At 42.4% G+C, this 243,793-nt stretch overlaps 3 protein-coding genes and 1 long non-coding RNA gene across 5 annotated transcripts; 2 read left to right on the top strand and 2 right to left on the bottom strand.

The window, feature by feature from the left end:
* Nucleotides 1-414: 414 nt before the first annotated feature.
* Nucleotides 415-26,936, bottom strand: NOL11 (nucleolar protein 11). 2 transcript variants are annotated; one of them, XM_025436665.3, is made up of 18 exons: nt 26,722-26,932; nt 24,133-24,246; nt 23,961-24,017; nt 20,890-21,038; nt 19,482-19,539; nt 19,036-19,180; nt 15,608-15,796; nt 13,645-13,721; nt 11,538-11,661; nt 10,307-10,395; nt 9,354-9,422; nt 8,703-8,887; nt 8,403-8,528; nt 8,022-8,252; nt 7,515-7,593; nt 5,847-5,939; nt 982-1,089; nt 415-819 (listed from the first exon to the last, which is right to left on the bottom strand). In XM_025436665.3, exons 1-18 carry the CDS (start codon nt 26,860-26,862, stop codon nt 703-705), a joined length of 2,151 nt encoding a protein of 716 aa, XP_025292450.1. In that variant the 5' UTR covers nt 26,863-26,932; the 3' UTR covers nt 415-702. The 2 variants fall into 2 exon arrangements, with proteins under 2 accessions (XP_025292450.1, XP_048970549.1); XM_049114592.1 differs by lacking the exons at nt 10,307-10,395; nt 11,538-11,661 and having other exon boundaries at nt 26,722-26,936.
* A 41-nt stretch (nt 26,937-26,977) lies between these two features.
* LOC125755806 (uncharacterized) lies at nt 26,978-28,814 on the top strand. The gene is made up of 2 exons (XR_007413152.1): nt 26,978-27,151; nt 27,380-28,814. It is a non-coding gene; the product is annotated as an uncharacterized LOC125755806 (long non-coding RNA).
* Nucleotides 28,815-49,247: 20,433 nt separating this feature from the next.
* Nucleotides 49,248-182,620, bottom strand: PITPNC1 (phosphatidylinositol transfer protein cytoplasmic 1). Its single transcript, XM_035720651.2, has 10 exons — nt 182,522-182,620; nt 173,076-173,224; nt 157,813-157,901; nt 156,553-156,560; nt 132,447-132,518; nt 91,037-91,132; nt 67,257-67,412; nt 63,703-63,766; nt 53,604-53,722; nt 49,248-49,388 (listed from the first exon to the last, which is right to left on the bottom strand). The coding sequence occupies exons 1-10, from the start codon at nt 182,603-182,605 to the stop codon at nt 49,383-49,385; spliced, it is 843 nt and encodes a 280-aa protein (XP_035576544.2). The 5' UTR covers nt 182,606-182,620; the 3' UTR covers nt 49,248-49,382.
* Nucleotides 182,621-220,639: 38,019 nt separating this feature from the next.
* Nucleotides 220,640-221,749, top strand: LOC112653006 (ELAV-like protein 1). The gene has a single exon (XM_035720652.2). It carries the CDS (start codon nt 220,707-220,709, stop codon nt 221,685-221,687), a length of 981 nt encoding a protein of 326 aa, XP_035576545.1. The 5' UTR covers nt 220,640-220,706; the 3' UTR covers nt 221,688-221,749.
* The last annotated feature ends 22,044 nt before the right edge of the window (nt 221,750-243,793 follow it).

The raw sequence follows: 243,793 nt of genomic DNA, 5'->3' as shown, positions 1-243,793 counted from the left end.
CAATGGTCCTAAATCCAAAGAGTTAAAATGGGAAATTCTATGGTCAATCAACTCATAAAACTGTGTTGAGAGTTTTTTTTTTTTTTTTTTTTACTATTTAGTAATACAAAAACCTAAATTACCAACTAATTATGAAGATAATATGAGATAAATAAATAGAGGTACTGTTAAACTTCTGAGCATGTAAAGCTAAGTGGAAGCAGGGAAAGGACATAAGTGGTAGAAGACAAGAATATGCCTGTACAAAGACCTTTCCCTACTCAGCTTATGGAATCGGCCTCCTCAGTCTCCTGTGAGCACAGGTGAGCTGAGACAGGTTCTCTGATAAAACTACCTTCTTCTTAGAATCACTGTTTCAATGGTAACTTTTTTTTTTTTTTTACTAAAAGAACTAATCAAAACACACGTAAGAAATTAGATTTTTATCAATACACAAAAAAGTTTACTTAAAATCAGCTCAGTTACATATTTAAAAAAAGTTTCAGAACCTCTCCCCCCCAACTCCCATAAACTAAAATAGGTTCATGTGCAACCTACAGTCCAACCTAGGAGCATCTCTAGGTGATGGTCCGGGTTCTAGCTGACACACTTCTCTTGTCACTGAGAGACACTCACAAACAAAACACATCTCTTGCCTGCATGAGTAGGAAGGATTCACATAAAAGAGCTTCATAAAATATCGATGAAGGACAACTGGTGACATCAGAAGAGTTCCAGCACTTCAATCGAATATAATTCTCTATTATTCTTTTCTTGATTTAGTTTCTGCAGTTCACGAAAACTTACTTCAATCTTGTTGAGCTCGGAACAAATGCATATCTAAAGGAAAAAGTTTCAGAGTGACTTTTACCGTGACTCCTATAAGAACAAATCTTTCATGATTACTTATAGTTATTCCAAGATAAAAATTTTAAGGCTTAATTATAATTTAAGTGATACTTGGGTACAAAAGAGACTCGTATATATCAAATAATCACACACCTGGGATTTCACAAATTTGTAAAGACTTAATAGTAGCCTTTTTGCTTCTGGTATCATTACCACAACAGTAAAATTAGCATCCAGAAGTAGACATATCCAATCCATAATCTGAAGAGAAACAGGAAAAGGAGTTAAGATTTTAGATTTAATTTTGGGTTAATTCATTTTACAAAGTCCACAATTATATCAAACAGCTACAAGAGAAATTAGTCACCTTTATAAAAATCTAAACATTTAAGTTTAGAAATGGAGTAATTTCTAATCAATATAAAAATACTCTTCTTGGGCAGCCCCAGTGGTGCAGCGGTTTGGCGCCGCCTGCAGCCCAGGGCGTGATCCTGGGGACCCTGGATCGAGTCCCACGTCAGGCTCTCTGTATGATGCCTGCTTCTCCCTCTGCCTGTGTCTCTGCCTCTCTCTGTGTCTCTCATGAATGAATAAATAAAATCTTAAAAAAAACAAAACAAAACTCTTCTTGGGTACCTGGGTGGCTCAGTGGTTGAGTATCTGCCTTTGGCTCAGGTCGTGATCTCGGGGTCCTGGGATCGAGTCCCACATCAGGTTCCTTGCAAGGAGCCTGCTTCTCCCTATGCCTATGTCTCTGCCTCTCTCTGTGTGTCTCTCATGAATAAATAAATATAATCTTAAAAAAAAAAAACCCAAATACTCTTTGATTTATACTTGTTATTCTACAAGCATAACTGAATTTTTTTCATAGCATTAACAAGTAAAAAGAAAGCCAGAGTGATATTTATTACAAAGAAGAGTGAGTACTGGTCTCTTCTTTTAAAAGTTTTTTAAATTGCGGCACCTGGTTCGTTCAGTTGGTGAATCATGGGCCTCTTGATCTTGGGGTTGTGGGTTAGAGCCCCATGTTGGGTGTAGAGATTACTTAAAAAATAAATTTTTTTTTAAAGATTTTACTTATTTATCCATGAAAGACAGAGAGAGAGAGAGAGAGGCGGAGACACAGGCAGAGGGAGAAGCAGGCTCCCTGCATGGAGTCCAACATGGGACTTGATCCCAAGTCTTCAGGATCAGGTCCTGGGCTGAAAGCGGTGCTAAACCGCTGAGCCACCCGGTCTGCCCTTAAAAATAAAATCTTGGAAAAAATAAAAAATAAAAATTAAATAAATAAATAAAATGAAAAATAAAATAAATAAAATAAAATAACAAAATAAAATTAAAATAAAATAAAAAATAAAGTAAAAGTAAATAAAAAATAAAATAAAATAAAATAAAATAAATAAAATAAAATAAAATAAAATAAATAAAATAAAATAAAATAAAATAAAATAAAATAAAATAAAATAAATCTTGGGCAGCTCGGGTGGCTCAGCGGTTTAGTGCCGCCTTCAGCCCAGGGTGTGATCCTGGAGACCTGGGATCGAGTCCCACATTGGGCTCCCTGCATGGAGCCTGTTTCTCCCTCTGCTTGTGTCCCTGCCTCTCTCTCTCTGATGAATAAATAAATAAAATCTTTAAAAAAAATAAAAATAAAAATAAAATCTTAAAAAAAAATCATTGGCAGTTACAGAAAAAGCAACCCACTCATCTCCTACTCTGAAACAGCACTATGCCCCAAGAATAGGGTGTTGTGTATATATATATTTTTTAAGATTTTATGTATCCATTTAAAAAAGAGAGCACACATAAGCAAGGGAGAGTAGCAGGGAGAGGAAAAAGCTAACTTCCTGTTGAGAAGGGAGCCTGACGTGGTGCTTGATGTCAGGACCCCACATTCTGACCTCTGAGCCGAAGATAGATGCCCAACCAACTGAGCCACCCAGGTGCCCCAGGGTGTGTGTATTAAAGATGAACTACCATGAACTAAAATACACTTTAATACTCTACATTTATTAAAGTAATCTACACAATTCTACATCTTCAGATGATGCAGTTAACATGCAAGTATCAGTTATAAAAAAGCATTAAAGAAACTAGTTATCCATCTAGGTGGAGAGGGGAAGGCTGATTTCTATCAAACTCCTTACAGCAAAATAAATTTTCTATGTATCAAGAAATTAAAGATGGAAAAAGAAACCATGAACATAGCAGGGAAAGAAAGGGTGGTTATTTTCATATTCTCAGAGTGGGAATGGCCTTAATCATGACATAACCATAAAGAAGCAAAACAGAAAAAGCTTAATAATTTTAAGAATTAAAAAATTTAAATAAAATTAAAAATTAAAAACCTTATCTATGGCAAAGATAACACTGAAAAAAGTAGAAGGTGATAGGAAAGAAGTACTTACAGTATACTCCACAAAAAAAAAAAAAGGCTAATTTCCTAAAACACAATTCTCATAAGCCAAAATGAAAAAGAAAATGTAATCGAAAAATGAACAAAGAACTTAACATGGCAGTTTACAAAAGGGAATATAAATAGGCAAGAAAAGATGCTTTCAATCCTTCAGAAAGGTACTGGAATTTTTAAAACTAAAAATGTAGAGTGCACCTGGGTGGCTCAGTCAGAAAAGCACAGGACTCTTGATCTCTGGGTTGTGTGTTCAAGCCCCACGCTGGGTGTAGAAAATACTTAATAAGAAGGAAAAAGTGTGTGTGGGTGATTATTTTTAAAAAAAATTTTTAAACTAAAAAATGTATGTACCCTTTATCCAGTAATTTCACTTGTGGGAATTTACCCCACAGGTGTTTTCTCATAATTTCACAAAAGTATCTATATAAAGATGATCACTGAAGGTTTGCTTATAATAGTAAAAACACTGTGAACAACTTAAATGCCAAATGGGACTGATAAATTATAACTCTCCATAAAATGAATAGCATTCATGGTTAAAAGTAATTAGGTAGGGGGGTACCTGGCTGGCTGAGAAGGAAGAGACTGTTAACTCTTGATCTCAGAGTTTTGAGTTGGAGCCTAATGTTGGGTGTAAAGACTACTTAAGGGCAGCCCAGGTGGCTCAGCGGTTTAGCGCCACCTTCAGTCCAGGGTGTGATCCTGGAGACCTGGAATCGAGTCCTGAATCAGGCTCCCTGCATGGAGCCTGCTTCTCCCTCTCCCTCTGCCTGTGTCTCTGCCTTTCTCTCTGTGTCTCTCATGAATAAATAAATAAAATCTTAAAAAAATAAAAAAAGACTACTTAAAAAAATTAAATTAAAAAAAAGGACTGAGGCAGATATATGTTAATTCCTTCAGAAGATGTTCCAAAACACAATACAGAATGAGAAAAGCAAACTGCAAATGGCATGCATACTATGATCTAATTTGTGTTAGAAAGACAAGAGGAAGATATGTTAGGGTAAAGAAAGAAAATTTCCAGACCAAAAAAAAAAAAAAAAAAAAAAAAAACTTTTTCTTTTAAAGGTTTTATTTAAAAAGTAAAATAAAATAAAGGTTTTATTTTTAAGGAATCTCTATACCTAAGGTGGGGCTTGAACTCATAACTCCAAGATCTGAGAGTTGCATGCTCTACAGAATGAGCCATACATGAGTCCCAAAAGAAACTCTTAACACTGGTTATCCCTTAGAGGGACTATGGGAGTGGAGATGCAACCTTTAGTATTATTGGAATATTTTAGTACAAAAATTAACTACTTAACAAAATTTTAAGTAGTCAAACTAAGTGCTTCAAGCACTTAATTAGAATAACATTCTTAGAACACAATGAATTCTTTAAAAAAATTTAAGTAATCTGTACACCCAATGTGGGGCTCTAACTCACAACCCCAAGATCAAGAGTCACATGTTCTCCTGACTGAGCCAAGCAGCCAGGTGATTCTAAACACAATAAACTTTTTAATGTTCTAAACTGGTTCTCAAATAAATATTATTTAAAGAATATCAGGAATTTCTCTGAAAACATTTTTTTCGTTAATCTTCTTTTAAGATTAGGACACTTATTATCACCTTCTCCCAAAGAGGCTAAGAAAATCCTTGAAAAGGGTCACAATAAAGAATCAATAATTTTTAAAAAGATTTTATTTATTTATTCATTTATTTATAGAACGTGCACATATGCGTGCATCAGCGGAGGAAGAGGGAGAGAGAATCTCAAGCTGACCCCATAATCAGCATAAAGCCCCATGGGGGTCTCACAACCCTGAGATCATGACTCAGACAGAAATCAAAAGTTGGATGCTTAACCAATTGAGCCACCCAGGAGGCCCAAAGAATCAGGAGTTTAAGATGTATTTAAGTTCTCTAAGTACAGAATTATGGCTCTAAATCTATCTTACTCCAGTGAGGGAGGAGGTTCCTATGAACTAGAAGACAAAGAGAAATCAGTCACTGAATTCAAGTTCTGACATTATATATAACCTTATTATTATTTTTTTTTACAGATTTTTCCCAGTACCAAATTCAATTAAGGATTATCTCACCCCTTTGTTTATTGCAGCATTATTCACAATAGCCAAATTATAAAATCACTCGAAGTGTCCATCGACAGAGAAAGGAATAGAGGCTGTACATAATATACAGTAGAAGACTACTCAGCCATCAAAAAGAATGAAATCTTGCTATTTGCAGTAACACGGTTGCATCTAGAGGATATTATGTTAAGCAAATTAAGTCAGAGAAAGAGAAATACCATGATTTCACTCATATGTGTAATTTATAAAACAAATGAACAAAGAAAAAAGAGACAAACCAAAAAAAAAAACCAAAAACCTCTTAACTAGAGAAAACAAAACTGTTGATTTCCAGAGAGCAGGTGGATGGAAGGATAGGGTAAATAAGTGAAGAGGATTAAGAGTTCATTAATCATGATGAACCCTGGGTGATGTATGGAAGTGTTTGAATCACAATACTGTACACCTGAAACTACTATAATACTGTATATTAGCTATACTCGAATCAAAATAAAAAGTAAAAAATTAAATTAGAAAAAAAACTAGCTTACCTGGTTCAGGGTTGGAGGGTGTAGCCCAGGAAGAGTCATGGTAGCATTTTCACTACACTTCAGATAAAGGAAATACAAATACTGGAGAAATAGCTGGGTAGGAAGAAAAAGGACAATTTATCACCTTGATAGAAAAATGTTCTCTCTGTATAAAGCTAACAAAGAGACTAAAGAATTTTAAGAAGCTACCGATTTTTTTTTTAAATTCATGATAGTCATAGAGAGAGGAGAGAGAGGCAGAGACACAGGCAGAGGGAGAAGCAGGCTCCATGTCGGGAGCCCGACACGGGACTCGATCCCGAGATTCCGGGATCGTGCCCTGGGCCAAAGGCAGGCGTGCTAAACCACTGAGCCACCCAGGGATCCGAAGCTACCAAATTTAATTATACATCAGGCAAATATACTAGAATCTGGGGACACAAAAAATGAGTAAAACGCAGTCTTTGCCATCAATGAAGAGTTCATTTGGTTTGGGAGGGGTGGCTGGGGAGCTTAATCTGTTTGCAAATAATAAGTAGAAGAGAGAAAATCCATCTCACAGCTATTTTTAATTTCTATTTTAAAAACAAAAGCACGGGCAGCATGGGTGGCTCAGCGGTTTAGCACAGCCTTCAGCCTGGGGTGTGATCCTGGAGACCCAGGATCGAGTCCCACGTCGGGCTCCCTGCATGGAGCCTGCCTCTCTCTCTATCATAAATAAATAAATAAATAAATAAATAAATAAATAAATAAATAAATAAATCTTTAAAAAATAATAAAAACAAAAACACACACCAAAAACATACATACATATATACATTAATTCACTTATTTACTAAAAAAAAAATCTCTACACCCAACATGGGACTGGAACTCACAAGCCTGAGATCAAATGTCACATGCTCTACCAACTGAGCCAGCCAGGCACTTTTTTTTTTTTTTTTAAGATTTTATTCATTTATTCATGAGAGACGCAGAAGGAGAAGCAGGCTCCCCAAAGAGCAGGGTCCTGATGAGGGACTTGATCCCTGAAATTGGGGACTAAGACCTGAGCCAAAGGCAGATGCCCAACTGACTGGGCCACCCAGGTGCCCCAGGCATTTTTTTTTTTTTAAAGATTTTATTTATTTATTTGAGAGAAAGCATGTACACTGAGAGGGAGAAGCAGATTCCCTGCTGAGCAGGGAGCCCAATGCAGGGCTCGATCCCAGGACCCTGAGATCATGACCTGAGCCGAAGGCAGACACTTAACCAACTGAGCCAGGCATTTGTTTTTTAACTTAGATTAACCTGGCTTTCAGACTTGGCATCAGGAACATGCTAAGATCTGCCAAACAGAAGTCACTTGAATCCTAGGCACAATTTTTCAGCATAGGGACTGGGAAACAGTCCCTCTTACCGACCTGAAAGAACCTGATAACCTTTCAAATGCCCTAAAGCTGGTTAGGGTTAAGCAGTAAAATTTGAACTAGAAATAGGGGACACCTGGGTGGTTCAGTCAAGTGTCTGCCTTCAGCTCAGGTCATGATCCTGGAATCCTAGGATCAAGCCCCACTCAGGTTCCTGCTCAGCTGGGGGTCTGCTTCTTCCTCTGACCTTCCCTATCTTGTGCTTTCTCTCTAATAACTAAATAAAATCTTAAGAAATAAACCAGAAATAAAATTCTATAGGATGTCTAAGAATACTTACAGTGACATGTTGTGCTGGGATGTCTTTCAAGTGAGGCAGAAGAAACATTTCACTGTAAGCTGAATGAAGAATTGCATTTCTACTTATGACTAAAGGAAAACTTGTTTCAATAAAGTCTTTTCTACTGAAATTATGAGTAACTCCCTTCCCCAATGATATATTTTCTAAATTTATAGAAAGTTATACTTTTCTCAAAGAACTCTATCACTGAACTTCCTCATAATCACTAGAGGTCACCTGAAAACTTCACTCTTATAAGTGGTATTTATCAAGAATACTATTTTTTAGAATTGAGAGAGCTTCTGCCTTCACAAAGCTTCTTAAATCAGGTGTCATTAAGTTGTTTGCATATAGAATTGACTGTACTCCATTTTCTAGCAGAAACTGAAAAGAAAACTGGAAAATAGAAAAGAAAGCTTCTGAGATGATCCAATTATGCCTTAGTTACTGCTCAGCACTTGACTGTATGGAAAGAGACAATGTAGGGGAAACTGTTTCAAAGGATACAGCAGAGCTGCTCTCTTTGGTATCACAGGGCACGAAGTGGTCTCTTCTGCTGTGTCCTGAGGCTTTTTGTTTAACTCCCGATCACAGTTATCACAGTTTTCTTCTTCAGGATTGAAGCCATTGTGAAGAATTTCCGTTTGCTCTTCCATTTTCTCCTCTTGCACAGAATCAATATAGTCAGAAACTGATTCCATATTGATTTCTGCTTCTTGAAGACTGTCATCACTAATGCTATCATCACGTTAATTGGAAGAGAAATGAATTCTTATCACTGCATGAACTCACTGGAAAAATGTTCATTTTATAAGCATCAAAGTTTCAGAAATTGAGTAATGTAAAATATTAAAAATGCAGAAAAAGGACCATCAGCTTCTAACTTACCTTAAGAAAATTTTTAAGCAAGCACAGGTGACTGATTCAGGAATGTCAGGGAACTGTTGTAGACAGAGCTGTAACATCTGTACATCTGTCTTTTCTAAGGCAACTTCCATTAAGCCAGGGCACAAGCTAAGAGAAACAACCATGAATCATTTTTGTATATTAAGAAAAATCTCAAAAAAAAAAAAAAAAGAAAAATCTCAACTGCAAATAATGTATAAGCTTTTACAGAATATGAATATTAGAATTGTAAAAAAGTCAAAAGAGTTATGCATAGAGAGTTTGGTATACAAAAACATTTACCTGTAAGAAAGCACATGTGTTCGGATAAGCTGCATCAGAGCGTTCCGGGGATAAAATGATGGTTCTACTTTATGTCTTCCCAGAAGTTCTAATACTATGTCCCCAATAATAGTATGAAAATCAGGGGTCTGCTTACTAGCCAAAAATTTACATAGTTCTTCTACAATGCGTTTTTCTGAATCTTTCTGAAAGGGCAGAAATAACAAGAGTTCAGTTTGGTACAATAATAAATGTCACTCTGAACTTAGCAGTTCCTTGCTCAACATTTTCTTCAATTGTCAACAGTATTTATGCATTCCTATGAAACTAGAGTTGATACTACAATTTGCTGCACAAAGATAAACTACAAAACATAAAACACAACAAAAAACAAGGCCAAGGTTTAGAAATCAAATTAAGAGGGTAAGTTACAAATATATTCAATGCAAAGGTGAAAGAGATAGTGATGAGGCCACCATCATTACAGTAACCTCCCAAAATGCTTAGTAAGAGACAACGAGCCAAAGTACTGGATGTCTCTGACAACCTTAACACACTAAACAAATGTTAGCTAGAGATATAAAGGTAGTTCATCATAATTAGAATGAAAACTAGATGAGATTTCTTTCAACCACTTGAGTTGATTTTTCTTATTTCTAGTATTGTATTTACCTTTATAGTTGACAAAAGTTGTTTGGATGGTGGAGGCTGTACACTCACTTCAATTTTTCTTCTCCTTAACTGCAATTAAATAAATTGATTAAGATCTTAAAACAATGCAAAAGATCCAAAATACACTTAGAAGAATACAAAATGTCCTAAACAGACTAGAATAGTACACATGCTCTAATCAAACACTTTTAAAAACATTTAAGTTTGTTACAATGAAAAGTGGGTTTATTTCAACTAACTTAAATACCTTTAAGACTTCTAAGGTTTTTGTTTTTTTAAACACAAAACAAAATCTCTATGTTCAGGAAGGTATTATTACTAATTGTGAACTGTCCATTTTCACACCTGTGTCTTACACACACCTATAAAAACTGGACTACCTGTGTAGTCCAGGTGTCAGTAACCTGATAAAAGATGTCAGGTTACTGGGTTCAAGATTCAAGTTGCCCTGTCATTAAGATCAAAGCTACAGGGCTCCCTGGGTGGCTCAGCAGTTTGGTGCCTGCCTTTGGCCCAGGGCATGATCCTGGAGTCCTGGGATCAAGTCCCATATCGGGCTCCCTGCATGGAGCCCGCGTCTCCCTCTGCCTATGTTTCTGCCCACCCCCCCACCCATGTCTCTCATGAATAAATAAATAAAATTAAAAAAAAAAAAAGAAAGAAGGATCAAAGCTACAGGGATGCCTGAGTGGCTCAGTCCATTGAGTGCCTGCCTTAAACTCAAGCCATGATCTTGGGATCCTGGGATGAAGCTCATGTCAGGCTCCCCGCCCCTCTCCCTCTACCCCTCCCACCAGTCACATGTACACACGCTCTCTCAAATAAATAAAATCTAAAATATAATCAAAGCTATAAGAGTTGTACAGATATGAATCATTAAGATACCTTTTCCTTTCCTTTTTTTTTTTTTTTGATATCTGCATTAACATTTCTATCTCAACCACCAAACTTACAATTCTCTTCGACTGCTCTGAGTTCTGGGATCCAAATCCATACCCCCGAGATGTTTCCCAGTTTACAAAATGAGGCACAGTCTGAGTGCCTAAGAAAACACAAAGTATACAATTTCTTGAATTTTTTGACCTACTGTATTTAGCCAACCAAAGAACAACAAAAACAACCATTTGTGCATAATTCAAGAGAAGCTTTCAAGACCACAGAATTCTCCTGATAAACCCAGATCAATATGTCACAATACAGTATAAGAGGGCACTCTGAGGGACGCCTGGGTGGCTCAGCAGTTAAGTGCCTGCCTTTGGCCCAGGGCGTGATCCTGGAGTTCTGGGATCGAGTCCCACATCGGGCTCCCTGTATGGAGCCTGCCTCTCTCTCTCTGTGTCTCTCATAAATAAATAAGTCTCAAAAAAAAAAAAAAAAAAGAGGACACTTTGAGGTCTTATTTGCTTAAGCATCATCCTTTGGCTCAGGTCAAGATCCCAGGGACCTGGAATCCAGCCCTATATCAGGCTCCCTGCTCAGTGGAAAATCTGGTTTTTCCTTTCTTTCTCCCTCCGCCTCCCCCCTTCTCGTGCTCACTTTCTAATAAATAAAATCTTAAAACAAAAACAAACCACAACCAATACAGTGTATGGCTGTGACCAGCAATGCTAAGCCAACATCTGAGACCACTAGTAAACCCAGGAGGGTAAAAGTATTAATGAGTTTGTCTGGGGGACTCTCCCATTGCCCCTGAAGTCAGAACCCTGATGTTCAAAACAGTGTAGCTCTTCAGCCTGCAGCAATACCTACAATGTAACTGTTCCCAAGGTAGATACCTGGGTCAAGGAAACATCAAAGAACAGCAGCAAATTTCAACATCAAAATTAAGCTCTGTAAACTGATGGTTGTAGAAATCTATGTCAAACTGGAACTTAATAAAATGGTTTATATTAATAAAAAATCAGAAGGTTCTGGGGCACATGGCTGTCTCAGTAGGTAGAGCTTGTGACTCTTGATCTCAGGGTCATGAGTTCAAACTCTACAATGGACACAGAAGTTACTTGAAAAAAACAAACAGGGGTGCCTAGGTGGCTCAGTCAGTTGAGCATCTGCCTTCAGCTCAAGTCACAATCCCAGGGTTCCCTGCTCAGCAAAGAACCTGTCTCTCCTTCTTCATTTACCACCTCCCACTCACACTCTTTCACTGTAATAAATAAAATCTTAACAAACAAACAAAGTTCCTACCTGGATCTTGACTATGCTTGAGTTTTCCAAGAGCACCTGCTAATGAAGATACTTCACACTTGTATGGAATCACAGTAAGAAATTTTCCATGTAGCATAAATAAATTTTCCCCATAATACCAGAGCTATAAAAAATGTTATAAAAAATAAGCAGTTTTTTTCTCTTCTAAGATCTGAGTTTCATTTATAAAAATAACTTGTAACCCCCTCCAAAAAATAAATAACTTGTAGTATGAGCAATCTTAATATAACAAAAAACAAGACAAAGTTAAGTTTCCAGAATAATCTTACATGTACAGCTTATTAAGTGAGTAGGTTTACAAAACTCTTATTTTTGCTCACATCTAAATGAAGCATAATTAAAAAAAAAAACAACACAATTTATTTATTCATGAGAGACAGAGAAAGAGAGAGAGAGAAAAGCAGGCTCCATGCAGGGAGTGTGATGTGGGACTCAATCCCGGATCCTGGGATCACATCCTGAGCCAAAGGCAGACGCTTAACTGCTGAGCCACCCAGGCATCCCAGGAATGAAGCATAATTATTTTTTTAAATTTTATTTACTTATGATAGTCATATATATAGAGAGAGGCAGAGACATAGGCAGAGGGAGAAGCAGGCTCCATGCACCAGGAGCCCGATGTGGGATTTGATCCCGGGTCTCGAGGATCGCGCCCTGGGCCAAAGGCAGGAGCCAAACCGCTGCGCCACCCAGGGATCCCTGAAGCATAATTTAAAGAATACTCTTTACTTCTAAAAATCTGACCAATATATGGCATTTCATTATTTAAAATTAATATTGCCACTGTCACACATCTATTAACGTAATAATTACCAAGGCTACTGTAACAGGGCGCTCTGTTAAAAATGTGGTAGATGAAAAAAGCAGAATTTAACATTCTATCTTATCATTCAAATTTAAAAAATAATAAAATATAAGATGGATATATGAACAAAAAGCTTTAAAGAACATGGAAATCAAACAAGTTTGTTAGAGTGGTAGAACTGTGAGTGGTTAATTTTGTTATTATTTGTTTAAATACAAGTAAGAATATTCTATGCTGTGGAATCTAGTCTCCTTCTTTAATCCCAATGATCTATAACACTGTATTATCTTGACTACATTTTATTTGTATACAAATATGCATTCACTAAAGAACCAATCCTTACTGAGCACCTTTGACAGACACTGAAGATAAAATGTATAACAAAATAGACAAGGACTCCTGCCTCAAGAAGTTTAGTCTTAAATTTTAACTCTTCAATAATTCTTATGCAAGGGGCACTAGGGGGCTCAGTTAAACATCTGACCCAATTTCAGCTCAGATCATGATCTAAGGGTGGTGAGATTGAGCCCTTTTCTCTTTCTCCTCTCCCTCTGTCCCTCTCCTCCTACTCATGCCAGCCCTCCCTCTTTTTTAGCTCTCTCAAACAAATCTTAAAAATTATTCTTATGTAACTCCATTATGTTTACCATATAATCTAAAAGATTAATTTATTAGGAAAAGTAATAGCCCTGGCTTATGGTTCAAAATACAGAAGTAGAGAAGACACCTGCCTTCGGCTCAGGGTGTGATCGTGTGGTACCAGGATCGAGTCCCGCATCGGACTCCTTGCATGGAGCCTGCTTCTCCTCCCTCTGCCTGTGTCTCTGCCTCTCTCTCTCTGTGTCTCTCATGAATAAATAAATAAAATCTTTAAAACACACAAACAAAATACAAAGATAGAGGCTCCTGGCAGGCTTCGTAGAGCATATGACTCTTAGTCTTGAATTCAAGCCCCACATTGGATGTAGAGAATAGTTTAAAAAAAATAATAAAAAATAAAGATATTTAAAAAGAAATACAAAAGTAAAAACATCAAACCAAGGAGTAGCTATGTTTTATTTATTATTCTTCCTTGATCTAAAATTACCTATAGTGTTTTCAAGGTGACAAACTTAATAAAAATTGAAATACCAAATTAAATATCTCATAGGTAAAGAATATTTTTCAATTTTTTTAATCAAAAACTGCCAAATCATTGAAATCTGGAGTCTCTCCCCTTATACTACATTTATCATGCATAAGATTATCTAAATTTGAAAATCTCCAAAGACAGAAACTTACTTGACCACTGGTCCCCTGTGGTAGCTCTTTGGAAGTCTGTAGTGTTTGAAATTTTGTGTTCCATATGGAGACGCATTCTGTAAAATAAGACATGCAAATTCAGATGTCATGCCACATATAAACATGAGGCTGACTGTGGTGGTGAAGGAAATGGGGAGATTAGGAAGAGTCCTAAGTACATACTTAAGTCTTGCTTTATTAGTATAAAACTGAGTAATGAAGACAGTGATTGGGTGCCTGGGTGGCTCAGTCAGTTAAGCATCTGCCTTTGGCTCAGGTCATGATCCCAGCTCCTAGGTTCAAGTCCCACGTCAGGTTCCCTGTTCACTGAAGAGTCTGCTTCTCCCTCTTCCTCTCCCTCTGCCCCTATCCCCTCACTCATGTTCTCTGTCTCAAATAAATAAATAATCTTAAAAAAAAAAAAAGACTGTGATTGCCACAGAACCTCAAGGAAATGAGATCTTATAACAAGAAATGGGTATGTGTGGGAATAGGGGCATACAGGATATCTTATATACTTTCCCCTCAATTTTGTTGTGAACCTTAAACTGCTCTAAAAGAATAAAGTGTTAATAATAGTAATAATAATAAATTAGTAATAAATGTTGATATGGAGAGGGCTCTATGATCTCTCAGGTAAGTGAACAAATAAGGTGCACAACAGTATGAATGGTATACTACCATTCACATAAAAAAAGGAAAGAAAAATAAGTAGTAATACTTGTTTGTATACATGTGAAAACACTCTATAAAGAGACACTGAAAGCTCTAACAGTACTTACTGGGTTTTGGGGGTTAGAGTAGGAAGCAGAAACAGGGATGATGGTGGGGGGACAGAGGGGCAGCACAGCATAGTAAAAAGTGCCAGGACTTAAGAACAGTAAGGTATGTGGCCTAAGAAAAAGAATCATTCTATTTAGTTTAGTTATCTGATTTGTAAAATATAACTATTAAAGTTATTAAAGAGAGTATTAAAGTGATAATTACTTTCTCCCCCTAGTGGTGGTGTTGGAAGATTGATACAAACAATAAGCTAATAATATACATAAAATGCCTGGCACAGGATAGCTATGCTTTAACTAGTAGCTCCTATCTTAATAAGAGGGGAGAAACACAGGAAAAAAGTACACAAATAAGGATGGGTAAATTAAGTGTATAGTCAGTAGGGAGCCTGGACGGAATAAATTAAAGGATTCTTGCTCCGAAATTAGAGATTGGAGATGGTGGATGGAGTCTAGGCCACAGAGAGACCTGAACACTAGGCAGATTTCTTAGTTCTGTAGCATGGCCTGAAGATCCCAATCTTGTACTGGCTAGCAACAAATGTATTCTTCATGACAGACAAGTCTGTGTGTGTGGAGGGGTATTTGGGGGTGAGGTGAGATGAAAATGAGAATTATGCTCTGAAATCAGAGATGAAAAAGCATACTACTGGTCCCTGAAGTTTAAGCTGTCCAAGTCTAGTGGATTTCCATTCTTGTAATCTAGTCACTAAGCGATTTCCATTTCTTATAGTCTAGTCATCAGGCTATGAATTCAATTCTCTACTGCTAGGCTTACCAATGATCAAATGTCTATAGTTGACACAGATACTTGCAGTTTTTATTCCTTTAAGACATTAGTCATGAATAAGGTAGTGATACAAGGAAATGTCTCAAAAAGATGGGGCACCTGGCTGGCTCAGTCCGTACGACATGTGACTCTTGATCTCGAGACTGTGTGTTTGAGTGTTCAGTACAGAGAAACTAAAGTTAATAAAGTTAAAAAAGATTAACTAATGTAAGATGAAATCAAAGACCTATTCAAGAAGAGTTAGGAAGCTATAAAAACAATTTCAGTATAATGCTAAAGAAAATGAATGGGTGATAATAAAAAAGAAAATGAAGACTAAAAGGTACACTTTGAAGGGAAAATCCATAGAACATCTTAATTGAAAAAAAAAATTGATCAGATTTCAAGTCACCCTTGGAAGCTGGCAGTGGTGGTCCAAGGACTGCTATATGATCTTGATCCAGGACAGTGAGTGCAACACCATTTCGAACATTACCAGACACCACAGTCTTCAGCAACAGTGATCTAACCACTCTCTGATTTTTTTCTGGGTCATTCGGATGTATTGGTATCAAGCTTTTATATATACACCCATCAGAGCCTGTTGGAAACAAGTATTTCTTCTTCATTATCAGTTAAAAGACAGTTCTATATCTGTTAAAATTAAAGATACTAGAGGCTGTTTATAAGTTTTACCAATATGATACAGGATACAATCAGAAAAATAAACAAATTTAATAATCATATCACTCTATGCTTTCCCTTAAACTGTACCACAGGGGATCCCTGGGTGGCTCAGCGGTTTAGCGCCTGCCTTTGGCCCAGGGCGTGATCCTGGAGTCCTGGGATCAAGTCCCACGTTGGGCTCCCAGCATGGAGCCTGCTTCATGGAGCCTGCTTCTCTGCCTCTCTCTCTCTGTCTATCATGAATAAATAAATAAATAAATCTTAAAAAAAAAAAAAAAACTGTACCACAAACCTAAAACTGAGGGATAAATATTATTAATAAAACTCTCTGAGGCAGGCAGCCCAGGTGGCTCAGCGGTTTAGCGCTGCCTTCGGCTCAGGGTCTGATCCTGGAGACCCCGGATCAAGTCCCATGTCAGGCTCCCAGCATGGAGCCTGCTTCCCCCTCTGCCTGTGTTTCTGCTTCTATGTCTCTCATGAATAAATAAAATCTAAAAAAACAAAAACAAAAACAAAAAAAAACCCTCTCTGAGGCGCTTGAGTGGCTCAATTGGCTAAACATCTGCTTCAGCTCAGGTCATGATCGTGGGGTCCTGGAATGAAGCCCCACTTCGGGCTCCCTGCTTGGTGGGGAGTCTGCTTCTCCCTCTCCCTCTGCTCCTGCTAATAGTCATAAAAAAAACCAAACCTCTCATAAGAAATGTCACAATAGCTAAATACTTGTAATAACCTAAAATATGAGAGTAAATTCAGGAATGCAATCTATAGTCACTAAAAGGATATATCTCACATTCAAAATTAATCAGCATTCTGGCCTATATATGACATTTCTCTTGACTCCATCATCCGGAAAACCATATGAAATTGCTCTCTTTTGGTACCTCAATGGAATATTGGCAATTTTATTGTGGTTTTATTTTATTTTATTTTTTTAAAGATTTTATTTATTTATTCATAGACACAGAGAGAGAGAGAGAGGCAGAGACACAGGGAGAGGGGGAAGCAGACTCCATGCAGGGAGCCTGATGTGGGACTCAATCCCGAGTCTCCAGGATCACACCCAAGGCTGCAGGCGGCGCCAAACCGCTGCGCCACCAGGGCTGCCCTTATTGTGGTTTTAGATACATCATGAAGATTCTATGATCTTTTGGTTCAGGCTTCCTTATTTCAATATTCATTCAATAAGCTAAAACATAACTCATAAACTTTCATCTAACAATAAGTATATCTGGGGCATCTGGTTGGCACAGTTGGTAGAGCATACAACTCTTAATCTCAGGGTCATGAGTTCAATCCCCATGTTGGGCATGAAGGCTACTTAAACCAAACCAAACCAAACCAAACCAAACCAAACCAAACCAGTTTGGTTTGGCGCCTGCCTTTGGCCCAGGGCATGATCCTGGAGACCCGGGATCGAATCCCACATCGGGCTCCCGGTGCATGGAGCCTGCTTCTCCCTCTGCCTGTATCTCTGCCTCTCTCTCTCTCTCTCTGTAACTATCATAAATAAATAAAAAAATTAAAAAAAAAAAAAGAAGAAAAAACTTTAATATGATAAATGATGGGAACTTTTCAATAACCATTGTAAACATTTGTAAAAATCATCACAAAAACTTTTTAAAGATTTTATTTATAAAAAAAAAAAAAGATTTTATTTATTTGAGGGTTATCTGGGTGGCTCAGCGGTTGAGCATCTGCCTTTGGCCCGGGGTGTAATCCTGGAGTCCTGGGATCAAGTCCCATATCGGGCTCCCTGTATGGAGCCTGTTTCTCTCTCTGCCTGTCTCTGCCCCCCCTCTCTGTGCCTCTCATGAATAAATAAAATCTTACAAAAAAAAAAAAAAAAGATTTTATTTATTTGAGAGAGAGAACACGAGTGTGAACAGAGGGAGAGGGAGCCCAATGTGGGGCTCAATGATCTGAGCCAAAGGCAGACAGACACTTAACCAACTGAGCCACCCAGATACCCCCCACAGAAGATTTTTTTAATTTGGGTGGAGGGGATAATTCAGTGATAGGCATTAAGGAGGCCACCTGATGTAATAACATTGGGTGTTATATGCAACTGATGAACCACTAAATTCTACCTCTGAAACTTTTTTTTTTTTTTTGAAAGATTTTATTTATTTATTCATGAGAGACACACAGAGAGAGAGGCAGGCTCCACATAGGGAGCCTGACGTAGGACTTGATCCCAGGATTCCAGGATCACGCCCTGGGCCGAAGGCAGGCGCCAAACCACTGAGCCACCTAGGAATTCCCAAAAAGACTTTTTAATTGGGATCCCTGGGTGGCGCAGCGGTTTGGCGCCTGCCTTTGGCCCGGGGCGCGATCCTGGAGACCCGGGATCGAATCCCACATCGGGCTCCTGGTGCACGGAGCCTGCTTCTCCCTCTGCCTGTGTCTCTGCCTCTCTCTCTCTATCATAAATAAATAAAAATTAAAAAAAATTAAAAAAAAAAGACTTTTTAATTGTGATAATATGAAAATAATGTTCTTGCTTTTTCCTTAATTCTCTCAAAACAACTTTAAGAAGAGCCATAAAAGATAGGAGGAAGAAGGTATCCACAACGGCTTTCTTTATCCTAGTTAGATAACATTGTAAGATTAGGGTTTTACTTTAGACCATTAGATAAACTCCAAGGCATCAACAAATCTATAAAATGCTGGTTGGCATAGGCCATGAATGCCTTGTTAGTTTCCTTTAGCCCACTTGCCTCCAACAATGTTCAAAGAGGGTACCCTAAAGCTTAAGGCTAGAAAAGAGGACTAAAGGGGCCACTCAATACCAACCTTAGGTATTTTATACTAATTGCAATATCTAAGAGCCTGGACTTATGATAATAAAAATAAAAGATAATTTCCCCCTTTTTATTGGTATTATATTATTATTTATTGCCTATGATAAACCTTAAGACATAAAAAAAGTTACCTGCAGAGAACCAGTGACTTAATGCATGACCAGATAGGGCAAACTGCATAAAGTAAAGGCAGACATGCTTTTATGGAAGCATGTGAAGGGAAGTGCTATAATAGAAAACTGCAAAAAACTAAGATTTTTTTTTTTAAATCTAAGATTCTAACTCAGAAAACCCACTATCCTGTGATAACCCTTTTACTACAATCTCAAAAACGTTACATAAAAACACTTACTTAACGACATCAAAGAGATGACTTTCCGATCCACAGATGCAGTGAACCTCTGTATGACAGATTTTTCTTCATGCCCAAGTAAGAGTGTGTATTTGCTTAAGGTACATGAGTTAAACATTTGTACATAAGCAAAGTAATTCCTGTGCTGTACAAAAAAAGGTTATTTTATTTAAAAATATTGCCATTTCAAGCAACTATATTTAAAGCCAGTTGTTGCTCTCTTCTAATTGTTTCAACGGGTGCTTTAAAAATATCTCTTATCCAATTAAAGTAAAAATGTTCTAAACAATATATCTTTGTAACTAGCAGGTTTTTTAGTACTTAAAAAAATACACAATAAAATAAAATCTTCTGAGAGAAATACTAAATCCCAATTTAGTTTAAACAGTAATGTATGTGAATTTGAAATGTCACAAAATAGGCCAGGAATTAAAGATACCACTTACTTTTTCTGTAATAAAGATTAAAACAGGATGCCTAAATACCATGAAAAATTTTGTCCACCTAAAAAAATAGAAAGAAAAATTATAAAATGCCAAATCACTGGCTGAGAGAAACCTATCAATCTTAATCTAAGAGAGTGTCTTTTATTAAATAATTTTTAGAGTCAAAGAGCCATCAGAGAACTTAATTCAGTGTTTTAAAATATACATCACAGAGAATTAGGAGGCATTTCTTTGTCAAAAGCATTTCTGGATTAAACACAAATTGCTTAACTTCCCAGAGGTTTAAAGACAATGTGAATTGTAAAGTTCCAAAAGGGTGGGCATGTCTCAGTATGCAATGACTTCCCCCTCCTCTTTAAGTCACTTTTGAAACTAGTGCTCTAAAGAAAACATTACAATCTCACCTGCCTTCTTTAAGTGACAGAGGGATATGAGGCAGAAGAAGGTAAAGGGCTTGTAACCAAGGCTATATAGTCAGATTCTGGCAAAGTGGCCATTAAAACTCAGATCCTGGGATCCCTGGGTGGCGCAGCGGTTTAGCGCCTGCCTTTGGCCCAGGGCGCGATCCTGGAGACCCGGGATCGAATCCCACGTCAGGCTCCTGGTGCATGGGGCCTGCTTCTCCCTCTGCATATGTCTCTGCCTCTCTCTCTCTCTCTCTGTGTGTGTGACTATCATAAATAAATAAATTAAATAAATCTTTAAAAAAATAAAAAATAAAACTCAGATCCTCTACCTATATCCACCTTTCCTAAATATTTACTCCAAACAGTTGCTCACACATTAGAGACATTCTACAGGGCTAAGGAACACCTGGTCATTGTCCACATTGTTCATTAAGTACAAGCCTTCCCTTTGACTTTTAGAAATTTAGTTTGCATCGAGTGGCCAGGAGGGGCAGCAAGTTAACTCAACAGGACATGTGACAAAATAATGAGGACCGGAGAAGTGTGAGATCATGAAATTTCCTTCTATCATTTGAGTGAGTCATTTCCCCAGTTTTATTCCAGAATCTGGGAAAGCAGGGAGCTCAAAGCACTATCATGATTTCACTAACAACAAACTCTACTTCTCAGGAGTAAGCGTTCTGATCTTGGCAGTCAGGGCAATATAACAGAAACAGAGATTTTGGTCTCATGGCATTACCCACTTTATCTTCAAATAGCTGATTATCCAGTTTTCTGTCATTAAAACAGGACTCACATGACCCTACAGTTTTCCCAATCACTGATCACTAAGAGGCTTTTGGAGGATGTTAATTTGGCCAATGGCATATAAATGGCTTTTAATTAAGGCTTTATTATATTTATAGCCAAAATACTTTTGAACAAGGCAAAGAATGTCCTAAAAAACATGCACAGTACATTTGTATTATGGAAAAAATTCACTCACAAGTATTGGAACTTACTTTATCACTTCTTCATCAGAGATAACAGTTTCAATTTTCTGCTGGGGCTCTGCAAGCAAGGCCTCTAAACCTCGAACAGCACCTTCCTTAAATAGCACTAAGGGTTCTGTCCCTTGTATTGAATGTATCCTATATACCTCAGCTGACAACTAGAAGAACATAAGAATGCATTAGTTTTTATTCTAAAATAATTCATATCTAAGAGAATAAGAACATTTATAGAAAGCTTATTTTTAAGAACTGATTTGTTTTTGTTTTCATTCTGCTTTATATGTTCCAAAGTCAAATACACAACATAAAATACATACAGAAGCCTTTTGCTCCTTTTCTGTCTATCCTATTCCTTGCTCTCCTCTTAAGTTATCATTTTTTAAAGATTTTATTTATTTTTTTAGAAGATTTTATTTATTTAGAGAGACAGAATGGGAAAATAAGGGAAGGGGAAGAGGGAGATAGAGAGAGAGAGAGTCTCAAGCAGGCTCTGTGTTGAGTGGAGAGCCCAATGTAGGACTTGATCCCACAACGAGTTCATGACCTGAGCCAAAATCAAGAGTCAGACGATTAACCAACTGAGCCATCCAGGTGCCCCCCTTAAGTCATGATTTTTATGAATTTTTGGTTTATCCTTCCATTTTGTGTACTGAAGGTTACGTACAATCTGGCTCTCCAAAATCGGAAGGTAGGGAAAGATATAAATGAAGACACCAATGTAGTTTTAAGCAGTTCAGTGCTTAGACTGATGCCATAATCACAACTACAGCCAGTGACTCTAAGAAAAGAAGTTAACCCCACTGTAAAATAAAGGATCACATTATTGCATTATTGCAAGGTAAATGAAGAGACTGGAAGGAACACCTGGGTGGCTCAGCAGTTGACCGTCTGCCTTTGGCTCAGGGCGTGATCCTGAGGTCCTGGGATGGAGTCCCACAACTGGCTTCCCATAGGGAGCCTGCTTCTCCCTCTGCCTATGTCCTGCCTCTCTCTGTGTGTCTCTCATGAATAAATAAATAAAACCTTTAAAAAAAAAAAAAGAAGGGCAGCCTGGGTGGCTCAGCAGTTTAGCGCCTGCCTTTGGCCCAGGGCGTGATCCTGGAGTCCTGGGATCGAGTCCCACATCAGGCTTCCTGCATGGAGTCTGCTTCGCCCTCTGCCTGTGTCTCTGCCTCTCTCTCTCTGCATCTCTTGTGAGTAAATAAATAAAATCTTTTTAAAAAAGAAGAAGAAGAAAAGATTGGGGTCAGGTGACAGTACAGTTAGCTAGCTAGAAGTTTCAAGAGTCCAAGTCATAACTGCCATTATATCTCAATCAGTTCTAAAGTTTGCCAATTATACTTAGAGTTAGACATTTAGAACTGGAAGCAACTTTCAAGGTTATCCTAGTTTGAGACCCTCAATTTATAAGTTAAAAAAAGTTAATTAACAAACTTTAGGTCAGGGGGACCTGGGTGGCTGAAGACCTTGATTTGGGCTTATGTCACGATCTCAAGGTTGTAAGAACAAACCCTGCATCTGACTCCTGGCTCACAGGGGAATCTGCTTGAGATTCTCTCTCACCTTCTCCTTCACACCACCCCACTTCGCCACTCACAAGCACACTCTCTCAAATAAATAAATAAATCTTTAAAAAACACACACAGGGACACCTTGGTGGCTCAGTGGTTGAGCATCTGTCTTTGGCTCAGGGAGTGATCCCATCCCAGGATCAGGTCCCACATCGGGCTCCTGCAGGGAGCCTGCTTCTCCCCTTCTCCCTCTGTCTATGGCTCTGCCTCTGTGTCTTTCATGAAATAAATAAATAAAATCTTAAAAGAAAAAACCCACACACACTTTAGGTCACTAGAAGAAAAGGCACAGTTACTCTAACTTCTTTTTTACTGTATTCTGTGCACTCCTAAAAGACATAATGCAGGGGCGCCTGGGTGGCTCAGTTGGTTAAGCATCTGCCTTCGGCTCAGGTCATGAGGCATCAGAACCTGGGACTGAGAACCACATCAGGTTCCCTGCTCAGTGGGCAGTCTGTTTCTCCCTCTCCATCTGATCCTCCTTCGTGCTTGTGCTCACCTGCTCTGTCTTAAATAAATAAAATCTTAAAAAAAAAAAAAAAAAACCCACATAATGCATAAAATTAGCAGGTTCTGGTCCACCTATTTTAAGAAAGGGCACAGTGAAGTTCTCACAAAGGACACACCATAAACATCTAAGCTCATGGAAATCACTGCAAATTTATCATTCAGGAATTATTTAAATCCTTTTCCTTTTTTTTTTTTTAAGATTTTATTTATTCATTCATGAGAGACACAGAGAGAGAGAGAGGCAGAGACACAGGCAGAGGGAGAAGTAGGCTCCATGCAGGGAGCCCAACATGGGACTCGATCCCAGGTCTCCAGGATCACGCCCTGGGCTGAAGACGGCGCTAAACCACTGAGCCACCCGGGCTGCCCAATCCTTTTCCTTTTTAAAAAAGATTTTATTTATTCATGAGAGACACAGAGAGAGAGAGGCAGAGACATAAGCAGAGGGAGAAGCAGGCTCCATACAAGGAGCCCGAAGCAGGACTCGATCCCAGGTCTCCAGGATCATGCCCTGGGCCGAAGGCAGGTGCCCAATGGCTGAACCACCCAGGCATCCCGAATTATTTAAATCCTTAATCTCGAGGATCCCTGGGTGGATCAGTGGTTTGGCGCCTGCCTTTGGCCCAGGGCACAATCCTGGAGTCCTGGGACTAAGTCCCGCATCGGGCTCCGAGCATGGAGCATGCTTCTCCCTCTGCCTGTGTCTCTGCCTCTCTCTCTCTCTCTCTCTGTGTGTGTCTAACATGAATAAATAAATAAATAAATAAATCTTAAAAAAAAAATCCTTAATCTCAGGTAATTAAAGTTTTTATTTGCTAACATATTAACTCATGAACTAAGATGTGTTCCAAGACACACTATAAGAAAACTACAATGAAAAGCTGATATAACTTTTATGCTTACTTTCACAGATGTATTAAGATAAATGAAATACTACATTATAAACTATTCTATCTCACCAATAAGCTAATAAATACATTAGAAAATCCAAAGACTTACTGTAGCTTTAAATACTTTATCCAGGTTTACATCTTCATTACTCCATATTCTCAAAACCTTAAATGAAAACACAGAAGTTAAAAAAGCATTCCACCTTCCACTTATACCTAAAATAGTTAATCAACATTTGATTTGTTGTGTATATTATTATATAAAAAGTTTTAAAACTCACCTTATTATCATGTACAACAATATACTCTCCGGTTTGAAAGTTGCACACAGCTGGACATGTTATAACTTGACCTTGTTTCACTGACCAGCTTCCCAAGGGTTTCTGATCAGAAACCTAGTGAAATCAAAATAACATACAACATTTGAAAATTCAATTTCAGACATCACAAGCAATTAAATTTACAATCAAGACAAAAGAAATCATTTAAATAATAACATTTAATAAGTTTCCTCAACTACAAAAGTAAGTATGGGTTGCCTGGGTGGCTCAGTGGTTGAATGTCTGCCTTCGGCTCAGGGTGTGATCCCCGTCTGGAGACTGAGTCCCACATCGGGCTCCCTGTGAGGAACCTGCTTCTCCCTGTCTATGTCTCTGCTTCTCTCTGTGTCTCTCAGGAATAAATAAGTAAAATCTTAAAAAAAAAAAAAAAAAGTAGTCACTAAAAGACAAACACTGTATGATTCCACTTAAGAAAGAAAATATTCTCCAAGCATATTTAAAAAAGAAAGAAAGAAAGAAAGAAAGAAAGAAAGAAAGAAAGAAAGAAAGAAAGAAAGAAAGAAAGAAAATAGAATGGTGGTTGTCAGGGACTTGGGGAATAGGGAATTATTGTTTAATGGTATAGGATTTCAGTTTTCCAAGATGAAAGTAGTTTGGGAGATGGAGGGTGGTAATGGCTGCACAACATAAACATACTTAATACCCTATATGGTACACTCAAAAAAATGGTTAACATAGTAGTTTTATGTTGTATCTTACTACAATTAAAAATATAAAAAACGGGGGGCTCCTGGGTGGCTCGATCAGTTAAGCAGCTGCCTTGGGCTGGGGTCACGATCTCGGGGTCCTGTGAGGCTCCTAGCTGGCTCCCTGCTCAGGGGGGAGTCTGCTTGTCCTTCTTCCTTTGTCCCTCCTCTCTGATCATGTACTCTCACTCTCTCTAATAAATAAATACTTAAAGATATAAAAAATGTAGGGATGCCTGGGTGGTTCAGTCGGTTAAGTGTCTGCCTTTGGCTCAGGTACTGATCCTGCAGTCCTGGGATGGAGCCTGCCTCCAGTTCTCTGCTCAGCGGTTAGCCTGCTTCTCCCTCTCCCTCTGCTGCTCCCCCCGCTTGCGCTCTCTTGCTCTGTCAAATAAATAATCTTAAAACAAAAAAAAACAATTAAAAGTAAGTACACATTAAAAACTTTTAAAAAGTGGGCAGCCCGGGTGGCTCAGCGGTTTAGCACTGTCTTCAGCCCAGGCGTGATACTGGAGACCTGGGATCAAGTCCCATGTCGGGCTCCCTGCATGGAGCCTGCTTCTCCCTCTGCCTGTGTCTCTGCCTCTCTCTCTGTCTCTGTGTCTCTCATGAATAAATAAATAAAATCTTTTAATAAATAAATAAATAAATAGATAAATAAATAATAAAAACTTTTAAAAAGTAAAATGAAAATATAAGTTACTAAAAGAAAAAAGGTAAATACTTTTTAAGTAAATAGTACAGTTAAAAAATGGGATTCCGCTATGCCTTTGATCATGCCAATTCCAATCAGCCACTGTACTGTTATGCAAGAATCGCAAACTTTTTAAAAAGATTTTTTATCTATTCATTTGACACAAAGAACAAGCACATGCAGAAGGAGCCACAGGCAGAAAGAGAAGCAGGGTCCCTGGTCATCAGGGAGTCCCATGTAGGACTCAATCCCAGGACCCTGGCATCATGACCTGAGCCGAAGGCAGACGCCCAACTGACTGAGCCACCTAGATGCTCCGGAATTGCAAAATTTCAATTCCACTTGACAGTCGAGGTACAAACCAACAGCGTCATCAGAAGAGTCAAGACCAGCAGACACTATAAGGAATGCTGGCAACCCGTTCCCAAAACTTCCAAGTAGCTAGCTAGCTTCTTAAAGACACAGGAAACTATGTTCAGCAGTTCAGATAAAAAATAATTACTTTCTAGGAGACCAGTGAAAGCAAAACTGTTTAAAAGGAGCTTTGAGAAAAAGATTTCGGATAAAAAGTGGGCGGGACACGTACAGAGCCTGCCCAGGACTCATCCCAAGGATCTACCGCCTGTGGTTGGCAATAGCTCAATCGGAATCAAGATTCCAATCAAGCCATCAAATCAAGCAAAACAACTCGCAAAACTTTTTTTTTTTTGCCCCAAGGAGAGGGAAGAATTATACGGGATGGACACAAAGCTAAACCACTCTTCCCACGCTGCCAGTCACTCTCCCCCGCGCAATCTCCGTTGAACGCCCCCGCGGGCAGCCAGAGTAACGAGGCAGCCCGGGAGGGGACCTGAAGGCCATCACCCGGAGATGCGGAGATGCGCAGCGAAAGCACAGCTTTCCTCTCTGAGGCTAGCCCACGTGCACTGAGACGCTCCGCCGCCTGCAAGTCGGGTCTATGCCTCTCCCTCCAGGAAAACCACCAAGTCCTATTCTAGACCTCATTTAGCTTCTGGAGAGGCCGAGTCTGCTCCCCAATAAGCCGCTCGATGACCTCTTTCCTGAAGCCGTGAGAAACCTGCGGCTCTGGCTCAGTGCTCGGAACCGGGAGAGACCTCAGTGCGGGCTCTCCGATCATATCGCCCTCACCTTATAGAGGATGACGGTCCTGCCGCCGTCCGTCACTAGAAACTGGTCAGGTCTGTCGCTCTGCTCCACGCCTAGGAGTCCGTGAGGCCCGGCACCCAACGGTACCGCGGACAACGTGAAACCCTCCTCCAAGGCTGCCATTTTGGGCAAACCTGCGGACTGCCGCGCATCCCTCCCGGCAGGCTTTGCGCTTTCTCTCGCGAGAACTAGGAGCCCGACCGGACGGACGCTGGCCAAATAAGAAACCTGTTTGCTGAGCCGGCGACCTCTGGCGGGCGCGGTGGAGCGCAGGGCTGTGGGCGCCACCGGGTGGGCGGAGCCGGGACTTGGCTTCTAGACCCCGCCTCCCGGCCACGCCCCCTCGGAGTCCCGGATGTACTCCTCCCGAGGAAGGATGGGCGGGGCTGGGGTAGCTTGCTCACCTGTCAAGGTACAGATGCTACAGCTTCCGCGCTTTCTTCAGCCAAGGATTGGCGAGACTGAAGGGTGGGCGGGGCAAGTCGCCAAACATAAATACGCTTGTTTTTGTGTTGTTTTATTCTGTTTTGTTACTCTAACTGGACTCTCTGGGAATTCTTACCACGGCCTCGAGAAACAGTGGGCGAAAGAAATGTACCGCTATAGATAAACTCTTTTTTTTTTTTTTTTTTTTTTTTAGATAAACTCTGGATAAAGCGCTGTTCCGAATGCCTCATCGCCCTGCTGCTCAGAACCTTGCACAACGTCTAGTATCCGCGGCCCTTCGCGTCTCCCAGCTTGTCCGTCTCCCTTTGTTCTCCGAGGCTGCAGGCGAGGCTCTGCAGCTAATGGGAGCGGGTCCCGTACAGGAAGGTGAAGCCAGGGGTCCCCTCCCGCAGCTTTTAGCAAGACATCATTTCTGGGAGAGATTTCTGATTTGACTAGTAACGTAAAAGCTAAAAAAGGTAAATAGTTCATGGTCTTCAGGAGAAACCGTTTTAAACTGGCAAAATTGCTAAACCTGTCCCGTGTGCTACATCATCAAAATTTAAAGTAAGCATCCACAACAAGTCGGATCGTCTTGTGTTTGGAGATTCCCCATGGCGACACCATGGTAACTCTGGGAAAAAAGAATATTTCGCTATGAGAAGAAATGAAATACTATAAATTCTTTTTTTTTTTTTTCTCCTTTTAAGGAGACTCTATGCCCAGCATGGAGCCCAGTGCAGGGCTTGACCTCATGACCTTGAGATCTGGGTTGGAGAGTGAGACACTTTTTTTTTTTTTTTAAGATTTATTTATTGATTTATTCATTCAGAGAGAGTGAGAGAGAGGCCGAGGGAGAAGCAGGCCCCATGCTGGAAGCCCGATGTGGGACTCGATCCCGGGTCTCCAGGATCACACCCCAGGCTGCAGGCAGCGCTAAACCGCTGTGCCACCAGGGCTGCCCAAGAGTGAGACGCTTAAACCAACTAAGCCACCGAGGTGTCCCAAATATTATAAGTTCTTTCAATTTATTTATTTATTTATTTATTTGAGACACAGATCGAGAGAGAGAGAGAGGCAGAGACACAGGCAGAGGGAGAAGCAGGCCCCATGCAGGGAGCCTGACATAGGACTGGATCCCGGGTCTCCAGGATCAGGCCCTGTGCTGAAAGCTGTGCTAAACCGCGAAGCCACCCGGGCTGCCCTATAAGTTCTTAATAGGGCTAACAGGCCTTTTATTTTTCAAAGTTGCCAAGGAATTGAACTCTGGATTTGTGTTTCCTTTGTTAGGAAAGAAACACTGAGACAGTCCATCTTGACCTCAGTGAAACTGTCCTTTTCCTCCCAGGACATTTAATCAGCCTTTCTACTGAAAGTTGTTTGGTACATGCTGCCCAGTTTGATCCTAGGCTCAACATTTCCTCCTCCTCCAGGAAGTCTTCCCCCAACTCTCTGGAACTGGATTAAATGATCCAGTACACCAATGTTATTGTAACATGCGTTATCCAGGACTGGGATGGCCTAGTTAATCATATATCTGCCCCATTGTGTTTTATTTCTTTGAAGGAACTCTGGGTTTATACTAGCATCTGGCATAATGCCTATCCCATAAACATTTGTGGAACTAATGAATAAACAGCGAAAGCCTATTCATAATTTTGAATTTGTGCTTTCCCCTTTCCTTCAGCTTAAATACTATTTTCTCAGGGATTTTTAAATTTCTTTTTATCTATTTACTTATTATTTTTTTCTAAATTTTATTTATTCATTCATGACAGAGAGAGAGAGAGAGACAGAGACACAGGCAGAGGGAGAAGCAGGCTCCATGCAGGGAACCCTATGAGGGACTTGATCCTGGGACTCCAGGATCATGCCCTGAGCTGAAGGCAGACACTTAACCACCGAGCCACCCAGGTGTCCCATAAGCATTGTTTGAAATGCAAGCTCTACGCCCAATGTAAGGCTCAGACTCATGACCTCGAGATCAAGAATCACATGCTCTTCTGAGTCAGCCACGCACCCCTACAGTAAGCTTTTTAATTTTCCTTAATCTTTTTTTTTAATATTTTATTTATTTATTCATGATAGACATAGAGAGAGAGAGAGAGAGAGGCAGAGACACAGGCAGAGGGAGAAGGAGGCTCCATGCAGGGAGCCCGACGCGGGACTCAATCCTGGGTCTCCAGGATCACACCCCGGGCCGAACATGGCGCTAAACCACTGGGCCACCCAGGTTTGCCCTTTTTATTTTATTTTATTTTATTTTATTTTATTTTATTTTTTTATCATAGGAACCATTTTATTTTGTTTTATTTTTAAAGATTTTATTAGGATTCCTGGGTGGTGCAGCAGTTTAGCGCCTGCCTTTGGCCCAGGGTGCAATCCTGGAGTCCCGGGATCGAGTCCCACATCGGGCTCCCTGCATGGAGACTGCTTCTCCCTCTGCCTGTGTCTCTGCCTCTCTCTGTGTGTCTCTCATTAATAAATAAATAAATAAAATCTTTATTTTTTATTTATTTATGATAGTCACAGAGAGAGAGAGAGAGAGGCAGAGACACAGGCAGAGGGAGAAGCAGGCTCCATGCACCGGGAGCCCGACGTGGGATTCGATCCCGGCTCTCCAGGATCACGCCTTGAGCCGAACACAGAGCCTCAACCGCTGAGCCACCCAGGCGTCCCCAGTGTATGACTCTTGATTTTTGTCTTGGGTCATGATCTCAGTGTTGTAGGATCAGCCTGCCACGGTCCACACTCAGCGAGGAGTCTGCTTGAGAGTTTCTCTCCCTCTTTCTCTACCTGTCCCACCCCCGTAAAATAAATCTTACACAAAAAGAAAAATAAGTGGATTCTTACATCTGCTTTGCATTCAATCCAGTATGGTATCACATGTCCTATAGCTTCTAGGCAGCCCCAGAGAGCACCAAAAAAGGAAAATAATATCTAATAGTTTGTCTTCCTGGAGTCTCTGAAAGGGTCTTAAGACTCCCAGTGGCTTGAAACCTACTATGCCTGTAGAAAACAAGGTTACCTGTCTTGGAGGTCAAAACTCCATGGCTCAGAAAACAGGATGGAGCATTTTTAGTTCTAGAATCTGAGTTAGGTGTGAAACCCTTGAGAGGGTCAGAGTAGGAAGAAAAAGTAGAAGGGCTCCCATCTCAGAAGTGAAGGCTGAGCCCCCAGCCCTCCTTACACCCAGGAGACTTCAGGACCAGGAAAAGAATAGCTCCACTAAGAATGCAACTGAAATTCTTGTAGATGCTAAGAAGTGGAATGACTTCTGTTATTTTTAGTCCTAAAGAAGATTATGGGACTAGAGATAGATTTTTTTAAGATTTATTTTTCATTTATGAATGAGAGAAAGAGAGAGAGGCAGAGGCATGGTTAGAGGGAGGAGCAGGCTCCATGCAGGGAGCCTGACACGGGACTCGATCCCAGGTATCTAGGATCACCCAGGCCGAAGGCGGCGCTAAACCACTGAGCCACCCGGGCTGCCCTAGAGATAGATTTTTTAAAAGATATTTTATTTAGGGCAGCCCCGGTGGCTCAGCGGTTTGGCACCTGCCTTCAGCCCAGGGCGTGATCCTGGAGTCCCAGGATCGAGTCCCATGTCGGGCTCCCTGCATGGAGCCTGCTTCTCCCTCTGCTTGTGTCTCTGCCTCTCTCTCTCTCTCTGTCTCTCTTTGTGTGTCTGTCATGAATAAATAAATAAAATCTTTAAAAAAAAAAGATATTTTATTTAAATTCAATTTGCCAACATATAGTAAAACAACCAGTGCTCATCCCATCAGGCCCCTCCTTCATGCCCGTCACCCAGTTACCCTATCCCCCCAGCTTCCTCCCCTTCTGCAACCCTTTGTTTCCTAGAGTTAGAAGTTTCTCATGGTTTGTCTTCCTCTCTAATTTTTCCCCAGTTTACCTCCGTTCTCTTATGGGACTAGGGATAGATTAACATTTTTCTTTTAATTTTTTCTTGTGATAGATGTTATGGACTGAACTAACCCCCAACCCCATCCAAATTAATATATCAAAGATCTAGTCTCGGGGCAGCTCAGGTGGCTCAGTGGTTTGGCACCACCTTCAGCCCAGGGCGTTAAAAAAAAAAAAATCTAGCCTCTTGTTCCTTACAATGTGATTGTATTTGGAGACAGGGCCTTCAAAGAGGTCATTAAGGTAGAATTAAGTCATTAGGGTGGGCCCTGATCCAATATTATTGGTTTTATTATAAGAAGAGGAGATTTAAAAGAAGTAGGAGAAGAAGAAGGAGGGGGACGAGGGGGAGGAGATTAGGACACAGCCCACAAAGAGGAGGTCACGTGAAGACATGGAGAGAAGATGACCATCATCTACAAGCTAAGGAGAAAGGCCAGATGACACCTTGATCTCAGATTTCTAGGATCCAGAATTGTGAGAAAATAAAGTTCTGCTGTTTAAATCATCCACTCTGTGGTACTTTGTTATGGCAGCCCTAGTAAACGAATACAATAGATTATGCATTCATAGAATTCCAAACATAAAAAGTGTATATAGTGTAAAAAGTCTCCCATCCTTAACTCCAGGTATCCTGTTCTCCTTCCCAGAGATGATCAATGTTAACAATTCTTATGTACCATCTCAGGTAGATTTTCTGCATATACAAGTCATATATGTGAACATGTTTTCTCCTACCACTTTTTTTTTAAGATTTTATTTATTCATGAGAGACACAGAGACAGAGAGGCAGAGACACAGGCAGAGGGAGAAGCAGGCTCCAGGCAGGGAGCCCGACACAGGACTCGATCCCAGGTCCCCAGGATCACGCCCTGGGCTGAAGGCTAAACCGCTGAGCCATCTGGGCTGCCCTCTCCTCCCACTTTTACAAAAACTATGGTATAGTGTGTCCAGTGCTGTGCCCTTTGCTTTTTTCACCAAAATAATATGTCGTGAAGCTCACTCCCTATCAATGCATAAAAAATTTCTCATTCTTTTTACTCTTGTGTAATTGGTAATAGTTTTATTTTTATAGTTTTGGGATTTCATGAAATATGCAGCCATCCATAGAGCAGATATTGATAACATTCTATTTCTTAGGCTGGGTGGTGGGTTCAAGAATGTGTGCTTTGTTACACACATATTATACTTCATAGCTTACATTGTTATAAGTAGCAAGGAATAAAAAAGTTCAGATGGAGGAAATGAAAAGGGAGTGGGGAGGCAGATGTTATGAATTTGTAGGTGAAATTTTATTAAGGATGAGACTATAGAAAGCCTTCATGAGAGGATATCTTTTGATATGACATGAAGGAGGAGAAGGAGCTAATCATGGAGTTAGCTAAGATAAGAATTTTTCAACAGCAAGTGCAAATGTCCTGTGGCACAAACAAGGAGCTTCTTTAGAAAGCTATTGTAATTACTGTAGTTGTCCATGTGACAGATGAAGAGGATATCATCATGGGGATCCCTGGGTGGCTCAGTGGTTTAGTGCCTGCCTTCGGCCCAGGGTGTAATCATGGAGTTCCAGGATCGAGTCCCACATCGGGCTTCCTGCATGGATGGAATAAATAAAATCTTTTTTTTTTTTTTTTTTTTAAAGAAGAGGGTACCATCATTGGAGAGGCCTTCCTGTCTACCTTGTCTAAGACAAGTCTTGTCCATTATTCTCTTAAAAATTTGTTTCCAAAAAAAAAAAAATCTGTTTCCTTTTACCATGATTTATACATTTTGTAAAATCTGTTTGCTCATTCAATTAGGCTCACCAACTACATCATAAACTTCTTGAGGGTAGTGGTCACTGTCCGTCATATTCACCTATGCATCCTCATTTCCTAGCACTTAGTAAGCACTCAGTAAAAATGTGCCATTTGAGTGAATGAGCAACCACTTTATATCTTTGTATTCCTGGAACATCAATTGTGTTTGACCTGTATACATACATAAGGAGTTCCATATAAGGATGCCTGATTGGCTCAGTCAGTGGCACATGTGACTCTCGATCTCAGAAGTCATGAGTTTGAGCCCCACATTGGGCATTGAGTTTACTTTAAAGGGATGCATTCATAGCTCAGTCAGCTAAGCACTCAGCTCTTGATTTCAGCTCAAGTAATGATCTCAGAGTCCTGTAATCAAGCCCTGCATCAGGCTCCCTGCTCAGTGGGGAGTCTGCTTCTCTCCTTCTCCCTCTGCCCCTTCTCTCATTCTCTTTCCTTCTCTCTTGCTCTTTCTAAAATAAATCTTTGGGAAAAAATTGTTTTTAATTAATTTTTTAAAAAGAGTTTGGGGTGTACAGGTTGCTCAGTTGTTTAAACATCTGACTCTTGAATTTGGCTCAGATGCTGATCTCAGGGTCTGAGATTGAACCCAGTATCTGGGCATGGAGCCCGCTTAAGATTCTCTCTCTCCCTCTCCCTCTGCTCCTTCCCCTGTTTTCTAAAAAATAAATAAATAAAAATTTAAAAAATAGTTTAGGGGTGCCTGGGTGGCTCAGTCAGTTAAGTGTCTGACTCTTGATCTCGGCTCAGGTTGTAATTTTAAGAGTTGTGAATTTAAGCCCCACGTTGGGCTCCAGGCTGGGCATGGAGCCTACTTAAAAAAAAAAAAAAAGAGTTTAATATATGTTTGTTGAATAGAATACACTTACATGGCAAACCATTATAATAAATGGGTTGTGAGCTCAATCCATTAGGATAAAGTAAGACTTACTGGTTGAGAAAGCTGAAATTACACTTGCATATTCGTCTGTAAATTTGAGTCTAAGTTTGGTAAACTATTAAAGGAGATTGCAATCCTTTCTGGAAGGACACCAGCTGTAACAAGGGAACTAGGAGTCTTCAGCAACCTGGCTTAAGATAAGAGCAGGTCAAAATGTTCCACTTCCAAGATGCATCAATCAAGGTCAGTGAACAAGAACAGGGCCTGGATATCCATCACCAGTTAGAGACACCAGTTAGGGCCAGTCTTCAAAGGCAGCTGTGACCCTGTACATTTCACTGTGAGCTGTGGATGTTCCGTCTGAATTGTTTGTCATGTTTATGCTGCTTGGCTGCCTAGCTGTGAAGACTGGGGGAAGATATCGCCTCTCACATTCAATTCCTAGAATAGAATTAGGTGATAAATATACAATGAACATCTAATTATATAACAAGTAGAAAGGGATGCCTGCCCATATTCAAAAGGGAGAATGTTACCCATTATGGATTTTTCATGGAAGGTTGACAGTTGGTGGTATGCACATTGCATGAGTGGGATATAGTAAGAGCTTTGCCAAAGGAACATTTCTAGAAGAACCATTCTGAAAAGAGGATAGATGGTGTGTGTATATATATATATATATATATATATTCCACCAAATCTCCATATTATATGGATGCTGGGGTGGTTCTCATATATGGTCTAAGATATGTTTTCCGGTGTTAGACTCTCAAGTACCTCAAGGCAAATATTGAGAATGCCACAATGAATTGAACAATATTATTGAAACTCAAGCAGACACCCCTGAAGATGTTTCCCACAGTAAATATCAGAGATACAGGGAGGATCTAAGTTCTTTTGTTGTAATTTAGGGTATACATTTCAATCCAGTGCTAGTGCCTTCCCAATGAGTGCCCAAACTCAATAGGGGTATTTGGAATTTGATGTCAAGCAAACACTTGTGATTTAATTTAACAGGATGGGGAAGGGGGAGAAAAATCTTGGACTCAGGAGTTTTTTTAATTTAAATTTTATTTTAGGGGGGATCCCTGGGTGGCTCAGTGGTTTGGCACCTGCCTTTGGCCCAGGGCACGATCCTGGAGTCCCAGGATCAAGTCCCGCATCAGGCTCCCGGCATGGAGCCTGCTTCTCCCTCTGCCTGTGTCTCTACCTCTCTCTTTCTCTCTATGTCTATCATGAATAAATAAATAAATCTTTAAAAATAAATAAATAAATTTTATTTTAAAGGAATCTCTCTACCCAGTGTGGGGCTTGAACTAACAACCTAGATCAAGAGTCTCATACTCCATGGACTGAGCCAGCCAGGCACTCTTTGGGCTGAAGAGTTTTAGACAGGTGGGCAGAGTACAGTGACACAGAACCTAACAATCTTCAGGAAGAGTTTGGGCAATATGTTTCCTTAAGGGCCCTAGTTAAAGTCAGAGCAGTAACTAGAGCTGTGGGAAAGTGAATGCTGGCAGGTGAACAAATAAACCACCTGGGAGGGGTCAGGTCACCGGAAGTGGTTTCCAGCCCCTGGGCTGAGGATTAGATATAGCCAGAAATCACTGATACTTCCTCTCCCTTGTTTGCTGGATGCAAACTGTTCCCATGCGTTTATTTATCTCACGAATATTGATGAGTGCCTAGGAGCTGTGAATCCAGCAGAGAATGAGACAGTTGAGGCTTCTACTCCCAGAGAGCTCTCAACCCCATGGGAAGCTGGGGAGACAATCTGCTCAAGAAAAATCTCTCTGAAGAGGGGACCTTCTCACTGAGATTTGGTGAACCACAGGGGTTGGGTGAAGGGGATGACAGATGGTGAGGAGGCTGAGAAAGGCAGCAACCTTGATCTTGTAGGACTCTAAGTCAGGGTGAGGAGTTGGCCATGTTCAAAATGCAAAAAGAAGTGATTGAAGGGTTTTAAGCTAAGGTCTGATTTCTGTGTTGAAAAGATCACCCTTGCTCCTGAGGGGAGAATGAGTTCTAAGTGAATAAAAGGAGAAACAGAAAGAGCAATTTTTTGAAAGATTTTATTTATTTATTCATGAGAGACACACACAGAGAGAGAGTGAGAGCAAGAGAGAGAGAGAGAGAGAAAGGCACTGACACAGGCAGAGGGAGAAGCAGGCTTCATGCAGGGAGCCTGACCTGGGACTCAATTCCAGGTCTCCAGGATCACGCCCTGGGCTGAAGGCAGCGCTACACCGCTGAGCCACCCGGGCTGCCCAGAAAGACCCAATTTTGAAGCTCTTAGCATTCATCGGGGTGCAATAATAGATGGTGGCTTGTAGTCAGTGGTACTAATGGAAACAGAAAAAGTGGACCTATTTAGGATGCGTTGTGGGGGGTAAAGTCAATAGGAGGGTAGATGGATGGGGTGTGGCAGTGAGGGGAGAGAGGAATCAAGGGACAAGTCCTACACTGTTGCCAACCAGGTGGATTGAGGTGTTCTCTACCGACACAAGAGGTCAGTGCAGGGAGGGGAGATTTGTAGGGAGTTTTTTTTTTTTTTTTAAGATTTTATTTATTTATTCATAGACACACACAGAGAGAGGCAGAGACACAGGGAGAGGGAGAAGCAGGCTCCATGCAGGGAGCCCAATGTGGGACTTGATCCCCGGTCTCCAGGATCACACCGCAGGCTGCAGGCGGCGCCAAACCGCTGTGCCACAGGGGCTGCCCCTGTAGGGAGTGTTTTGGAAAGGCCAGAGCCAGAGTTCTATTTTGGCCGTGCCAAATAGTAGCCCACATGAACCTGGAGTTCCTGGCAGAGGTTCAGGTTGAAATTCCAGACTTGAGCACCATGGACATGTGAACTGCACCTAAAGCAGTAGGACCAGAGTAGGTACCAAGTGCTGGTTGATCTTATCTTCTAAACCTCAATCAACTTGTCTCCTTCTTCACTACTATCCCCTCAGGTCCAATCTCCTGCTCTTACCTGGACCTCTGAAATTGCTTCCTTATCTCCCTGATTCTTGACTTGCTCCCTTTTGATCTGTAGCCTGTGTGATCGGTTCAAAATTTAATCGGATTATGCCACTCCCACCTTAACCCCCTTTTGTAACGTGCTCTCAGGAAGAATCAAATCCTCACCTGACCCTCAAGTAGGATTACCAAAGAAAATACAGCATTCCTAGTTAAATTAGAATTTTAGATAACAAATAATTTTTAGTATAAATATCATCGCTTACCTTAAATTAAATTCAAGCTGGCATATTTTTATTTGCTAAATCTGGCAAACCTACCCACTGCAAGATTTGGTCCCTAGCTGACTGAGCCAGGGTGCCCCAATTCCAACAAAATTAAATTCATTATCTCCAAAAAGTGTCTTCCTGAATACATCTAACTCATATCTATAAATGTTATTAAAAATATACACACACAGGGCAGCCCTGGTGGCTCAGCGGTTTAGCGCCGCCTGCAGCCCAGGATGTGATCCTGGAGACCCGGGATAGAGTCCCACGTCAGGCTCCCTGCATGAAGCCTGCTTCTCCCTCTGCCTGTGTCTCTGCCTCTCTCTCTCTCTCTCTCTCTCTCCTCTCTGTGTATTCTCATGAATAAATAAATAAAATATTTTAAAAAATATACACACACACAGAAGTAATCCCCCAAATCTGGAAAAAGTTAATTTGGGAGTTGGTTGTTTTGAACTCAGACCATATTTCCTCATCTGTGTAGGAAAACCAGATTCTCTCTTAGTCCAGGAAATCTACTCAGTGCAACCGAAGGACTATCAATATCTCTTATATGTTAGCATTGGAAATGCCAGAGGCTATGGTTCAAAAGGAGACATTTTAGAGTTTCAGCATGGGATGTCAGAAAGACATCTTTATCTCCTGAAACCTAGATAAGGGGAAGTGGCATTAGCCATCTTCGTGGGGGCAGGTAAGGGAGATGAATTTCCGGCTAGGTGTTGGGGACCCAATGGCAGGCATTATGGTGGCTAGGTCCAGGGTTGAGGAACCATTGTGCGCATACAGATCATTAATAATTCAGATGTTGGAGCTGTGACCACCTTTTAGAGGAAAGTAAAATAACAAATGCCTCAGAATAGAATAGAAGAGAATATCACATGAAATCTTAGGTTCTAGTGCTTCCTCTGAAAAGACAGACTCTCAGATTGTCTTCTCAGGAGACTTTGAGATAGTCTACTTTTTAATCCATCATTGTTTGGTTTTCATTTAAAGAATCAAGAAAAGCGGGCAGCCCCAGTGGCGCAGCGGTTTGGCGCCGCCTGCAGCCCAGGGCGTGATCCTGGAGACCCTGGATCGAGTCCCCACGTCGGGCTCTCTGTATGATGCCTGCTTCTCCCTCTGCCTGTGTCTCTGCCTCTCTCTGTCTCTATGAATAAATAAATAAAATCTTTAAAAAAAAAAAAAAGAATCAAGAAAGGTTCTGTGGGGAGAGGAAGAGAGGAACTCACCAAAAACACTTAAAATAATTAATTCATATTTGGATCCAGATTTTAAGAGGCTTGTGCTTAAGATATGTATGGTTCTTGGAGTACACTTGGTTTAATTTTACTTAAATCACTGAAGAGTTTCAGCTGAGGCAGTGGTATTGCTTAGCAAATCCAATTAACAAAATGTTGGTTTTTCTAGTTAAACTTCTGTGTATTAATCAGATCTGTCTCAAAAGCTATTCATCAGGTTGGGGAGGGTGTCTTATGTGAAAAAGCTTTTTCATTTAGATGTAAATTAGACCTAGCATATTAGGAAAAAAGAAGTTTTTGACATTTTTATAGTCTGACAATACCATGTCACATTGCTCAAAAGAATCTGAGTCTACACACTATCGATCCACCAGATAATATGAATTAGCCAGGTTTTTAAAAAATGACCCAAGCACCCTATTTTAATTATCTTTACATGAGTAAAACAATTATTTTACAACCTGCATGCAAAAGAACAGAGAAGGTTTTGCAAATCTAACTTCGTCTATGTGGTTCTTTTCTTTTTTTCTTTTTTAAAGATCTTATTTATATATTCACGAGAGATACAGAGAGAGAGAGAGAGGCAGAGACATAGGCAGAGGGAGAAGCAGGCTCCATGCAGGGAGCCCAATATGGGACTCGATTCCAGTTCTCCAGGATCACACCCTGGGCTGAAGGCAGCCCTAAACCACTGAGCCACCCGGTCTGCCCTGTGTGGTTCTTTTCAAGCAGAAATATATTTCATGTTACTCTTGAAACATCATAATTTCTATTTGGGATATTATTATTACAGTTTTTAAAATATTTTATTTATTTATTTGATGAGAGAGTGAGAGAGCACAAGCAGGGGGAGGGGCAGAAGCAGAGGGAGAAGCAGACTTCCCGCTGAGCAAGGAGCCCAATGCATCGTGGGCTGGATCCCAGTACTCCAAGATCATGACCTGAGCCATAAGCTGATGCTTAACTGACTGAGCCACCCAGGTGCCCCTAGAAAGGACATTTTAATGTACTTTAAACTGCTTTTAGTTACCCACTGTGTCTGAAAGGAAGAGACTCACTCAAAATAAACTCAGAATAAAAGCTTTATGTAATCATGGGGTTCAAGGGACTGGCCATGCTCTGGGTTTTTCTCATGAATTACCTGCTGTTTCTCATGGAGATTCTGTTTCAATTTACCTGTACCCTCTCTCCCTTTTTCTTCTTTAAGACATTATTTATTTGACAGAGAGAGAGAGAGAAGAGTGTGGAGCAGAGGCAGAGGGAGAAGCAGACTCCCTGTTGAGCAGGGAGCCCCATGTGGGGCTCAATCCCAGGACTCGGATCATGACCTGAGCTAAAGGCAGATACTTAATCAACTGAGCCACCAGGTGCTCTCTTTCTCTTTTTCATTTTTTTCTCTTTCTTTCTCTTTTTTCCCCCCAAGATTTTATTTATTCATTCATGAGAGAGAGAGACAGAGACAGAGACAGAGACACAGGCAGAGACACCGGCTCCATGCAGGGAGCTTGACGTGGGACTCGATCCCCAGTCTCCAGGTTCACACCCTGGGCTGACGGTGGCACTAAACCTCTGAGCCACCTGGGCTCTTTTTCTAATGTTTCAGCAGCAGCAGCTCCACCACCAGTTGGCAATCTTATTTTTATATACTTGCCATTGAGATACGATATAAGCCACCTGTTATTACTGGTATTGTTACACTTGAATGAATGAGGGCTCAGAAACATGAAGTGAGTTGCCAAACATCACACAGCATTAGAGAACATTTGTTTCTATTGTTATCAGCTTATCAGATTTTTCTACTATACTATAAGCCTTTAAAATGTCTGATACAGGGCAGCCCGGGTGGCTCAGCGGTTTAGCGCCACCTGTGGTCCAGGGCATGATCCTGGAGACCCGGGATCGAGTCCCACATTGGGCTCCCTGCATGGAGCCTGCCTCTCCCTCTGCCTGTGTCTCTGCTTCTCTCTCTGTGTGTCTCTTATGAATAAATAAATAAAATCTTAAAAAAATAAAATGTCCGATACATGCTATTAACATAAATGGAGCTTGAAAACATCATGCTAAGTGATATAAGCCAGATACAAAAGGACAAATATTGTATGATTCCATTTATATGAAGTGACCAGAGTATGCAAATTCATAGGGACTGGAAAGTAGACTAGAAGCTACCAGGGGCTAGAGGGAGCAACGGACAGGGATTACTCCTTGATGGATAAAGTTTCTGTTTGGGATGATGAAAAAGTTCTGGAAATGGACAATGGCGATGGTTGCATCAAGTATATTGTGAAAATACTGCCACTGAATTGTATACTTAAAAATAGTTAAAATGTTAAATTTTAGGTTACGTGTATTTTGCCACAGCTTAAAAATAGCCGAAAAATTTTTGAGAGCAGTGGTATGTTATAGTGGGAAAAAAATGATATGGCTCTTTGCCTTAGTGAAATCTTTCCTTTGTTTTTAAAAGTAAAAAATTTTTGGGGAGGCAGAGCCAGAGGCAGTGTCTGTGAAGGGGCAATACAAGAGGGTCCTCTGGTGATGAAACAGTTCTGTAGCTTGAATATAGTGGTGATTACATGAAGCTGCACAACTGATAAAATTGCATGGAATTACACATACACTGGGGCATCTGGGTGGCTCAGTTGGTTAAGCGTCTGCCTTCAGCTCAGGTTTTGATCCCAGGGTCAAGGGATCCAGCCTTAGTTTGGCTCCTTGCTCAGCAGGGAGTCTACTTCTCCCTTTCCCTCTGCCCCTCCTCCCTGGCTTATGCTCTCTCTCAAATAAATAAAATAAAAATCTTAAAAATCTTTAAAAAAGAACTATGCACACAAACTAGTGCATGTAGAGCTGTAGAATCAGCTGTAGGATTGTATCAATTTCTTGGTTGTCATATTGTAGGATATTATACAAGCTGTTATTACTGGGAGAGGCCAAGTTAAGGGTGAACCAGGACATCCAAACACATTTCTTTGTAACTTCATGTGCCATCCATAATCATTTCAAAATAAAAAGTTAACACATACATATAATACCAACAACAAAAACAAAGACTGCAGTCAGATTGGGAACTACCTTGAGGGTAGATTTTTTGTAAGATTTCATGTAGTTGTTTGACAGAGAACAAGCAGGGGGAGGGGCAGGGGCAAAGGGAGAAGCAGACTCCCTTTGCTGAACAGAGAGCCAACATGGGGCTCAATCCCAGGACCCTGAGATCATGACACGAGCCAAAGGCTGACACTTAACCAACTGAGCCACCCAGGCGCCCCTTGAGGGTAGATTTTTATACTTTGTCCTTGTTATGTGTGAGGAATGACCATTCTCCTTGAAGAGAATTCTCTATTCTCCAGGAATGGCTCTCACATGGCTTCAGTAAGAAAGGATGATGCACAGACTGTTGCCATCCTTTTTTGGAGCACATATGCAATTTATCATCACATTCTTTCCAAGAAGTTACATGAAAAGATCCTGCTCTGTCCTTACCAAGGTTCTGTTAGAATAAGGAAATCACTGATTTGAACATAACGGTGAACTTGAGTTTTTACTTTCATTCTCTCTTGGTTAAGAACAAAAAACCCGAAAAATCTTGTTGGCATTTACATGGTGGTTTTCAGGAAATCCTTAAGTAAAGATGCATTCCATGTTATCACTGAAAGCATGAAAAAAAATGATTGAGAATTGATATTTGTTTATTCAATTAAACGCAGTTCCTTTTGTTTTTGTTTTTGCAGTGGCCAGTTGATGTTTCTGAGGCAGTAAGTTAGGGAGGGCAATGAACATCTAAATAAATGAAAGAATTTCTTTGTCTAAGTTTGCTCATCACATGAGCACCCAAAAAGAGAGTATTAATACATTAAACCAGCAAAGGACTTATATGGGAATTGGATGCTAGTAATTTCTTAACAAGTTGAGAATAGTAAACTTTTAAAACTGTAAATACTTGTTTAAAAAGACAAATGTTCTCACTCAGATGTCAGTGGAATTGTAAATTGGTGCAATTTTCTTTGGAGGAGATGTTGGCAGTAAATACTCCAAGTCATAAAAATATTCATATCCTTTGACCCAGTAATTCAATTTCTGGGAATTTACCCAAGACAAATAATTAAAAAGAAGACACAAACTATGTTATAAAGATGTTCCTAACAATACTCTATATCATAACAAAATCCAGAAAATAACTTCAGTGCCAAATAATAAAGGCATATTTAAGTAAACTATGGATTTCCAACCCGGGGGAATATTACATAGCTCTGAAAATTGATAAACATGCTATATATCAAATGTAAAGGTGCTTATAAAACAATTCAAGATCCTCAAAGCATTTTGAAGGTATGCATTTATGAATTATCTTCCACAGAAGAAAGAGCAAATTCCAAAGTACTTAATGAATATGGAGAAAACCCTCATGTCCTTGGGTCTATAGAACAGATTTTAGCAAAATGCAAGTAAGTAGAATAACTCTAAGATGAGTGTGGGGAAATTCAAGCTTGTAGAAATATTTCTCAATTTTTAAGTTATGTTCTGAGAAGAGGCACAGCACACATTAGGACTGAGGACCAGATTTTAATGATGGAGCATAGAGGGCAGCAAGCTATCTTTGGAATGCTCTGGATGTAATCACCAGTGTGCTTAAGATCACAAAATGATTCTCAAGGGTTGCTAACGAGTAGCAAACTGCCAGCATCTTGCATGTAGAATCCCTTAGGAGCAGGAAAGTTATTTTGGAAGATTAAGATTTTAAAAAAATCACAAAGGTTGAGATCGGGCTGCCCTCAAATACCCTCCAGTGACAGAGTGGCCAAATCTCCCTTCTATGAGCTAAAGGAAGGAAAATGATGAACTCCAGTCTTTTTGTCTGCCTTCAGTGCAGAGTTGGTAAACATAATTATCCCCTAAATTCCAGATGTTAATTCAGTTCAGTAATGTTGTTGTTTGTAACAGCCATATACAGTAGGATATGAAGCCATGTCCAGTTTCTTTGGCTACATCTTACCTTGAGGGACCAGAGCCAGAGCATTAGGGCAAAGTACCAGACTGTTTTGAATTTTCCCAGAGGCAGAAGTAATTAAACACTTGGATTTGAATGGGATATCCTACTAGGTTGCATGTTTTAGAAAGGAGGAATTTATAAGAGCATGGAATATTAGAGAGCTAATAAGTGGAGAAAGTCAATATAATGAACTTGAAACTAGAGCTTGCTTGGATCAACTAACATAGCATTAAACACACACACACACACACACACACACACACACGTCTGCACACAGGTAATCGTTATTCCAAAGCCATTAAAGCTTCAGGTTTGAGAGGAACATTTTCATAGAGGGATATTTCAGAACAGGGCTTAGAGGAAGGATACATGATTTATCCTGAACTTGAGAGGCCAAGATACAGCTGGAGGTTGGAGGCAAAAAAATCCCAAGTGGAATATACTGAAGGGAATTTTAGAAAAGAATGTGGGTGTTTGGAAATCTAAGAGTGATACTCAAACAAGAAACGCTGTAATTAAAAGCAGTACTAGTAAACTGGTAAACTACAAACATCTATGTATTTACTATTAAGCATCCAAATACTTAACCTATAAAGTTTGGCCCCAGGAATAAACAGCCAGGCTGGCTGTACCTGAGCTTGCTGGCTCAAAGTCAGCCAGCAACTGTGTTTGTGAAGTTTGTGTGTTTGGAGGAGAGAATTAAAAGTTGGGTGGGGGTGGTACTGGCAAATTCAGAGCTATAAATGCAAGCATGTTTTAGTTCATTGGCTCAGTTGCATGATTTCAGGAAAGTTTTCAGTGTAGGAAGCTTCATTATGGTGCACTGTTGTATGAAGCTGTGGCCTGATGCAATCAGAGGTGAATGGACAGGACATGGATGTTGACATTAGCTTCAGGTTTGAAAGAGCACAGACTGGGAGAAATGTAGCAGAAGAACAAGGAGCTGTAAAGCATTTCTGTCCTCTACCCATCCCCAGGGGACCCTTTTGTGAATGACAGGAGCTTCTTCAGATGGAGGAACCACATCAGAATGACTGCAGCTCACCTTAGACTGGTCCACCCTACAAAGGAGAGAATCTAGTGTCCTTCTGGGGTGGTTTTTCTATGGCTTCCCTTGGGGAGATTTTTCTTGGTGGTCATTCAGACTACAGCCTCACATTTGATGAGGGGGAATCATACACTTGTTAATGGATAGGTAAGTCTGTGTCTCCCATCAGGTTATAGATTCACCTTGGATATTTTTTTGCTGGACAATTAGAGCTGGCATCCAGGCTTTTCCTATCAATGACCCAGGCCCTGAAGGCACCATAGGCCTATTAGCAGGCCAGCCTTCTTTGCATACGAGATCCCAAGAACTGGGTCTAAGTACCAGCCCTTAGCTTATTCCTTCTTCCTTGACAACTTCTTTCCCACCAACCCGCAAGTTCACAATTGCCAACATTCCCCTGAGAATGGCTGAGAAAGAGAGCGAGAAGGAAACTACACTTGGAAAGAAGATTGCTTTGTAGTTTATTTACAACAGAATGTAAGAAAAAGTAAGTTATTAACAATAATAAATAACTGGGGAAAAAAAAACACAAAACAGCCATAAAATGACACAGAAGGATGGCATGTGTGAGGATCAACTCTTGTTTGCTTTGCTTGTAGTCTATAACACTGTGCGTTCCAAAACTTGGTCCTTCGGCAGTGGCAGTGGTATTTTGACTCAACATATGCAACTAATCAAGATCCCAGCATGAAATGTAAACCCTAAAAGTGACACTTGAAGCTACATTTAAGTGGCCTAGGCAGAACAATGGCTCAAAGAATCTCTTCTTGGTGATACATAAAAACTGAAGGGAGACTTGCAATTCAACAGATATACTCCCAATTTTAAGCAAAAACATGGAGAGGCTTATCCTAAAGCACTTGTTAACAATAAAATAATTAATAACGGCATCTGAAAAGTTCTTAGCATATTCACATTCTCTTATTGAAGTAACTCCTAAAAAGCTTGAACACTTCTATTTCAAATGCAAACAGATTGTTTTGAAGGGAGAACACAGAAGAACCTGGGACATGTTGCCTCTGCATGCCAACACTGTGCTCTTGATTACACTTCAGTTTCAGCAAGAATGAATAGTTTTAAATGGCCTATTTATGATCAATTGCAGTCACTAAACAGACCTTTTGTTTTGTTTTGTTTTGTTTCAAGAATTCTGGCTCAGATGGCAGGTTGTCTGTCACCTAGCCTACAGAGTCAGATGTTCTGAAAGGGACTAAAACTATTCAGACAATTGTTCTCGATTGGATTATCTGAGTACACATTATATGTGACTAAATTATACTCTGGCCCTTGTGAAAAGTAAAATTCCTATTGACCTAAGCCAGCCAGTGGCTTTGTTGTTTCTGAGCCATGAAGGGATGCTAAATTAAGTAAAACTGAAAAATCCACATACATACATTAGCCTTGAAATCTTCATGGAAAAATGACTTCCTGAGAAGTGTCAGAATCTTTTCTCTTAGGTCACTGTTTATTACAGTGTCTTGAAAGAAAACCACATATTTCTTTTGGAGGTCTCGTGTTTTTTTAAGTGTCTGTTCACAACTGCGCTCTTTAGAGATTTATTTTCACAATCCAAAACATGGTTAATAAATACTCCCAAATTAAAACCATTTCCCCACACACAGGTGCAAACCCAAAGCAGAAGGGTTTGTAAATCAGTTCACCAATGAACTTCTATTGTTTGGGTTACTATGGTGGTAACGGAAAAATGTCACAGACTCCTTTGTTGTTATGCTTTTCTTTTGCTTTGTTTTATTTCAGCCCAACAGTAGGAAAATGAAATGGTCTTCAGAGCTCACCTCAGATAAAGTTTATGCACTAAAAACACTGAGACCTTCTTATCCTGGGAAAGCACAGCCAAAGCAACGATGCTGTATTACAGTCAACGAAAAGCACAGGAGCATTTTGTAATTTGAAATCCACCCAAGGTAATGACATTTATGGTCATTTTGATGGTCTCCACTAACATCAGAGATGAAGATGGGGTGAACATATGTGTTATTCTATGGATTATTTATTTTAATTTGGCTACCAGAGACTTAAAACTGGTGGTGCCTGATTCACTATGCTATATTTATATATATACAGGTATAATACAATTTGGTGACCAAGGTTGAAGGTTTCCACATTGCAGACAGAGGCACTGAGTTAAGATTCTATTTTTCCCCAAACATGCTTAATAAATTCAAGTTTCAGCTTTTTTTTTCTTCTAAGTTTCCATCATGCAACCTTTGAATTTCCATCCTTATAGGAATTATTAATGTTCTATATACACATTCATCGCAAGCTTGTATCCCGCAAAAAACAAACTCATGTATGGAGAATATGAAATGACACTTGAAAATTAAGACAGATAAAATATTGAAGTCATTTATGCCTTGTGATGACTGGATTAAATATTCAAAGCAGTTAAAGGAATATTTGCACCCCCCCACCCTGTTTAAATGCACACAACCACATGTAGACAGGGAAAACTGAACATACTTTAAGAGCACACACATTTGTTGGCTAAGAATCACGCTATCATCGGCAGCTTTGAAAATGATGTCTGTGGTATTGAACTGGCTACAAGAGAAAAAAAAAAAGCCACAGAAGGAAATCAGAAATTAGCTTTCTGAAGCATACAGCATCGTTGACCTTGATAGCAAAAGCTACTTTACAAAAAGGAAAAATGGCAATGGCGTTAATGGGAGAACTAGGTGCCAGACGTGTTTACAACCTGCACAAAATAAATCTGTTCTATGCAAAAATCATGATCCCACCCCATCCTGATTTCAGCCGGCAAATGGTAAGCAAATACATGTACTATGTCAGTGTCTTCTGAAAGTAGAATTTTGTGTTCTAAAGCCAAACATTCTCATTAAGTACTACTGTGTGGAGAGGGGACGATTGAGAAGTCCATGGGGTTCGAGAAGATTAAGATTTCCCACAAGCAGAAATCATGCTACTATACCATGCAAAGATCTCTTACTACGATGCTGTCGTTCTTAGGGAAGAGATGCACTGTTGATCTAAACTATTTGCAACCGGTTTCCTTTGAGTTCTGGGTTTATTTATTAAGCGAAATGGCAACTTGTAGATAAAGAAATGATCTTGACAGTCTGACGTAGGACTTAGAATACTCGGTGCTGGATTCGTGGGACCAGCGCCTGCACCATGGGAAAGTTTATCAATTTGAAAGACACTATGTAGCGTGCTGAGCAGGCAGGGTCCACTGGCTGAGAGGCTGTGTGGGAAGGAGGACATACTCCTTGGTTTATGTTGTTTCCTTTGGAATCTGTGTTTTGGGAAGGTCCCTTTCCTGAGGTTGGAGGTTATGGTCAGGAAGGCTAGCTGGGGCCTCGGAGGTGCCCAACTGCCTTGTTGTCTTCCTCTCTTGGAGGACAAAAGTAAATGCTAGATTCTGCTTGCCCTTCCTTCTGCATTTAAAGGCAGTGAGGCGCGATGGTGGCAGATTTTTCTCTTTAGATCAAAGGAGAGTTCGCTTTCTGCCACTTGGGTTGAACGATCTTGCTTCCCGTCAACCTGGATTCTAATCTTGCATTACCACTACTTGCAGAAAAGCAAGCTAGACAGAGGGACATCTTTTCCTGCTCCTCCTTTTTACTCTACAAATAGAGTCAGCAATTTTGCTCATTCTTTCCTCTCACTCGACAGTCTTTGCTCCTCTTCTGCGACATTCCCAATATTTGGATTTCAAGTAAGGGCAAGAGAGACAACAGTCATTTTAAGGTCCGGTGCTGGGCAATCTGTTCCGGGGAAATCTGGATATTATTAAAAGTAATACCAGGAGGGGGGATGGGAGACAGTTCTCTCTTTCAGGGTTCCCGAACCAGACATTCTGACAGGGTTAAAGTCCTGTTAGCTTAGTCTACCCTTGAACTTCTTTGAATGGGCAAATAGTCAATGAGTTCTACTCAATTCATTGCAAATGCCAAGAATCTTAATGGATGATAGAAGTTGACAATTCAAGGTTTGTTGGTACCGGTAGAGGAACATGATGTTTGCCTCACCTGGGCCTCTTGCTTCCTAAACCAAATCATCTCCAGATCAGCCAGTCATGGTCACATTCATCCAGGCAATTCTGAATGATTTCTGAGGCCACAAGGGCACAGAGGGGAAAGTTATTAAAAGACGGAAACAAGTGGAATCTTTATTAAATTCTGTGAAAGGTATAAATAAGTTATCATTAATTGCACTTGGAGCCTCAATAGGTTGATAATTAAAATTTTCAAAAAATTTAAAGAGTTAATTAGGCCCCAAATCCTGAGTCAGACTATAACCAAAATAGGAATCTCAGTTAACTACTAGTCTTCAAGTACTGGTGATGAGCAGTTTGAAATTTAACAATTACGTATATGACGCCTGAGAGTATTTTTGAGAATTTCAGGTTTGATGAGAGGAGATTGACTTTGCTATTTTACCACACCTTCTAACACAGTGGCACGAAGTTTTCATTGATTTACTCTTTAAGTCCACACCGACCTCATCAAATGTTCAACAACAAGGCTTCTTCCTCCCTGGTTTCTGGCTGTGGCTACAGAAGATTCCTTCTGTCCTCTGCCAGTCTTACAGTTTACATCTAGTATGATGCTGTGTGGCATACTTAGGGAATCCTATTATATGTGAAGTTACTTAACCACATGCACACTCAGATCGAAGGAACATGTTCGAGGGACAAAGCAGTCTTTTTCTATATCAGAAGATTCTTTAAAAAAAAACAAAAACAAAAACAAAAACCCAAATGAAAATATAAAACCCCATGATATTCATATGAAATTACTCTAATTTGGGCCGACATGGCTTATCTGAAGAGTGTATGCCAGGTAAATTCAGGGTGGCTTTTTTCTCAGGGTCTGGAAGCGTGAGAGTTTCTGGGGCTGATTTTTTCCGGGGTCGATCTTTGGGAACAGACAGAAATTCTGGTGCATCTGTGGAGAGAGGCGTGGATGGAGCACTAGAAGGGGCACTGCGGACTGAGGAAGGCAGAAGGGGGATACTGGAGATAGAAATTGCAGGTGGAAAAACGCCAATTTTCCTGTTGGTGGCTTCCTGAGTGGCTCGTTCAAATTCTCGGACTTCATCCATTGTCATGTCTTCAAAGAAAAAAAAAATAGAAAGAGAAATGACCCGTTATTTAGAAGAGATGCAAATGGATTTCTCTATGCCTGATTTTAAGGAAACTACAGGAATCTTATCATAAAGAGGCCTGTCCAGATGACAAACCCAAATTATCACTGAAAATGTTAAACCCCAAATTGTTTCTTTTTACTAAGGCAAACCTCTGAAAAAATATTCCTTTATGAATATCCATCCAAGATTTTCCAAAGCACTCTTCAGTGAGTAGTTTAAGTATTCTGAATAAGAAAGGATCAAGAGAGTACAGAAATAGACCAGGGAAGTATATGGTGTACGTGTGTATGCATGTGTGTATGTGTGTACGCTGTTGGTATGCTGTGGTATATGGAGCTATTATTAGACGTAGTCATCTTTTCTATAAAGGGAAGGTAGTTGAAGCAATCAATGACCCAGAAATGATACATATTATTACCTACTTTAGGGCATGCAAGCACAAGTACACCTTTATAGGGTAAATAGACACGTCATCAGAATTTCTTCTTATTCAGTATTTACTTTTTGCATTCTGGGGGTTACTGGTCTCCTGACTGTATACCCATCCTGAGATTGTTTAAATGCTGTGCTTTAATTAATTTAGCTTAAAAAAACAAATAAGATAATGACAACAACCATAAACCCTGCTAATTATCCTAAAGCAAGCCAAGAAAAATAAAACCATTTTTTCCCAAGGAAATATAAAAGAAAAAAAAAAACATTAATTGGCAATTCATGAAATAAATTCAGTGATGCCTCATTAAGAGGAATTATCAGGTGATGTAGATTTCCTAAATACCTAAAAGGTTTTTATTAAGTGAAAAAGTAAAAAATATGTATATTTTTAAAATGTAAAAATTTCCCTAACTTCTCTATCTATCTATCTATTTATTTTATCTATTTATTTTTAAAAGAGATTTTATTTTTGAGTAATGTCTACACCCAATGTGGGACCTGAACTCACAACCCCAAGAGTCTCATGTTCTTTCAACTGAACCAGTGGGGCACCCGCCCCCAATATATTGGATGTATTATATATTGCTACCATTTAGACATAATGTATTGAAAATACATCATTGTGCTACAACACTGTGATGATTTCTCAATCAGGACGTATTTGTTTTTTTTAATAGTTTGAAAACTCTTCTCTCATTCTCAGAAACTCTATTACTATTGTTATGGTTCCTATTAATTACTCTCTGGCTAACCTTGGTATCCTTTCTCATATTTATTTACTGGTAACAGAAAACCAGGAACTTGGCTTATTAGAAAAAGCACTGAGTGAAAGCCTAAGGGTTTGTCTTTGAGTAAAAGGGGAAATCTGCTGCCCATGGATTTTCTACATGTACTTTTGCTTCCCACAGACCTATTTTTCATTCTTGCCCTCTCCCATGAATCTAGTGCTGGAATCTTCCTTAGATGATATTGCATAAACTAACACGAAGCAATATATCCACTTTGGAAATATTAACTATGGAATGAATATTCATAACATGGTATTAATCATTAGGATGTATATGTAATATGTATAAAGTCACATTATGCCATGAGCAAACCAGAAATATTTTTCTTTTTTCCAAAATTTTTAAAATTTAAATTCAATTTAGTTAACAAATAGTGTATCATTAGTTTCAGGGGTAGAATTTAGTGATTCATCAGTTGCATATAACACCCAGTGTTCATTCATTACATCAGGTGCCCTTCTTACTGCCTACCGCCCAAGTACCCCACTCCTACTCCCTCCACACCCCCCCATGTCTTCCTTCCAGCAACCCCCCGTTTCTTCCCTAGAGTTAAGTCTCTTATGGTTTGCCTCCCTTTCTGTTTTTATCTTATTTTATATTTCCTTCCCTTCCCCTATGTTCATTTGTCAGAAATATTTTTCAAAAACCAAAATCCTTAAGAGGATTTCTTGGGAGCAATTGTTAAAATATTATGAAAGGTAAGAATTGTTTCAAAGAAAATAAAATATCATGATTGTATTGATATGAAATTTAGAATATAACAAGGAAAATTGTACCTATAAATTTACCATTTTAAAGAATACTAAGACTATTAAACAAGCTAAGAAAGGAGATTAGGTTTTTAAAAAAGAAGTATGCTCTTCAAAGTAAAATTGAGACTCAGGAAAATTTTAGTGAATCGGGTATATTCTGTTATAATAAATAAACATCCTCAAAAAATTAGACTTTTTAAACAAGTGGCAGAGTATAAAGCTCTACTCCATATACCCAGCAGGGGGCAGAAATCATCCAAAATACAGAATTTCGATTTTACATTCCCAGAGTCTCTTAGAAGTTCCCGTCTTTGAAGGCATTGAAACTGCTCAATGGAGGAGACTTACTTTCTTATCGCCATGTTCATGGATGTTAATTTTGCATAATTCCAATCTAATGTGTCCCTACTCAGCTTGAGGATTTACATTTTATCGAGCACCCATGCAGTTTTTATTTGTGATGGACAGCAGCCTCCTGATTTCAACTGTTTTTCATTACCATAGCGAAGAAAGACAATGGAAAAATAAATGATCCTCAATTTGATAGAATTCCAAAGACTAAGGGAAATGTCGTAAGCACTCAAAATAACCACTTTGTGTAACTTCTGAGGAGATAGGCATCTCTTACACTGAAGTCATGGGACCGACAGTGAATTGCAGCCAGAGAATGCATGGGGCTTTCCCATGGGAGAACCATTCTAGGTACCACTGTCTAGGTACCACAGTAAACTGATGTTCTAACAGTAATAATGGCAGTAAAATGGAAAGAGAACTTTAGAGCCTTAAGCTATAAACCATAGAGCTTAGAATGAGAAAAGCCGGGTGCTTAGAATCCTTTGGAATGTGGTATCTCCCCCTTGCTTCTGGCTTCCTTTGTCTGATCACACTTCTAGCAAGCAGCTTTCAGAGGGCTGCCGGGGAGGGATGGGGGGGAACTAGAGTCTAACATTCCAAAAGAAAAGGGAATTGAAAATGATGGACTTTCAAGGACAATTTCCTTAATGAGCATTTCTAAATGTTAGCACAGGGTTTGAAGGAAAAGGAGAGTCCTGTTGGATGGGCCTGTGTATAGTGAGGAACACCACAGTTAACCTGACCCAACAACAGCTTTGCGCAAATTCAATCACTGCATGCACTGTGGAGAGGAAGAGTCAGGGCCATTTGAGCCTCAAGGGTAACCACATGCACAGGAGCCTTGCAGGGCACACTTCTCATACATGCTCTAAAAACTGAACAAAAACATCCAAAGGGCAACCAAAAGATCTTCTTCACAATTCTAAAGCACCCATGTACAACAATAGCGGTTGCTCAATTTTCTTTACCTATGTTATCAATTTCTTAAAACTCTAATAATATGTGCTGTTCTGGGGCATGGGCTTGCAGATATGCGGGCTCAAGCTGATACCCAAAGAGATCACAGCTCTGGCCAAAGACACACACAAATAACGACTTAATGATCACATTTTCTCCGTTGCCTTATCTCCTCTTCGTTAGCATGAATGATTGAGAGATAACTCTATTTAAAATACTGGCATGCACAATACAGTTAGCTCTCAATTTCTGATGTGCCACTAAATAACCTGTGGCTCTCTGCATCTCAAGTCCCAGGCTAGATGTGCTATATGGCCCAGCACATTCCCAGTTCACCACACCTTCACTGCTCAGCAACTGTGTGTGCACAGACTGAGGCCCCATCTGGAGATTAACCTAAGGAAAAGGAACGGATTGGCTACAATAACTAGAAAGAACCACAGAAAGCATTTCAAAGCAAATGTAAAGAAATCTAAAACACCAGATGAGACACAAGCTGTCCCTTGAAGGAATAACTTGAGTGTTAACTATATTTTTAAAAGTTACTGTCATGATATTCTAGTTTTCATATGACACTTGTTTTGACCCTTCTCTTCTTTCATGGTATAGGCCATTCACCAGCCACAAATGTTTCCACTCTCCATGTTCTTGGGTTTTTATGAGTGAGGAACAACCCCCAAATCCAGCGGCTTTTTTAAGAATGGAAAAATCTAGAAAGGAGAGATGACACTGTCCAGTTTAGACCTAGCTCAGGTTCTACACCAATAGTCTCTGGGTGACGAGACATGCTTTTTGTGGAAAGCTGAGAACTGAATGTTTGCAGTATTTCAAAGATCAGTTTATGTGTACATTCAGTAAAGGGTGGTCAACATGTTTTAAAAATTCTACATACACTTGTTTGGGCATGGCTCTCTATGTCATCCACAGTAGAGGAATGCTGATTGCAAACTTTTATGTTGGTTTGTTCATGCATGTTTTTCTCGTATTCCCGAACATCATCCATTGTCATATCTGAAAAAAGGTCAAGACGTTGGCAACTACTGTTATTAAATGCAGACTTTCAACGGGGAGACTTTAGGGAAAGATGGTAGCAGAAGCCAAAGAGAGGTTTAAAAAGCAGGGAATTCACTAACTTTATGAAGAGTACGTCATAAAGTTAGCTAGACCAGCCAAAGGGGGAGTGAGTGCAAGGAAGTTAAGTGGAAATAGTCTTAGAACAGAGAAGAGTGGAAATTATTTAGGGGGTGAATCTTGTAAAGTCAGCTAGATGGGTAGAAAGTATTAGCACGTGGGCACTGCCATAGCCTGAGATCTCCTAAAGCATTCTTAGAAGATCCCTTTGGGGACAGGGTCAGGTTTGTTTGTTTTAATACTTACCTCCCATATACCTTTCAAATAGATTTGGAGATTCTTTAAATCAATGCATTCGACAATAGAAAGGACACTTTCATTGCTAGTACAGGAGACATGACATAGAAGGCAGATAAATGATGTTTACTGGTACAAGGGATACTTGGTTGCAATGCTCCCACAGAGATGTATTTCTGCACAGAATTCATGGTGTCAGAGAGTGCGGGTCTATATCAAACTTCAAGTCTAGTCTAACAGCTTGGAGATGGCTGGCACTACTTCCACCCACACTGATCTATAAATAAAATGGCACATGACATTATGATTTTGGGCCTGAATCTGTAGTTTTTCAGCATTTTAGGATAATGATCTCTTAATCCAGTGGTTCCCAATGGGGGACACTTTTGTGACAGTTTTTGGTTGTCACAACTGGGGTGGGGGTGCTACTGGCATCTAGTAGGTAGAGGCCAGCTAGGCCACAGAATAACCTACCCAAATGCACAGCACCTTCCCCTTCTCAACAGGGAAGTATCCAGTCTAAAAGGTCAATGGTGCCAAGGTTGGGAAACCCTGTCTAAATCCAACTGATAAAAAACTTAAAGAACCCATCTATCTTCAGTATTCAAAATGCATTAAAATAACAATTATTCTCACTTTAAATACGTCTGCTGTGTTATCCTCCACTCCCCACCCGCTCTTTGGTTATTATACAACATTCTATCAGCAACTTTCCCAGACAGGCATTCCTTTGTTGTTCTCAAGGCAGAATTTAACTTCATGCCTCTCTACAACGAAAGTATGCTTGAATAATTGGTTATTCGACCACCCTGATCACGAATTAGCTTGGTGGGGATTTAGAGCCGGTAGTCACAGCTGGAAATTTCTCCTTAAGTATTTCCTGCATCATGTGGTTTGGTGTCTTTTTATATCAATCCATATATGTCATGTGAGATTCTCTTCATTTCCACAGGGCACATGTGCCAGAACTTTATGATTCAGTTCAGTGTGGTCTGGGGCCAAGATGTGGAGGGCGGCTCTAAATCCAGACCCGGGCTATTTTATTTAGCTGCTAATCCCCCAACATCCCACCCCCAAAACCGTAGATCAAAAATGTTGTCCATAAGCAATGTAAGTATCAAGGATGCTAAGCAGCAGTGTGGCCAAGCAAAGAGCATGCTTTTCATCCAGGTAACTAGAAAGCAACAAACACATGCTGCTTTGTAATTAGAACAAATGTATCATAGTTAACAATAAGAGCATATTCATTCAATGCAATCACTTTAATTCCAGTGGCTGGTTATCAAAATTTCTTAAACACAAATACACCTGGAATGAGTACTGAGCTCATTTTTAAGCCAGAAGTTTAGGATTCAGAGAAATTCCTCTATACATAATGTTCATTAGACACTTTCTCCCCCTCCACACCCTTTCCCCAACTGGCATGACAGTAATTTGGAAAACAAAAACAAAGCATTTAGTTTCTTTGTTCTAGTGAATCCCAACAGAAAACGTTCTTTATTTTTAATTAGCTCAATGTTAAGAGAAGGGCTTAAAGTGTGTGACCGTGTGCTTTCAAAGATGTCTCAATTTTGTAGATGTGAAGAAGGATTTAACAACAAAGATATTCATTACTGCCTTGTTCATAACAGTGCAAAATGGGAAAGAACCCAGGGGACTGACAGTACTATGCTACCATTAAAAATTATGTAGAAGAATATTTATTAACACTATAGAGAAATGTTCTTTGGTATATTGTTAAAAATAGGAGGTAAAACAACTGTATGCATTGTATGAAATCATCTTTGATGATTATATACATGTTAAAAAAACTAAAAGGATACACTTCAAAATCTTAATTGTTTTGAGGAATTGGAATTATAGATCATTTTCATTTTCTTCCTTTTGTTTGTATTTTCTACATCAAATATGCTGTACTTATGAAAGAATGAAAAAATGACATTATTTAAAATCTATTATTTGGGGTCAAATACCATCAGTTTGGAATTGGTAAGGAGAAAATAGTTTTCTACAATTTCTGCTCATTCCAGAAGCATGATCTTTTTTGTTGTTGTTGTTAAAATGAGTTATGAAACAAAGTTTCAGAAAATTGCAACTAAAATAAAAAAAAATTCAAAAATAGAATATATCAAAATGAACATTTCTAGTAAAGTGGTTCTTAAAAAGATGGTAGTAATTGGGTCCCTTACTGAGAAAGGAAAATAAGTTGGTCCGAATCCTGAGTTCTCCCCACGTATCGTACATGCTTATGGAAATGATGTAAATATTTTCAATATTTCTTAGTAATTCATGGAAAGCCTAATCAAATGAAAATATTTCTGTTTAGGTTATCAGGTAAAACACATTATGTCCTGCTTTTGCAAAGTATATTACCTCAAAATCTATACAGGAATCAATTTTTTTAGTAAATTCAATTGCACTGTCCAATGACAGATTATACTTTCAGAGATGATTCATCTTCATTATGGATTGATTTTCAATGACCAGACAATGACTTCTAACAGTTTAGATTCAGACCTCTTTGCTTCCAGCGAACAACTACTTAGGTGTATCAAAGAAACTCTTAAAGGAAACTCATGTCCATTATTTTGCAAATAAACTAATAATCACCCCTTAGTATATAGATTTGAAAGATCATAATTTACTTTTTTTTTTTTAAAGAAGGTTTCTCAAATAAAAGCTTTTAAACAAGTAACACTGGGCTAATTCTCTGATTTAAGAGAACACTGTAAGTATGATATTTCTGCTGGCAAGAAAGGTACATCATAGTATCTTTGACTCTAGGTTGCTGGAGACTATCTGTATCTATAGATCTAGGACTATATCTGACATGATCAGCACTGGGAAGTATCCTGGGGGTATGAATATCTTCTTCGTTACACTTCAGTGGTACAGATTTCTTTTCTTTGCCCTCTTATGAGCTGATTTCTTTCCTTCTCTTTCTTACTCTCCTTCAGATGAGGGGAGAGCTGATCCTATTTCTCCTGTTCCAGCCAAGTGAAGGTCACACTGAATGTGGCCTGCGTAGAACTGCCTCTGCCAGATGACTCGGCTGAGGTCCGAACCTCCACCTCTACTGTGAAACCGGCTTTGTCAAAGAAGCTCTGGACACCAGGGGATTTGTTAATTGAGGCATCTGCTTTGGTTTCCTCAACCATGAACTAAAGACTTTCTTTCTTTCTTTCTTTCTTTCTTTCTTTCTTTCTTTCTTTCTTTCTTTCTTTCTTTCTTTCTTTCTTTCTTTCTTCTTATAGAGAGAGAGAGAGAGAGAGAGAGGCAGAGACATAGGCAGAGGGAGAAGCAGGCTCCATGCATCAGGAGCCCGATGTGGGATTTGATCCCGGGTCTCCAGGATCGCGCCCCGGGCCAAAGGCAGGCGCCAAACCGCTGTGCCACCCAGGGATCCCATAAAGACTTTCATTTAAGAACAAAATATACCTCTACTCTGTGAGTCTTGGTCTGCTTCAATCATTTTCTGCTTTTTATTTTTATTTTATTTTTTTAAAATAATTTATTTATTCATGAGAGACAGAGAGAGAGGCAGAGACACAGACAGAGGGAGAAGCAGGCTCCATGCAGGGAGCCCGATGTGGGACTCGATCCCAGGACTCTGGGATCACGCCCTGAGTTAGAGGCAGATGGTCAACTGCTGAGCCACCCAGGCATCCCCATTTTCTGCTTTTTAAAAAAAATAATAAAAGGGTTTCAGTGATTATTTATTGAATCAATCAAGTGATGCATGAATTATGTTCCAGAGAAATAATTCAAATAGTGCTGATTTATATTGAGAAAAGAGTTTAATTCCTCTTACCCTCTCCCAACTAATCTTGTTCTTTCTGGATGTAACCACTGAGTTAAGCGTTTGAGGTTCAGACTGCCAGATTTTTTTCTATGAATTCACATGTATATTACTGCACACAGATATAATCTCATCTATTTTTACATTTATGGAATCATACTGTAGTATACCATACCATATATACTACACATATTGTCCTTTTTATTTTTTAAGTTAAAAAAATTTTTTTAAGTTTATTTAAGTAATCTCTACACCCAACACAGCACTTGAATTCACGACCCTGAGATCAAGAGCTACATGCTTTTCTGATGGGAGCCGGCTGGGCGCCCCTAGAACTACCTTATTCTTTTTAACTATTGAAAATAATAGTCACAGTATGTGTTTATCATAATTTATTTGATCATATTCCTGTTAATAAACATTTATACTGAGACTAATTTCTAGCTTTTATAAATAACAATACACTGAATAGCTTTGCACCTATATTCATGAGTACCTGTCTATTCCGTAAGAATAAATTTCTATAAGTGGAATTGCTGGATCATAGATTATTTGTACTTAGCATTTTTATAGAAACTGTTTATTTGTACTCCACCTTATCCCAAACTGGATATTATCATTATCTTAAATTTTTTGCTATCAGATAAACAAATGTCATATATTGTTTTCATTGTATTTCATGTGACTAGTACCAAGGTTATTGGCCATTTATGTTTCTTCTATGGTTTACCTATTCACGTTCTTTACGTTTTTTTCCATTGAGTTGCTGGATTTTTTAATTTATAGGATCTCTGTATACATTATAGACATTAGTTCTCTGTTGGCTACCTATGTTACAAAGATCTTGTCCTCAAGTCTTGCAACTTTGCTTATGGTGGCAGTTTTCTTTCAATCACTTCAGTTTTTAAAGAAGGCAGGTTGACTTCACAGTTTGTGGAGGCAAGAGCATATATTTGAAAGGACAGGAGTCAGTAGAACATACAGAGAAACTATAGATGCCATGGAACACAATGTTTACAAGCAAGAGTTTTCATAGTTGCAGCAGATAAAACTTAAAAAAAAGAGTTATATACTTTAATTCAATGACCTGTCCAATGCCACCTGTTTATTTCTTTCTACAAACATTTTCTCTTCACTTCTAGTATCCTCTGCCTAAAATAAGTAATTTTTTTCTTACACTAAGTCAAAATGGAAGTCTTGAACAAGTGGTTGGGTTTGGGGTGGGGGTAAGCTCCAGTAACCATGAATGAGATTTGATACTTTGGTTCTAACAAAAATGGAAGTCATCCTTTAAGATTCGCCTTTTTTTTTTTTTTAAACCTCTTTACAATTATTATGAATTCAATACATGCTTGTTATAAATAGCTTAGGGGTGGCTCCACTTTTTTTTTTTTAAGATTTTATTTATTCATGAAAGACAGAGAGAGAGAGAGAGAGAGAGAGAGAGAGAGAGGCAGAGACACAGGCAGAGGGAGAAACAGGCTCCATGCAGGGAATCTGATGTGGGACTTGAGCCTGGGTCTTCAGGATCACAACCTGGGTTAAAGGCAGCACTAAAGTGCTGGGGGTGGCTCCACTTTTTGTAGTGAAAGTAGCCAATCCTCAAATCTTGGTGAGTACTCTTTCCGTGTAATCCCGACCAATAAGATCTAGAATTGCAATGTAAAGTTATGATTTTTCTTCATTGTTCTTAATTTGGGGAGGTAGAGGAGAGTCACAGATTTCTTTTGAAAATCTTATGAGAAGCTAAGCTATTCGCGTTTCAGGAATCTGGAGACCTTTGGAAAATGCTGACTTGGTGAATTCAACCAGCTAATGCTGGTCTCTAAGTAGGCTTCTTTCCCCACCTTGAGCTTGCTTCATTCATTATGAGGCCAGCTCTAGAGACTCCAGAATAATTTTAAGTCACTTTTATGAGGGACTTTCATCTATATAAACCAGAACTACCCCTCTATTCTTTTTTGGAAGGGTCTGGATTTCAACGACATTCATGAGGTTCCACTCAATCACAGCCTCCCTCTGGCAATTCTCTTTGTTCCTCTCTCAAAATACTGTCAGATTTGTGAAACAAAACTATGCTTTTGTGAAGCTGGGCTGCCTATTTTTATCCACCCCCCTATTACCCCATCTTCTGAAATGTGTTGTTTCTTCTCTGATTAGTGTTCCAGTCATGCAGGAGAGACCTAAGGCTCATGGATAAAGACCAATCAAGGCTTTGAAAAAAACCCTCCACTCCTCCAACAATGGACATGGTTATACTTTACAAGGAACATGAGCAGAATAAAATTTGTTTACGGAATTAGTTATGTGACAGCCATATGCTCAAACTAAGAAATGATACAAATTAATCCTTGGGTAAGCGAAGATCAACCACCATCTACAATATCCTTCCCCCCCACCCCCCACCTTCTTAATTAAACACTGGAGGTGGTTAGCTTAATTAGGGAGAAAGACATCCAAGGAGTGCCACAGCCTATGGGGTATAGTTTCTATAAGGTACAAACACAGAGCCAGGAGGTCAATGGGACTAGAATTCAGCCCTAAACTGAGAGCACCTGCTGAATCTGCCCAGAGGGATGTCTTTCTAATTCTCACAAGGCATCAGAGCTTTCCAGTTGGCCCAGAAGACATCTCCCACTCTCTATGTTAATCTGTTTGGACCGAAGTAATTAAACTGTCCTTACAGTCTAATCTGATTTAAAGCCATTCTTAAACTTTAGCCAGCATCAGAATCGTCTGCAGGGCTTGTTAAAACACAGATTGTTGGGCTAGACCCCCCAGAGTATCTGATTTTGTAGGTTTGGAGTGGAGCCTGAGAATTTGAATTTCTAACAAGTCCCCAAGGTGGGAGCTGATGTTGCTGGCCGGGGACCTCACTTTGCACAAGCGCTGTAAACTATAGGCAAAGGTTTTTGTCGTTTTTTTTTTTTTAAACTTTGGACCTTTTCTGTGTTTTCTAATGAGAGCCTCACTGAGCCCATAGAGACTAAAGAAAAATAAGCAACTTCAGGTAGCCAAAATTGAAGGCGGACAGTGACAAACCTTTTCCCCCTGCAAGGCCCACAGTCCCAAGCATTACCTTGAGCAAGGGGCTCAGAAGGCAGTCTGTGGGCAGGGCTATTTCCATTCATTTGATTGACTGAGTGTCTGCCTCTGTGTAAGGAAGGAGCCACTGTTTTCCTGGCAAGCAGCTCAGTTAGGGACAAGGATGCCAGTAATTTACATGAAATTGATGGCATGGTTCTTAGACACCCCTCCCCCTTGGCCCCCCTTACTCTGTGAAAAGGCTGCTTATTTTGGTGGGAGCTAAGATTGTGTACTCAGGGGGTGGAGACCTTCTCTGGGGAGTACTTGGCTCCCCCATGATCTATATCCAGTAAACCACACAGTTTTTTTGCACTCACATACAGAAAGGCTTTTTGTCAATAGACTCCTTGAGTTAATGTGTCTACCTAACTCATCCTGAGTAAATAGGTAGGTGTTCTCCTCTGAGAGCTCTCCAGGACTGGAGGCCTCTATTTTCCTCTGATGCATTCATTAGTCTCGCTTTGGGCCTCTCTCATGGTCTGACGAATTTTTTTTTGGACTAAAAGTCTCTAAGGTTTCATGCCCTGGCATGAAAGAAAAGAGTCGGCCTCCATTTTTTGTACCCCAGCCATTCACTTATTAGATGCCCACCCACATCTTTTTTTCCCCTATATCCTGCCTATGCTATGCTCAAACCTTTTCTGATCAACAGTCTTCAGGTATTTGGTCCTCTTAATCAGGAACCCAGCTACTGTTTCTGATGCTGCCTTTTCTGGCAAGTCCTCTCTGGCATTAGAGAGAAATCTATCAAAGTGGCCTGTCTCTTGGTCTTCAAAGTGGTAGATTGTTGGCCCTTTAGGTCCCCCATTTATTTGCCAATTATTCTTTGAATATCCTTTTGATATTCCCTTAGTGTTGGTGGCAAGGACACCGTGAGCTTTGAGGAGCTCAAGTTGGGAGAGACCAGTTCTTAAGGCTTTTTTGCATCTTTGCTCCCTCTCTAAGAATCTGAGGAAAGATCCCCTGGAAAACAAACAAACAAACAAACAGAGAAAAATTTGTTTCATAATCAGGGGAAGTCATCACAGCAGTCTCTCCCTCTACCAGCCTCAGAAAGCCAATCAGAAATAGGTCTTGGTGAGATGTCATGAAAATGTGGCAAGCTAGTGTACCTGCTGCATGTGAACAGAATCCCGGGAGTGTGTGGTAAGAAAGAGCAAATGACAATCTTTCAAAAGAAAGCTCTTCCAGAGGTCTGCCTTCAGACAAACCCAGGAGGATGCACTTGCTCTTCAGAAGACACAGATGAAAATTAAATTTTAATTTAATTTTGGGAAAAATTAAAAACAAAAAAACCCAAACTTCCAGAACCATGTCTTTTACATGTGGCTCAGAAATAGCTAACAGCATCGTTGTGTTTACCCATTCAGTCCAATGTAGCTTTTCACTTTAAATTTGATAACCTTCAGCTAAGAAGAGGGAGGGATTCGTGGAACAATGACAGAAAAGCACCAAAATGTAATCTAGGTTACTCTCAGAACAAATTCAATGTGACTTAGGAAGAGGCCAAGGAGGAGGGCATTTTATTAGACAATCAGATCTAACCCAAGTCACCAACTGGGTGTGTTCGTTTCTATTTATAGTCAAGGACACTAGCCTCTGATGACTGATTCTGGGCATAAGGAAGATTCATGTGGACCAAATGACAGTGCTGAGGATCTGGAAAGGGTGGTCCATCCATCATGGGATGAAGCAAACCTGGTTTTCATTTATTGGACACGTGCAGAATTTGTTTAGCTCTTCCCAAATCATGAAAAAAGGAAAAGAGAGAAAGAGAAAGAGAAAGAGAGAGAAAGAAAGAAAGAAGAAAGAAAGAAAGAAAGAAAGAAAGAAAAGAAAGAAAGAAAAGGAAAGAAAAGAAAAGAAAAGAAAAGAAAAGAAAAGAAAAGAAAAGAAAAGAAAAGAAAAAAAAGTCACAGTAGTCTCAGGATGAAGGGGTACCGGTGTCTCTGCCTTTGAATTCTTGCAGAATCCTTATGTTTTTTGGTGAGGGAGTGTTTCAAGTGTTCTTTGAATCAAAGGACTGCTTTTACTTGATATGATGCTTCAGATAGTTTTGATCTTGAATCAAAGTTTGGGATAAATTAGGATGGGTTTCAAACCCCTCCAACAGAGAATCATGGAGCTCTGTGTTATCAGTATGCCAGCATCAAACATACTGAGGTCCTATTTATTATGACTAATAAATAAGAAGTACAGTTGACCTTTGAACAATAAGAGCATTAGGGGCGCTAACTTATACCCTCTCCCCCACCAAATTGAAAATCCACATATAGCTTTTGACTTCCCCAAAACTTAATAGCCTACTGTTGACCAGAAGCCTTTACTGATAACATAAGCAGTGGATTAACATCTATTTTGTGTTATATGTAATCAAGTCTATATTCTTACAATAAAGTGAGCTAGAGAAAAGAAAATTTTATTAAGAAAATCATAAGGAAGAGAAAACACATTTATAGTACTGTACTTACTGAAAAAAATCTGCATATTAGTGGATTCACACAGTTTAAACTCGTGTTGTTCAAGGGTCAGCTGTATCATGGTTATTTCAGACCAAGCTTCTATCATTACATTCTTCCTCATTATGTTCCATAGACTGTGCTATTTCCACTTTAGGGGGCAATAGTCCTGCCTTTGTTGTTGTCTTTCTAGGTAGCATCTGAAGCCAGATGGACTGACGCCCAAATCAACATGTTATGAAGTTGTTCTGTAAGTTATTTTGGGGAGGGTGACTTACCATACCACTCATCAACCCATGCAAAAGCCTGTCTATGTCCAATCAGCAGAATATCTCGGACCACCTAAAAAAGCAGAAGAACCATGTTTGATTAAAACTACCTGGAAAATAGATTGTTCCCAATTCTAGGAATCCTGGCAATTACAAATTCCTCAATCCCTCTGTCCATGTAATGGCAAGTACAGTCTCACATACACAGATGATGGGCTCGCTCACCCTCGGCCCTTTCATGGTGTCCTAGACTTGCTGAAATTAATCTCTTCATCTTAATTGAAAGTTGGACTGGGAGTGTACACACATGAAGGGCAACTGCTTGGCAGTCTCACAGCAATGACTGGAATGAATCTCTGGGCTAATCATCTTGAGATTTTTCTCTTCACTTATCTTTATCTAAATCAGGTTCAACTTTTCACTTGTGGGAAGGTGTGTCTCACTGGTGCTAGGAAGTCATGGATGTTGGAAATTAGAAACGCTTTTCTGGGTAGCAAGTGACTTCTGTTCTTCTCTGATGAAGTATGGCACATATTGGTCAAATTATTATTATTATCTTTTGGTAATTGAAGGTATGGGATATAAGATAAGTAAATATCTTTTTGGGTGTGACTTCCATGTAGTAGAAAGGGGAAAAAAGCAGTTTGGTCAACTGGTATTGTATTTTATTTTTTATGAATGAGTTAACTTTTCCTTTGAGAAAGAACAAGAGAGTATGCGCAGGGGGAGAGGCAGTTGGAGAGGGAGAGGCAGATGGAGAGGGAGAGGCAGACTCCGAGCTGAGAGGGAGCCCTATGTAGGGTTTGCTCACAGGACCCTGGGAGCATGACCTGAATTGAAGGCAGATGCTAACTGACTGAGCCACCCAGGGGCCTCGAGTCAACTATTATTGACAAAGATGAAATAAAGAGATCTCAATTAGAATAGAACATAATGGTAATGATAAGCCTGAAGAGACAAAGGAATAAAATTGTTTCTTATGGTGACACATAATGGCCCTAGAAGACTAAGAAAGATAACTATATAGTTTGTGTGCATGTGCGTGTGTGTTTTATGGTATTCTTCGTGTCCTCTATAAATATGTGGTTCTATGTTTCTTAGATACTCACGCACTCCCTTCAACATTCCTTTCTTCCTGCCAAACAAATCCGGCTATTGTCAAAAACCTCTCATGAAAGGTTCAGGCACGTTTCAATAAATGAAAGATTTTAATCTGGTGCATTTGCAGAAACAAGGGAAGCATTTATAATGATGTGTTTATTTCTCCATGCCTCTGGATATCTAGTGAAGCTTTTATGATTTGGAAGGAGGAAATATGTCATGAAAATAAGAAACAACATGAAACCATAACCACTTGAGTGCTGACTGTGTCAAATTCATGGAAATGAAAAGAACAGCATTGGGGCATCAGTAAAATATACCCTATTACATTAAGCACAACACAGCTGTCTGCTGGAAACAAGAATTCAATAATGTGCTAATGGCTCGCTTTCGAACATTTTCCCCCCATAACTGTGAATAGATTCTTAAAAAACAAAGGTGTTTAGAGAAAGGCACTGGTACTTTAAAACCATGCAAATACTCGCCTCATATACTCATTAGCGACTCATGTGCCAGAGCAGGTGTGTTTTTGGGGTGTTGATAACACTTCCTTATATTTGGAAACGGGCAATAGGAATGCCTTTTACTAGAGCACAATTCCTACAGGTATTTTAAAGAAACAGAATCTCAAAACTAGCCAAAGTCAACTGCGAGAAAAGAAACACAGTGAGCCCCATGGCAGTGTAAATAGGCTTCGTGAAAGGAGGATATGCCAAATGAACTATGTGGTGACTTGATAAGAGATCATTTGGGGTTAAAAAATAAGGGGCAGGGGTGAGGTGGCTGGGTGGCTCAGTCAGTTAAATGCCTGACTCTTAATTTTGGCTCTGGTAGTGATCTTAGGGTTGTGGAATCAAGCCCGGAGTTGGGCTTCAAGCTCAGTGTGGAGTTTGCTTAAGACTCTCCCTCTTCCTCTGTCCCCCGCCACCCTCCTTTGCTCTCTCTCTCACATCCTCTCTAAAATAAATAAATAAAATATTAAATAAGGGGGGTAGATGCTACAGGAAGTCAAGGAAGATACAGTCTAAGACAGAGCTGAAGATGGAAGATATTTACTCTGGAAGTGTGTTCCTGCTTAATAAATTGGGACACAACAGGGGTTAAGGTGGTCCCTCAAAACTTGACTTCTCTGTGTCTCACTCAGCTTCCACTTCTGGTTGAGTAGAATGGGCTCTGGAGTGCAGCAGCAGATTGATACACTTCTCTGTTTAAGAAAACATCAAAGCTCTCAAATCTGTTCTAGGGTTTGCGATTATCACGAGCCCAAGTTCATTCTATTCCTTGGACCTCAAAATTTATACATTTTGTTGACAACTGGCCTCCAATCTCAGTAGACAAATCCATCTAAGTAACACAAAGCTCAGTGCATTACTGTTAAATTCCAGTGCCCCTGGAAGAATTTCAGAAAGCTATTTTTTATCAGTTTTTAAGTGGAAAAATAAACAGATATCCAGCCTATCTGGAATGTAGAGACAACTTGGGTAGTATTTATTTTTATGAAAATAGGAGGCGTTACAAAGGGTAACGTTTGACATTGCATTTTCCATTTGTTTCCATGAGGATGAGTCATGCTAGAAGCCCCTAACAAACTTAAATCATCACTAAGTCTTGTTCCTGCTATAAAATGAACATGCTTAGTTAAAGTGGGTATACAATTGAAATCTGTGTTTAGAGGTTGTTAATAATTCTTTAGTAACAGAATTATTAAATGACCAGAAATACTGAGGTGCACCATCTAAAGGACCATTGGGATTTGTTGTTTTGTCTCTTGGGGCATTTTCTTTCTATCTTAGGTGTATTTGTAGGATCTTGTTTTGTTTTGTTTTTGACAGAGAGAGAGAGAGAGAGAGAGAGAGGGAGCAATATCAGTGGGGAGGTAGGGGCAGAGAAAGAGAGAGAATGAGAACCTTAAGCAGACTTCATGCTCAGCACGGAGCCTGATGTGGGGCTGGATCTCACGACCCTGAGATCATCCACCAAATCAGGAGTCAAATGCTTAACTGACTGAGCCACATAGGCGCCTATATCCTATATTTGTAGGATCTTTTGAGTGAGAATTATCTTGGGGGGCCACACACACATATAAGCCCTTGATGCCTCTGCCTGAAACCCAAGTACTGAGTACAAAGTACAAGTACTTCTGTCTGTAGCTAGGTTAGCCTGATGCCAAAGGGAGAAGTACTTAGTATTGAAAACCTAACTTCCTGAATATACGCATCCAATAGATGTGGAAGTCACAGAATGAGAAATGAAGTGAAAAAAAAAAAAAAAAAAAAGAAATGAAGTGTAAAGCATCAAATTAAACTTGTATATAAAATGTATTTTCATAAAAACAGCATTTTCTAGATACAGTTATGTCATGTTGGCTCAGTGCTGGGCATGTGTTGTGCGTCATGCATTCCAGCTTCCAGTAAAGATAGTCACTCTATCCGCAGTCCAGGAACTGCCATTTATTCACTTACCTTGTGTACAAATTGTTCCACTCTGGTCTGAAGCCCCCAGACCTCGAACTTGACAGTCACCAGCTTATAGGAACACATGATGGGTTGATGACTATCTCTCCAGCCTTCCCTTAATTGTCCCCTTCCTGTCTTCTCTGACTTGAAGTGCTTAGGATCCTGAAAAAAATAAAAAGAAATAGTAACTTAAAAGTTCATTGGGCGGCCCCAGTGGCTCAGTGGTTTAGCGCCACCTTCAGCCTGGGGTGTGATCCTGGAGATCCGGGATCGAGTCCCACCATTGGGCTCCCTGCATGGAGCCTGCTTCTCCCTCTGTCTGTGTCTCTGCCTCTCTGTGTGTGTGTCTCTCATGAAAAAATAAAATCTTAAAAAAAAAAAAAAGTTTAACCATCATTTATAGGAAATGTCTAGAATAGGCAAATCCATCAAGACAGCAAGATTAGTGGTTGCCAGGGGTTGGAGTGACTACTAATGGATAAAAGAGTTCCTGTTGGGGTGATGAAAATATTCTGGAATTAGTGATGGGAGTTGCATAACTTTTGTGAATATACTAAGAACCCCTGAATCGTACACTTAATGAAAAGGGTTAAATTATATACATCTCAGTCAGAAAGGAACTTGCAACATAAACGCTAAAACGATAGTTCACCTTCTAGGCAAGCGTCAGTTCTTCCTGAAGTTCCTTTTCTCTAGCCAACCTCTCCACTATGCCTGACTTTTCTCTTCTTTTTTTTTTTAAGACTTCTTAAGACTTTAAGACTCAAGCATCTCTTCCTACTCCCAACACTGTCCTGTGTAGTTCAGAAGATGCTGAATAAATGTTTTTGAATGAATGCCTGAACTCTACTTGGACCCATCTCGTTCTCTCTCTCTCTCTCTCACACACACACACACACACACACACACACACACACACACACGGCTGGGGGTCGGAATTTAGCTACATTTGGGTAAATCCTTAAGTGAAAGACAGACTAAAAAATGCTATGTGCATCATTACAACTGTTGGCAAGGATGTGAAAAAATTAGAACCCTCACATGTTGCTGATGGAAATGTAAGATAGTGTGGCCACTTTGAAAAACAATTGGGTAGTCCCTCCAAAGGTTAAACACAGAGTGACCATCTGGCCCAGCAATTCCACTCCAAGATATCTACCCAAGAGAATTGAAACCTGTCTGTGGAAACTTACACGTAAATGTTCAAATTCATAATAGTAAAAAAATAGAAACAACCCGAACGTCCATCAGCTGATGAACGGATACACAAAATGTGGTCCATCCACACAATAGAAGATTATCCAGCCATTACAAGGAATGAAGTATTGATCCATGCTCTAGCACAGATGAACTTCAAAAACGCTATACTGAATGAAAGAAGCCAGTCACCAAAGGCCACATTCTATAATTCCATTTATATGAAATACCCATAGTAGACAAATCTATGAAGAAAAAAGCAGAGTAGTGGCCAAAGGCTGCAGAATGGGGTGATAAGGGGAATGACTGCTATGGAAACAGTTTCTTTTGTGGGTGATGAAAATGCTCTAAAATTAGATTTAAGGTGATGGCTTACAACTATGTAAGGAAGCTAAAAACCATTTAACAGTACACCTTAAGTGGGTGAAGTTTGGGTTATGTAAATTATATACAATAAAGCTATGAAAAATATACAAATCCAATATAAAAACACACTGTGCGATACCTTGGTAGGATTTTTCAGGGTGTGTACTAGCTCTGAGCTTGCCCATACTCCTGCATAAAGTAATATTATAATAGTCATTATCCTCAGCACACGTTTACTGAATGCACAATGTGAGCACAGTAGAGAACCAGGTATTACATTATGCTCTCCCTTGACCTGGTTTCTTCGCCCTGAGGGGTGTAGGAGGGCAGCAGCTGTGTGTGTGTGGCCTGGAAGGTGTGGTCTGTGTGTAGTCACAGAGCACTTCCCCCCACTGGGAATGGACTCAGCTCGACTTGGGATGATTTCCGTTCCCTGACCTTCTCCCAGGGTCCCTCATTTGCATTGGTTGCACTAGAAGACACTGGACCTGGGGGTAGAAGGGACTGGAATGGGACAAATATATAATTAACAGAATATGAAACTGACAGAAGAGATTCTGACAGAGAAGAAGGAAAAGGGCACGCATCAAAAGAATCCCATGGGAGTAAGTGCTCTGTGAGAGCGGGAGGGGCTGGCAATTTGAGTATGGGTAGCCTTTTCGAATTTTGGTACCAATGTTGTCATGCTGTATTTTTAGCACCTGCACCAACCCAGAAACTGCCACTGAAATTATATGCACAGGCCTGGAAAGATGATGTTAATTTAATAACATGATACATGAAAAAGTCACAAGCACAGGGTCTGGCTCATAGCAAGTGCTCAATTGATGTTAGCTATTACTGTACTTCCTAAGGCAGTCACAGAAGCATCTGAGTAACATGTGCAATCTTGCAGCCGAGGGCAGAGACACTAATGCCTTTCCAAAGCACCCTGGAGTTGCTGGTGAAAGATTTGATGGTTTAAGGCCATGGGACTAATTCCTGCCTACCCCATATTCCTATACCCTATAATGCCATTAAGAATAAAAAGAGAAAAAAAAAAAAAGAATAAAAAGAGAAGACCAAGAAATCAAGAGGTATCACCAGGGAGATGACGGTAGAAAATCTCCAAAGACAGCCTCCATCAGTTCCTTCCATTTCCGTGCCAGTACGCTGTTCCTCTCACCAAGAGATGGAGGCTGTCTCCCCTCACTTAAACAGAGCATGACCTAGGACTTGCTTTGACCAATTGCAAATGGCAGAAAAGACACTGTGTCAGTTCAGGTCTCCAAGGGAAGCTAGAAACTAGAAGTGGGATACAATGTAAAAAGCCTGGTCTGATTGCTCTGAGACTACCATGTTGGGAGGAAGCGCAAGCTAACCTTGGGGAGAGGTGCTTGCCCATTTCCAGCTGAGAAGGCAGGCATGTGACTGAACAGGTCAAATCTGATATTTCAGCCCAAACATACACTATGAGGAACAGAAGATCTGCCCAGCTAAGCCTAGTCAAAATCGCAGAATTGTGATAAGTAATGCACTGTTTTTGTTTTAAGCTAAATTCTGGAGTGGATGGTTGGTTAGCAAGAGATAACAAAATAGATGTGTCACGTGGATTACAAAACAGGTGCAATAACTGGGTTCACCATCGATGAAAAGGATGAATGCTGCTTTGTTCTTTTGCAGAACACATCAAAAGTTCATACAATAAACCACAAAGAAGGAAAGAAAGGAAAGCCACAAAGAAGGAAATTTACAGCTGCCAAGTAATTCACGGGAGTTAAAATATAGGGGCTGGAGTGAAACAGGGAGGGCTGGTTTCTTTCCTGATCCCCCTACTGACTTTCCAACAAAAGGTAAATGAGCAGTACAATCGTCAGCACATGGACAGTAACTATCTTGAGGCTCAAGAGACATGGCCTCCATGCTTTGGCTGACCAGAATATGTATAGGCAAACCCTTGAGAACCTGAGAGGAGGTGGTCTTGAGTGAGCAAGGAGTTAAACAAAGGACATTCCAGAACCAGCAGGCAGAGGAAAGCAGGAGGGCAAAACCCCCAGTAACCCAAATGTGTAAGAGATAAAGGAGGCAGTAAACAGAGCAAGGGGCCAGGCACAGGATGTGGGGAAAGGAAGGAAAAGCCATGGCTGTGGCCTGAGCTGCCTTCATGCCTCTCGGGCCCTGTGCAAGGGGTGTGAGAGAGGCCACAGGGCCATCTGGCCGCACCCCATCCTGATTCACAGACTAGCCACAGCTTGTTTCTTGGACTGACCACTACTGAGTTTGAAATGGTACCGATTCCAGAATATTCGTATACATTCCAGGTTCAAGCTTCCCAAGAAATAAGACAAGACTCTGCAATATTAAACATGGAACACTGGTGGGTCCCATTTCCAAAACAGTTAAGAATGACGGGGCCTCACAGCAAACATCAGCTTTGAGTAAGACCATAAAGGTAACGTCTGCACGGCAAACTATGTAGAGGCTAAAATCTATGTGTGGTTCCTGATCACACTGCAGAAGCACCAGGTAACAGGGAGGGGACTAGAATCCCAGGCTCCCCTAATTCTAGGCCAATATTCTTTCTACTGTATTTACTTTTATTTTTTATTTTTTAAAGATTTTATTTATTTATTCATGAGAGACACACACAGAGAGAAGCAGAGACAGAGGCAGAGGGAGAAGCAGGCTCCATGCAGGGAGCCCAACGCAGGACTCGATCCCAGGTCTCCAGGATCACACCCTGGGCCTCAGCGCTAAACTGCTGAGCCACCTGGGCTGCCCCTCTACTGTATTTACTTTTAATATTAAACAGCAAAGGGTGTTTTTGTTATACTCAGATGCCAAAGAAGCAATTAACAATTGGGCTTTTTATGGCAACAGTGGGTTGATTTTCTGCAAGTCTGGTGTCCTATCTACAGCTGCTGATTTCATCTAGTAAATCTTATACATAGCCTATAATTAGGGATACACTTTCAAAGAGAGGGAGTGAGGTAAGGGAGAGGATTTACCAGAGGACTCCTTTAATCAAAAGTCAAGACCACAGATGAACATCCAGCTGAATGCCTTTATGAGAAGATGAAAAAAAAAAATCAAGCCAATGGTTCTTATCTGAAATATACTGGTCACTACAAACCTTTCTCCCTGGTCATATTCGACCCCCCCCCCCCCCCATATCCAGTATCCATTCCACTTGAAATCATTTTCTTCAACACTCATTTTTCTCACTTGAGTTTGTGAACATAAATATCTAAATTGCCCCGTTCACACATCAGTAGACCTTTTATCTGATCTTTTAAATTTTTAAAATTTCTGGTTTGTGTTTCTACAGCTTCTGTACTATTTTGGTCCTGAGTCAAACTTTGTAATACGATTTACTTCATTCTTTATAAAAGACTTGGATTGTTTTTAGGTTTTAAACTTTCATTTCTCTATTTTCAAATGAAGTTTGTAAACCTCCATCCACCTTCATCTCCAATATTGTGAATTCCACACTTGCCCACACTTTGGCTTTTTTTTTTTTTTTAATATTTTATTTATTTATGACAGATACAGAGAGAGAGAGAGGCAGAGACACAGGCAGAGGGAGAAGCAGGCTCCATGCACCGGGAGCCCGATGTGGGATTCGATCCCGGGTCTCCAGGATCACGCCCTGGGGCAAAGGCAGGCACCAAACCGCTGCGCCACCCAGGGATCCCCACTTTGGCTTTTTTATAAGGACACAATCACATAGGATTAGGGCCCGCTCAACCTCATTTTAACTTGAGTGCTTCTGCAAAGACATTATTTCCAAATAAGGTTACACTCTCAGGTCCTGGGGGTTAGGACTTCAACATATCTTTTTTGGGGGACACAATTCAACCCATAACAGTTGGTCATAATTTTCACAAGGCAAATTTTACAGAGTCCTCTGTGACTAATTCTTCCATAGTTTGCTCACTCACTGGGTCATGGAGCCCTGAACCTCACCCTGGTTGCAGGTGGATCCACTGGGTGATGGGGAAGCTCTCTGAAAGCAATGCTCTTGCCTCCAGAATGCTCCATGTACAGCTCCCAGAGCCCAGCAGCTGTCTGGCCGGCTGCGAACATGTCAGGCTGCAAGTTCCTCTGGCTGGGGGCTTCTAAATTCATCCACAATGAGAACTCTGGCTCCAGAACCTGTTGGTACTCCCCAGGCTTGGCAGATGGCAAATTGGACCCATGTAGTTAGTTAAAACCCATCTGTATGGAGGGAGGTGAGCTGGTGCCAGGGCTGTCTCCCAGGCCAGACAGACCAAACTGCTAAGGGAAGGAAACATTCTTCCTCTACCTTTCAAGGTCTTCCAGCTGGACAAAGTATTACATCTACATGAGACAGATTTGCTAATCGAACAGGAGAAAAAAAACGCCCAGTTTTATTATGCACTTACAGAGGGCCAATAATGAAATTGAGACCTGAAGAATTACCACGGTAGGCCATTTTCATACTTTCTAGACAGACAATAAATCTTTGAGGAATTGACAGGACAAAGAAAACTTAACTTTGGAGCTTCTGTTCGGAAGGCATTCTAAACGGAATTTGGATTGGCGTAGTAAACTAGTAAAAATGTAACCAAGGATGTTTATACCTGCATTCTGTGCCCTGAATTTCCCATCTCTAGTGATAAGGATGTCTTTCTACTTCCTGATACAGGGAGGGTACATTTCACAAGGGAGATTTATTTCTAGCTTTCAGGGGAACAGAGGAGTCTGAGAGCTCTCAGGGGCTTTTTTGTTTTGCTTTCAAGATTTAATTTTTTAAAGTAATCTCTATACTCAATGAGGGGCTCGAACTCACAACCTTTAGATTAAGAGTCTCATGCTCTATTGACTAGTGCCCCAGTGTCCTACTTGCACAGCCAGTCTCTTAAGTAACTTTTTGTTCCCCAATAAATTTTTTTATTTAAATTCAATTAAAATGTAATGTATTATTAGTTTCAGAAGTAGGGTTCAGTGATTCATCAGTCTTATATAATACCCAGTGTTCATTACATCACGTGCCCTCCTTAATGTCCATCATCCGGTTATCCCATTCTTAAGTAACTTATTTAAAATAATCAAATGCCGAAGTGGCACATTTGGAGCAACCTGCCCTTGGCTCCTACACTGGCCACCCCTTCCATGCAGGCACATTTTCTTTGGAAAGCTTCCCTGCCTAGAGCCAGTGACCCACCTCCAGGCTTCATCCATCTTACACTTGGACAAAACAGAACAAAGGTGAAGCTAGGGAACTTCTTCATTAATGCAGCCCTTGTGAAACTGTGTCCCTGTGTTTGTTAGCATCAGTCTCACACCCAGGAGGTGCAAGGAGAAGCCTCCAGGAGGTCTTGGCCTGGCTGGAGCTCAGCTGGCATCTCAGAGGCAATATTATTAGTCAACGTTCACTGAGATAGAAAATCTCCGTGATTAATTATGCTTTCAATTTGAACCACAAAGGACTAAATCCAACAGGGGCTTGCCCTGTTAATTGAAATTAGAAGTTTTTGATAAATGTTAAATGAAATAAGGCTAAGCAGTAATTGGCTAGGAATTGTTACATTACATAACTATAGTACTCAGTCTAAAATAGAGATGAACTAACAACACTTATCAGATTTTTTCCTGCATTCTTGGAGTCTTGAAGACTCCAAATTGATGCAGATATTCTCATTCCCCATCAGTGAATGGCATTTCAACCAGGTAAAATTTATTTATTTATTTATTTATTTATTTATTTATTTATTTATTTATTTATTTAAGAGAGAGAGAGAGAGAGAGAGAGAGGCAGAAGCAGGCTCCATGCAAGGGAGCCTGATGCTGGACTCGATCCCAGGTCTTCAAGATCATGCCTTGGGCCTAAGGCAGCCACCCAGGGACCCCCTCAACCAGGTAAAATTTAGCTCTGAATTTGGACCCAGATTTCTTGAACTTGTATCCTAAAGGAATGCACAAAATTATGGACCTTTCAAAGAAGCTAGTCACAAAAGATATCTTAAAGGATCCCATTCATATGAAATATCTCAAACTGGGAAATCTACAGAGACAAAAAGATTAGTGGTTTCCTAGGGCTAGAGTGGGATTGAGGGTAAAAAAGTAGGGGAGTGATAGCCAAAGCATACAGGGTTTCTTTTTGAGGTGGTGATGAACATGTTCTATTTTTTTTTTTTTTTGATGAACATGTTCTAAATTTGATTATGATGATGGTTGCCTGTATCTATGAATATACAAAAATGCATCAAATTCTCTACTTGAAATGGGTGATTGCATGGCATTGAACTTTCTCAAAAAAGTGGTTGAAATAAGACAAAACAAAACTAAGAAGCTTTCAGAGTGTGTTTGAGAACTGACCTAAAATTTTACTTAAAAGGTCAACTGCTATGCATCAGCTTAAAAAAAAAAAAAAAAAAAGCCCAAATGCAAATTGTAGCCACAAGCAGCCAATTCTTGCTTTGTTAGCAGTTAATACCTAAAGTGCTATTTTTAAAGCATTTGCTCTTGGCACTAGCATGTACCACAAACACTGAGCGATTTGTGCTATTTCTCTGCAAAGTGACTCTCTTAAAGGAGCTTGACTCATAAAGTGCAACTGACATATAGAAAGGCAGGGAAAAAGGAGGATGCGGTGAGGAGGTGTTTTTGTGTATGTCCTGAGCCCTTCTCAGTTATAATTCGGTGTCAGAGAAACTTAAAACTCTCTTGAAGAGGGACCACGAGAATGGAAATTTTGAGTGCAAACTACAGAATAATTTAATAGTCTGTGGTCTCCAGCCGGGAGGGTGACCACTGTTGATACCTGTGAGGACCGAGAGAGAAGTTTAAGTCAAATGAAAATTCCTAGAGGTGATCAGAAGAAAGAGAAGGATGGAAGGAAAACTAACATACTAGCTAATGTTTATTAGATGCTTGCTGTGCACCAAAGCCTATGTCAAGCACTTGAGATCTGCTTTGCCATTTAATCTTTGTATAATAAGAGATCTATTTGGGGTGACTTAGGATGGGGCCCCTAGACAGCCTCAGGGTGCATATGGTTACAGAACTTTAAAATCTGAGAAAAATCTTAAAACAAAACACTGATGGAATGGTAGGTCTCAGGGCAAACATCCCAGAATTCTCACAACAAACCTCTAAAGCAGGACACCATTATGTTCATTTCATATGATGACCAAGGGAATGCCTGCATCCTATTCCCAGATTGACTCGCCCACACTTCCACCCCGGCTCCTGCCATAGGCTCCTTCCACAAGCCCTCTCCTTCAGAAATCTCCAGATGGGCAGTAGGCATCAATCTTTATGTTCCCCTACAAACTTCTGGGGCCACTTATCAGTCTCGCCCCCGGCCCATAGGGTGGCAGTGTTGAGGGTGGACCTGTAGGTTGGCAGCTTTGCAAACAGCATTTTTGCAGATGTTCCAATTTCTGTAATTAATTCTCTTAGAATCCTCCCTTCATGGAGAGCCTGGGTGGCTCAGTTGGTTAAGAATCTGCCTTTGGCAGTCAGGATCGCAGGGCCCTGGGATGGAGGACTTTGTCGGGCTCCCTGTAACAAGGGGAGCCTGCTTCTCCCTTTCCCTCTGCTTACCCCTCTGCCTACTTGTGCTCTTGCTCTCCCTCTGTCAAATAAATTAATTAATTAAAAAAAAAACTTAAAAAAAACTCTCTTCACAGGGCTTTGGGGTTAGGTGAAAATTGTTATCCCCAAGGACTCTGAGAAGTCCCCTCCCCCATCTCCAAATACAGACTGGGAGCTGAGGAGAGATGGGTGCCCTGGGGAGAACCTGGCCTTAGTGATTAGCAGCTGCCTGTGGAATGTGGAGTCATAACCCCTTTGTCCCCAGGTTTGGGCCTGGCTCCCAATTCTAGAGCAACAAGAGACGGCTCCCTAAAATCCTGTTATATAACACTAACCTGTTCCTTTCTGCAGGAACACATATGGCCCTATATTTTTAAGATCACCTAATCAAAACCGGTACAGCCACCGAAACCTTCTTACCGTATGTGACAGTGAGGTCAGGCATCAGCTCTCCTAAAAGCCAGTGAGCCAAGTTCTTCCCATAGAGGAGGGTGGTTCAGATTTGGCTCAGTTTGCAGCCTTTGAACTAGGACTGCTTGCTGTGGATTGTTCCTGCTTACTCTCATTTTAGCAGCGCTGTTTGGACACAGGCTATGAAGCATGAATAGCCTTGATCCATACCGAGGATATACAATTTGGCCCTTGGATAGCTTGATAAATCAAAAGCTCATAATAGACTAACAAATATTCTTGATGAGTTGCAACACGGCAACAGCGATCAGCACTGGATTAACTGTCCCTAAATCTAGCTTGCCTTTCATGTACTGTATTATTTTGGGAAACCTGCGGACCTCCAACTTGTTGAAGAGAAATGAGGATAGAGATGTTCGCTCAGCCAATCAATCTGTAATTTGAAGGCAATGAATGAAGGATTTCCATTTTTAAAGCATGGATTTCAAACTTATTTTAGCTTTAGGATCCATTTCATTTTTCCAAATGTAATATTATTGGGAATCCCAATGGGTCTAATAAAGCAGGTGAAGTGACAAGTGGATCCCCAGGGGTATATAGCAATCATTATTATTTGATACAACGTATTTCATTGTTTACTGGGCCCAGAAGCACCTCTGTGGGGTCCAAGGTTCTGTGGAGCAGAACTGAGGAAGCAACAGAAAAGGCTTGGAATGAGATCCCCCTGAGTTCAAATTTCTGCTGTAGCAACTATTCGCTGTGTAAACCTGGGCAGGTTATTTAACTCCAAGACTGTTGTGGGGATGATGATAGGATGAGAAAAGGAATGTTTCCCAAGGGGGGCTATGCCATTTTTTTTTTCCTTTTGTGGGTTCTTCAATTACCCAGTTGTAGGAGGGTAGTTTTTTTGTTTTTCTTTTTCCAGACTAGGTTTGTCCAGTGCACTATTTTTTAGAAAAGCCACAGAGGAAATTTTACCCCAAACATAGGGAGTGGAGTTCTAGCAAATCATTAAACCTACAGAGGGTTAACAGAGGGACTAGAAAAGCCCTTTCTCTATTACCGTCTTTCCCCCAAATCCTCCATTTATATGATCAGTGAGGCTCAGCGTTAGTGAGGTACAACTAGGCAGGAAACAAATTGAGTGTTTTGCAAAGACAGACAACAATTGTTTGTACCTCCAGCTCTGCTGGAAGGATCCAGCTTGGTGGGGAGATGCTCACTCTTTGGGGCTAGACACTTTGGGGTCTGAATTGAGGTTTCCTGAAACTTCCAGCAATTTATTTAAGATTCTCTGAGGCTTGGAGCACCTGGGTGGCTCAGTCCGTTAGCTGTCCTAGTCTTGGTTTTGGTTTTGGTTTGGGTCATGGTCTCAGGGTTGTGGGATTGAGGCCTGTGTTGGGCTCTGTGCTCGGCATGAAGTCTGCTTGTCCCTCTCCCTGTGCTCTTCCCTCCATGAGTCTCTCTCTCTAAAATAAACAAAGTCTTAAAAAAAAAAAAAAGATTCTCTGAACTTCAGTTTCCTTATTTATAAGATGGAGACACTAGCTACTCTACTGGATTTTCAGGATAAACTGAATAAAATAACTTAGCAATAACTTATTTTTCTCAAAAGCTAGCTTTTTAAAAAAGATTTTATTTATTTATTTGAGAGAGAGAGAGAGAGAGAAGAGCGCAAGCTGGAGGAGGGGCAACAGGAGGGTGAGAAGAAGAATCCGCGCTGAACAGGGAGCCCAATGCAGGGCTTGACCCCAGGATCATGACTTGAGCCAAAGGCAGGTGCTTAACCAAATGAGCCACCAAGATGCCCCTCAAAAGTTCTTGTTCCTCTAGGTCTGGGTTTAGCAATTCTGTGAGCGATCTGTTGAAACTTCTAAGGCTCAAGTTAATGAGCTAGTAATTCTATGTCTTTCTTTGGGTCCCTTAACAATACAAGATGGAGATAGGCAACTTAATAGAACCTATTCTTTCCTGGATATTTTTTTTTTTTTTTAAATTTTTATTTATTTATGATAGTCACATAGAGAGAGAGAGAGAGAGGCAGAGACACAGGCAGAGGGAGAAGCAGGCTCCATGCACCGGGAGCCTGACGTGGGATTCGATCCAGGGTCTCCAGGATCGCGCCCTGGGCCAAAGGCAGGCGCCAAACCGCTGCGCCACCCAGGGATCCCTCCTGGATATTTTTGGAGCAGAAGCTGCAACAGTTGTACTTGGAGTCTGAATAAATAGAAGTGGAGGAGAGAACTGCCGGGTCAAGTCTTGGGTCTCAAGAGGAAAAATACGACTTCCACCATCAGACTTGTTGCCGCAGATTCTTGGAGAGCCAGTTGGGAAAAGTCTTGGTGAAGACTGAGCCAAAGGACCTGCTGGACAGTGATCAGCCTTTCTGATTAACTTAGATGAGGGTCAATCTGAAGCCAGTCTCCAGCTCAGAAGCAATTTAGGAGGAAACTGAGCAAATATACATTATAACTAACACCACTGGCTGGCAAGGAAGATGATGTGACTCCCCACATGGAATCAGATTCCCAATAGATGGAATGAGATTCAAAGGCACTGGGGATCCCTGGGTGGCGCAGCGGTTTGGCGCCTGCCTTTGGCCTAGGGCGTGATCCTGGAGACCCGGGATCGAATCCCACATCGGGCTCCCGGTGCATGGAGCCTGCTTCTCCCTCTGCCTGTGTCTCTGCCCCTCTCTCTCTCTCTCTCTGTGACTATCATAAATAAATAAATAAAAATTAAAAAAAAAAAAAAAAAGATTCAAAGGCACTGACCTCTCCCTTCAGCAGCGAATAGGTGGTCTTCCAGGCTTACTTGCTATTTCCTTTTCCTTCCACAAAATTAAAGAACAGTAAAATGGTATAAAAACTTGAACACAGGGGCACCTGGGTGGCTCAGTGGTTGAGTGTCTGCCTTCGGCTCAGGTCATGATCCCAGGTTCCTGGGATCGAATCCTGTATTGGGTTCCCCACAGGGAGCCTGCCTCTCCCTCTGCCTATGTCTCTGCCTCTGTGTGTGTGTGCTCATGAATAAGTAAATAAAATCTTAAAAAAACAAAACAAAACAAAATACTTGACACAGAAAATGGAGCTCTCTGAGGTAGAGCTGCCTGACCTTCAGTAACAGATGTGACAAGATACTGCTCCTCTTGGCCATTGGAGAAGCACACTGGGTCATCCGACCCCAAGGGTTGGTCATCTTGGACCAGGAGCTCCTCCCCGATATGCCAATCAAACCCAACCATTTTCCACATGTGTCATAGCTTGAAAAAGGTTGGGAAGCTCTGTCCTGAGGCTCTTTCCCCAAACCTGGTACAGTTACACATAGTTCCTCGGGACCCATCTTACTGCATCTGGTTTGGTAGGTCTAGGGTAGGTCCAGATATCTGCATTTTTTTAAAGCTGCCAAGGTGATTCTGACCTAATTTGGGGACTCTGCTCTAAGGGCTAAGAAGTTCTGGTGTTTTAATTTAATAAAACTAAAAATAGCAGAGTCTGATGCAGCTAATCCAAGTCCTGAGCAAGCTGGGGATTTACAATCTGTTTTCTTGAAAGTACAGAGGGAGATTCTCTCCATGAGATAGAATTGAGGGAGAGCTTGGTTGCATCTGTTCACTTTTGGCTGAAACCCTGGGGCTTTCTGGCTTCTACTTTCTTCTTTTAAAGTCTTAAATGTTATTCTTCTAAAATACACCTGGTAAAAACGTTGGACAGTGATAGGATGCCAAAATTGCCTTGGGCACCACCCTGGGAGTCCCTTGCCACAGACAGCCTGAAGGTGGCACAGCAAATAGTAAATGTAACTTCTAAGGTTTCTTAGAGGTGAAGTATCAGAGACACATGCCATCCTGAATTCAGGTGACATAATAACAGAAGAAATAACAGCCCATTAATAAAAACCAAAAAACTTAGTGGGGCTTCTGGGTAGCTCAATCTTTTAAGCATCTGCCTTTGGCTCAGGTCATGATCCTAGGGTCTTGGGATCAAGTCCCGCATCAGGCTCCCTGCTCAGCAGGGGGTCTGCTTCTCCCTCTCCCTCTCCCTCTGCCCTTTCAACCCCAACTCTTGCACTTGCTCTCTTTCTCTCAAATAAATAAATAAATAAGTAAAATCTTTTTAAAAATCTAAAAAAAAAAAAAATTCTCAGCAATAAAAATGGCAGTAGTTTCTGAAGGAGCTTGAAGCACCCGAAGTTCTGTCATTCTGGGAACTAGAGTGATTGGAACCAATCCTCTGTTTCTCTTCTCCATTCAGTCACACCGACAAGTAAAAAGCAATATCCAAACAAATTCCCATAGTACCCTTCACAACAGCCACTTTCTGAAGACACGTGGTTTCTACTGAGCAATCATCCTGGTAACACATCTGCAGAGCTCAATGCCAGAGCCCAAGTAAGGAGAAGGAACATTGATTAAATGCTTACTATGTGCCAGGGACTGTGCTAGTCATTTTAATGCCTTGCCTTTCACATCATCCCATCCCATCATCTCTCCATCTATCTATCTACTCATTTGAAGGAAGGAAGAGATATAAGAGACAATAATTGGTGTTGATGAGGGATGCCTGGGTGGCTCAGCAGTTAAGTGTCTACCATCAGCCCAGGGCATGATCCTGGAGTCCCAGGATGAAGTCCCATATTGGGCTCCCTGCGTGAGGCCTGCTTCTCTCTCTGCCTATGTCTCTACCTCTCTTTCTCTCTATGTCTCTCATGAATAAATAAATAACATCCTTAAAAAAAATGGTGGTGATGCAGTGCAAAGACTATAATCACTTGGGAGGCATAGCAGAGCCAGGGCCCCTTATCTTAGGGTCGAATGATTTTCACATGGAAAGCATGGGTGGGAATCCCCATCCATTGGCTCTAGAGGTTATCTTTTGCCGCGATCCTTCTACAACAAGCCCAATTGTTTCTCTGTTTTATGGATGTTTTGCTTGGATGAGTCCTTCCTGTTAGGACATGGAACCATTTCCCCAAGGACTTATTCTATTGAGTCAATGATCCCATTCCACAATCAGCAACTCCACTCCTGGCAGAGATTTAGAATCTCTGGTTTTGATCTGGTACTGAGGAGTTTATTCTCCTTGATTTTGTTTGACATACTTGGTCTGGCCTTTCACTACCAGATCCAATTGGTAAGATGTGCAACTACTATGGGCACTGAGCTCTGGGAGACCTCATTCATGCAAACTACTGCAGCAGTTAAAAATATTTTTCTTCCTTGAAAAATTAAAAGCTGAAAACCCTTTCTCTAGGATGGAGTTGGTCATTATTGTTTTCCTAGTAAATTTGGCTTTGCTTAAAATATTGCAGTAGCTCCACCTAATTAGGCCAAAAGAACAGCAGTGGTTAAGAATCAGCACTAGGCATGGTACTTTGGCAAGACTTGGTGACCTAGCTTTCTTTTGTTTGGAAGAAATGAGATCCTAAAGAGATTACCTATTTGTTCTGAGGGAATGAGTTGCTGATTATTGGTCTAAAAATGAGGTAGCTGGGCCTGTTGAGAGCTGGACTGCTGTTTAATGCCTTTTTACTTTCAGAAGTTTCTGTTCTTTAATGAAATATTATTCCTGTCGAGATGGCTGGAGGCTACTTGTTTATGAAAGGGATAGTGGGAAAGGGAAAGAAGTAGGCTGATGGAGTTGGAGGATTCCCCAACCTCTTGGCATCCCTCACCATCCCCTGAGAGAGTTAGCCTTCTCTGGTGAGGTCACAAATGGAGTCCCCTTGCATGGTAGCTGGTGACCCCTGCTTTGAAAGCCCACTGCTGCTTGTAGGATATAATCCAAATTCCTTAGCTTGGCATTCAAGGCTCCTCTTCCCTTCCACCTCGGTCAGGCAGTTATTCACTGACCCTTGAATATGCACTGGGATTATTATTGCTTCCACCCTAACTACACTGCTCCTCAGTCTCTTGGATTTTCAAAAACCAGTTTGCTCCCATACAAGTGTGGGTCAGAAGGTAATTTAATATAGTTTTGGAGTGGGGGCAACTGACCTATATCTAGCAAAACTGAAATTCACATACCTATCGACTCGAGAACTTCACTTTAGAGTTTAGCCTACAAGGACACCTGGGTGGCTCAGTGGTTGAGCATCTGCCTTTGGCTCAGGGCATGATCCCAGGGTCCTGGGATTGAGTCCCACATCGGGCTCCCCTGAGGAAGCCTGCTTCTGTCTCTGCCTATGTCTCTGCTTCTCTCTCTGTGCACTAACGAATAAATAAATAAAATATTTTTTTAATAAATAAAATCTTTAAAAAAAATTTAACCTACAGAAACATTAGAACAACACAGAAAAGATATCATGAGATGCTTCCTACAGTACTATAATAATAAGACTCAATGTCTTACTTTGCCCAAGGAGGAATGGCAAAAATACGGCACAATCTATGATGGCACATTATGTAGCCATTACAAACCCTGCTAGAGACACGAGGGTGGCCACAAAAAGATGGCAGGCTTGTATTGTCAGTGAAAAAATGCACATTGCCAAGTGGTACAGTGTGGTCTAGTTGAAGAGTGTGGGCTTTAAAAAAAAAAATAGTGTTACTTGGGACGCCTGGGTGGCTCAGCGGTTAAGTGTCTGCCTTTGGCTCAGGGCTGATCCCTGGGGCCCCGGGGATCGAGTCCCACGTCGGGCTTCCTGCAGGGCGCCTGCTTCTCCCTCTGCCTGTGTCTCTGTCTCTCTCTCTGTGTCTCTCATGAATAAATAAATAAAAAATCTTAAAAAAAATAACATTACCTATGCATCGTTTTTAAGTATAAGCATCAGGAACACCAACTGTAACAAGGGCTCTCTCTGTGATGAGGCATCCTGGGGCATTTTTGTTTTTTTTTTTGATGTTACCTATTTATATGTTGGAATTTTTTTTTTTTTTTTTTACAAGGACCACATATCACTTTGGGAACAAAGAGCAAAGATCGTCATTTTTAAAAGGCCCAACTCAGATTTCACCACTCCTATAGAGCTGCCCCCTCCTTTAAAATCATGTGGTGATGATGGAGCAGAGTTTCAGAGGAGTAAACTTCACTTGGCTGTGAAGCCATTTCCCCCCTGCCTCCAGCTGTTCCTTAGGCTTTTATGTTGTGACACCTTATCCTCCCAACTGGATCATGGGCTTCTTAAAGGTGAGGGTGTCCCACTTTTTCCCTTTTCATCTGCTGCACCAGCTACTTCCAGAGTCTCCCCCCCACCCACGTACCCCCCTCTTTAAAACACTGGCCTCAGGGAGACCTTGCCAAGGAGGAGGGCTTAAGGTACTGCGAGGCAGCAGCTGGTGATGTTAGGGTCCAGGACCAGGGAGCACGTGGGCAGCCGAGGCTCCCTCCTCCCCTCCACGTCGATGATACAGAGTCAGTCCTCCTACTATCCAGAGGCGCCTGGCCCCAGCGTTGGAACCCATCACAAAACAGCTGCGTTACTCTCAGAGAGAAACAGACGGACAGAGGGAAAAGTGGGAAATGACAATAACACCACAACAGCAAATTCAACTCAGTGACATAACCCAGCATGCGACAGCTGGTTTAAACCTGGCCATTTGGAGATAATTGAAAATTTTTGCCACCCTCAATCCGCCAATATGAAGACCAAAACGGTAATATTTTAATTTGAGGGAGCAGAGTAGTTTGGATGAAGCGCTTTGTACTGAAGAGTACTAAGTGTGACAATATTTACTCATTTGATCTCTCTGTTCCCTTTCTGGAGCCCATAGTACTTAGCAAACAGCATTTAATCTCTCATCCTTGGCGGTCATTGGAAAAATCAGACGTTTCTCTCTTTGTTCTGTTCCTTCTCCCTGAAGAGCGAATTCCACAGATGTTTAGATCGGTGTGACCAATGGAGTGGCTGCTGGTCCAGGAAGACTCTAGAATCCAGGGGCCTAGAGACTGAGTTCAAAGGAATCGCCTTTGGCATCTAACTCGAGGGGAATGCTCCAAATCAAATTCTGCCTAAAACCTCCCCTGTATTTTCCTAATTCAATTATACCACTTCAGGGGCCCACGCTTCTAGGAGAGCCTTTCTCTTCATCTCTACCTGAGATCAAAACATTGTAAATTTTCCTGTTAAAATTATTACACTCTATTTATCACTGGGAAGATGGAGACTTCTCTTACATCCCTCCAAATAAAGGGAAAGAGGCATTTCTATTATCTTAAAAAGAAGACCAAGTTCAAAGGGTAGTTGAGACTAGACATAATCATGGCCTCTATAGCCTCCATGCCTAGGAGAGCCTGGCACACAATAGGCCCTTAATAAATGCAAACTAAAGAAATTCACTAAGGAGTCTTGCTACTAATAAGTGTTTACTAAATTTCCTTTTCCAAGGCCCTGCTCTGTTGTGTCGGGTATACTTGGACCCAAGCTCAAGCTTGTAAATAAACCCTAGTGTGTTTGCAAAAAAAAAAAAAAAAAAAAAATTCCTTTTCTTGGATTGGTCCACAGCAGGGTTTCTTGACTTAGCAACTATCAGCATCTGGGGCTAGACAATTCTCTGTTGTGGGGCTATCCCGTGAATTGTAGGATGTTTAGCAGCATCTCTGGCCTCTCTGTCCACTAGATGCCATAAGCATATCACTACCCCTCCACAAGAGGTGACAATCAAAAATATCTCCAGACACTGCCAGATATACCCTGGCAGGAAAAATTGCCTCCGGATGGGAACCAATGATCTAGAAACCTCCCTTTGCTTTACATAAATCAATGAAGATTTAAAAAAAAAAAAAAAAAAAAAAAAGTCCTCTACTTCTAAACTTCCTCCACCAGGTAATTACATTCCCCTCCCACTCTCCTTTCAGTGAAGGCACATGCCCCCCACATTGGTGTCCCTGGGGGAGAGCTGTGGGTGACAGGCCAACAGAGATACCATTATCTCTGGTCAATCAAGGAGGCAGAGTGCTGGACTTCACATTCAGCCAACACCAATGGCCTCTGAGTTAGAGTTCTCTAAGCCTGACCTTTAGAATTATCCTGACCGGACTAATCCTAGAGGCTGGGGGTTGAGATTTGTTCTTGGGCACCCAAACTGCCAACTCAGCTTTGCAGGTATGGGCTGCCTGCTTGTGTCCTCTGTGGGCATGCTATGACATATTGTACGGGGTTCCTCATTCCTGAGCTGGGATCTTCACCTTGGAGCTTTGGCAGAGCATGAAAGGGTTGGGATGGAACTCTTGGCAGAGGAAAGAACCCACGGATCAACTGTCTCACAAGTACGACCTGCTCAGATTTTGGCTTCATTTCCTCTTTCCTGCTTTGGGGTGCTAATGTGACTGGGTGCAAAGCGCTCTATGGTTTGTGGGGCCAGGGCCTTGGTGGGGTGTGTTGAGGTAAATGGAGGTGCTCCCTGTTTCTGAGAAATCACACTTTTTTTTTTTCTACAACAGAGGCGCTGCCCTGCAGAGACCCGCAATGGGTATGAGAACAAAACTTGAGGCTAAGAGGCTCTTGGGAGTTGGCGTTCAGGTCCTCACTGTGGATAGGAAACAGCATCCCTGCAAAATGTGAATAAGGAGAGCACTGGGTTGTCACCTGATCCTAAGTCTCCAGAGTGTCCTTCTGGATCTCTGGTTAGTGCTGGCACAGGGTTTTGCCAGGCAGAGGGCACCCAGTGGAAAATTCTCAGCTCCAGTCACCTTAACGAGAGAGGCATTCTTGCCTCCCGTGAGGCTCAGAGGTTTCCAGGGAGAAATGGAAGAAGAAAAGCAAGCACTTCGGTCCCCTGCCTTGGCCTGGACAGCGGTGTGTGCGTGCGACCGGAGCTGGGAGGAGACGAGTGACCCAGATAGCTCTGGTCTGAATGCATAAGCATCAAAAACCTCAGAACAGAGTCAGCCCACCAGCACGTTAGCTTTCTCCATGGAAAACGTGTTCCTATTTATGATGCTGACATCGTCAACTTACAAAGATGGATTGGAAGAAAAAGCCTGCAAAGCTGTATGCCTCAGATTAAAAAAAAAAAAAAAAAAAAAAAAAAAAAAAAAGAACTCTGATTCACAACTGTTAGCTTAATGGTAACAAATTCATTTCCTTTGATGGCACTTGCTCTGAAATTGTTGCTGCTGGAAGGAAAAAAACAAGGCCCCCGGCTTTCACTTATTCATTCAACAACCGTTTTGTGAGCATCTGTCCTGTGCTGGCGCTGTACGACAGGGGAGGTACGGTGATGAAGCAGCCAGCTCCTGTTCTCATGGGGCTCACGAAAGATCTGTGAGATAGTGTGAAGTAGCATGCTCTGCCCATGGTGGGTGGGTGAGTGGGGGTCTCAGGCACGGCTCCTGAGGAGACGTAACCCCACTGAGCAGCATCGAGGTGGAGAGGACCAGAGAGTGGCGGAGGGCAGACGGTCCTGCTCACCAGCCAGTGCAGGGTTTTAAGCAGAAAATGAGCAGGTCAGTCATTTTACAAGAAAACTCTTGTGGTGGGGAGGGGGTTAGTCATCTACAGGGTGCTGGGTGGAAATTTATTTGGAAATGGTTTGCCTTCTGTATTGGTTGTTTCCCTTGTCCTCAGTCCCTGGTTAATGACACACAACCCAAAGCACCTAGGAAACTCTTCTCTCTCTTCATGTGAGTTCCTATGCAGTCTGGATTCTGGAAGCCTAATGATATGGGGTTGGGGTCCCAAGGGAGTCCTGCGTGGCATACTCCCGATTGGGCCTTCTCCTTTGTGGTCAAACTGCTAGGGCAAGTGAGGAAGAACCGTACCTGCAGTGTAGGCCTGTGATCCTTTGGGAAGCAGTACTTGGTGGAGAGTGTGCAGGCTGAGCCCTCTTGGGCCCTTTCCTTCCACAGCTGCTAGGAAACTCTGAGACTCCAGGACAGGTGGGGGCAGCTCTGAGGGGGAGAGCTGAATCCCAAGTCCATTCATCTCTGGTCACCATTTCTTCTGGGGTAGGATCGCCCTACGGTGTTCCTGGCCTCCACACTAGTGACATTAGGGGCCAGGTTGTTGGGGAAGGGGGGACTGTCCTGTCCATTACAGTATGTTTGGTAGCATCCCTGGTTGCGCATAGCATCCCTATGTTGTAACAACCAAAAACGTCTCTGGACACTGGAAGCATCCTTGCGGGGCGAGGCTGCCCCCAGTTGAGAACCACTGCTCTAGAGGATGGTTTTCCATTCTTGTTCTTATGGGACCTCACGGCAGTGCTCGGTCCAACGGATCACTTGCTTCCTCTTGAAACCTGCATTCCTTTGGTGCACTCTCCTTGTCCTTCCTCCAACTCTCTGCCCAGTTCCTTGTAGATTCTTGGGCCCTCCCCATTCTCTTCCTGGCCTCCAAACGCTGCCATTGCCGAATGCTTGGACCTGAACTGGTTTCCCGCTTGTACTTTATGCTTTCTCCCTCTCATTCATCTCCAGGATTTTAAGTATCTTCTGTTTTCCAAATACTCCCACATTTGTCACCAGCCCGGATCTCTCATCTAAGCTCTAGACTCATTTCTATTTGCTCTGGATGTCTCGTTGGCATCACAAAATCCATCCATCTTTCTCAGAAATCCACTCTTCTCTCACTCCTGTCTGTATCTGTTGGCCGAGCCATTAAACCTTAAAGTCACCTGCTGACATCTGCTTTTCTCTCATCTTCATATCCAGTCCCTGACGAATCCCTGTCAATTCTATCTTCAGGATATACCTCAAAACCATCTGTTCCTAGCCCTCCAGTTCAAGCCACCACAAACTGTGAAAAACCAATAATGACCTCAGTGACTTCCACTTTGCTTCTTTCCAGTCCATTCTCCATCCAGAGCAATCTTTTACAAGCACAAATCAAATCATACGATGCCCAGCTTTAATTTCTGCAATGGCATTTCCACTGCACTTGAGTAAAATCTAAGCGTCTTAACATGGCCTCATCCTCCTTTCCAACCTCCTATGTACCATTTGTCCTTTCGTTTCTGCTGCTCCTGCCATGTTGGGCTTCTTCTGCTTCTTCATGAGTGTCACCTCAGGGTCCCCACATGTGATCTTACCCTCACCCGGAGCACTATCCCCCAGCTCTTTTCATCCTGCAGGTGTCGGTATGTCATTACTTCCAGGACATCTTTCCGGATTCCATCCTCTGAAATTCAGTTTCACCATCATTGTCTCTTTCCGCATCATGCATGCTTCCTTATGGCACTTGTGACTTTCAAGTCTATCTATCCTCATGTGATTCTCTACTGTTGGCTCCCCTGCTAGATTGGAAATATCTTAAGGGAAGAAGGGACTCTTAGTGGCTCTTCTGCTCACTGCCGTGTGGCCATCTTAATACAGTATGGGACACTCAGTGCATATTTATTGGATGAATGATTGTTCACCTCTCACTTCCTTGGTCAAACTGTGTCCAGAGGGATGCCTGGATGGCTCAGTGGTTGAGCGTCTGCCTTTGGCTCAGGTTGTGATCCTGGGGTCCTGAGATCAAGTCCTGCATCTGGCTCCCCGCAGGGAGCCTGCTTCTCCCTCTGCCTATGTCTCTGCCTCTCTCTCTGTGTCTCTCATGAATAAATGAATAAAATCTTAAAACAAAAACAAAAACACAACACCCTGCATCTAGAAAAGAATACTTTATGGCCAAGAGAAATGAATGACTATGAAGAATGAAGTAAAACCTCCTCGCTTGTCTGTGTAAATGAAAAGAAGCTTTCCAGTGCTGGTTCTTGGGAAAACAAAGCACAAGGAGATGAATCAGGCACCCGCTGACTAGAAATGAGACTTGTTGATTTTGTCATTAGTATTCCATATTTATCCCAAAACTTCCCACCCAATCAGGAGGGAAGTCCCTGAGTCCCAGGCAGGATCACATCACAGCAATCTAAGAGGAAGAGCTGAAATTAGTTCAGTTTTCTACCTGGAAGGCCTGAGCTCCCCAGGTGGTCAGGATGCCCAAGTTGGACAGCAGCCCCCACCCAGGCCCGAGGAGCCTCGGAGGTGATGGGGCACCAGCTTCACCCGATGCACGATGCTCTGATGCATCAGCGAAGCCCGTAAGTATTGGTGGACTTGCTATGAAACCACAGAAGTATCTCCTCCGTAGAATGAGACAAGGGGAGGCCAAGTTTCTCCTCCTCTTCTGTAGGTACAGTTATTTAGAGAGCATTTCACTTGGTTTTTCTGAAAATTCATGAGCGTGGTTGGCTGCAGTGAGCAGTGTAAACGGATGACGCTAAAACGCTCAGCCTTTGAATCAAACTGAGAGTAATTCACATCAGCCTCTCCGGGTCTTTTGAAGAAGGGACCAGCTGCAGAGCACACACCTGCAATTAAGCAGCTAAGCATTCACTAAGACCAGGTTAGAATCCCAAAATGCGGAGGGAAAAAGATAAAACAAAACAAAACAAAACCATCTGAACCACATTGGGAGCCCAGTTGGTAGATCGGCAGAATTCATTTTCAACAGGTTTATTTAGTTAGGTCTTAAATCAGCCTTAATGAATCCGGGAGAAGAGTGTCAAGGTCCATGTGTTATGGCTCAAGGATGAGTCTGGGACCCCGAGTCCAAACATCCTGTGATTGGCTGCCCTGTTGCTAAACAACTAAAATAGCCCTGCATCCGCTGTCATCACGGGGGGCGGCGAGGGGATGTCATTTACAAGGGGGTCACCCACGTTCCGCCAGCAGCCATTAATAAAGTGCTAACAGGATATCAGTGGTGACTTGCACCAACAGTAAAATAACAAGGTTGGACTGCGGTAAACAACGGATCCTGGCAGGGGGGAAGCTGTAGAAAAACATATGCTCTTCAATTTATTCTCAGTCAAGAATGAAAAAAAAAAAATAGAGGAGAAACCCTAACGCAGGAGGCGCTTCCTGTTTTGAGAGAAAGGTTCTGTGTCAAGATGAGCTGTTGGAGTTTCAATATTCACTCAGAGGACGGATTGAGCATTTTCTTTGTTACACCCCAAAGATACAAAGAAAACCCAGCCCCTGCCCTCGCAGGGCACGTAAATGGGGAGGCAGGTCACGCAGGTCCTGGCAAAACAGGAAGTCAGAGGTGGTGCTGTTTGTTGGAGGCCAGTATGGTGGATGGTTCGGCCTGGTCAATAGTGTGCTGCCCAGAAGGATGGCAGAGCGGCAGGGAGACAGGAAATCTAAATGGAAATGGAGTGGCAGCCAAGCCCCTGAGGAATAGGAACTTTATTCTGAGACTCGCATTAAAAAAATCCAGCAAGATGTGAGACCAGATTGAATCAACACAGAGATGGATGCGAGTCTCCCAGGTCAGGACTGACTTAATAAATATTTGTTGAATGACTGAATGAATCTCTTCCACAGGTCATCCCATTTAGTGCTTACCTCAGATTCTTTGTAGTAACGTTCTGGAATCTCATCGCAGGCGATATCAATAAAGCAAACTTCTCTCTCTAGGTCTTTGGCTTCATTGTCAAAAATCTGAAAGAGCAGAGCAACATATCAAAGGTTAGTGATGTGAGGTGCCCACGGCTGGCACGACTGCGCCTGAAGCGGAATGACACCCCGCAGAGCATCTTCACATGGCTCAGTGCTCCCGGCTGCTGCTTTCTGCCTGCCTCAGGTTGTGAGAGAATCATGAAAGGCTTTTATTCATCGCTTACGTTTTGGCACATCAGAGGCAGGTGTAGCATCAATCACCACTTGGTGAGGGGGTAGAAGAAAAAGTGGTCTGTTTTTAGAAGTCCGAGAGCGAAGAAATAAATCTCTTCCAAAAATGAAGTCTGCTGATTTTTTTGGCAGTTAATCTGGACAGGGGGAGTGAAGAGGATACAAAGGGTCCAGCTAGATAGGCGGCAACAACAAGCAGTAATGGAACCCAAGATTTATGGAAGAGAAGTGTGGGTTTTTTTTTTCATTAAAATGTTTATGTATATTTAACTTCACACACAACACATGCTCATGGCGGAAAACACAGATAAACAAAAAGAAGAAAATAAACATCGCCCACAAATTCATTATGCAGGAATAAACACATGTATTGCTCTTGATCATTGAAGAGCACGATTTCCTTGGGACACGCAGGAGTAAGAAGGCAGGGCTTGGGGAGAAAGTGAGAAGCTAGAGATGGAGCCCCGACCATCTACTGTAGGTTCCACTGCCCCCAGAAAGCCCATCACTTGCAAAGAAATATGTAATAAAACAGCTACATATACATAAAATTTGATGGAAAGATAAAGTTCCTCTAGTTTTTCCCATGGCCATTTTTCTGATCTACAAGGATGATCTTCCCAGCCCTCCTGAAGGGTGGTAAACAGATTACGTTTGCAAAACCACTTTATCCCTGGAAAGCGTCTTAGCTATATCCCCACCTCACTGTTTGGCTAATTCCTGCAGGTGAAATCAACCGTGAACACTGATTAAATCTGATTCTTCAGTAGAAAATGAAATATTTTGGAAGAACAGGGTGGTTGATGCCTAAGAATATTGTCTTGACACAAATTCGGTGCCTGTTAATAACATGATTTCCCACAGGACCACATGTGCAGGGCCCTTTCCAATGCCACACTTTCCTTGGTTTGATTCTCGGACTTGAAACAACTGGTCCTTTCCAAAAGCTTTCTGAATAATATCTGTGCTGGTATTTATCTTCCAAGTCTGATGTTTGCTCTGTTGCCTGTTTTCTTCGAAAACGGTCAGAGACTGGACCCTTCAGACTTGTCCAAGGAGACTGACTGCCCAGCCTGACCTGAGGTGGCCACTGTGTTTTCCTTAAAGGGAGAGAAGGAGGGGTTCTTGGATCAGCTCTAGCTTCTTCCACTGCCACTTGAAGTCCAGTGCTTGGGGACACTCCTACATTGTTTAGGAAGGACAGGTGGATGGTTTTGAAATGAAACGGAGAGAATTTGGGGAAACGAGTTCAAGTTTGAGTGGATAAATCAATTGTAAAATGAAATACTGGGTCTTGGGTTGTTTGCAGGAGTCCCTCTCTCCCCCACTGTCTCCTCCTCCTCTCCCCCTGCCCTTCCTCTACACGAGTCTCTTTTAAGTGTGTGCCAAGAGAAGAAAGACATGTGCCTCATTAAGAAAACAAAACAAAATGGAACATCCCAGAGGGAAATGAGCTTCTAGAGAGTAAATTACAAAAGAAGTTAGAGAGGTTTGATGTTTATTGGTGGTCAAATTTATGAGACTGAAATAAGGGGAAAAAAACAGGGGTTAAGGGAGTTACTGACAGATTGTGTGGCTTTTCCTAATTTAATTCAAACATTTTTGATCACTTATTATACCGGTTATCATATTATCGCCTCTCAGCTGCAGAGTAACCCGTTAGTCTCTGCTCAGAGATAATGGACTGGATCCTGGAAGCACTTCTTTTTTACAGCAAGTATGACATTAAGCCATTTACTGGAGGGACCCAGCAGGAAGTAGGGGGCTGCTCTTCCTGGTTTGGGATCTTCTCCTGCTGTGGAGTCTGTCAGTGGAGACGTGTGGTGGTGCTCTGTCTCAGCTGCATGCCCAGAGCGCCTAGCTGCCTGGTGACCTTGGGGCCCTGGCCCTCCACATGGAGCACCATGCGCTCCAGGGCTTGCATTGGCTGTGGCACTCTGACTCGACACACCTGCCCAACGCTCTCATCTCTTACCAGCGCCCGGAGGGCTGATTTCCACTGCCTAGCAACTGTGGACCAGCTCTGGTCCCGGAGACCCAGCCCATTTCTCCACCATCCAGTGGGCTATGACCACAACCCTCCAGTGAAGTCTCAGCCCCAGCCATGGAGAGGGGCCCCTCCCAAGTTTGTTCTTCATTCTGTATTCTCTGTCAGCCTTAGATACCCTTTGGAGTTCTCTTTCTTTTCTAATTTTTATTTTTTTAGATTTTATTTATTTTTATTTGGGGGAGACAGAGAGTGTAGAGGGAGGGGTACAAGGACAGAATCTCAAGTAGACTCCATGCTGAGCATGGAGCCGGACATGGGGCTCAATCCCACAAACCTGAGATCATGACCTGAGTTGAAGGCAGATACTTAACCGACTGAGCCACCGGGGCACCCCTGAAGTTTTCTTTACATCTTTATAGTTACTCCTATCAAAGTTGAATAATTCCTCACACTCCCCCTGTTCAAATAATTGTGTGCTCTATGCCTCCTGATTAGGCCCTGATGCAGAATAAAGTATTTGCTACAAAGAAAGAATAGACTATAAAAGCCAGGAAGAGGAGGCATTTCTGTTGAGTCAACAAGTAAGTACATCATCAGGACACTGGGAGAAAACCAAGCTGAGAAAATTCTCATTTTTCAGATGAGAAAACCAAGGCTCGAAGAAGTAAAGAGCTTTGCCTGAGGTCACACAAGAGTCAGTAGGGAAGTTCAGATTCAGGGCAAGTCTCCAGCCTTCACCAGCAGGCTCCTCTTGTGATAAAAAGCTGTCTCTTGGCACCCAACCAGGAAGATAAATATCAGTCGAAAGTGCTTCCTGCTTCTTTCCAGAAAGATGAAACTGGAATCTGGTTCTCTTCCTGCTACTTATAAAATGTATGTCCTGAGTAGCTGAGTTGTGGAACTCTCCTCAAACTGGGAACGTTTCTGCGTATAGCAGAAATAGTAGTCGACATGGGACATGGTAGCAGTAGAATCTATTTACATCCCTGCTTCAGTTCAGACTCTGACCTCCTTCATTATCATGACACTTAATTTTCATTGAAGATGAACTACCAAGCACTTCTGCAGACACCCATTCAGGGCAGGGGTTTCCACCACTTGAACAAAGCCACAAAAAATCACTCTGACGCTTGAGATTGAAAAATCTCTTAAGGCTTGAGATTATAGAGAGTTTTAATTTTCAATAAATAATTAATCTCCCAATGGTTAGAGATTTTGGGAGATGCTCTTTAGGGGCTCAGTAAGTACCTACTGAACTAATGGATGGCATTAGCTTTTACTTTCCAAAGAGGAATCTAAGGCAGGAATATAGATTACTAACCGATCTTAGTTTCCTTTTATGACCGAGGATTCTATTTCCTTGGTTGTAAGCACCCTAACTTTCCATCACTCTCAAAAGAGGGCTCAACAGAGTGGAAACTTCACAGTATTAGCTGACAGGGCCTACGTTGGGAATCAGATGAGCTGAGTTTGAATTGGATTATCTCCTGTGTCACCTTGGGCAAGACCCTGCTCCTCCTTGGGGTCTACATATTCTCATTGAAAATCTACCTTCTATTAGGTAGATGGGTGCCAGGAACTTGTGAAACAGAATTGTACCCAAAATTTGGGGAGGTGTATTTTTCTGGAGCAAGGGTTCAAGCACTTTCATCTGATTATCCAAGAGATCTGTGGCCCCAATGAGGTTGTGAACAAGAGACCCAAATGACCACTAAAATTCCTTCCAGTTAAAATGTCTGCAGTGTTGTGTGACCTCTGGGTCATGTTAGTCGCCCATGCCTTACTCTTCGGCCCCTTCTTTCTCTGCCCCTTCACTCTACAGCCAGCTGACTTGGGTGGTGCTCAGAAGGGGCTGCAGCAGAGAAACAGAACAGGGGCAGTGGTCATGATGTAGTGTAATCAGAGGCCGTAACGAGGGTGAAACAATCTAATTTTCATGCTCAGTTTAAGGGCATGATCCAGAATTAAGCCAATACTATTGTAGACAGACGGTTAGTTAGGCCCCAGAGAAAAAATAGCTGGGCTTCCCCAGCAGCAGTGGCAGTAGCTGCCAGGATTCTGGTCAAACCACTGGCTCTTTGAGCTGGAATAAGAGATCTGCTGAGATAGTTGATGATGATGTGCATCTTTTGATACATCAAGCCAAAGCTCCACCAGGGCGGCTGAGCACCTTGATGGTCTTGGGAACTTCTTGGGAGAAGCTGTTCCCTTCTGAGATGGGAGGTGGGTTTGGGAGTTAATTGTGGTACTTTCCCTATATCTCCTATAATAATGTTCCCATCTTTGATTAATTACTAGAGACATGCCCACCCATGGATTATCTGCAGTGGATTTCAGTGCCAATCTGGTTGACTCTCCTAACCTCCTCCCCACCCCTACTAGGCAATGAACACTCAATAAACAAACTCCTATTGATATGAATTGAGCAATACTACAATGAGAAGCCAAATCTCCTGAGTAAATATTATCTTATAGATTCCAAATAAAAAGAGAGTAATCTTTCTTTTGTAAAGCATTATTAAGTATGAAGCACCTTTAAAAGCTTAATATACTTTGACCTAGTAAGCTTAAGCTTTGAGAATTTATCTTAAGAATCTTAAATAAAGGAAAAGCTTTATGCACAAAGATTTTCATCCTGACATTATTATAATGGCAAGAAAAAATAAAGAGAGAAAGGAAGAAAACAGTTTAAATATCCCAGTATGAGAGAATAACCTCGTAAAGTATGATAAATCCATTTGGTGAACTATTCTGTGGTAGCCATTAACAACACCATTCTTAAAAATGATTCTCCTGGGAGAGTATATTTGGAGATGGGTGGGATGGAGAAAGGGAGGTACCCCATATATTTTTTTTAAGATTTTATTTTTAAGTAATCCCTATACCCAACATGGGGCTCGAACTTACAACCCCATGATTAAGAGCTGCATGCTCCACCAACTGAGCTAGCCAGGTGCCCTGAGGTACCCCATATTTAACATGTGGTTATAACTCAGAAGGGAAAGGTACATTGATAAATATGGAATGTGTTTTGACAATGCACTAGATTTCTTCCTTGAATGGGGATGTCTTTTTAGAATATGAAATCTCTCGTTATAGTCCAGTGAGGGACAACACTGGGTGCAGCAGCTTTTCAGAAAATCACAATTCTGGGAATCATGGATTCTGCATCCCTTTTCTCTATCATGGTAACTTTTCTGGTTTAAAACCTAAACTTGGGATCCCTGGGTGGCGCAGCGGTTTGGCGCCTGCCTTTGGCCCAGGGCGTGATCCTGGAGACCCGGGATCGAATCCCACATCGGGCTCCCGATGCATGGAGCCTGCTTCTCCCTCTGCCTATGTCTCTGCCTCTCTCTCTTTCTCTCTCTGTGACTATCATAAATAAATAAAAATTAAAAAAAAAATAAAACCTAAACTTATTTATTTTAAAAATAGGCTCCATGCCCAACGTGGGGCTTGAACTCATGACCCTGAGATCAAGAGTCGTGTGCTCTACTGACTGAACCAGCTAGGCATCCCTAAGATCCAAGTTTAGATTAGAACTATCTGTACTTTCAGCATAATTTTTCTGTAAACCTAAAGCTGCTCTAAAGAATAAAGTCTATTTTTTTTTTAAGTTGAAGGGTTAAAAAAGATCCAAGCTTAGTAGCTACATTTATTTATCTTCCCAAGCTACCAAGGATACAAGGTAGGGGCGGATGATTAGTAGGGATTGAGAAAAGTCTACCAGTCATCTTGCTTTATGCTTCAGATATGATTAAAGTGCAAAGAATTTCAGCCAAGCCACTGTTCTCCTCTAACTTCATTTTGCTGCATTTGGGAGGTCTCAGGGGAAGCAACTGACTAAGGCATACCAACAAAGAACAGGTTCAGCAAGAAGAAACCTTGGAAGCACAATAACTGTGTTAACAATGTTTTCATTTTAATGCTCCAGATTTGCAAAGTGGCCATTGGTTTGGTGGTGATGATGGCCGCTGGGTTAACACATTAGGCATGATGGGGCTAGAGTTTGATTCACGGTTTATTGATTATTATCTATCAGCAGCATACCTGGTGGGCAGAGACTGAAATGCACTAATGGCTGGGATGAAAAAATAGTCCAAGTTATTGACAAGACAAACCACCACTTCATTATCCCATCTTTACTGGTATTCTCACCAAGAATATTTTCACATCTACACAATTCAATGGTGACTGTTTCATAAATATGTATGCTTTAACCCAAGAGCATGCAACTTGTCTTCCAACTGCCATTAAGACAGAAATGAAAAAACAGGATGGTCTTTTTTTTTTTTTAAAGGTATTATTTATTTATGAGAGAGAGAGAGAAAGAGAGAAAGGGAGGCAGAGACACAGCCAGAGGGAGAAGCAGGCTCCATGCAGGGAGCCTGACGTGGGACTCGATCTCGGGTCTCCAGGATCACGCCCAGGGTTTAACAGAGCTAAACCACTGAGCCACCCGGGCTGCCCCTTCTTTGGTCTTTTTTTTTTTTTTTTTAATTTTTTTTTTTTTTTATTTATGATAGTCACAGAGAGAGAGAGAGAGGCAGAGACACAGGCAGAGGGAGAAGCAGGCTCCATGCACTGGGAGCCCGATGTGGGATTCGATCCCGGGTCTCCAGGATCGCGCCCTGGGCCAAAGGCAGGCGCCAAACCGCTGCACCACCCAGGGATCCCTTCTTTGGTCTTTTAATAAACATCTCTCTACCTCCCATTCCCCCACCTGGAATACAGAGTTGAAGAACTGATTTGTTCTGTTAGGTGCAGTTACTTAAAGACAGTGGTCTGGAAAGAAAAAGAAACTAGACACAGCAATAAAAAAAAAAAAATCAGCAAACATTTATGAAGCACCTACTATGTGTTCAACACATGACTTCAAACTTCCTCCCCAGTTTGAGCACAAGGGGGCTTATGATTTTGCACAGAAGACTAGATTGAATGCACGACTGAATCAATCACACCATATAAAATATAACCTATATGTTACTAAACTATTGGGTTTATTTATTTTAAGATTTTATTTATTTATTCATGAGAGACACAGAGAGAGAGTCAGAGACATAGGCAGAAGGAGAAGCAGGCTCCATGCAGGTAGCCCAATGGGGGACTCGATCCCTGGACCCTGGGATTGCGACCTGGGCCGAAGGCAGATGCTCAACCACTGAGACACCCAGGCAACCAAGTACTGAGTTTTAAAAGGTATGCTCAGACAAGAGTATTCCAGGCCAAATTCAGCAAGGAGGAAACTCAGCAATGGCCCATAGTAGTCTGGACTCAGGATCATTATTTCAGCAGCAGGAGTAAGTCAAAAGACTGGCCATTTAGTGTTGTGTGGGAAGGAGCCCCACCATGTGCCTGCACCGTATGCTCCTGAGACACCAGAGCCTGGGGTATAACTCATGGCTGCTGGGGTTTCTGTCTTGGGGGGCCCAGAGAACTGTCTGCCTGTGCTGGGGATGCAGGGTAAGTGACGGCCTCATACCCGCTCCAGAATAGCCCTTGGTTTTGGAGCCGAGTAAGAGCCCCATCTGGTAATATGATGGGAGGTGAACTGCTTTGACTTAATCCTCATTAAATGCTCCACTGGCCATTGGATTTAGGGGGTATTAAGGCTGAGTAAAGGAAACTCATCTGTCAGGGTTAGGCCAGTTTGTCTTAGCTGCTGGGTAAACTTCAGTGCTTCCCCAGAGAATGCTCCCTGGTGGACAATATCATTAGGCTTTCAGTGCAGAATGGAAAACTGCTTTCCCAAAGCCAGTGGGAGTAGCAAAGCAAGCTGAAGGCAAAGGTTTCCACCCACAAGTGTCTGAAAAAATTCTGTCTTCAATGGGGTGGTAATGACGCCTGCACAGAGCTGCTGGAGAGGTGGAGAGGGGTGAGGGATGAGGCAGGGGTGCTCTAAAGAACGCCTCTGTGAATCTTGATGGAACATTCTTGATGAGCTGTTTTGTTTTCCTTATACTGCCCTCTCTGCATTGATTGCCAGCTTACTTACCTTCCAGTGTACTGGGATTGAGTGTTAAAGGGCTCCAGATAGACAATGGGAGGAAGGGACCCAGAGGGAGTCTTCTCTTTAGAAAGCTGCTTTGGACCTACGTTAAATTTCCAGGTGTTCTAGTTACCCATCCTTATGGAGTGCATGGGTGGGGTAAAGCTCTCAGGGATGTGAGCTGGCAACATGAGGACACCTCTGTGAAGAGAAAGGGTTCAGGGAGTGAGGGGTGAGAAAGTAGCACCACTGCTTGTCAATTGGGGAGAATATCGTCACGACCCAGCAAGCCTGGAGTGTCTTAGATGGCACAGGGGGAGCAGGGCAGGGGACCTGGGTTAGGAGAGGGTAGGATGGGGACAAGTACAGCTCTGGATGGTGGGAGACAGCCTAGATCAGAGATGAAGATGGGTGGTGGAGTGGGCTGGCTTCCCTTGGCACCATCTATGAGTATTTTGCACATTATCTACAGGTCTCTGGACAGTGACCAAGGGAAGGTGCATGCACTTGGCGAAGACCAGGGCTCAAGATGGACCTCGAGCTTCTAGCACAGTGAAGATCATTCCCACCTTGGCAGACGGTAATAAGCATGCCAGTGGGGGTCCTCGGAAGGCCAGGAAGCATGAGTATAAAAGAAAGCCCCATGGTGAGCCGTCTTGAGGGAGCTAATTCCAGAAAGTGGGGCATTCATGGTGTCAGCCACAAAGGCTTGCCTGTTTCTTCCACGAGTCACTGAATAATGTTTCTCTATATTAGTTCAAATTAATTAAACTCCTAAACAGAACTCTCTGCCAAACAGGCTTCCAAGATAGGTGCTTTGGGAAAGTTCATAATGGTCATCCCCAGTTCCCCAGTGTGAGCACACAGAAACTACTGGTAGGACTCCCAAATCACTCAATCTGGCCCCTTCGTGGTTGAACTAGCACAGAAGGCGCACCACACCCTCCAGGGTTTTTCTTTTCTTTTCTTAAGAAAAAAAAAAAAAAAAAAAAAAGAAGTTTCTCAGGAAGTAGATGTTTTTAATTAGAAGAATCAAGTACAAAGAAGAAATATGGCACTAGCAACCACCCATAAAGGTTATACAGATCTTAATCCTCTTATCCTTCTAGTATGGGACAGACACAATTTTTAAAAACCAACTGTAGATCTAGTGCCATTTTTGTCATTCACACAAAAATAAAGGACAACTCAGTGCCTTAGCAAGGTATATTGATCCCCTCCCCCCCTTTTTAAGGCTCCTTCCCCCTAGAACAAGTTTTTTAAAAACAATTATTTGGGGAGTTTACAATTCTCCAAATTCCTGGAACCACCACTACAATTAAGGTAAAGAACAGTTTCATCAGCCCAAAAAACTAATTTATAGTCACACCCTCTGCATTCCCCAACCCCTGGCAACCACTGACTTGTTTTCCATCCCTATAGCTTTTCTTTTTTAAAAAAAGATTTCATTTATTTATTTGAGAGAGAGAGCACATGTGTGTGCACACATACACATGAGTGGGGGAAGGGCAGAAGGAGAGGGACCAGCAAACAGACTCCTCACTGAGCACGAAGCCCGATACAGGGCTCCATCTCAGGACCCTGAGATCAAGACCTGAACCAAAATTAAGAGTCAGACGCTTAACCAACTGAGCCACCCAGGTGCCCCTAAGTTTTTTTCTTTTTAAGAATGTCATACTGGGGGGTGCCTAGATGGCTCAGTTGGTTAAGTATCTGCCTTCAGCTCATGTCATGATCCCAGGGTCCTGGGATCGAGGACTGAATTGGGCTCCTTGCTCAGAGGGGGAGCCTGCTTCTCCCTCTGCTCCTCCCACCTGCTCATGCTCTGTCTCTTTCTCAAATAAATTCAATCTTTAATATAATCTTTAATATAAGAATGTCATACAGAGGTGCTTAGCATGGAGCCTAAAAAAAAAAAAGAAGAATGTCAGACAAACAGAATCATACAGATTTTAGCTCATTGAGACTGGCTCCTGTTATGCAGTAATGCCTTTGAGATTCATCCTGTTGTATATATCAAAGCTCACTCCTTTTTATCGCCAAGTAGTATTCCATTGTGTGGATGCACCACAGTCTGTTCACCAGTTCCCCCATTTCTAGCCTGGGGCGATGATGAATAGAGTCGCTAAAAGCACTTGTGGACAGGCTTTTGTGTGAACGCAAGTTTTCATTTCCCTAAGGTGCATACCCAGAAGTGGGGTTGTAGAGTGGTAGGGCATATATTGATTCTTCTCTATAAGCAGATGTATCATTACTCCTGTAGTAGATTGAATAATGTCTCCCCCAAATTCACACCTACCAGGAACCTCAGAATGTGACCTTATTCAGAAATAGGGTCTGTGCAAATCTAATTAGTTAAGGATTGCTATGGACTGATATGTATAATGCTCCAAAATTTGAAATCTAATGTCCAGGGCATCCCTAGTGGCCCGGCAGTTTAGCACCACCTTCAGCCCGAGGTATGATCCTGGAGTCTTAGGATCGAGTCCCACATCGGGCTCCCTGCATGGAGCCCGTTTCTCCCTCTGCCTGTGTCTCTGCCTCTCTCTTTGTCTCTTTCTCTCTGTGTGTCTCTCATGAATGAATAAATAAAATCTAGAAAGAAGAAAGAAAGAAAGAAAGAAAGAAAGAAAGAAAGAAAGAAAGAAAGAAAGAAAGAAAGAAAGAAATCTAATGTCCAAAGGGTGTTAGGAGGTGGTAGGCTCTGGGGAGGTGATTAGGTCATGAGGGTGGAGCTCTCATGAATGGGATTAGCACTCTACAGAAAAGACCCTACAGAGCTCCCTAGACTGTTTTTCTTTCTTTCTTTCTCTTTCTTTCTTTCTTTCTTTCTTTCTTTCTTTCTTTCTTTCTTTCTTTCTCTTTCTTTTCTCTTTCTTTCTTTCTTTCTTTCTTTCTTTCTTTCTCTTTCTTTCTTCTTTTCTTTTCTTTCTTTTCTTCTTTCTCTTTTTCTTTCTTTCTTTTTCTTTTTTTTACCACGTGAGGACACAGGAAGGAGTTGGCAGCCTGCAACTCAAAAACCAACAATGTTGGTACCCTGATCCTGGACCTCCTGCCTCCAGACTGTGAAATAAATCTCTGTTGTTTTTAAACTTCCTAGTCCATGAAATGAAAATCATCCTGGATTTAGGATGGCTCCTAAATCCCATGACTAGTGAATGTCCTCTTGTGAAGAGGACACAGACACACAAGGAGATTCTTTCCCAGAACCTTTGCAAGGAGCACAGCCCTGGCCAACACCTTGATTTTGGACTTCTGGCCTCCATAACTATGAGGGAATACATTTCTGCTTTTTTAAGCTGCCCAGTGTGTGGTAATTGGTTATGGCCATCCTAGAACACCAATACAACTCTCCACTTTTTTTGGCGGGGGAGACCCCCTTTCTCAAACTCAAGATGAAACTCCCTGGAGTAGACAAAGAGTAGCTTTCTAAGAGGAAAACACTGTTCTGAACTTCCATGAATAAAGGCAACCAGGCCTTCTTTGTTGTGTTATTCAATGTGTGCAGTCAGAAGAAAGAGGTTAGAAGATGAAAAGCAAACTTGAGCTCCTGAAGTGTGGACTTCAGGCTGGTGATGGAGATCCTTGCCTAGACCCAACTTTCACCTGCAGGTCTTCTTTTCAACTAGGCCTCACCCTTGGGCTCTGTCCTTGGCTGGTTTAGTGTTTTGTTTTGTTTTGTTTTTTTGTTTTTTTGTAAAGCAAGAATCCTGTTGAGGCACATTTAGGGAGAAATCTCTCACTCTTGCTATCACCTTGGCTTGCCGTCAGCAAGAATCCTCTCAAGTCAGGGGTGTCTGGGTGGTTCATTTGGATTAGGAACCAGCTCTTGCTTTCAGCCCAGGTCATGATCTTAGGGTCAAGGGATGGAGCTCAAGTGGGGCTCCACACTCAGTTGGGAGTCTGCTCAAGATTCTTTCTCTCCCTCTCTCTTTGCCCCTCCCCCTGCTCTGTCTCTCTTAAAAAAAAGAAAAAAAAAAAAAAGAATCCTGTCATTCAGCCAGAATCCTCCTTCCATCCACCGATCCCCATGCTGCACCTTGACTGTCGGTCACTGCTAGCCCTTTCTGTGCTCAGAGTTGAGCTCATCTCTCTTCCTATAACAAATATTCATTGTATTAGTCTCCCTGAATGAGGCTCGCCTTACCATCTTTAACAAGTGCCAGGAGTCATTTTTCTTCAATATTGGCCCATGGAGGAGATTTCCTTCCATTCCCCCACCTACCTCAAAGGTTGCAGCAAATTCAACAGGGAGAGAAACCCAGTGACAACCATACAGAAGAGACAAGGGCATTGCTCATCCATAAAGTTCAAAATAAAAAGCTGCTGGTCCACGCACGTGGGGAGCGAGGGCAACAGAGAGACGCAAGAGGAAAGGGTGCCTGGGCACGTGGCAGGGTGGAGATCTAAGGGTAAGAGAGCCCGACAAAGTACAAATGATTGCCCAGTGTGATCCCTTTGAGGGAAAGGACACTTCAGTCTATTCCGGGATGTGTCTAGAAAGAGCTCTGGCGCACCAGCGGAGGGTTGAGAACCGTTTCGCACGGTGACCTGAGGTTCGAGGCAGGGAGCCATGGTGAACCCTGCGGTTCGTTTGGGGGAGATGAAAAGGTAGGGCAGAGGGTTCAAGAGACAGTAGTCACAGTGACGTGGTGACCGATGGGAAAAAAGATTGTGATTGGAAAAACAATGTTCTCATAAGGTGCTCCGGGTCATGGCAACTAATTGAGAAAAGGACAGAGAAGTATATTCAAGCAATGCAGAAAGGGTCACACATGCTCCGACACAATTCATTTACTAAAAAGGCTTCAGAGGCACAAAAAATTGCTTCCAAGTTACGGTTCCCAGGGCAGCTGGAACAAGGCTCTTTTCATAAACTTGGGCTAATTTTGGCACAGAGCAGCCTCAATCCGAATCCTTCCCCTGGGCCGCGGCCCCCTTCGGACACCCAGGCCGCCGCCAGTTCAGGCCCAGGCCGCACACGGGCACGTGGGGACACGGCCCCGAGGCGGGGGACGGCTTCCCCGCAGGATGATCAATAACGCTTCCTAAAATAAGTCTCAGAAGCGGAGCTCAAAATAGTTGCAATTTCTCCCAGTTCTTTCTCATTTCAATTCGCAGGGTGGTCTCTGGGAACTAGAGCCCATGGTTTTCTCTGAAGCTGAGGAGCAGACATTTCTCCCGGCAGCGGCCGGCGGTGGGGCTCGCTGTGGGCCTGGCTCTGCAAGGTGACTCTGAACACCCCCTCCCCGTCCTTCCCCAAACCTTTTTTTTGAGCTTCAGCAATGAATCCTCTGCACAAAGCAGCAGAGTTCCTGACAGAGAAAAATGGCTAGTACCTGCTTTTCCCTGAGAAGCTACCAGCTCGGCCTTGAGGGAAGGGAATCAATGGCGGAGACAGATGGCTCGTTGAGGCCCAAGTGGTGGGGCAGCCACAAAGGGGAGTCGGGGGACAATGGGGAGAACTGCCACAGGGCTGGCGGCAGCTTCACTCCAGAGGCCCAAGAGTCCCTGCCTCTCGTCCGCCGCACAAGCGTCCTGAGGTACTTCAGGGCCTTGTGTCTCCTTCTAGCTCATTCCTGGCGTGCCTCTCTGGGCAAAACAACGTAATGGGCACCAGCCCAAAACCACTTCAGAATCATGATAGATTGCATCTACTGTCAGAAAAAACAAAATAAAGGAACAAATTGTTACATGTGCCTGGTAGGTCATGTTTTGTTTGGTTTTCCCTTCTGTGGGATTGGTTCTAAATACCTCTCAAAGCCAAGTTGGAGAATTCTGCGAGGCCTCCTGGCTGAGTTCTGCGGACACACCCCAGGCAGCCAACCGGAAGGCTCCAGAAGGATCGCTCCAGGCATGGATAAGACAGAGGTGGCTCAGCGGATGGGAGTGGGTTAGCTCCCTAAACTCTTCCCAAGGTGGTGGGTGATCAGGCCTGAAGCTCCCAAAGGGGTCTGTCACCTGTGCTTTCTCCCAGTGGGTAGGGAAGGCTTTCCTTTGGCTGTGGCTTTCCTGCCCTGACAGGCCAGCATCGGGGGCCAACTTTGGACTGTCTATCATGTCATTCCTGGATCAGCAACCTTCTCTTTTCTCTTTTTTCCTTACTGTAATACCTCTTTATCGTGGGAAATACAGTTAAGAAAATTACAGAGAGAAAATACGGCGTGGCAGTGACAAGGCCTGACTCCAGTGTCAGCAGACACAGGCTTGCGACCGGGCTCTGCTGCTTGGCTGGGTGACCTTGCACATGATACTGAGGACAGTTGGACCTCATTTTTCTGATCTGTAAAATAAGAGCAGTATCTGTGCTCCCCTCTTTGGGTAGCAGAGAGGGATCCATGACAGAAAGCAGGCAAGGCCCAGTTCATTTTGACCTGGCCTTGGTAAATGCCCTGGGTGTCAGGTGTCACTATCGCTGAAGGGGGAACAAGGCCAGCACTCATTTTCAAAGTCTGAATTGTGTTTCATTATATTCCTGTAATACAAATGCACGCATCTTGCTATGGTCAACTGTTCCCCACCCCATTTCACCCTTTTGGTCCTCTTTGCAATGTTTATAATACTACACTGGACACCTGTAAAAAAATATTAGTCTTTGTTTTTTTTTTTAAAACAATCTGAAGATTTTATTTTTTAGTAATCTCTACACCCGACATGGGGCTCAAACCCACAACCCTGATATCAAGGTCGCATGCTCTACCGACTGAGCCAGCCAGGTGCCCCAAAATGTTAATCTTTGATTGTGAATGACCTAACAAATCTCCTCTATATTCCAGATGCTTTTCCTGAATTCCAGACCTTTTGATACAGACTGATTATTGGACACCAATCTCTGGCTTTACTCAAATTTAACATGCCAAATCCTACATTCATTATTACAAATCATTCATCATCCCAAATCCTACCTTCTTGGTTCTAGGGTGTGAGCCTGCTCCTCCTCTTGTGGTCTTTCAATCATCCAGAGTAGAAACTTGGGTGTTATTCTAAGCTCTTATTTCTTTCTCATTCTTGCATCTGTTCAGGCACTAAGTTTTATTAATTCCACTGCTTCTATATTTCAGCAATCCATCTCCTTGACAGACCTATTCTCTATTCACCTGGATGAATGCAGGACTTCTAACTTCCTTCCTTTCTTTTCCTTTCCTTTTTAAAAAATAAGCTCTAAGCCCAATGTGGGGCTCAAACTCGCGACCCTGAGATCAAGTTACATGGTCTACCAACTGAGCCAGCCAAGTGCCCCAAACTTCCTTTTGATATCCTAGTTTCCACAATCCATTCATCTGTTTGTCCATCCATCCATCCATGCATGCATCCATCCATCTATCATCCCATCTACCTGAAGGAGAGCAGAATATGCCATCCCAAAATATGCCACTTTGACCTAACAATTATTTTGAATTAAAATTACTTGAGAGACAGCTGGTTCAAGAAGGACACTGTGACCCTTCTTTGTCCTCCTGGAAGGAGGAGATAAATCTCCCATGTGAAAAGTACCTTCTTCATACAGGGAGGGTAGATGGCATCCTTACCACCAGAAATAGGGAATTTAGAGCCAAGAGGCTATATAAACCAACCTTGTTACTTCTTCACTAATTTGCTGTTCCAAGCCCAAATCCCTTTATCTTGTCAATTCCTCACAAATTTACTGTTTCTTTGTCTAAAAGGTGTATGCTGGTCACTGCACTGATCACTTCTGCACTGGTCACTTCTTTGAGTCCCATATTTTTACAGGGTTCCCATATACCCAAAATTAATTTTTCTTCTATCAATCTGTCTTCTATCAATTAATTATTAGGGAAGTTAAAGCACTTAGAACTTAGAAGAAGGGAAACATTTTCCACCCTACATATCTATCCATCCATCCACATGTTCACCTTGTTTGGTTCCCGATATGTTAGAATGGTTTCTTTACAGTTCAGGGGTCAAAGCATCTGGTTCTAAGCCTGGCTCCATGGCTTAGGAATTGATCCCATGAACCCTTCCCAGTTCCATTTCATCATCTGGAAGTGAGTCCTCTCCGCATCCTGCCCCCTCACTGAGCCATCAGAACCAGGTGAGAGAATGGATGTGATAGTGCTTCTCAAGCTCCCAAATGCTATACCAGTGTATGGAATTAGTACATTTGTATCCACCTACGAACTCACACTCCCTGTCCTTTCTCTCTTCATTGCTCCAGGCATGCCTTACTCCCCACGGAGAACATCAGGTTCTCTAACTCACCATTTCAACCTTCCAAGCCCCAGCTCTTGCTCCTCAATGAAGGTTCTTCTTCATCCTACCTACCTGGCTCATACCAACTCATCTTTCAAAGTCATGGCTTCTGCCAAGCCTTCCTTTTACTAAAGCAACAATACGTATGGTGACATTGTGTGTGTGTGTGTGTGTGTGTGTGTGTGACATTTGGTTATGGTTCAATTCTTGGGTTCCCAGAGAACCCGACGCATAGGTCCCTAATGGAATTCCCAGGGGAATACTACCTGTAAATCAGTAGTTTGTCTCTGCTGTTGCTACTTTTGTAAAATTAGAGGGTCATAAATCATTCACACTCCAGGAAAGGGTATACAATGATCTTTCAGCTCCAGGCCTTTGAAGTCTCTTCAACTGAAGTCAAATCTAACAAGTGGCAACAGGCACATTGTGATTTTTGTTTTAAATGCTATTTATCTATTAAACTGGAGAACCCAGAGTAAATGTCCCAGCTGTCTTAGTTTGGAAAGCTGTCTGACTGTGGGAGATGAAATCAACTTGACAGGTGACAGCAAAAGTTTTTCAATTCACTGAACTCTGCAAATCTAGACTAGCAGGATCTCAATGGCTCCAGTAAAATAGATGGCCATTGCCTAGGCCCCATAATGTGCCGCAGTAGCAGGAGCCCATGTGGCCCCAAGGTAGGGGGAACTAGGCTAAACTGATGTTTCTCACTCACCTGTGCATCCCTCTGTCTTTTAACGTCTCATACATCATCAAACCTAATGTTTTGCTGCTACTGAGCTGAACCATTCGACTAAATACCATCAGCTTTGGCTGTTAACATTAGCATTGGTTAACTGTTCATCCAGTTTGTTGTTTGCCAGCAGAGGACATCTTGTTAGCCAACAAGTCGTAGCGGATGTCAAAGTTTAGGAGAAAAATGGTGAGAGGAAAAGGAAAGACTGAGGGAAAAAAAAAAAAAAGCTCATCCGTGAAATTTCCTTCTTTTTTGCAAATTCGGAAAAAATAACTGCACCATTTAATTTTAGAGGCTGAATCCCTTGGATCAAAGAATATTTAAGAGAGTCATGCCTCAATACCAAGGACAGCAAGAGCCTGAGGGGAAACTTAAGATCTCGCATGGAACAGACCCTTCCAGCACATTCTAAATAACACTTCCTGCTCTTTCATGTGCACACAAATCTAGGGAATCTTGCTAAAATGCAGGTTCTGGTTTAGTGTGCCTGGGGTAGGACTTGAGATTCTAATAAGCTCCCAGGTGATGATGCTGAAGTTTCCATAAACATCTGAGACTTGGGGGCTTTAAGTCAAGGCAAGGAGGACAGAATAAAGAAACTGCAGAGGAAAGTAGTGGTCAGATGGAATTCCATCCTGGCAATGGAAGCCACTGCGAAATGTTCTGATTTGGGGTCTGCATGGATCCCCTCAGGCAGCTCTATGGGAAGTGGGTTTAGTAAGAGAGATTGTCCTAGAAAAGAGATAAGGACTTCAACTAGAGTGACAGTAGTTGGAATGGAGAAAAACAAGATGGATGTAACAGTTAGGAGGTAAAACCATCCAAATGGAGTTTCTAAGCTCAGCAATTTAATTTGGCCTCTTTTTCCTAATCTGGTCAGACCTACTTCTGCTCTGAATGATCCTGTTAGGGATTCATCAGCAGTCTGCCCAAGTTAGAGGCCAGGTTAGCAGGAGTCCACTGTTGCTACTGCTTTCGGATTCTTTCTGCTCTCTCTCTCTCTCTCAGGGTGACCTTCCAGAGCAGGTGGCCATTATTCCTTCTCCAGTGCTGGAAGAGCACGTCAGCCTGTGCCTTGGCCTACACTGACCCCTCACATCACAGCCACAATACCAGCTCTGTGATGAACCCAGCTTGGAAAATGGAAGGAGGGCAAAGTCAGGGCAGCCATACCTGTTGGGGAAAGAGATTTTGGGAGTCCACAAAGATCCAATATTTGCTACTGTAGAATTCCTGCCAGAGATGCACAGTCTAAACTCAAACATGAGAATACAATTATGAAAACCCAAGATGAGGGACATCCAACAAAACATGGCCTATGCTTCTTTTAAAAAAAAAAAATCAGTGTCATGAAAGACAAAGAAAGCTGAGAAAAGTCCTCTAGATGATAGGAGACCAAAGAAAGTGGCAACTCTATGCAATTTATGTGCCTTTATCGAAACACGAACCATGAGGGTTGTTTACCATGGAAGTCATTATTGAGACAATTGGCAAAATGTAAATATGACTCAGAGAATAGCATTGCATCAATGTTAAATTTCCAGAATTTAATCATTGCATTATGATTACGTAAGGGAAAGTCCTTGTCTTTTTTTTTTTTTTCAAGATTTTATTTCTAGGGCACCTGGGTGGCTCAGTGAGTTAAGCGTCTGCCTTCGGTTCAGGTCATGATCCCAGGGTCCTGAGATCAAGCCCCATATGGGTCTCTCTGCTCAGCGGGGAGTCTGCTTCTTCTCCCTCTCCATGCCACTCCTCCTGCTTCTGCTCTATCAAATAAATAAATAAAATCTTAAAAAAAAAGAGATTTTATTTCTCAATTATCTCTATACCAAACGTGGGGCTTGAACTCACAACCCTGAGATTAAGAGTCATGTGCTCCATTGAGCCAGCCAGGCGCCCCAGGGAAAGTCCCTGTTCTTAAGACTCGCACACTTATGTATTTAAGGGTGAAGGGGTCATGATATCTGCAACTTACTCTCATAGGGTTCTGGAAAAAAAAAGTGTTAATATTTATGGAGAGAGAGAGAGAGAGAGACAAAGCAGATGTGGAAAAATGTTAACAAGTGGTGAATCCAGAATCACTCCATTCTTGCAACAGCCCTGCAGGTTTGAAAAAAATTTTTAAATAAAAAGTTGAAAAGAAGGTCACAAGAAATTGTCTTCTGGTTTGGAGAAAGCAGCTAAGACGCCAGAGGCAACCTCTGAACAGGAGAAAACTGGGCACATCATTGAGTCTTGAGGGTTATTTGTGACGGAAGACCTCCTGCCCATCCGGGCTGCTCAGGCTCTGGGCACTTAGGGCTGAGTGTCCAGAGATAGCGGTAATGTTCTCTTGCAAAACGCATGCCTAGGCACTGCTGCATCCTGGGGCTGTCTACCTCTCCCGAAATCTCAGAAGGCTGCACCCTAATGGGAACAGCTGTTCAGTAAAGGGCCGTCTTTGCAAGGGGTCTCACTGGGCCCTGTAACGATGTGCCACATTCCAGGCAGCAGGTGCCATAGGCTACCACCACCACACAGTTCATCTTCAGACCTCCCCACTGGGCAAAGAAGGTAGCAATTTTTGCTGAATTTTTGCTCCAGTGGTATATTTCCTTCAACTCCAAGTGGAAAGATGGGCCTTGCTAATCATTTTTTTCCCTCTGCACCTGGGCCAACCAAGGACAACAGAGTGTGACCAGCAGGAAGGGCCACCTCAGAGACCATTTTAAGTCGTTAGGTAGACAGTGGTTTGTTTCTCTGCTTATCTGGATATTTGAAGAGAACAATCTGAAGGAGAGTAGCTCAACAAGAATTCTCTCGAACCTACCTTTCTTTTTTTCTTCCTTTTTATTATTTTTTAATGAAAAGGGGGGGAGGGGACCCAACTCTCCTGGCCCAGAGCCTAAAATCTCTTAGTTGTGATGTTAATCTCTCCTCCCTGGCGCCAAGCCATTGCTGTTGGCTCTCTGCCTATTTTAATATCGTGGCTGCTGATAGCAGGTTGTGTCAGCGTTTCCATTATGAAGCTCAGCTTTAAATCTGCTTCTGAGATGGACACACAGTCTTCCAGGCAAAGGGCACTTATTCCATGCCTGGTCACCCATGTGTGGGCACAGGGCCTCGGCCTGCATGTAGAGGCTGCTTGGGCTGTAAGGATGCTTCTGGAGGGCTTTCTGGAAAAGCTGGTTTTCTGTGAGATGCTTCATTCTCTAAGCAGCTCTTGGAAGACATCTGCATTTGGGTTTGGGGTAAAAATGGGGCTCTGGTCTTAACTTTTTTTTTTTTTTTAAAGAGAAATGCCACATTAGGTATTTGAAAAGAGTGTTTTTCCCTCAAGGCTTGATCAAGAAAATATTTTTGTCTCTTTACTCTCCTGTCTCATTTTTTTCAATCTCATTTTTCATAACTTATGTAAGACTTGTTTACATACTGAAGACTTTTTCAACCCAACTACTGAATAGTTCTTTCATTTATCACCCATGGCCCATTCATTGTTCCATTAATTCACAGAGAGCCAGTTTAGGGCAGAGAATCTTCTACCTCTGATGCTTCCCATTGAGGTATTCTCTGGCCACAGGACCTGTTCCTTGGCAGCTGAAGTGGAATGTGGAAAGATCAAAGGACACAGAATTAAAACCCTGGGGACCTCAGTCTTGTCTGTTGTTAATTATGCGGCCTTGGGCAATTTATTTAAATATCTTTCAAGAGGAGTGTCCTCATCTATAAACTGAGCCTAAGAGTAGCCACACCTTAAGCTGTGCTGAATGTTAACTGAGATAATATATAACACAATGCTCTCTTTTTTAAGATTTTATTTATTTATTCAAGAAAGACACAGAGAGAGGCACAGAGACCTAGGCAGAGGGAGAAGGCAGCTCCTTGCAGGGAGCCCAATGTGGGACTTGATCCCAGGACCCAGGATGACAAGCTGAGCCAAAAGCAGACGCTCAACTACTGAGTCACCCACGTGCTCCCATTCCTTATTATTTTATTGTCCATTCTGACTCACAGACCCAGCCCACAACAAATTCAAGGACACACTGTAGTGCCTTTAGATACCACTCACATCATTTAGGTAATCTCTACACCCAATGTGGGGCTCAAAACTCACGCCCCTGCTATCAAGAGCTGCATGCTCTATCGACTGAACCAGCCAGGCACCCCATCCATAGCACTCACATCATTTAGAAGGATGACAGAAATACATGAGCCATTAACACAATTCTCTTAACTAGAATCTCCATTAAGAAAAGGTCAGGGTGAGTATATAAAACAGGGGGAAGTCACAGTAAATCTGATGAGAACTCTCCTGCATCAGGGGCAAGGTCATCCCCAGGCTGGGTGGCAGCTGCCGGTTGGCAGGTGGCATGTGTCCAAAGTCTTGCACAGACTGTGGAAAATCCATAAACAGTTCAGGACAAAGACTTTTGCAGAGCTGTCCTTCCTTCCACATGGGAAGATATGCTGAGTAGTTTTGGCTGTGGATATTTTGAGACGTCCTCTGGCACTTGATCTCAGCTGAGAAAGGCACACAGGGACCAAAAGGTAGGAAAAATAAATTGTTTGGACGTTGGGCTCTAGGAATAGAGTTGTCATTTCAACTTTGCTCCTGTCAAGGAGCCCTTAGGTTTATCATTAGCCCTGTTTTATTTTTAACTTATTTCCTTTGCCTTTGGATCTCTGGGGGCCAGTCTCATGGTGTTTTCCACCTAGATCCTTCTTTTCTCAGGATCTGATCATCTTCATCCCGCTTGGCATGTGCCACCAACTTACCACCCATCTAGTCCCCAGGTATCTGACTTGAGGCAGACTCAAGATGACCCAGCTGTCCTTCCCCCGTACTTGAGGATGTATAAAAACTGAAGACACGTTTGGAATGCCATTTTCCTGACTATTCTAAAGTTGATCAACATGCTTTACAAGGCACTAAACCCCTGAGAAAATTCCTACTAATAAAGAGTTTTTGAAAAAACAAGATCATAAAGGATATCATTACAACCACAATTCCTTTCAGGAATATTTGCTGCCCTATAAAACTTGGAAGGAGGAAAATGCTTCTTCTTCTTCTTCTTTTCTTTTTTTTTGACATTGCTCCTGTAACATGGGAGGGACTGTTTCCCTTGCCTCGCTAGAAAATTTAAACCCTCAGCCAGGCTTTAAAAACTCAGGTAGCAGATTCCACATACAGTCATATAATTCAATTTTTAGAGCCAAATATAGCATATTAGTTATACGAGAGCTTATGATCCAAGGCCAGACTGACCTAGAATCAAGTCCCAGGGCTGATGCTAGCTCTGATCATGGGCAGACCACTCGCTCTCATTAAGACTCAGTTCTTAGCTGTAGAATGGGGATAATAATAGTGGTGAGCATTTAGTAAGATCATGACTATAGATAGGCTAGCAGGATGCTGGGCTCATGCTCAGTAACTATTCCTGCCAACATCCATATGACTGTTACCACTACTACTTCCCCACTCTTGAAGAAGTCACTTCCTAGCGGGGGACAGCTGGTTTACCCTCTTCCCCTCTGCCTCCCTTCCACTGACAAGAGGGACAAAGGAGAGCCTGCTTGCTCCTCCTGTACTTTGCAAAAGGGCCATTAGATGGGGCCCTGCCTTCATCACCCAAGTCAGCAAGTGGCTCAGATTCTGGACTTTGGAACCTGGGGAAAAGGTGTGAGAGAACTATTGAATTCTGTGATTACTGCTCGGATTGAACAAATGAACCCCCTGGCTCTGGTTAAGAGGTGGCTTGAGGTCTGCAATGCAGCAAACCCCACAGCCCCTGTGGTTTGGCACTGTGTGGAATGAACTGGATTGCCTGCATGGAGAGGAAGTGGACTCCCTTGGAACATAGAGCTCAGTAGTGAAGACGCAGCATGTGCGGAATCATTAATCAATCCATTTCTAGAAAATGATTATAAAGACTCCTTGGGAGTCAATTCCTAGAGGTTAGTGGTCACTTATAGAATGACTGGCACTCCTCCTGCCAGGCTCATGCTGCCTAGCCACAAATGCCTCACTGTCAAAGGGTGTTACTTACAGATCACGGATCTGGAAAACTTGAGTCCCTCAATTCACTGAATCAGATCCAGGGAACCATGGTTCTGCTTTACTCCAATTCATGCCTACAGAACTTGAGATGTCAGTGTCCATGTGGACAATCCATCCAATTCCAGAGCCTAATTCTCTCTCTTTTTTTTTTTTTTAATTTTATTTATTTAATCATGAAAGACACACACATACACAGAGAGAGAAAGAGAGAGAGAGAAAGGGGCAGAGGCACAGGCAGAGGGAGAAGCAGGCTCCATGCAGGGAGCCTGACGCGGGACTCGATCCTGGGACTCCAGGATCATGCCCTGGGCCGAAGGCGGGGTTAAACTGCTGAGCCACCAGGGGTGCCACCTAATTCTCTTTCTGCTCATCCTCTGATGACCTGCACTTCTAAGTCTCCTTCCTACCCACTTCCTTTTAAGTCCCCAACATTGTCTCAAACTTCCTGGAAATTATTCCACTTCTGAAATCTGAGAACGCTGGTTGCTCTTTCTTCAGCCTCAACTTTCACCCCTCATTCTCACTCCCAGGCACCTCCACCTTGACCCGGCCTAACTCTCCAATCCCCAAGACCTTCCACCACACTCAAGACTCGTTAGGACCTTGACTTACTCACTGGATTTTTCCACACCCTGCTAAACCCACCCTGCAAGCAGATCTTGGATCAATTCAACCATTTCCTCTGCTCCTAGACGCAGGCTGAAAAGCACAGCCGGGAAAGTGACACAATTACTTAGGCTGGTGGCGCTAAGTCATTCAAAATTTCTCAAATCACCAGGCTGCCAAACGCTTCAAGAAATCCTCTTACTCTTCTGGAGTTGGTTCCCTCATCATTTCCTATATAGGTTATCTTGAACTTTCATCAACCTCTTTAAGTCCTTTTTTTCTATGTCTTTCCTTTTCTGTAGATGACTTTTCTTTTCACATTCCTAGAAAGAAGAGGTCATGAGTCATGAGGCCACTGACTCACTGGCCATCTTTCCCTTCCTGTCTGGGAGGTTCAGGAAGACCATTCCCTCTACCTTCTGGGAGCAGACTCTTCTACTTCCAAAATCTCACCTGCTGGCTCCTTCTACTCAGTATTTCACAGGCAAGGGTGAGTTTTCAACATTTTATCAGTCAATGAGCCCACATTCGTGTTTTGTATTCCATGCCTTTCCCTGGGTCCACTTATTAAATATAGCCCTTCATTCACTTCTCATCTATAGTTGCTAACCAGAAGTCCATGATCAGGGTTATGGCGATCCTTTTCTGTGTGATCTGTCTTCCCTCTGAAGCAGCTTTTAATGGCTTTTTAAAAACCTCTGATACTCTGGAGTTTCATGACAATGTGATGAGGTCTGGACTTACTTCTGCTTCTCTCTGTCCTCCTCAGGGAAGCAGTAGAGGGTAACCAGACCACTTGGTGTTAAATCCTGCCACCTCCCTGTGGCACTACCACCTATCCAAGGCAAAAACCTGAATTATCTCAGGCCTCTGAGCCAGTCTTCCCATCCCATTCCCAAATTTAACTCAGCACCCATGCTTCTCCATCTTCCTAATTCCCTCTGGTCTTATTTCTGCTGTTGCTGCTTTCGTTAAGATTTGGCCTGTGTTCTTTCCCATCTGATCTACCACAAATCTGTTTTCTCAACTAGCCTCTCCCTGCATTCAATCCTTTCTTTCTAGTCCCATTCTCCCTCCTGTGTTTGTTTGTTTTTTGTTTTTGTTTTTGATTTTATTGGTTTATTCATGAGAGACACACAGAGAGAGGCAGAGACACAGCAGAGGGAGAAGCAGACTCCATGCAGGGAGCCCGATGTGGGACTCGATCCCAGGTCTCCAGGATCACGCCCTGGGCCGAAGGCAGGCGCCAAACTGCTGAGCCACCCAGGGATCCCCTCCCTCCTGTGTTCTTTATAGCACATTACGCTGCAATGACAGGATCTGCCTCCCCAAACTGCCAATTCCTGGTACTAAATAGATGCTCAACACAGTTTCTCGTGCAATGAATTAACCTCCTTTCAGTGCAAAAAAAGGACTCCCCAGATTCCCACTGGGAAGTTAAGACAAAGGGATCAAGGAAGACCATTGGTATTTACTAACCACCTATCAACTGTAGGAAATGTGATATAGGTGGCTTTAACAATTATTTGGTTCAGAATGTTCCTTATCACTTAGAAAATTGATCCAAGGGGGGTAAGAAAAATCCAGGGGGAAGAATATTCCAAATATACGAATTTACTACACCTCTGGGAAAAAAGGAACAGTCTTTCAACCAGAAGAATACATTCTTGACAGTTGGGAATAACCCAACTTTACTTATTAAGGAAAATCTAGGTCTGTTGAAAACAGCTGTAGCTCCTCCATCTTTTGAGGCTGGTGCTGACTGCCCTTGAGACAAGGTAGGACTCTTCAAGTACATTACTCCAACTTTGCAGCAAGAGGAACCTGTTCAAGTCCCTGAAGGTTTCACTCAACAGAACCACTTCTTGACTTTGTCAGTGTAACCAAACACCTGTTATCTGAGGGGCATTGGCTTGGAACAAGATAAAATATATAGAGTTTAAAAAGTCCTCTACATTGCACTCCCCTGTTTGTACAAGTACTAACGATAATTTTGACCCAGTGTACGTTCTGTTCCTCAACACCCCATGGTGCAAATTTACAAAGTGGGCACCAGAAGATTCAATCTTCAGGGCAGCTGGAGAACCAACCTAACAAAAACCCCCATAACTTCCAAAAATCTGTACCCAGATCAAGTCAATAATTAATTTTTATCCTTAACTATATGAGAGATTCTTCTACAACAGTAAGATTTTTCAAATACAAAGAGAAAATCTTAGGAAGAGGAAGCAATATGCAGTTACATGAACTCTTAACCAAAGCAGATTAAGCCACTCCTAAGTATCACATGACTACTTTTATTTTTTTTAAGCAAAATTGTTTTCTATTTCAAACAGTTACAAAAACCCTCAACAAAGGCATAGCATGTGTGCAACTGGTGGATCTGGTTTAACATCATCTATTTCAAGAGACCCAGATGGTTCTAAGCAAATTTAGCTGGGTGTTGAAAACAAGTCTTCATACATAAATCAAAATTAAGTTACTAGAAAAAAATCAATCTTTCCAGTGTCCTTCATTCCTGAGGACCTTCCTTAATATGTTTCATATTTCATTTCAATATTTCACCGTAGTTTTGGCATGCCAACCAAGGTGAATTTGAGTTAATAACAAACTTAACCTCATGACAGATTTCTGATTTCCTCTGAACCTAGGTATGAGTGATAATAAAACATTTCAGCACCAAATGGTCTATTATTTGGTTTCACCCCTGAGTGTCTACTCTGTGACAGTATTTCGTTCATGCTTTTCAATGTCTATTTATTAATCTAACTGGCATAGCTAAAGAAAATTAAAATTACTCTTCATAATGGTCTGCATATTTGTTTATGACCGGCTCTTTAAAGGGCTGGGAACAAGATGGAAGATTTTCAGATGCAGCTCCATGAAGTTTATATTTAATAAGTTTATGTGCCAAACGGCTGTAAAGTCTGATGGGCTATAAACAGGACTTCAATAGGTATTAGTGCGGAAATATGATTTAAATATGATTTAACAGCTTAGTATTAGAATTGCTATTAGTCTCAGAATATCAAGTACAGAATTTGGTGTACAACAGCTGACCTGCTGCTTGGTTAAAACACATAGTCTGTGTACAAGTAGAGGAGTACATGGAAGCAGCACTCTCAGTGAATCAACGGGAAAAAATTGCTTTTAGCTGTGACTACTGGAAATCATTAACTTCTTTTCCATAAGGTCACCCCCTATCATCCCCTTGCCCCTTAAAAAAAAAAAAAAAGACTAAAATTCTCGCAGAGACTTTCCCCTTGCAGGTATTTATCAGCAAGATGACATCCAGGGATTTTAGAGAGAAATCCATTTTACAAAGATGATGGCTCTGAACCCGTGAGTGGAGAAGATTCACCTGTTCCTTTTTCAGAGCTCTATCAAGTCATTCGCTTCACTAGGAAGCCAGGCAGTGCCCTGGAAAAAGTTAACACACCACCTTCCAGGCTGAACAACTGAATAGCTTATTAATCAATGACTTCTCTTTGGCAGAATTCAGTTCAATGTTCACACTTCCCATGCAGACATTATTCAGTGCTTAAATTCACTATTCAGACATCTCGACATCCTGTACAGGAGGAGGGCTCACGCTGAATTCACACTGATTTGAAGACATTACCAGTTACAGCACACACACACACACACACACACACACACACACACAAAAGCTACCATTTATAATTGCACAATGCCATCAACTCCAATACACGTTTTGTTTTTAGGGTTGTTAAAAAGTAAAAATCAATGGCAACCGTAGACTTGATGAGATATGGAAATGCCAGTTACAGCTAACTTGTTGAGAACCTACTATGTGTACCAAGCACTACTCTCAGTACTTTTTATGACTAACACAATTAACCTTCACCTGTACCCAATGAGTAGGAACTATTTTTTTTTTAAGATTTTATTTATTTATTCATGAGAGACATACAGAGAGAGGCAGAGACACAGGCAGAGGGAGAAGCAGGCTCCATGCAGGGAGCCCGACATGGGACTCGATCCCGGGTCTCCAGGATCACGACTTGGGCTGAAGGCAGCACCAAACCGCTGAGCCACCCAGGCTGCCCTGAGTAGGAACTATTGTTAAACTTGTTTATGGGTCACACTGAGGTGAAGTAAAATGCCTTAACCAGCTAAGCGGCTGACCCAGGAGTCAAACCCAAATGGTCTGACTTCAGTGCCCACAGTCTGCATCCCTCCATCATTCTGCCTCCATCCTGCCAATGACCATTTGGGAACAATGGGACTGGCATCTGTCACCTCTGAGAGCCCAGATATGCCCATCAAGATTCCCTATGGGTGAGGAAGAACCAAGGTTAGGACTGGTCCCGAAACCAGAATTCCCAACTTCCAGCCAGAAGGCCCTGAGACAGAGGGTTGAGGGCTCCAGTTTGTGATCACTCCCTCCTCCATCTTGGAAAAGTGAACTTAAAATCTCCCAGGGACGTGTGTTTTTTCAGCTTATGTGTCAGGAACCCGCTTCTGGATAGTGGAAAAGGAGAAGAGACTGCAGACATTGAAAATATGAGAACACCGCACCTTTCCTCTGAAAGAACTCAACTTCTCTGCCTGCAGATCTCTGGGAGTCTAACTCTGAAGTGGTTTTCATGAAGCATACGTAGCTGAAGTAAAATAGGAAATAAGAACCACTGTTTATGAAGTATCTGACATGCAGCCTCTCATCAAATCCTCCCAATAACCTCCTGAAGTGGGTATCATGTTCCCCTTTTAACAGCTGAGGATTCAGAACATCGAAGACCCATTATCATTGAGTGTCTGAGCCCTGCTCTACACCCTGTTGGTTCAAGGTGAGTTCTCTGAATCTAGTACATCATCCTGCTACGTGGGACTGGTCAGCTGCTAGCTTTGGGCAGATTCCTAGAGTGTCCTCATCCTTGATGCTCCAAGACCCAAAGCTGGTTGGCCACCATCTGTTGTAAGTAATCCATTCACTGAGGTGCCAACAACTGGGCTCAACAAACATAAACACAAAATTCTAGGTAAATAAACAGGAATGGTGTGCCTTATTTTTAAGTGTAGTGCACTGTTTTCCCATAATTAGGTTTCTTATGTGGGGGGAGAAAGCCAAACATTTGGGAAACAACTGCAAAGTGACAGGAACTGAAAATGGATCACAGAAAACAGGAGAGGTTTGAGTTTCGTGGGACAGAAGAGTTGGATGAATATTTTTTTTTTCAAAACTCAAGATACTCAACATCCAGAAAGATGCAGAGGATCATGTGACAAACAGCTACTACCCACCACTCAAAATGAACACATGTAAACATTTTGTCACATTTGATTCTCATTCTGCCCCTTCTTTTTCTTTCTTTTTTAAAGAAATTGTTGCATTTAAAGTTAAAATCCCTTCCTCCTCTACTCCAGGCTGGCAGTTATTGTAAATTTCTTATGAACTTAGTCCCTATTTTGACAAAATTCATATTTCATACAATATGTAAAAGTATCCATAAGCAAAATATACTTAAATGACTTTAATGGTTACCACACTTAGGTTTCTAAACTCCTTCTTCGGGAGCTTATTTTTAATACGGAGTAAGGTAGGGATCTAATACTTTATTTCTCCATTTGAAATGTCAGTTGACTCAAAAGTTATTTTCTGAGAAAATCATCCAATGTCCTTTCTCCCTATTCATTTGAGATGCTTTATCTACCATGTATCAAACTCCCATTATCAGCTTAGATCTACTTCTTTTTTTTTAATTTATTTTTTATTGGTATTCAATTTGCCAACATAAAGAATAACACCCAGTGCTCATCCCATCAAGTGCCCCCCTACTTCTGTCTTTATGCCAACACCACTACTCTTGTAATACGGTTTTGTTATCTGGTGGGATGAATTTCTTCTCCTTGTTCTTTTTCTTTCTCTCTCTCTCTCTTTTTTTTTTTTTAGAAAGAGAAAGCGCTAGTGTGTTGGGGATTGGAAGGGTAGAGAGAAAGGGAGAGAGAGAATCTTAAGAAGGCTCCATGCCCAGTGTGCAGAGGTGGGGCTCAATCTCATGACCCTGAGATTATGACCTGAGCTGAAATCAAGAGTCAGATGCTTAACTGACTGAGCCACCCATGTGCCTCTCCTCAACTTGTTCATTGTTTGAAATTTCTTCTGGCTATTTTGGACTTTTATTCCTCATTTTAGTTTTATAATCAATTTATGACAATCCTGTTGGGATTTTGAATGGAATTACATTTAATTTGGAAAAGAATTTAAAAATGGCTAATTATTTATTGTATTTAGTTTTCCCATCCAGGAACATGGAGTATTTATCATTTATTCAGGCCTTTGTTATGTGTTTTTTAGTCTATAAAAGTTAAATTGTTCCTTAAAGCTGTGTTGGTATTAACCATGGTATTTGACCTCATACAGCTGTAAATGCATTTGGTGAGAGAGATGATTACATGAGCAATTACTATGTAGCCTGACAAGTACTGTAGGGAGAGAGGCACAAATATGGTAGTATACAAACATCCAGAGAGGCACATAGCCTGGGCTCTAACCCTTAGCAGAAGGGCACACTTAGAAGGCTAGTCTCCATCATCACCATCTGCCTTTTCAAAACTTCAGGAGACATCCCATACATAGTGTGAAATTACTCAGAAGGAACCCAGGGTTTCTGCAATTCAAAAAGATCTTTAGGGATCCCTGGGTGGCACAGCGGTTTGGCGCCTGCCTTTGGCCCAGGGCGGGATCCTGGAGATCCAGGATCGAATCCCACGTCGGGCTCCCGGTGCATGGAGCCTGCTTCTCCCTCTGCCTGTGTCTCTGCCTCTCTCTCTCTCACTGTGTGCCTATCATGAATAAATAAAAATTAAAAAAAAAAAAAGATCTTTAATTCATAAACATCTTTTAAGTGAACAGAATCAATGTTAATGCTTATAATAGTTATGATTACACTAAATTTTTTCCTGTTTCATTAACAAAATCAGGATATCACTGGAAAATGGGGTGCCTGGGTGACTCAGCCAGTTAACTGTCTGCCTTCAGCTCAAGTCATAATTCCCAGAGTCCTGGGATTGAGCCCCACCTAGGGCTTCTTGCTTAGCAGGGGGTCTGCTTGTCCCCCAGCACCTCCCCCTGCTCATGCTCTCACTCTCTCAAAAAATAAAAAAAAATTTTTTTAAACCTAAAAAAAAAAAAAAAAGGATATCACTGGAAAGAGGACTAAAACCTTCTGCTTCATGGCTACAAAAAAAAGAAAAACAATAGATTTGTTGTGTAACCTTGAGTAAGTTATTTGACATCTCATTGCAACAGGTGCATAGTTCCTCAATTTTTATAAGCCTTTTAAATTAATTAATTTTTATCAAGATTTTATTTATTTATTCATGAGAGGCAGAGAGAGAGAGAGAGAGAGAGAGAGAAAGAGAAAGAGAGAGAGAGAGAGAGAGAGGCAGAGACACAGAGGGAGAAGCAGGGAGAAGCAGGCTCCATGCTGGGAACCTGACGTCACACTCTGGGCTGAAGGCAGCGCTAAACTGCTAAGCCACAGGGGCTGCCCTATAAGCCTTTTTTAAAGAAAAAAACCTACATATAAAAATAAAATTTTGTTTTTGGCTATGCCGTGTGAGAGTAAGATACATTGCATGATACTTCATTCTTAAATATGTCAGCATATATCTCCCAGGAACAAAGATACATAATGTAAAGATCACAGGCAAGAAATTTAATATTACCTTAATACTGTACCATATTATTACCTAATATATAGGTCCAGATTTAAATTTTCCCAAATGAAAAAAAAATTTTTTCCCAAATGTCCCAATGTCTTGTCCTCTGCACTGGCCCATCCCCCTTAATTCAGAATCTAATCAGTGATGTGGGCTTTAAATTTATTTATTTATTTATTTATTTATTTATTTATTTATTTATTTATTTATTTATTTTTGGGCTTTAAATTTAGTAGTTGAATTATACTTTAGTCTTAAATCTAGGGCAGTTCCCTAAGTTCATGACATGTTCCTTTAAAAAGTTTTGGCTAGTTGTTTTGTAGAACGTCTTTCAATTTGGATTTGTCTGATTGTTTTCTTCTGATTGATTCAGGTTAAAAACTTTTGGCAAGGATAATCCACCAGGATGTTGTGTTCTCCGTGTGTCACAATGGGAGGCACATTACATCAGTGTGTCCTGTTCCTGGTGGTGCAAAATTTGCCTCCTTGATGGTATCCACTAGATTTTTCTACTGTTTGCAATTAATACATAATTTCTGGGGTGATTCTTTGAGATAATGTGAATTCCTGTTCCCCAATACTGTTTCATCCAATGGTTTTAGCATCCATTGATGACTCTTGCTTGAGCCAATTATTACTGTAATAGCTGTAAAATGGTCACCTACACCTTGATAGTTGGCATTGCATTCCTAGCCCTGATTTCTGGTTTCCCAACCATGATTCAGCCTTGTCCCTTTGATGATGCTGCTTCTCACCAGTTTGGTTTGGTTAATGGTCTTCCTAATCCTTACTACTAACAGCCAAGCCTTTCTGGATTTACCACAGCATCATCAACGAATCAAGCCCAGATAAAAAGCAAATACTGTTTTACGCTATATCTATTAATATAGCCTGCATTCTGACTATATAACTTGAGAATCAGAAAGCTGTTGCATAGATGCTGCTTTTGCTCACATGTCTCTTACATCCAGCTCTCAGATCACAAATTATACCACAAATAGCAAAGGCACCATCTTAAGGAATCAAACATGATCTGTTTCCCATTGTCCTCAAAATGATACTATTAGACACCGAGGGAGCAAGGACATTGACTTTCCACTTCATGAACCAAAGTGGATAATAATCCTTCAAAATAGCAAATGGGGGTGTTTTGTGCAACCTTCTTTTTAGCATGTACTGATTTATTAGAGAAAATTGCAGATTTTGTAGGTGGCTGGTTATAATAATATAAGGTTAAAAACAGAACCATAAAAGTTGAAGACATCAGAGATCACATCTAAAAATAAAGCAAATGCTTTTTTCTTTCTATAAACCTCAATGAGAAGCCATTTGAGGAAAAGATAATCAGCTTCAGAGACCTGTAAATAGGGATTCTACAGTTCTCACAGCCACCCTACTTTACAAATTAATTTTAGCAAACTTTGAAATCTGTAAATAAATCCATCCACGTTGCCCTCTTAATGTTAAAGATACAAAAGTAATACTAATAATGAAACAAACTTCATGATGACTATTATAATAGAACTCCTCCATAAGCAGAGTTCTTTTTTTTTTTTAATTTTTTTTTTAAATTTTTATTTATTTATGATAGTCACAGAGAGAGAGAGAGGCAGAGACACAGGCAGAGGGAGAAGCAGGCTCCATGCACCGGGAGCCCGACGTGGGATTCAATCCCGGGTCTCCAGGATTGCGCCCTGGGCCAAAGGCAGGCGCCAAACCGCTGCGCCACCCAGGGATCCCCATAAGCAGAGTTCTTATGATAAAATTTCCTCTCTGTCAGTTGGTAACTTTCAATGTAAGATGTGGCCATGAGGAGAATTTTTCTGGCTAACTTTCCCATGCAATGCAACTTAGGCAAAGTCAAAGGATTGAAATGTTTACTCAATTCATCCAAAGAAGGCACCCGCCCAGGAGAAGAAACTAGATTTCCCCTCCCCAATGTGAGGATCAAACTCACAATCCCAAGATCAAGAGTTGCTTGCTCCACCGATCAAGCCACCCAACTGCCTGGGAAATGAGTCTTAGAAAAGATAATAATCAGAAGCTGGACTTGAAAGCCATGGGAAGGGAAGATCCTTCTCAGGATCAGGGTGCTCTCCATCCCGGAGCACCAGAACTTTCTTTTTGCTGTCATTTCTCTCCCTAGATAACCTGCCTCATTTCTTTCTCTGAATCATGACCTACACCTCTTTCTGAACTCCAGATTCATACATCCAACTCCTTACTTGCTGTTTCCACTGGTAAGTCTCAATGGCACCTCAAACTGATTGTGTCTCAAGTGGACCTCTTGATTCCCTTCACTGTTCCTCACTATGCCAATCAGGGTTGGTAGATAAAGCTGGATATCCTGAGATTATACTTATTTTGCCCCCCTCTAGTGCATCAAGTCCAACGGAAAGTGAGTCTGTTTCCAAAATACATCTATCCTTGCTCTCTTTACCCACTGTCATCTCTCCAGCCCAAGCTACCATTATTATCGTTGGTCTGGATTATTGCAATCACTGCCAACTGAACTCCCAGCTTCCAGTCTTGCTCTCTTACCACCTATACTCCATAGAATGGCCAGAGCAAACATTTAAAAACAGAAATGACGTAAAGCAACATGGTCTTTTAAACTGGATTCTAGAACAGCGAAAGGACATTGGTGGGAAAATCTGGTGAAATCTGAACCAAGTCCGTGGGTTTTGAGAAATGTAACAGGGTTTTATAAGATGTTAATGCTAGGGGAAGCTGGGTAAAGGGTATATGTGAACTCCCTGTACTATCTTTGCAACTTTAGTGTAAATTTAAGATATTCCAAACCAAAAAGTTTATTTTAAAACCCCATAAATATCGTATTTTGCCTTTGTTTAAAATCCTTGCATAACTTCCCACTGTACTCAAATCCAAACTCTTTGCCATGGGCTCATAGATCTTACGTAATCTCGCTTCAAATACTTTATTTTTTTAAGTTTATTTATTTAAGTAATCCCAACGTAAGGCTCGAACTCATGACCCCAAGATCAAGAGTCACAAGCTCTTCCTACTGAGCCAGCCAGGCGCCCCTGATACTTAAAAAAAAAACAAAAACAGCTCATTTCCTACTATCTAATCCTCTGGCCACTGGTCTTCTGGAATGTGCCAGGCCATGTCAGGAGCTGGGACCTTGATGTTTATTGTCCCTGTATTAGCTTGCTAGGGCTGCCATAACCAAATACCACAGATTGAATGGCTTAAACAACATAATCCTATTTTCTCACAGTCTAGAGGCTAAAAGTCCACAATCAAGGTGTTGGCAGTTTAGTTTGTTCTGAGGCGTTTCCCCTTGGCATGGAGGTGGCCATCTTTTTACTGTGTTTTCACATGGTCTTCTGCCCTCATCTTTCCTCTGGGCTTACTGGCTCTTAGTTTGTGTGTCCAAGGCCCACCCCAATGGCCTCATTTAACTTAATTACCTCCTCAGAGCCTTAGCTTCAAATACAGTGACATTCTGAGGTACTTCAACATATGGGATTCTAGGAGGATGCAATTTAGTCCCTAACAATCTCCTTTCCTAGACACCCCTACAGATGGTTGGCTCCTTCCAGGCTCACATCTGCCCTGGACCTGTCACCTCTTCTGAGAGGCAATTTTTGACCACTTGGCTTCAAGCCCAGCGCCCCCTCCACCCTACTTCATGCCTTCTTTGCATTTACTACAGCTGAAGTTGTTTACTTGCTAATTATCAGCTTTCCCCCACTCCAGGAGTAGTGGACGCTTTGTCTGTCTAATTGCTGGATCCTCAATGATTCTTAAAATGCCTGGCACATTAGTACTCAACATTTGTTGAACAAGAAATGGCTTATTGGCAATTCAGACAAAAGCAGAGTCTCGTTAAGAAATCGTCAACACAGTTAATTCCAAGGTATGACCGTAACAGAAGCACCTAATATTGTCATAGCATGTTACAGTTTATGAAGTGTTTCTAGGTAAATTAACCTGTCTGAATCCTCCGTGCTATTATGCAAGCATAATTTTCTCTACTTTTTTGATAAAGAAATCACTGCCTAAGATCACGTAGCTGGGACCTCAATACTGATCTTTTTGTTTCCCAAAGAATGACTTCGTGTTCTTTGATTACAACAGAGCTGAACTAGAAACTAAAGAGATCCATATACCACTTTTAGGGAACCTCCAAGGAGAGCTCTGTGAAGGACACAAAATCATACTTCCAAGAACTAAGCTGGACATTCTTTCCATCCAATAAGAGGAGTTTTGTTGCTGAGGAATAATGGCCAAACAAGAATAAATACGGTGCCCTAAGGCCCTCTTATTGTGTGTGTAGGTGGTGCTGGTGGTTATATAAACATGCTTTTTGTAAACTATTCTGTTTCGAGGGGTATGAAGAAGTGAAGAATTGGGAGACCCTGATTTCCTAAGTGTTCACAGTTGCTTTTAAACAGCATTTATATTTCCTTTAAAATCTAAACTTCTCAGGCATCTGGGTGGCTCAGTGATTGAACATCTGCCTTTGGCTCAGGCCGTGATCCCGGGGTCCTGGGATTGAGTTCTGCATCGGGTGCCTGCTTCTCCCTCTGCCTATGTCTCTCATGAATAAGTGAATAAAATATTAAAAAAATAAATAAATAAAATCTAAACTTCTCAGCCTGGACACCCCTAATTTCACCCCAGGGAGCTTTACAAATCCCAATGCTTGGACCCGACCCCTGACAAATGAAATCAGAACCCTGGGGGAAAAAAAAAACCCTGGGGGATGAGACAGTGGCATCAGTGAGGGCTAAAGGCCTCCTAGGTGACTTCACTATGTGGCCACCATTGAGAACCATTGGTCTCAATTCTCGAATGGGCACTGGGTTGCCTCTCCCCTCCATTAACTGGAGGATGGACTCTCTAAAATTGCAGACTCCTAATTGGAGAATTTGGCATTCTTAGAAGCAAAACGTTCTAGTCTTCTTATGTTCTGGCTGGCTGATTTAGACCAGTCTGCACCCAGGACCAATTAAATCAGAATCTCAGAGGATGGAACTCAGCTATGAGCGGTTGTGAAAATCTCTCAGGTTTAAGTCCAATGTGCAGCCAAGGTTGAGAGCCACTGCTCTCAATGGTACTGACTTTGTTTGGAAGAGGAAATAAAGGCAAGTCGCTCCCTTTAACCCCACTGAGCCACAGTAACCCAGCAGCAGCTGTCACACATGTATGAAGCACCTTCTCTCCCAGATCTAGAATCATGGCCTTGGACAAACAACAGAACCCTACTTTGGCCTGGTGCCATCCTCCCAGCACTAATTAAAACCTAAATAATTCTCATTATTATGTGCATAGAATAAATGGGCTTCGATTTAAGACAACCTTCCCACTGTGTCCTGGTTGCTGTAATCACAACTCACAGGTTTTCACAATCATAAATATATGAGTTTTATTTAACAAGAAGATATTTATAGCTAGTCATCCCACTACTTTTTTTTTTTAACTAGATATTGGGTCATGTAAAAAAAATTACTTGTATGGTAATTGATAATGGGATAACAACATGTACTCTATTCAATCACTAATCAATATGATTATCACTAGCGTCTTTCAATTTAATTATTGCTTCTTATCGTCCGTCATCAAATTTCATTAAGTTTTTGGCAGGTAGGGGAAGAAACAGGGTGCAGATAACAGTATGAAGGATGCTAGCTGAATGATAAGACGATACACCCAGAAAATGCAAAGAAATAAGCTGAGTTTATTAAATAATTTGGCAAAGCAGAGAGACCAGAGAAATACCCACTACTGCACTATTTTCTCTAGCAACTCTGCCTCCCACCGACAACTCTACACTACTCCCTGGACAGAAAAAGAGCATGCCGGCACATGCCATCTGCTTAAGGCTCTGGTGCTGAACTCCTGGATAAAGCTATCTTTTAATAATTAAAGTGAGTATTATTACAATAAATATATATTTGCCATGTTCTGATTTTGAAGCATAAGACATGTGAATGAAAACCAATGAGGTTTTCCTTTTCTGTCTCCCCAGGCCCAACCTTGAAGCAGCTGGGTGATCCAACAGCTGCTGTTGAATATGGAAATTGGAGGAAGGCAAATTGGCAAAGAAGTCTAATCAAGCCAGGGCTGGTCCGTCTGGCCCAGTGGCCTCTGAAGCAAGACCTGGGGATCCATGGAGTGGAGCCAGGCAGGGGCTAGCATGGGAACTTGGACAAATTGGGTGCCATGACAGAGAGATAGGGTGCGGGCCCCCACGGGCAGTCTCAGAGTCAGCAAGCTGGGGAGAAGGAGGCAATAGAGGGGACAGTAGCTGGCATTTCTCCCAGAGGAAGCAAATTGTGTTGACAAGCACTGCATACAAGTGCCCAGGGGCTCAGCACTTCTCTTGTGGGGCTGGACTAAGTCTCAGCATAGACAGAGAATGCTAATCCCAAACATGGGTCCTGACTTTCAGGTGGCTAACCTGGGATTTTAAGGTCCTACAGGAGTAGTGAAAGGAACTTAGCACCTGCCACAAAGGGCTATGAGATAATAAAATGACAACCATGCACATTTTTCTTGACTAGTTGAATTGCACAGAGAGAATAAACCAGAAGGTCACGCTGGTCCTAACAACCTCTAAAGACCATGGTGGGCTGGTACATCCCCTCACACCTCGACAAATGGAGCAGGTTTTACCTACTCATGAGGACAGAACCACAGAGACGAGAAAGCAAGGACCTGTGTTTATAAAGGCTAGAAGACATTTGAAAACATTCCCCGTGCCATGTTTTCCGATTGTGCTGGTTAACGCAGTTCAGGCACATCTGTTCTGTATCAGGCTTTTCCTGACAGTCCTCAGCTAAATCAGAACGTCAAAAGGGTCAAGCCCATTTCAATACCATGTGTCCAACAATTGTTTAAAGAAGTATATGTAAGTATGGAATACAGTGCAGCCATTTAAAAGTCATACAGGGAAGGATACTTTGACATGTCAAAAACAGCATACTGTGTGATTCAATTTGGGGGGAATTGGCTAAAAAATAGATTTGTTATGATCTAGTACATGAACATGAAGTACTATCAGCAGTAAACTCTGAATTATAGAAAAACTATTGGTTTTTCCTTTTTTTGGGGGGGGTGCTCTTTTGCATTTCCCAAGTACTAATTATTTTACAAGGGTTCAAGTTTAAGTATGATGTGACATTATTTTAGACATTGAGGTTTTGATGTGGTTGGCCATTAAAGCACCTCTTATATCAGGCTGTTGACAAGGATATGGTCCTAAACTCTTCCCTTGAGATTACCAACCATCAAATTACCATCAAAGGACACTAACCACCAGAGGATCCTGAACTTCCTGGGGAGAGTACCCCAGCTATTTGCCTTCTCTCCTCTTGAAACCTCTAGGAATTCTGGAGAAGGCATTCGGTGGGGACAACTGGTGAGATCTATCCAGTGGGTCAAAATCTGAGATCTGGTGGGCAGTGTTCTGATTTGAGTCTCTCCAATAAGGGGTTAGCAAACTTTTTTCAGAGAGTAAATAGTTTAGGTTTTATGGGCCAGATGAGCTCTGTTGCAAATACACAACTCTGCTGTTGTAGTATGAAGGCAGCCTAGATAATATACAAACAAGTGTGGTTATGTTCCAATGAAACTTTATTTACAAAAAAAAAAGTAGTTTCCCAATCCTTGATAAACTAACTCCAGGCTTTTTAGCTTAGTTCAAGAAGCTGAAGTGACCAGGTACAAGCCAAGTCAGTCCCTGAAAATAAAGTAATATTCTCTTATCCACACGTTGCTTTCCACAGATTGAGTTACATGTGGTCAACTGTGGTCAGGAAGCGGATGAACCTCCTTCTGACCTTAAGTCAAAAGGTCACTAGCAGCCCAATGGTACGTCACTAAGTTTACATCATTTACCACACTTCATCTCATCACGTAGGCATTTTATCATCTCACATCATCACAAGAAAGGTGAATACAGTAAGATATTTCGAGAGAGTGAGAGAGATCACATGCATATAATTTTTACTACAGAATATTGTTATGATTGTTCTGCTTGATTGTTGCTGTTAATCTCTTATTTGGGGCAGCCCGGGTGGCTCAGCGGTTTAGCACCGCCCGGAGACCCGGGATCGAGTCCCAAGTCGGGCTTCCTGCATGGAGCCTGGTTCTCCCTCTGCTTGTGTCTCTGCCTCTCTCTATCTTTCTGTCTCATGAGTAAATAAAATCTTAAAAAAAAAATCTCTTATTTGAGCCTCATTTATAGATTAAAATTTATAATAGGTATGTACATATAGGAAAAAACAGGTATATATGCGGTTTGGTATTGTCTGCAGTGTCAGGCATTCACTGGAGGTCTTGGAATGTACCCCCAACAGCGAAGGGGAAGGGGTCTACTGTAAGGGGTCATGAATGAATGCTGCTTTTTAAGCTCTTTCCAACTCTGAGGGTTTAGCAGTGGCATCTCTACACTGAAGGAAGGGAAGCCCATGATTGTGATTATGTTTTCATTTATTATGTTGGTTTTTCCTCCAGCTAAGCTATGAGTACCTAAAGTTTGAGAAATGAGTCTGTATTTTTAATACCATGCATGCAACTCATACATACTCATACTCAGAAGAGAAGGTGCTTGATATGCCGTTGCTGAATACCAGGTGAAGGAATGAGTGTCCTCCCACACCAAGCTGGTGTGAAATATAGTTGAATGATGCCCCTTGGGAACCACTCTAGCTCTGTCCAGGCAGACTCCACCTTGAAAGGGACAACCTGTCTTCCCCACAAAGACACCTGTACCTTCTAGATCTAAATCTTTAGAAAAGACTTCTAGAAGATGTTGACACAAAGAACCATAGTGTTAGTTAGGCCTGGCTAACACTTTCTAAAGGGTTTCTTAGTTCTTCTCAGGGACTGTTCTCACCTGAAAAAAGGATTTCAAGTTGATGATGTTTGTGAGTCCTTAGACCTTGCCTCATGGCAGTTAGGCACCCCCACAACACCCTGCATCCTGCTTTGCATTCCCTTGGCTCCATGAAGGCCCCAAAAGGGGTCATCTTGTCAAGAAATGCTCTCTTGACCATTTTGACACAGTCTCAATCTTCATCATTCTTCACAAATGCACAACATTGTAAGTGAAGTCGAAATTAATAAGTAAAGCAAGTAAAGCTCTGCAGCTTCTAGATCCAGGCTCTTCCCTCAGTAGGTCCCAATGGAACCCAGAGCCCAATCTCAGGGTGAGGCTCTTGATTGGTCAAAACATCCACTCCTAACGGGAACGGATTCAAAATGACATTGCCCCAGTGGAAAGAGGCTGGGGGTAAAAGCAGGTCAGAAGATGGATCTCAGCAATACTAATACTGAAGTATGGGTCTAAAAATAAATAAATAAAAAATAAATAAAGTATGGGTCTGAAAACTAGTAAGAGTCAGATTGTCCCCTTTGGCCAGGGGGACTGATTTTAATGTGGGATATGTGCATATTTGTGTATATAGGTGAACATAAGCATAGTCTAGAAAATATATACAGTATGCACACATATATTTGGTTGTATTCATTTTTCTACATAAATGTCCACAGTCACTGAGAAGATGTATGCCCAATCCAATAATCAGAAACCAGATCCTGGAGCATAACGTCCCCGTCATCCCCCTCAAACATCAATGACAATCATTCCAGATCACAGAGATTTCGCACAGAGGCGAAAGGACATAATGATGGGAAGAAAGGCCAGACAACAAAGAAATTCCAGAGAGAAATCCCAGGGAAATGGCTCCAGAGAGCAAATGCCAGAGCTTCTCTGAGATCCCAGGCACGATCCTGCAGCTGGCCCTGGTCACCCCAGCAGCTATGAAAAGTGCTGCGGCTCTCAGAGCTCCGGGGTGGGGAGATGAGGGCACAGCACAGAACGGGGGTGCTACTCACGCGGTCGTTGCTTCCTTTATTGTCTTCATACTTGGTTTCTATATGAATGGAGAATTTTGGCAGAAAGGAACACTAAGGGAAAAAAAAGGAAAGTTTCGTTAGCCTATCATTTTTCCTCCCTTCACATTCTCAGTATAGCCTCTGGATGCTCTCCTGACCATCATGTTGGGAGCACTATTCCCGATCAGAAGTGTTACGGTACTAGGTCACTATCTAAATTCAGAGAAAAACTCACCTTTGGCAACATGGACACAATTGCACCCAGAAGTTAGGCCACAGAGAATAACCAAGCAATGGAAGGCAAGTCGTTGCATTTCCAAAAGAAATACGTTCTGTGAGTCCTATCACAGCTTTTAGGAAAGCAAACCCCTGACACAGGCAGTTCCCATTCTGGGGAGCTTACCTATGGGGGAGAAGCTGCCACTGCTGGGTATCTGGGGACTCAGCCTCAACCTTTATGTAAATATTCATATAAATAAAGCTAGGGAGGTGGCATATAGCAGTAGAATGTTAGGATAACAAATTATGGAAGTCAGACACATCTGTTTTTAGTTTTGAATTTATCACCTGACAGCTATGTTTCTTTGGTCAAGACAATTTAACTTTTCGGAACCCTGGCAGTAGTAAATCAGGGATAATACTTATTGCCTAATAGTAACGTTTTGAGAGTTAAATAAAACCATGTGTGTAAAACAAGTAAATTCTAGGCCCAGAGGAAGCATTCAGCAAGTGACAGCACTCAGCATGAGGCTGCAGCTGAGCTTGATGTAAAAGGCAGCCCCTCTTTTTGTCAGCACAGGGAGGAAAAACCCCAAAAGCACACTGCCCTACTGTCTCAGTCTCAGCAAGCCACGTTCTGTGTACTCAGGAGATTTTAAGGGTTAAAGTAGCTTGAGAAGAGGGTTTTGATGGATGTTGATGCAACCTCCCTCCTGCCGGCACCGAGCTGGGCATTAACTTTCCCGGCCACAAGAGATGGGATTGAAGACTAATGGGTAAAATGACCCAGCAACTCCACTGGGAGCTGCAGGTGTCAGAGAAATGAGACTCCAGCTGATATACTCACGATCCTGAGTCTGGCTCCTTTATTTATTTATCCAACACGCCCAGAGCACGTACTCTATATATACCAGGCCCTGGTCTAAGTGCGTTCAAGTTCTTATTCATTTATTCCTCATAACCATGCCATGTAGTAGATACTATCATTATCATCCCTTTTAAAGATGAGGAAATGGAGGCACTGAGAGGTTAAGTAAATGGCTCATGGTCACACAACTTGTAAATAGTAGTGTCGGGATTACAAGACTGGTGGCCTGCTCCCAGTGTCCATGCTCTTCATCATTATCCTACCGGTTCTCAAAGTGGAGTCTTCAAAGCTGCAGCAGCAGCAGCATCCTAGAAGCAAATTCTTGGGCCCAACCCCATACCCATTGAATCAGAAACTCTAGGGAAGGGGCCTAGGCGTGTGTGTGTGTGTGTGTGTGTGTGTGTGTGTTTTAAAATGTATTTATTTATTAGAGAAAGAGAGGAGAGGCAGAGGGAGAGAATCCTCAGGTAGACTCCCCACTGAGCATGGGTTTGATCCCAGGACCCTTGACCTGAGCTGAAATCAAGAGTCAGATGCTTAACTGAGGAGCCACCCAGGCACGGCCTCCAGGAATCTGTGTGATTTTTTTTTAAAAGATTTTATTTATTTATTTGACACACAGAGAGAAAGAGATAGAGAACAAGCACAAGCAGGGAGAATGGCAGAGGGAGAAGCAGACTCCCTGCTGAGCAGGGAGCCCAAGGCAGGGCTCTATCCCAGACCCCTTGGATCACGATGTGAGCCGAAGGCAGATGCCTAACCAACTGAGCCACCGAGGCGCCCCCAGGCACCTGTATTTAAAAAGCCCTCCAGGGTAGGATGCCTGGGTGGCTCAGCCTTGAGTGTCTGCCTTTGGCTCAGGGGGTGATCCCAGTCCTGGGATAGAGTCCCACATCGGGCTCTCTGCAAGGAGCCTGCTTCTCCCTCTCTGTGTCTCTGCCTCTCTCTCTGTGTCTCGAATGAATGAATGAATGAATGAATAAACAAATCTTTAAATTAAAAAAAAAATAGTGAAATAAAGCCCTCCAGGGGATGTAGATGCTTGCTTGCATTGAAAACCACCTCACTACCCCATGCAGGGGAAGAAAAGAGTGTTCGTTATCTACAATTCAGAAGTCTACAATACTTCGCCCCATGTGCTTCATCCCCCCAAGTCCAGAATCCCGTTTCAGTGCAGCTGAGCACCCTAGCAGCATGTGTACAAGAAGGCAGGGGCCTTGGACGTGCCATTGATAATTCTGACATCACCTGACTGTGTGCGTTGGGCCTTCATCTGTCTTAATCCAAGTGAAACGAGCAAGCTGAACCGTGACTAAGGAAACACAGAAACAATCAATCCCAGTAATTGTCTTTATGGAGAATGAAGCTCTGCGATTATTCACGAACACCTTCTTTGCTGTCTCTTCTCAAAACCGTCACCCCATAACTGCTGCCCGCACGCATGCTGCCCTGGGGAGTCCGAGGAGGGGGTGCTCAGCACGAACTGACACCCTGGAGGGATCGGAGCAGCTCAGAGCCCCCATGGCGGAGTTCTTGACATGTGAACTCGGGGAGATGCACCTGCTGAGACCCTTTTAAAAATATCAAGGCTTCCAGCGAACTGATTGGTCCTTTGTAAGCCGTAATTCATACGAGAGTCAATGCAGTGCATGCACAGCGCCAGATGGCAGGAGAACAGAGCCGTCCCGGGTGGGGAGCTGGGTCTGGGTGCGTCAGAGTGGAACACTCCGCGAGGAGTGTTGAACCCCTCAACCACTTAACTAAGGTCAGACAAATGAATTTTAGCATTTGGGTATTAAGCCCAAATACGAAATGCAAAATTCTTAGGCAAATTAGCAGATGCTGTTATTTTTTGAGTCAAGGACTTAGGTTATTTCCATAACAGAAGCTCAACACTGCCAGAGGCTGGGAGTGCACCTGCTTTGGCCAGGCAGTGGGGAAAACCCGGATGGGACAGGTCAACTCTAGGCTGGTCAGAGTCTTCTCCTTCAGCAGTGGTTTGGGACTGATAATCACCTTGGGATGTCCGATGGCTGGTTCTCGGAGCCCTGGAGGTATGGTGTTGCAAGTTAAAAATCAGGAGTACCTCTGGCCTAGGGCATTTTCGGAGCTGTCACTAAAAACTTTCTGGGTAGAAGTCCATCTTGAGAGAAAGTTCTGTCTACCCTACAGTTTAGCTTCCCTAAACACCCAGCCCACGAATCCTAGTAGAGCCTTAGCAGTTAAGTGCGGTTGTTGTTTAGTTGTTGCGCTCCCCGGCTGGTTTCCTATTTTGTTTCACTACAGAGGTGATCCTAAATCCCCTTCCTTGTTTAGACCCCTCTGGCTTTCCTCCTTCCTCCCTTGCAGCTGATAATTTTGATTCATAGTTCAATAAGACCCTGCGATGGAAACACTCACAGTTTCCCTCTCCTCCACCGCAGATCTGCTTATTTTTTTATTTTTTTATGCTGCTTAACTCTTTGTGAATCAGAGAAAGACGTAGCTTTCCAGATCCCGGTGGAAAATCACGTAACGAGAACTGAGACACAGAGGGCAGCAGACCAGGGCTCAAATCTGAGATGCATGGACTCGGGCAAATTATTTTGGCATTCTCAGCCTCAGTTTCCCCGCAACAGAACAGGGACCGCCCTTCTCTATAGGGATGTTGAGAAGATCAATTGAGGTCATTCGGGTAAAACCCCAGCACAGTGCCTGGCACGTAGCAGGTGCACAGCAAAAAATATCTGTAAGTCTCTTCTCTGGAAACTTGTTTCATCGATTACTTGCATTTTCTCCTGGCTTCCTTCCTGTAGCCTGAAAAATATCATGAAAAGTGGCATATTCCTAAGAAACAAGTATCAAGTTTGTTCAGTGATGTTCCTTCCTTCGTCTATCACTAATCTCATTTCTCCTTGTCTCCACAGCCTAACTGTTCAACGAGTAGCCCGTGCCTGCTGTCTGTGCTTTTTCACCACCACCTCTTTCTCAACCAGAGTAATAGGGCATGGAAATGACCAAGTGTCAAAGAATTTTCAAACCAGCGTCACTTCCCTGTCCACACCCCAAGGAAGCCTCTACCCTGTTGAGTATGAGCCAAGAACTCCACCTTCCTTTTTCACCTTCCCTTCCTTCCTCCACCCCTTCAATGGCCGGTTCCCCTAAGTTCTGCCCTCTGCCCTATTTTCTGGCTCAGAATCCTCTGAACCCTCTCCCTTGGGGATCTCACCTGCCCCTCACTTTCACAGCTGCCTCCTAAGCTGACATTTCTAACCCCACCCACTCTTCTCACCTGTCCAGCTGCCCACTGGCCACCCCCAACAAGGGTCCTACAGGCACCCCAACTGTAAAGTCCATACTGAATCTGAACATTCCCCAGCACAGTACTCGAGCTTCCTAGGGCTGCCATAACCAATTGCCATGAGTGATGCGTCTTAACGCCCTCTCAGTTCTGGAGGCCAGAAGTCTAAAATCAAGGCGTGGACAATGTTGTGCTCCCTCTGAAGGCTCCAAGGAGAACCCTGCCTCTTCCAGCTTCTGGTGGCCCCAGATGTTCCTTGGTCTGTGGTTGCATCCCTCCAAGCTCTGCCTGTTTCTTCATATCACCTTCTTTCCTCTGGGTGTTCTCTCAAGGTCCGTAACTAATTACAGCCACAAGCAAAGGCCCTATTTCCAAAAAGGTCACATTCTTAAGTTCCAGTGGACATGAATTTTGACAAACGCTATTCAACCCACTAGACTTACCCATCACATCCAATGAATGCCCAAATCCTGCTGGCTCAGCTTCCCTCCTCAAAGGAAAGACCTAGAGTCTTCTATATCTGACTCTAACTTTTTTTATGGCCCCACCCTACATTCCTCCCAGTCACAGAAGACCACTTGCCATTCTCTGGAACACTTCTGGCTGCCATGTTTTTTTACTGCCCACAGTTCTCTCAGCCTGAGGTCTCCTCCGTATCCACAGACCATCCCAATCCCACACCAGAACACTGATCCCATGTGTGCAGGTAGCATTCTGTTTGTACTTTGTCACACACTTATCTCCTTTTCGATCTCCAAAATTAGCTATGTGTCTGGCTCCCCGGGCAGAAGATAAGCTGCAACATGTCCCTCAGGAGGATTCCTCCTCACTCCTTGCTGTCACTGTCACAGTCACCCAGCCAGTCAGGCATTGAATCTTCTATTTCAGTTCTGCTTTCTATGACTCAGGGCTTTGATCCAGCTGGGAATATACCATCTCGCCCGGTCCATCTCAAGTATCTCGAAGGGAGCGCCCCACCTTCCAACCCTGGACATTCTCAAAACATGCGGTATCCCCTAAAGATTCTGACACACTTTCATCGATGAGGGGGATCCCCTATTACAGAAGGAACTCTCAGGAGTGTGGGAGCAGAAAAGAAATTGGGAACTTTGACACAACCAAGTGGAACACGCTGTGAGAAGGGAAACATTGGGAGTGTCACCTATTGGCTAAAACTGGAAGATGTTAAGGGATTCAGAAGACACCTGTGCTCTCTATGGCACAGTCACTCAGGAGCACTGAACCCTTAGAGTCCCATTAGGCACATGATGACACAAAGGAAAGACTAAAACACTCACGGCAGACAGAATTCTCAGATGGCCCCCAAGACTCCTAGCCCTTGGTCTACACACCTTGAACAATCCCTCTTGCCCACAGTGTGGGCAAGACCTGTGAGTGCGATGGGATTGTAGCCCCTTTGATTAGATGTCCAAGGTGATCAGAAGCTGTTACATTATATAAGACTTCTCTTTTTGAAAAAGCAGAGATTCTGGTTGCCTTTGAAGAAGGCCATGTGGTGAGATGACCATGGGGCTAGAGCCTGACGGAAGCTTCTAGGAGCTGAGAGAGACCCCTGGAGGCCAGCCAACTAGAAAACCAGACTTCAGTCCAATGACAGCAATCCGCCAACCAGAGAGCCTGGAAGAGGACCTCAAGCCCCAGACAAGATTGGAGCCCAGCCTAGTGAGACTCTGAGCCAGCACCCAGCTAACCTGGGCCCAGCAGACACTCTGTGTTTGAAGTTGCCATGTTTGTGGGAAATCTGTTATGAGCCAATGGAAAAACCAGTAACAAGACTGAACCTCAAGAATCCAGCCACTGCTTCCGTTTCAAATCACCCGTTTGGCATCTGCATAAAAAAATCACTCCCGTTGAAGTCTGAATATGTCTCAGGAAAATGGGAGCATCTATACTCTTCTAATTTAGTGGCTGCAGCTGTGATGTCAATGGCTTCATCCATGACCACTACCTTCGGGCTTGGGTGGTGCTGACTAGTAAGTGATGGCACTAGGCCTGCCACCAGCCTGCATCCAGATGCAGGACACGCATCACCCACAGGAGGCAAGAATTCAGGAGAAAGAATACAGGTTTTGGAGAGAAACAGACCTGAGTACAAACCCCAGCTTCCTTTCTCACAAGCTGTGTGCCTCCGAGGAAATTCCTCAGCCCCTCTGAGCATCCATCTTCTCGTCCATGAAACGGAGATGGGACCAACCTCATCACAGAGGGGTGAAGATGAAATAATCTAGCGAAGGGCCAGGCCGCATCTGGCAGGACAGGTAGTTGGGAAATGCTGGTCCAGCCCACAGTACCCCTTCCCCACGGAACCCCCCAGGCTAGGTGGGAAGGAAAAGCCTGGGGTGGGGTGATCCTCCCCTGCATGTGTGCGAGGACACACTGGGAGGCTGTGGGCTTGCAGAGGTGGTGGCAGCAAGAGGACACCTCCCCAGGACATGGTTGGTGGCCATGCCACAGAGCAGGTTTGTGCTCCTGCCAGCCTCACTCTGCCACCTGACCCGCTGTGTTGTCAGGGACATGTCGTGTCGTCCAGGTCCATCCTCTCACCATCCTCCTTTTCGCCATCCGCCTGGCAGCTCCTGCTTCCGTGCAGGGCCCGCTCCCCTGACCTCTTCTCTGCTTTCCCCGACCCCCTGCCAACGTCAGGCAGGGAAACAAGAATACCACCCAGGATCCCCGTGGACTCTTCTTTCCTAGATGTAAAAGGCTTTATGCCTGCGCTTTCACTCAGCCTTATTATAAAAACCAAGGTTCAGACAAGTTGAGAAATAGCATCAAAAAACAGCATTTGGGAGCCCCAGGGGTCCTGCTAAGATGACCCTGCTTACAGGCAGAAGATTGGGGCAGTGACTCTAGAGCAGCAAAATGAGACAGGGAGAGAGGCAATAAAGTGCCCTAATCCCCTGGAGCCTGGGGGACATCATGAGTCACTTTAGCCCCTCCCTGCTCTCCTTCCTCCCCTGGGCCCATTCAAAATCTGGAATCTTCTTTCTCATGAAAAATCTTTTTTTTTCCTCTCTCTTCTTGACTAGAAAGGCAGCTTGGCCAGGAGAATCATTAACAAATATTCACTTTATTTCATCCAGGGTTTGTTTTGCCCCTAACCCCCTAAAAATAGTAGTGTCAGGGAGAAATCAGAGAGACGAGGCAAAGCTCTCCCGTCAGCTCCTCTTTGATTTTCTGGCTTAGATCCTCCAGAGCCAGAAGAGTCTCACTAGGGCTGCTAGCATCTGCTCCCGCTATGAGCAGCTTCCTTTGTCCCCAGTATCTGTACATCTTTAATCTGCCTTCCAACCTCAGTGGCAGCCGCGGTGATCATCAGGTACCTGTGAAACCCCTGGCACCCAAAACCAAATGTGCAGGAAAGCACTGGGTCTTTGTTGACCACGGAAACGCATGTACTTGTATCTTTGGGAAGTGATGAGAGCATCTGCAGTCGGGAAGAAGAATGCCAGGAAAAACAAGTGAAGTACCTGGGCTTCTGCAAGAATCATTTCCAGACCAAGCACTCCCAGGCTCTGTGTCGGGAAAGGAAAGCAGCCCATGCAAAACGCACGGCGGGGCTGAATTTTCAATTCACTACAGACATGCTTTGGAAAAATGAAAGGGCTATTTTTAGTATAGTGATTGATTAGGGTTGCCATGGCAACAAGAAACACTTACGAGAAGAAAACTAGATGTAAGCAAGTCTTAAAGAGAAAGGGGCAAGCCCATGGGAATTTCATAGTTTCTGTAGTCCCCCCATGGGGATGGTGGCTGTAGAGACAGGGCCTGGGGAGTCAGGTCTGAGGCTCTCTGGGGGAAGAAGCGTGCAGCAGCAAAACTTCTGAAAGAATGAGCACCACTCAGGTTGAGGATCACCATTACTGTCATGCTATGCCCCCACAGCACCCGGGGCATGATGAAAACCATGAGCTAAAAGCGTATTGATCCCACCCTACAACAGTTTATGAAGTAAAGTAAAAATCATGTTTGCTCTCACAATATATTTCTAAAACTTTTTTTTTTTTTAAGATTTTATTTATTTCTTCATGAGAGACACAGAGAGAGGCAGAGACATAGGCAGAGGGAGAAGCAGGCTCCCTGTGGGGAGCTTGATGCAGGACTCGATCCCAGGACCCCAGGATCATGACCTGAACTGAAGGCAGTTGCTCAATCACTGAGCCGCTCAGTGGTGCCCCTATTTCTAAAACTTTCTTAAAACTTTCTCATCTGGTGGGCTGATTAAAAATGAACTCCAGTCGCCTCCCTTGTACTGATGACCTGCTCTCAGAAAGTTGGTGGAGCCCCTGGAGCACACTTCTGATGCCAGAACTTGATTTTCCTTTTCTTTTTAATTTTTTTATTTTCTTTTTTTTTTTTTAAAGATTTTATTTATTTATTCATAGAGAGAGAGAAAGAGAAAGAGAGAGGCAGAGACATAGGCAGAGGGAGAAGCAGGCTCCATGCAGGGAGCCCGATGTGGGACTCGATCCTGGGACTCCAGGATCACGCCCTGGGCTGAAGGCAGATGCTCAACTGCTGAGCCACTCAGGCGTCCCTTCTTTGCTTTTTTAGGTAGCATTATTCACATCCCATATTATTTACCATATTGAGTATACAGATCAGTGGTTCTTAGTATATTCACAGAGCTGTGCAACCATTAACACAATCTAATTTTAGAATGTTTTCATTATCCCAAGGAGAAGCCCCACACCTACAGCAGTCACTCCCCATTCCTGCCTCCCTATTACCCTAGACCCCAAGCAACCACTAATCTAACTTTCTAGCTCTCCGATTTGTCTCTTCTAGACATTTCATGTAAATGAAATCACATGAGGTATTTTGTGTCTGGATTCTCTCACTTAGCATCCTTTTTACAGCAGAGTAATACTCCATTGCATGGATATACCAGATCTACTTCATGCATTCATCAGCTGATGGATATTTGTTTCTACTTTTGGGCTTTTATTAATAATGATGCCATGGACATTCTTGTCAAGCTTTTGTGTGGACATACGTTTCCATTTCTCCTCGGTATATATCTACAGTATGACTGCTGAGTTATATGGTAACTCTATGCTTAACCTTTTGAGGAACCGCCAGATAGTTTTGCAAACTGACTGCACCATTTTACATTCCCATCAGCAGGTATGAGGGTTCTAGGTTTTCCACATCCTTGTCAACGTTTATTATTGTCCAGGTGTTTCTTTTTTCCTTTATCTTTATTATTATTATTTTTAAGTAGGCTCCACACCCAGCATAGAGCCCAATGTGGGGTTTGAACTCACGACACTAAGATCAAGACTTGGGCTCAGGGCACCCGGGTGGCTTAGCAGTTGACTGTCTACCTCTGGCTCAGGTTGTGATCTCGGGGTCCTGGGATCGAGTCCTACATCAGGCTCCCTGCCTGTGGAGAGCCTGCTTCTCCCTCTGCCTATGTTTCTGTCTCTCCCTATGTGTCTCTCATGAATAAATAAATAAAATATTTAAAAACAACAACAACAACAAAAAGACCTGGGCTGAGTTCAGGAGTTGGATGCTTAACCAACTGAGCCACCCTGGCATCCCTGACCTGGTGTTTCTTAACCCAGGGAAATTTTGGTATATCCTTGGGTCAAAATGATGATGTAAGGGAACCACAGTCCATATTCATCATGTCCAGTCTGAGACAGACATGATCCAATCCTGAGGTAATGACGACAATAATATGGCGCCATTCCAAGTGTTTGATAAATAATAATCCTTTTTCCACTCTTAACCCTCATACAACTCTATGAGGGATATACTATTATTATCCTTATTTTACAGATAAGAAACAAAGTCATGGGAAGGTTAAGTCATCTGCCCCAAATCACATCACATTTACATGATGGAGCTGAGATTCAATTCAAACTGTCTGGCTTGGAAGTTCACACTTGTGACCCTACATCCCGCTGCCTCTTGAGCGTTAGTTAGGAAAGCACACGAGTGTTTCTAGTGGAGCTGAAGGTGATTGTGATGAAGGCACAGACTTTGCTTTTCAGTTTGTCCTGCAGCCACTGAGAGCAGAGAAAATATGTCTCTGGGTGCATCTGCCAAATGATAGATGTGCCCTACTTCAAACGAGCTCAAAGAAGAAAAAACCAGTTTACTTGAAAGAGAAATTGGGGAAATAATTATTCATTTAAGAAATTCACCAGAGGTATTCCTTTAAATGTCAAAATATCTTAGTACCTTTCAAATACAATCATTTTCAAAAATTGATTTTAAATATGATGGTTTAAGTTAATGCTTAAACTGTTGTGAATTGCTTTCAAAAGCTTGCTCAGGACTCAAGGAAGGGCATAAATTCCCAGGTGTAAAAAACATTACAAATGAAAAAAATGTTCATTATGCAGTGTTGGTCCTATAAAAGCCACAGAAACGGGGCGCCTGGGTGGCTCAGTCAGGTTAAGTGTCTGCTGTTGGCTCAGGTCATGATCTCAGGGTCCTGGGATTAAGTCCTGCACTGGGCTTCCCTTCCTGGCAGGGAGTCTGCTTTTCCCTCTCACTCTGCCCCTCTCCCCCACTCATGTTCTCTCTCTCTGTCTCAAACAAATAAATAAATAAAATCTTAAAAACAAAACAAAACAAGACACAGAAGCAACCCAAAGTCCACCAGTGGAGGGTTGGTTAAGTACATTGTGGAGAACTCGAAAGCCATGAACTCTAAAGCGTGGGGCACCTGGCTGGCTCAGTCAGTGGAGCACGTGACTCTTGATCTCAGGATTGTGAGTTTGAAACCCATATTGGGTATAGAGATTACTTAAAAATAAAATCTTAAAGAGGCGCCTAGGTGGCTGAGTCAGATGAGCATCGGACTCTTGGTTGTAGCTCAGATCATGATCTCAGGGTCAGAGATCGAGACCCACATCAGGTTCTGTGCTCAGTGGGGAGTCTGCTAAAGATTCTCCCCACCCTCACCCCAGCTCATGGTCTCTCTCTAAATAAATAAATAAAATCTTAAAAAATAACAATAAAATGAAATCTTAAGAAAAAAAACAAAGTGTAAAATAGAATGATCCAGTTTTGAGAAAAGGCTAAGAAAAGCATGTTAAAAAAAGCACATGACTATATACATAGAAAACATGGAGAAATAGAGACCAAAATATTCTCATGGAGGAGAGCAGTGGAAATCATGAGGTCCATTCATTTTCCATGATATACATTTTTATAATGTTGTGTTTTACAATAAGCATCTTCTTTTTCAGTAAGCAGAAAACAAATTCAAATCCAATGAAAAAGTAAGTAAACACATTGATGAGGTCCCTGAGTAACTGTATGGGATATAGTGGAAGTCACAAGGTATTCTAAAAATTCTCTTAATCTTAGTCCACTTTAACTGAAAGGGGAGCATATTATAAAGAGCATAGTTGAGAAGATGGAGGAGGTGCAAATGTGGGAGGTTTGGGAAATCACTTTTTCAAGTGGTTCCTGTCTCACCCATCACACTTGTTCATAGACTTCCAGGATGAGGAAGGATCTGAGGGGAGATATGCTTCTGTGGTTCAAACTGCTTTTCAAATGGCACCAGGGTTCTTTCTACAAATAAAGTGTTATACAGGGACACGGTGGCTGGTGAGGCACATCCATGGAATGTCCTGGATTGAGACAAGCAAAGTTTGAAAACCAATGACTGACTTCAATATCTTAACTTTTTGTTCTTGGTTATCAGCCGGAATCCTTCTATGTCTGAGAACAAATTTTCCAAGGAGGCTTGGAAATAAGAATGTTAAATGGAAGAGTTGAGAAGCTGGCTTGGGGTACATGAAGTGTTTACAGGCTTTCAAAAGATCATTTCCTTTTAGCTTTTATCTGGAACTCAATGCATTCCTCTCTGGCCATCTTGTTCTGTCTCCATGCACACGTGTCCTCTGCTATCAATGAATATTAAACTCGATATAGACTTGACCTTCTCTCTAATGGAATTCCCCCGAAGACATTGATTCTCTGGTACTATATTCTATATTATCATATTAAATGTACTCCAAGGCCATACCGGGTATTTCAGTTTGAGCCAGGATCGTTAATAGAAATGAACTTGCAAATATTTCCAACTTCCATCAGCAGGAGACTTCTATCCAGAATGTTCCATAGGGCTAGTGAGATCAAATGTGGAATTTAGGATTTACTATCTTTTTGGACTATGGGGCTACACCCTGTGCTATTTGTAAAATGCTATTTGTAAAATTGACCCCCACCACGGAGGGGGTCAAACTGTATGTAGAGGCAGTTGGGAGACATCTAGATCTTAAAGTAACTTCCAACTTCCTTTATTCGTCATCAGGACATTTTATCCTTCCAATTTGACAGAAAATTTGCCCGCTAATTGGAAGGTAATATAGATAAGCTTCTCTACTAGGCACAGAAGATCTTTTACACACATGCCAATTTCTTTTTTTTTTTAATTTGTTTTTAAGATTTTATTTATTTATTTGAGAGAGAGAGAGCACGTGTGCACGTGCACGAGCAGTGGGGAGGGGCAGAGGGAGAAGCAGACTCCCTAGTGAGCAGGGAGCCTGAAATGAGGTTGGATCCCAGCACCTGAGATCATGACCTAACCTGAAGGAAGATGCTTAACTGACTGAGCCATCCAGGCGTCCCCAAACACCAATTTCAAGAAGCTGTGTGTCCCACTGTCCCTCCCACCTACTCAGAATCTTAGTCATCATGCAGGGAAAGATGCACAGGAAGTAATGGGAGATATTTGAGCTTCCATTGGGTTCCTGGGTTCCCAGGGCCATGTGTGACTTTATACATAGATAGGGTGAGTGGCAATGGCAACAGAGTAATTAGGAAAAAGTTGCAAAGATAGTTCCAGAAGAGTGAAGAGAGGAACCCAGGTGGAGATTAAAAAACAAAAAAAAAAACAAAAAAAAAAAAAAAGGAGAGGAAGAGGAAGAATTTTAAAGCAAATAGAAAGAGAAAGGGTTGTATATAAATGACAGAGATGAAAATGAATCAGAGTGACTTCCTTAATATATGCTGCATAGGAAGAAAAAGGTGGCCAAGAAGAGCAGTGGGACCTGAAAGAGAAGTGGGGGAGGATGAGAGGAAGGGAGCGTGTGGAGGCGGAGCCTGGAGACACAGCAGGAAAACATCTGCTTGCATTCCAGCCCACACCAAGGAAATGAATGTCAGCCTCTCCCAGGCTCCCCGGCAGCCTGCGCCCTACACTGAGGCTCTGTTCATTCATTAGTTCATTCATCGCTGGAGCCTCTTCCGTCCTCTGACAAGCTGAGTAACAGCATCTCACAGGAGAAGCAAGGCCAGGAGGGAGAGGCAGCAAAGACATGAATGAAAATATGTTTTCTCAATGGGGCACGGGTTTGCTGCGGGTGCCTCTGTGAACACTGAGCAGGGCTCGTGCAATCTAAAGCTGGACCTGTCAAGGAGAAATAAGCAGAGGATGCCTGTGAATCTGATCACTATGCACAATAAAGGGAGGACGGGGATTTAAAGAGACAGGCAGGATGCATCAAATGAAAAAGAATTACACATAAGTAACAGAGAGGGGAATGCATCAGAAGGACTCCCCAAATATACAGGCTGGCATTCAGCCGGGTGGGAAACTTTCAGATGACAAGCCTTTTAGGTTAAAAACCGCAAGAACCACTCCTCTGAACCAAACTGGGCAAATTCCTTACTTAAAAACATATTTAAAAAATATATATATAAAAAAATACTCACTCTTAAAAATAAGGTCAATGTTGAAAATCTGAACTGAAAAGACAGTTCCATTCTTGTAGATATCACACAGTTCAGAATATCTCAGTGATGAGAAGGTCAAAAACATGGGGGTAATTTTATTTAATCACTGAAGTTTACCATTTCAGGAGATCCATCGTTATAGGCAATTTATTGTATTTTTATGGAAAAGAATCTGCCCCACAAAAATCTGTCCAGTTGTATTATTCTTATCTCCCCAAGATAAATTGAGCACAATTCCATAGGTATTAGGGAACTGGAGAAGAGAAATCCAATTTTCAGTGCCACAAGTGGAAAACAAAAAAACAAAAAAGAGAGGAAGATTCCATTAAACATGTATTTTTTCTCTGATGGCTGCCCTCTGCAAAGTCGTTCAGAGTGGCATTTAAAAAAATGCAGACAATTTCAAAATGCTAATGTTATGGTGGAGAAGCCCATTTTCTCTCCTGCCCTCTCCCCCAAGATGGCTGAATTCATTCTCTTTGAAGTACAAAGAACAGCTCAGGAGCAGCTAGAGGAAATGTAAAGGGGATACACCAGACAGAGAACACTGCGTGTCCCGGGGCTCTGGCTTCACAGGTCCCTACAGATTGGATTGCTGAGATGGGGAGACAAGTTCTAGTCCTGCACAAGGACCATGGCACTCCTATGAATAAGCTGCTTTGCAACCGGTCACCCCATGAGACCAGTTCACTTCCTAAATTAAAACTAATCTGATGCGTGATCTCACCAGCATCTCAGCAGACTGCTGCCTGTGCTGTGTGGTCTCATGGCATTGACTTTGAAAAGAAACTTACAGGTTACTACTGTTGGGAGCCCTTCAAGCCACTGGAATTTGACTAACAGTAATCATTATGCAATGTATTAACTCACCGAAATTTTAGAGCAAATAACATTTATTGAAATAGAATTGACCCACTGACCTATTTTGTGGGTACAGAATGGCTCTAACCCTGAGAGAAGCTTCTGGCATTCTTCTAAGTTTTAGAAGGCTGTCCTTGCAAAATTCAAGGTTCCAAGGATAAATAAGTTTGGGAAGTACAGAAGTTCCCTTTCTGAAGATTCACAATGTGTGACAGAACTGTAAAGGCTCAGGACGCCTGTGTGGCTCAGTGGCTGAGCGTCTGCCTTTGGCCTAGGTCATGATCCTGGGGTCCTGGGATGGAGTCCTACATCAGGCTCCCTGTATGAAGCCTGCTTCTCCCTCTGCCTGTGTCTCTGCCTCTCTCTCTCTTTCTCTCTCTCTGTCTCTCATGAATAAATTAATTAAATAAAATTTTAAAAAGATTTATTTATTCATTCATGAGAGACACAGGGAGAGAGGCAGAGACACAGGCAGAGGGAGAAGCAGGCTCCATGCAGGGAACCCAATGTGGGACTCAATCCTGGGACTCCAGGATCACACCCTGGGCTGAAGGCAGGTGCTCAACCACTGAGCCACCCAGGCATCCCAATGAAAGAAGAAGAAGAAGAAGAAAAGAAGAAGGAGAAGAAGAAGAAGAAGAAGAAGAAGAAGAAGAAGAAGAAGAAGAAGAAGAAGAAGAAGAAGAAGAAGAAGGAGGAGGAGGAGGAGGAGGAGGAGGAGGAGGAGGAGGAGGAGGAGGAGGAGGAGGAGGAAGAAGAAGAAGAAGAAGAAGAAGAAGAAGAAGAAGAAGAAGAAGAAGAAGAAAGAAAGAAGAATGAAGAATGAAGAAGAAAGAAAAGAAGAAAGAAGAAGAAGAAAGAAGAAGAAAAGAAAGAAAGAAAGAAAGAAAGAAAGAAAGAAAGAAAGAAAGAAAGAAAGAAAGAAAGAAAGAAGAAAGAAAGAAAGAAGAGAATCGTAAAGGCTTTGAGAAGTCCTGCAATAACTAAATCTGTGTAGCTCTGCATAACCCAGTATTTCCCTACTTAACCATTGGCTGTGCACCATGTAATGATACGTATAAATGATTTTAGAATGTCTCCATATAAATTAAATTCTCTTGGCCCCCAAAGATTTCTGAAGTTGGCCATTCTGACTCTATTTATGACACCAGCCTAATGCCATGACCTATGTCTCCCCTGACTTCAACTATCTTTCTCTGGGAGGGTCCTCCTCTGGCCTGTGGCTAGCTGCTGCCTTGCTCATCAGCACCCAACTGGAAGACTGTTTCTTTGACCTGGTCTCTACCAGGTCCCAATTCATGAGACCTCATTTCTAAAGGGACACCATCCAGCACAATTATGGTCTGCCCTGGATATTCAGGGTTAATTGTGATGTGGAGATAGAAACTATTCCCTAACTATCTAACCCCCACCCCTACCCCACCTCCATGACTCCAAAGAAGAAACCCTTAGGGACCATCATTCTCTTAGTTTACCTAGTAGTTGAGATGGCCAGAGTGTCCTCTCATTTCCATCCAAACACGACCAATCCTAGAGTTCTGGTATGAGTGTATTTTCTCTGTACTTGCACCTTTTCCCTCATTATAGAATTCAGTGGTTTCTACTTGGCTAGCACTCAGTGGAAGAGGGGGTATGGGGAGCTCAAGAAGGCTTGGCAGGCATGGAGGTCATCAGTCTATGCACGCAGCACCCATCAGCGCTTTCAATTATCAGGGACCTGATGAGGCCAAGATTTCAAGTGAAATTCCTTCCAGAACCTTTAGCTGCTTTCAGGAAAATACCTTAATCTCCCTGTTGCCACTCCTGGGAAGATGGCCAGAGTTCACCCTGGGTGGTTGATGACACATCCGCAACCATGAGCAGGCTTGATTCTCTTCCCAGGTTGGACTGAACCAACCCTGAACCAACCCCATCTCTCATTGTGACTCAGTACCATTTGAGGTCCTCATGCAAGAGTCATCTCCTTCTCCTTGGTCTATTACAATTTACCTTCTCTACCTCTTGCAACAAAATAATTATAATATTGGGGAATAATGGACAGTTCATTACTACCTCTGCTCCTTGGGTAATGGCAGCCATTCTCACTAACACAAATGTGCCTCCCATTTGTCACTGCTCCTTCTGTGGATTCTTATGAAAAGGGATTTTGGTGGAGGGGCGTCTGGCTGGCTCAGTGGGTGGAGCATGGGACTCTTGACCTCGGGGTTGTGAGTTTGAGCCCCCATGTTGGGTGTAGAGATGACTTAAAAAAATAAAATCTTTAAAAAAGAATAAGTAAGAAAAATAAAAGACATTTTGGTGAAGTGGGATGGTCATGCCCCCCAAATATATATAGCAGCTGTATATCTAGGTCACTGCTGTCAACCTACTATCACTTACATTTTCGAATTCTTACAAACGAGAAAAAACTTTATTCCCCTTTATCACTATCAAGGCTGAACTGATGCTGCTAAGCTATGTTCGTAGTCCGGTGTTGCCTTTTTTAGCTCTAGAAAAACAAAATTAGTGACTTTGGAAGGCAGCCAGTCTCTTCGGGCACCTTCCTTTGTGACTTTATAAAACTACAGAAGAACCGGCAGGTTTTAAAGAACCGGCTAGATAGTCTGTCCTCTGGAAAACTGTCATCATGTTATTCTTTGTTTACTGTGTAATTAAGATTTTTTTTTTCCTATAACCAAGCTAAAGATATTTTTTCCACTTCCTGGGCAAGCAGCATTTCCACATAATCCTAACCACACAGTCATACACAGTGATGAAAAGGCTTTTACGTTTTGATAACTGTGATAATGTTGAAGCCCTAGATGACCCTAAGTAGAAAGTTTCTTGTCTGGGTTTTGTCACAAATGAGGGCAGCATGAAGTTTCAGTAATAGGCTGGACAGTCAGATATAAGACCTAGGGGATCCTAGGAATAGCTGAACATTGCTCTGGGCTAATCCTATGAGAACAGACAGCTGTCTAGAGTATTAAGAACTCCTCTGCCTCCCTGGAGGGTAGGGAGGGCAGGGTGTGGTGACCCCAGTTTAGAGTCAGGCATTGGAGAAGTTTTGCTCTGGGCAGAACTTTGGGCACAGAGAGGAAATATGGGCTTGAAATGACATCAAGAAGGGGTATTTAGGATTAAAGGGTTGGGGGGACAGAGAGGCCAACGGAAAAGCATTTAAAATAGGAAAAAAAAAAAAAAAACAAAAAAAAACAAAAAAAAAAACGATGAAGACAATTGAAAGCATCTGTCATAAATCCAGAGAGCAGACCCTGCAGTCAGAAAAGTGGGCTCTTCCGCCCAAGCCATCGTGGGCAGAGAGCGTGAGAACTCGGCTGAGGCAGCTTCAGAGTGACCACTGCAGCCCCGAAGGGGTGCACCTGCAGCCCGAGGGACAAACCCAGACTCCCAGGCACTGGGAAGGCGGAAAGAAAAACTGTGCTATGTTTAGGATGGAAAAATCAAAGTGAACTAGCCGGGAACAATGTTGCTTCCCTGTGGAGAATTAAATACAGACCTTGGTTGACATTCAAAGCCACTATGACCTGGCCTCCAAGTGTCCAGGATCCAGCATAGCACTTGCCCACTGGGCCTGAAGAGAGCATGCTCTACACTGAGGTGTGGCCCCCACCCCATATTTATACACTGAAGCCCCAACCCCCAGTGTGATGCTATTTGGATGTGGGGCCTTAGTGGGGGGACGATTAGTTTAGATGGGTCATGAGGGTGGGGCCCTCATGATGGGATTAGTGCCCTCATAAGAAAAGATCAGAGAGTTTGCTTTCTGTTCTCCTAGCTCTATGAAGACACAGCAGGAGGAGAGCTTTCTCCAGGAACCAAATCAGAGGATGTCCTCAGTCTAGGACTTTCCCGCCTCCAGAGCCGTGAGAAAAAAAGATCTATCGTTTAAACCAACCCAGTGCATGGTGTTTGGTTATACAGCCCAAACTAAGACAGCGGGTGTCTGCAGGTTGGAGCTCTATTATCCCTAAGGTCCCGCTCAAATCCTACTATCTTCTCCAGGAAATCTTCCCTATTTCTTCTCTCTCCTTTCTACAACACCCTGTGTTTCAATCATAACACTTTGCACAGGTTTTCCTTGAAATATTGACAGTTATGAATTCATGTGCTCTCACCGAATCTTCCCCAACTCCGCCCTCTTCTGTCCACTTCATTTCCTGAGCCAAACCTACCTAAGGCAGGAAGTACTCGAGTTGTCCCAACAGGTCATTTGATTCACCTTAGTATTATCATGGCATTATTAACTTCAGGACCAAGTTCCCGAGTTACACAATCCCTCTCCTCCTTTTCCTTTGGCTCACCGTCACCCTGTTCTTATAACCTGAGTCTCTGAGGCCAGTTCTACCCCCACTGCTACCCCTCCCTGCCTAGGGCTGCCAGGAAGAAAACAGAAGATGAGTAACCTTTCAGTACCGGTATATTCTATGCATTATTTGGGAAATACTAAAAGCTACTTGCTATCAATCTGAAAATTCGAGTTTAACAGGACATTTGGTATTTTTCCTTGCTAAAGATGCCAAACTTTATCACTCCCCTATCTCATGATCAAGTCACCTGGAAACGGTGGCTGTGTCCTGTTCTTACCTGTACACGTTCTGGGGGTCTATAGCTCTGTCCCTGAAGCTCAGGACCCCAATCCAGAGGCCAGGGCCCTTCTCGTCACATTGCAGTTGCTTGTCTGACTGGATTGCCTAGTGCCACTCACTCTGCCCTCTGGTATAAATTTCTGCTGGCAGCTCCACTCTGAGCTCAGCCAGCTCAGTGGGGCAGGTCTGGTGCCAGCCTGCCCTCTGGGCTGAATGATGGCCTGTCCCATCTTGCCTCCAGAAAACCCTCCCTATGCCTTGCTGACAGCTGCCACCGGAATGTCTAGCTATTTCCCACAAGACTGTGACTCCCCAAAGGGCAGGGGTTATTATTCAATGCAACCTATTCCCATGATGTTTTATATTGTTGGTGCTTAATAGATGGCTGAAAACTTAAAAATGAAAGACAGTGTTTACGGGTTGAATTCTGTTTGTGCCCCTCCTCGCTCCTGCAATGTCCAGATATATGCTGAAGTCCTAACCCAATTCCTCAGAATGTGATCTGATTTGGAATTAAGGCTGTTGCAGATGGAATTATTCAGATTCAGATGAGTTCATATTGGGGTGGGGTGGGTCCTTAATCCAATAGGACAGGTATCCCTGTAAGAAGAGGAGACACAGGGATCCCTGGGTGGCTCATCAGTTTAGCGCCTGCCTTTGGCTCAGGGCGTGATCCTGGACTCTCAGGATCGAGTCCCACATTGGGCTCCCTGCATGTCTGCCCATGTCTCTGCCTCTTTCTCTCTCTGTCTCTCTCTCTGTCTCTCATGAATAAATAAATAAAATCTTTAAAAGAAAAAAAAGAAAAAAAAGAAGAGGACACACAGCAAGGAGGACGCCAGATGAAGACAGGCAGAGATTATAGCTATGCAGCCACAAGACAAGGAACACCTAGGGCCACCAGAAGCCAGGAAGAGGCAAAGCGGTCCTCCCCTACAGGCTTCGGAGGGAACATGGCCATACCAACAACTGAATCAAGACTTCCAACCTTCCAGACCTGTGAGACAAGGCATTTCTACTATTTTGTGGTACTTTGTTCTAGCAGCCCTGAACAATAACCCCAGGATTGCATTAGGGAGGAACTGACAACAAAATAAAAACAAGAAAAATAAGGGCCCAGAGAGATCAAGGAGTATATAGGGGTCAAACAGAAGGGGGCGAGTATGAGACAATACAACCATAGCTAACTTCTTGAAATCCTGTCCCCATGTTTTCCCAAAAAGAAAGAAAATAACATGTCCCTTTGAAAGTCCAAGCTGGGGGCACCTAGGTGGCTCAGTGGTTGAGCGTCTGCCTTTGGCTCAGGTTGTGATTCCCGAGGACCTGGGATCGAGTCCTACATCAGGTTCCCCACAGGGAGTCTGCTTCTCCCTCTGCCTCTGTCTCTGCCTCTGTGTGTGTGTCTCTCACGAAAAAAAAAAAAAAAAAAAGTTGGAAGTCCGAGATGTGTCATTAGAACTAAGGGAGGCTAGATAGAAGGAAGGAAAGGCCACAACCCCTGAGAAATCCTCTGTGGCTTGCACAGAGAGGGGTACAGGAGACCAAGTTCAACGTAATGTGGAGGCTGGCCAGAAAGCCTTCCACAGAAGGGCTGCCTTAGGAGGTGCATCCCATGGGGATGGCTTTGTCAGGAGCTGTGGTTTTCATTCTGTGGCGTTCTGTTTTCAGAACTTCAGTACTATAATACATATTCTTAAAAAATGAACACCATGTCAAATGTTTTTCAGACTTCATTTCTCTGTTAATCACCCCCACATTTCATGGTACAGTCATTGGCTTGTGGGGAATAAGTGCCACCAGTTTTGGGTCAAGTCAAGGTGACCTAATTCTAAGGCTCATTGGGCAAATAACTGCCTTTGCAAACTTATAGGGACATGAATTCTCTTGTCCCTGTAACTATCGATTACATTTCAAATGAGAAGTCCATGTACAAGCTTTTGGAGAAGCAGGAATTAGGGATAACATCAGGTATCAATCAAATCAAATCATATCCTAGACAATTAGCACCATCCAGTCTAATAACTGGAGCCCAGTCTGCGTTGAAGGGCATCAAGATATATTCCCATTTATTTGCCCACAGAACTTGCATTGTAATGACAGCAGCTTCCAGCATTGCACAATAAATAATAGCAATGAACATTTTTACTGAGCATTTACCATGCACCAAGGACTAGGGTAAAATTTCATGTGGATTACTTAATATAATCTTCACATCACCCTTATGAGATAGTTACTACATTTTCCCCACTTATGGATGATGAAGTAGAGGTTTAAAGGGAGGTAATTTGCACCACTGTTAATAGAAGCAGGATTCAAAAGATACCAAAGTGTTCCTCTTGGAGACCGTGCAATTGCTAGAAGCCACAGAACTGGGGAGAGCATTGCCTGCTCTGTACAGGCAGCATGCTGGAGCTGTGTACATCGAGGGTCGGCAAACTGTAGCCTGCTGCCTACAGAAATTCCACCAGGCCAATATTTCTACCTGTTGTCTCTGGCTGCTTTTGCAGTGACAGAAGCTGGCCCACAAAAGCAGAAAATATTTACTATGTGGCCCTTTACAGAAAAAGGCTTTTTTTTTTTTTTTTTTTTTTTTTTTTAAGTAGGCCGCAATGTGGGGCTCAGACTCGCAACCCTGAGATCAAGAACTGAGTTGAGATCAAGAGTCAGGATGCTTAACTGACTGCGCCAGGAGTCAGGTGCCTCCAGAAAAAAATCTTCTTTTTTTTTTTTTTTTAATTTTTTTATTTATTTATGATAGTTACAGAGAGAGAGAGGCAGAGACACAGGCAGAGGGAGAAGCAGGCTCCATGCACCAGGAGCCCGATGTGGGATTCGATCCTGGGTCTCCAGGATCACGCCCTGGGCCAAAGGCAGGCGCCAAACCGCTGCGCCACCCAGGGATCCCCAGAAAAAAATCTTCTGATTTCCGTGTTAGATCATCGATTCCTCCTACTAATGGCTCTGTGAAGAAGGGTTTATTCAAACTTTAGAGATGAAGAAACTGGTTCGAGAACTTAAGCTTCTTACTTCCAAAATGTAAAATTTGTATTTTGCCATAGAATTGCCTTTTCTTTCCAAAGTTATGGACATTAGGGAGGAAATGCTATATGTATTCCTCTCATTTCATAAAAGACATTTTAATACACAAGATTGAGGGTTGTAATTTGTTCTCCTTAAAGAAAACTGTAAATGAAACAAATTTAATTTTATGCACAGTTTTGAACCCTCTTCCTATTTTCCTCATTTTGCAAAGGACAGGTGAGAACATGGTCATGGACCAGCACAAGTTCAAGAACTGGCAACTGGAGGTCCCTTGCTTAAGGACTTTGGGTAGTAAGTGGCAGAGCTAGAGCCAGAGGACACTGAGGCCTATTTGACTCTAAAGCCAGTGACCTTTCCACTCTATCTGTTGAGATGATCTGTCTTTGCCTTGTGCATTCCTTCTGCCATTCAAGGACTCTTTATTGAGCATCCACTATGTGCAGAGTACCAGACTCATGCCAAGGACATGACAAATCTTTTTCCTCCATTTCTGTCTCACCTCCTCTCTTTCCTGTGGCTGTTTTGATTAAGACTCAAAACTCAACTCTCATTACAACTCAAGTAACTAGGGCAGCCCTGATGACCCAGTGGTTTGGCACCGCCTTCAGCCCAGGGTATGATCCTGGAGACCCGGGATCAAGTCCCACATCACGCTCCCTGCATGGAGCCTGCTTCTCCTTCTGCCTGCATCTCTGCCTCCCTCTCTCTCTGTGTCTCTCATGAATAAATAAATAAAATCTTAAAAAAAAAAAAACAACTCAAGTAACCATTTCCTTGTTATGACAACTTGATCTGTTGGCCGTTGAAGAAAATGATCCACATGAAAATACCACAATGCAATGATACTCTGGGGTCCCATTTTTTAGTGTTAAGTGTTGACTCTAGAGGCCCTTAGGATAGGAAGAAATTAAATGATTGTCATCAAGTCACCAAGACAGTCCAATCCAGAGCTCAGAGGAAAATAATTTGAATGAAGGTCATGTGGCTGGCTCAGTCAATACAGCATGCAACTCTGGATCCCAGGATTGTGAGTTCAAGCCCCACTTTGGGTGTAGAGATTACTTAAATTAAACAAATATATATATATATGTTTTAATCTGAATGTCTTTCTAGTTACAAGTTTTTCCAATAAGTGATCAGGTCACAGCCTGTACGTATAAGCCCTGCCTTCCATCAGTAGCTGCTATCGTCACTTTAATATCACATTTCTAGAAACTGTTCTATTACAGTGAACTATCACAAGTAGAGCAGTCAAGCTATTTAAAAATACAAGCAAAAGTTAATTATGTAAAGTGACTATCAAGGCATTTTAAATTAACATTCATATTCTTGAACAAATGAGAACATGCCAGTTAGTGCATTATATATAACTATATAATAGCCTACATTTAAATATTTCTGATTCTGAATTATTCCTCTATTTTTTTATTACATGGATAAGATGAGAAGTACATGGGAAGTTCCAATTACTCCACTGATCTTAAGTTGAATATTTAAAAATGATTAAATGAAACTTACTGTGTATTCTGGTCCCAGATGTTCATTTGGACAAGAAAGAAAAGAAAAAAGAGACAAAATGGTGATTTAGACCATGCTTATATGTAATATAAAAACCACAGAACTGACAAAGACTGGTGAATCGTATTAAAAATATGCTAACAAAACATTTCAAAAACTGAACTTTCATCAATATCTCCATATTTGCTCTTGAAAATCTTTCAGATGATACTCCTGTGGTTGGCCAGATAAGGACTGTAAGACAAGATTCAATTAGCCTATATGTTTGTGGCTAATTAAAAACCAAAGAGTCGGCATTATAAAAGCTGAATTAAAGACTAATAATTCCAGTGGAGTATTTCATTAACCACAAAGGAAATCTTTTAAGTGGAAAAGCAGCTTTCAAAACCAATAAGAAGAGCCTGTTATGATAATATTCAAGTGGGAGCTTGAATTTTCATGTTTGAGGGCAAAAACCAAACCTTCCAGATTTGAGGGCCCAAGTTTCTACATCAGTCTCAGCACAGAGTTTGTCATCATTCCACCACAAATGAGAGGGAATGTGATTTTAAAATTATATTATCCAACTGCAAAGGAAGCAGTTTGGGGCAGAGAGACCCAATAGAAACTTTTACAGAGGGGATCCCTGGGTGGCTCAGCGGTTTAGCGCCTGCCTTTGGCCCAAGGCGTGATCCTGGAGTCCCGGGATCAAGTCCCACGTCGGGCTCCGGCATGGAGCCTGCTTCTCCCTCCTCCTGTGTCTCTGCCTCTCTCTCTATGTCCATCATAAATAAATAAATAAATAAATCTTAAAAAAAAAAAACTTTTACATAAATTATAGTCAAGGTTTGGGGGTGGGGTGGGGCTCTTAGGAGGAGGGGCTGTAAAATAAATCAAAATAAACCACATCCCAAAATTACTTGGGGACTACTGAAGAAACAGGAAGAATAAGGATAACAAAAACTCTAGATGTATCAGTAAAAGGAGTTTCACCTTCCTTCTCCATAAAGCTATTTATCACAATCACTTTAAAAAGGAAGATGGAATGGTTTATCTTAATTTCCTACCAGCCACCAACACCCAGAACCCCCACCCCTCTCCCCCTACTGCTAGGAAGAGCACTGACCTAAAAGGATGAAGGCTCCAGGTAAGGGGGCAGATACTACAGAGCTCTCCCAAGTAGAGAGAGTTTGCTTGGATAACAAACCCTAAATCAGTGAAATCTGACCACCACTATGTCCTATCACTACACGTGATACACCGGCTATAAAAAGGACTTACCTGTAATCGTGTACGGATAATAGTTCCAAGCCTTTTCTGTAACATAAAAGATTTTGGGAACAACAGCTCTAGCCCAGCTAGGCAGTTTGCTAAGAGGAAAGAGAGAGAGAGAGAGAGAGAGAAAAAAAGACCATTAGAAAAAGTCTGCCCAGAGCCTCACATGCTCCCCATACCTTTCTGGATAAACTGCTGGAGAAAGCAGAGGCTCTCCTCGGCAGCCCTTCGCTCCACAGGCCATCCCTTCCCCATCCCTCTGGTCTTTGCCAGAGTTCACCATTCTCTGTGCATATTTCATATGCTCTTAAAATGTGGGAGGGCAGGTGCCTGGTGTGTGTGTGTGGTGGGGGGTGGGTTGGGGGGCTCACGGGGTTGTTAACCTCTCCTCTTTGATTTGATTTACAAGGACATAAGATTTCAGCACCTGGCAAGTGCCCTGTTGGGAGGGTTTGGCCAGCCTGGCCTTGGTCTCTTAAGAGTCATATGGCAGAAGGGGTAGAATGGGATGTTCAAACCCAAATACGGAGGGCGGTAGGTGCTGGGGCAAATGTTAGAGCCAGGCCTCAGCTTAACAATCCGTGAGAGTGAGAGGTTTTAAAAATGAGCTAAAGTAACAGACAGTAGCAACAGAAGAGATGTGAACAGTAGAGATGTGAGGTTGTGTTGTAGAGATGTGAAGAATAACAAAATAGAGCCGTTTGATGACTGTGGTCGGTGGACTTGGATGCCCCACCAAAGATCTAACCCTCACCCTAATCCTAACCCCCAGCACCTGCAAATCTAACCTTATTTGAAGGCAGGACTTGTGTAGATGTAATTAAGGACCTCTAGGTGGAATCCTCTTGGATTTAGGGTAAGGCCCTCACTCCAGGGACTGGTGTCCTCATGAGAGAGGAAGATCTGGAGACAGGTACCCACAGGGCGGGGTATGCCAGTGAAGACAGAGGCAGAGACTGTAGTGACACAGCCAACAAGCCAAGGAGCGCCAAGGATTGCCACCGACACCAGACGCTGCAAGGGGCTGGGAGGGAGGCGTGGGACAGCTTCGTGCCGGGAGCCCCCCCTCCAAGAGCCAACACTGCCTACACCTTGATTTCAGACTCTGGCCTCCAGAACTGAGAGAGGACGAATCCGTGTGGTTTTAAGCCACCCAGCTGGGGGGATTTGTTGGGACAGCCACTGGAAAATAATGCAGTGGCAGAGCCATTCCCTGGAGCAAGAACCCGGGCAGCCATTCGCAGAAAACAAATTCTTAAAACAAAGGAAACCCAGGGGCACAGGTCTCAAGACCCTTGGTAAACCGAAGACTAATGAAGTTTTGTTTTATTTTGTTTTGTTTTCCTTCGGAGGCACACGCTACAGCATAGTGCAGGCCCAGAGAATTCCTTAACTGTGACATTTACATAAATAGGATCATATTTTCCTTAAATATGTCTGCATGACTTTATCATTCCCCTCACCCCCACCCCAGCGCTATGCCTCGGGGGGAGGGGGGTGTTGTGTCTTTCCAGAGACTTCTATTGTGTTTCTTTGCTCTTTCTGGTGCCCAGTGCGACATCAGCCCCTCCAATGACACACCACCGGGCAGTTGCGAGTTCCAAGCCCATACAAAGTAGGAACCGGCGACATCAAGCTACTGAGACCCCAAATCCCCAACCCCTCTTAGGACGTGGAACTTAAATGACAACCGGGGCCAGAAAGACACTGTGCATCTTTTACGTCTTCTCAGATTGTTTCTCTTATTTCTGACAGTGTCCAGGACCTGCTTTTAAAAAAGACAAATCTGTATTTTCGATGGCTGGCCGGACCTAACCCAAAGCTCTGGGCCCTTTATCAGGGTTAAATTAAAGGGGGACTCACAGCTCCCCCGAAGCCGGCTGAGTGTCAAATGAGGCCAAGGCGCTCTCTCCCCTGCGGGCTGGGCTGGGGCCTCCGGGCTGGGGCGGTTTTATGCAGGTTTTATAATCCGCAGCACAATTCTCGAAGCTCTAATGCAGAACGTTACCCTCCTAGGAAATCATCTCGGCGGGATCTGCTCATTTACTTTACGTTCATACCGCTCGAAAGGAAGGGGCTGCCTCCTGACAGGGGTTTTTATAGCTTTTACCTTTGATTTATTTCTTCTGTCGCTGGAGGTGGGGAGCAACCAGGGTTGACGTCTAGAGTGGGAACATCGCATGGGGCTTGCTTGAGGGAACAGGCCCCAGCGCATGTCCCCCCCCACCCGGGTTCCCTCCTCTTTGCCCCCAGGCCCAGAGATGTATGCCAATGCCTGCCAGGGGGTGGGGCAGGAAGACGGGCCTTCTACACAAGCACAGGCAAGTGCTTTCCTTGTGCCTTTAAAGGACTGTAACCAGAATTATGGAATCTCCCCCCAAAGAAACCTCAGCATTGTTTAGCTTAGACAAAGGACACATGTGTCCCTCCAGGCAGCAGGGCCCATTCTCCCCTGTCCCCCTGGGGGAAGGACTGCCCACCTCCCCACGACACCCGCCCCAGATGCATTAGGCTCCTCACGCACAGCGCCCTCCCTCCATAAATCACTCCCTTTATCACTTAAAAAGCCTCCCAGCAGAACCACATTCCTAAGCAACGATCATTTTTCTGGAAGGAGGATGAAAAACAGTGGCAATTTTCCATTCATGTCGAGACTTTTTTTTCCTATTTGCACACGGTCAGGACCCCAGCCTCTAGAATCTTCATTCTACGTGTCTCATCCACCAACTCCCGCAGGATATACTGTGCTAGAGTCAATTACCTTCTCCAAAGAGGCACCCTAAAAAGACACATTTAGCCAAGATGGCTGATAGCATTTTATGTGACTCTTCTGATGAGTCCGGGAAGGAGACTCTCCTGGCATAAGCCATCTTCCAGGCCGGGCCCAGGAGGCGTCGGCGACGAGTTCCATGACATGATAGTCAAATATTTTAAGCCCCATTAACAGACCTTCTCTCAGCCCCCACTCTCCCCAGAGCACATCATTATTCAAATCGTTTTTGTCTGAGGAAGTAAAATTTATTTTTCCCTGTGGCAATGATTTATCAGGGCTGCAGAGGAAAATGGAATTAAATTAGTCCCTGCCGCTGCTGTCACTTTCATGATGTACACTGTCACACAGCCTACGATTCTAAGGAGAAGTCTGTCACTCAAACTCACTACCAGGTGTCAAAAAGAGTCTCTTCTAGAATGGCGGCATGGTCTGAATCATGTCCACTTGGTCCACTGGCCGGGACCAGACCTTCCTATGGCCCCTGTCACCATGGCTCAGGCTTCAGAGACACTGAGGGAAAAGAGGACACAACTCTGAAGCCTTGGGGCGCCTGGGCAGCTCAGTTGGTTGGGCATCTGCATTGGGCTCAGGGCATGATCTCAGGGTGCTGGGATCAAGTCCCTTGTTGGGCTCCCAGTTCAGTGAGGAGTCTGCTTCTCCCTCTACCTCTCCCTGCTGCTCGTGCTCTCTCACTCTCTCTTTCTCTCTCTCAAATAAATAGAATCTTAAAAACAAAATGAAACAAAAAACTCTGAACCTTTACAGAATTGGAAATTCTGATGTGGAAGAATACCATTTCCCAAACACCTTTGTCAATAGCCCCTGAAGACAGACTTTTCAAAAACATTTGGTTTTTCACTTAAAAATTTTTAGTAGGGTATAGAACACATCGATGACACAGCGGGTGACCAGCTCATCCCAGTCTACATGAGACTGTCCTGCTTTTAGCACTGGAAGTCCTCCATGCTAAAATTCCTCAGGCCAGGGCAAACTAGTATGGTGGTCAACCCAGAGCAGTGGTTCTCAATGGGGCAGAGGGGGAATTTTGCATACACCCCCAGGGGTGGGGGGACATTTGGCCAAGTCTGGAAACATTTTTTGTTTGTCACAACTGGGAGGTAGGGGGGACAGGGGCAGGCATCTAGTGGGTAGAGGCCAGGGATGTTGTTCCAATATCCTACAAGGCTCAGGGAAGCCCCACAGCAAAGAATTATCTGGTTCCAAATATTAACAGAGCCAAGATGGGGAAACCCGGCCCTGGACCTAAGTGGATAGGACCTGTCACTGAAACCTCCTCACGTATTCCCTGGGTCTCCCTAAATTACAACTGACCTGGATAAGGAGGCCCCATTATGCAGGCATAATCTGAACTGATCTCAGGTTAAGAGTGTTTATTTACTTCATAAAGAGCTTCCGGAATGGAAACCTAAACCGTCCCTCCATTAGAAGCTTCTGGCGCTTTACAAGCCAGATTATCACCAGATTCACCCTGATATCTAATCTCTCTTTGCAATTTATGCTCATCTGGGAATATTTTTTGACCCCAGGAGGCACTGAACATCATTAGGCCAAATGTGGTCTAAATGGAGTCTAATTTCATTTTCCCAACAGGGATCAGAATTATGATGGTCTTCAGAAGAATCTTTATTTGAGCTGTTTTATCCACCAACTCATGCAGGATACGCAGCACTATAATCAATCACCTTTTGGACTTAAAACATTCCCAGCAGAAAGACAGCCCCTCTGAGTTCCCTGCACTCGGGCTTTTCTCCTCCGCGGGGCCCCTGAAGCCTGCTGCTGCCTGTGCTGAGAATTATGCTCAAATAACCTCAGCCCACATCCGTGACTTTTAAAAAGGACTAAGCTACCTTTTATAACCTCATTTTCCACTGGTCCAGGAGGGATATTCTGACCTTTTGTTTCAAACTTGGCATTTGACGATTATCTGATAATAATCAATTGTATCTATCCGGTTCTGCAGACAGCAACCTCTGAGGTCTTTCCATTTCTTCTCCAGCTGCTGTGATTTATTCACTTACTCGTCCTAATGGTTGTTCTGGCTGGTCTTTTAGTTCAGCTCTTAATGTAATTCTTGACATGGCAGCAAAGAGATGAGCAGAATTTCCAGACTAGAGGCATCACTTGTGAGAAACAAGGCTGTTGGGGGCTTCGCCCGCGGGGAGTTTCTTGCACTTAAGACACCACCACCACACTCTCTACTTAGAAGGGCACTTTGCATTGGGATTCCGGGAAAAGAGGCCTCCCTTGTGTCGCTTCTTGGAAGGCTCTGCTTGGACAGCTTTATGGTAACATGGCTAGCATGCTGGGAAGCACCCAGGGGAGCCGGCCATGTGTGCCAACAGCACTGGTCGGGACAGAGGCAGAACCCAGGTGGCACATGCTTGACTGGATGCTCTGGTTTTTTGAGATCCAGCCAGGCCTAGGGCGCCTGGGTGGCTCAGTCGGTAAAGCATCTGCCTCCGGCTCAGGTCATGATCCTGGGGTCTTGGGATGGAGCCACGCATGGGCTCCCTGTTCCAAGGCAAGCCTGCTTTTCCTTCTCCTGCTCTCCCTGCTTGTGTGTGTGCTCTCTCTCTTTCTCTAATAAATAAATAAATCTTTAAATAAATAAAAAATATCCAGCCAGGCCTATGTTCTGTTCCTGGGAATTCCCATGGGAGAAGGTGAAGGAGGGAGGGACCCTGGCAGCATAAAAATCTCTGGCATGTTCTTAAGGACTGAGATGGGAGCAGAACAGAATAGCATAAATTGTAAGGTATGTTGGGAAGAAGTCCCTTACAGGCTCTACTTCCCCAGTATAAGAAATACTAAAAATTAATCAATCTCATTTATTTAATATAGTCAATATTCACATATCGAATACACATCCACATAGAACATGTAAGACTAAATATTCTTTGCTTTTTTTTTTTTTTTTTAAGAGAGAGCACACAGGAGTGGGGAGAGAGGAGGCCAAAGGAGGAAGGGGGAGAGGGAGAGAGAGAAAGAGAATCCTAAGCAAGCAGCAAACTCCCTGCCCAGTGAAGAGCCTGACACAGGTCTCGATCTCACAACTCTGAGAGATCGTGACCTGAGCTGAAATTAAAAGTTGACACTTAACTGACTGAGCCACCCAGGTGCCCCTGTAAAACGAAATATTCTAAAATATCTGATATTCTTATACATTATGGCTATTGTGCACTGTCACTCCCAACTAGGAGGTAAGTTCCCCAGGATAGGGAATCTCTGTTTTGCTCATCGCTGTATGCCCGACACCTAGAACAGTGCCTGGCACACAGCAGGCAACAATAACTATTTCCTGAATGAAAAACAGTTGGCTCTGGATATTCAATAGTGACCATAAGATTCATTCAAAATAGCAAGGGAATAAGCTCTCGGGTCAGAATCGTTGACAATTTCTCTACGACCTGTTGCCTGGGCAGTGGGCTCTCCTGGTGCCATATAAGCTCTGGGCACTGAGCTCTTACTTTGGGCAAGATCTAAGAAATGAGATTGGCTTGCTTGGCAGATCTGGAAGGAGAAAGAGGAAACGTGAGAGACCCAAGCCCTGGCAATGGAGCTGGACCAATGAGCTGGTAGGTAGAGTTACCAGCTGGTGGCTTTGCTTGTCCAGTCAAACCCAGTTTGTAGCTTAAAGAAGCAGTACCCTCTCCTACCCAGAAACACAGAGGCCAGGAGAGGTTGCCCTAGAAGGCAAGAGCCATGTAACAGGAGAAATGTCTTCTTCATGCAAATCGATTCAGGCATTAGGCGGAATCACCATTATAAGCTGGCAACCCTCCCTGACTGGCAGCTGCCAGCACAGCCTAATTAATCCAGCAGCCGTGGTAGGGAAGAACATGACACTTCATGACTGAAAAACAAGCCTAAAAATAGGCTCCATCTTTCCTCCAGTGCCCCTCCACCCTCACCCCTGCTTCCCTCCCCTCATGGGCTTCATGGGGAGGCATCAGAGAGATGCTGCAGATGAAGAGAAAATGCAAGGGGACCAAAGAAAAGCCCCATCCTCACATGATTCTGGGCGATGGGTTTTATTTAGAATTGCTATTCCAGAGACTGATTAGTATCTTGCCTCCTTTCCCTGGATGCCAGTTGAAACCAGGATTTTTGAAGACCAGCCAAGAAATACCACTTATTTGGTTAACTGAACTGGATCGAAGGCCCAAGGACAACGACCAAATGTACTAAAGTATTAGAACTAGTGTAACGTTCCAAGCATATTACGCAGCTGCCAAAATGTACTGTGCACCCAAAACTGTAGAGAGAGCCAGATCATGGAGCACCCCCACAGTCCCTGGGAGATGACAGGCCAGCAAGAAACGAATGGATTTTTTTTTTTAAGGATTTTATTTATTTATTCACAAGAGACAGAGAGAGGGGGACAGAGGCATAGGGAGAGGGAGAAGCAGGCTCCCTCTAGGGAGCCCGACATGGGACTTGATCCTGGGACCCTGGGATCATGCCCTAAGACGAAGGCAGATGCTTAACCATTGGAATGGCCTTTTAAAAAGGCATTATACCCAATTTAAAAATGAGAAAAGGGTAAGACACATGTCTCCAAAGAAGACGTAGGAAGGGCAGTGAGCTCAAGAAGGGATGCTCAACGATCATTAGTCATGAGGGAAATGCCAATCGAAAGTGAGATTGCTTCACATCTAAGAGGATGGCTAGAATCAAAGAGACAGACAATACAAAGTGTCAGTGATTATGTGGAGAAATTGGAATCCTCACACATTGCTGGAGGGAATGCAAAATGCAGCCGCTTTGGAAAGCAGTCTGGAAGTCCCTCTCCTCTCTCAGTGGTAGTCCAAGCCTGGACTGGAAACTCAATGGGATACTTATGGTTGGGATTTGGGGATAAGTGATAGAAAAAAAGGGACAATTTGGACCTATCCATGGCTGTTGTGATGACAACAGCAAAATGAAGCATCTGTTTGCCGTCGTGGCTTATTGGAGCTGCCCTGATAGTTGCCCCTTCCCAAGCCTGCAGATAATTCTGTGGGTCACTAACATCCCTCCATGAAATGTCCTTTCTGCTCAAGTCAGACCCCGAGAGAAGGCTCTGCCTACACAGACTTTGAGTAACTCCAGGCTCTAACAGATGCTTTGGTAATAGAGTGATAAACCAATATCTAAATGTGATTTGGCTTCCCATATAGATTGGCGTAAGGAAGAAATTCCACTTGCCAGCTCATGAATTCAGGTTCACAGGACAATGATATTTCTTGGTGTAAATTATTAAATAGGCACTAGGACATCTTGGTTAATGCCAGTTCAACTCTCAGAACCCACTTTGCTGTGGCTGGTAAAGGGGTCTATAAGATGCCACTCGCAGTGGCATAAGGGTTCTCCAGAGCTGAAGACATTTGAGAATCAACAGTTGCAGGAAGATGCTTTTACTGAACTCCCCTTATCTGCATAAAAGCAGAGCCTCCTGAAAGAATTCAACTGTCCTAATGCCCTCCCCAGGAGTTTCCCAACCAAAGAACACTGACTCTTCTCACTAAAGATGAGGAGCAAGAAGATAAGAAATTGCCTAAACAGACAGTCACAAAACTATCTCCTATCCATCCACCAAAAGCCCTGTTTATTTTTCAAAAAAGCCATTTGTTTTTCCAGAAGTGCCTTTTCTCCCCCACCTCTATTAAAATGGTATATAAGCGGGCAGCCTGGGTGGCTCAGCGGTTTGGTGCCGCCTTCAGCCCAGGGTGTGATCCTGGAGACCCGGGATCGAGTCCCACGTCGGGCTCCCTGCATGGAGCCTGCTTCTCCCTCTGCCTGTGTCTCTGCCTCTCTCTCTCTGTGTCTCTCATGAATAAATAAATAAAATCATAAAATAAATAAAATAAAATAAAATAAAATAAAATAAAATAAAATAAAATAAAATAAAATAAAATGGTATATAAGCCCCAAATTCTAATTGCTTATTTGAGTCTCATTTTTCTGGGTGGTCCCATATACATTGACAAATAAAACTTGGTCTTTTTTCCCATTCATCTGTCAATTTCAGTTTAATTTGCAGTCCCTACTGACAGAGCCTAAGTGGGCTGAGAAAAGCTTTTCCTCCCTGACATCACACACGAGATGGACAGATGAATTCACAAATGCTAGAACCAGTCAGCCTAGCCCCTACTCTGATCAAAATGCAAGGGCCATGTCTTACTTATTAAGAGATTCTCTCCAATACCAGAACAATTTGTTATGCATTGTAAGGTTCAATAAATACCCATTTAATGAATTTCAATTATGAAGCAGCCTGGCCAACATGACAGTCCCAAGACCTGTGCATGCAGGACACGTGAAAGCAAAGTGGCTCCAGTTTCTGAATATCAAAATAATGGATTTGGTTTTATTTTATGATTATGAAAATCTGTCTTATTATTTTATAGCATGTCACATATCCATTTTTTTTTCTTTTTCTCTTACTAAGCCATAATCTCCCTGGTTCTAAGATATGTGCCATACTTCTAAATATTCCAAGAGCCTTTTATTTATTTATTTATTTTTATTTTTATTCTTATTTTTATTTTTCCAAGAGCCTTTTAAATTCTAAAATGATGGACCTGGTTCAGATTTGTGCAAAGAGAATGCAGAGTACTTTTCTCCTGTGCCTCATTGGTCATTCATTTATATATGCTGGAGGTAAGTCAGGATAATGTCCGCAACTTACTTTGAGCATAGAAAATTAGGGTTGAAAAGGATCTGAAAGGATGCCCAGTTTAACAACTAGTTGATGTTTAAATCTGCTCAAGGACAGCCCGATAAGTGGGTGCTCTGCTCATGCTGAAGCATCCCCAGTACCAGTGTAATTGACTGTAAGGCATCCTAGTATGTCCTCACACAGCTCACATACTTACATTCCTTCCATAAACTGAGCCTCGCCCTTTCTCCTGGCATCCTCATCCCTTGCTCTTGGTCCAACTGGTAACTTTTGAGGTCTTATAGAATATACAGGCCTAATTCTTTTCCCACCTGCCCACACCTTTACACAGCCTGGGTCCAGCTTTTCTATGTTGAATATCCTTGGTTTCTTCAGTCATTCTTCATACCACTTGGTGGCTTTCTAATCTTAAAATTCATATGAACAATTTTGGAAAAAGCTGAATAAGAAGAAGGGACTTGACCTACCAGATTATCAAGGCTCTTTATAAAGCTATGATAATTAGGAGTTTTAGGATTATAGTCTCAAAATCAATTTTTATTTTTTAATTTTTTTAACATTTTTATTTTTTAAAAAGATTTATTTATTTATTTGACAGAGCGAGCGAGAGGGACAAGCAGGGGGAGTGGCAGAGGGAGACGAAGAAGCAGGATCCCTGCTGAGCATGGAGCCCCATGTAGGGCTCTATCCCAGGACCCTGGGATCATGACCTGAGCCCAAGGCACTTAATTGACTGAGCCACCCAAGTGCTCCCTATTTTTGTTTTTAAGAGAGAGAGCACCTGTACATGCACAGGTAAATGGAGGTTGACAGGAGGAGGTAAGACGAAGGGCAGAGGGAGAGAGAGAATCTTAAGCAGGTGCTACACCCAGGGTGAGCCTATCCCAGGGCTCATCTCACAACCCTAAAATCACGACCTGAGCTGAAATCAAGAGTCAGATGTTTAGCTGACTGAGCCACTCAGGCACACTTCAAATTCTATTTTAAAAACAACCTGGTTGGCATTTTAATTAGATTTGCATTAAATTTATAATTGATTTGGGAATTGATGGCATCTTTATAATATATTAGCATTTTCTATCCATGAACCTTGCCACTTGTCCAGGGTTTTTTGCTTTAGTTTTTATTTTTCTGGTAAGCTTTATGTGGAGCTTGAACTCACCGCCCCAAGACAGTCATGTGCTCTTTTCAGTGAGCCACCAAGGTGCCCCACTTCTTTTTAAAGATTTTTTTTTAACATTTTATTTATTCATGAGAAACACAGAGAGAGAGAGAAAGTCAGAGACACAGGCAGAGGGAGATGCAGGCTTCATGCAGGGAGCGCAATGTGGGACTCCATCCTGGGTCTCCAGGATCACACCCTGGGCTGAAGGTGGCGCTAAACCACTGAGCCACCCGGGCTGCCAAGGTGCCCCACTTCTGTCCAGGGTTTAAGAAAATGTCCCCCACCAGGACACCTGGCTGGCTCAGTCGTTGGAGCATGTAATTCTTGGTCACAAAGTTGCAAATTCGAGCCCCATGTCCGGTGTGGGGCCTACTTAAAAAAGATAAACTAATGTTTTATATTTTTCTCCAAAAAGATGTTTTATATATTGTAGATTTATTATGGAGTAACTTTGAATTTCTTTGCCTATCCTTTTTTACTATAATGGAATTTTTTAAAATTATATTTTCCATTTATTGTTCCTGCTGTATAATAATAATGATGATTTTGTACATGGATTTTTTCCTCCCAGCAATCTTGCTGAATCCTCATATTGATGTTAACAGTCTTGTTGAGTCATGATTTATTATTATTATTATTATTATTATTATACTCAGGGGTATTTGATCTGCAAATGATCTGTCAATAGGCTTTTCACATCTGTATTCTTCACTGAACTTGGTCTAGAAGTTTCCTTTTTGCACTATTATTGTCAGTTTTACTGCCAAGGTCCATGTGGTAGACCCTGCCAGTTACCTTCCCAGGAGTCTCCATTTATCTCCTCCCTTTCTTAGAATCACATTATAGCTCTTAGACATCTCTCTTTCTCTTTTTAAAGATTTTATTTTTAAGTAATCTCTACACCCAATGTGGGGCTCAAACTCATAACCTCAGATCAAGAGTCCTATGCTCTACCCACCCAGCCAGCCTGGATCCCCTCCTGTTTTCATCAGGGAGGAAAATCTTACATCTCAATTAGCCAGAACTAGGTCACATGGTCATCCATTGCTGCAAAGGTGGCTGGGAAAGTAACATAACAAACACAATAACACAATATTTAGAGATTGTTACATTTCTATATAATGAGGAAGTTGATTTGCTGTTGTCTGTTTCTTATTGTAATGCTTTGTAACCAGCAAACAGCATCTACAGGATATTGATTTTCTGGTATTGAGATTGATTCCTAGCCTAGTGTGTAGTCAGTTTTTGCACATTTTCATGTGTGTATGAAAATCATGTTAGTTCTAGGGTCTATTAATGTCCACTAGACCAAAGTTCTAATTCTGCTGTTTACATCTGCTCTGTGTTTGCTAGATTAATTTGATGATTTGCTCTAACCATTTACTAAACAGTTATGTTAAAATCTCCCATTATAACTTTAGGCTACCTATGATTTTGTCAGTGTTGCCCTATATTTGTTGAGCTAGGTTCAGGTTTAGCATTTAACTCATATACCTTTATTGTGACCACCATATTTTGATTTATCTTACCATCAAATCTCTGTTTTCTGTTGACCATGCTTTTTATAAGCTTTTCTCTGTTCTTCCACATTCTATTGGATTGATCACATTTTCTCTTGGAAGTTATGTACTGCTTTACTATTTTTTTAGAGGTTATCTTTACACTTTGCATATGCACACGTGTCTTAAAGGTTTTTTTTTGTTTTGTTTTGTTTTGTTTTTTTAATTTTTTATTTATTTATGATAGTCACAGAGAGAGAGAGAGAGGCAGAGACACAGGCAGAGGGAGAAGCAGGCCTCATGCACCTGGAGCCCGATGTGGGATTCGATCCCGGGTCTCCAGGATCGCGCCCTGGGCCAAAGGCAGGCGCCAAACCGCTTCGCCACCCAGGGATCCCTAAAGGTTTTTTTAATTAATCAACATTTCTCTCCTCCTCTTACACAATATTAGCAATTTAAAATGCTTTTACTGTAATTACTACCCTCTCCTCTTCTGCTATTCTTGTCCATTATTTAAATTCCACACATAGGGGCGCCTGGGTGGCTCATTTGGCTAGGCATCTGCCATTGGCTCAGGTCAGGATCTCAGGGTTCTGGAATCCAGCCCCGCATCGGGCTCCCTGCTCACCAAAGAGTCTGCTTCTCCCTCTCCCTCTGCCCCTCCCTGTACTCGTGTTCTCTGTGTCAAATAAATAAATAAAATGTTTAAATAAATAAATAAAAATAAATTCCACAAATATACTCCCAATTATTCATTATTAGTATTTTAAAAACATCCTATGCTCATGCAGATTTGCCTATATGTTTATCAATTTCTTTTAAAAAAAAAGATTTTATTTATTTATTTGAGAGAAAGAGAGAGAGAGAGCGAGCATGAGTGGGGGAGGGGTGTCTGAGGGAGAGGGAGAAGCTGACCCTCCGCTGAGCAGGGAGCCCAACTTAGGGCTCAATCACAACCTGAGCCAAAGGCAGATGCTTAACCTACTGAGCCCCCCACGCACCCTTCACTTTCTTTGTTTCTTACTACCTCTAGATTCTCCTCTCCTCTTTCTTGGGTTCCGTTTCCTTTTACTTCAGTACAATCTTTAGTAGTTCTGTCAACACGTGCCTCTGAGTGGTACTCTCTCTCAGTACTCAATTACCAAGAATGATTTTTGTGCATGACTCTCAGCTCCAACTCCCCATTTGTAGGAACCCAAAGCCTCATTTCCTGTCCCTTTACGGGCATGACATCCCCCTACATGTCAGTTCTGACATATCCCAGCTTCCTGAGCATTAGCTCATCTGCTTTCCACTCTGGCTTGCATTTCCTCTTTATTTCTCGTACCTGAGGATTTCCCTTTCTTTGTTTTGAGCTCAGCTTTATATTGTTATATTTCATCCTGTGTTTGTCATAGGAGGTGGGGGGGAGGGTCCACATTAATCTTTTTAGTTTCTATTACTGGAAGTCCAGATATTCTATTTATAACAAATTTCCCTCTTACTAATGTTTATTATTCTCCTTTAAAATAAACATCATATATTTTGATAGAGAAAACAGACATGACAGAGACAGCTGGACACTTCTTGCTCTGCTTCAGGAAAAGATATAAAGTTTTCTCAAAATTTTTTTGAATTTGGTACATAGGGAACATTCCCTAAGCAATAATTTGGGAAAAGGCAATCATCTGCCAAAAAATGGAATTTCCCATAGGTCTCTATCTATTTTCTTACATGGCCCTCACTTCTGTTTGCTCGACCGAGGTGACTCCCGCTCAATATTTGATTTTCACCCTCCACACTAAGAATGCCAAAGCAGCATATTGAGAATCTAGTCTATGTAAGGAAGTCATCCTCAGGCCAGTCCCAGAGCTCAGCAACTCTTGCAAATCAGCAGCTGGCTGGAGGCTGAACTGGCTCCAAATCCTGGGAATTCACAGCTCCTAATAGATGAACAAGATCAATCTCATTTGCATTTCATCGTGACTCAGGAATTCCCCGATACCGCATCCCTGGGTAGATTAAAACAAGCCAGTTCAATAGCCCAAGGACCTTCACTGTCAGGATAATGCCCTAGAGATTTCCAGACATCCTAGTGACAGGATCCAAATGCTCCCCCATCAAGAGGGAACAGTCCACTTCAGCCTGCTGGAAGGTGGAGGCCATGAGAATATGGTGGAATCCTAACACAGCTCCTTTCAGAAGTGTCTCATGGTCAAGACACAGAGAATGAGTAAATATTCATGAGTGTCAGTGTCAGTGAATAAACAAAGGCACTGTCCAATTATTATGTTCAAAATGCGTTCTGAATAATCACATATGGGCCAATAGGAGAAGCCATAGGTGAGGGTAAAGAGTATTCAAAAAAATGAAAGCAAAGACCGAACCAGTCATACACTGGTTCACTAGAGCAGACAGATAATTTCAATAAAATGTATTTCATGTGACTATACAAATGTCCTGACCCGGATGAGAAGAATGGAAGAAAATGGGCTGGAAAGGGGTCGAGGGCAGGGAGAAGGTCAGACAAGCCCCAGTAGTCAACTGTGCCATTAATGGTAAGAAAACAGCAAGAGAGTAAAGAATACACTCTGCAAAGCTGATGAGTGTTGGTTTATAATCCTTGATTCTTTACGCTTCCAAAGGAGCAATGGCAACCTCTACCTTGGGAAGGATGGGTCCACTTGAGAAATGGAAACCCCCTCAGCATTGCATATCACTTTGATCACAGGTGACCATTTATTGTGCCCTTTGCAAACACCTGAGCAATCGCTTGGCAGTACGTGGAAGGTGGACCAAGTCAAGATCCCGATGGCACACCACCATCTTTGGCACCCTTCTACAACTTACAGGCAAAGCCATCTCTTTCCCACTGCTAACACTGACCCAAGGGGAGAAGACCAGATTTCATCTTAACATGTCATCCAAGGGATGGGAAGGTAAGAGGAAAGGTCCCCTTAATGAAAATGCAATTGAGGACGATTTTGCAGAAGGCAGGGGATTCTGGTTTTGGAAGCAACTAGACTGGTGGATGGAAAGGGCAGATGTAATAACTTTCCAAGTCACCTTTTTAACCCAGACACAGCACCCCCATCAGCCGTAAGGGTAGGGCTGGAAGGCTCCTGTGTGGTGGGAGAGCCCAAAGGTGGATGTCCAGCTGCCATGACTTACCTGTTGAGATACACTCGCTTCTCGGTGAACTGCCCATTGCCATGGTGAGGATCCTCAAAGGGTTCATTCTGGACGACCTCCACCCCTTCTCCTCGGTCGCTCTGTTCGTGGCTGTGCTTGCTGATCATGTACAGCTGCCCGATTTTGTACTACAAAACACACAGTGACAGAGAGGTCAGCCTCACTGCTTGACGTTGACAACATCCCCCCTTCAGCAGGCGCAGCGATCAACTACAGTCAACACTTTCTGCCAGAAAAGAAGGCAGACACATGGGCCTGGTGTTATTTTTCCTCCGGAGCGAAGAGAAGAACCAGTTGTGAGTCGAGTGTAGAACACGGCGTGTTCCCGTGAACAGTTTGCATCGCCAGGGTGATGCTTGCCGGGGTGGCTGGCAGACTCAGGTCTAGCAGCCCCCCAACCCACGGGCAGCGGCAAGAAGCCCTGGAGTCACCCATTCCACTCTGGCCCTACGGGGTTAAATGGTGCTAACGCCCTATTTTGTTTGCCAACAAACAGGCCAGGATGTGTTATTTCTATCCCTTTTCTGCCTAATTAACTGCACTGCTGGGCACAAGAGGATTAGATGTCACCTATCTTTTCCGTCACCTATGTCAAACCATTCAACTCTCTGTCCCCTGGAACAGCAGTTCTAAAGGGTGGCTGGACATCAGTAAAACCTGGAAGCTTTAACAAACTCCAGATGTACTTTCTCCAGTACAGAAAGCTGTACTCCACAGGCTGATCCACAATGTGGAAAGTCTACTGCATCCTTAACATCCGTCCTGTGCGATTCCACCCACAGTGTAGAGCCTCCCAGCCTGAGGTTCCAGAAGCCACAGGTACTTACAGGAAGATGACAATATGGAGCAACATGCAATGTGAACATTCTCTGCCCTGGCTGCATTTTTGTGTTATTCTACTTTCCTTCCTGCCTCTCTGAAAACTTCAGGGCCAAAAGGCATATCTTCCCCCAGTGATCTTTCAAAGTGGGCAAAACTCATTTGGTGGAGAAAATAGGGAGACAGAGAGAGAGGAAGGAGGGAGTAAAATGATTTTTGCAAGAGGGATATCTGCTCAGGGCCAGGAGGCAGGATGATGCCACCCTTCTGTGGCCCCTCCTGCTGATTGGGTGGGAAGGAACACACACATTGTGTCCCATCATCCAGGCCCCTGCAATGGGGAAAAGAAGCCTGAGTCTGCAACAAAATAATGATGGGTTGTTCTGGGTTGTTCCCCAAAGAGCCCAGGCCAGCACAGATGTAGATCTCCTGTCTGTCCACAAGAGAGAGAAATAGATTTTATTTTATTTTATTTTATTTTATTTTTATTTTTATTTGAGAGAGAGAGAGAGAGAAATAGATTTTAAATTGAGGGGGCAGGTGAAATGGACAAATGAACAGTGTCATCAGTTCTAAGACCGAGAGGACACATACCTCCAAAGGTCCCTCTTTCATTGTGAGGCAGGTGCAGAGAGGGGACTTAAAGAACATCAGAAAACCTCTAGTCTGAGGGCAGCCCGAAGGGCCAAACCCAGTGACCATGACATAACCAACATAAAAGACAGCAGCAGGCTGGTTTTCTCGAAGGGCAGTACTACCTGTGCCACAGCCCTCCCGAGAATGATCCGCACTTAGAATGTTTCTAACACGAGTGTGTGTGTGTGTGCACGCGCGCACACACGTGTACACATGCATGCACTCACTATGCACATTTTGGGGAAGAAGGAGTGCTGAGGATAAGAGGAGGAAAGGGAGAGAGAGAAATCAAAGATAAAATCTATCTTTGAATGTATTTTCAATCAGCAGCTTGACCTGCTTCCCCCTAGTATGTCTGGCTCCTACTTTTGCTCGTAAAGACTAACTGGAACTCTTTCAAGAAGGAAGACAGTGGGGCGCCTGGGCTGCTCAGTTGGTTAAGCATCCGACTCTTGGTTTCGGCTCAGGTCATGGTTGTGGGGTCTGAGATCAAACCCCATGTCGGGCTCTGGGCTGAGCATGGAGCCTGCTTGAGATTCTCTCTCTCTCTCTCTCTCTACCTCTTCCCCCACTCTCTGTCTCTCAAAATAAATACATAAAATCTTAAAAGAAAAAGAAAGAGGGATCCCTGGGTGGCGCAGCGGTTTAGCGCCTGCCTTTGGCCCAGGGCGCGATCCTGGAGATCCGGGATCGAATCCCACGTCAGGCTCCTGGTGCATGGAGCCTGCTTCTCCCTCTGCCTGTGTCTCTGCCTCTCTCTCTCTCTCTCTGTGTGACTATCATAAATAAATAAAAATTTAAAAAAATTTTTTTTAATTTAAAAAAAAAGAAAAGAAAAAGAAAGAAGAAAGAAAACAGTAAGAAAAAGTTTACAGATTGGGGATTCTTGAGATACACCCTGAGCTCACACTCCACCTTATGCAGATGGGCACACACACCTCTAACAGGAAGGATGCTCAGCTACCCACAGGGTGGAGACTTCACTGGCAATTGCTTTGTCCTTGTTGTTCAAAAAATAAATGTTTGACTAGGATGGAATATCATTTAGTCACAAAAAAAGGAATGAAGTACTAATATTGATACTGCTTAATGGGTGTTATGGGTTGACTTCTGTTTCCCCAAAGTCCTACATTGAAAGCCCAGTAATTCAGAATGTGACCTTGTCTGGAGACAGTCTTTACAAAAGTCATCAAGTTAAAATGAAGTCCTTAGGGTGCGCACTAATTCAATAGGACCAGTGTCCTTACACACAGGGGCAAGGTGGACACACAGACACACCTGGAAGGAAGACAACATGAAGAGGCGCAAAGAGAAGACATCCATCTATAAGCAAAGGACTCACTGGAATAGCTCCTTCCCTTCCAGCCTTCAGGTAGAACCAACTCAGCCTGCTGACGCCCTATCCTGGACTCCCAGCATCCACAACCACGAGGCTATAAAATTCTGGTTGTTTGGGGTGCCTGGGTGGCTCAGTCAGTTAAGCGTCTGCCTTCACCTCAGGTCATGATCCCGGGGTCCTGGGATGGAGCCCCACATTTGGCTCCTTGCTCAGCAGATTGCCTGCTTCTACCACTACCCCTGCATGTTCTCTTTCTCTCTCAAATAAGTAAATAAAATATATATATTTTTAAAGTAATCCTGAGGCACCTGGGTGGCTCAGCGGTTGGGCATCTGCCTTCGGATCAGGGCATGACCCCAGGATCCGGGATCGAGTCCACATTGGGCTCCTTACGGGGAGCCTGCTTCTCCCTCTGCCTATGTCTCTGCCTCTCTCTCTGTGCCTCTCATAAATAAATAAATAAATAAGTAAATAAATAAATAAATAAATCTTTTTGAAAAAATAGGTAAAAATAAAATAGGAATCCTGATTTTAAGAATAAAATAAAATAAAATTCTGGTTGTTCAATCACCCAGGCTGTGGTGCTTTGTTATGGGCAATCCTAGCAAACAAATACAATGGGCACAGGGTTCCCTTTTGAGGTGATGAAAGCGTTTTGCTTCTGGATAGAGGTGGTGGTTGCACAACACTGTGGATGTACTGGGTGCCACTGACCTGACCTTAACATGATGAATTTTATGTGCTGTTTCACCTCAGTTTTTTTTTTTTTTTTTTTTTTTTAAGTGTTGGCTCTGCTTCTGAAGCAGAAACCCCTAAAACCAAAATCCCATCAAGGGCTTAAGGGGCGGGGGGGGGTGGGTTGGCAGAAGGGAGAGGCCTACCGCTATAGCGTCTTTAGGAGCTCCAGCCTGCTCACGTATGAAAGATGTATGACATCAAGGACAATGCATGACACAGAAGGGCCATTAGCCAGACGCGAGTCAGCCCCGGCTCAAGTGCTTCCTGCTCTGTAGAGAAGGGAACGAACCGAGGCAGCCGACAGCTGATTCACCAGCGGCCAGGGAAGGGCCCGGCCGCTCAGCCTCATTGATCATTCCAACGGCTCCTGAAGGAGCCAGTGTGGGGCAGACGCCAGCCTTAGCTCACTAGGATAACGTCAGTCTGGGGGCGACCAACAGACAGTGGATGCAGTAACGTAGGTGACATTACAGGGGGACACTCAAGGCGATGGTCAAGGGCCCAGCGGCCGTCACTTCTTTCCCTCCCCAGCAGGTCAGGCCTGCTCTGCTGGTTGTGGCCATCTGAGCTGGGCAGGCCAGAAGCAGAGGTTCTGTTCTTGTTTTTAAACCACAAATTAACTCACAGACACATGCATTAAGCAGTCCCTCGGTGACAGGGTAGAGGGCAAGACAGACAGGCCTTGAACCATCTATCTCCAAATCACCAGAGATAATCCTCAAAACGGTGGATCCCAGACCATTCCCGCCCTTTTATATCCAGACCCTGGGGGGAGAGAGAAGGAAGTTGGGGACCTGGCTCGAACGTACGCTAAATGCTGAGAGCCACTGGAGCAAATTCAGTGAAGGTATTCATCTACAATTGCTCGGAAGCATGTGGTACCAAAGTCACAATGTTCCATCTTTTGGGGGCCTGTCTTTTCTTTCCGCTTTCATACTCTTTTCTTTGCAAAGCTCTATCTCTAGTTTAGTGAAAACACCACATTTCTCATCACCTTCTCCAAAAAAAACTTGCATGTCAAAGGAAGGCTGCAAAATGCAAAGATTCAGAAGGCCTCTTTGTATCTACTCTGATCATTTACTTTGAGGCCACAGAACTGATAACAGATCTGATGACTTCACACTCACAGTGACTTGCAAATGAGGACCGAGCCTAAGACATAAGCGACTTTCTTCAGACCATGTGTGGCTGCTTGGGTGGCAGAGGTGGGATTTGCACACCACGGGTCTGTTCTGTTTCTTCTCTACCCAACTTCAGCCCTTATTTCTCTTACAGGTGAATGGCTTTCACAACTCTGGGCCTCACTCTATGATTTTGAAAAAGGGAAGAGTTGAGAGCCACTGTCTCTGAACTTTGCTATTTCAGAAGCTGAATAACTGAAGTCTGAGATCATGTGAAAGATCAAAGTTGTTTAAACTGTGCCCACATATGGAATAGGGGAGCAATTATGCTCTAACTTTGTAAAATCTATTGTTATAATTCCAGAGTTTGGGTAATCATCATTACAGGCAATCACGATTAGAGACAGCTCTGCGCTGCAGGGCTGAGCCTCCATGTGAGCCGTCATCAGAACAGCTACCCCAAATAATTATCTCCATAGTCAAAAAACATCATGGGGATTTAGATCTTTCCCACATGCACACAGTGCCGCATGTTTGATAGAGCTGCAAAATTTGAGGGAAGGCAAAGTTGCATAAATGTGCCTGGGGAAGCTGAATATTTTTATCAGTGGATACTATTGCAAACTATGACTGGGCACAATCAAGTTACTCAATACAGTTCAATCTTGGGGTGTCTGGGTGGGGCAGTCAGTGAAGCGTCCAACTCTTGATTCTGGGTCAGGTTGTGATCTCAAGGTTGTGAGATCCAAGCCCTGCATGGGGCTCTGTGCTCAGTAGGGAGTCCACTTGAGATTCTCTCTCCCTCTGCCCCTCCCCCCATTTTCTCTCTCTCAAACAAATAAATCAATCTAAAAAAAAAAAAAATACAGTTCATCCTCAAACCTTGATTTTAGAAAGGGTGACCCTAAGCCAAAACTCTGAGTATATAGTTTATTAATTGAGCACTTCCAAAAACTGTACATCACACTTGCCACAAGTATTGGACTCAAAGATTTAGGCACAAGAGAACCCCAAACTATGACTGTTTTTCACTTAATTAACCCATCCCAAGTGCTGAGCTTCAGAGATCTCTGTGAGGCCAGGCTCTCATATTTCCCCACCCTAAAGAACCAAGAGGAGCTGTCATCGTCCTTCCAATCAATCCCTGTGTCATCCCTTCCTGTTCCTTTTCTCTGCCTCCATTGGTCCCAATACCATTTCTAAACATCAAGATGTCAAAAGTGGAGACTGCTTTGTAATAAACATTACCAACTCTGGATGGAATTATTCCCCAAACACCATTCAGGACATCGAAAGGCCCAGCCCATGAATCAAAATGTACATCTACTTTTGCTTTTACCATCAAAACAGTTGGATGCCACATAACCTAATAAGCATGAAGAGACATCTGTCCATCTGACTTAACACAGTATCATGTATTTTTCCATCTGTGAAATGGGCATGATTCCTGCCTGTCTCTCTCTGACTGTGTGGACAGAGGAGCAAGCAGAGGGTGATAGAAATTTGCGGTTCTTCAGAGTTTCCCACATTATTCACACCCACTATTCATGTTTTTGTCAAAACTCTTCCAGCTTTCTCCGCTCTCAATACATGGACCTCAAAGCACAATGAAGCAATTGCCTCATGATGCGCAAAATGCCCACTGAAAAGAGAGTCTGAAGCGTTTTATCTTCAGGTCCATTACAGTCTTCATGCCAAGTGGTGCCAAAATTGTAATTACACACAGGGAAGGAGATACAATGAGTCTAGCTTTTAACAACCTCCTCTCAGAAAGCTAGGCACTAGATCTGGCTGTTTTCCGAAACCCATAGCACAGCTAGGCACCAGGACTAATGTTGGCAAACTATGTGTGTTGGTGCTTGCTTGCTTGCTTGCTTGGGGCGTGGGCGGGGGCGTGGGGGTTGGGGGGCGGCTTGTTTTTTACAGAAAGTTTTAATGGAACACAGCTCTGCCCATTCATTCTGTGGCTATTTTCACCATACAGTGGCAGAGTGGAATACTTTCAACAGAGACTGTATGGCCTGCAAGGTAGAAATATTAACTATCTGACCCTTTACAGAAAAAAATGTGCTGCCTCCTGTTCCAGTTCACTGGTCCTTAGTCCAGTCTGGGCCGGCCTTAGCTGTTCACCTAGACCTATGCTGTCTGGCATGATAGCCACCTGGCTAGTAGGCATTTGACCCGTGGCCTGTGTTAAGGAGGGGCTGAATTTTAAATTTTCCTTCATTTTAATTAATTAATTTTATTTTTTTTCAATTTTTTATTTATTTATGATAGTCACAGAGAGAGAGAGGCAGAGACATCGGCAGAGGGAGAAGCAGGCTCCATGCACCGGGAGCCCAACGTGGGATTTGATCCCGGGTCTCCAGGATCACGCCCCGGGCCAAAGGCAGGCGCCAAACCGCTGTGCCACCCAGGGATCCCTTAATTAATTTAAATAGTAAAACTGACACTTGATTCAGCCATGAGGACACTTTTACATACAGTTGAAACATCTTGGGTATATGAATCTACTTTTTCAACTGGAAGTTTTTATGAAATCTAAATTCAGATCAGATGCCTCTGATGAAAATTTAGCATCTGACTTGGGATGGCTGGAAGTGTAAAATGCACACTAGATTTTGAAGACTTAGTAACAACAACAGCAAAACATGTTTTTACACATAATTTGTATGTTGATTACATATTGAAATGATAGTGTTTTAGATATACCAGGAGACTGAAATCTATTCTTAAAATTAACTTCACCTGTGGGTTGCTTGGGTGGCTCCATCAGTAAACATCTGCCTTCAGCTCAGGTCATCATTTTAGGGTCCTGGGATCAAGCCCTGCTTCTAGTTCCCTGATCAGTGGGGAGTCTGCTTCTCCCTCTGCCCCTCCTCCTGCTCATGCCCCTCCCTTTCTATTTCTCTCTCTCTCTCTCAAATGAATAAATAAAATCTTTAAAATAATAACTTCATCTGATTCTTCTTACTTTAATGTGGCTATTAGAAAATTTCAAATAACTTCTGTGGCTTGCACTTGTGCCTCACATATTTCTGCTGGACGGTGCTGGTCTAGACCCTAATCTACCCAAAGGGCACTGAGAGCCAGGCCATTATGCCACACCAAGACTTCTGAGGCTGGCTGGTCAGGCAAGGGTTTCCATGTGTCTCCAAGCTAACGAGATGGAGCACTGACAATTAGGGATACATTTGGAGAAGCTTTCCTTTTCTGAGGACTGGCGATTACCTGGGCTCTAGAGAGGTGATAATTGCTCACAGTGTGCTATGGTGGAAGGCACTGAGGTTTTAAAATCGAAAGCCTGGAGCCGACGTCCTGATGCCGCCTTTGATTAGTTGCGTAACCTTAGACAATTTATTTATCTGAGCCACAGTTTCTGATCATTAAAATGGGACTAATAAAAATACCTCAAAGGACATGGTGAGAATCAAGTGAGAAACAACTTACAAATTAAAACGCTTTGTAAAATGTAAAACTGTACACAAATTGCCGTAGCCATGGCTCCTTCTGTTGGGCAACAGAGCTGACTGGGTCTTGAGCTCTGTTTCACTCATTTCCCTGTTATGCTAATTTCTGTAAGGGACATGAGAACAAGCTATTGCCACACACCTGTGTGACGAACATTGGACTATCTGCCCAAGATTATCTTTTCCTTCTGTAAAAATTTTAGTAGATGGTAGTCAGATTGAACGCGTCCTAAATGTACAAAAGCCTGAGAACTTCCATGTACACGAGGTACCTAGAGTAATCCAGTTGACGGAGATAGAAAGTAGAATGGTGGTTGCCAGGGGGAATGGGAAGTTAGTGTGTAACGGGATGATGAAAATGTTCTGGAGATAGTTAGTGGTGATGATTGCACAATACTGTGAATGCACTCAATGCCACTGAATTGTACACTTACAAATGGTTGAGATGGTCAATTTTATGCAATGTCTATTTCATCTTGATTATCTTTCTTTATGTTTCTATTTAAATTCCAGTATAGTTAACACACAGTGTAATTTTAGTCTCAGGTGTACAATATAGTGATTCAACTCTTCCATACAATACCCAGTGTGCTCATCACAACACATGCACTTCTTCATCCCCATCATCCGGTTTAGCCAACCCCTCACTCTCATCACAATTCTTTAAAAAAGCCTGGCAAACTGTCATCCTTCCCTGGGCCTGGTTTACTTGCTTTGTACCTCAAGGTAGCCCTCTATCAGTGATTCTATTTTTATCATTATGAAAACAAAACAAAACACTTTTTTCATTATGAAAAAAATTTTTTAAAGGACAGGGACTTTTACATTTGATGGATCTTTGGTTTGGAAACTAACTTGAAGGTGTTCAGCTGAGCCAACAGGAGAACTATAAAGACCTTCCCTAAGAGATACTATTGGATGAGTGCCCTGATTCCTGCTATGCCAGTTAGTTGTCTGGCTCATGGTGCCCTAAAGTTAAAGGTCTTTATTAATATTAGCATTCCGGAGCATTTACAATGCTGTGGCTCCCAGGTAACATGGTTTTGACTATGACATCCTGCAAAGATCGTAACAGAAGGGAAAGAATGATTAGCTGAATACAAAGGTGTGCTTGCTGATCCCACCACCCTCAACACGAGTCAACAAAAAACACTAGCTCCTTGTTGAACATAACCATCACATTTCACAGCCTCACCCCCACCCCCCTCCTTCACTAGTCAGCCTGGCGTTCTGGCTCAGGGCAACTCATGGGAAGACGGATTCGAACTCCTTTTCTTTTGGGAAGGTGGTGTGTGCTTTTACTTCCAGGGCTGGATCTGCTTTGGGTTCTGCAAGGACACGACTTCGTCTTTCTGGCTCTCCGATTCCATGTCCAGATTTCTCCATGTAGACAAGGAGGTTTCAAAAAAAAAAAAAAAAAAGTGTAAGGTTCTCGGGTGTTTCGTCAGATCTCTCCCTGCCAGGTCAATAAACCACGAAAACCAATATCCGATCCCACAAAGAAAATACAAACCGGCAGCTCATATTTCCAAGATATCAGTGTATCATCACATATTTATCTTTTCTCTTGGATTTTTATAAGCAGCCCTCTGAGGTGTCTTGTTTACGTAATACCTGTGTCATTATGCCAGGGTGCAGGAATGAAAAAGCTGATAAAAAAGATTTAAGAAGGAGCTGGATTATGGACATTTAATTCAAAAAAAAAAATTCCCCTTTTGTGACAAACTCATATAAATAGCATCATACACTGATGCTTCACCTAAGTTTTGGACTGAACTCAACAGAAATAAAGCAATTTCATGCTCAGGATAGGCTTCGTGCTGGTGCAAGCCTAACTCCCGGCCCCTGGCTGCCACAGCACTGCAAATCGTTCCCAGGACACTCGGTGTCATCTAACCTGCCCTAGGACAAGGAGGTAACGACATTCTTTATAGTGTAGGAAACATAAGAATGCACATTCGATCTGTTCCTTCCCACACTGGCTTGTCCTTGGGTTGACATTTTTATCCCAATAATTCATTTGATGACAATATTGAATCGCCAAAATGATAAGATGCGGCATATATCCGCTATGTTATAAGCTTCGGCTAGAGCAGGAGGTGTCAGCCCCTTGGGTTTATAAATGAGAAGCTGCACGAATGAGCCATCATCGAGTGCCAGGAAGACCCATTAAGAGAGCAAAGACAGGAAATGCTAGAACTCAACTCAAGACCAAGGCAGAACACAAAATTTCTCCATCCAGTGGTTGTGGGGACAGTCTTGGTTCTGGGGAGAGCCTTGTCCGTTCTGGTTTGCACGTTCAACAAGCCTTTAGTGTGTGCCAGACCCAGCAGACACTGGAAGCAGAGCTAATGAACAGGCCAGACCTGGTCCCTGGCGAAGAGGAGGGTTTCCAGAGGAGCTTCTCCATGAAGATGTAAGACTACAAGATGCAAGAAGCCAAAGCCTCTGTCAGAGCCATCAAACCATTTGCTGAGAAATGTGAAACCGACCACAACTCCAGTAAATGGAGAGGTTTGGTGACAGGTCTGACCTTTAGAAAGCAATCAAGGCACTTGTGTTTACTATAGAACATAAACCCACAGCCAAGCACGAGACCAAAAAGGGGGAAAAAGCAGAGATAGAGCTTCCCCAGAAAATGCACCATCTCCTTGCCACACCCTCATCAGTGCCCGGCTCCTTAACCTTGGCCTCCTAATAACCGAAGAGGTCTTCAGGACAGAGGTCTATCTACTCTGCAGACGGCAGGGCTTTCCAGAAAGAGGGTCTTTCCTGTTTGTGAAGCCTATTATTGCACCTCCCAATCTTTTAGGAAAATGACCATTAGTATCCATGGAAGCTGTAGTATTGGCTAAAAGTAGAAATATATTTGCAAGAATAATAGCAATTAGAGTCTTTGAGACCTTTTGAGAACAGAAGGGCAACTGAATGCAAAGAGAAGCACTTGCTGCTTCAACTACAATTGAACAATGGGAGTTCTCACTGTTTTGAAAAGAGTTATTCAAGCCACTTCATGCCTAGAATAACATTTGAAGGTCACTGAACTCCTTTGCTCGCTTAAGTGCTAGATGGCTCAGCGAACTATCTAGCAATGCTAAGAGTCAGGACCAGGTTCTATCTGGGGATCTAAGTTTGGAAAGTTCCATTATCTTTCTTCACTTCACTTTGGAGGGGAGGCTCCAGGTTTCACACACATGGTACCTGTAGCCTAGAGCCAGTGGTTGTAGGGCATGTGGCTGGTTGTAGGGAAGACACCATTCTTTTACAGCAACAGCAGCTTCGGAGTGTTTTGTCCTTGGTAAAAAGCAGCAGATAATTGATTGAGAAAAGCAAGTGGTTGTCAACTCCTGCTCTCCTGAGACAGTTAATGAAGATAGGCAAAACAGAGTGAATTGGCTACAATGTCAGGAATTACTACATTAATAGATCTATCTTCTGAGCTCCTCTCTTTCCTTCCAGACTCATTCTAATGACCTGGAGAGATATTTTATCAACTGGTACTTTAAAGGCCAAGTGGTCGTGGTCCTGTCTTCCCAGTGTCTACAGTTGGCAGCCCTACCAATTCTCTGTGTATCCCCTAAGGGAGGACAGGAACAGGTGCCCAAGGCAACGTCATGATGAAATAGATTTTATCACATTTCCAAAAGGTTGGGAGAAAAGAGAATGTAGCAGACAAAATGAGAACAGGAAGAGCTGCTCTTCATAGATTTTTTTATTTTATTATTATTTTTTTTACTATGGTAAAATATGCATAAGAAGATTGACCATTTTAACTAGTTTTAAATGTACAATTCAATGGTGTTAAGTGTATTTACAATGCTGTTTGACTCTGACCACAACCCATTCCCAAACTTTTTCATCATCTCAAAAAGAAACTCCGTACCCATTAGACAACAGCAACTTCTAATTCTTCCCAACATTTCCTGCCCCAGCCAATGACCACTAATCTCCTCTCTGCCTCTATGGATTTGGCTATTCTAGGTATGGAATATACGTGGAGTCCCACAATATGTGTGTGTCCTTTTGTGTCTGGCTTGCTTCACTTGGCAAAATGTCCTCAAGGCTCATCTCCGTCATGGCATGTGTCAGAATGCCCTTCCTTTTTAAGACTTAGTAATAGTCTGTTGTGTGGATATACTATGTTTTATTTATCCATTCATCCGCTTAGAGATATTTGGGTTGCTTCCACCCTTTGACTATTATTGTTAGTAGTGCTATTACAAACATTGGTGTACAAGGAACTATTTGAGTCTCCACTTTCAATTCTTTTAAGTTTATACCTAGAAGTGGAATTCTCCTACCAACTCTAGGTTCTTTCTTGAATCTCACACTATTGTAAAGCCCATTTTAGGTGGTGCTTGGGCATTTCAAACTCTTTTTCCAAGTAAGTACCAAACAACCCTGGGAGAGATTTCAATCCTATAAAATGTCAATCAGTAGACCCTTTTGGTGAAACAAAGATGGACTGAGATAGTGATTATTTGGGTGGTGGAGGGTGTCTTTTGGAAATGCCCTGACAACAAATGTAAGATAAACTCAATGCAATAAACTCTTTTAAGTCAAAGAGGCCCCAACACAGTCACAAATTCTTGTCACTCTTTGTAAGCACACCACAAAGAGGCAGCCATGAGTTATTATTACCTTAGGGAACCTGGTGGTGGGCATGACCTGAAAAGGTACTTCCATTTCTGTGATAGGAGCTATATTCAGTATTATTTTGATGGCCTAGCCAGGAATGTAGTTAATTCTAGAATCACAATGAAGAAGGCAGCAAACCGTTCTGAGAATTGACTTAGAACCACACACGTTATGATTTACATGCAAAGGTTTGGGATGAAAAAGCCATTCTTGGTAATTTGCATTTTTCATTTTTTCCTTGCGAACTAAATCACTTCTTATTCTATTTTAGGTGACAACTACTCTTGAAAAAGTAATCCTGGAAATAACTTTAAACTATATGGATCTTCTCATACCTTTTTTTGGGTGGGGGGGAAGAGTACATAATTTGGTAGGTATATCCACAAGGTTGTACAACCATCACCACTATCTAGTTCCAGAACATTCTCATCATCCCCAAAAGAAAGTAGACCCATTAGCATTCACTACCCACTCTCCCTCCTCCCAGCCCCTATCAACCCATAACATATGCTCTGTATCTATGGACACTTTATATAGATGGAATTATTCAATATGTGGCCTTCTGTGACTGACTTCTTTCACTTAGAATCATGTTTTTAAGATTCATCCATGTTGTAGCATGTATCAATATTTTCTTCCGGGATCCCTGGGTGGCGCAGCGGTTTGGCGCCTGCCTTTGGCCCAGGGCGCGATCCTGGAGACCCGGGATCGAATCCCACGTCAGGCTCCCGGTGCATGGAGCCTGCTTCTCCCTCTGCCTGTGTCTCTGCCTCCCTCTCTCTCTCTGTCTCTCATGAATAAATAAATAAAATATTTAAAAAAAAATTTTTTTTCTTCCTTTTTTTTAACGAAATAATGTTCCATTGTATGGACATACCACATTTTATTCATTCATTTCTCAGCTGATGGACATTTGGGTTGTTTCCACTTTTGGGCTAGTATGAATAATGCTTCTATGTTTATAGAACATAGAACATGTTTATACATGTTTATACATGTTTATACATGCTTCTATGTTTATAGAACATGTTTATACATGTACAAGTCTTTGTGTGGACATATGCTTTCAGTTCTTGGTTAGATACCTAAGGGTGGAATTACTAGGTCACATGGTAACTCTGTGTTTAACCTTTTGAGTAGCTGTCACACTGTTTTCCATGGCAACTGCATGCACCATTTTACAACCCTACCCATAAGGTGTCATACTTACTTTTGATAGTTTTCAGTTACTTGTAGAAGCAAGAAAGTCAAACAAGTGACTTCAAAAGCTAAGAGTAAGCTATGCGCCAAGTATGGCCTTGTTTGCTTCTATCATCATATTTTACACTTGGGCACATCCAATCAACAAATATCATGGGCAACTATCCAGCCACATGGCATCTTTTCATTACTCTGCAGGGACAACAAAGAGCTAAATTTGACACAACAGACAATTAGAAGCTAAAGGGGCAACATCCGAACATACTAATTATTTAACGACACAGACCAAAAGTATGCAAAGACTGAGGGATGGAGCAGTGAGGGTTTTTGGTTGTTCAGGAGGGCATCACATGGAAAATAGGGCTTGACCTGTGTGAAGATGGCACTCGCTTGGCAAGAAGGAAGGCGGATGTCACAGCCTACAAACAAATCCTAGATATTTTTCTTGCTTACAGCAAAATGTCACTATTTTCCAGGACCCTTGACGATACCCCACAGAAATATTAAGAAAAGCTGCATAGGTTCTAACTTCTCTAGGCCAGCATGGTTCTAAAGTGCTTATACAGGGTACCTGGGTGGCTCAGTGGTTCAGCGTCTGCCTTCGGCTCAGGTCATGATCCCAGGATCCCAGGGTCAATCCCTCATTAAGCTCTCTACGGAGAACCTGCTTCTCCCTCTGCCTATGTCTCTGCCTCTCTTTGTGTCCTCATGAACAAATAAATAAAATCGTTTTTAAAAAATAATAAAAATAAAGAGTTTATACTTCTTTAATCCTCATAACAACCCTTGGAGGTAGGTAACTATTTTTTTTAAGATTTTATTTTTAAGTAATGTCTACACCAAACGTAGGGCTCGAATTCACACCCCGAGATCAAGAGTCACGAGCTCCTCCGACTGAGCCAGCTGGGCGCCCCAAGGCAGGTAAGTATTTTTAGCCCTATTTTACAAATAAGCAAACTCGTGCACAGACAGGCTGCACAACTTGCCCAAAGTCACCCAGGAGGAAATAGTAGGGCTGGGATTTGAACCCAGGCAGTCTGGCTGCAGGATCCACTCTCCCCTGTCTCTGGCATAATCTCCTTGGCCACTTGTTTGACATCCAAATAAAAGGCTATTTTTTTATAAGGCTGGGGAAAGCACACTGGTAAGTTAAGTGACTTTCCTCACTCCCATGCTGCTGAGAGGTTCATATTGATGTTGGGAGGAGTTTTTAAAAGAAGTGGGGGAGACTGCAGTGCCAAAGGAGAGAAGAGGTCATGGGGGAAGTTACCAGTGGGTCAAAATTAGAAGCCAGGAGCCCAACGCTCTCGGCCCTGCTCCTGGAAACTCTCCCTCCTAAACAAATCGTGACACACAGTAATTAAGGGAAGCATACCCACTCACAGAAGTCCCCAAGATTTTAAAGTAAAAATTAAAATTAATGAGTCCATCTAATTTGGACTCACAAAATGCGTGGGTGGGAGAAGTTCCTGCAACTGATGGCTGACGTGACAGTTATGTCATGAAAAGGAAAAGAAGCTCCCTGCCTTTGGATCTCAATGTTTCCAAATGTGATTCTAAATCTCAGCCTGAAACAATACTCAGGACAAGAGCTGAATATAGATATTCTGTGGGAGAAAATCCCCTCAGCTCACCCAGTCAACCTGACGTGTAGGAAAATGAAACGAAATATCTGCTTCTAGTTCATCCTTCTTGAAAGCTCACCCCATCAAGGCAGCGGGTTCCTCTCTAGCTCATATGCTCTTATCAATTGGAAATTAGGTTCCTGATGACATTGTGGAAGGCAAGAGTCCTATATTCAAAGGCTGCATTAAGCTATTGCAATGATCTGAATCGAAGTGTTCTGTGATACAATAAAGTGAGAAATACTATACACTACCCTTTTGCTCACTCCTCCAGAAGCAACGTAAAATCTCAACCCCACCTGTATAACCCCCTAATGATGTTCCCTATAGAATCGTCCACAAGGCAAATCCCAAACTCCTTGAAAAATCACGTCTTCTTTGGTTTTCCTTTCTCTTCTCTTGTACTCTGCCCTCCGCCCCATTCCCCGAGGAAGACATTTCCAGAACCGCTGACAACCCCCAGAGGAGGAAGGCCTTTCTTCCTTCCTCCTCTTGGGCAGATGGTATTTGCATACTGACATATTGTAAATCTAGTCACCCAGGTAACGGGCTCCAGTTAGCAACAGCGCAATGAAGGTCAGCCTGATTCCTTCTAAAATTAGAAGTCAGACCAATCTGATTTTTAACTGTTCAAGGTAGGATGCCCAGTTACATGGCAAATTCAATTCTTAAAGTGAATTTTCACTTGGGAGATTCAGCACTAGTTAATAAAGGCAAATTGGGGGCATTTCAACATGATAATAACATTGGTTTTGACATGTTGAATGAAGTTTTAGCCATAAGACTTTAGGTGTTTCTGTAAATAATCCTACTAAGACTCTAGTCTCTGTAAGTAAAGTCATCTTTGGCCTCATATCTCCCTTGACCTTCATAGTCAGTTGGTCATTAGGACTGCTGATTCTGTGCCACAATTCTGTGCCAGGCCATTCCAGTCCTTCCACAGTTGACTCCCCCTGCACCCCCCATGGTTCCCTCTCCCTGCATGATCCCTCCCCACCCCCAGCCAAAGTGAATGGCCTCACCAAGCCCCATCCTCACCAGCCTTTTTTGTCTTGGCCAACACACATCCCTCCTAACTGGGATTTGCTCCTTTCTTTTCTTTCCCTGACCATGGACAAGGTTCTTGGATAGGCTTCAAGGAATGCAATGAAGTGTGTACAATCCCCTCCACCACCATTAATTTCTCAAAAGGTCCATGTTCCCAAAAATGTTAGGAGCCACCAACTACCTCAGTACAGATGGTACATACACCAGCATTTCCCTCAAATGATTTTAAGAAATGATAGCCCATAGGATGTGCAATGGAAAGAGAAAAAGAGGTCTATAGTCAAAGAAGTGTAGGAAGCACTAAGCCAGAGTTAGGTGGGTGTTTTAATGAAGGCTTTCTCTTTACGTTATGACATGCGCCATGAATCAGTGATTTCACCGTGGAGCTCCCAGAGGACACTTCTTGGTGCCTCTCCAAGTTTCCACTAGGAAGGCTGAGCTTTACTTCCCCCTGACAACTACCAAGCCATGCCCTGCTTTGTGGTACTTCTTCCCCTACTGTTTTGAGCTATTCATGCTTTATTTTATATATATTTTTAAGGATTTTATTTATTTATTCATGAGAGAGACAGAGAGAGGCAGAGACACAGGCAGAGGGAGAAGCAGGAGCCTGATGCGCAACCGGATCCTAGGACCCTGGGACCATAACTTGAGCCAAAGGCAGACACCCAAGCACTGAGCCACCCAGGTGCCCCCTTATTCTATATTTTTAAACAGTTGTGGGAAATCGTATCATTGTACTTATCACATTGTGCTGTGCTTATTTTATATCATTTTCTTTCTCCCCTTTAGACAGGAAGCTGCTTGACAGTGGGGTCCACACCTTGACATCTTTGTATCCCCAGTGCCAAGCTGACTAGATCTTAGAAATGCAGTAATATTGAATAACTGAAAGATAACCAAACAACTGCTCACTGAGTAAACAAGCTCCTTTAGAATATAAACTACATTTTAAACTTTTTATATTCCCATGGCACCTAGAAAACAGTTTTTCACATGGCAAAAGAGTCAATACAATTTTTAAGAATGAAATCCATTAGAAAATACTGATCGGACACCCGTTATGCCTTGGATACCAGAGATGTTAATGTGGTAATGTACAATCAAGGAGTTTAGATTCTAGTAAGGGAAATAGACACGTAAACAAAAAATGACTTTAAAAGGAAGGGCAGGCTGCCTGGGAACACAGGGTGGGGTGTTTCATTCTGTCTGAGCTGGAAGGAAGCCAGGAGGGCTCAGTACTATGATGCTCAGATTGGATGGTGGGACCCACTGCCAGGGCCTCACATCCAGGTCCTCTACTGACCATGCTAGGCCACAGTTTTGGGGGGAAATTGGCCAAGAGCCAGCTCTGGTTGAGGCAGTACTCATGCCAACAAGGTGAAGCTCTGGCCTCAACCCCAATGTGGATCCCAAGCCCTGGTGAGTGGGACTCCACTGCCTGGAGCTAGCTGGTAGGCCCCTGCTGCCCAAGGAGAGCTGTACCAGAGCCTAGAGCCCAGCAGTATGTCTGCACTGCCCCCAAGTCCATAGCCAGAATCTGGCCCTTGTGTTGTTACTTTGAGACCAAAGGATGAGTCCAAAGAAGAGAACACAAGAAAGAAAGAATGGAAGTATTCTCTCTCCATCCTGAGAACTAGGGCATGGCTGGTCTCATTCGCCTACCTGGCCTTCCGGGCAGGGCAGCCTCAAAGCCTGAGAGTCCCAGAACTTACAGCCCTCAGTTTTTAGGGGGACCCTGGGGATCCCAATGGACAGTATGCCAAGGAAGACAGCAGATGCGCCAAGATACAAACCCAATAAACCTTCCTCTCTTGATCCATCCAAAAAGGTTCTCCTGCTCTTTGGGAAAGCAGTGAGGCAGGGAGTTGAATACCCCAATATCCAGGTCTGAGTATTTTTTTAAATGTCCAGTTTAAGACCAGAACCACTGGGGTAAAAGGAGGAAAGAGAGAGCTCGGGAGTGCCCCCTACGGACAGGCTGTTAGCACTGATCCATGCATGAGTCCTAGCTCCCAGGCCTTGGCAGGTGGGTTCAATGAATGAAGCCAAAGGCTAAAATCACATAATTCCTTGGCAAATTAAATCCATGGGCATATCCTTCACTTCTATATAGAAATATGTCTGCTTTAGTATTTTTATCTTGATACATGTGTACCAAGAAATATTCCTCTACCTTACGCAAAACAACAGGCATTGCGGTGACAGATTAACAACGATACTCAGCTTCAGGGCATGGAGAGGACAAAAAGCAGAGTGGGCTGGAAACCTGTCTACAGGAGACCGCAGTGACCCAGCTCTAGTGGATGCTTGTCAACATTTCCTATTTCTCGAGAAAAGTTAGAAATCTAGATTTTTATATTAATGTCCTAACTTTTTTTTTTTTAAGATTTATTTATTTATTCATGAGACACAGACTTAGAGAGACAGGCAGAGACACGGGCAGAGGGAAGCAGGCTCCTTGCAGGGAGCCCGATGCGGAACCCAATCCTGGATCCCAGGATCACGACCTGAGCCGAAGGCAGGTGCCCAACCGCTGAGCCACCCAGGTGTCCCAATGTCCTAACTTCTTGACACTAACTTTAATTAAAGAAAAAAAACTCACCACACTCGGAATAAACACGAGAAATTGGTGAGCTACATTTAGCCATATAGTTTTAACCTCCAATTACAAGGATCCCGGCTACTATAAAGAGACAGAACAGAGGTGCATGATCAGAATCATGCTGCAAAGTGTTACATTCAGGGCCAAGCCACCTCATTAATGCTTGAGCCTTGGGACAGTTATGGGAATGGAGACGATATAAAAATACCATGAATGTTTTGAGTATAGCTCCATTTTCAACCCTCCCCCCCCCCATATCCTTCACCATCTCAATATTGGTACTGGTCAGAAAGCATAAGTTAGAAAACAAAGGGCACAATTTATTATAGCAATAATAACAGTAATTAGTATTTCCTGAACATTTACATTATAAGAGGCAAGGACTAAGTGCTTTACATAAAAATTATCCCATTTAATCCTGAAGGCCAAATTACCATCTCAGTTTTCAAATGAGGAAATGGGGCGTGGGGGGGGGGGGCGGGGGGGTGGTGTACACAGAGAAGTTAAGAAAAGTGTCCCTGGGTGGCGCAGCGGTTTGGCGCCTGCCTTTGGCCCAGGGCGCGATCCTGGAGATCCGGGATCGAATCCCACGTCGGGCTCCCGGTGCATGGAGCCTGCTTCTCCCTCTGCCTGTGTCTCTGCCTCTCTCTCTCTCACTGTGTGCCTATCATGAATAAATAAAAATTAAAAAAAAAAAAAAAAGAAAAGAAAAGTGACAAAGGTCACAGCATATGTGGAGCAGCTGGGAGTCAACCAGAGTCTTTCCCACCACAAGTCCTGGGCTGGACATCACCCTGCAGCTTTGAGGCAGGAAGTGGTTGTCGGCACAGGGGTCTGAAGGAGGGAATGGACTGAAACAAGGAATAAAAGTACATAATCAGTAGAAGCCTGGGCAGGGACCTAATGAAATAAAATGGCCTATGAACAATGAAAAACAAAAAACCTTCAACCTCAGGTAATCTGTGTCACCTCAGTTTTGCAACAAGAGAACAAGTAGAAAAAAAAATGTTAATACAAACTAAAACATCTTTCACCTATTAGATTAGTAAAGATTTATGTATGTTTTAAAGATTTGATTTATTTATTTGACCCACAGAGAGAGTGACAGCACAAGCAGGGGAAGTGGCAGAGGAAGAGAGAGAAGCAGACTCCCAGCTCAGCAGGGAGCCAGCTGGGGGGGGAGGGGCTCGATCCTGGGACCCCAGGATCATGACCTGAGCCTAAGGCAGACACTTTATTGACTGAGCCACCCAGGCTCCCCCAGATGAGTAAATATTTAAAAGGCTACCCAGTGTTGGTGAGATGGGGGAACAAACTCTCACCCACACTGTGGGGGAGAGCAAAGTGGTTAAACCCGTTAAGAAGAGGATTTGGCTATTAAAATTTAAGATGTTTATACCATAAGACCCAGCTACTCTGCCTAGGAATTTCTTCTGGAGAAAGTCTTCTGCAATTGCGCAAAGATTTATATGCTTAAGGTTATTCAGGGCTACTCTATACGCGGTAGCAAAAAGCTGGATAATCTCCAATTGTCTATCAGTGGGACCAGCTAGATAAATCAAGGTACATCCAAATAATGAAATACAATACAGCCATTAAATCATGAAAGATATCTCAACTTGCCAAAATGGAAAGATGCCCCAGATGCATAGTTAAGTGAAAAAAAAAAAAAAAAAAAAGTAAGCTGCCAAACAGTAGGAATAGTAGGAGTTTCAGTAAAGTGCACACATATGGAGGGAAAAAAAGTACACACGAGTGTGCTAGTATAGGAACAGGAGGGGAAAAAAACTAAAAGAATATAAATATGCCAATTTTTATTTGCAATTACCTAAGAGAGGGTTGCGGGAAATGTACTTCTATAAGGTGGGAAGTTTTTACAAGGATAATGTACTTTCCAAGTAAAGAAATAAATTGGCATGCTGAAATTTCAGGGCAGGATTCCAGCTCCCGGGGAGGAGGGTAGACAGATTAAGGAAGGGACCAGATTTACCACTTTATGGACATGGGCTGCCACATAGATTGTGTACTGCACCAGGGGTCCCTCTTGAGTTGTGCAGGCCTGGGGCATTAGATGGACTCCCAAAACAGAAGTTCAGAGAGGCAACCAAAGCCAAAGACTGGGCATCTAAACAGGCAGGAGGGCTGTTACCAGAGAGGGGCTGAGAGAGAAGAAGAGGATAAGCATGTCAATTTTGAACATTTAAGGATACAGGGGTCAGGGACAAGGCAGGGCCAGGGTGGTCCTGGAAGTGGGCAACCCTGGCCAAAGGAGCCTAAGGGTGGCTCGGATTCTCAGATCTACAGATATATTTTTAAAGATTTTATTTTTTTAAGATTTTATTGATTTGAGTTAGAGTGAGAGAGAAAAAGCAGGGGTGGGGAGTCAGGAGGACAGAGGGAGAGGGAGAAGCAGACTCTCCACTGAGCAAGGAGCTCAATCTCAAGACCCTGGGATCATGACCTGAGCCGAAGGCAGCCGCTTAACTGACTGAGTTACCCAGGTGCCCTTAAGATGCCCCTTAAGATTTTATTTTTAAGTAATCTCTAACATCTAATATGGGACTTGAATTCATAACCCGGAGATTAAGAGTTGTACGCTTTTCCAACTGAGCCAGCCAGGAACCCCTGCAAATGGGTTTAAGACATTAAACCTCCAAATGGACTGATCTTCTAAAGTACTTCCTGCTTCAGACCCAGATTGGTCTGGGTCCTGGGATTGGCAGAAGGAGAAAGAAATGCAGCGCCTGAAGCCGCCCGTCTCACTACCTCTTCTCACAGAATTCCTTGTGGTCAACCTTGAGTTTCAACCTATCTACACCGAAGATAGTGACCACAGCCTGGAAATTACCCAAAATAGGCCGACCCTCCTATCCCCCAAAATAATTTGCAAACCTCTGCATAAAGGGAACAGATTGTATACTTAGACTTGCAGAAGTAAATCTGTCTCCAATTTGAGTGAACTATGTTCCACAATTTCCTTTTCAGGCTAAAGCGTTTTAAATCTCCAAATACCCTCTCCCATAGAAATAACGTCATTAGGTCAGGCCAGAAACTAGCTGACCCATAATTCCCCTAAATAAAAGCCCAACCACCATTTCTAATAATGTTTCTTAAGGAAATGCAATGAGTTTCAACAGGGTATGAAGCAATAAGCACCTTAATTCCTCTCCTTTGCCCCCCGCCAAATATGAGAATGTTCCCCAAAGTGTTTCCTTTGACATCGAAATGACGTGAATATTGTTACTCTTTAAAACACTTTTTTTGAGAGGGGAAGGGGGATAGAGGGTTCCATAGTCAAATAAGTCTGGGAGAAACTAGTTCAAACCAAGTTGAACAGGCTTTATTATTTTTTAAGTTTTTTAATTATGGTAACATGTATGCAGCATTAAGATTTACCACTTGAATCATTTTTAAGCGTACCATTCAGTGGTATTAATTACTGTCACAATATTGTGCAAGTATAATCAAAGGTTTTTATCATCCTCTGTCCCCCATGAAACCCTAACTCCCCATTTCCCTTCCCCTAGCCCCTGGCAACCACCATTCTACTTTCTATCTCTATGACTTTGACTATTCTAGGGACTTTCTATCTCTATGACTTTGACTATTCTATTCATATAAGTAGAATCCTACAAGGTGCCTGGGTCGCTCAGTCGGTTAAGCATCTGCCTTGGGCTCAGATCATGATCCCGAGGTTCTGGGATCGAGTTCTGGGGCAGCCCCCCTGCCCAGTGAGGAGTATGCTTCTCCCTCTAACCCCTTTCCCTCTGCTTGTGATCTCTCTCTCAAATAAGTAAAATCTTAAAATTTTAGGTAGAATCACACAGTATTTGTCCTTCGGTGTCTTTTGTGAGGACATTCAAGTTTCAAGCTTGAGTTAACTGGTAGGATGGGGAAATGGAGACTATCCTCAAGGTCTAGATAGAGAAGAGGAAGGAGTGGACTCTGGAAGAAAGACAGATGTTTCTGGAAAGCTGGAGAGTCAGAGGGCAGATAAAGGTGAACTGGACATAATTAAACACATACTGGTTTGGAGCCAAGGAAAGAGATCCAGGCTGGAGCTCCAGATTGAAACTGAGAGCATTCCGCACATCAGTAGGGCCACGGAATAATGGGGTTGGGCCGCAGCATTCAGGAGGACCCAACAACTACGGTAGGAGAAACATGAGAACCCAGAAAGATGTCTGGAAAAGGATCAGCTAGAGGAACAGAAAAGAAACGAGAAGCACACCTCCCAAGTGTTTCCCCGCCTCTGATCCTTAGGCTTCCTTCCATTCACCCTATCAGTCACTCCTTCCAGAACCACTTGTCTAACACACAGACCTACCCCTGATCTGTTTCTCTCACCCCAAATCTAAAACCTTTAAGGATTTTCCCCAGTCTTCAGAGCAAAATTGGCACTCCTTACTAAAATTTCCAATGTTCCCCCTAACTCAGCCCTGATGCTCTTCTTACTCACCCCACCTGGCCCAGCCACCCGGCTCATTTGCTGTGACTGCACATTTTCTTAACGAGACTCTTCTGCTTGGAGGAACGTGTTATTCTTTCTGACTATTCACTTACTAAAACTTGATCTCTCTTCAAGGACCAGCTTTGATCCCACCTTTCTTGAAAGGTCAAAGGTGCCCATTCCCTATAATTCTATAGAACAGGCATATGTTCTTAAAAATCAAGCCAGCAAAATCATACTATTACCTGATTATAAAAAAATCATTTTTTTATGATAGAAAAATTAGAATATGGAAAAGATTTGGGTTTGGGGTTTTGGCTTTTTTTTTCTTTTTACTCATCTAGAAATAATATTAACATTTAGGTACATATTCTTTTCAGTATTTCAAAAAAGATGTTCGATAAATTGGAAATTATACTAAATATATCATTTTGTAAAGTGCTTTTTTAATACTGATGATATTATTAGCATTTTCTGTATCCTTAAATATTCTTCAAAGCTAATTTTTTTAATGATTTATTTGTGGGCAGCCTGGGTGGCTCAGTGGTCTGGTGCTGCCTTCCACCCAGGGTGTGATCCTGGAGACCTGGGATCGAGTCCCTTGTTGGGCTCCCTGCATGGAGCCTGCTTCTCCCTCTGCCTGTGTCTCTGCCTTGCTCTCTCTCTCTCTCTCATGAATAAATAAATAAAATCTTAAAAAAAAAAAAAAAGATTTTTGGGATTTTTTTTGGGGGGGGGGCAGCAGGGGCAAAGGGAAAAGAAGAGAGAAACCCTAAGCAAACTGTTCTAAGCACAGAGCCTGACGCAGGACTTGATCTCACACGTAGAGCCCAGGACGTGAGCCAAAACCAAGAGTCAGACACTTGACCAACTGTGCCATCCAGGCGCCCATCTTCAAAATTTATTAATGGTTGCATAAGATATCCCCTTGTATGAGTATAATTTAATCAATGTCCAATTACTGAATAAGAATTTTAAAAATTTTCATTTACTCAAGTACATTTCACCTAGTAAGTATTCAGAAGATGTTTGTTGAATTGAATTTTTATTATCAGTACAAGACAATATCAATAGCCAAGTCCTGTTCTGAATTGACTTTATCATTCAAATAAGAAATAAGTGATTTAAGTGGAAAAAAATTTGTATTCGGCTTGTGTGCTAACACATGTTTTCAGAATTTGTAAGCTTTAGTCCTAAGACCAAATTAAATCTTTTCTAAGATTTTATTTATCTATTTGAGAAAGTGAGCAAGGGGAAGAGAGAGAGAGAGTGAGAGAGAGAGAGTACAAACAGTGGAGGAGCAGAGGGAGAAATGGACTCCCCACTGAGCAGGAGCCCAATGTGGGACTTGATCCCAGGACTCTGAGATCACTACCTGAGCCAGAGGCAGATGCTTAACTGACTGAGCCACCCAGGCACCCCTAAAATCCAATTAAATCTCTGAAAACTACTGCTTTCCCCAGCCCAGGAGGATCACCCCCATCTTCTCCAAAGACCAAAATCCATGGTGAAAGCAGTGGTTTGGAAAAAATAGAATGGAGACTCTTAACTATAGAGAACAAACTGAGGATTGATGAGGGAGGTGGGGGGGGGGGATATTCTAAATGGATGATGGGCATTAAGGAGAGTACTTGTGATGAGCACTGGTGTTATATGTGAGTGATGACTCACTAAATTCTATTCCTGAAACCAATACTACACTCTATGCTAAGTAACTAGAATTTAAATAAAAACTTGAAGCCAGAAGAAGAAGAAGAAGACGACGATGACGACGACGATGACGATGAAGAAGCAGAAGCAGAAGAAGAAGAAGAAAGAAGAAGAAGAAGAAGAAGAAGAAGAAGAAGAAGAAGAAGAAGAAGAAGAAGAAACAAAGAACATCTTAAATCTATAAGGAGATTGTATATTCAGGAAACTCCTACAGATCTTTAGCATCATCTAATCTGAATATCTGTGTAAAGGCCTATGTCACTTTTTTCTTGCTCCTCTTTTCTTCAGTATTTTCTCTTCACATTAAAATATATTGAAATTTTCCCATTTGGTACAAGCCAGTTAAATATGATTTATGTATTTGCCCACAATAAAGTGAACTTTCAGTATCACTAATTAATATCCACCTGGCACACAGTTTATTCTCCAAGCAAGATGATTTGAGGGAAGAAGGAGATAGTGGAAAAAAACATAAAGGGATTGAGATGGGAGGTCATGATCTCAGTACCGGTGAGGGCAGGAAAGGGGCTCCAAGGGTGGACTTATGACAGAGGATCAACCACTAGACAAAGCATGCAGCCTAATAGGCCATGATGGCAAGCACCAGTGTGATTTGCATAATGAAGTAGAAGCTAGCGTTGCTGGCCAGAGGCAAAAAAAAAAAAAAAAAAAAATCAAATGAATTTTGGGAGGAAAAGAGAGTGATTCCAAAATTTTATGGAATATGACCCAGCTGCTGTATATTTTGAAGGGCTCTGCCCCCCCCCAACAAACCCTACAGTTGTTCCCAAGAACAAATACTTGAAGATATCTTCTAGATGTCTAAGAGGTATAAAAATTAAGAGCTCAAGGGACTCCTGGATGGTTCTATCGGTTAGGTGCCCAACTTGAGTTTGGCCCAGATCATGATTTCAGGGTCATGAAATTAATTCCCCTGTCATCCCCTGTCGGGCTCCAAGCTCAGCAGGGAATCTGCTTAAGATTCTCCCTCTCTTTCTCTATCCCTCTCCCCCCACTCATTCTCTCTAAAATAAATAAATGAATAAATGAATAAAATATTTTTAAAAATTAAGAGCTCAAGATAGGGTAAGTCAAAGTATAAAAGATCTAGCATTATACATTGAATAATCACTGCAGGGCACCTGGGTGGCTCAGTTGGTTTAGCACTGAGCTCTTGGTTTCCCCTCAAGTCATGATCTCAGGGTCCTGGGATCGAGCCCAGGGCTCTGCACTCAGTGTAGTCTGCTTGTCCCTCTCCCTCCCCCTCTGCTCCTTCCTGCTCATGCACACACTCTGTCTCAGAAAGAAAGAAAGAAAGAAAGAAAGAAAGAAAGAAAGAAAGAAAGAAAGTCTTTTTAAAAATCACTGCAAATATGATATAATACTGGTTGACCATTTAAAAACTTAAACATAATATACAATGCGAAAAAGCATGACTAGCACTCTGAGTTCCACATATTATTACAGGTGGAGGTGGCATGCAAGTTCATGAAAGGGGACTGAGAGTAGAGATACAAAGTTATGGCTTCAAGTACTGATTATCTTGACCTTGATAATCCAAAAAGGGAAAGGTTGAGGAATGCTCTTAAAAAACCTAAAGGTAGGAACCAGAATTAACAACAGGACATGAATTTGCAAATTGCTAGAGAAGATAAAGCGCATAGAGAAAGCAGTAGACATTAAAAGAAAAATATAAAAATAGAGATAAAATGGATGAAATGAGATTGTACCATTTGTTGTAATAATAAATAGAAGTCACACTTCCATATTAAGAGGAAATGACTTTCATATGGGCTTGTAAAAGAAAGCCCAGTGACTTTCTGCTTACAAGAGACAGAACTAAAACGAGAAGAGACAAAAGTGGTCACATTAAAAGGATGATCAAAGATTTAGCATACAACAAACAAAGAAGTGCCTTTAATTCATGATAATAGAAGCCATATTTTCTTTTTTATGTACTCATGCAACACTTATAAAAATTAACCATGTCATAAACCAACATAAAAACCTAAATAAATTCCAAGCACAAACTACACAGGACTCATTGTCACACCCTCCTTCGCCTCCAAAATACTCCACTAAAAATATCAGAAGTCTAAATCAAACCCCAACACTTGGAAATTTAAAAGAACTTTTCAATAGTTTTCGGACACAGTGGAAATTGAAACAATAGTTAAATGCAATTAAAAATTAGGAAATAATGATAGGAGCACTACATTTTAAATCTTAGGTGACAAAGGCAAAGCTGTGTTCAGAGACAAGATAAGCAGATGGGAACATGCATATTATATAACTTGGAGGCTTAAAGCAACCTAAATCCAAAAACAGATGCCATTTAAATATTATAAGTACACATAAACCTACAGAGAGAGAGAGAGAGAGAGGGAGAGAGAAAGGGATGGAGGGAGGGAGGGAGAGAGAGAGAGAAGACTCTCAAAAATATTATGAATAGTAATCTCGGGGTTATGGAATTTCTATTTTCTTCCGAATTTCCTAAATAGTCTCAATGAGCATGTAGCACTTTTATAATTAGAATGAGATTAAACAAAAGCACAACAAAACATAATTTACAGTCATAAGGAAAGGAACAAAACAAAACAAAACACCATCTTGCCAAAATGATCAAGGCAATTAAAATTCTCTCCTTTGCTTTGACTCTTAAGCTCTAGCCTGATGATGGTATTACAAGCCTGTTTTTATTATATTTCAGCACAGTTCTGTCCTCTGGTCTTCTGCCTGGAAGTCAGGTACAACACACTGGCTGACAAGTTCTAACCAATGTTGTCTCCTTTGGGGGAAATCAAGCATCCAGACAGGTGAGCCACCAAGGGTGGCATGGTGAGAGCCATGTTTTAAAATGAACAGTCTCATGTGGCAGCACTCACATTCTAGAATCGGTGGGGAAAAAAACAGAAGAGCTGAAGAGAATTCCCCTTGTGGCTGTGGTTATGTGTTGTTTTGGTTTTTTGTGTTTTAAAAACAAATAGGTGGAAGATAATATAAAAAAATAGTATAAATTCATATTTCTTCATTTTTGTCTCAACTGATTTAAAAAAGCAATAGTACAAAACAATATGTATATAATTGTATTGTTGGCCCCATATGTATAGAAATGTAACACATTTGACAAGAACATATTCATCAAATGAAATATTTGACAATTTGCCACCAAGGAGGTCAGTGTGACCAAAGGTGTTATTAGGGTAAGGAAACGGCACCAGATGGTAACTCATATTCACAGACACAAATGGAGAGAGTCAGAAATAGTAAAGAAGGTGAATACAATAAACTCTGTGAATATATACTTCCCTTTCTTCTCTCAGCTACTTCAAAAGTTTTTAAATTATACAAAGCAATAATTACAACAAAAAATTATTCAGTGTGTAACATACACAGATATGATATATATATAACAATAGTACCAAAAAGGGAAGTGAATGGACCCATAACAGGACTCAAGTTCCTATATCTCCCTGGAATTAAGTCCGTATCAATCGGATAAAGATTCTGATAAGTTATGGTGCATAGAGGAAGCCTAAGAGCAACTTCTAAGAAAAAAACTTTCTTAAAAGTTTTAAAAATCTTTAAAATAGTGGAAATGCTACACTAGAAAATATTCACATAATGCAAAAGAATGCAGTAAACTGAAATCAGAGCAACAAAGACACAAGATGTAGAAAGCAAGATGTAACACAGCAGTTATAAATCCAACTATAATAATATTACATGTGAGTTGATAAACCAAACCAATTAAAAAGCAGAAATGACCAAGCTTGACTGAAAAACAAGATCCAACTATATGCTGCCTATAAAAGAGTTTATTTATTTATTTTTTTCCTTTAAGATTTTATTTATTCATTCATAGAGACACAGAGAGAGAGAAAGAGAGAGAGAGAGAGGCAGGAACACAGGCAGAGGGAGGAGCAGGCTCCATGCAGAGAGCCTGTCGTGGGACTTGATCCAGGGTCTCCAGGATCACGCCCTGGGCTGCAGGCAGCTCTAAACCGCTGCGCCACCGGGACTGCCCTATAAAAGAGTTTAAATTCAAAGTTACAAATAGGTTTAAGTGAGGGGGAAAATGTGCAAATAATAACCATAAAAAGCTGGAATAACTATACTAATGTCAGACACAGTAGACTTTAAAACAAAAAATGTTGGGGCACCTGGGTGGCTGAGTCGGTTAAGCATCTGTCTTTGGCTTGGGTCATGATCTAGGGTCCTGGGGTGGAGCCCCACATTGCGCTCCATATCCAGCAGGTAGTCTGCTTCTCCCTGTGCTCCTCTCTTGCTTGTTCTGTCTCTCTCTCTCTCTCTCTCTCTCAAATAAATAAATAAAAACTTAAAAAATAAAACAAAAAAATGTTATCAGAAATAAGAGACATTTTATAATGAAAAAGAGCCAACCTATCAGGAAAATACAAGTATAAACATAGTATGCACCTAACAGAGCCCTGAAATACATAAAGCAAAAACTGATTTCAACATTCCGCTTTCAATAATGGATGGAACAGCTAGGCAATAGATCAACATGAAAACAAAAGCCTTGAACAGCACTATAAACCAACCAGACCTAACATATCTATAGAACAGTCCACACAACAGCAGAATATATTCTATTCAGTGCACACGGAGCAGTCTCCAGGATAGACCATATGCTAGACCATAAAACAAACTTCAATAAATTTAAAAGGCCTGAACTCATACAAAGCATGCTCTCCGACAACACAGAATGAAATTAGGAATTTGAGAAATTCACAAATATGCGGAAATTAACACACTCTTAAATAACTAATGGGTCAAAGAAGAAATCACAAGGGGAATTAGTAAATACTATTTTGTTTTGTTTTGTTTTGTTTTGTTTTGTTAAGTAGACTCTACTCCCAGTGTGGAGCCCAACATGGGGCTTGAACTCCCAACCCTGAGATCCAGACCGGAATGGAGATCAAGAGTCAGATGCCTAACTACTTAACCGACTGAGCCACCCAGGCGACAAGTAAATACTTTTCAATAAATAAAAATTAAGACACAGCATATCAGAATTTAAGGAATAAAGCTAAAACAGGTGTAAAGAAAAATAGATAGCTGTAAATGAATTTAGTGAAAAAGAAGAAAGATCTCGAATCAATGGCCTAACCTTCCACTTGAAGACACTGAGAGAGGAGTGAACTAAACCCAGAGCAAGCTGAAAGAAGGAAATAATAAAGATCAGAGTCAAAATTAATAAAGAATAGAAAAACAACAGAAACAATGAAACCAAAAGTTGGTATTTTTGAAAGACGAACAAAATTGACAATCTTTAGTTAGATTGACCAAGAACCTAAAGAGAGAAGATTCCAATTACAAATATCATTAGCATGCTTTGTTAAAAATACATTTCCCAGGTCTTCTCTTTGGCCTCAGGGAGGAATGGGTTCTAGAAAGATCTTAGCCATCTCCTTCTAGCTTTTCAGCAGAAGGTTAAAAACTTGCTCTTCAAGAGTTTTGCACATTTGGCTGCCTGTTCCTGGAATAGCAAAGTAATTACTGCTCTGTGCCTTTTCAGCTTCTTTCGATGAGACTTGTTTTGTGCCTACCTGAGGAAACAAGATCTGAGTGATTTTTGTGTCGTGTTTATACAGTGTTGTCGTGTTTTCGTTTGCCTCAGACTTCAAGGTAGATACAAAAGAAAATGAAGACAACTTCTATTCAAAAGACTGGTCAAGCAGTCTCATTCCTTCAGGGAAGGATGCTCCTCAGACTCCTGGAAGATTGGAGAAAATACCAGGGCTGCAAAGAAGTTACTCAGAACGTGGGAGGGTGATTGGGCCACGTGACCCCCTTTCCCCCTTCAAGATAGACCAGCCACCAAGATTCCACTGCCAGCTCTGTGAACCAGAGTCCCTGACCTTTGTTAGACATTAGTACATTCATGTGTAAGAGGGAGAGGTTCAGTAAGCCGTACAATTTCTCCCAATTCCGGGGATCCCTGGGTGGCTCAGCGGTTTAGCGCCTGCCTTTGGCCCAGGGCGCGATCCTGGAGTCCCGGGGTCGAGTCCCACGTCGGGCTCCCAGCATGGAGCCTGCTTCTCCCTCTGCCTGTGTCTCTGCCTCTCTCTCTATGTCTATCATAAATAAATAAATAAATAAATATTAAAAAAAACTTTTCTCCCAATTCCTACTGCCCTTCACCCAGGTCTCCATGTGGGAAGTCCAGGAGTCAGCATTCTTAATGCCTCCCTGCCCAACCCTACCCCCACCCCAGCACATCCTGTGGATTGATGTCTCACTAACTCTCACCTCCACTGACTCCTCTCCATCCCACAGCTGTCACCCTGGGCTAAGATACAACCACATTCCTCTGGACCCTGTAAGAGCTCCCAAAGAGGTATGCCCGAATCCATGCTTGTCCCTCGGTTCCCTTCTCACTGCAAATCTGTTGTCGTCACTTCCCTAGACAATCCTTTCAATCCTCTTGGATTAAAGCCCTAGTCTTCAACATGGCACACGGTGGATGCCCTGACTAGCTGGACACTTCCTCCTTCAGCTCAGGCCTGTGCCCACCTCTCCTTTAGAGTTTTGTGCCTGAGACAATGAACTCCCCTCCTCCAAGGAGCCTTTTTGCTTACAATTCTCTCAACCTCCTTCCCTTTGCCCAATTGACATCAGCCTATCAGGCTCGCTCAAATTTCCCCAGACACCTTCCCTGAGCACCCAAGACTAGATCCAATCTCTCTTTCAGAGCCTCTGAATAATGCCTTGTCCTTTCCTTCATGAGGAAGGGTTAAGGTGAGGCCAGGAATGACAGATGCCACTACCCATGGCAGCCATCACTCACAGGCAACAGTAGAAATGCCACCTGGAATCCTCTTCAGCACAGCATTCCAAGCAGCCACTATAGATTCATCTGACTGACAATTTTATGTTTTTCTGCTTTTGTACTTGGACCAACCTATTCCTTAAATCTTTAATATCCTAAATTTTTCCATCCTCCTTAAGTAGCTTGCATTGTTACTCTCCAAAACTGCTTTCATACATCTAAACCAAATTTGCATTACAATCTACATCCATTTCCTGGAAATGACTGTGCTTTACTAAAAACCCAGAGAGCTGAGAACAGCCTAGTGACCTTAAAAAAAAAAAAGAAAGAAAGAAAAAATACAAGTAAATCCTAAAACACCAATCGCAACTTGATGAAAGAAGAGAAGAAAAACACTAAGAAATAATTCATAAGCTTATAGTACCACTATGGAAATAGGATTGTTTACTTAATCCCAAACTTTCATTTGACTGCTCTGTTAGTCCAACACAATGTTTCCAGAGTGCTGAATGCTACGGTACATCTAATGTGCTTCAATTACAACATTAATGGCTAATGTTTCCCGAACAAATTTATTATGTACCAAAGATTGTCAAACAGCTTTCCACACACTAACACATTTATTCCTCAGTAATAATGCTAAGAAGTGGGTGCAATTATGATTCCCCCATTGTATGGATGAGGCAGCTGAGGCATGGACACGTAGCAGACAAGAACAGATATTCAGGCATGACAGGATTCAGAAAGTTTAGCACTCCCATACCTTTTCTTATGTCTAAGTTCCAAAAGGGATACCCATTCAGAAGCCTCCAATATGAGGGAATAGAGCAAAACAGAGAAAGATAAGCTATTCAAGAACATGCTGAGCCACAGTAGAGAAAGGGAGCGGATGGTGTCTGGTGGAGTGGGACAAGACGATTGTGACTCTAAGAAGTTAGGGAACGTTAATTGCATTAGATGATGAAAAAACATTATTTTTTGTTCATATAAAAAGAGAAAGGTAAGTAGTAACTCCAGGAAAACAAAAAAGCTATAATTGACACCAAAGAAAACAGGGCAACTCTATTAAGAGGGTAAATTTATGCTACGTGTTTTTTTCTTTTTCTTTTTCTTTTTTTTTTTTTTTTAAGATTTTGTTTATTTATTCATTCATGAGAGACAGAGAGAGAGAGGCAAAGAGAGAGGCAGAGACACAGGCAGAGGGAGAAGCAGGCTCCATGCAAGGAGTTCAATGTGGGACTCGATCCCGGTCTCCAGGATCAGAGTGCTAAACTGCTGAGCCACCGGGCTGCCCTTTTTCTTTCTTTTTTTTTTTTAACCATAGTTTAAAAACATGAAGAAATGAGAGTAAGAAGAATATGCTGGGCTGAAGGGGGCATGTCTGTTAGTGGGGAAATAACCCAGTACCAACCAGGGGGGCAGACCATGAATGAGAAAGCTCACCTTTAAGAGAACTTGCCATCTTAGAAAAAAATCCCTCTGGCAGCAGTAAGTAAAACAGAGATAGTTTCCCAAGTCTTTCTCCATCTCTGGAAGATAAGTTTCTTGAGGGGATGGGTCTTGTCTCTGGTATTAGAGAAGCCAGAGTTGCCAGATTCAACAAATAAAAATCTAGTACACCCAGTTAACTCTTTCAGATAAACAATGAATGAGGGCACCTGGGTGGCTCAGTCAGTTGAGCATCTGCCTTCAGGTCAGATCATGATCCCAGGGTCCTGGAATAGAGCCCCACATCAGGCTCCCTGTTCAACGGGGAGTCTGCTTCTCCTTCTCTCTCTGCCCTCCCCCCACTCATGCTCTCTTTCTCTCTCTCTCTCAAATAAATAAATAAAACTTTTTTAAAAAGAAAACAATGAATGATTTTTTTTTTCTGGATAAGTATGTCCCAAATATTTCATGGGACTTACTTATACTAAAAAAAATTATTCATTGCTTATGTGAAACTCAAATTTAACTGCATATTCTATATTTTATCTGACAACTTTATAGATATCCAGTAAATATGGTGGAAGAGAAGGAAATAAAAGTAACTGAGGAAAACAAACAAACCCAGGATTCAAGAGATGAGATAAAACCACTAGACATTCCTTATTAAGTTCACAAAGTTATCTTTATTAAACAACCCTGTCTCCTGCTGGAAGCATGTGCTGTTAAACAGAGTCAAGGGGAGCCATCCACAAGTCATGTCATCAGGTATTCAAGGCCAAGGTTCTGCTCAAGGTTCCCCCCCATCTACCATTACCACCATCACCAACCCAACCATCACTTGTCCCCAACCAAAGCACAGAGAAAGTGAAGTGAGATTGCCACCATACCGTTTAAGTTACTGTGTAGGCATAACACCAGCAAAAAATATAGTGTCCTCACTTGTTTGCTGAGTGAAGCTGAGCAAATAATCAAATACTCAGACTTTTCTGGAAAAGATCCCATTCACAGTAGCAACCCAAACCGTAAAATCCTTGGTCTACATTTAACAACAACAACAAAACATGTCCAAGGCCTATTTGAAGAGAGAAATAAAATTTTATTGAAAAACATTAAAAATAAAGAGCTGGAATAAGTGAAGAAACTTAGAGGGGAATTATATTCTTATATAGAGTCAGAGTCTAAATTTACTGTACAAAAAACCAGAGGAGAATATTTTTGTAGTCTTAGAATATAGAAAGCATTTCAAAGGAAGACATGAAATCCAGGAGCCAAAGAGAGAAGACTGATGGATTGACTATGAAGCAATTTTAAATTCCTCTACAATAAAAGACATACTCACGGGGTGCCTGGATGGCTCAGTCAGTTAAGCATCTGACTCTTGATTTCAGCTCAGGTCATGATCTCAGGGTTGAGAGATCAAGCCCTGTGATGGGCTTTGAGCTAGGCATGGAAACTGCTTAAGATTCCCTCTCTCCCTCTCTCTCTACTCCTCCCCAACCCTCACTCCCATGGTCACTTGTGTACACTCTCTCTCTCTCTCTCTCTCTCTCTCTCAAAAATAAATAAAAACAGAAGACACACATAAGCAGTAACAATAGTCTGGGAGAAAATATTTATAACCTGATACTGAAGATTAACGGTCCTAATATGTAAAGAGTTCCTTATATCAATTGAAAGGATAAACAACCTGATTAAAAAAAAAAAAAAAAACAGTGAGTGAAAGATATGAGGAGGCAAGTTACTAAAGAGGATATACACACGGATAATCGACATAAGATGCTCAACCTTATTAGGTATCAGGGAAATGCAAATTAAATCATCTCTGACATTTTTAGCCAATAGACTAGCAAAAATTAAAAAGAAATATGAAATGGCACTGGCAAAATGTGGAGAATCAGGTACTTTTCCACTGTTGGTAGGACCATAAAATGGTATGGCTTTGGAAAGGCAGGATGGTCTATCAAAAATTAAGACATGGGTATTTTGGACCAGTAATTCCTCTTTAGGGATCCATCCTGGGAAAAAACACACACGTATGCATGGAGACATAAACAAGCAAACAAACAAGTTTACAGAGACAGAGATTTATCTTATTTGTAACAGCAAAAATGGCAACCTCCTAAATGCCCATCATTATGGGAATCATTACATTTTTATTCATCTATTTAATGAGCTGATGTTCAAAAGAGTGCAGTAGACATAAATGTACCTGCAGAGAGACCCCCATTATAAATTAAGTTTTAAAAAAAAAAAAAAAACAAGTTTGTAATAATGTGTCTTGTGTGGACATGTCTACTTTTAAAAAAACAGCTATATATGTTTTCATCTTACGTTTGCAAATGTACAGAGGAAGATCTGAAAAAAATGTACATTTTTTACCGTGGTGAGCTCTGCAGAGAGAGGCAGAATTAAGATTGTTGAAAATTATTGCCGGGATCCCTGAGTGGCGCAGCGGTTTGGCGCCTGCCTTTGGCCCAGGGCGCGATCCTGGTGACCCGGGATCGAGTCCCACATCGGGCTCCCGGTGCATGGAGCCTGCTTCTCCCTCTGCCTGTGTCTCTGCCTCTCTCTCTCTCTGGGACTATCATAAATGAATAAAAATTAAAAAAAAAATAAAAATAAAAATTTAAAAAAGAACCATCTTATGAAAATTATTGCCTTAATCTTCTGTATTCGAAACAGAAATAATTCTCCTAACCTTCTGTGGTAACATTAACTCTTTCAAAAACCATGAATGAGTCTAGGTTAAAACCATTCCAGAGGCCTGAGAGAACTGAAACCATGCATCCTAGAACTAATTGCACCCCACACTCTCCGGAGGGCTCCACCAGAGGCTAACAGTGAGTATTTCCATGCAAAAGGCAATTCGAATTCACGGCTATCTGCAGACCAAATAATTTCACAGTAAATGCAGGCAGAATGGGATTCAATTACCCCCTCACATAGACTCGACCCAACTTGATTTTTACAGAGGAAGTAATAACCTTTACAGGACTCAAAGAGAGCCACGGATATCTTTGGAACAAGTTAAAAAGCTGCACATGTGGGGTGCCTGGGTGGCTCAGTTGGTTAAGCATCTGCCTTCGGCTCAGATCATGATCCCAGGGTCCTGGGATCAAGTCCTGCATTAGGCTCCCCGCTCTGCGGGGAGCCTGCCTCTCCCTCTCCCTCTGCCTGCCACTCCTCCTGCTTGTGCTCTCTCTGCAAAATAAATAAAATCTTTAAAAAATAAATAAATAAAAAGCTATTTGCTTATGTTGCTAGAAAACTGAAAATATTTCTCATGTAACTTACAAGGGGGAATTACCGCATGCAAGAAGCTGACGTTAAAGAGGAGGAAATGGAGAAGAAAAATAACAGGGAAGGGGAAATGTCTCCTTCCAGAAAGTGTTTGTTGGAAGGGGTGGGTGGCATTTTGAAATTTTGATCTTTTTCCCCCTCCCCCAATCCAAGTTGTGCTCTCTGGCATTTTCCCCATAAGGACACGTATTCTACTTGGCACGACTCCAAAAAGTGTTGGCTATCATTCCTGCAACATTTTCTTTTCTCAAAATTCAACTCCCAGCAGCACCAAAAATTCATTTGTATTTCAGAATTTCCAAAATCCTAAGCATCAGGGATGGGAAAAAAAAAATCAAATAAAAGATGGTCTTAAATATAAACTGCCCCATATCCAAAGACATTTGTTTTGAAAGGGTACCTTTTTTTTTTTTTTTAAGATTTTATTTATTTATTCATGAGAGACACACACACAGAATGAGAGAGAGAGGCAAAGACACAGGCAGAGCCTGATGTGGGGACTCGATCCCGGGTCTCCAGGACCATGCCCTGGGCCAAAGGCAGTCACTAAACCACTGAGCCACCAAGGGATCCCCCGAAAGGGTACCATTTAAAAGCTGGTTCTACATCTTCAGTTTAAAAAACAAACTTCTCTATGTTAATGTCACCGTGACAACGTAAGGGAACTAGCTACAGATCTCTCCCTGGGAGCCACTATTCAGGTTAAGTCAGTAGCTGTATCACTTGGGGACTGGCCAGTTCTACTGAGACAGCGAAGAACCCCAAGATCTGCATAGCTCAAAACTGCCAAAGTTTACTTCTCGCTCAGGCAAGGCAACAGGGGTGCTCTGATGCTCCTAGACCTCTGATCACCATCTGGGACTTTGTGGTCACCACACAAAAAGGGAAGAGAGAACTCTGGAGAGCCCATGACCAGCAAGCAAATGCTGAGTGTAGTAGTATGTTGTTCTCCCTACAACCTGGCCAGAACTTGCCACACACATGGTCTCATCCAGCCACAGAGGACCAGGAGCGCCATTCTCTCGTGTGCCCAGAATAAGGGAGAAATACAAGTATTTGAAAAGCAGGCAGCAAACAATAACCAACAGGTTTTTGAAACCACTAGAAATGAGACTATAACATAGGCTGGGTTTTTTAAATGTGATTTTTATTGTCGGAATGGCAGGACTACTCTGGAATTCCCTCTGGCAGGACATACTCAGATGACAGTGTTAAGAAACACTTTTAACTCCGTCAGAGAGTTAAAGTTTAAGTTTGCAGCCCAAATTCAGAAGCCATTCTATCTTCCATGAGCATTTCCTGAGGCCTAGGAAGTAAAAAATAAACTTCCGATATTTTAATTTTTGATTGACTAATATGACTAATCATTAGGGTCCACTGCACTAGTGAGGGCATCAGCTTTTACCTTTTTCTATGTTACCTCATTATTTTGGCATAACAAGATGCCAAGCAAGAGAAATGTCTAGCTCTTCAGGTGATCTGAAATAATCTGAGCCAAAATCTGGACTCAGCCACCAATTTTTTTTTAAAAATCAGAAGTGTGACTTGCCAGTTCAATTAAATGTCTAAATGAGAAGTAGGCAGCTGTCATCTAAGACAGCATTTTGGTTTTCTTTTCTTTTTTTAAAAAAAGATTTTATGTATGTATGTACGTATGTATATATGTATGTATGTATATATTTGAGAGAGAGAGAGCACAAGCCAGGGGAGAGGGAAAGAATCTCAAGCAGACTCCATGCTGACCGTGGACCCCATATGGGGCTAGATCTCCTGATCTTGAGGCCATGACCCGAGCCAAAACCAAGAGTCAGACTCCCAGCTGACTGAGTCACCCAGACGCCCCAGCATTCTGGCTTTCTCAAAGCAGAGTTCATATTGTCTCATATGTAGTTACAATCTGCTAACCTGCATTCAATTCTTCATCAAGCATGTGATGTACTATTGCCAAATTCACTGGTCAAGCCAATGAGAATGTGCTCCTCATTCTAGAGCTGAGTAGATTTTCCCCTCATGCTGCAAGAACTCTGTTGATATATGTCATAGATTGTTTTGCCTTTTTTCATTTGTCTTGACCAGCTCAATGACATGACCAGCTAGCTAGTTGTCCAAGTAGATCACTGGGAGTGGAATTCAAGATCACAGATTTGATTCTGACATTGGCTCATGCTTCATGTAGTCACCCTAAGAAGCAGACACTGAGAAAAGAACTCAAATGCAAGCCATTTATTTGGGAGGTGAAGGAAATGGGGAAGTGATACAGGGAAGGAGAAACAGGCATGTTTCAGGCTGATTACCAGTCCGGCCAACTGAGCTTAATCCCACTTGTGAAACCTGCAGAACCCATGTAGGCACACCCTTTAGACTCACGTTGCCTGGCAGGTGAGGGGGCTAGGGTATTTATACACCAGTTTTTTTCAGTCATTGGTTGGACTGCTTCCAGGAAGCATAGTTCATGTGCAGCAAGGTGACCTATAGGTCAGAAAAATCCTCAAGCAAAGAAATGCAGTTACTGGAAGTCAAAAGTTAGGCCAGTGTGCATAGCAGTGGTGAGGATGAAGGAATATAGCCAGGGCACTAACATTTGCTATAGTTATTAACTCATCTGATAATGGCCACCAACTCTGAGTCTAACCGTTCAGATGAAAGCCTTGCTATTGGTCACTAGAAGAATCAGCATTGTAGTGGTTTAAATAGCAGAGGCTAAAGATAGTTATTTTTAATATACTTAGGACTAGTAAAACTAATAGCAAACCAAAAAGAAAAGACTGGAATTCACAAAACTATAGTTGTATATCAAAAGCAACATGTCCCAGGGCACCTGGGTAGTTTGATCAGTTGAGAATCCAACTCTTGGTTTCAGCTTGGGTCATGATCTTGGAGTCATGGGATCAAGCCCCACATTGGGCTCTGCACCCAGTGTGGTATCTAGTTCAGGTTCTCTCTCCTTCTGCCCCTCCCTCTTGATCTCTTTCTTTCTCTCAAATAAATAAATAAAATCTTACCCCCACACACAAAAAGTCAACATTTCCCAAGATGAAAAAAGGGTTCCCAGACCAAAAAAGCTTGGGAACACTCCCTCCCCACTCCATCATGTCACCTCACTTTACTGTCTTCCCAGCTTTTATCACTACCAGAAACTACTTATCCTTTATTTAATTTACAGATTTACTTGTGCTTCATATCATTGGTGGCTTCCTAAGTTACAGTACACAGACTTGAATGCTGGAAAGGGGAGTTAAAACCGGAGCTCTTATAAGATGGCAAATATATTTCTGAGATTCATGATGGAGTATATGGCTGCTATACCATTCAACTTTTCAGTGATGGGTTAAGTTTATTTAAAATTCAGTCAGTAGTCCAGTCTCTTGGACTCCCAGAAAGTGGGGTGCTCTAACACTTGCCCAGACTGGTAATGGGTTCTTGAGACCTGGAGTACTCTTCATTGCAAATGCATGGTTCCTATCTAAGGAGGGGGACTTTGCTCCTGGAAAATCCTATGTCCAATACTTGGTTCTTACACAATATCCACATTAAAGAACTGTTATTGAATTCACTGTAGGAGTCTCCACTGAACAAAAGAATTCCAAATAGGATCAAATCTTTTAAAAATAAATTCAAAAACTGTTTGGCAGCATCTACTAAAGCTGAACACATAAATAGCCTATGACCCAACAATTCAACTCTTGAGACTATAACCAACAAAAATGTGTGCATGTCTTCACCAAAAAACACATAACAGAATCCATAATAGCACTATCCATAACAGCCCCAAACAGGAAGCTAGTCAAATGGCCCTAAAAGAAGAAGAATAAGTAAATGATAGCATATTTCTATTCATGGAACATTATACAGGAAAAAAAATCACATACACAACAATATAGACACAAATACAGTGTTGAATCAAAGAAAGTTGACACAGAAGATTATATGATTCCATTTAATTAAGTTGCAAGAACATAAAAACTATCTATGATGTTAGAAGTCAGGAAAGTGGTTATCCCCGAGGTGATGTATAGACAAGAATATGGCTTGAGGTGAGTTTCTGGGGTGTTGGTAACATTCTGTTTCTTGATCTGTGTGTTGGTTATTACTTTAATTTCCATATTAAATTACTACAAACTCGATTGCTTAACATAATAGAAATTTGTTCTCGCCCGATTCTGGAAGCCCAAAGTCAGAAATCAAGGTGTCAGCAGGGCCAGGCTCCCCCTGGCTCAAGGGGACAATCTACTTCTTGCCTCTTCCAGGTACTGGTGGCTCCAGCTGTTCCTTATGGCTGATTCTTCCCCTTCTCTGCCTCTGTCTGCATGTGGCCTTTCCCTCCATGTCTGTGGCTTCTCTTCTGTCTCTCTCTCTCTCCCCCACCTTTTTTTTTTAAGATTTTATTTATTTCTTCATGAGAGACACACAGAGAGAGGCAGAGACATAGGCAGAGGGAGAAGCAGGCTCCCTGCGGGGAGCCTAAAGTAGGACTCGATCCCAGGATCCTGGGATCATGACCTGAGCCAAAGGCAGACACTCAACCACTGAGCACCCAGGCGCCCCTCTTCTGTCTCTTATAAGGACACTAGCCATTGGATTGAGGGCCCACCTTCGGAATCCAGGATGATCTCATCAAGATTTTTTTTAAGACTTTATTTGAGAGAGAGAGACCACGAGCAGGGGAAGGAGCAGAAGCAGAAGCAGACTTCCCACTGAGCAGGGAGCCTGATGCAGGGCTCGATCCCAGGACCCCAAGATTACGACCTGAACCAAAGGCAGACACTTAACCAACTGAGCCACCCAGGCACCCTCGACATCTCTTACTTATTTATATCTCCAAGACCTCCTTCCAAATAAGATCATATTCACAGGTTCCTGGGGATAGCTCTTTTCCGGGGGCCACTATTCAACTCACTCACTATGGTGAAATTTTAGCCAATGATGCATGCATGCACTTTTCTAGTTGTATGTTATATATCCATACGGGATTTTTTAAAAGCCAGCTTTCTTTTATTTTTAGAAATTATTTAGAAATTATTTTAGAAACACATTTGGTGTTCACCATGAGGCATCTTGCACACGTCTAACAAAAAAGATGCTTCCTGGCATTTCATCGGCCACAGTGCCCACAGATTTTTGTGTTTTCACAACATCCCATCCCACTTCTGATCTCAGTAGAATGTACAGAAACCTCACATGTATGTTTTTATTAAGTGATTCCCCCCACCCTCTGCTGCCCAAAGTGATGACATCCTTTAACAAATTATAAGCCAGGGACCATCTGAGAGTCTGGGCTCTACACCGTGTCAGCTCGGAGAACCAGGCTGTAATTTTAGACAGATGTTAGTGGATTTAGGGACTCCTGGTGTGTGGACTTGTGCCTCCAACCCCAGATGGCAGGGAAAGAAGCCAGTGCTCCTCACCCAGATGACCCAGAAAACGTTTTTTAATGAATCGTCCAGCGTGACTCACGCTGGCTCCCACATCTGGCAGGTCTGGGTTACATCACTCACGGTCCTCAGTGTCCTACGGGTTCCTGGGAACATGCTGCCCAAAGTCAAGTGCACCAGCTGTAGCAGCCGGCTGTATTCACACGCCTCTCTGCGTCATCCTGATGGCCACACGCTATGGGGCGGTTCCAGAGAGCCAGCTCCCCCCCTCCCCAAGAGGCCTCCTCCTCTTACTTTCCCATGGGCCTCAGAAGTCACCATGGAAGTAAAATTCCATGCCTGGAGGTGTCCAGAACAGAACTGCGTTTGCTGCTTTTCTACACTAATAGCTCCTGGCACCATAACTCAACTGCATTAGCTGTGTTAATCTGGAGAGGGGGAAAAAAAACAAATAAACCTGAGCTATTCGTATCCCTTGAATAGGCTCAGAGGAGGAGAGAAATATATAAACTTTATAGAGAATAGATTTCAAAAGAATTCCCAAGAAGAAATATGATTTAGCAGCTTATGGCAACAGGCAGATGGTGGCGTGGAGGTGACAATTTTCATGGAGACAGGAGCCTCCGGCACTCTGTTCCATTGGAGCAGAGAGTCCTGCTATGTCCTCTCCATCACTTAAAAAGTCCCCAACAGTCTCTCACAATCTCCCTGGCACCACATTCCTGCTTTCTTATTAACTACATATCCTGTGAGATCTTTATTTGGTACCCTTCTATTAACTGATCAGAACTGCCCTGAAGGCTGCTTCTAGGGCACCAGAACTCCCAGCAGGACCCTGTGGGGAGGTTCTTTATCCTCTTACTCATTATTTCTAGAATATGACATAGTTCACACTTATGGAACTACAAGCATCAATCGCACCTGTTCATTCAGAGCACGTTAGAGCTGGAAGGGAGTTTTTTTTTTTTTTTTTTTAAATAATCAATCTCATTCTTTAACAACAGGCTTGCCAATACATACTCTAATTCTGAAGACAATATTAAAACACACACACACATACACACACACAAGGGCACCTGGGTGGCTAAGTGGCTAAGCGGCTAAGTGTCTGCCTTCAGCTCAGGTCATGATCCCAGAGTTCTGGGATTGAGTTCTGCATCAGGCTCCCTGCTCTTCAGGAAACTTGCTTTTTCCTCTGCCTCTCCCTCTCTCTCTCATGAATAAATAAATTAAATCTTTAAAAAATAAAAAAATAAAGTAAAACACACACACACACACACACACACACACACACACACACACACAGGCTGTGATCCTGACAAGTGAAATAATTCATCATCCCTGGTTAGATAATGACACACACACAGGAGCATGATCCAGGTCTCCTCATTCTTGGTTTCAAAATTACATCATGCAGCCTCATTAATTTAAAAAAACAAAAAAGTCAATTACAAGTCTTTAAAGTCTAGGCCGAGGTTTACAAATATGTGAATGTTTTCTAAAGAAATAATCAAAAAGCAGACATCAAGAGAGTGGTGAAGAAAACATTCATTTATATTCAGTCATTTCCCTGGGCGTACAGTAGACTCGCCTGCAGGCTTTCCAAGATCCCATGCCCAGGCCAGGCCTCAAACCAATGGAATCAGGATCTCTGGAGGTAGGATGTAGTTGTCAGTGACAACCAGCTGAATCCAAAGCACAGCCAGTGTGCAGCGTCATTGATTTACTGGAGGTTAGACTAAAGCAAATGCACAGACACTAAAACTATGGTTTTTCGAAAGAAGAAAAGGAGGCAGGAAGAGTCATTTGTAGGACTTAAATTTACTTTGTTAATCCCTCGGTGCTTTAGAGGGGTAGTCAGATATAGGGTCAAACCGAGAAGGTCTATGCCGGTGATCTCAGCCTAGGACAATCCCAGCTTTCCCCACCAAGCCTCTGACCACCAAGGCACATGAGCTACAGGTGAGGGGAGAAGGAAATAGAGGAGTCAGGTCCTGTCCTCTTAGGGGAGTCACACATGGTCATTATTCTTTCTTTCTTTCTTTCTTTCTTTCTTTCTTTCTTTCTTTCTTTCTTTCTTTCTTTCTTTCTTTCTTTTTCTTTCTCTCTCTCTCTCTCTCTCTCTCTTTCTTTCTTTTTTAAGTAGTCCATTACATCTGATCCAACAATTCCATTTCTGGGAACATATCCAAAAGAGTGGAAAGCAGGGACTCAAAGTGATACCTGTACAAGCCCGTGTTCACAGCAACATCATTCACAATAGCTAAAAGATTTCCATCCACCCATCAACAGATGCCTGGATAAACAAAATGCAGTAAATATGCATACGATGGACTAATATTTGGTCTGAAAAAGGAAGGGTACTCTGACGTGTGCTACAACGTGGATGAACCTTGAAGACGTCATGCTAAGTGAACTAAGCCAGTCACAAAGGACCCATACTGTAGGACCCTACTTACATAAGGTACTTAGAATAGTCAAATTCATGGAAACAGAAAGGATGGTGGTTGCTGGGGTCTGGGAAGAGGGGGAATGGAGAGCTAGTGTTTAATGGGTACAGAATTGTAGTTTGGCAGGGCGCTTGGGTGGCTCAGTTGGTTGAGCTTCCAACTCTTGATTTCAGCTCAAGTCATGATCTCAGGGTCATGAGATCGAGCCAAGTCAGACTCCATGTGGAGCCTGCTTAGGATTCTCTCTCTCCCTCTCCCTCTGTCTGTCCTCCTCTCTCTCTCTCTCTCTCAAAAAAAAAAAAAAAAAAAAAAGAATTATAGTTTGGCAAGATGAAAAGACTTTTCTGGATGGATGGTAGCAATAGTAGTACAACATAAATGTACTTAATACCACTGAACTGTACGTTTAAAAATAAAGTAGCATATTTTGTTATGTGTATTTTAACACAATTTCAAAATTTTTAAAAAAGAGGAAGTCCATTGCACGTCCCACACTTACTTCTCTCTAGTGTTCATGGCAGTTACGAAGAACAAAATCCCAAAGGCAGACGTGTCATCTGTTAAACAGTGAAGCCTAAGGTCTGTGCCGAACATACCCCAGGCCCCTGGAATCTATCTGGCAGGTCTGGCTGACTCAAGGAAGAGTTATAAAGGCTCACAACTCCCCCGGGGCACATGGAGGCCCGGCTGGCAGGCCCTGCGTTTCATGTTATATAACAAACCAGGCTGCCAGCTTCCAAACACCAGGAGGTAAATTCCGATGTGCTCCACGTCTGGGATGAGCCAACTGATGATTAATTTCCAAATAACTTCATATGGAGCCTTTTCCTAATTCCCAAATACAATAATGCCCTTCTGTATTGGTTGACAAATCTTAGGCTTTCTCTTTGATGGGTTGACTCAAACGTATTTTGAAAGAAGGGCTTATCTTTCTTTTTTTTTCCTTCCTTTCTGCTCAGTATTCTAGGGGCAGAGAAAACTCTAACAAGGAGAAAATTCTTCCAGCAACTGCTCAGAGCTGCTCAGTAGTCCAAAGCTTTCAAGCGAGGGAGGTGTCGCCTTTACAGACACCACTGCAACAGATGCAGAAGGACAACATGGCAGGTCCTCTCTGGTCAGTGGTCCTAACCCATCCCCTCAGTCAGCCATCCGTGATGATCCTATACAGGGGATGACATGTGAAGATGTTTTCTAGGGGAAGTCACACAAGCCCTAGAGGCCGGTCACCAAGCACATGTTTCTGAGCTCTGGCCAGGCATCGAAATAAACCAGTGGCCCCAGAGCAACTCTCACACTTGGCCGACAAAGTCTGTCCTGATGATTCACCATCAAGCCCAAAGTTTGGCAGCTGGAAAAATGTAAACTTTCCCCTTTCTTAAGAGTTTGCAAATTAACAGTTCTGGCCGAAGCCAATCATTCAATAGAAGTTGGATTAAGTACTTAGACACCCTTCTACTAAGCTCAGAAAGATTTAGCAAAACACTCATTTGTTTCTTTGGCATAATGTTTTGCAAAATAAAATAAATTTCTCTAACTTTGAGCAATAACAGAAAAGGGGAGAGATTCTTGTCCATAGACGGAAAAGGAAATCTACCTTAAATGGTACAACTCGTGTGTGCTAAGGTCTAACCAGTGCTCATATATTTCTTCCCCCAAATAGATGTTTAGGAAAACATGCCACAATACTCTTTAATATAGAACATGCCACTTTGGGGACGCTGAAGGGTGAGAGTTTCCTGGCTCCTAATCACGACCCCCTGTTCCAAAAGCATAGACACTCTGCAGTCAACTAGAGTCCTCATTATGTATCAGGATTCAAAACGTTACCTCCCCGCCTCTCTCCACGCTTGTGTTTGCCCCATCTGATTGTCCTTGGATGGAAAGGAGAAGAATCCCTTGCTCATAGTTGCTATTCATGCTTCATGATTTCCATCCACAAGGCTCTTTGGAGTCCATGGAACTCTGGAACCATGATGTGGTCCATGGAGTCTGTGGACAGCAGTACCCCAGCTACCCCAGCAGTACCACCTTAGATTAAAGTCATTTTCTCGGGGTGCTGGGATGGCTCAGTTGATTCAGCGTCTGCCTTCAGCTCGGATCATGGTCCTGGGGTCCTGGTCCTGGGATCAAGTCCCACATCAGGCTCCCTATTCTATGAGGAGCCTACTTCTCCCTCTCCCTCTGCCTGCCGCTCCCCCTGCTTGTGCGCTCTCTCTCTCTCTCTCTCTCTCTCTGTCAAATAAATAAATAAAATCTTAAAAAAAAAGTCATCTTCTCATTAGGCCTTTGGGCATAGATATAAGGTTAGCAAAACTATATACTGCCATGGAGGTGGGAAAAAGGTGTGTTTCCCCACTGTTATTTCCTTAAAGGCATATGTAAGTTAAAAGCCTATCCCTTCCTTTGCCCATAAGAGAGAATTCAGCTCATAAAACCCTCCACCATCAATACAATACACAGTGAGTGTTCATTATATACATAGCCCAACACTAAGATAATATACTATATTCCAAAACACTGTCAAGATCCTGAGAAATTTTCTAGCACATTGAAACAGCAGAGTGACCATAAATTATGTAAAGGGAGAAATTTCTTAGTACATTTCAGAAAAAAATAAAATAACCTCCAGCAACAGAATTTTGTGCGTAACAACTCTCGCATGTTAAGTCTTCAGCTTCATCAATTGTGACTTCTGATATTTTATTTAATACATCTAGGAAGGATCACCAAAAGAATAATTTTAATATTTCTTCTAAATTCAATTAGAGGGAGCGGGTCGTGCGTGCTGAGGAGGAGCCGCCGCCGCCCGCCCGCCCCGGAGCAGCCCCGGGCCCGCCCGCCCGCGTCCAGATTTTTAAAAAATACAATGTCTAATGGTTATGAAGACCACATGGCCGAAGACTGCAGGGATGATATCGGGAGAACGAATTTAATTGTCAACTACGTCCCTCAGAACATGACCCAGGATGAGTTACGGAGTCTGTTCAGCAGTATTGGTGAAGTTGAATCTGCAAAACTCATTCGGGATAAAGTAGCAGGGCACAGCCTGGGCTATGGTTTCCTGAACTACGTGACTGCCAAGGACGCAGAGAGAGCAATCAACACGCTGAATGGCCTGCGGCTCCAGTCAAAAACCATTAAGGTGTCGTATGCTCGCCCGAGCTCAGAAGTCATCAAAGATGCCAACCTGTACATCAGTGGGCTCCCGCGGACCATGACCCAGAAGGACGTGGAGGATACGTTCTCTCGGTTCGGGCGAATCATCAACTCCCGGGTCCTTGTGGATCAGACCACAGGTTTGTCCAGAGGGGTTGCGTTTATCCGGTTTGACAAACGGTCGGAGGCAGAAGAGGCAATTACCAGTTTCAATGGTCATAAACCCCCAGGTTCCTCTGAGCCCATTACAGTGAAGTTTGCAGCCAACCCCAACCACAACAAAAACGTGGCACTGCTCTCCCAGCTGTACCACTCGCCTGCCAGACGGTTCGGAGGCCCTGTTCATCACCAGGCACAGAGATTCAGGTTCTCCCCTATGGGTGTAGATCACATGAGTGGGCTTTCTGGTGTCAATGTCCCAGGCAACGCGTCTTCGGGCTGGTGCATCTTCATCTACAACCTCGGGCAGGACGCCGATGAGGGGATCCTCTGGCAGATGTTTGGCCCCTTTGGGGCAGTCACCAATGTCAAAGTGATTCGCGACTTCAACACCAACAAGTGCAAAGGCTTTGGCTTTGTGACCATGACAAACTATGAAGAAGCCGCCATGGCCATAGCAAGTCTGAACGGCTACCGCCTGGGGGACAAAATCTTACAGGTTTCCTTCAAAACCAACAAGTCCCACAAATAACTCGCTCATGCTTTTTTTTTTTGTACGGAATAGATAATTAAGAGTGAAGAAGTTGAAACTTTTTTGTTAGTGTACAACTCCTTTTGCGCCAATTTTCACAAGTGTTTGTCTTAGTCTAAATGAGAAGTGAAAAGGTTTTTATACTCGGGGATGCAACCGACATGTTCAAATGTTTGAAATCCCACAATGTTAGACCAATTTAAGTTTCTTAAGTTATTTCCTTTAAGGGATCCCTGGGTGGCGCAGCGGTTTGGCGCCTGCCTTTGGCCCAGGGCGCGATCCTGGAGACCCGGGATCGAATCCCACGTCAGGCTCCCGGTGCATGGAGCCTGCTTCTCCCTCTGCCTGTGTCTCTGCGCCTCTCTCTCTCTCTGTGTGTGTGTAACTATCATAAATAAATAAAAATTTAAAAAAAAAGTTATTTCCTTTAAAATATATATTAAACAGAAATCTAAGTAGACTGCATTGACTAACCAGTCCCTCGGGACGGTGGTGAACCTGAAGCATGCTTTAACTTCTAAGACTGTCTAACACTCGTTTCATTCGGTGTCTCCACAAACTGGATAAAAAACATAAAAAACAAAAAAACAAAAAAAAAAAGACATGACCTTTTAGTTTTAGTTTTCAAACTAAAGACGTTAGACAGATGCTGAGTGTGCGTTTTCTCAACCGCTTCAACATTTTAAGCGATTTCTGCTTTGGTTGACAGGAAATTGCTTTCCCAAGCAGGTGCCGTTGCCACCTCCTGCTCACTCAGCCCCGGGGCTCTGCAGCGGTCCTGGCAGTGGCAGCAGGCCATCCGACAGGGGGGCCGCCACCGGGGAGGGGGGCCTACGCCGGGCCATACCGGGCCCTCCAGAGAAGGACACGCACGGGTTTCATAAGCCCAGGTGCCAATGGGAACGGACCAAAGAGTTTCAGGGAAACTCCAGTATATTCCAGAGTCAGACCTAACTCCAGGGCGCGCCTGAAGACGTGCTGCTCCTCTGACATCCCGAATCTCTGTGCACACATTGCATGCACGGTGCCCCGCACACCGGGCGCTGGTGTTCCCAACCATTTCTCCACTTTCCAAGAGCAGTTCACACAGCTCGAATGCCTAAGATCGCTCTATATTTTAAGAACACAGAAACATTTGAGCATTGTATTTCTCGCATCCCTTCTCGTGAGCGCTAGACTTGTTTCTATTTTAGTCGGATTTTGTTTTGAAACTTTGCTTTCGTATGAACACTCTGCAGAAAAGTACTTACTTCTTGCCAGTTATCTATTAACAAAAAAAGACAAAAAAACAAAAAAAAAAACTTTGATTTGTAGTTTTAAAGATTAACCCTCCCAAGTTCTCTTCATAACTGCCTTGACATTTTGGGTTGTTCTGTTCTGTTAATTTTCTTTTGCTTTTTTGTGTTTTTTGTTTGTTTTTACTTTTGCATTTAAGACCATTAAATTTGATTTTGTTTTGCTCTAAATAAATAAATAAATAAATAAATAAATTCAATTAGAAAGGTTACATTTTTATGACAGTGTTAACATTTGCAGGCCTATTCTTTAATACACAAGTTATTAAATCCCACAGTCCTTAATCCACACTGCAGACTAATCTAATGCATTTAAGCCGCCCTTGAGAAGCCATCCCTCAGCTCATGGCTTGCACAGCATGATAGCTTTCGCTTTTCTGACCTAAGAAGTCATTCTTTTTCCTCTTGACATCTTAAGAGTCATCTTTAATAATGTTTTTTTTTTCGTAGTTCTAATGTCTTTCAACTTCTGACGTTCCAGATGGACTTGGCAAGTCTGTTCTTCTCCCATAGAAATACCCATTGGCTGAGATATTGCCAACTCCCAAGCATACGATCCAGCAGACACCCTATTACAAAATCCACAAATCCAGATGAAAATCCAGACGCTCTCCAATGTCCTCCACACATTTCCCACTGTGCCCACAACAGATGCTCCCAGTAGCATGACCAGCAGGGCGCACGCGTACACACACACACAGTCTAGCCAAGGGCTTGGGAGAAAGAAGCCCGTGACTACACTACCAATTTTAAATAAGTCATCAGGTCTTTCTGAGTCTCTGTTTCCCTATTTGTAAGATGAGAAGACTAATTTTTGTTTTGTTTTGTTTTTAAAAGATTTTATTTATTTCTTCATGAGAGACACGGAGAGAGGCAGAGACACAGGCAGAGGGAGAGGTTGGCTCCCTGGGGGGAGCCTGATGTAGGACTTGATCCCAGAACACCAGGATCATGCCCTGAGCCAAATGCAGACATTCAATCACTGAGCCATCCAGAAGGCCCGGGAAAGACTAGTTTGAATTGCCTTCACTGACACAGTGACCAAGAGTCAAAAGAAATCCTAATACTTAGGATGACATTCAAAGTTTTTATTAAAATCTTTAGTCTCAGGTGCCTAGGTGGCTCAGTCAGTAAAGCATCTGCCTTCAGCTCAGGTCATGATCCTAGGATTCTGGGATGGAGCCCTGGGTCAGGTTCCCTGCTCAGTGGGGAGTCTGCTTCTCCCCCTCTCCCTGCTCATGCTCTCTCTTGCTCCCTCTTCCTCTCAATAAATAAATTAAATTAAAATTTTAAAATTTTGGGCACCAGGGTGGCTCAGTGGTTGGGCATCTGCCTTTGGCTCAGGTCATGACCCCAGGGTCCTGGGATGAGTCCCACATCAGGCTCCCTGAGAGAGGCCTGCTTGTCCCTCTGCCTATGTCTCTGCCTCTCTCTGTGTATCTCTCACGAATAAATAAATAAAATCTTTTTTTTTTTTAAGTAAAATTTAAAAATCTTTAGTCTCATTTCTTAGGGAATTATTCTAATATTTTCTTGGGTTCTGGGGTGTCCAGCTGGCTCAGTCAGTAGTGTATGACTCTTGATCTCAGGGTTGTGAGTTCGAGCACAACTCGAACAGAGTTGTGGCACAGAGATTATTTACATAAATAACCTTTAAAAAAATTTTTTTTTCCACGGGTCCAGACTCATTGGCAAAATAAGAACCAGCAAGTCCTAAGTTAGGGTTCTGCTGCCTTAAATACTTTTTTTCAGAACCAGGTCAGATGTAAATTAATAATGACAGCAGCCCCTGGAGAATTACACCAGCTTATGCGGTAACTGAACTAATGATGAATTCTTTGGTATAAAGTCAGGATGGTCCCAATTTAGAATAACAAAACATTTCAACAGAGGCTTCTGTTTTTAATCTGGAAAAAGTTGGCTATAAATTATCTCAAGCTTAACAGAAATCTAATTAGGCTAAGCTAGAGAGTAGAAACTAGCAGATCTATCACGTAGGCACTCTGACAACAACTTTCTGAGGTGGGTGTCATGCCCCTAGCACAGGCAAGAAAATAGGACGAAGACAGGTTGATAGGGATGACGACAGAATGGCTATTCCATGACAACCAATAGTGTCGGCTACCTTGTAAAACTTCCTCTTCAGGTATAAATAGAGCTGTGTTTTGAAAGTTAAGATCAATATATTTTTCAAGTAGAAAAAGCACAATATAAGACCAAGTCCCCTCAGGCTACCGACCAATCTGAACTGTTGGTACCTCTCTGAAAACTTCCCATTCTCCCATTCTGTTCTCGGATGTGTGGGTGGGTGATGGATAGATGGATAGATGGATTTATAGTCTTGAAATCAATAAAACTAGAGGTCATAAAACATCTTCCAAAACATTTGTAATGATTAAACCGGAATCACGGCCCCAAAGAGACAATTAATCTTAATGTTGATCAAAAAAGGGTAAGAAAATTATTTTAAAAGATGGTATTGTTTTTCAGTACTTTGATCACTTTATAATCAGAAGGAAATATGTTTTTTGTTGTCACTGTGAGATGCAACTCTCAGAGCTCTGAGTAAGGGTTTATAAAAGAGAAACCTTGAAATGCGTTAGAGATGGTTTGGCTGTGGAAACTTCCTTAGAAAATGGCCGCAAGTCCCATTCTTGCCTCAGATGGGCTTATTATTAATATGAATCAAAAAGTATATCTCTAGGTGCACCTTGGTGGCTCAGTCAGTAGAGCATGCAACTCTTGCCTTGGGGTTATGAATTCAAACCTCATGTTGGGTCTAGAGCTTACTTAAAAAAAAAAAATTATTTCTGCAGATGATGTACAGGCAAGGAATACAAGAAGGGGTCAGAGAAGCCGGGATACAAAGATGGCACCCTGGGATGCCTGGGTGGACTCAGTTGCTTAAGCAACTACCTTTGGCTCAGGTCATAATCCCAGAGTCCTGGGATCCAGCCTCATGTCAGGCTTCCAGGTCAGTGAGGAGTCTGCTTCTCCCTCTCTCTCTGCTTATGCTCTTGCTTTTGCTGTCTCTCAAATAAATAAATGAAAAAATCTTTAAAAAAAAATACTTTATTTATTCATGAGAGACACAGAGAGAGAGAGAGAGGCAGAGACATAGGCAAGAAGAGAAGTAGGCTCCATACAGGGAGCCCAATGTGGGACTCGATCCCAGGACTCCAGGAACAGGCCCTGGGTTGAAGGCAGCGCTAAACCACTGAGCCACCCGGGTTGCCCCCCAATGAAAAAAAATCTTTTTAACAAAACTTTAAAACCATGTTTTTTAAATGTTTATTAAAAAAAAAAAAACTCCTATATTATTAAGTCAAGAATTTCCTTTAGATGATAGTTCTTCCAAGATATTTTATGTTAAAGGTCACTATGGATTTAACAAAGAATCACAACAAACAGCAGCTAACTGAAGATCAATTAGAGCCTCAAATTACTGTTAGGTCTGTAGGAAAATAAGATTCAGTTCCTATATGGTGTAAAGGGAGGTCATGTAACCCTAAAATGTCACAAACCACAAATACCTTTACTTCTTCCAAAGATACAAGTAATCCTGCTATCTCAGGGAAGTAGAATTTGCAAGCTCTTCAATTCACCTAAACTTTGTTTCATGATCCTAGCCAATTTACTCCTCTGTGTTTATCTGGCCACTCTTTGGCCCTTTGCATATATGACTTTGTTACTGGTCCAGTTACCCCATCAGTCTGCAAACCCCTTAAAGGCAGTATCCAAATTTTATACCTCCTCTGTAAGGTTCATTCCTAAAGGAAGTGCTCCCGCAAAGACTTCTAATCCAAAATTCTACTCCCTTTAAAATATTTTGTATTATTTTTTATTTTCCACAGGTAAGATATATAAGAGACTGAACACTGTCCAGCAAAATTCAGATTTCTCCTTCCTCCATAGCATAGTGTTGTAGCTGGTCACATAGATGCTCAGCAGGATTAAAGGAACCTGTGTCTACAAATATCTAAATTGAACAGAGCCACCTGCATATCTGGCACATCCACCTCATGCTGCTAAATGAGAGAGAAATTCATTTCTTTAAATCTCAGTATTAGGGGGACACCTGGGCAGCTCAGAGGTTGAGTGTCTGCCTTTCACTTAGGTCGTGATCCTAGGGTCCTGGGATCGAATCTTGCATTGGGCTCCACTCAGGCAGCCTCCTTCTCCCTCTGCCTGTGTCTCTGCCTCTCTCTCTGTGTGTCTCTCATGAATAAATAAATAATAAATGAATGATAAATATATTTTAATAAATGAATAATAAATATCTTTTTAATAAATAAATAAATCTCAGTATTGGGAATTTCTTAGCAGGTTCGCCTTTCACTGTAACTAACATATGCATATTTACAGTGGAAAGAATGAAAAAAGATGAAAAGCAGAAAAAAAGTCACCCTGGATCCTACTATACCTAAATAACCACTACTAACAATTTGAGGTTCCTTCCAGACTTTCCTTTATCTACAAAAAAAAAAAAAAGAAAGAAAAAAAAAAGCCCACATATACCAATTTTCTTACAGAAATGAAAACATATACATTTATAGCTTCTCTCACTTAGTATCATCTTCTATTTAATACATTGATATTTTTCTAGGAGCACCTAGGTGGCATAGTCGGCTAAGCGCCCGCTCTTGATTTCAGCTTAGGTTGTGATCTCAGGGTGGTGGGATCAAGCCCCGCATCAGGCTCCCTGTTCATTGTGGAATCTGCTTGAGATTCTCTCTCTCATTCTCTCCCTCCTCTAACTCTCTCTCTCTCTCTCTCTCTCTCTCACAAATAAATAAATAAAATCTTTAAAATATATATCGATATTTTTCTAAATAAAAAATGCCTAACATTTTAATGTCTGTATAATAATTTTATTGCTTGGATTTATTAAAATTATTTAAGTAATTTTTTAAAGATTTTATTTTTAAGCAATTTCCACACCCAGTGTGGGGCTCAAACTCACAACCCCAAGGATGCCTAGGTGGCTCAGCGATTGGGTGCCTGCCTTCAGCTCAGGTCGTGATCCCGAGATCCGGGATCTGGGATCGAGTCCTGCATCAGGCTCCCTCTGAGGAGCCTGCTTCTCCTTCTGCCTATGTCTCTGCCTCTCTCTCTCTCTCTCTCTCTCTTTTCTGTGTCTCTCATGAATAAATAAATAAATCTTAAAAAAAAAAAAACTCACAACCCCAAGATCAAGAGTCGCATGCTTTACTGACTAAACCAGCCAGGCACCACCCCTTAACTAATTTTTCACTGCTGGACATTTAGTGGGGTTTTTTTTTTCCTTTTTAAAGTTCTGATATAAACAACACTGCAGAGAACATTATGGTATATAAACTTTTGCCTATTTGTCAGGTTTTTTCCTGTAGGTCTCTATTCTTGACACATCTTTGCAAACAGAGCTATTTCCTCTTTCTGAGTACCTATATTATGACTGATAGATATTTGCAAGGCCATATTCATTAGTTATATTTTTGGATGAATTCTCATTCATGTTTTGTCATCCACAGACAACTGGAAAACCAAACACGGGTACAGCTCCCCTGTGAGCACCCAGAAAGAATAAATGACCCCTGCCCAGTGGTAGCAGCCAGGCTCCCCTAATCCAGCATAGTGCTGGTTAGCAACAGGCACAAAAGGGAAAAGAGTAGTTGATCTTGTTTCCTGCTAACAAACCTTGATCTACATCTGTGTTGCCAATTACTTGTTCAACAAACCTGTTACTTTTTTAGAAATAATAAATAATTCAGGGAAAGTCATTTTGAATTGTCTGACATCTGTTGCTTGTGTGACTCTGAATTATTCATCAGTGAGCATAAACAGTATTAATTAAAGAAAAGTACTGGAGCAAACCACTGAAATAGAAATGCACACTGCAAAAGAAAATGCCTTTACTCAAAGCATACTCACTTGTCATTGACAAATATCTCAAAGAACATACCTGTCCTTGGGATTTAAAGGAACCAGTACACTTAGAAATCAGAAGGCAAGATACAAAGGACGAGCACTAGTTTGTTTCCAAATGTATTGTTTCCCCCCCCTCCTTCAGAAAAATCACCCTCATTGGTCTGCTCCCTCTGCATTCTTCTACCTGCTTGGCTGGGAGGAGTTTTATGGTAGATAAAGGGGAAGGAAAGTTGACTAGCAGGGGTTCAAAATAATCACAAGTAAGCACCATGGATCAGTCACCTTGTGCTTATTCATAAACGGAGATTGAGATGCACTAATGGGGGGTGCCTGGTGGCTCCGCAGTTGAGCATCTGCCTTCAGCTCAGGTTGTGATCCTGGGGTCCTAGGATCGAGTCCCACAGTAGGCTCCCTGCATGGAGCCTGCTTCTCCCTCTGCCTGTGTCTCTGCCTCTCTCTCTCTCTCTCATGAATAAATAAATAAAAATTTAAAACTGTTTAAAAAAAAAAGAGAGAGAGAGAGATGCACTAATGGGAGGGCTCCCCCGCTTCCAAATGCAGGATGGCTCAATTAATCTGGCTGCCACCCCCTGATCACTTATTTCCATGACGACTTTGGCACTTCCTTTCGACAAAGCGCTTTCTTGTGGTAAAGAGCAAAAGAGAAAGACCGCACAGCCTGGCAGCCACATGGGTGGCTCTTGGCTAATTCTCCCCCGGTCTGTCTGTCTGTCGACTCAATTAGCGAGACATCAGACTCAGTAACAGCTTCTGCTGCAGAAGACACTAGGGAGCGGGTGTGTGTGTGTGTGTGTGTGTGTGTGAAAAGTGTGAGCACAAAGGAAATGTGTTCAAAGAGTTTCTAAAGCACTCTGGGTAAACAGAGGCCTCCGAGGTGGTGGGGCAGGGGCAGGGCAGCTCTGCAACAGGTCTCTCGGGTACCAGAAGAAACAGGCCTCTGGGGAAGGCAAGGTGGGGGAGCTGCTGGGGAATTGGGAAGGGGGGGGTGGCCTGAACCAGGAGATTTTTCACAGAAACCTAATTCCTTTGTGTGGCTCCAGTGAATTGCTCAGCAACCAGGGCCTGACTCCGAGGTAACCGGGCCTGCTCCCTCCACTCCAGTACCAACTGCTGGGGTTGCTGTGGGCAACAGAGGAGAGACGCTAGGCAGGGGAGGGGGACAGCAGAGAATAGACTAGAAGGACGGGAAGAGGAAGAAATGTCAAGAGAAGGGCTGAGGAAAGCCACAAGCCCAGTTTGGGGTCCTTCCAAACGCTCTGAATTCAGAGGGACGGCAAGCGACTGGCAAGGTCCCCTCGCTAGTGGCCACTAATGAAAGGCTTCTGTGCATACATTAGCCCTCCAGTCTCTCCAGATCTTCTGAGCCGCAGAGACCTCCCAAAGCTTCCAGAAAAAGGGAGAGCCACAGAAACCCTCCGCAGGTCTCTCTGAATCCTCTTTCAGTGACCCCCTTTCAAGGGATTTCACTAAAGGGGACAAGTCTCCCTTGTTCCTCCAAGCTTGGTGGGTTGTGGTGGTTTTGTTCCTTCGGGGAAGAAGGTTGGAGGAGGTACAGGAGATGGGGAGCGGGGGGTGCTGGGAGAAGGAGACAAACAGCCCTGCCCGCCTTCGCCTTCCAATGGCCCTTCATCAAAGAGGGCTTGTTGCTGGAGACGGCAGGGGAGGGGCAGAGAGAAGCCCGGGCGCTCGGTTTCCCAAAAAAGGCTGAACAGGGACCTCAGTGTCTCTTTCAGGCACTACCCCAAGTTTTCGCAAAAAGAAATAAAATGACACTTTGGAAGTCTGAGCTGAGGGCACCTGGGTGGTGCAGTGGTTGAGCGTCTGCCTTTGGCTCAGGGAGTGATCCTGGGGTCCTGGGATCGAATCCCACATCGGGCTCCCTGCATGGAGCCTGCTTCTCCCTCTGCCTGTGTCTCTGCCTCTCTCTGGGTCTCTCATGAATAAATAGATAAAATCTTTTTTTTTTTTTTAGATAAAATCTTTATTTTTTTTTTAATTTTTATTTATTTATGATAGTCACAGAGAGAGAGAGAGAGAGAGAGAGAGAGAGGCAGAGACACAGGCAGAGGGAGAAGCAGGCTCCATGCACCAGGAGCCCGATGTGGGATTCGATCCCCGGTCTCCAGGATCGCGCCCTGGGCCAAAGGCAGGCGCCAAACCGCTGTGCCACCCAGGGATCCCTTTTTTTAGATAAAATCTTTAAAAAAAAAATCCAAACACAAACATTTACATTTAGAAAAATAGGAAAGAAAAAAGAGGCACTGCCTCCCTCCCTTGGACCACAAGCAGCTTCTAAGCTAGAGGTAGAGTCTTAGGAGCAGCACATGAACTTATCATGGGTTCACCCGGCTCGGATGTGCCATCACTCTCAGCAGGAAGAGCCCGGGGGCAACCCAGGGTTGGAGTCTTGGTGTGGTGATTACACCATGACGCACCCAGAAATTGGGTGCTGTGAAAGGACACTCGAACTGCTCACTGTAAGCAAGGCTTTGGGCGTGGGCAGCAGGGGAGGTTCTCTTGTGGCTCCGATCTGTGAGGCACACGAAACCCACAGGGCGGGAGGAAGCCGGGGGGCCTCAGTAGAGTTCACCCAAACCTTCCATGCTTTCTGAATGGTAAAAATGAACTGAAAACAAGTGTCCTGGGACACCTGGGTGGCTCAGTGGTTGAATATCTGCCTTGGCTCAGATCGTGATCCTGGGGTCCCGGGATCGAGTCCCACATCAGGCTCCCTAAAGGGACCCTGCTTTTCTCTCTGCCTGTGTCTCTGCCTCTCTCTCTGTGTGTCTCTCATGAATAAATAAATAAAATTGTAAAAAAAAAAAAAAAAAAAGAAAAGAAAAGAAAACAAGTATCCTCAGGGGAGTAAGGGAGATACAAATGAGCAGCTCGGTAAACCCCTCTTCAGAGGCAACACCTAGCATTGCCACACTTCAGCACACATGGGGATCCCCCAGGAATCTCGTTGTGGTGCAGATTGACTCAGAAAGTCTGGGGTGGGACCTGAGATCATGCATTTCTAACAAGTTTCCAAATACTGACCACATTTTGAGAAGCAACAGCTCAGGGACGCCTGGGTAGCTCAGTGGCTGAGTGTCTGCCTTCAGCTCAGGGAGGGATCCCAGGGTCCAGGATTGAGCCCCATATCGGGCTCCCAACAGGGAGCCTGCTTCTCCACCTGCCAGTGTCTCTGCCTCTCTCTAATGAATAAATAAAATCTTTAATAAAAAAAAGAGAGAGAGAGAGAGAAGCAACAGCTCAGAATCACTGAAGTTCAGAAAGGGAAACCCACAAGCCAGGCCTTCTCCAGGGCAATGAAATCAGTACCCACGGCAGTGAGGCCAACCTCAGGGATTTTTTTTTTCCCCTTAAGAGATTGTATTTATTTATCTGATAGTGAGAGAGCACAAGTAGGCAGATCAGCAGGCAGAGGCAGAGAGAGAAGCAGGGAGCCCGACGCAGGACTTGATCCCAGCACCCCAAGATCATGACCCAAGCCCAAGGCAAGTGCCTAACAGACTGAGCCACTCAGGTACCCCAGATTTTCTTTTTAAGTTGCCCAGGTGATTCTTCTGTATGGTCAGGGCTGGGAACCCACTGGTTCTGGCTCTCATTATTAACTAGATACATTACATGGCCCCAAAAAACTTAGCATCTGGAAATCTCAGTTTTGTATCAGAAAAGGGTTGCTGGCCAAAATGGACGGATGTAGAAACAAATACACAGAATTTGAAAGCACACAGAAAAAAAAAAGTAATATATGATAGTATTTTACATGATCGCATGTTAGCTTGTTTCATTAAAGTGAGGAGTTAACAGTGTCCCTGACTAATCAAATTCTACAAGTATTGGCCCCATGGCTGCAGGCTAACTCTCTAGAAGAGACTCTTAGAAAAAAAGAGACAGACAGACAGACAGACCTTTAGTTAGGGACCTCACTGCTGTTCTGTTAACAACCCCCCTCCCCAGCCCAGTGCCTTGAGACTTTCTTTTTTTAATTTTTATTTATTTATGATAGTCACAGAGAGAGAGAGAGAGAGAGGCAGAGACACAGGCAGAGGGAGAAGCAGGCTCCATGCACCAGGAGCCCGATGTGGGATTCGATCCTGGGTCTCCAGGATCGTGCCCTAGGCCAAAGGCAGGCGCCAAACCGCTGCAACAACCTAGGGATCCCGAGACTAACTTTCTTAAATGACAAAGGACTCAAAAATGGATTTGAAGTCTCATAGGCATCCCAGCTAGTACCTTTAAAAAGTGTTCCTTGGCAGCCCAGGTGGCTCAGTGGTTTAGTGCCACCTTCAGCCCAGGAGGGCATGATCCTGGAGACCTGGGATCGAGTCCCATGTCGGGCTCCCTGCATGGAGCCTGCTTCTCCCTCTGCCTGTGTCTCTGCCTCTCTTTCTCTCTCTGTCTCTCTCTGGTCTCTCATGAATAAATAAATAAAATCTTAAAAAAAAAAAAAAAAGTGCTCCTAAAGGCGCACCTGGGTGGCTGTAGGTTAAGCACCTGACTCTTGATTTCAACTCAGGTCGTGATCTCAGGGGTCGTGGGATCAAGCCCTGCACTGAGCCCCATGTCAGGCTCTGCGCTCAGTGGGGAGTCTGCTCGAGATTTTCTCCCTCTTTCTTTGCCCCTCCCCACCCCCGTTCACATGCTCTCTCTAAATAAGTAAAGGAATATTTTTTGGAAAAAGTCCTCCTGGGGATCCCTGGGTGGCTCAGTGGTTTAGCGCCTGCCTTTGGCCCAGGGTGTAATCATGGGGTCCCGGGATCGAGTCCCACATCGGGCTCCCTGCATTGGAGCCTGCTTCTCCCTCTGCCTCTGTCTGTCTGTCTGTCTCTCATGAATAAATAAATAAATAAATAATCTTTAAAAATAAAAAAGCCCTCCTAACATTCTTTCAAATCTGGATTCCTGGCACCAATTAACGACCGATGCAGGACCTACAAAGCAAATCCACGCTCCCTTCCTTTCCACTCCCGTTCCATCTCTCTAATCCAGAGCTCCAGGGTGCAAGGAAGGTGCTCAGCAGCCAACTTTCCACTTTCTGTGCAATAAACACAACTCCAAAGGGCATCAGTTCTGCCAGCCGCCAACAGATGGCATCAGCGGTCGCACAAGGTCACTGGAGCCTCAGCCTTGGCTTTGTTCCTTAATCCCTGTCATGTTTGCTGTTGGAAATGCGTGTCTTGTTGCAAACTTACTGAAGGTGAAAAAAATTAGGTCAAAATGCAAGTCTTCGGATAACAACATGAGAGCTGTGAAGGAGTAAGAGCCCCCGACATCCTCGGCTCCCTGATGAGATAGCTTCACCAGCAACCAATGCGTACCCAGCTGGGTAAGTGTCACGTCGGGGTTAGAACAAATAGGCGTTCAGCAACTCACCTGTGCAACGCTTCTGTGTCCCCGGGTGACATAACAACGAAGTCGCTTCTCCCAGCCCACGCAGAAACCACAAAGCAAAACAACCTTCCACCATGAAGCAAAGCTATAACCGCCGCTTTTCAGAACCAAAGACTCTCTGAGAAGCAAAACTCCACTTCCCCTTGATTCATCGGGCTTGTGTGCTCAGCACATCAGCTATTCCCAAGAAAACAGGGCCCTTCTTTATTGACTGCAACAATGCCGGGTGTTCAAGCTAGGGCGGTTTAGTTCTTTCTGCAGGAACTTAGCTGAATGCCTTGTGCTGGTCTTTCAAAGGTAATGGTCAGGAATCCTGTGGATTGCTAGAATTCTAAAGAACAACGGTTCTCCACCAGGGGAGACTTTGCTACCCCAGGGGTCATCTGGTGGTACTGAAGATATGGTGGTGGTCAGGGGCAGGACGGAGGAAGGATGCTGCCGGCATCTAGAGTGCACAGGACAGGCCCCGCAACCAAGAATGATCCAGTCCAACTGTCAATAGTGGTGTGGTTGAGAAACCCCACTCTAGAGCCAAGAATTTGGGCCAAGAAAATTTAAATTCCACAAGTCAATTTCCCACTGGACTGAGAAGACAAAAGCTAATTAATGGGAACTCCTTCCTGACGTCAAAATTGGCCATCCCAGTCTTTCCTGGTCCTGTTTTTGAGAACAGTGTCCTTCATTGTCACCAAGGCCTCCCCTGTGAATCTCATTGCGGCCGACCTTCTCAGGAACTTCGCCCCATCCACCATGTGCTCTTCCTTAGCGTCTACACTCTTACCACTCCCTCCACCTGATTCCGAGAGGCTGTTTTCCCATTTCAAAAACATCTTTCAGGGCACCTAGCTGGCTCAATCAGTAGAGTGTGGAACTCTTGATCTCAGGGTCATGAGTTCAAGCCCCATGTTGGATGTAGAGATTACTTAAAAATAAAATCTTAAAACAAAACTCTCACCCAAGCAATAGATACCCTGAGTCCTAACTGATTTAAACAAATGATTGAGGGGTGCCTGGGTGGCTCGTTGGTTGAGCGTCTGCCTTTGGCTCAGGTCGTGATCCTGGGGTCCTGGGATCAAGTCCCGCATCAGGCTCCCCACAGGGAGCCTGTTTCTCCATGTCTTCGCCTCTCTATCTCTCATGAATAAATAAAATCTTAAAACAATTTTTAAAAATTTTAATGATTGGATAAATAAATAAATGGAAGAGAAGGGACAAATCTTCCTTACAGAAGAATTCCAGGTAATACACATGGAAGGAAGGAAAGAGCTAGAAAATCACAAGTACAACGCTACAGTAATCATAGCTGCAGGCGAGATCCCCTGATGAATGTTCAAAGTTTTTAAAGGAGAAATAGGATACTTGCAGGGCCTCAAAGCGTCTTTTAGAAAGTATTTATTCATAACTGTGGTGGTTTTAGCATACCCAAACAACCTTTCTTGGATCATCCCCCAACCCTAGGAGGTAGCACTTAATGTACCTCCCCTTGATTGTGGGCTGGATTTAATGGCCCACTTCTAGTGGATAGAGTATGTTCTAAGGACAGCTTTCTAGAATGTCAGGCTGACCTCTTCAGGGTTTTTTTTTTTTCCTAAGGTCATGGAGATATTTGGGCACAATACCCAAATGCATGCACCCAGGTGTGGCTGGTAGGTGGATTTGCCTTTTTTTTTTTTTTTTTTTTTTTTTTTTTAATGACTTTGAGTTTCCCATCAAGATACAGAGCTTGGTGTTTACCCTTAGTGACAATAACTTGTTGAGCAGGGCGCCTGACCCGGTGGCTTAGCGGTTTAGCGCCGCCTTCAGCCCCGAGTGTGATCCTGGAGACCTGGGATCGAGTCCCACGTGAGGCTCCCTACATGGAGCCTACTTCTCCCTCTGCCTATGTCTCTGCCCCTCTCTCTTTGTGTCTCTCATGAATAAATAAAATCTTTAAAAAATAATAATAATAACTTGTTGAGCAAATCTATTTTGGGTGCAGGCAAAGCAAACCTATTAAACCCCTAAAGGGACTTGCAGGTATGGCAAGAGAACACTATTGAGTTCCAGAATTCAGAATTTTACAATGGCCATCACAGAGCACTTCCAAAGCCTCGATGACAACATCCATTAAGTTAACACCCAATTCACTCTGGGTCAGAGTAAAGATGAAAAAATCTACAACTGAAACCTCTCTCATCTTCCACACCTTCCTCCTCCAGTCTTGCATCAGAAAAAGCAATTGGAGTTGGGGGGGTGGGGGGTGGGATCTGATTGATGCCTCAGAGCCCTTTTCAGCTACAATAGGAACAGGTTTAGAAAGGAATCAAATGGCCCTGGGCATAAGAATGCCAGGTCTTTCTCCTGCAAAAAGTGGGGTCAAAACCCTGTTCATAGGAGAAAATACTTCTTAGGATCATCTCCCCAAGTCTTCATCTTAAAGTCAGCCTCTGGAGATCACTCTAAGACATATGTACATCCAATAATATAAAACTTTAAAATCATAGCCCCAGAGGGCACACTCCCAGTGAATAGCCCAAGAATGCAAAGCATGCCTCTGTGATCTAACTAGGAGTAATGCTAGTTAAAGTACTGGAGTCAAAAAAATAAAATAAAATAAAATAAAATAAAGTACTGGAGTCTTGGGCAAAGTAGCTTAAAACCCCAATAATCGTAAAAGAGTGGTCTAAGACAAGTTAACAACTTCATATACCTCGTAAGACTGCTTCTTTGGTACAATTTTAAATTAGCTTTTTAAATTAGCTTCCACAAATCTTTGCGTAGTCCGTTATATTTCAGATGTTGAATTTAGAACAGCGTTCAAAGATTTTTATGGGGCAAGTTCCACGGTTCCAATTCCAATTTACCATTCTTCCTTTACTGACTTCCTTTTGGAGTTCACCAGTATATGAGTCCTTGAGGACTAAAAAACCAATGAATTAATCAAAGGAAAAATGTTCTGTTTCCCTCATTTAGAAATTCGTTGAAATATAAATGAAGTCCATCCTGAACAGCAGGACGTTCTGAGAAAGCCATCAGCCTAAATGCCTTTATGAATAACTATTATGTTATGTTCTCAAAAGATTTTACATCTCGGCTACATGAATAATCAGACCACTAAAGAACACAAGGAAGGTAATGCAGGTCCATACATTTTTTTTTCCTCTGCTTATATGAACACATAAGTTATGTTTTTCATTTTTACCACCAATACATATTCAGGTAGCTTCTCCTATGGTGCTTCCTGACCCTGCGTTAGGGACTTCTGGAAGCTGATTTTGCTTCCTCAGACCTCCAATGAACTATGTGAAGAAAAAAGTAATCCCACCTTGAAGGCAATATTCTGCTTAATTTGTAAGAACTGGTAGTTTGGGCTCAGGAAAAACTGAATCAATGTTTCCACAAATGCATATTATGGAAATATATGCCACAAATTCAATTAAGAAAGTGACTAATCAATATTGCAAATAAGTATTTAAAAAAGGAAACTTGGGGCACCTGGCTGGCTCAGTTGGTAAAGCATAAGACTCCTGATCTCAGGGTTATAGGTTCGAGCTCCACATTGGGTATAAAAATTACTTAAAAATAAAATCTTCAAAAAAGAAAACTAACACAAATCACACTTTGAACTCCCCCTCCCTATCATTCAGAGGTACAAAGAGAGAACTACTGTGCACCAGTGTTCATCTGCCTTCAGCTATTACAAACCGTTACCTGCTATGGCACCTGGTGGCTCAGTTGGTTAAGTATCTGACTTTAGCTGGGTTCATGATCTCTAGGTTCTGGGATCCCCCACCTCCTACTCAGCAGGGAGTTGGCTTCTCCCTCTGCTCCTCCCCCACTTGTGTTCACTCTCTCAAATAAATACATAAAATCTTAAAAAAAAAAAAAACTGTTACTTGCTATACAGCAGTATTTTTAAGTCTGTGTTACTATAGGATGCTTATCATTTTAAAAATTACAAATGCTTAATGTCATTAGCATTACTACATGTACATGTGTGTACATATGAACACAATCTATGTGTTTGTCTATGTAGTTGACCCTTGAAAAACACATGTTTAGGGGTGACTGGGTGGCTTAGTCAGTTAAATGTCTGCCTTTGGCTCAGGTAATGATCCCAAGGTCTTGGAATTGAGCCCTGAGACAGCCTCCCTGCTCAGTGGGGAGCCAGCTTCTCCCTTTTCCCACTGCCCCTTGGCTCATGCTCTCTCTCGCTACCTCAAGTAAATAAATTAAATCTTAAAAAAAAAGAAAAGAAAGAGAAAAGAAAAACACATGTTTGAACTCTGTGAGTCCATTTATATGCAGATTTTTTGATAAATACAGTATTATAAATGTATTTTCTCTTCGTTATGATTTTCTTAATAACATTTTCTTTTCCCTGGCTTACTCTATTGTAAGAATACAGTATATAATACATATAAGATACAAAAGATGTGTTAATAGATTGTATGTTACAGTGAGGCTTCTGGTCAACTGTGAGCTATTAGTAATTAAGTTTTGTGAAGTCAAAAGTTATATGCAGATTTTCAACTGCACTGCAGAGGCTGGGGGGGGTGGCGCAGGAGTGGTCAGTCATCAATACCCCAACCTCTGCAATTGTCCAGGGGTCAAGTGAAATTATTTAGTGATCAAACTAGTCTTCCCCACCCCCACCCCCACCCCCGGAACTTGCCAATTAGAAAATGTCATTACGGGATCCCTGGGTGGCTCAGCGGTTGAGCTCCTGCCTTGGGCCCAGGGCGTGATCCTGGAGTCCAGGGATTGAGTCCCACATCGGTCTCCCTGCATGGAGCCTGCTTATCCCTCTGCCTGTGTCTCTGCCTCTCTATCTCTCTCTGTCTCTCATGAATAATAAAAAAAAAAAATGTCATTACATGATATAAATCATTTCCCTGGCTCCACCCCATTTGCATAAAAACAGTCTTTTTTTAAGCACAATATGTACTTGGGAAGTGCCTGTTACATGATAGTAGGTCCCTATAGCTTAATGTACCAGATTACTACACCTTAAGCACAAAACAGGAAAAAAAATTGTTGTTAAACTCACTCCTCCCAACCCATAATAAACAGAACTCTCTTCCTAATGAAAGGACCAAGCAAATGTACTTCAAAGATAGAGCTACCAACATCACAGGTTTTAAATTCAAAAAGTATGTTGTGAATACAAACAGAACTCTATCCAGGAGAGAAGTGGGAGAGAGGTGATGGGTATGAATTCCAGAGACTAGATAGCCATCCTGGCTGTGTAACGGACTAGTTCTGGAAAAACAAACAAGCTATGGTATACTTTCAGGCTTCAGATCCTTTGTTTATAAAGTTAGAATGGTGAATTAAAATATCTAAGTTCCATGCCAGTTCAAAATTCTAAGATTTTAAACACAATGGCTTCAGGGTGCCTGGATGGCTCAGTCAGTTAAGCCTGTGCCTTCAGCTCAGGTCATGATCCCAGGGTCCTGGGATCGGGCTCCCTGCTAGGGCTCTCTGCTCTGGCTCTGCTCCCTGCTTGGCAGGTAGCCTGCTTCTCCCTCTCCCTCTGCCACCTTCCCTGCCTGTGTTCGCTTGCTCCCTCTGTCTGTGTCAAATAAATAAATAAAATCTTTCAAAAAATAAATAAATAAAGACAACTGCTTCAGTATCTGGCCCTTGCTGAGGATCAGTGACACTGATCCTGACGCCCAAGGTTGAACTGTGGTTGCTATAAAGATTTTGCTTTGTCACTCTCCCAACACAATGGGATGGGTTTGGAGAAAAACAGGAAAGCGTGTCCTGTGTGATATGCATGTGGTCTCCTTAAGTGAAAGGAGACTCCCTATTTCATTAGTTCCCACAAAATGTTCAATGTCATCAACTAACATAAAACAGCCCTACTCAGAAACGGCTCCTACAGCTGTACATGATCCTGTGCTGTTCTACTGAGCCTATTATTTATTTGATTCAAGTAGGAAGATTCTAGGAGCCTTTTCAAAATGGGAGTATAGAATAGGTTTTACTTCTAATTTGTGTAATCCCAGATACCAGTAGAATTTATTCTTCTCATACAGGTGGTTTAAGGCACGAGAAGGCAAAAGCTCTGAGGCCTAGAATACAAATACGGGCTAACCCCTATAGGCAAGCACCCAGACTGGGAGAAAGCCCTGCCACCTTACACTGTTTATTCACCTCTAATGAACAATGGCAAGCCAGAAGCTGACAGGGAAAGTATGGAAAATCAATGCGTACTAACTCTGACAGACAATTCTGGGTGCAGTATACCTGCCACAGGTAATAAATCACTTCATTTAAGTTTATCTTTTTAGCAGGGCACGGTGGATTATATCCATATATCACTTCAACCTCTTTTTTCTGTCCTGTTGACAAAGGACAAATTGAGAAGGATGGTAGCAAAGCCGGGAGAAAGAAGGCTGGAAAACAGAGAGCTCTATTACTAGGCCAACACAGCAAGAGAAATAACAACAATAATAAAACCTCAGTATTTTCTAATGGCGTCGGTTCCATCTATAAAATCTTAAGGCGCTTGATGGATTTACTGATGAAGTTACCATGGGTTGGAAGACAAAGGCAGTTTTCTTTCCAAACCCGTCAGGGTGTAGTATGTATCTACAGTCTCAATAGGATCAACCACTTAAAACCCATGGGTCAGTTTATGGGTTTCATGAATGACACTGCTTAAACTGGTACCCAGAGAAGGACTGAAGCATAGAACTGAATGTGGTAAATAGGACTTCTGGATCGACAATATGGTGACAGGCTAAGATAATGTGGGGGAGAAAAAAACAAAAAACAAAAAACACTTCCCACCACAAACACATACGAATGCTGGGTAAATCTGACCTGAAAAGGAAAAGGAAAAACTGAGTAAAAGCAAATGAGCTGGGACGCCTGGGTGGCTCAGCGGTTGAGCATTGCCTTCAGTTCAGGGCATGATCCCAGGGTTCTGGGATCAAGTCCCACATCAGGCTCCCTTCAGGGAGTCTGCTTCTCTCTCTGCCTGTGTCTTTGCCTCTCTCAATGTGGCTGTGTCTTTGCCTCTCTGTGTGTGTCTCTCATGAATAAATAAATTTAAAAAAATTTTTTAAGATTTTATTTATTTATTCATGAGAGACACACACAAAGACAGACAGAGACACAGGCAGAGGGAGAAGCAAGCTCCATGCAATGAACCCGATGTGGGACTTGATCCTGGGAATCCGGGATGCCTCCTGAGCCAAAGGCAGATGCCCAACCACTGAGCCACCCAGAGGTCCCAAATAAAATCTTTTAAAAGAAAAAAAAGTGCATATGAGCTGATCCTAAGGCCTTGAGCATAGTGATCTAAGAAATTTGAACTAATAAATTAGCAGAAACATGGGTCCCAAGCCAGGGATACTCCTGGGATCTCTAAAACAACAACGTAAATTGTTCTGGAGGAGCCCAACTATCAGGCCACATGATACCCACAGAAAAAAATAATCCCCACTAAAGATCTGCTTATCAGGGGATACCTGAGTGGCTCAGTGGTTTAGCGTCTGCCTTTGGCCCAGGGCATGATCTTGGAGTCCCGGGATTGAGTCCCACATCAGACTCCCTGTGTGGAGCCTGCTTCTCCCTCTGCCTGTGTCTCTGCCGTTCTCTCTCTGTGTCTCTCGTGAATAAATGTTTTAAAAAAAATCTGCTTATCAGAATATGTAAAATTACAATATACCATGAAGAGAAAACAGCAAACACAGCAAACAAATCCAGGAACGTGAGATAATAAAGTAACAATTTGAAACAGAAGATACTAAATAAGTATGTTTTAAATACTAAATAAGTATCTTTAAAACTATTAATGACACAAAGGAGAAAATAAACCCTGAGAAAAAAATATGGAAAATGCAACATGTTTGAAAATAATCCAGATAGAACTCCAAATGAATGTTATAATCACTGGTATTAAAAAAAAAATCAACAGAAATATTAAGTAGCAGATTAGACACAAATGAAGAGAGGATTAAGTAAAAGAGAAGACAGACTTGAGGAAATTACCAAAGGGCAATAGAGAGATGAAAGGGACATGAAAGAGTGGCTGTGGGAAATAGGGACAATGGAAACATAAACAATGAGAAGGTCCAGATGAGAGAGAGAGAGAGAGAGAAAGGAGGTCCATCTGCATTGAATGCAAGATCCAGATAACAAAAATAAAGATTGTATTTTGGGCCCTTCAAGAAACAGATGCCAAGGAAGGATATTAGAGAAAACAGGAGAGGGTGAGGAGGATGTTCAAATCATGATGCGGGTGTAATTTCTAAAGGAGAGAGAAGAAGAAGGCATACTGGAGAGGATGAGACTCAGAATGAAGCACAGCTTTAAGAAAGTTTTGGCCATCTTGCTGTGGAATCCTTGAGCCAAAGCCACCCATTAGAGGAGTTCTACATCTTACAGGAATAGGCCAGCACTACAAGCCCCATCTCCTCAGGCCAACAGGGAGCAGCCCAGGGGAAGCATGGCTTTGGAGTAAATACTTAATGTGGCATCTGGGAGTCAGTCAACATTGCTTCCCACAGCAGGAGATGTGGAGGCACATTTTTATGGTTACTGAAATGAAGGAGAAGCAATATTGTAAAAGACAGTAGTTAAGGATGCTGCAGAACTGTGAAAGCCATAAACCCTCCAGGTGGAGAATACTACCAAATTCTAAGCAGGATAAATAAGAATAAATCTACACACATTGTGGTCAGCCTATTGAATATCAAAGACAATTAAATACCAAAAATGGGGAGAAATTATAATATTAAACAAAAAAGAAAATAAACCAGGCAGAGGTAGAATTGGAGCTGATTTCAGACTGCTATTTCAGTACACACATTAAACATCTAAGGAAAATAAATAAATAAATAAATAAGTATAAACATCTAAGGAAACAAAACTAGTAGATTAAAAAAAAGGGAGGAATTGATAAAATTCAAATTCTTTTTTTTTTAAGATTTTATTTATTTATTCATAGAGATGCAGAGAGAGAGAGAAAGAGGCAGAGACACAGGCAGAGGGAGAAGCAGGCTCCATGCAGAGAGCCCGACGTGGGACTCAATCCAGGGTCTCCAGATCACGCCCTGGGCTGCAGGCGGCGCTAAACCGCGGCGCCACCAGGCTGCCCGATAAAATTCAATTTCATAAGAGATAGGAAAGGAGGGGGAAAAAAGCAAAGGAAAAATGTTGGAAATAGCATGAAACAAGAGAAATAATCGAAAATATATTAGCAATTACAACAAATGCAAAAAAACTAAAGTAGATGGTTAAAAAAAATTCAGACTGGGTTTTTAAAAAATATAGGCTGTTTGTAAGAGGTACATATAAAATATAACAACATAGAAAAATGAAAAATAATGGTATTAGAAAACATATACTAGACAAATGCTAATCATAAAGATGGAGAAAGGCTTAAATAATTATATTAAGATCATCAAAACAGACTAAAGCAAAATCATCATTAGGATTGCACACTTACTGGTTCTTACCAGTTGGACAATTACTTAGCCTTTT

The sequence above is a fragment of the Canis lupus genome, chromosome 9, assembly GCF_003254725.2.
Source record: "Canis lupus dingo isolate Sandy chromosome 9, ASM325472v2, whole genome shotgun sequence".
Lineage (NCBI taxonomy): Eukaryota > Metazoa > Chordata > Mammalia > Carnivora > Canidae > Canis > Canis lupus.
This window is presented reverse-complemented; position numbering and strand designations above follow the sequence as displayed.

Coding starts and splice junctions, on each gene's coding strand:
- NOL11 (XM_025436665.3), bottom strand. CDS start 26,862: ATGGCAGCCTTGGAGGAGGGTTTCACGTTGTCCGCGGTACCGTTGGGT. Junction 24,247..26,721: donor GGACCGTCATCCTCTATAAG/GTGAGGGCGATA, acceptor TGATTTCACTAG/GTTTCTGATCAGAAACCCTT. Junction 19,181..19,481: donor TAATCTTTATTACAGAAAAA/GTAAGTGGTATC, acceptor TTTTTTGTACAG/CACAGGAATTACTTTGCTTA.
- PITPNC1 (XM_035720651.2), bottom strand. CDS start 182,605: ATGGAGAAATCTGGACATGGAATCGGAGAGCCAGAAAGACGAAGTCGT. Junction 91,133..132,446: donor ATAAAGGAAGCAACGACCGC/GTGAGTAGCACC, acceptor CTGCTCTTTCAG/ATTTTTGACAATGAAGCCAA. Junction 53,723..63,702: donor ATGGGTTGATGAGTGGTATG/GTAAGTCACCCT, acceptor ACCTTTTTTCAG/ATATGACAATGGATGATGTT.
- LOC112653006 (XM_035720652.2), top strand. CDS start 220,707: ATGTCTAATGGTTATGAAGACCACATGGCCGAAGACTGCAGGGATGAT.